Source organism: Sciurus carolinensis, chromosome 14 (genome assembly GCF_902686445.1).
Source record: "Sciurus carolinensis chromosome 14, mSciCar1.2, whole genome shotgun sequence".
Classification (NCBI taxonomy): domain Eukaryota; kingdom Metazoa; phylum Chordata; class Mammalia; order Rodentia; family Sciuridae; genus Sciurus; species Sciurus carolinensis.
In genome coordinates this window covers 3,889,858-4,108,531 of record NC_062226.1, presented here as the reverse complement: position 1 = coordinate 4,108,531, position 218,674 = coordinate 3,889,858, and the positions used below count along the sequence as shown (strand labels likewise).

Sequence of the window (218,674 nt, the reverse complement as noted above, 5' to 3'; positions counted from 1 at the left end):
CCATCTTGGTGGCCGCCAATAGTTTCAGGAAAGAAAAGGCCAAGCAGTACTCGAACGCTGTTGGCGTCCGGTCGCCAAGGAGACGGACTGTTCCATGCCTGCTCAGGGGGTGGCCTTGATCTCCTTTCCTGCTCGGACCCGCAGCACCGAGCCCCAGACACACTCCGAGGAACCAGCGGTGCTCACCTGCGCTCTCGAGGCTCCTTGCAGCGCGGGGACGCCGCGAGGTGCGCGCCGCCCGCTCCGGAGGTGGCCGGCATCCAGGGTCCACCCCAGGGCTTTGGTGGTGCGGCCCGAAGTTCGCGGGGGACCTCAGACGTGCGAACGAGGCGGGCATCCAGCCTTCGGGTCGACTCCGCGGCGACCCCCAGGATGCCTGAGGCCGGGGACTCCCGCCAGGACCTCGCGCGATGGAAGAAGAAGCAGCCGGTGCACCGCACGGTCAGCCAGATCTGCCCGCCCCCTCGGCGGCCCCTGACGGTGGCCGACATCCGCCCCGGCATGGAGAACGAGAGGCTGGGTGTCGTGCGGGACTCCATGTTTCAGAACCCGCTCATCGTCAAGGTGAGCGACCCAGACCCCCACCACCCTTTCCCGCTCGCCCACCACCCGGCACCCACAGTGCCGAGAATTTCCATCCGTCAAGCCCTGGTCTCCTGGTGCCGGGTTCGAGGGCAGCGTCGGGGACTCCGGCTCTGGTCCAGACAGACCTCCGTACGGTCAAAGGCAGGTCGCGTCGCCTCTCTGAGCCTCGGTTTCCTCATCCTCAAAGTGGGGTGATAATGACACACATGAACTGGAGTGACTGGGAAGATTGAATAGGGTGGTCCTGGCGCAGCGCAACGCTAGCGGCCGTGGTTTCCCCAGCAGCTGGCGGTGACCAGGCTCCCCTCTCCCCCAGTCTTTCATTACCACCGGCAGACCCCCACCCCCGGGTGAAGGCCGCCTTGCCTTCCTCCCTGAGCCTGGGCTGCTTCTGTGCAGCAGGTGCTGGGTGTCTCTCCTGGACGGAACACATCACTAGTTAATTTCCGCGCATTCTTACTCTTACTTACCCAATCACAACCTTAAAGAGAAAAAGCGCGTCTCTCTGACCTGAGAGGCCCCGCTGGCACTGGCAGGGCGTTGCGGTTTTAGTTAAGACACCTTGCCTTTTATTGTCCGCTCCTGCGCACGTTAGTCTCTTTTCCTGCCTGGTGGGAACCCGCGCGCGGTGGTGGCACAGCCACAAAAAAAGTCAAGGTGAAGTTTGGTGGTTGGGGTGCAAGCCATAGAGCAAATTTATTTTGTACCACTGGAGGGCAGTGTGCTTTTAAAAATGCGCTCAGTTTCCCAGGTGCGCGCCGGGGAGGGCGCAGCTGGGAACCAAGAGCTCAGCAACCGGGATTTAGACGCGCCCAGCGTTGGTGAGATCGCAGAGGTTTTTGTTGTTGGTGGTGGTTTTTGCTGTTTTGGTAAACGGAACACAGGCTTTCTTGACACTGCTAGAATTAGCAGAGTTCACTGGCTCCGGGGAAAACACGGATTCTCCTCCCGTCTTCCCTGAGATACGTTCCCGCAGAGGGTGGATACCGCAGAGGGAGGCCGTGGCTCAGGCAGTGCCTTTCCAACCAGTAGCCCCCCACCCGCAGTGGGACAAGTTCCTTGACTTACCTCTAGGTGAGAAGAGCCACTCTCCCCGGACAGACGGAACAGACAGCTTAGGTCCACCATTCTGGGATTGAGAAGAGAATCAAGCTCACCACCCAAACAGCTCCTAACGGTCATTGCTCTCATTCAAGTGTAACCAGTAGTCCAACTCCTTCCTGAATACACAATGAAGGGCACTATAGTCATCCACCCCAAGTGACTTGTATTTTTGTGTGTATTCATGCATAAACATATAGTGCACATATATATGTGTGTATATACACATGCACATAAATTTTACATGAATCGTACATACACGTGTCTATGTTAGTATAGTATGCATATGTATAATATGTATATAATATATACATGGTATAATGTAGCTTAATATATGCACATAGGCGTAAAACAACGTGTATCGATATGTATGTAGAAGCCCCCCTATGAAGTTCAATATTTGGTCTCTGGGTGGCACTAGCAGAACATCTTCCAGGAAGAATGGGATTCCCTGATTCCTGCACCGGGCTTAGGGCTGAAAATGTACAGGCTATGGCTGACCCTTGACTGCACCTCTGTCTTCGGGACTGGCAGGACTGTCCTGGCCTTTGGAGACTGTGCAGGAGCAGCAGTGGACCCCTGCCCATGCTTTGTGGTGACTGACCCTGGGATTCTCGTGCCAGGAACCTCCAGGCAGCAGCCTTCCCAGGGGCTATCCTTAGGTCCTTCCTGTAGTAGTCAGGTTGATATCCACATTTCATTACTCCCCACATCCTGCAAGATCTTCTAGCAAAAGCTGAACTAGTCAATGTCGGTCACCTGGATGTGACTATTCCTTCCAGACCTTCCTACAAAGCAGTGCCCTGTGGCCCCCTCTGCCTGACTTTGTGCTTTAGGTTCTGGCAGAGCCTGGGTGGGCAGCTACTTCCACTGTTCCCAGACCCAGCATTATTTTTACTGCTCAAAACAGTATTCTGTACATGAAAGAAAATTTGAATTATGAAACTTCGGGGGGTGGGCTTTTTTAACAAGGGGGGAAATTGAAAATGTTTAAGACTGTATAGTCTTCTTCTCATTATGATGATGATGATGATGATGTTACTGAAATTTCTGTTGAGCCAGCTTGGATTCCTTCACTGAGGCCCACCGGGCTCAGTGGCCCAGAGTTTCAGGTCCTGTGCTAGCTGTGCCTCCTCATGTGTGGCAGTGGTCGGGAGTGCCTTCTACCCTGGGTGTTTTAGAAGTTGACCAGAGCTGAGGCATGTTTTGCTTTTGTCTAGTCTAAGCCTGGAGCTGTGCATTTCCCTTGGAGGAAGATAGCACCTTAGAAACAGTAGTTTATTCCACCATTTTGGAGGCTGTCGCTTGAATTGTTTTCTGCAGTGGACGGAATCAGCATTGTTTCATTTAAAATGCAAAGACACTGACTGAACAAACCCAATACTGGTATTTCCCACCCAACAAATTTACCAGGACGAGTGCACATCAGTTATTCGAGAACACGTCTACAAGGTGCCACGGTAACCAGGTGAAAAGTGAGACTCTCAGACATCCAAGCAGGTATTTTACCTTACAAATGCTCAACAACTAGCTGCCTCATTTAAAACCAAGCCAACCCGTTATTCAATGGGATTTAATTGCACCAAACTGATGTTTTATGTGGTTGCAAAAAGATGTAAATAGTTTTCATTAGAAGGGGCCTCTCCTGCACTGTATAAAGCAATATGCAGGCAGAGTATTCCTTCCAATGTGACTCCCTGGAAGAATAAAATTAAATAAAGAACCAAGCTTCTCCTCGCTTGATTCTCATTTCCCCAGAATCTTGTGACTCAACATAGAATCTGGCAACACTAGCCTTCAAGGCTCCCTCACAAAACCTGTCAGGGGCGCACCCTTCCTGCCGTCGGGACTCCGCTGATATCCTGTCAATACAATTATGGGGAGAGACGGCGTGGTTTGCTCCACTGACAGCCTGGAATCTTCTGTCGCGCTGGAGAGGCAGGCTGCGCACAGGGGTGGAATTTATTGAATCGAGCGCCCTTGGAAAGTGCAAATGATCATGGCACCTGAGTTTTTCATAATTTATTACTGACTTTGTTTTTCTGTGGGGGTTTATGTCACAAATAAGAAGTGCATGCATTTGTGAAATAGAGTCATAGACTCACACAGCATTTGGGGCTAGAAGGAAGCTCACGCACAGCTAATCCAACTCTCTTTTTTTGGAGCATATTAAGGTGTGGTGAGGCGAAGAGACTTGCCAGAGGAGCTGTTCTGACCTGGTGGTAGAAATGACACGAGGCACAGGTCTCCTGGCTTCAGACCCCATGCTCTCTTGGCCTCAGCCCATGATTGGTCAATCAGTGAACACACAGGTTATATCCCGCATAGCAGACAGTCAGAAACCATCACAAATGAATCTGATTCCAATATCATTTTCACTCAACCTTCCTTCTCAATGAGCTCTACTGGTTTCATGGGACTTGTTGCTAGCAAGAGATATTTACTAAATGTTTACTAAGTGCCTAGTACATTCCTAAGCTCTTGGGAGCATAGAAACAAGTTTAGAACTCAGCCCTTGCCCACAAGGAATTAACCATTTAATATTTAGCTGGGGAAATGGGACACACACACCCAAGACAGGCAATGTCCTGATTTACCCGCTGTGAACAGCAATACCCAGAAGGGTTCAGATTTTGAATCCATGGGGAGGGAACCCTGGCAAGACTCAGGAAGGCTTTATGAAGGAGCAGACCTGGAACTGGACCTTAAAAACCGGGTTCATAACAGCATGAGAGGCTGGAAAAACAAAAAACAAAAAACCAGCCCTCTGGGGCCAACAGAGTCCAGCCTCTAGATCCTAAGCGTTAGTAGGCTTTGCCTTCGACTCAAGTCCAGTCTGTAAGACTTGGGCTGCTGGTGGGGTCGTTACCACTATTGTCACAACGAAGCATTTATTTAGAATGTTTGAACTGGACACTCTACAAAATTAGGCAACCACACCATGCCCACTAAGAGCTCAGCATCACTAAGAAATGTGGATGCCAGAGAAAGAGGTGCCTAGGCAGAGACAAGAGCAAAGGTGGCCGCAAACAGCGACACAGTGGTGCAGAAGTTCATGCTGGTACCCCAGCACAGGTTAGTGCTTGCGTTATGTCTGAGCACCATCTGAAAACGCTACGGTTTTCTCTGCTGAAGAGAATAGGCCTTCGATTGCTCCAGTCCCTTTGTAGTCAGTTACAATGTCACAGGAGAAAATAAATGTTAGGAAGGGCTTAGGAACATGCTGCCATCCTAATGGCCGGTCTTGGCTGCAGGGAGAAGGGTTCTTTTTTCTAGGGAGTACCAGGGTTTCTCCATCCTTGCAACTGTCTCTCCCCCAGTCCTTTTTCTTCTTTTTGATTCAAAGCTTTCCCCTTCCTGGCACCCAGACAGCCTTCAGTGGGTGGAGGCTGAAGCAGTGCATGCTCCCCTGCCCAGGACCAAGGCCACTCCAGGCAGCGGAACTGTCCCCTCTGCTGGCTTGGCACCAAGGCCCAGCGGCAGCTTCTGAAGAAGGGGTGCTTGGCTTTGAAGAATTGACGAGGACGAGACCTCAGAACTGGGGTTCCCTCCCACTGAATTAAGCCAACATCTGTTTCCGCGGCTCTCAGGACACTGCTGTGATGTGGTGGGAGGACCATTCCTGTAGAAAGAATTCTGAGGCCTGGTGAACCTTCCAGAGCATTCCAAGCTCAGGTGTTGTGCATCGTGAAGGTCAGGATGCTTCCTCATTATGTGTGTATTTTTAATTTTTGCGGTGCTGGGTTCTGAACCCAAGGCTCACACATGCTAGGTGAGCTCTCTACCAATGAGCTATACCTCCAGCCTCTTCCTTATTTGAAAGAAAGTTTTCTTGACCTGAAACAGTCCCTGCACAGGAAGCTTCAGACCCTGTTATCTATTGCATTGGGTTCAAGCTGTTGTGTGGTCTCCAGAAGCATCTTTTGTCTCTTAAGATGACTAATTTCAACCCCGTTTTAAGAAAATGCATCTTGGCTGGGGTGTGGATCTCTGGTAGAGCACTTATCCAGCGTGCTGTGGCCCTGGGTTTGATTCCCACAACTGCAAACAAAACGAAAAAACAAAGAAAGGAAATGCATGTGTATTTTAAAAAGTTTAATAAAATAAACAAACAGCATCACCTGTATCCTTCCTGACATGCTAACCACAGAACCCACCAACCTGTCAGCTGTGCTTTAAGCTCACTAGTTTTGAGGTGTCAGTTCTGTCTGTACTTGGGATGCTGGTACATGTGTCCCCTGCAACAAAGATCGTGACTCAGGACTTTGGGTGGGGGGCCAATGCACCCGTGCGGGACAGCATGTGCTTCTAGTCCCTGAGGACTGGCTCCGGCAAGCCTTGGAAGGCTGATGGGCTCTCCCTCCTGCCCAGGGGCCTCAGACTGGCTGGGTCGAACCAAGGGAGGTTCGGTGCTCACCATCTACTGTACCCTGGAGTGCTTTTCCTCTGACTTTTATACTTGAGAAAGAAAAAGAAGGAAAGGAAAAAAGAACAAGAAAAAAAAGTGTCTGTCATTGTTAACAATTCGACTTTCAATGAAATTGTCCCTGGATGCTTCTTTGGAGCTCCTGCAACAGTGCAAATGAGGAGTCTGTAGCTATTGTCTTCAGACAACCACAATAAACAGAAATCCGTTGCTTGGCTGCCCAGGCAGATGTCAAGCCGCAGCTACCTGGCAGGAGAGAAAGGCCTGCGTGGTGGCTTCGGGTGTCAGGCTTCAGAGCCAGCAGACAGAGTTCTGCCTGCCACCTCCCCCGCTCTGCCACCTGTGACGCTGAGAAATTGGGTCTCTGAGACCCAATTTCCTCAGTGTGAGCGGAGGTGATGGTACTTAGCACCTGGACACCAGGGAGTCCTGAGGGTTCCCTGAGTTGACCAGGCAGTGCCTGGCCAGGAGCAGTGAGCACTTTGCCTTTCCCATCATTCTGACTTCAGATCTTCAGGTTCCTCAAAGCCACCTCATTGTTCTCATCAGCCGAAAACCCTGAACATGGAGACAAACCCTCCTCCATGTGCTTACGTTCTCCCCTTTCCTGCTGTCCTTGAACGACACTGCCACTGGCCCCATCCCCCACACCCTGCCACCTTGTCCGGCTGGGCACGCTCTGGTTAAGTGCCAGAGCCTTCCGTTTCTGGAGCTGTGGTTTTGGGCAACTGTCTTGATTTCCCGAGCCACCGTTTTCTGTTTGAGGGGGTGGATGGCTGAGACCCACCTTGCCTCCTCAAGGCTGCGACGGAGGCTGATTTCAACGAGGCTACATTACGGGAAAGACGCTGACATTCTGGAAGCAGTCTGGAGGTCCTCACTTGACGGAGGGCGATTTTGCTTTCCTGGGAACTTTCGTTTTTGTCTGGAGACATTTTTGGTGAATGCAGCTGGTGGGGCCTGCTGGTGCCCGGCAGGGATGCTGCTCCACATCTTGGAACTGCAGAATGTGCCTCCCACCCTGCGATGAGGAATCACCCAGCCCACGTGTCAGCCCGCCGAGGCTGAGAAGCTCTGAACTGGAAGAGGCAGACGCGTGGGGGACTCATTATTCCTTTACCACAGCCTCTCGAAAACGTAAAACAAAAATTATAGAAACGAAGTGGTTTGGTTTTAATTGCTTCTCTACCCATTATCTGCTCCTGTTTCCCCTCCTCCCGCGCGTCCTGCGCTGTTTCCAATTCCCCCGTTCGAATGCCCTTATTGGTGTGGCTTACGTAAGTTGGCTAGCTCTTGTCTGTGGATTGCCCGTCTCTAGCCTCACCCCCGCGTTGTAGTTTAAAAACATAAAAAGCTTTTCCAGTGATCCCGACAGAGTGGCTCAATAATTCATTAGATCAACTAATTAACATAGAGGCTGGCTTGTTGTGATCACTGACCGGCCACGGCTCCAGCTTTGTTTCCCTGCCCCACCAACTTGCAAGGGTTTTGTATTCCTCAGCGTGAACCAACCTAGGATTTAAAACGCAACCGATTTGGTAAACCAGAAATTAAACTCATAGTGGGCCAGGGCCCCTACGCAGACCCTGCCCTCGTGTTCTGACACTAAATGCAGCATTTCAGGGAGGCAGAAACATGCGTTTCAGAAAGAAAACAGCTAATTTTACACCTAGTAGTTTAGAGGCACATCAGGGGTCGGTCAAGAGACAGACACGGGTCAGTGAGCAGAAAGGTCAGCAGGAGCAGCACACGGGAGGGAGAGTGGCCACCAAAGTGGACAATGAGCTGAAAAGAGGGTCTTCTGATCTTTTATAAGAACCAAACAATACATATTTGGGAGGCCAATGAACCCGGGAGCCTACAAGATAGAATTCTTTGTGTGGGTCAAAATCCTCTGGGTCGGTCCAAGAGAATGAGAGTGGATGGTCAGAAACTGTTTGATTTTGAGGGCATGGCCTTAGTGAAAGACCACACCACTGCCAGGTGGTGGCCATTTGGAACCAAAAACAGAGCATCCAAGCCATGTCCCTGCACCAGAGAGAAAGTCCCAGTTAGCCTGAGCTCAGATGCTGCAGGCTCCCACAAGGACAGCGCCCCACTCCCAAAGACACAGACACGGAGAGAGCTGACTTTTCAGCATGGTGTTTCTGTTGAGGGATTTAGGAAGTTTGCTGGCAGCTTTGTTGGTCCATTTTACTGGAAAATGTGTCCATGTCACCCTCACCACATTGAAAAGCCATTGTAAGATTCCCCATTTGTAGAATTTCATTCTCATTTCCCCTTGCCTCCCAGGAGATCTTTATGAAAAGAGTTGTATTTATTTCTTTTGTATGCATTCGAGACTACTAATGAACCCGTCAGTCAATCACCAAATGTTTATTGAACACCTGTATCGTGCAAGGTGTGGGTGGGAACACAGGTTTAAGGATTGTTTCCAGTGAGCGAGGGTCTGGTCAGGGACAACCAGTCTTTGCATGTGAAAAGCAACCACAGCGGTTACTAAAGAAGGAAGGAGAGGAGAGCAACCAGTGTCAGGTTTAGAAATTGAATTGGGAGGAGCAGGAGGAGCGTGGGAGCACCACCCAGCAGCTGAGCGGGCTCGCAGAGCTGGACTGGGGCTGTTGGACAGGTTGGATTCCAGGGGTGGACAGGAGAGGGAGGGTCCCCAGGAGAGGGGCTGGCCTCAGCGTCTGAACCGTGCAAGGTGTTTCATGGCGAGGATGAACGGGACCTCCACTCTGACTCTGAACACCATGAGGGAAGGTGGCAGGGGGCCTACTCTTCACTCACACTTTCCTGAACCCACTTTTCCAGCTCTTCCAGGGTACAGGTGTGGCCGGCACCAGAGATATAGGGTCAACGGGCCTGCCGTGGGCCTTGCCCTCCAGAGCTTACTATCTAGTGGGCAGAAACAGACAGAAGGATCAAGAGGCACAGATGTGGTGACAGCCATCTGAATGGAACCCAGGCCGGCTCTGAGGGCAGCTCTACCTGGATGCTGGGAGGCCAGGGAGGGTGTCACAGGCTGGATGGCTTCTGCTGTATCTTGACACGAAGATTAGGCAACACGCACAGGGGATGGAGAGTGGGGGCAGAGGTGGATTCTGAAGCTTATGCAATTTGGGGATCCTTCTTTAAGAAACAGTACAAAATTATTAGTTGTTTTAGAAATTACGTCCAAAGGCTTAGAAGGAGCCTGGGCTAGCGAGGGACCCCGAAGTCACAGCTTTATTAGTTTCTGGGTGAATCAACTGTTGATGGTAGAAGAAACTTCCAGGAGAAGGGAGGCGTCTTCGGTGGGTGGGGCTGGGGACATGCTGGCTTGCTGCCCTTGAGGGTCCTCGGTTCCTCTGAAGGATACTGTCACTCATTTATTCATTTATTCACTAAGCAGTGACCCTTCCCTGGACCAAGGACCACAGGGATGAGCTCAAGGTGACCACTGCACCTTCTTGTTGGTTCTGGCACCGCAGGGAAGCCCCTGGCCGTCCCTGAGCCTTGTTTCCTGTGCACTTGAATGACTCCTTATCCGAGAGCCAACCTGAGGTCCCCCTTCCTTTATGTAGTTCGCCATTTGCAAATGTCTTAATATTTTTTTTTAGTTGTAGATGAACACAATACCTTTGTTTTATTTACTTATTTATATGTGGTGCTGAGGATTGAACCCAGGGCCTCACACATGCCAGGCACGTGCTCTGCCTGAGCCAGGACCCCAGCCCTGCAAACGTCTTTTGAAAGGGGGCTGTCTCCTACCAGGCTGTTGCCAGACCTCGGGGTGCCTCAGGGACAAGACAGACTTCATCCCTACAGAAGGCAGCTCAAAAGGCCCTGGAGAGACAGACAGCAAGCCCATGCTCCTCGCTTAGGCATCGGCACTGTGAAGGAGTCAGGCTGCTGAGAGGCACATCCCAGGAGGCCGGGCAGCCTCACCCGCAGGACTTGGCACTTCAGCCCAGCCTTCCGCTGCTCCCAGAGGGAGCAGTTAGTCCGTTAAGAGGGCTGTTTGGGTGAGAGGAGGCTGTTTCAGGTAAAATGAGAGGCCCTGGAGCACTGGAGGAAAAGGGAAGCGCCCAGGTGAAGCTGTGCGGGAAGCTGGAGGGCCAGAGACCTGCAGGGTCAAAGCAAGAGGAAGGAAGGAGGCAGACACCAAAGACCTGAGCCTCATCCAGAAATCAACAATGGGTCTGTGATGACAGGTGACCGTGCCTCCTTCTGAGGCTGGCCGACCAGTGCCATACTCACCCACCCCCGCAGGGCACTGTGAGTTGCTGGAATATCAATTACATCCTGGTCCCCCCCCAGGCTGATGTTCCTGTGTGGCGGATGCGTGCTGCCACATGGTTTAGGCTTAGCAACTGCGATTTGTTTACTTTTTGCAAGTTAAACAAGCCCAAGTCTGAAGAGCTTGGTGCTGCCAGCGCATTGTTTGAGGAAGCCGGCAGGAGCGGTTCTGAAGGCTCCCTTTGGGCCGAGTGCTGGGCTTTGCAGCTGCTTCCAAAACTTTTATAAACTGTCACTGAAGAGTTTGCTCTCTCTGGAGGCAGAAATTTGGAGGTTTAAGCAAGTCTTTTAAAAACTCCCTTCGAAGAGGAAAGCGCCTGCTTGCATTTCTGTTTACCGGGCCGTCACTTGCTGCTCCTGGCTGCTGGAAGCGCCCAGGCTCACCAGGCAGGATGCTCATAGTCCTGCTCTCTGCAGAGGGACCTGAGTAGGTGGTGGAGCTGGGAGTCCAGGTTTCCAGGGAGCTGCTGACTGCAGACTCCTCCATGGAACACACCAACTGAGTGCCAGGCTTGGTGTGACCCTTCCGATACAGCAGGTCCCTTACATCTTTGCAGCGATCCTAAAAGATGGCATTACTGTTGTTCCCATTTTACAGTCAGGGAAGCTGAGGCATACAGAGATTATATAAGTTGCCCACAGTCGTTCAGTTAATGTGCAGAGAAGCCAGGCTTCAAGCCAGGTCTGTAACCCCAAAGTACAAGGTCTTTATCACTCTGTAAATCAAAAACCTCAGTGAGAGCATTCGCTGAATGCCTCCCAAGTGCCCAATCCCCATTCCCCTCTCTCCCTCATGGTACTGGGGATCTAACCCAGGCCCTGGAGCAGCTAGGCACATGCTGTACCACAGAGCTACACTCCCAGCACCCAAGTGCCAAATCTTTTCTATACATCATGTCAACTCTGTGAGGTCCACATTTTGTGCTCAGACTCAGTAACATTCCCAAGGTTGCACGGAAGACAAATGGTAGCGCTGGGGCTTGCATGGTGGCCTGTGTGATCCCGCAGCCTGTCAGCTCCTTCCATGATGTGCCACCCTGCCATTGCCCTCCCCTGTCCTGTGGGAGAGAGGAAGCCAGTCCCTGCATATCTGTGTCATCTGCATCTGTCTCCGTCTCAAGGGTCAGTTTCCTGTTCTCAAGGGAGTTAGGTCCACTTGGGCAGATAAGCTGCACCTGCGCACACCGGGCCCCAGGAGCTGCCCACGCCAGGCTGGAACCCACAGGGCGGAGGGTGTGACTGCCCAGACAGACAGGACTGCTGGGGTTAGGAGAGGAGAGGGCCCATGGCCTGGGTGGCCCTGAGAAGCCCAGTGGAATGGCCGAGGTCATTTTAGAAGTGTAGTGTGGCCAGCCAGGAAAGACCCCAGAGGTCATGAATTTGGTCCCACTTGGCCCGGAAGCATGATATAAAGAAGGCAGCAGTTGGGGGGGGTCACCTGGGAGAGAGACCTGGAATCAGGGTGGAACTCTTATAGAGTCCACACCTATACTTAAAAATATATATATGGCACAAAAGAAAAAGGAGCCTGGGTACTTGGCTTCCCATAGAGACTTGCGTTTGGGGTTTTTTGAATCATGTGCATCTGCTGGCCAGGGAGCTGGGTGTCTTGGGGGACCCCTTCATCCAGGCTGACCAGGATGGCCTCCCCCTTTCAAGAAGAAGGTGCCCCTCTCCTCGCACCCCTGTCCCTTCTTATCCCTCCCTAATCAGAGAGAGCAAATTGTTATCAGATTAGCGCCAGCGATGGAAAGCACAGAGGCTCCCCTTGCAGTTAGTTAGCATTTAGATAGACTGGGCTGGGGGCCCGCCCGACAGGCATCAAAGCCCGTCTCAGGGCGGCGGGAGGGATTAATTTCTTTAACCAACAGGCCTGATCTGGCCTCACTCATTACCCTGCCTTGTCAGAGTGGATGCTGATTCCATTGAAGATTAGACCATTTAGGCCTTTCCCTCATTTTCAGCCCAAACCGGGGCTATTGAATTGCACATTCTCCCGAAGCCCCGTCAATACTCAGAGGCCTGAGGTTCTAATTCTGCTTCATTTAAACTTCATCAACTTTTCCAATCAAGTGGAAGGATCCGAAATAGGCTCTGTGAGCAGAAAGGCCCGGTTCCCTTTGTCAGATAATTTATTCTGCTTTCTCTTCCCCCCCTTGCTCTTTCTCTCTCCAGCCTCGTGCCCCAGCCCCATCTCTCGCTGCTCCCCCCTCCCTTATCCCCGATGCTGAAAATGAGATTACAGTATTTAAATGACTATGGTAATCAATCTGGGGACCCTGAGCTGAGATTGAGGTTAATTTTTCTTAGCAGAACAAAGAAGCGTGATGCCTTTGGGATGTGAAGGTGCAGTCTGGGTTTCTTGCTCATGCTTTCTCCCCACCCTGAAATTGCAGTTTTAGGAGTCTTTTCTTGTTACTAACTAGGCTCCGAGTGTGATTTTTAAAGGCGGCAGCCCCTCAGAGAGCAGAAATGTAATTTTGAGCTGATAAACAGCTAACGACCTTCAATCAACAATTTTAATAGGAAAAAAAAAAGTCGCTTACATGGTATGAGTACAGATCTAATGAAAGGGTGATCATTTACCTTATTTATTTTTAAACACACACGGAATAATTTCCCACTGTGTTAGAACTAGTAATTACAGCCATACCGTGCACCCATAAACTTTTGAATGAAGAATCTTGTCACTGGGGTGGTCTTCTCCCTGGCAGCTTTTGCTGCTATAAAAGTTGAGATTTTGTCATGTTTTGGCTAATTGGAATTGGGGTCGTTATAACATTGAAAATCTACATGAAAGTGACTTGTTGGATTGCTACCTGAAGCAGTCTCCAGCTGAGCTGGCCAGTCATGCTGCGGGAACCCCCCCCCCCCAGCTTCTAAAACAGAATCAAAATATGTATATTTCTTTCTCTTCTTTCGCTGTCTTGTCAGAACTGTTTTACATGCTGCCACCTGATGTTATCTTTTATTTGTGTCAGGAGAAAGGATTTGACAAGTTCAGTATACAATGTTCATTTGGCAAGGCAAATTTTTCATACCAATTTTGAGTTAGGAAATGAAACTATCTTTCAACAGAATGAGCAACATCATTTTTGGACAGACTTATTATGAGAGAGAGGATTGCAGAACTTTATTTCCTTGCATGATCCTGAGAAGTCTCATACATTTTGTAAAAAGTAGGTTTCCATCTCCACATGGAAGTCTTCTTGGGAGAGATGAGACTCACCTTACCGCCTCCAAACAGGGATGCCTAGACAGTGTCCCCCTCCCGACTCCCCACTGGTTATTAAAAGGCTGGAATAGATTGTTGCTCTTCTGTATTATAATGACTTTGTTTCAGACCCTTTAAGCTGTGGGTGAATTTCTGACAGTCATCCACATTTGCAAAGCAAAATATTTAATAACTGTCATTGTCTGAAACAGCAGCAAAACCATCCACAACCCTGTTTGCGAAGAGTAGAAACCCCCCCCCCCATATCTGCTATCCATCACTGTTTGCCGAAAAAGGAAAACCATCTCGCCCTTTATGCTACCAAATTCATTTGGGGCAGTGGTTTATGGTGACATTTTTCTTTCTTAAAGCAAATATTGACTCACCATGGGGAAATTAAAACTCCATTAGGCATTGCTACATTGTACAGCAGGCCGCATTACAGCAGTCAAGCTACTATTAATTGGTTTCTTCCTCAGGAATAATTCAGGGAGGGCAGAGGGAAAGGGGAAAAAGAAGATGGATCGAACCCATAATTTCTTAAAATGACACCGTCTAAATCAGCAAAGGTGATCATTATGTGGTTATTAATCTAAATATAAAGAAGACGCTGCCTAATAATGGCATGAATTTATCAATATAAAAAGCCTACCGTTGAGTTATGTCCAGACTGGGGAGAGTGCATTTGAAAACACAGGTGGGCCAGCCTCACCCAGACATGGGCACCTCGGAACTGGCCTCTGCGGAGCACAAGAGGCCCGTTCTTTGGTTTGGTGCAAGAAGTGTTTCTTCTGTGCCCGAAGGTAGCAAGGCTCCCTTCCAGCCTACTCATCGCTTCCTTTTCAGCGTGAACACTTTGCTTCAGGGCCACTGCCTGCTCTGGCCATCCCCCATGCACCTCTTCCTGCCCTGCCCAGCCAGGCCTGCACCTGCCTGCTTTGTCCACATGCCCAGCATTCCCGCCTCTAGTGACTGCCCTCTGTGGCAGTCTCCAAACAGTCTCCTATTTGCTCTCACAAATTGCCACAGACCTAGTGGCTTAAGAACAGCTATTTATTGTCTCACAGTCCTGGAGGCCAGAGGTCTGGAATGGAGGTTCCTTCTGAGGCTGGAGGAGCTATCTGTCCCAGGTGTCTCTCCTTGGCCTGCAGAGGCATCCTTACAGGCATGTGACATTCTTACCTGGGTGTGTCTGAAGAGCTCCCTTGTTTATAAAGACACTAGACGTGTCTAGTGTCAAGTATGACCTCGTATTAACTAATTACCTTGGCATTGACCCATTTCCAAGTAAGGTCACATTCTAAGATAGTGGGAGTCAGGAGGTCAATACATGAATTGTGGAGGCGATTGGTTCCACCCTAACACTCTCCATTGACCTCCTGGCCCTCATTTGCAGAGCCTTCGACTCTGTAACTGTGAGGAAGAGACACATCCAGAGCACCCTGGCAATGAGGGTCCTGCCAAACACGGCTGGGGGGCCATTATCTTGTTGTGCCTAGTTCTGGGTCCTGCGGCTGGGGCACATGCAGTGCTGAGGCCTTCAGCAGGCAGGGCTTCAGGATCTCACTGCCTCTGCACATTGCATGTCCAGCTGAAGAGGCTGTGGTGGTGGAGGCTTGTCACTTTCTACCCTGGACCACATGTGCGCTCGCCCACACACATTGGCCAGTGTCGCAGCAGGCCACCTCTGCTCACTGTCTTCTTTCCATTTACATGTGGCTGCTTTGGGCTTGGGTTCTGGTCCTGGTCTGTGCGTTGGGTACAGAGAGCAGGGTAATCCCCAGAGCAGCATCCTTCATGTTGAACTCGAGGCCTGTGTATTAAGGAGGGCTGGGTATGGTGAGCGTTTAGAGCCCTGAGGTTCCCTTGCCAGTGGGGTGAGGACCACTCAGGGTAAACAATCCCATGTGCTCCTGTGCCATCCTTGGCACTCCACCTTGTCATAGATCTTTAACCTTTAGGCATAACTAACTTGGGTCACTAACCATCTGTATGACACTGCTTGGGAGCAGACTCTACAATACACTTCTTTTTTTTTCTCCCACAGAGCTATTCATTATCCATTCTTCATCCATCCACCCACCCATGCACCCACCCACCCATCCATCCACCCATGCACCCATCATCCATCCATCCATGCACCCACCCATCATCCATCCATCCATGCACCCACCCATCATCCATCCATCCATCCACCCATCATCCATGCAGTCATCTACCCATCCACCTACCCATCATCCTTCCATGTACCCACCCATCATCCATTCACCCATGTACCCACCCATCATCCATCCACCCATGTACCCACCCATCATCCATCCATCCATCCACCCATGCACCCACCCATAATCTATCCACCCATGCACCCACCCATCATCCATCCACCCATCCACCCATCATCTATCATCCATCATCCATCCATCCATCCATTGTTTTAGTCAACAGATTCTTTACAGAATATCCTGTATCCTGTATTCAGTGCATGCCAGGCACTGAATTAGGAATTAAGAAGACACCAGTGAGCAAAAATTAACATGGTCATTGCCCTGTGTAATCTTCCAGTCCAATTAGACAGGTGGACATCAATCAAAGAATCACAAATAAATGTTGAGATTGTAACTGTGATGCTTATCACAGTTAAGCATGAAAAAGGAGAAGTTCATGGTCATCTGATAGGGAAGACTTCTCCTGATTGGAAGGTGGGAGAAGACTTCTGGGAGGAAGTGACAGTTGAGCTGAGATTTGGAAGATTTGGGAAGAATGTGGGTGAGGGTTGGGGCAGATGGAGATGGAGGGAAGGAGGAGGAGGAACTTGGAAGAGCACATGCAAAGAGCCCATGGCAGGACAGAGGAGGAGTGTGAGGATTCTAAGGACTGGGAGAAGGCTGGTGCAACTGGAGTGGGTGGTAGCGAAGGGTGTAAGGCAGAGATCTGGGTCTCCCTGGATTGGATCATGCAGGGTTTTGTTGGAGGCCAGTAAAAGAGTTTGACCTCTAGCTCAAGAGCATTGGGAGCCTGTGAGGGCTTTTTAGGATGGGTGGGGACTAGCGGTAGAGGTCTGATTGGCATTGGATGACCCCTGGCCACAGGTGGAGAATGGGTTAGAGCTCCCCAGTGTGGTCATGGGCAGATGCACTGGGGGCTTATGCAGTAATGTGGGGGGAGAGGCAGTGCTTGATGGAGAGAGGATGAGGAGGTAGACAGAAGTGGGCGAATTGGAGGAATTTTAGGAGGTAGCTTGGCAGGACTTGTGCATGTGGGTTTGGGAGAGGGCTGGGAAGGGCTTGGGGAAGAGCTCATGGTTTGCTTTGTCTCTTTACATCTCCACCTGCAGTGAACATTGAGTGTCTCTAGAGCAAAGACTGTCTTTTCCACGTCTTCATTTCAAGTTCTTGGTCAGTGTCTGGCACACAGGGCACTCTATAATGTTTCTGGAGTGAAGGAATGAGTAGATATAGGAGGGAATGAATAAATTGGTGGTTTAAAGGTCTATTCAGTGATGGGTCGTGGTAGGTACTTAAGATTTCAAATTGTTTCTTTTTCCACAGTGTATTTTTTTAAATGTGCTATCTTTTTTTTTTTTGCATCATCATTAACAACTTTTTATTTAAACATCCCCAGGATTCCCAACTCATTTAAAATTAAAATACCCAACCCCATTTAGAAATAAAAACTGAATAAAAGCACGTAAAAGGTCCCATAATTAGTATCCCAGTTCACAACAGAGTGCTTACTCTGAAAAGCTAGTCACCTTTGTTACAAAGGCACAGCAGTCACCTGAGGTCCAGATACCAACCCCACCGCGCATCAGCGCCACACTGCTGAGGTGCACCTCGACATGCTAGGAGAGCTATGGAAGTTCCCAAGACTTCCTAAGGAGCTATAAATTCTTCCTATAAATAATTTAAGAGACTGGACCTTAAAACCAATATAGGCTTAACAAAAGGGACCAGAACATCCTGCAGGGGCAACTTTCTTGAGGAGGATGATTTTAAGGTGAAAGTCTGTTGCAGCGTCAGACAAGCCAGCCAACTATGAAGTGAGCAACTCCTAGGTGCTAAAAAGTGCTTTCTCACGAGCTCCGCACGGAAGCAGGACCAGTCCTCCAAGACAGCTCCATCAATCTTCCCATCAGTTTTCAGTTTTTAAAAATACATGCTTTACAGCTCAGAAGACATTCTGGACTTGGTTTGTCACCGAGGGCCAATGGAGACCAGGCCAGTGTGTGGAGAGTCCTTACCAGGGTGGATCGGGCGCTGTGGGGTTGCAGCCTGGGGTGGCATCCGGAAGGCCAGCTTCCTCTGCTCTCAGCTCCTTGCCCAGCCCGTCCTCTGGCAGCTCAGGGGTGGCTGTGCTGTCACTGGTGAGAGCAAGTCCCTCTTTCTTCTTTTCTCCAGACACCTTCAGCCCCCTCAGCCTGAGATAACAAAGCCGTTCATTCTTGGGCACGATATTTCAAATTGAGGCCATTCCCCGCCAGCCACACAGCACAACGGGTCACTACAGGGCATCCGGAGTCACAGAATCCGGCTCATACTTCGCATGACACTTCCTTTTGCCAGGTCCTTGGCTTGACTGTATGTCTCCTTGCTGAGTTTTCTATAAAAAGGATTTCCTGGGTCAACAATGTCTTCACATCTTCCATTGACATTGTAATAATTCTTGAATTAGTGAATGGATACAATGTATATTTTCCCTCCTATGCCAACTTGAAGGTACCAATTCTTCACCACTGTTAATTCAACATCAGACTTTTTTTTTTTTTTTTTTTTTTAATGGTGCTTGGGATTGAACCCAGGGCCTTGTGCTTGCAAAGCAAGCACTCTACCTACTGAGCTATATCCCCAGCCGTTGACACCAGACCTTTATCCCTGTGTCGATAACCTTTATCCTTTTGCTGCTGTTCAGCGGCACATTCCTCAGCTCCTTAGAAACTATGTAGATTTGCCTTTTCTTCCCTTCTGTAGTTCGAGTTAGCAAATTCATTCTTGGGAATGATGGATTCAAAGCATAAATTTTCTCAATAGGTGGAAATAATGAGTCATCTTCAGGAACTAACACAAAAGGGTCTTCTTTAAATCCAAATAACTTCATTCTCTTTGATGGAGGAGGATCACGCACGCCATCTTCCTTATTTTCATTATTCTCTAAGTTCTCAGGTGTTTGAGTTATTTCTGAGTCACCAGCTGCAGTGACCAGTTGACTTTCTGGCTCCGCGGTGTCCCCAGGTGCCCCTCTGCGCGAGTTGCGGCGCTCAGCTGTGTGGCTTCTCTGGTCTCTGCAGATTTACCCTGTACCTTTGGTTGACATTTATTCCATGGCATGGAAGATTTTTCACTGATACTGCCACAAAAAACCCTTCAGTATTTTGATGATGTGGTAGTATTCTCAGGCACTGCTCTAGGTGCATTGCCTGTAACTTTTCCGGGTCCTTTGGTGGGAACATGGTAGGTCGAATCTGGGTATGCCCACTATGGGGAACATGGGCCCAATCTGCAGACCATTGCCCATCCCTGGTCCTAACCTTCCACTGTGTGACTTCTGGCATCCACTTCAGTCCTGGCAATTCAGCAGATCCGTCAGCGCGCTCAAGGGCACCTTGACTTTTCTCCAGAAGAGATGCTGCGACTGCTTCATCCTCAGCGGGGTTCAGTGAGCTCATGGAGTTCACCACCCTTCCACCCTCTGCCAGCTGCTCAGCTCCTGCAGTGGCAACTGGTAACTGTAAGCCATGCAGCTGCAAGCTGTGTAAGGTGGTCCCCTTCTTCCAAACATCCATGTTTTTTCTCACAATGCCATCTCCGCTGCAAGGGACATCACACAGAACTTGGTCATAGAAGAGAAGCTCCTTCCTTCCATCCCCATCTATGGTGAGTCTGGGTATGCTGGATGCGTCGTGGTTGACCACCATGATACAGGGACTGCTCAACCTTTTGGCTTGATGAACAAGCGGATAGCAGCGCTTGTTGTCCACATCATTAGGATCACAAATCCCTCTGGAAAGGGAACGCTCATGTCAGCGTGCAGCATTTCAATTGTGCAGTCTTTGATCCAGGTGCTGTGCACATTCCCAAGATCTCATGATGTGGCTGAACATTAAGCAGCAGCGGTGGGATCCTGCTGACTGCTTCCTGTCAGCTGATGTTTCCAGAATCGGTTTCGCTAACCAGGAACTGATGAAACCTTTCCAACTGTGTAGACTTTCTCAAGATTTTCCAACTTAAATTTGTGTGCCAGGCAAGTTCTTCAGAATACCAACTTAGGGGCTGTGGAACTTCAACTTTCTGACCATCTACCTCCAGGTCTTCGATTCCTTGAAATACTTGTTCTTCAAGCAACGTAGTATCTCTTTTGCATGGTTCTTGTAGCCAGTAATTCTCAAGGTGGCTGGGAGGGGCTCCTGGGGTACGTCCATGAAAGGGTCCCACTCACCCTTGGGCACCATCTTGAGCTTCTGGTAGTAGTGCTCAAAGAGATTGTTCTCCTTGATGATCTCGGGGTACCCACCTTCCCAGCCCACCTCACGGAGTTTCCCTTGGGCTACTGCTGCTGCTCTAAATGTGCTATCTTTTGATACCTCTTGGAGAATGAATTATAAATTTTTAACAGTTCTCTTCTGTTTGCTTTATTAACTCTGTTTCCTCAGGTGTTAATTTCTCTTTGTTTTCCTCCATGATAATGATTTTTCTCAAAAGTTGGCTATTTTTGGTTATACTTTATATTTATATTTACAGCCCCCATTTTCTAAATACTTGTTAGTGGATGTTTTTCTCTTCACCGTGGTCTCCCATTAGTGATTGTGGGGCAGAGGTGGGACAGATTGGAAAGTGGGATGAACTAGTAGTTTATCTTCTGGGCAAAGGCATACTCCTGGGAATAAAGGGCACACAGGGGTGCTTTCTGTCTCTCTTTTCACGTTCTCTGCTTTCATCAGATGCACATGCTCTGTGTAGTGAAGTCTTGTAAGGGGTGAGGCTTGGCTAACCTGATTGCTCTGAAAAGTAGAACCCCTCCCCTTTCCAGGTGTCCATTGGACCTGGGAATCTCCCGAACACTCCGAACACTCCAGGCTCTGTGGCCTTCATCCCCTACACTTACTTCTGGTGGAGGTTTCCTCTGGGCTTTTCTTTCTGTTTGTCAAATTCTGTCTGGTTAGCTGTAATTCAGAATTTCTCCAAATTTTCTGGCCCACCAATGGATCTTTTTCTTGTTTTCTGACATTATTTTGGATTTTTTTTCCCTTTATAAAATACTTTCGTGCCCTATTTTGAAAGGGCAAAAGAGTAGGCATGTGTGCTCAGCCCCACAGTATAGAATCTCCATCTAGGATTCCTCCTTCCTAAGATCTTGCAAGCATGACATCTCATGATGAACAAGCAAGGAGCACTCTAAATCATAACCTGAAGATAGTTACGTTTATCTTTAAACAAAAAAAGTTATATAAACGACCTTAGCATTGACTCTTAAGTTAAATGCTGCAAAGAAAGCTTCTGCTGTTCCTGACGACCAGGGCTACCCCAAAGAACTAGAAAACCACTTCCTTGTGATCTGAAGGAGAGTCTTCTGTCCTAGTCCTTCCCACCAGACTGCCAAATCTCGACAGAATCCTTCTCTCAGAGACATCTGGGATCTCCATCTATATGTCAACAGGTAGCAAGCCTTTGACCCCCACCCTGCTGTGCTGGGGCTCGAACCCAGGACCTTGCTCATGCTTAGCATGCAGGCCACCACTGAGCCACATCCCAGCACTGCCATATTTACCTTGTAACAGAAAACGTGTTCCTGTTGTGGTCGTAGCTAAGTAAGCTCCTGCCAGAACCAACCCTCCCAGAGATGACATTTATGAACTCTGGTTAAAATATCTCTAAACACTGCTAGAAGGCAGACACAGCAGGCATGTGAGGCCAACATGTGGAAGAGGATAACAGCTAACAGTGGTTTTCCTGTTTAAGAATGACTTTTAGCCAAAGGTCAGGCTTACTGCCCGTGTTGCACTATGTGTCCAGAATTCATATGGAAATCTGTGATTCTATTAGACCTACCATTGAAGAACCAGGAGCAGAGTTTGGGGGCAACCACAGCCACTGGAAAGTGGGGAAAGAATGGGGAAAGGAGAGATTCAGAGAAGGGAAGTAAAAATTCAGCGAATAAACTCTGCCTACGTCTCTAGATGATCCTTGAACTACATGTAAGTGGGTGACTGTAAAGATCCCTACTAAGACTGAGAACAGAACCTAGATTTGGCTGCTGTTCATTGCAGAAAAGGCAAAGTTTGCAATTTGTGTTCAATCGAATTAAATTGTTATAAACAAAACAAAACCAAAAACTTTCAGGAGAAATAAACCAGAATTCAGGGTCCCTGCAATGCATCAGTCACAATGTCTAAGGTACACTTCAAAATTACTTGACACAGAAAGAATAGGAAAACATGAGTAATTCTCAAGTAAAAAGGCATTTAATTGAGACAAACGTCTTAGCTTATCTAGGTTTGGAATTTGCAATCAGGAATTTTAAGTGACTGTAATAACTATTCTCAATCTGTAAAGGACAATGTGTTCGTAATGAATGAAAAGATAGGGGAAAGAATCAACAAGAACCACAAATGGAAATTCCCCAAGTAAGAATGCAATATCTGAAGTAAAAAAATTTACTTCATCCACTCAAAAGCAGAATCTAGATAACAGAAGAGTCACTGAACTTGAAAATGAATAATTAGAAATTATCCAATCAAGGAACAGAGGATGAAGATTGGAAGAAAAGTGGGGACCCATGAGGAAATAGCAAAAGGTCTGATATGTTTAAATGAAAAAATAATAACCATGTTTCCCTAAGGTTATGTAGCCACACATTTCAGTGAATCCCAAGCAAGATACCTGGAAAAAAAAAAAAAAAAAAAAAAAAAAAAAGCAGAATCTCACCAATGCATACCATGGCTAAGAAGACAAAATAAGATTTTTTTTTTAATCAGAGAAAATTAATGCAGTGTACAAAGGGAACAGCAATTCAAATGGTCACTGACTTTTTAGAAGCAGGGAGCCTGGCAACAGAGACCCTGACCCGGTTTCATTTATTAGAATTTCTAGTCCTTTAAAAGAAGAGCAGGGAGCAGGGAGCAATGTGAGCACATCTGGATTTGGGGCAGGGGAGGCAGACAGGGTGATGTGGGCCAGGAAAGTGCTTCAGGTGGGCAGGACAAGCAGCAGCATATGGAGCTGGGAAGTGCTTCAGGTGGGCAGGACAAGCAGCAGCATATGGAGCTGGGGTGTCGGACTGAGGAGACGGGTGGCCAGGAGCCCACACTTGAGTCTTCTGCCTCGCAGTCCTGCTGGGCGTCAGGCCTACACGTGGCCTGGGGCACAGGCTTTGGATCTGCATCCAAACCCTCCTCTGCTGCTTGCAGTCGGCAGAGCCACAGACACTTTGCTTCACCCCTTCAGTCCCTGGGTCGCTGTCTATAACAGAGGCTGACCTAATGCTTCCCTGTGCGGTGGTTGCAAAGTTCGGAGGAGATACACGTAAGCCAAGAGCAAGCAGCAAAGCTCAGGAAACGCTGGGGGCCCACTAAGTGGCAGTTGCTGTGACCACTGTCAGAATAGCCCCTGGGTCTCCGTAGGGGATTGATTCCAGGACCCCCAGTGGTATCACGATGCAGGTGTGCCCAAGTCCCTTACAGAAGAGGGCGCATCGTTTGCTGTGACCCCCGCACAGCCTCCCATCTACTTTATTTTTTGGTACTGGGGATTGAACCCAGGGGTGCTCTACCACTGAGCCACCTCACGTTGCCTTTTTATTTTTTATTTTGAGACAGAGTCTTGCTAAGTTTCCCACATTGACTTTGAACTTGTGATCCTCCTGCCTCAGCCTCCTGAGTCGTTGGGGTTATAGGCGTGTGTCACTTTAAGCCATCTGTAGGTTAATTATAATACTTAATACAATGTAAATGCCATATAAATAATGGTGTTGCTTAGGGAATAATGACAAAAAACCAGCTGCCCATGTTCAGCACACACATGATTCTCTCTTTCCAAATAGTTTTGATTGTGAGCACAGAACCTGCTGGTTCCAAGGGTTGGCCATATTCTCTTTTGGCAGCGAAGAATCTGCAGGCACCCCAAGCCCTCAATGGAACTTCATTACCCAGCCCTTTGTGGTGTTTCCATGCCAAGTGGTACTTGACTCATCATCCGGGAAGATGGACACCCTGATGGCATGAGTCGGCCACCTGCCTGGTTCCACTTCTCTGCCCTCTACCACGTCCTTTTGGCCTCATGAGGGTCATTCCTTCTTCTTCTCCTTCTTCTCCTTCTCCTCTCCTCCTCCTCCTTCTTCTTCTTCTTCTTTTTTTTTTTTTCTCCAATTTTGAGATAGGCTCTCACTATGTTGCCCAAGCTGGCCATGAACTCCTGGACACTCAAGGGATCCTCCAGTCTCAGCCTCCTGAGTAGCTGGGACTACAGCACATGCCATCAGGCCTGCTCCATCCTCTTTTGAAACCCAACCCTGAGTCTTCTTCTTTGGACATCTTTCCTAACCCCATCTCTGCTGTGAGATGTTTTGTGTGCCCACCTTTGTCTCTGTGATGTCCTGGGTGTGTTTCTGCCATAGCTCATTAAAATGCCTGTCCTTGTGGGTTCCTTGTGGGCAGGAACTAGGTCTTCTTCATTGTTTTATCCCCAGCGCTGGTAGTGCTTGGCCTAAAGTAGGTGCTCAATAAATGTATGCCGAATGAACAAATAAACAGTTTAATGAGCACCTGGGAGACTGTTTCCTAGTAATAGTTACCTTGGCATCTCTCTGAATGTCTAATTTATTTCCAATTCAAACTTTCATCTTAAGATTCAGAGAAAGGCTTTTCTCCATGAACGAAGAAATAGCTTTGTGCCCAGGTGGGTGGAAGGTACGAATTTGCAATTTGGTCTCATCCAGAAGTAAAGTCTCTGCTGTGTACAACTGTAATGACATGATTCTTGTCCATGACACGTATGCTATCAAGTCCCCAGCTGCCTAAGAGCAGCAGAAACACATATAGGAGGCTGTAGGGGTTTGAGGGCTCATTTGTGGTCAGCCTTGTGGTTTGATCACTTGACAAGTGCCTCCAAACGGGGGCTTTGCAACTGTGACCCCATGGAGCGTGGCCATTCTGTCAGACGCATGCTCTGCCGGAGCAGCCTGGAGCACACAAGGTTTTCAAAAGAGGGAAGGCATGGTGGGTCCAGAGTAGAAGGGCTTTGTGGTGACAGGAAGGTGAGCTGTTTGATAAACCCAATACCATGCTTGAATTAGACCTGAATGCTTAGAGAAAGAACGTTGGTCAAAGACGCTGACCGAGGCTGGGCGGATCCCCTTTCCTCTGTCACCTCGGAGATGGCCTTGTGGGCAGTAATGATTTGTTGTGGTGCACATCCGCTGACGGGGTAATCCCAGGAGCATGGAAGGGAAGCCCGCCCCAGCAAGACTTCTCAGCCCTGCTAATTAAAACCATCCTTCCGCTCCTGATGAGGGCTAATGAGACAGAGTGGCTAATGGACGAGTCACCGTGAGATTACCCACTTGTTCTATTTATTCACTTAATGCCGAAGCTTCCACTTGGGCTTCTGAGAAGAAGAGAGGTTTTCAGAAATCTGCTAGAGCTCTCGTAGCATGAGTTATCACGAAGCATGTTGCCAGTGATCTGAAATTTTGTCTTCAGATGTCCATGACGAACAGTTCTAAGGACTCTAGGAAGAACCCGTGTTGGTTTTGAACCAAATAAAAGTGAAAGGAGTCTGCTTCCCTTTTCGGAGCATGCCCCCCCACCCCCCGCCAGAGGCCAGTCTGCTAGTGAAAGCCCCAGCCCCCGTGTGAGCGGCTGATCAACTTGAAGAGTCCCTGTGGACACCGAGAGGTTGTCTTGATGCCTACTTCACTGGCATTTGGGCCTGCCAGGGTGGCAAGAATTTAATTAGTGTGGTATTTAAGGGAGCCCAGTTCCATGAGGGCACCCAGGATCCTCTGCCTTCAACCTTAACCTTTCCTAAAATGTCTGGGACTTCAGCACTGGCTTGGTGGGCACCCACTGTACCCTCGAGAGGGAAGGGAACCGAGGGCTCCATGACATATGGATCCTGCTCAGTGGGATTTTTCTGCTGGTGTGTGAGCGTTTTGGTCACTGGAGGGCATTTGCATGACAGGTGCATTGGGGCCAGCAGCAGGGCTTCCTCTCCAGGAGAACCCAGCGGATGAAGAGAGGATGGCGGGCTGTGGAATTGTAGGTGCATCCGTTTCCTGTGCTGCCATGACGAACCTTCACAAGCCCAGCAGCTGGAAGCAATGGAAATGTGTTCCTTAGTAGTTTTAGAGGTTAGAAGTCTGGTACCAAGGTGTTGCAGGGGCCAGGTCCCCTTCAAGGTCTCCAGAGGAGGATCTGCCCACCTCACCCAGCTTCTGGGGGCTCCAGGTGTGCCTGGGCTGTGGCCACGTCACTCCATCTCTGCCTCTGTGGTCACATGTCCTCTCCTCTGTGTCTGCCTTCCCCTAGTCTCTCTTCCGAAGACACTTTTCATTGGCTTTAGGACCCACATGGATAATCCAGGGTGATCTCATCTCAAGATTCTTACCTTAAACATCTGCAAAGATCCTTTTGCCAAATAAGGTCTTAGTCACAGATGCTGGGACAGGTATCGGGGGACACTACTAAACCCATTTTTGCAGGAGTGTGCCAAATGAAGTTAAGTTGACCTTCATTCCAAGTAGATTGAATGAGCATTTCCCACCTTCCCTTCAAGAGAGAATCGCTCCCCTTTTTCCTGTGGCATGAAGATATATACAGAACACCCTGTAAAAAGAAAAAGAAAAAGAAAAAGCGTAGAAAAGCATAGGACTGTGAGGCTGTGGGGGAAGGCACACTCGTACACAGCTGGTGGGACTGCAGATTGGTGCAGCCACTCTGGAAAGCAGGATGGAGATTCCTCAGAAAACGTGGAATGGAACCACCATTTGACCATCTATACCACTCCTCGTTTTATACCCAAAGGACTTAAATCAGCATAACACGGTGACGCCACATCAATATTTATAGCAGCTCAATTCACAATAGCTAAACTATGGAACCAACCTAGATGCCCTTCAACAGATGAATAGATAAAGAAAATGTGGTACATATACACAGTGGAATATTATTCAGCCTTAAAGAAGAATGAAATTATGGCATTTACAGGTAAATGGATGGACCTGGAGACTATCATTCTACATGAAATAAGCCAATCCTCCGAAACCAAAGGCCGAATGTTTTCTCTGATAAATGGATACTGATCCATAGTGGGGGTTGGGTAGGGAAGAATGAAGGAACTTTGAATTATGCAGAGGGGAGAGATGGGAGGGGTAGGATGGTGGGGATGGGAAGAACAGCAGAATGGGAGACATTATTACCCTATATACATGTATGATTACACAACTGATGTGACTCAGCAACATGTACAGCCAGAGGAATGAGAAGTTATGCTCCATTTGTGTACAATGTGTTAAAACGCATTCTACTGTCACATATAACCAATTAGAACAAACAAACAAAAAAAGCATACACCTTTTTTTTTTTTTTTTTTTGGTACGGGGGATTGAACTCAGGGGCACTTAACCACTGAGCCACATCCTCAACCCTGTTTTGTATTTTATTTAAAGACAGGGCTCACTGAGGCTGGCCTTGAACTCACAATCCTCCTGCCTCAACCTTCGGAGATGCTGGGATGACAGGTGTGCGCCTTTGCACTCGGCAGAAAGCATACAACTTTTTAAAGATGTCACTTATAACCATCCCAACACTCAACATGCTACTGTATTTAAAGTGGTCACTATGGCTGGGCACAGTGGGCACACCTGTCATACAGCAGCTCGAGAGGCTGGGCAGCCCTGGGTTCCATCCCCAGTACTGCAAATAGAGGAAAAGTGATGTCCTGAGCATTTCAAGGGAGCACTCATGGTAGCTGCTGGCAGTGCAGGAAGCAGAATGCCAAAATATTCCTCCAGTGTGGCCACGGCATGCAAAGATCAGCCTCCTCCACGGGCAGAGCAGAAAATGGAAGGGGTATGGGTTCCATACGGGGCAGAGGCTGCTTCCCTCGGAAGCACAGGGAGAAGAGCCGTGTAATTCCTATTCCAAAGGGCACCTCTGTTGGGAGGAGGGGCTCCTGGCAGACAGGAGCGAGAAGGAGACTCACCCTTTACACCCCACACGTCGCCTGAGGCCTATAGCATGTGCATGTGATATCTGTTCTAAAAACCACAGGCATTAAAAGGCGAAAATCCCTGTTGCCACAAAGCCTTCCCCAGCTGCCTGTCCTCAGGAGCAGGGCCTGCGCCTGAAGACTCCTTTAGCTGTCCTTACCCTTGGGCTTGTCACGTTGCCCCTGACCATGCGTTTACCCCTGCCTCTTGAGCACAGGTGACAGCATGGGTGTGGCCTCGGAGAGGAAGGTGGCATGGTGTGGCCCAGATCTGCAGATGCAAACTCGCAGGAAGACAAGATGGGAGGAAGGAGCCCCGAGTCCAGGCAGGAGTTGGGACTTTGCTGAGGGCAGAGGGAAGCCCTCGTGTGTCACACGACCTGGTTTGCATTTTAGAAAGTTCACTCTGAGTGTGGAAAGTGGGTCTGGGGCATTCCCACCGGAGAGGCTGTGTGGATGTAAATGAGTCTTGAGTACAAGCCATAGTAAACTGTAGAGAAACGGGAGTGATGTGCGCTGAGTGTTTACTAACTTACACAAGCTTAAGTGATTTAATTTTCAATGATGTGTGTTCAAAGTTGACTTGCCAGCTCCTGAGTTCTTAACGACCCTGGTGAGCTGGTACAAACTGGCTTTGCACATCGCTGGCTTCCCTTACCTATGTTTTAGGAGAATGTAATCACTACAAAACATCACAATCTCAGGGATGGAGGAGCCCCCTTCCCCTTCCTGCTTGCTAGGCTGGCAGGGCCCCTGGTAGGGTGCAGGCCCACCTCCCTGCCCCCTCATGCTGCGGCCCAGACGGCTCCCCTCCAGGAAGCTCCAGGATCAAGCCAACTGAGCAGCAGAAGCACTTTCCTCCTTCCTCTCGTCTCTGAGCTCTGGGCAGAGGGATCCAGTTTTCTGTAACTCGACTCCGTCTCCCTGACTCAAATTGACATAAATCAGTTGTGTTATAGTTTCACTGTTACTCTGGGTATGAGGCTTCGATTGACTTGTCTGGAACCAGGATCTTCCCTATTGTTGGATCCGTCGGTGCTGTGACCTAGATCACCACTCAGGGAGGAACAGGGACTATCGCCATTGTCACCATCAGCATGGGCAATATCAATACCATGACAGCATCGTCATCTTCTTCAGCACCTCACCACTGTTGCCTTAGCGGCTCCGACCCACTGAGCCCTTTGTGTGGGCCAGGCACTGGTGTAGCTGCATTCTTGGGTCAAATCCTCCAGGGACCCCACAAGAGGAGGTACTATTGTTATTCCCATTAGACAGCCAAGAAAAGCAAGTCTCAGAGAAGCATAGACACTTGCTCGAGGTCACACTGCCAGTCAGTGGCCAAGCCAAGAGCCGAACCTCCGTTTTGGCCGACCCCAAAGGCCATCCACTCTTAGATAACTGCACGTGCCGTTGACTGTTTACTGAGGAGTGACAACTGACCCCTAGATCACATGTGAGGTCACAAGGCACCCTGCGTACAGCACTTCATTTGCCCATCATGTGAGAGTTGGGGAAGCAGAGACTCAGAGGTGACAGTACTTTAAATCCCACCAATGGGGCCAGAGAGGTGGTTCAGGGACAGAGCAGCAGAGCGCTTGCCTCGCATGCGTGAAGCCCTGGGTTCCATCCTAAAAAAGAAGAAGAGACGCGGGGGCCCTGAGCTGGCCTCGCCCCTGCCCCTGCGGGTGTGTGGGCTGCCCTTTTACATAAGGGGCTGTTCTTCAGCAGTAGTGTCCCATAGATGGCGCTTTCTGATGCGACCTGTGTGTGTCTCCAAAATAGTGGCTGAATGACCGTCCAGCCTCCCCGATTTGAAGCTTGCGAAGACCACCACGGTTTCCATCACCATCGGCCTTCCTTTCTGGCCCCCTCCCAAGCACACCACGCTGGGGTTGTTGGGGCAGCCTGCCTTTGTTTCCAGAGTGAGGCGTAGAGAAGCACACGGCACAAATCTGCCATTTGCATACCGTTTCTTTGGGAGTAGGGGGAAAAGGAGGCTGTGGGCCAGATATTTTCATGCAATTCTGCTCATTATTTACGCAGACAAGGAGATATTTCAGTAAAACTGCACTCAACTCTGAGTGACAAGGTATCTTTCTGCAGTGCAGGGTTCAGGGAAATTGTAGTGAAGTTGACAGCTTTTTAATGTACAGCTGCTATTCCACTGAAATACGGCGTGTTTTTATTTTGAAAGTACAAGATGACCTATTTATTATCTGTGATTCGAGCTGAGTTTACACGCTCAGAAACACAAAGGGAGAAGAACAGCATGTTTCTTTTGGGGGCCACAGATTCCCTCTCCCCCTCCTCCCACCACACATAAGAAAACATTGCAGGCTGTGTTCCGAATTGGAGTGGACGCATTTTCCTTGAAATGACAGCCTGCCTTGGAGTCGCAGGAGAGAGCTGCCAATTACCTTAATCATCCTCCTCCAGGTAACCAGGAGGTGCTTAGGTGCCTCCATGCGGGGAGTGAGCAGGCAGTTTTGGGGAGGCCGACAGCCCGAACTGGGTGGGCCAGAATTCTGGAAACCTACTCTCTCTCTCTCTCTCTCTCTCTCTCTCTCTCTCTCTCTCTCTCTCTCTCTCTTTTTAAAGCAGGGCTGGGGTCTGGCATGCCTGGCCTCTCGCTCCTCTAGGTGTGGCTGGTGGACATCCAGGTGCATCCAGGTGCTTTTGGAAATGCAGAATCTCAACCCCTGCCCCAGACCTATACATCAGTAGAATCTGTATTTCAACGAGGTCGCAGGTGACCTGTGGGCACATTGCAGGGTGAGAAGCATCGGGCTGGCCCAGAGGACCCTCTGCCTTTTGCCCAGCTTATGGGAAGCTCAGCTGCTGGTTGTCATTCACTTATTTGACATCTACTATGTGCCAAGAGTCAATCTAGGTACTAGGGATACAGGGAAAAGACCAATAAAGCCCCTGTAGCCGCTTAGGGAGCTTGCAGGCCAGTGGGGAGCTAGCCAGGAAGGAGGCATCCCGGGGAGACCCAGACCGAATGGCATTTGCAACTTGGTGGGATTGTAACTTATCCAATAAGAACACACACACAAACACACCTGGGTTATGGTTCACACTATCATTTCCAACAATCTCAGGATTTGCTCAGTTTTTAAAATCAAGGTGAGATTCGCATACTGTACAACCAGCCATTTCAAAGTGCAGGATTCAGTGGTGCTTAGTGTGTCCACAATGTAGCAGCCAGGACCTGTTAGGAGGCTGCTTCACTCCAGAAGAACCACCACATCCTGCAGATAATCGCCCTCGGATCCTCTCGCCTTTGGTCTCCGTGGATCTGCCTTCTCCGGACGTTTTGTGTAACAAGAGTCGTGTAACCCGCGCTCTAGCCTTGGGCTTCTTCGATGGTGTTTTTGAGGTTCGTCCACACAGCAGCATGTGCTGGCGCTTCATCCCTTTCAGTGGCTAAATTACATCCCAGTACATAGACATGACAGTTTATCCATTCACGTATCCATGGACACTCATGATCATTAAAAAAAGAACAAACCTCAATTTAAAATAGGCCTGTGTCTGTCTCATGGGAAACAGACTGCCCTGGTAGCCTGGCCTTTCATGAAGCAGCAGTGCTGTTTAGATCATTACACTGTCAACAAGTTGCTTGTTGTCATTTATAGGTACACACACAGCAGTGTTCCCATATGTTAACCCTAGACACAGCCAGCGTTCTTTCCAGAAGAACAGCGTGGTCTGTGAGGCTCGACTCAGGGTGTTACCCCGAAAACAGGCTTCCAGGTCACATGCTCCAAGCTTCCAGACACACTTGAATAGTGGATATTGGCCCTTGAAAATTACCTGTGTACCACGGTGTGAAATCCCAAAGGTTTTGGGCCATTTCCTCTGAGTTCAACATTTTGAGTGTCAGCTCTGAGCTGGGCCCCAGGTAGAAGACAGTGAGCTCCCAGTACCTCCAGATCAGGTTTGGACACTCCAGGGACGAGCTCTGAATGACCACAAGGCTGAAGGACTTCACCTGGCCCCTCACAGGCCTCTGGAAACGCCCCTCCCCCTTCCCCTTCCCCTTCCCGTTTCCGACAGAGAGAAGCCTGGACTTCTGAGGAAAACGGCTCGCGCACGGCAGCCCTGGGCATCAGCAGCTGCAGCGGAAGAAGGTATTTGTGAGGATGAGGCGCTCGGCGGATCTTTCCAGCCAAGCGAACCAGGACCCACCTGCAGCACTGCCAGGGGGGCAAATGCCACATCTGGAAAGAGCTGCATAATCCTCAGCTTGTCGTTCGGGCAGGAAGTATGCTCTCTCCTTTGAGAATCTGCCTGATTATGGGCTGGCTACATGCCAGGAAGGAGGAACGGGAGCTCCGTGAAGAAGCCGCACTCTCTCCATTATCCATGCCACCTGGTCCTCTGGGATTGGGCCTCTCCTCTTGGGAGGGGCCGAGGCCAGACTCCGGAGAGGCAGCTGTGGCAGGGCAGGAGGCTGAGCCTGGTCCCACCCGCCCGCTGACAGAACCTGGGCCATGGTCTCTGAAACGCTGCAGAGTTTGGGCTGCTGTGAAGAGTGTCGTGATAGTTTGTCACTGCTGGTGAAATACTGACATTTGCGGTTCTTGACCATTCCCTCTTCTTTCAAATTTTAAAAAAATTACAGCAAAATAGACGTAAAATTTGCCATTCGACCATTTTCTTTGTTGTTGTTTTGGTACCAGAGATTGAACCCAGGAGTGATTTACCACTGAGCCACATCCCCAGCCCTTTTTGGTATTTTATTTAGAGACAGGGTCTCACTGAGTCGTTTAGGGCCTTGCTTTTGCTGAGGCTGGCTTTGAACTTGCGATCCTCCTACCTCAGCCTTCGGAGCTGCTGGGATTACAGGCGTGCTCCACTGTGCCCGACCCTGCGACCATTTCTAAGTGTAAAGTGGCCTTGGGTACATTCACACTGCTGTGCGACCATGGCCACCTCGTCTCCAGATCTCTTGGTCTTGCCAGGTGACACTGCTCACGATGCTCCACTACCGTTCCTTCTCCCTCAGCCCTGGCGGCCTGCCTGTACTTGCCATCTCTGTGGAGTGGACGTGGTGGGTCCTGTGGTCTGTGTCTTCCCTGGGCCTCGCTTATCTCACTCAGCACATAGCTCGTCCTCACAGCTCGTCCAGGCCGTCGCCTGGGCCAGGAGAAGATCACCCTGGGTGGCTCTATTCCATGGACCTTGTCTGCTGATGGAACCCTCAGTCGCTTCCGCCTCAGTGACGCAGCTTCCTTGGGGCTTCCCGCTAGTCCTGTCCACCTGCCCTCATGCTTTCCAAAGTGCCGTCCTGGGGGGACTCCAGTGGGTAACGGTGGTGGGCACAGCCCCGTGCCTGTCTGAGCGTAGCTTCTGTGTGTCCCTTAGGCAGCTGTGCCCATTACGGACCTTGGACTCACTTAGTCGCCCTGTGCTTGCTGGTGGCGTGGACTTGCCTCAGCATGTGCTCTGCCCATGGGTACCATGCACACACGAGAGCTTGGCCCTTGGGACAGTCCACCATGGGCAAAAGGTCCTGAAAGCTTCCTTAGAATCTAGGGAGTTAAATGGTCAGTTTTGGTGGCCCCAGGGAGCAGGACCGGACTCTGGGCTTGGAACTGAAGGTTGCTGCCCTGGACCTGGGTCTGAGTCTACAGGGGCCCCTGGGGTACCCTGGTTCATTGTTGCCATAGAAACACAGGCTCCCACAAGCCCAGGACAGACACTTCCTACTGCGTCTCCCTCTTCCTTGATCACTAGGCAGTCTGTCAATCCCAGCTGGTCAGCTGCAGTCTGCAGAGTCTGACTCTGGCAGGCCCAGGAATCTGCATGTAGTCGACTCCTGATGATGCCCAGGAGGCACCTCTGGCCACAGTGGCAGGAGCCGATGTGGGCAGCTGTGTTGTTGTGTGGCCCCAAAGCTGGCACTCTTGCCAACCTTCTGCTGTTGTGGGGTGACTCATGCCAGGCAGTGGGTGAAGGCAAGTTGCATCATAGCAGACGATTCCTTACCAGGGAACAACATTGGAGCTGAGGAGAGTGCTGACCTTGATTTTGTAATTGTTTTTGGCATTATTGAGGTGTAATTGGTAAAGAAAAAAATTTGCAGCATGCTATTTTGATACATGTTGAAGTTACGAGGTGATGCCACTGTCCTATCCACTGTCCAATCCACTGTCCTAGCCACTATCCTATCCACTGTCCAATCCACTGTCCTATCCACTGTCCAATCCACTGTCCTATCCACTGTCCAATCCACTGTCCTAGCCACTGTCCAATCCACTGTCCTATCCACTGTTCTATCCACTGTCCTATCCACTGTCCAATCCACTGTCCAATCCACTGTCCTATCCACTGTCCTATCCACTGTCCAATCCACTGTCCTATCCACTGTCCTATCCACTGTCCAATCCACTGTCCTAGCCATTATCCTATCCACTGTCCTATCCACTGTCCTGTCCACTGTCCTACCCAATGTCCTATCAACTGTCCTATCAACAATCCTATCCGCTGCCCTATCCATTATCCAATTCACTGTCCTACACAATGTCCTATCAACTGTCCTACCCACTGTCCTATCCATGGTCCTATTCACTCTCCTATCCACAATCCTATCTACTCTCCTATCCATTATATTACCCACTATCCTATGTACTGTCCTATCCACTGTCCTATTTACTGTCCTAAGCACAATCCTATCCACTGTCCCATTTTGACTGTCCTATTCACAATCCTATCCACTGTCCTATCCACTATCCTATCCACAATCCTATCACTGTCTTATCCACTGTCCTATGCACTATCCGATCCACTGTCCTATCCTCTATCCTATCCACTCTCATATTCACTATCCTATCCACAATCCTATTCAATGTCTTATCCACTGTCCTGTCCACTGTCCTATCCACTGTCCTGTCCACTGTCCTACCCAATGTCCTATCCACTGTCCCGTCCACTGTCCTCTCTACTCTCCTATCCACTATTCTATCCACTGTCCTGTCTACTGTCCTATCCACTATCCTATCCACTATCCTATCCACTATCCTATCCACTGTCCTATCCACTGTTCTATACACTGTCCTATCCACAGTCCTATCCACAGTCCTATCCACTGCCCTGTCCACTGTCCTATCCACAATCCTATCCACTGTCCTATCCACTGTTCTATCCACTGTCCTATCCACAGTCCTATCCACAGTCCTATCCACTGTCCTGTCCTGTCCACTGTCCTGTCCACTGTCCTATCCTCTATCCTATCCACTCTCATATTCACTATCCTATCCACAATCCTATCCACTGTCCTATGCACTGTCCTATTGACTGTCCTATCCACTGTCCTACCCACTGTCCTGTCCACCGTCTTATCCGTTGCCATGCCTCGTGTTTTGCCGCTGCCACTCTTGTTTTGTGTGGGAGATATTTAATATCTACTCTCACCAGGTGCAGTGGGGCACACCTGTAATCCCAGAGGCTCAGGTGTCTAAGGCAGGAAGATTGTGAGTTCAAAGCCAGCCTCAGCAATTTAGCAAGGCCCAAAGCAACTTAGTGAGACCTCATCTAAAAATAAAGAATAAAGCATTTTGTGGATGTGGCTTAGTGGTTAAGGGGTCCCATCGTGGGGTACAGTTAAGCAGAGGCACCACCTTGTAAGTTAGTCTCCAGAATCTTTTATCCCCATAACTGAAACTCTGTAGCCTTTGACCAGCAGCTCTTCTGTCCTTCCGGCCCAGTCCCTGCCAACAGCCTTTCTGCTCTGTGATGGAGGAGAATGGCTTTTCTAGATTCCCCCTACCAGTGGAACCCTGTTTACCTCTCTGTATCTGGCTTATTTCACTTAGCACAATGTCCTCTGAGTTAATCCTCACTGTCATAAACGGAGGGATTTCCTTCCTTGTCAAAACTGAGTGATACCTCATCCTGTATCGCTACCACATTTTCTTCCTCCGTTCATCTGGTGATGGACACTTGGGTGGCTTCTGTATCCTGGCCATTGTGAATAAAGCTACTGTGAACTTGGGAGATGTCTCCTTGATTTCATCTCTGGCTATCCCCGGGGCAGTGGGATTGCTGGATCACATGGTCCTTCTATCTCTGACTTTTCTAGCAACTCCTCTGCTGTTTTCCAGGATGGCCATACCATGATTTCAGAATCAGTGAGCCTCTGACCCCCATCTGCTATTCGTGTCCTGAGCTGATTCCTTCCTACAGGACCAGGTGAGGTCAGAGCAACCCCGTGAGAGCCAGCCTCTAGTCATCCACACGGTTGGTGTTGACCTGCCTTGTGAACTTGCTCTGGGAATCTCCGTGGCTTTGCCGAGTGGGAGTCCAGTGTTACTGTGCATCCTTTTCCCACGGCATTACCCTGCAAAGGGAACACAGTGGTACCACGTTCATCTGCCAGTTAGCACCTGCCTCTTTTGGGGGGTACAGAGAATGAACTAGGTCAAATTAATTGATCAGTTTTTATTTTAGTGAGCCCCCGCCAAGGAAAAAAGCAGCCACCTTGTTCTAATTCTGGTCTCCTTTCAAGCTTGGAAAATAATTGAAAGCAGAACCCAGAGAAATGTAAAGCAGCCCACCCTGGCTCGGCTGCACGGGCGTTTCTCCACTTGCCAGCCTGTGCCAAGAGCTTGGGGCCTTTCCCTGGTCATCCGCATTCACAAAGCAGTGTGTGGACGTGGCCCCGGTCTGCACAGATCAGCGTGCAGGCTATACCTAGGGTGTCCTTGTGTGTTCTGGTCTAACACTCCTCTCAAGTAGACACGCAGCTGGGTGCAGCAGTGAATACAGGGACTTCAAACACTGAGCACAATGGATATGCTGGTTAGAATGTATTTCTAAAATGCTGAAAGTAGACCACACCAGAAAATTGGGCTGGTTAAAAAATCAACCTGCTATTTCCTCTCTGCACCTGGCCCTATAATATTTCTTAATAGAACCACCCAGCATCCAAAGGAGGAGCAACCCCTACAGGAGCGCAGGTCGCACGCTGTGGTTTGTCTTCCAGGGAGCCACAAGCCACCAGCCACGAGCCATGGTGTTCTGCAGGTGGGGCTGCCAGGGAGGGAGCCGTCGCCAATGTGCCGACACTGTTATGTGCTTTGTTTGGGAGCATGGCTTAATTAGATGACAACGTGGAGGCGCTAGCTGTTAGCAAGGCAATACTAGTCTCCTGGGCATTTAATTCAGAAGTGGGGGAGGGAAAACCTCCGATTGTGGTGGAATACAAACACGCACATTCCCCGCACACAGATACTATATGCACATCGCAAAACTTCAGTTGCGTCACCCTGGGAAGGACTGTGGCCTCAGAAGGAAGCCTGGCCCCATAGTCAGGTGGATTCAGTGACGCCTCCCTCCCTCTCCGGTACCTGGCACTGGGCAGTGTAGCCTCATGTTTAAGGCAGAGCTTTGGCACAGATGGACCTGGTTTTGAAAACACCAATTCTAGCTGTGGGACATTGAGCAGGCATTTGTTTAACCTCTCTGAGCCCCCAAAGCTGGGACAGTGACACCCACCCCCTGTGGTGGTGGCGGGCATCAGAGGAGGACAAATGGGGCAGTATGTGATCAGTCTGGGTGCTCCCTCAAGCTGCCTAAGCCAAGTCTTCTGGTACGACAAGGCAGAGGCACACGAAGGAGCCGAAGAGCTGCCGCTAGAGACCCCAGAGACGCTCACATGACCTAACCATGTGGTCAGAGGGCAGCCCAACCTTCGGGACAGATGGACAGGTTAGCCTGGGGTGGGAAGTCAGAGATGGAACCCCAGAGGGCCAGTCAGAGGGTTGGCTTTTAAAAAGCTTCTACCTTTATCACGTATGAATGTATTATTTTCATCCCATAAATTTCAGCCATGCTAAGCACACCGGTTGGTTAATCCTGGTCATTGTGTGCAGGAACCTCGCCATCAGAATACAGAGTGATTTCCTCGCCTTCGAAAGCTCCTTTGCACTTGATCTCTGGTTCCTGCCCGGCAACCTCGGCCCACTCCCGGCCACCCAGCTGCACCTCTCCAAGTCCTTGTATACTCGGGGCCGTGGAGAACAGTCTCCTGCTCTTCACTTTGCTCGTTAGCCTGGTGCTCTGGGCTCCCCGGGTGGCAGCGGGCATCGGCTCTCCTCTTCCTACTGCCATGCAGCTTTCTGGTACATGGATGCGCCTCCGTGGCTCATCCTCTTGTTCATGCGTGGATGCCTGGTTGCTGCCAGTTTGGTCAGTGGTGAATCATGGTATGAGGACTTTGCAAAAGGATGTCTTGTGGACGTGGACTTTGGTTGCTGTGGGTAAACATCCAGGAGAGGAATTGTTAGGTGACACAATAAATCTGTGCGTGACTCTAAGGTTCTGCCCTGCTGTTTTCCAAAGCGGCTGCTCCGTCTTGCGTTCCCACCAGCAAGAGCCGAGATCTCCAGGGGTTCCTATCCTCACCAGCGCTTGGATGCTGGAGGTTTGGAGAATGATTGGAAGTTTGGTAGGCAAATGAGGTGGGAAGGATATTCCAGGCAAAGGAAACAGAAACAAGAGGGATGGGGCCGGGGATGTAGCTCAGTCGGTAGAGCACTTGCCTCACAGGCACGAGGCCCTGGGTTCCATCTCCAGCACCAAAAAAAAAAAAAAAAAAAAAAAAAAAAAAAAGGTGCCACAGGTGAGAAAATACAGTTTGCAGGCATTCCCAAGACCAACAGGGCAAAGTCTGGGAGTGGAGAAGTTAGGATAGCAGGTGATGACTCAGGAGTGCACCAAGGCTGGACATGGACCTGGACTGTTAATAACCAAAGCAAGGACTGTAACCAGTATCCATTAAACCCTGCATATCAGGCACCAAGCTTCTAGGAGACAGGTCCTCCTGTTATCCCTTTTTACAGATGAGGAAACTGAGGCACAGTTCACTAACATGTCCACATATGTACTAGCAAGTCATCAGAGATGTGAACTCTGGTGGTCTGCTGAACAGACCATGGGCTTAACCAGGCTACCATGCTACCCACTGGGTCACCGCAGTGTGGTTTCTGCAGGCCATGGTTTCTAAAGGTTTTAAGCAGAGACGTGAAATGAGCGGTCCTGACTTTTCGAAAGACCACTTCTCTGCAGAGTGATAATGGAATAGGGGGGCAAAGCCTGGAGTGAGGAAGACCCAGGAGGAGGCCGCATGGCTAAGCGATGAGAGGTGGGTGTGGGTCAAGGGGCAGAGGGGTGGCTCGGATTGGCATTCAGAGGCAGCCTGACTGGGGAGGGTGGACAGGTTGAGGTGGGTATTGGGGTTTGACCTCGACAGAGGGTCTCACAAACAGCGCGCTTTGGGTGCTGCTGAGGAGCCCAGAGGCCTGCGACACTTGGTGATTCACAGCTTTGTGGAGATCTGGGTTCGAGTGCCCTGCACTTGAGTGTGTGTGTACAAACTGTCGAGATGGGTGAGTGTGCCCGTCAGCTCCCGGCCCCCGCACTGCCCCCAGGCTGCAGTCCTCCTGGCGGGAGCTTTGTGCCCTCTCCACACTGCCCCCTCCCCAAGTCCTGGCCGCTGTGGTCTGCTCCTGGGCTAGTTGCCGTCTCCCCACCTGCCCTGCCCCGCCCCGCCCCGCCCCTCTGTTCTGCTTCCTGCCTGGAATCAAGGGCTCTCTCAGAAACGCGAATCTGTCCCCATCACTCCTCGTGCCAATCCCACTAGGATGGGCGCGACCCGTGTCTCCTCTCACCGTTGGTCTGAGCTTGCAGGGAAAGGCGGTGGCAGGGCTCCCCCGCAGTTCTTCCTGGCCGGGCCCTGACATTGCCTCCTGGGAGCCTAAGGGAAGCCCAGCTGGTGCCTGAGGACAGGCCTGCGCCAGCCAGGTGGGACAAGTTTGGGCACGAACACTCGGAATAGGCAATACCCAGTGCACACGGCCCAGCTCTGTGAGGAGCAACCAGGTTCCATTCTGGACACCGGGGGTACCATGGGCCTGAAGTGAAGGGGGGCAGTTGAGCAACCCGGAAAACACAAGTGGACAGGTGAAGGAGAAGGAAAGGCCAGAGCAGAATCTGGCCGGGACGGCGGAGTCTTTGAAGAGCCTTTTAGAAAAGTCGTGCTCCCGAGAACTGTAAGCTGCCACCACCAGTCACCCCCACCAGGTGCTGGGCAGCTGAGACTCAGGACGAGGGCCCTGCAGGACGCCCTGGAGAGGTAGCGTCCACTGGGACATAAACACGAGATGTCCAGGAGTGTGACAAGGCCATGTGTGGGAAGGGCACCCCCCTCAGGGGCTGCTGTGCCCAGGGAGGGGGTGAGCCCAGCCTGGAGAGCTGGGGCTTCTCCAGAGCCATTCGCTGAGCTGGGGGGGAAGGTAGGTTCCATGCCTTCGGCAGACCCGCCATCTCCACGGCCCTCCCTCTCTGCCTCTCAGATTCTTGGACTCTAGAAGCATCTCCTCTTCCATTAAGGAAATGCTGCCGAGCACTCGGGGTGCGAGTGAGAGTCATGTGCGCTCAGTCAGCGGGAACCCCCTGGCTCCCCTCCTGGGCGGACCTTCCTTCACGCCCTCAGGGGGCTCCCTTTCACCTTCTCTAAGAGGAAGCAGGCAACTCAGTAGTTCCTGAAGCCCTTCCCAAATTTAGTACTCAGTGTTTAAAAAGCCGCCGTTATTCATATTTCCTGAAGGAGGAATTGTGTCTTGCATTGGCTGAAGTTGAAGGTGAAAGACTGATGGCTTGGAATGACACAGGAGTAAAGATCTTAGGGGGGCATGGGGCCCGGAGCACCAGGAGAGGGACCCTGGTCCTGGATCTTGCCGCTCCTTCTGAAGCAATTCCCCGCATCTGGGGTAAGATTCAGAAAACCTGGACCACACTGCACGCTTTCCTCCTTAATTATCTTTTGGTGTCTACTTCCAAGTGCCACCAAAAAAACCACCTGCTTTTCTAATTCACAGCACTTTCTTCTGGAACACTGTCCCTTACTGATTCAGGGAAAGGAGGACGTTTGTTTAATAGATTTGCATTTTATCAGCCTGCAGATTTGCACCAAAGCATCATAATAATAAATTACAGTCCTAATAAGTAGGCTGCCCAGGAGGATGGCGGTGGCACCCCAATAATTGATGTACGTTCTTTGGAATTTAGGGGTGTCATAATTTATCGGGGTTCATTTTTTCTATCCAATTTGAGGAAAGGCAGACGTGTTTTGTAAGCAATAAACACTGTCACTGTATTTCTTGGCTAAGCAGAGAAAAGCATTATTATTTTTTTGCCTATTTCTTGGTTATTACTGCAGAATCTAGTCATTTCTTTACGGGAAAGAGTTTATCAATATTTCAATTATAAACTCCGATTTTCAAGAGGTTTGTAATTCATCTTTTAAAAATCAGATCAGGCTGGAAACAGTGAGTAGCTCATCATCCCAGGAACCTGGACGCTTTCTAAAATATTAAACAAACAGGTGTAAGGCAGTTTGGTGTCTTTCAACTTTTAGGGTGAAACTTTGGCTTTTCTTCCCCACACAAATAAAGTGGAATCAAGCTTCTTTTTCTATCACAAGGCTTCCGATGTTACTGGGTTTCTGCTGCTGCTGAAGGGAATAGGCGCTGAGTCCGCGTCTCTGACTCTGTAGTGGCAGGTGCATTCCAGAGAAGCCACCCGCAAATCACCGGGTTTTTTTTTTTTTTTGGTTTGTTTTCTTTACCAACGGAGAGCTCCTTTGATATGACACCCTTTTGAGCAGAAGTACATGATGAACCCTTTCCTAGAAGTAGAGACTTCTTCAGGAAGGCAAATACACACCCCTAATTGTGCAAGCGGTGTGTCGACCTTTAAGGAAGAAACATGCCTGTAAGTGCGGCCAAGGGCCATGCTGTCCTGGCCATTGAGTGGACAGGGTCAGTCATCCAGTGACCCAGCCTTCAGGTGGTGGTGTGGGGACAACCTGTTGACAGCCATTAGTCCCAGTGCAGAGCCAGCCCCTGCCCCCAGGCACAGGCTCCTCTTTTAAAGACTCCTTGAGTCAAAATCAAGTGACTGCTCAGAGCATCCAGGGCCACCAAGAGTGGGGGCATCACAAGATGCCATGACTCCACATGCAAATTAGCCTCCAGTTACAGCCCAGGATAGATTTTGGTTTCTTGACATGGCCTTTAGAAAAGGTGACAGATTAGACAGTACAGGACACCAGCGTGAGGGCAGAGAGGCTCAGCCTTCCTGGCGGAGCAGGGATCTTTGTTCCACCTGCAGATTCACCTGTACCTGCCTTAGGCCTTGTCAGGGAGGGAATTTTGCTCTTGGTGGTGTTGCTCATCTTCACAGAAGAGCCCCTTAGTACTTTGCTATCTATGGGGTTCTCACTTAGAAAACAGTACTGAGACACCCACCCCAACAGGATGCAGTTGCCAAAGAAAGGCGTTAAGGCCTGACTTCAGGACTTGGGGGTCATGGAGTATAGGTGTCAAGGTCCACAGACCCAGGTTCTCATCCAGCCTCCACTACCCGAAGCACGTGGAACCCTGAGTCAGTCACTGACCACTCCTGTTTTCCCGTCTGTAAAATGGGACAATCACAGAGCTTGCTTGTGGCTGGGGATTCGATGGGAATGTGGGTGCACAGCGCCTGGTGGTCACTCGATCATTTACTTGCCGGGTTTTTATCAAGCACCTGCTGTGTGTCAGGAACCATCGAGGGTTCTGGGTAATGGGGCGAGAGAGATGAGGTCCCCTGCTTACGAGGTAGTGGGGAGAGGTGGCAATGAATAAGTGACCTCATTAGCATTTCTTGTAGCACTCAGGGTGGGGGGAGGCTGTCCCCAGCAGGTGACCAAGGAGGGAGTCCTTGGTTCTTGTGTGTCCTTTCTTCCAGGCTCACTTCAAAGGGGACCTCCCCCAGGAAGCCTGGCCTGACCCTATTTTGAGGTCTGCCTGCCCAGCTCCCAGCTGCCCTCCTGTCCCCATTGCTCAGCCAGCTCCTGTGCCTTAGGGCTGACTTGCCTGCCGGATGGTCTCTGGGGCACCCCTTGGTTCTCTTCTGGAGCATCCAGTCAGCTCCAGAAATGCATCCAACGGAGCCTTAAAAAGTGAGGTCGGGCAGTGTCCTATGCCCCGTGGGTGCAGAAGCCCTGGCTGTCTATACCCACGCATGTGGGTAGGTTTGAGTGCCGTCCACCCAGCACCGTCTCATTAAGATTTTCTGCAGCACAGCCTTCTTGGTGAGCTCACTCTGTCTTGAGTCTGTTTCTTTTTCCCCGGGTCTCAAACAACATCAGGTCAAAAAAACTGCTCAGTTTGAACAGCTACCAGCTGGGCAATAGAAGAGGCTGTGGATCCAGCTGTACATTTTAAAGAGCTCCCAGGCAGCTCTTTGAAAAGACCCCTGACTGGTCCCTCTGTGAAAGCAACAAGGACAATCCCTCTCATGCACTCAGGAGTCCCCGACATGGGCTGCCTCTTGTCCCTGAGGTGAAGATGAGGCTGGAGCTGGAGCATCCTCCCCGCAGCGGCCTGGGCCCCCGGTGGGGAGGAGGGACCTGGGCGGCCCATTCCCACGCATGCCCGGGAGACAAGCAGAGCCCTGGTAACTGACAGGAGGCGCGTCAGAGAAGAGGAGGAAAAAGGATTAAAATAGAGACTTTGCTATTATTTTTCTCTGATAGAAGTGCGGGGAGGAAGAGCCGGATCGTGTCACTGCCTGGTTTTTCATTTGTGTTTTTGTTTCATGCTTCAATATCTTCCTCCAGCTGCTCATGTCGCCTTTTCTTTTCTCCTCACTTTGATCTATTCGTTTTCCCCAGAAATGGGGTTGATAAATCATTGTAATGCAGCCTTGGGAAAGATGGTGCTTAGTGCAGGGAGAAATACATCGCCGCTAACAGCCCCGGCAGGGAGAAGAGCTCCCGCCTTGCGCCGGGTTCCGGCGACAGGTTACTGATGGTATTTGCTTTTTATGTCTGCGCGCGTGCCACCGGGGCAGGGCCGGAGGGAGCGCTGCGCGCCGCGCCTCCGTCATATTTCAAGTCTCCTCCGGCAGGAGGAAACAAACTGCTCCTGTCTGCTTCCCAAGGAGGCGGAGAGAAGGGAGGCGCGGGCAGGGTGGAAGCGCCGAGAGCGCGACCGCGCGGGTGTTTCTCCGGATGCACCTGAGCCGACGACGCCGGCCCCTGAAACGTCTCTCTCTCCCGGAACCGGGCTGCGCCTTCGGCTTGGACGTAATTAATCTGGCGTTCCGGGTCGGTCCAACTCTCCCAGGCACAGTTAAAAGTCTAACAGCGCCGTCGCTGCTTCCCGAAAGCCCCGTCCCTGCCCCCTTGTCATGTTTTATGGTACCATTTTCTCTGCAGCGCAGAGCAGCAGAGAAGCGTGGGGCTGGAGGTGTGGGTCTCCTCCTGACTCAGAGCAGCCTTCCCGGGTGTGTGAGATCCAGGGAGAGGCAATGAAAATCCTGCAGGCCCTAAATCAGAGCATAAAGACGGGCCCCATGATGCTGGAGCCAGGCCTGTTTGTACAGACCCCGGCCCCGGGCGGATCTGAGTCACCAGAACACCAGAAGCTGCTTCCAGCCACAACCACCGTGAGGAGACTTACACCCCACCCCCTCCACCCCTGTCTACCTTGCAGGGGGCATGGAAGGCTCTGCAGATCCCACCTCACCCTCTCCCCTGATCATCTCTCCCATGAAGGCAGGTGTTAATCTTAGCCATGGTCTCTGCTCAGTGGAGGCAAATGTCTGTTTCCTTTCAGAGGTCACCGCCCCCCCAAGACAGATGGAGGGGGAGACAATTAGTTGGGAGATTGGCACAGTATAGCTCAGCACTGCCCCATAGAACTTTCCGGGTAGAAGCACTTCATCTCTGCTCTGTCCAATAGGGATGCCACAATTCACACGGGGATACTGAGCACTTGAAATCTGGCTAGTGAGAATGGAGACCAATTTCCGGGTCCAATTTAATTTTAACTAATAGTCTAAATGGCACTGCGGCTAGTGGCTGTTGAATTTAGCAGCACAGAGGAAGCCAGCCACTCTGGAAAATCTGGAGGGAAAGCTTCTTTAGGTCACAACTTTATGTTACCTTGGCAGCTACTCTCTCAAGTAGACTTGCGCTGAAAAACGTGAGTGTGTACAGGAGATAAAAGTGGGAAAAACCATGAAACGATCGAGCCCCTTTGAAGTCTCCCTCCTTCTCCAAGTATAGCCAGGGTGAAGACAGGGGCAGATTTGATAACCAGGCCAGATCCTGGCAGAAGGCCTCCTGCGGCAAAATTAAAAGATAATCCCAATAAATTGTGACTTGCTTTCCTGGTAGCAGCTCGATTTACAATCCAGAAATTTTCTAATTTATCCCTATGTGTCTACTCCAGCTTAGATGGATTAGCCGGTATGTGTGAATGCATGTGTGTATGAGTGTATACACGTGTGTATGTGAGCATGTGGGGAGGGTGTATGCATGCACTTGTGGGCATGAGTGTGTATGTGTGTGCACGTGTGTGTGAGAGCATGAGTGTATGTGTGAGTGTGTATGTGTATGTGTGAGCATGAGTGTGTGTGTATGTGTGAGCATGAGTGTGCGTGTGTGTATGTGTGTGTCAGCGTGCACTTGTGGCAGACCTTTGAGAAGTGTCTCCCTTTCTTCCAGGTCCCCCAGGGTCCTCACCTGCAGGCACCATGGGGTTCACTGACCATCCCTGCAGGGGACAGGGAAGGACTTCTCTGGTGTGCCTGCTGGGGTAGCACAGGAAGGCCTTGCCTCTGCTTCCTGCCTTTACCCTGGCCCCAGCTCCCCTGGGCAACCCTGTGGTCAGACTGCTTGACCACACTCGCTCCCTCCATTGTACACACGCTGGGCCTGGGACAGTGACTTGACTTCCCACAACAAGGTGGAGTGTCTGCACCCACCCACCGGCAGATAAGCGGACACACAAACTGTGCTGGGTCACACGGTGCTGCGGAACTCGGCCATACCAGGCGTGAGAACTGGTCTAGGCTCTGACCCTGGTGAACCTGAAACTCGCTCAGTGGAGGAAGCCTCCAGAGATCGTGCGCAGGAAGCACCCAGAGCAGGTGAATCGAACAGAGATGCAGCAGAGGTTGCAGGAGTGGAGCAGGGACCCAGCAGGTGCCGCCTTCCTTGCGGGGCGATGAAGTTCCAGCACTAGAGAAAGCTAGCTGAGCAACATCATGCGTGTCCTGGATGTCCCTGAAACGTGCACCTTAAGATGGACGATTTTAGGTGATGTAATTTCCACCTAAATAAACAAATAAATAAATAAACAGTGCGCGAACGTTATTGACAGACCCTCCAACCAGCTCTGGCACGACACGCATGCTCCACGAAGGCTGGCTCACGTTTCCTCCGGAGGATTAGGCCACACACACTCGGGCACCGCCTGGAAAGACATCGTGAGCAAGGAGGACGCTTATGGACAGCGCCTAAGGACGGGGACAGGCAAAGGAACTGCTGTTTCCTGGTTAAACAAAACCACACTTTGGCCAAGGGGCGTGACGAGGGCAGGCTGGAGCAGGGTCGGCTTCCTCCTGCCTCCGCCGAGGCCTCGCGGCGCAGCCCGGGGCACCAGCTGCAATTCGGCCAGTGTACAAATTGCATTTGCTTCAGCAGGCTTCCCTCAGCTTGGGGACCACTATTTCCCTGCTGCCTGGTCCCCAGCAACCCCGGGGGGCGGGGCCCAGCACAGGAGCAGCTTGATTCCTCAAGCCCAAGGAGGCTATAAATCTCGAACTTTAATCATGTCTTCATGATCATTCAGCAAAGAGCAACGGAAGATTTATTCTACCGGGACGGCACCGGGAAGGCAGAGGGGCTTGTCGTGGGGAATATTGGTTTAGCAAAGGCAGAACTGCTCCCCGGGGCCCTTCCCGGACCGGCCGATGAACGATGACACCGATGGCCATAACAAGGCAATTACTGGTGTGTGTGGGCAGAGCTTTGTTAAAGACACAGGCTGCCCGGCTGGGCGGGCGCCGAGGCCTCGGTCACGCAGCTTCGCCTGCCTGGCGGAGCCCAGCCGCCTCTCCCCGCGGCTGCTCTGGCGCCCGCGTCCTTGAGAACGCAGTAAGCATTTTTTAAAAGCCCCAAGGGTCCTTTCCAGTTTTCTCTGCAAATGTTAAAGAGGAGGAGAAATCAAGGAAACCCAGAGAGGACTCTGTGGTCCCTTGCACTCGGCAGGTACCTGATATCTATTTATGGAACATCCCCGCTGCTTCATTTTATGGGAGAGAAGAAAGAGGCCCAGAGAGGTAGCGATTAGTAACTGTCACACAGCGGGTCTCCCAATTCCCAGTGTGAGCTGGCTGCTTCCGTGTCTGGCCTTGTTCACAGAGCTCAGTGTTGGAGCAGCAGGAAGGGAGCAGCCCCCTGGGACTGAGAGAAGAAACCTTGCCTTGTTTCCCGGGGGTGGTCTCTGGGGTGGGGTGTTGCTTGTGAGTTACTCCAGAAAAATTTTAAATATATGCAAGTGTTCCTGTCCTTCCTGTTTGTTTCCTTTTCCACATACAGGACCCTGCTCACCCGTCAGGCACGGCCTTCCCAGAGCAGGGGTGCCCCTCCCTCCTTGATAATGGCTGGGAATCGTCTCATTACTCTCTGTCCCAGAGAACACCATTCTGTCCCCCATGCCAGCCCTGGGGACATCAGTGGTCATGTGTGTCATCTCCGGTTTCTCAAGGTTATAAAAGACGTTGGCACATATGTGCACATCCCTCTGTGGCTTGTTCTTGGGGAGTTGTGGGCTGCAGGGTCCCCACGTTGTCAAGCATCACAGGTGCTGAGACCTGCCCCTCACAGGTGCCCACCTGCCTTCCATCCCCAGCCTTTTCCAGACACCTTTTCCGGGTGTGTCCTGCTTCTGTGCGTCCTTTTCGATTTCCTGCCTTGCGGCCCCTGGATTAGGTGGGCCTCGGGACAACAATGAACAGGTCTAGGAGTCCCGAGCGCCCACCTGTGGCAGGTGCTCTTCCTGCTGCTGGGGAGAAAGATGGGGCTGTCTTCTTGGAGCTTACTCTCCCGAGGACGCCGGAATGGATTGCTGGATAAGGTAGGGACCTCAGTGTCTCCCTAGCCACTGGCTGGACGCCTGGAGGAGGCAGCGTTTCCCCAGGTCACTCCCACTAGAGAGGCCAGCCTGACCCCAATGGAGCACCCCAGTGGCACAGGATAAAAGGGACACCAGCCTATTGACACAGCAACCAGCAGATGCAGTGGCGAAGTGTGCCCTGGCACACCCAGCTCAGGGCTTCTGGAAGCAGGTGTGGGAAGCATGAACTCAGTCCTAAGAGCAGACGCAGGGCCACTGCAGTCTCTGCCCTTGACCACTGGGGCAGCCAATGGGATGGGGCGCAGTCTCCCCAGCTTGGCCTGGAAGGGCCTGAACGCTGGCTGGGTGTCCTGAGCTAGGCATGGCCTGAGAGTCGAGCTCCTCCTTCCTGGCAGGACAGCAGGCAAAGGGGCTGAGCAGGAGATGGAGAAAGAGGGGGTTTGCCTGGTGCCTCCTCTCAGCCTGATTCTCTTACTGTGAGGCCTTCATGAGGAAGACCAGAGTCTTATTCCCCAACCAGAAGATATTCAGGTCTTCCAGGAAACGGTACCTCAGATGATCACAAGCATCTTACAACTTCCTGTTTGAAGGAAACGTGCTGATTTTTGCATCAATGCCTAGTGTATCCATAGCCTGGCATGAACCAGGTCAGTCATCAGACTCTGCATTGTGGATGTCCTCCTGGGGACTCTCCTGAGCCCCTCACTTCACAGAGGAGGAAACCCCGGCCGGAGGAGTTAAACGACCCACCTGGCTATAGAACTGTGCGAGGCAGAGCCGGAGGTCAGCCGCACCGTCTCCAAAGCCGTCCTGTTCCCAGCTGTGGGACCCGCAGCCCTGGTGCGGCTCCAGCCCGCAGGGCAGCAGCGTGTGCGGCCAGCGTGCTTTGGAGGGTTCTCGCAGCCACGGTGGAGGAGTAGGAAGGAAACCCGGAATTCACTTTAACCATGTTGTTCAACCTACTATATCCAAAATGGCATCGCTCAAACGTGTGACCAATATAACCATTTCCAACAAGCGACTTTCGTGCCTTTCTTTGGACCATGCTTTTGAAATCTGAAGTATTTAACACTCAAGCCTCTCGGTTTGGGCTGCCTCATCTCAGGGGCTTGAGGCCACGGGTGCCGCTGCAGTGTGACCTGTCCACCCCCACCCACCCTCCCCAGGGACACCTCCAGGACCACGCCAGAGCAGGTCACAGCCCTCACCAACCACCTGACAGCAGCCTGCACCATCTGACACCTGGGGCGGGGGATCAAATGCTTCATCCCCCGAATTCTCTTTGCGGTTGAAATGTGAGCCTCAGGTGACCAGGGACTTTGGTGTCTCTTTTGCTCGCTGCTCTGTCTCCAGTGCTTCCTCATAGTAGCTGTTCATTTAATGACTTTTGAAGGACTCGGTGGACAAATGCACACATGTCCTTGTGGAGATGCACCCGTGCATCCAGATCTAACTCTCAGCCTCTGTACGCAAACCAGGGCAGCCATATTCCAACAGGAAGAGTGAGAGTAACTCTAAAATGATCACATTTTAATCAAATTTTCTGGCTTCTCTCCCCGTCCCTGCAATAGGTATAAATGCCTCAGAAGTACCAATCTTTTTTTTTTTTTTTTGAGAAGAACTCAAAACTCCTCAAACTTCAGGCCTCAAGTGATTCTCCTGCCTCAGCTTCCCAAGTAGCTGTGTGTCACCGTGCCTGGTGACACCTTTTCACTGGAGTGGAGAAGCCAAGCTATGCTGGTGGGGAGTCCACCTGCTGGGACAGGCGTCTCCAGGAGAGGCTGAGTGCAGGGATGGGGGTCGCCTCGGGAGGAGGACCGGCTTGTGTGATCGCGGGGACATCCGCCCCCCAGTGCCTTACAAAAGAAGATGAAGGCAGATGAAGACCTCTTCCATCCCCCCTAATTTGTAGTTTTCTGGTGTTAGCAAGGCTTACAAGACACATGCTCCCAATTAGCTGCTCCTCTTAATTTAAATGCTTCATAAATTATCTCCTGCGCGTGTGGATTATCACTTCATAATGTGAGTTAGCATTTAAATAAATAGCTGTGGTGTAGGAAATTAGAGAGGTTTACTTCTGAGGCGCTGGCATAATGAAGGGAAATACCACGGCAGCTGAACAGGGGCAGGGGAGGCAGGAGGGGACCCCCAGGCTCATCCCTATTTCCAGAAAGCAGGAGTCATCTGCAAAGCCCTTCACTGGCCTCAGCATCCTCTTCTGTGAAGTGTATTTCATCTGCCCATCTAGTTTTAAAAAAGGAGTACAGAGAGGTCCCGAGCAGCCTCCCCTCAGCCTCCCCCAGTGTTACCCCTTAATAACTAATGAAATTGCAAAACCCAGAAACCTACATTGGTCTATTCACAGGCCTTATTCAGATTCCACCAGTGGCTCCATAGTTTTTTAAGTGGGTGTTTCAAAGACATCCCAGCATGCAGTAACTATAGTAATGACTACCATTTGGTGTAGGTTGAAGAAACCACCATTTAGTGGGCACTGGGGTGCGCTGATCAGGGGGCTCTGCTGAGCAGGGGGCTCCGCAGTGGCTATCTTACAGGGTCATCACACCCCAGGAGGGAAGTACTCTTAGATCCCCAGGGGCAGTCGAGCCTCTGCAAGCTCAGAGCTTCCCAAGCCAGCAAGTGGCGGCCAGAGAGCTGAGCCTCCAAAGGCTACAGGTGCAGAAGATTCAGAGAGGGCGGCGGCCAGCTGTCCTTGTGCCTCAAGGCTCTGCTGGACGGAGTGGTGCCTCCTGGGCAAGAGAGTCCTGTTCTCTTTGAGAAAGAAATCTGGCCTATTTCCCAAGCAAGTCAAGTGCCCAGTGTTGCCGTCATGGATGCATTGAAAGAAATTAAAATGGTAATGTATAAATGAAAGTGTATGTTTTTTCCTTCAGTCTGGAAAGGAAATCAAGACATTTTGCAGGCCCCAGAAGAGCACTAGGCCTGGCGCTTGTGCCTCCCGTGCGGGGGGCTGAGTCTGACGTGTAGGTGGGCGCACAGCACCAAGGACCCAGGCGGCCCTGAAGCAAGAGGGTCAGTCAGGAGAGCCACAGGCCTCGCAGGATGGGGCACCCCAGCAGGAAGTGATGCTGAGTGAGAGGCAGAGGTTGGGACATTCCCGCAGAATGACCTGGACGTGGGGACTACAAACCCACCCACCCACCCGCCTTCCATAGCAGGTTGCAGGTCTGGGAACAGGAGCCACAGGCAGCACCAGCCCGCTCGCTCCTTCCCGGTGTCCTACAGACCCACCCCACACCAAGCTGACGGCCACACTGCCGGCCCTGCACCAGTGCAAAGCCACTCCTGTGAGTTCTACTGAGAGATGCATCCCACTGGGCTGTGAACACGCCTGGTAGGTGATGGGGGCTGCCCAGCCCTGGTTACAGTCAACCAGTTAGTCTAGGCTGGTTTTTTGTTTTTCTTTTCTAGGAATCCTCTGTTTTAGGGGAGCATAATTTTTACCTGAAGGATGAGGGATCCTCAGTCACACGATAGGGTACCAGAGCTGCTGCACAATTCCAAATGACTTCTGATGAAGATGGAAACAGCCCTGGGCCCCCTCTGAGGACAGACTGGGATTTTCTTTGGGTTGTCTTTACCTAGAGAAAACGCAAGACATCCACGCAAGTTAAATTCGGACTTCACATAAGCAGCGAATAACAAGCATGTCCTGTGCAATAATAAATAATGCACATGTGATTCTGGGAAATGCTTATACTAAAAAGTTATTTGTTGCTCATCTGAATTCGAATCTCACTGAGCACCCTGGGATTTTATTTGGCAGTGGAGCCCAGTTCCCCAGCAGATGCCCCGCAGGCGGCTCCTATTTCCCTGTCCCCTGGTCACTGCTTCCTTCTCTCTCCCTCACAAGTTGGGGGGTCAGGAGCTATGCCCTTACCTCTCCATTCCCAGGACCGAGCCCGGCACCTGCACACACACGTCGCCGGACGGTCTGCCGTATGTCATGATGACACTGTGGCGGTGGTTCTGTGATGGCAGCCTGGCCCGTCAGGGAGACCTTCCCACAGCTCCTCCTGCAGGGCTGTGGTGTGGGCCCGGGGGCCTGGCTGTCATGCACGTAGACCGCACAGTGCAGGGTGCGCACAGCGCAGGAGGGACGTGGCGCACAGCTCAAATCCACCTGTGTCAGCTGGGAGCTCACCCACAGACCCGGGGCAGAGCCTTGGACTGAGCCGTCCGGAATCTCCAGTCTTCCCAGTCTGGACTCACTGAGCAGCAATGCCCAACATGGATTCTTGGCAGGCATTCTCTCGTCTGAGCCTCATGGAAACCCTCGGAGGCTGTCCGGGGCGTCCCTGTGTTATAGCTGGGGAGACGGAAGCAAAGAGGGGCGAGGGAAGGTAGGCGAGGTTGGGGACAGGTCAGGAACAGGAGCTTGGACTTCATCGCAGGCAGACGGCTCCAGAGCCTGGACACTGACCCCCGCCAATCACATGCACTTCAGATGCTCCAGTATCCAGAGAGGGATTCCAGGCCAAATCAGACAGGAGGCTGCTGAGGTTGCGCACTGGAGTTTTGCCGGCAGGGGCCGGGAGGCTCCAGGGTGTGGTGGGAGCATCGCCGCCCCTCCAGGGCTCCTTCCCATCCACACCACGGGTCCTCTCTTGACAGACCGACTCCTGCGGCCCTGGGGGTGGAGTTGCAGTGCCCTGCAGGTGTCACACTGTCCTATTGATGCTGGCTTGTGTCCTAGGAGTTTTGCATTTATACAAATCTTACCTGGTTGAGAACAAAGTTTGTGGTTCACGTAAGACCTGCCTCTGGTTTAGGCAGGGCATGCGTGTGGTCTGGTGGCCTGGAAGAGTGTGGTTTTCCCAGCCCCTGTTCGTTTGACTCCCCGTTGGGCAGGCGCATGCTCAGGAAGGCCGTGGGCAGTCACTCGCTCACTGGTTCATCTGCTCACCCAAATACAATTACCCAGCCGTGACTCTGGGTGTGCTCCTCCCAGGGAGGTGCTCATGTGCGGTGGGTGGTTCACTGCTACTCCATGTCACTCAAGCATGCAGGGGTCACAGGTCACCCTTGGGATGACCCAAGTACTCTGAAGCCAGCAGTAAAAGGGTCTCCAAGAGGGTTGGGCCCAGCGGATTGCTCACAGAGGTAACTCCGGGGGAGGGTGGTAAGGAAAGCCGAGCGCAGCGGCAGGTAGTAGATTCCTCTGCACAGAGATGAGCAGGGATTACCATTCAGTGAGGAGCGGGCACGTGGGGCTAAGGATTCAGAGGAAGCCTGACAAAATGGCCAAGTGACTTGGGGCAGATCTGCTGGGGGATCAGAAATGCACAGGGAAGTTTTCTCGGAACTAGACAAGATTGGAGGCGACGGATCCGCCCTTCCAGCTAACACACTAATCATATTCCTCCAACTTTTACATCCCTGACCCTTGTAAAAGGATCGCATTGAAGGCGCGTTTTAAGCTGCATTTTAATAAGTCAATAAGAAAGCTCAAAATTATTTAAAGCTTCTTAAAGAGGATTACATTTGATTTCTTGTGGGAATTCTGGGGTGTAGAATACTAAAGATGCCGAGTCCTGCTGAGGTCGTTTTCTATGAAGGAGACTTGCAGTTTCGGACAACCATTTTTGACTGTTTTGCTGTTTGACTGGAGAGGGTTCAGGACAAGAGGGCTCTGTCACCTGGTGGCAGCATCTGCCCGGCCCGGAGGTCTTCAAGTGCATTTTCTACCCTCCAGACAGTCCTTTGCAGCTTCCTCCCCAACCTTTCAAATCGAGCTTTCCTGACGGTCAGAGCCTGCAGACTGCTGGAGAAGCCCAGGTTAGCATCACACATCTCGAGGGAAAAGACACTTGGACCAGAGCAGAAGCCTGGTTCTTGTTCTGTGGCTGCGCTCACCATGGGCCCCAGTGCTAAGGTGGGTCTGCAGATGGGGACGTCATAGGACCCCAGCAGGTCCAGCCCCTGACTCTCTCGCGGCTGAGGGGATGTGCAGGCGGGAGGTAGCCTACTTTGAAGCTGAGCGGGTAACCCTCTCTGAACTGCCTTCAAGTTGGCCTGGTCTGAATGCCCCAGGAGAAAGGGCAAGCACCTTCTCTGCAGCAAATCACCTTCGGAGATGTTAGAAACAGAACTGGGAGGGATCTGGGAGTTGCCCAGATTCTTGTCACCTTGTCCCTGAGTGTAGAACCAGGCTCCTGGGCATCCCCCTCTCCTCGAGTCCCTCCTGTGCTGATTAACGGTCTGATTTTCCTAAACTGCAGTACTGGTCATATCAGGCCCACTGACCTGCCACTATCCATGGCTCCCATCACCTGTCAAAGATGGGAGCCTGGCAAGGTGTGGCCCCATGTCTCATTTTCGCCTTGGCCACCTGGACCGTGTGCTGTGGCTGTGTTTCCTGTTCCAGTTTTCCTGCAGAATTGGCACATACTGTGAAAGTGGCCACGGCTCCCTGCTCAGCATTTTGAGTTGGCCTCTTCGGGGAGGTTGGCCGGAGCCTGCCAGGCCCGCAAGCTTGCTCTCCCATAGGCTCCCTGCTGCCCATTACACTTCCCTTACCGCCCCCAGGCCACTCCCCTCTGTGCCAGGGTGGGCACCCCGCAGTTAGTCCCTAGGCTGGCTGCCTCCAAGATGCCCCTCAAGTTTGACCACTGGGAAACCCCACTCACCGCCCCTTGCCGCCTCACATACCATGCTCTCTGAGACCTTCCCCCCAGGACCCCAGCCACCTGGCAGTGTGAGGGAGCTGGGTGGGAGCTGCTTTCAGCCTCTGGGCCCCCAGAAATCTGTCTCTCTGTCTTCGGGCTCTGACTCACCCCTATGTGAGCGGTGGTCAGTGGTGGGCACAAGACGTCAGGCTGGGACACCTGGATAGAGCAGGTGGCACTGGCCCATGACTCACTGTTAATCAGCACGTGGACAGGAGCCCCTCTGCGCTTACCAGCATGGAAGACTGGAACAGGCTGCCTTGTCCTGTGGCCGGAGGGCATGGTAGGGCCAAGTTTTAACCCCAGTGCCCGTGAATGTGACCTCATTTGGAAATAGGGTCTTTGCAGATGTCATCAGGTGAGACAGGGTCCCGGGAACAGACCCGTGAAAGCAGGCTGAGATTCCAGTGCTGCAGCTGCAAGCCAGGCAGCGTGGGGGCAGGCAGCAGGGACCTTTGCCATGCAGCCCGAGGGACCAGCGCTGCCCTCTCTGCCATTCAGCCTCTGGCCTGGAATACCAGAGAGCACATTTAAACCTGTTCGAAACCACCACGTTTTGGCAATTTGTTGAGTCTCCACAGAAACCAGCACAGGGGCCAGAAGGCAGACACCCCGTGGAGGTCTTCCTAATCACGGGCAGTGAGGGGCACTCTCTAGGCCTCGGGCCAGCCAGAGCCACCACCGTCTCTTGTGTTTGCCCAGAAGTCTTGCACTGAGCTGGCTGTCTTGTCTGTGTGCCAGGGTGATGGAAGGCCAGTCTGGCCCGCCTGGTCTCTGGTGCTGCCTCTGGGGATCAGGGGGGTGACCTCTCTGAGCACTGACCTGGAGAGCTGGGACAAGGGTGGCCTTGCTTCTCAAGAGGAGGAGTTTCTCATTCGTTCATTGGAAGATGTATTGAGCACCTACTGAATGCCAAGAACTATTCCCAGCACTGGAGTCAGAACAGGGAACAAAAAACACAGCGCTGACATCGCAGGGAGGAGGTGAAGACTGTAAGCGAGGACCGTGAGCGAAGCCCACAAGTGGAATGTGCTGCTGGTGGCGGGGCCCGCGCGGGCAGGGCCTGTCCCAGGTGCAGTCAGCCCGGAAGGTGGAGACGTCAGCAGGTGACAGGTACCCGGGCACGCCACGGTGGCACAGCTCGCATTGCTGCGTCCTCCAGACCAGAAGCTGTCCCCACACTGGGCTCCCCTCCCTCCTCCAGCTCCCTGTCTCGGGCATTCTGCAGGCCAAGGCAGGCTTGTGGGGTGAGGGGAGGGCTCAGACCCAGATGGAAGGGTCGAACCGCTGGTCACAAAGGAAGGCTCGTGAGGTAGCCCAGCCGGGTTCGACCGGCCACAGCCACCTGCTCCCTCTCGCTCCACTCCTTCCAGTCTGGAAGATGAAAAGGCCCAGGTTTTGCTGAGGACAGACCTCACACATAGTCAGTGTGAGAGAGCTGCCCTCGTCCACCGGCCAGCCAGGTCTGAGGCTGGGCAGTCAGCAGCCGCCAACGTGCACTTGAGTGGGCCCTGCAGACCTGAGTGGGCCACACCCTGCATGTTCCAAAGAAGGGTTCTGCCCGGGGCCCAGCTCCTGGGAGGCAACCTGAGACCTTGGAGTGTCCTGCCTGATGGAAAAGTCTGGATTTACCTGGGGCCTCAGGCCATGCCAGTGAGTTCACTCTAACTACGTGACTCATGGTGGGAACGTTGGTCTGCACAATATCAGCTCGACCTTCAGAGGGCTGGAGCAAAAGCTCCCCAACAGTTCTGTGGGCTCCAGGTGTCCTGCGTGAGAAGACGTGGCAGGAAGGGACCAGGCAGGGCAGGCCTCTGAGGCAGGCGGGGCCTGAGGTGGGACGCAGGGCCAAGCTCTCCTCAGCCTGGCCCTTTAAAACCCAAACCGTGGGCTTCATTTGCATTTAGATCTCCTCGTTCCCCCTTTTCATCTAAAGACAAATCCTCACAAAAGGCTGCTTAATTAGACCAAATTAGATTTCCACTCAGCAGCTTGTCATTCATTACAAAACGCTGCTCTTTTCCTATTTGGTAATTACAGGCTGGTTCCCGCCCGGTGCTGAGCTCACTCCAGCTGTGGAGTATGACCAGCATTCCTGATTTTCTGCAGGGAAGAGCAAAATCATTCAGTTGCACCAAATCTGTCTCTTTCATGAGCTGGATCAAGGCCGTCGCTGGCGTCTTCCACCGTAACGGAACCCTGGCTCTTCGTCCTCTGATGATCAATCGTCAGAGCCACGCAGAGTTCGGGCATCTTCAAGGCTGAGAGCTGGGCACAAACCTCACGCACAGCAATCCTGCTGTGCTTTTCCCTGGGTCGCACAGCCCTGCGGCTCCTGAGGAGCTGCCCACAGTCACGCAGGACAGCCCACCCAGGGTGTGTGGCGCCCGGCCACCTGTTACCCTGGGCACGGTCAGGGAACTCGGGTCTTTCCTTGCACTGCTTGGCCCTCCTTTCTGACCACAGAGCCATGGCACTTCCAGCTGTCTTCTGTGGACACCTGCTGGCAGGTGGGTGCCTGGGGAGGCCACGGAGGGCCGGGCGGCTGGTCTCTCGTGGCATTCTTCCACACTTCCCAGGCCCTGCTGGTGAAGTCCAGCCTCCAGGGGGCTCCCACCAGTCCAGTAGTAGGGCTCCTCAAGTGGCCTGACCCACAGCCCCACAGAGGCCATCCCAGGGCCAGAGCACCACTCGGGGTGGCTTCTGATGGTACACGTGAGCTGTCCCGGGGCAGGGCTGCTGATGGCGGGGCAGAGCTTCACTTCTCTCCAGCAATTGCTGGCCTTGTTCCTACTGAAGATATTTGGCAAGTTCTACCCTGTGAGGGGCACTGAGGAGTCTCACCTGACCCCTAGGCCTAGGGACTGGGCTGAGGTCTTGTCCCAGGTCACAAGCAGGAGAGGTGACTCTGCCACCCAGATCCTATGGACTCCCAAGACCTCCCACTGTGCTGCTCTGACTTCCCAAAAGCAGGAAGCAGGTGACCTGAGTCTAGATGACGTGGATATAGCCATGTTCCAGAAAGGAACGGCAGAGCGGAAGGGCCCTAGATGAGAGGGCTCAGCGCCATTTGTACAAAGGGGAGCCCTGAGGCCAGAGGAGGGGAGAGGGGCCCCCCTGAGTTCTGCCATCCTGGGCGCCCGCCCCCTCCCTGGCTCCACCTGACCCCTCCCTGTCTGATGTGGCCACAAGGCTGGAAGCTGCCTGGTTGTGTTGCTCTCTCTGGGTACAGAAAGTCCACCCTCCTCAAGGCCCACAGCCGGGCAGGACAGGACTTTCCCGCCTTGGGCCCTCAGAGCTCAACTCCCTGCAAAGTTCAGGAACGAATTCCAGATCCTATTTCAGAAGACCTGCCCTAGGTGGCCCAGGCCTGGGAGAACTTGCAAGAGCTTCCAGAGCATCATCATCTGCCCCTACACTGGCACTCTGTCACGTCCACATTCCAAAAAGGCGGATTGAAGACCCACTGTGTGCCTGGCTCTCAGGACTCTGGAATGGGTGGGTTGGACCTGCTGCTGAGCCAGACGTGGCAGAACCCTCCACCCAGCCACCAGAGGACCACACTGTCGTAGGGCCAGGAGGGAAAACAGATGGTGGAGCTGGGTCTTCTGAGTGGGTGCCATACTGAAGCAAGGAGCTCAGGAGCCCCAGCAGTGGGTGAGGAGGGGCTGCAGTTCCAGCTGCTGGAAAGGCCTGTCTGCATCCTACGCCCCACAGAACTGCCCCAGTATCTGCCGGCCATGGAAAGATGGAGACTGTGACTAAGACCCAAGCTGCCACCACCTGAGACATCCTAGCCAGGCCCCCTGCCCGCAAGCCTCTGGGAACCCTCTCCTGCGCCCTGTCCAAGCACCGCCTGGCAAAGCTTGCTGCACGTTCCTACCCGCTTCCTTGATTAGCCCCCAGTCACTCCCTGCACCTCGCCCTCCCTGGCTTTACACATCTTCGTAGGCCACAAGGGACAAGGACTGGTGACTTGGTGACTTGGGCCCCATCAGTGGCCACCGCCTCTGCTGCTGCAGGAGGGACGAAGCTCTGTTCCTTCACACACCTGCCCAGAGCCAGTTGCCAATGGCCGCGGGCTGCCAAGAGGAGGGGCCCGTCCCGGCCTCCCGGTTTCATGCTGAAATCAGTAGCCGCCGGCCCCTGTCCCCAGGCGACCCCAGCCTCATTAACAGGCTTCCTCTTGGGACGCTGCTCTGCCTCCACTCCCCGCCATGCTATCAGGCCATCTTCTATTTTGTGTTAAACTCCTTCTCGTTTATTACAATACAGCTCTTTTCTTATTGACATGGAAATAAAACTTACAATCAATGAGATGTGCTGAAATATACATCAAAACAGGAGACACGGGCCAGCGTTTTCATCTGTTCTTGGGGAGGAACGAGGGTTTACGGGGGTGGGGGGACACTGAACGTTTTTCTTCCCTATTACATGATGCGATTTTCAATGAATCTATAAAGAAAATGAAAACACAAATAGAGTAACCAAACAGGATGATCCCTGCAGCTGTCAAAACTTAAAACAGTTCAGTTTTCCTTTGATTTCTGTTTTAAGTTTTGAAAAGTACATAGATCATCCTCGGCTTTTTCCATTCCTTTCTTTTCTTTTTTTTCTTTTCCTTTTCTTTTCACAGGGAGCCTCCTTCTTAAATCTGCTCACTCTGGGTTCACCAGTGTTGAACCTTAGCAGCCAAAGCCCAACTGACCAAATGACCAGATGGACGTGGCTCTTGTTTCTGGCGCCCTCCGCCGGAGGCAGGAGGGCCCTGGTTCTCTGTTGCTGACCTCTCAGCAGCCCGGCTATTCTTTTCCTCGCTGGATGCCACATCAAAGCAGGCTCAGAGGGGTTCCTTCCTCCTGTGAAACAGTGTTGCACTGGAGTCCAAGGGGACACGGGCTCCTCCGCCCCTGCACCCGCTGTGCGCCAGACACTCCGTGGCGCTTTCCCTCTGGTCTAAATCTTGTCATTACGCCAGGAGGCAGGGACAGTTGCTGCCCATCTCAGGAGCCCCCGAGAGGTCAAGGACTTACTCACAGGCTTGCCCTGAAGAGGGGCCACATCGGGTCCCAGTCCCTTCCGTCTGCGTCGGGTGGATGAAGGGGTCCACGTGGTGCCACCTCCATGATTTTTTTTCCTGGAAGGTCACAGAGTCACGCTTCGGAAGAAGTCTAATGTGACAACTCCTGTCCAGCTGGTCAGGAGAGGGGCTGCCTGCCCCCTGGCGTCCTCTGCTTGGTGTCCGCCTCAGGGTCCCCTGAGTTCCTCTCTGAGCTGAGAAACTGCAGTGTTCCCAGGCGAAGTCACTGGTTCCTCCCGGGTCCCTGAAGGACCAGGGGCTGCACCCACGTTCCTAGACTTGAGTCCAGGGCTCCTTCTCCCCTCCAAGGCAGCTGACCTTCCTACAGTGAGGCCACCCGGAGCAGAGGAGGGACACCTTTTGCAGCAGGGTCCACCCAGGTTGGCATGTCTTTGACTTGCCCTAGAACAGAAACTTCAAGCAGCTCCCAGAAGCCTCTAAGAGCCGTGCTGCCCCAGCTGCCACCGTCTGCACCATCAGAGCAAGGGGACCGTGGTGGCCCAGAGCCCTGCTCCCTGCATCCACGTCCACCCACAGTCCCCCTTCCTCCAGGTGAAGCCGGGTGTCCACGGTGCACCACCCCAGCGCAAGCCCACAGCCTCGCCCTGCGTCTCTTCTCGCTCCTGGATGGAGAGGGCTTCTAAGTGCCCAGGAGGGCAGCATGCCGTGTCCTCCCCGTGAAAGTGTGGCTTTCTTTCTTCCGAGGTGCACATCACATAAAGCTGGCCATTGACATATTTCAAGCATACAGCTGAGTGGCTTTGATGATGCTGTGCCACTGCCCCCTCTGCTTGTCTGAGATGCTTTCATTACCCCAGAGGAGTCCACGTACCATGAGCAGTCACCCCCACCATGGGCGGCCACCAATCTGCCTTCTGTCCCTGGGCTAGCCTGATCTGGACACTTCATCTTAATAGACAATATGTGGCCTTTTGTGTCCAGCTTCTTCCCTCAGCATACTGTTCTCAGGGCGCATCCTCACTGTGGCATCGATCAGTGCTCCATTCTTTTTCATGACTGAATAATAGTCCATGGTGTGGCTAGACCACATTTTGCTCATCTTTTCAACCATGGAGGGACTTTTGGATGGGTTCCCTTTTGGCCACTGTGAACAGTGCCGCTATGAACACCATGTGTGTGGATGAACTTGAACACATCTTTGGGTATAGTCTCAGGAGGGGAATTGCTCAGTCATATTCTAATTCTCTAACCCTGGAGGAGCCCTCAGGTGTCATTTCATGGTGAGCTCTCTCCTCATCCTGGGGGAGGTAGAGTAGCCAGGGATTCAAGCCCTTGAGCTGGCTGAGAAGGGCCAGCTCCAGGTGTGGCTACGTCTTGTCCAAAGCCTGCCACGCCCCGGGCTAAGAACTCAGCTGCACTGGAGCGTCCCCCGACCCTCTGAGCTGGGCGCCCTGGTCAGACCTGTTTTCCAGGGAAGGCAACCAAGACTTAGGGACTAGCAGCATGCTCAAGGTCATGCCCCGTCGAAGCCAGAATTCCAAGTCGGGACCTGTGGCCTCAGCTCACCTTTTGCATCACTGGACTTCGTATCCCGGGACCCTGCCAGCAATTCTGTTTGGACCCGGAGTGACAGGCAGGGGCTGGAGGGTGACAGGCAGGGGTTGGCAGCGCGGGATCTCTGGTCCTCTGCTATGAAGACGAAGCTTGCCTGCCGCGAGTGCCCGGCTGCCAGCAGCAGGCGCCAACCCGCAGGGGGCTGGAGTGCAGCCCCACAGGGCAGACCACCCACCAAGCAAATGTGTGCCCACCACCAGAAGTCCAGGCCTGTCACCCGGGACAGCTCCCACTGACCGTGCTCACTCTGTCCACCACGGTGCAGACCTAGGGGGTGCTGTGTCCCCACTCTACAGACAAGGGACCCAGCGTCCCCCTGACGAGTGTTCAGGTCACCACCACACGGCTGCAGCTGGCGGAGATTCGGTGGCCACGCAGTAAGCAGGGGGCACTGCCCACGCCTCCCTCCTTCAGGAAGGACTGATTCTGCCCAGAGGAGAAGTTTCTGGGCATCCATTCCCCAGGCTTCCTCCTAGGAGGGACTTGGGTCTCTTCACAATCTCAGATGACACCGAGCCAGTTTTTATTGCTTTGAAAATTTTTTCCCAAATCATGGTGTTAGTTCCTCCCAATCTCTCACGTTGGCCTTTTTTCAAATCTCCGAGCGTCTGCCCCCATCCACCCAAACCTGCTGCTGAGTTACGGGCCCCCGGAGGCCGCGGGCTCAGAGCGGACGCTCCGCGCCTTTGTGCTGCCGCCGCCTTCTCCGGGTGTAATCAAACATCAAGCTAAGTAGCAAATAAATCTCTCCATCTCATAAGCTGCACAGCGAGATCATGTAAATGCAAATGAAGGACCTGATTTCAAGCTGTCGAGGGGGAGGGGAGGGAACGCCAGGGCCCTGTCACTGCCACGGCCTCACTCAGCCAGGGCCATCCGTCAGCTCGAGAGAGCAGCCCGGGCAGGAGGGAGCCGCAGCCCAGGGAGCGGGGAGCACCGGCCGGCCGGCCGTGGGAACAGACAGGGCGGGCACCCTGGGGCCTGGAGTGGCCCAGCCACAGTGACTGGGAACCAGTGACAGCAGCCAGCGTGCGCCCAGCCGGCTCCTGGGTGCTCCGGGCACTGCGCCGCCCGGTGAGGTGGGCAAGCCGATTGACCTGCCCCGGGGCACGCGGGATCGGACTCAGTTCCGTGGTCACGACCCACGCTCCGGCTTCCTGTCTCTCCCACGTGGCCGCAGCTCCTCCCTCCAGCCTCCCTGAGCTGGCCGCAGCCACCTGAGCCCCGCACAAACTTGCTGCGGAGCTGTGAAGACTCCGAAGAGCCCCAGCCATGGCTGCTTCCCCACAGCGGACTGCAGAATGCGACTCAGCTCCTCCTCGGCTTTTCTAGTGACAAAAGTGAACTCTCGATACTCCCTCCTGGACCGTCCCGCCCTGGCTACACACCCTCACGCAGGGCGGGACCCTTGTTCTGCTTCCTTCCAGGGTTTTTCCAACGCATTTTAGAAACATGGTCGGAACCGTAGTATGTGTAACGTTGTGAATCCTGCTGTGTCTTTTTTTCACGTGACATTATTTTATGTGCCTTTGATCACATGTGGGTATGGCCTTCTCATGCATGGCTTTGTAGCATCATTATGCAATGTTCAACTGCCACTCAGACAGCACACAGGTTCAAAGAGCCCGGCTCTCAGACGACGCCTGGGTCCTTTGATGCCTAATGTGCCTACTTTACATGATTGTTTATCTGAGCCTCTCATTATGGAAATAAATAAATATCCTCTATGCTAATAATGATCACAATTTGCATTTATATTGTGCTTTTCATTCGCGGATCCTAAGTTGTTTTACAATAATGAACTACCCCTGCGTGAGCACGATGGCTTGTGTGTGCATCTGTATGCATGGATAGAGCTGTGTACAGATATTTATTTAATAACTACCCGGCAATAACTGTGGCTTCCACACAACTGCGCTTTAATAGGATGCAGGAAAGTGAGCGGAGGCTTTTCAACCGCCGGACAGACCTTCATTTAGTTGAGGCTCGGAGCTAGAGGGCTAATGAGTGACCCTACCTTGGTTGCCAGCCGGCAGGGATGAGCGGCTAGGGCGATGTAGACCCTGGGCCTCGAGCTCCCCCGCGAGAAGACCTGCAATGTGGGAACCAGCCCCGTCCCACTGGTCCCGAGAGAGCCACCCTGGGCCACCTGAGCAACGCACCCACCGACTTCACCCCTTCACTTGCTGGCCGGGAAGCGGCTAGCTGAGGTCCGGGAGAGGGAACTGGACAGAAGTGGTTCTGCCTGAGCTGCAAGTTTGGGTCACTTGGGTTGAGGCTTTGGCAAGGTTCCCGGGCAGGGGACCCTCATTCCTAGGTCCCATGAGTCCAGAGCAGAGCCTGCGGGAAATGCCCCCTGGACGTGCCCTCAGAGGGACCGGGTCCTCAAGCTGGCCACCTGCCCTCTAGGGGCTGCCTGCCCGCTGGGTTCCCAGTGCAATTTCCAGGCCTGTCCTTCAGGCAGGGATGGAGGGAGCTGCTGGAGGAGGAGCCCGGAGAATCCCAGGACCCAGGGGACAGGGACAGAGATGGCTTTAATTAGAGCTGAGAGAGGGGAGTGAGGCGGAGGGATGACATCTTAATCAGGCTTAATGAAGCTGTCTGCCGATGGGGACAGCTGTCACCCAGAGCTGCGTTCCAGCCAAGACACTTTGCGAAGAGGGAACTCAGGACAAGGCAGTTCGAAGGCGGCTGGGAGGGGAGGTCGGCGTCGGAGCTGGGGTCTTCCTCCCGCGTTTGCCTCTTGATTCTTGTACCTGGGGACCAGGGACTCCGGCTGGGAACCACTTATGTGCCTCCAACACTCCACAGTTCCCTGTTGTGCAAAACCAAGGCGTGCCTCTTAAATAGAGGATCCTGCACAAAATACCCTAAGAATTCAACCCTAAGAAATGGTCCGAGGGCCAGCCCCGTCCCCGTCTAAGCCTCGACTCGCCTTCTGTCCAGTGGGGTTACTGTAGCCTCCCTTGTAGGGTAACTGTGAGAGGCGCGACCTCGAGGGACGTGCTGTTTGCTGCCGGCTGGCTTTGGGCAAGTGGGAGCCTCCTCCCCTCTCACCGAGGCTCGGCAGAGCTCTGGGAGGAGACCAGGAAGCTCTTGGCACATGCTCAGCACACAGCAAGCACTTGATAAAGGGGCCGCTGAAGGCCATCCCTGGGCCACACACAGGCCTTGCATGTAGCATGTCCCCTCTGGATGCTTGTTCTCTTGTTTCCTTCTTCCCTTTCTGCAGCAAAGACAGCACCGTGGTTCTAAGGGATCCATGTGTGGGGGTGCCCTTGGATTCCACAGCCTGCCATCTGCCCCAGGACCTTTGCACTGCCAGCCTGAGAGCTGGCTGAAGGACCCCTTTTGTGTCTGCCAAGGGCCATTTCTCAGCCCATCCTGAGCAGGTGGGGTAGGCTGCTTGGGGACCCCTACAACTGATCAAAGCTGAGATCTGGGACTGGGTCCTTCAGTTCTGAGGATGTCCAAATGAGGTCGCCATGGAAAAGCCAGTGACCGGGAGGCCTCAGATTGCCTTGCTTTTCAGGGGCAGCTGATCTCAGACCGCGGTCACACACTGCTTGCCCTTGCCCGGAAGCTCAGGCTGGGAGCTGCTCTGAGCACCTGTTTGTCAGTTCAGCTGGCTTCGCACAGCCCCTGGGGGCACCGAGACCCTGGCCTCCTCTGTCACTAGGCCTTTTTCCCTGGGCGGGTTGGGGACCTCTGCTTCTCAGGAGCTCCACCGGACATGCTGGGCCCTCCTGTCCTCCTGGCTGCCCCCTGGATCTTCTTCAGGTCAGCTGTGCCCAAAATGCCAACCCAAGAGCTGTACAGGTTCTCAGCTACTTTCCCTGAGCACTGTCCCAGACCCGGCCACTCAGCCGTGTGGTCCAGGCAGCTTCGTGCCGGGATGTTCCGTGAACGGGCAGCTCTGCCCACACCTGGTCAAGCCATCAGAGCGGCTCCTCCTGGGGTTCTCCACGTGGCACCTGGTGGGTGCGGCCACAGGGCCAAGTCCCGAGACCCGGGTTCTGTGGCAGCAGAACCCCATGGCAGAGAGTGTGTCTGTGCACAGGAGACGGTGAGTCGCCCTGATCTGTGGACGCCAAACACTAAATTGCTGTGGGGCAGCAAGGAACAGTGGGGCGGGCCTGTGTGCGGATCCCGCCTCGGTCCAACAAGGCCCCACAGCTCCCGGGGCCTCCATTTCCTCACCCGGGAAATGGGGACAGCACGGACACCCCTTTGCGGGATCGTCGTGAGCATTGGCAGGAGTGGGTGGGCCTGGCCAGGGATGTCACTGTCACAGTGCCGTGGTCGGTGGCACTGAGGAGGAGGGAGGCCCGTGGGCTGTTTAGTTAGGCCACCCTGCTGGGCAGACGGGCGGGGTGGAGGGTCTGCGGCTCCTCTGGGGCTTTTGCCTGCGAACACCGCCCTCCCCCAAGGACTGAAGCTCCCAGTGGGACATCAAGTGTGGGCAGTTTGGGGACAGGTGGAAGAGAGAAGGTGACAGGAGCTCCCGAGGCCCGCCGGTGTCCTCGGCCTGCACCGGGGCGGGTCAGGCACCCCTGGGTTCTCCCCAGCTGGCACTTGGGTGCCACCTGCTGGAGGGGAGCAGGGGGTCACTGCAGGAGGCCGGGGACCCAAGGTGCCTTCGAGTGGCTCGTCGAGTGGCTCCTTTGCTTCTCCGGCGGGTTCTCGGGAAGTTCCCTGGGTCCCACAGGAGACCGTCTGAGGACTCGGGAAAGCCAGCTTGGCCTTCTCAGGGCTCCCAGGATGCCGCACTGGCCTCAGGTCCGGGTCCAGACTCTTGGCAAATGGAGGCTCGTGGCCATTCTGCTGCCTCTCCCCGGGGCTCCTGCAGCCTTGCATGAAGCCACGGCTCCCGTGTGGACCAGGAGCCTGCTGCTCTGGCCACGCGTCTGAGGGAAGGGCCACGTGGCGGGTCACGGATGGGTGGCCTGGGGACAGGGCTGCGGGTGGGACGGGCTGGGCTGATGGACACCAGGTAGAGGAACATCGTGACCCGTACTTCCCAGACTCCTGGCAGTTCCCTGTCTCTGTCCCTACCCAGGGGACCCCTGTGGACCCCAGAAGTCAGAGGCGGGTCCATGAGGAGCAGGGACGTGGCCCGGCTCCGTCCTCCCACGCTGCACGAGGTCCCCATGCAGGTGCCCCGGCGTTGCTTCCTTCCCAGGTTTCTGGCCTCAGCCAGCACCGCGGGCACCGGGGCCCCTCGCCGGCCTGTGGCGGGGCCACCTCGAGCACGGGGTGTCAAGGGCCTTTACCCCTAGGTAAAGGCAGCGCCCTCTCAAGTTGGGACGCCCAAAGTGTGCAGGGATGTCCAGGCCTCCTCTGGGACAAAGTCGGCCCTGGCAGAGGCCACCGGCACGTGACCGTCTGGGCTGAGCGCACCGGCGTGCTTTCCCCACCCTGAGGCCCTTTCCAGTTGTTTCTAGCGCTTGGCCGTCAGTCCAGCTGCTGTGATTATCGCGGACACATTTGTTGGCGGGCTTACACACGCCTTTCTGTCGGGCATCCAGGGGGGCACGGGGTTATGGGGCAGGCGTGTGTTTAGCTTCAGTGGATACTCCTGCCATTTTGCTCAGTGTTGTAACAGTTTACAGTCCCACCAAGATCGCAAGTGTTCCGATTGCTCCAAATCCTCACCAGCAGCACCTTTTATTTTGCATTTCCCAGAGGTTGGACACCTTGACATCTTGGCAACTTGCGCATCCTTTGAATGAAGTGTCTGTTCAAGTCTTGCTTGTTTTTTTTTTTTATTGTAGGAGTGTCCATCTTTTTCTTATTGATTGGTAGTTGCTCTTTATTTGTGACAGATACAAATCTTTTTTTGGGTACTTACATTGCAGATGTCTTCTCTCACTTTTTGTACTCTGAGATTTTAGAGTGGGGAGCACCCTGTGCTTTCCTCAATTACACCCACTGATGCACTTGGCTGTCATTACTTGTCCTTTTGCAAGACAGTGAATTTCATTAACAGCAGGGTCTATGCATCTGCTTTGTTCATCTTAGAACTCTCAGCACAGGGCTTGGTTCACAATAGGTACAAAATAAATATTTGTGGAATGATAGCAGGAGCAAACCTCCCGCTGGGATGGTTTCTCACAGCCTAAGCCTTTCACGGCAACCATGGTGAAGAGCACAGAGATTGAGGCGCCCGCCTGCTCCCCCACCCCCACCCGCTGGAGGGTGGCAGCCAGCTCCGGAGTCTGTCTGTCCCGTCCTCTGCCAGCTGGAAGTCTGCCCACCTGCACCTGCCCCAGGGAGGCGGGGCCTCTCCTGGAGAAGTCGCATTTTAATTAACTTCCCCAGCAGCCACTGGAGAGCTGGATCATTTTCGTAAACAAATGAGAGGCCAGAGCTTTGTTTGCGGCTGGAGGAGTGAGTCCAGTGGAAGGAATTCAAAACAAAGCCTCTACTCAGATGGAGGAAGGCCGGGTCTGGGATTGGAGGAGACGGCGAGGCTGTAGCCAGGGGCGAGGCTCCAGGTGGACCACCGAGGGCTGCGGGCGGCGTCTCCCAGAATTCACTGGTGGGAGCCCCAGCCCCCGGGGGAGGGGCGGGAGGGATCAGCTCAGGAACTGTGGAGAGGGACGGGTGTCCTCGCAGGAAGGGGACGAGCCTCCCCCCCTCGGCTCCAGGGGAAGACACAAGAAGGCGCCATCTGCTAACTGGGAAGCAGGCCTCCACCAGACGCCAGAGTGGCTGGTACCCAGACCTTGAACTTCCCAGCCTCAAGCCATCAGGAATAACGATCGCCACCTCGGCCGCGCAGCGTAGGCAGCTCTGCAGCCGCCTCGTCTACAGCGGGCATTTCACCCACCCAGGCGCTCCCGGCCACCCTCTGCGCATCTCCTCCTGCGGGGCCCTGGGTGAAACCTGGCTGGTGGAGTCTGAAATCTCTGTGTCCTTTGCTTCATCTTGGCCAGGGCCGGGGCTGGGGCTCCGTGGCGGAGCACTTGCCTAGCACGTGCGAGGCACTGAGTTCCATCCTCAGCACCACATAAAATAAAGAAATAAAATCAAGGTATCGTGTCCACCCACAATTAAGATATTATTAAAAATTTTGCTGTGAGCCTAAAGCTGCTCTACCATGTGAAATTTAAGAACATTGAAATGCACCTTAACAAATGAAGAGGCCGGATCCCTGCCCCGTGACGCGCAGTCTCCTTGAGGAAGGCAGACGGGAAGCTGACCTCCCAGCAGCAGCGGACTTGACCACAGGGCTTCGAGATTTCCAGAGCCCTGATCTGAGGTGTGACGCACATGCTGCTCGACTCACCCGTTTGCAGTGGACAGGTCAACGACTCGGCATATTCAGAGCTGGGCTGCCCTCGCCACAGCGTAAGAGCATTTTCGTCATCCCCACAGAAACGTCCTTTGGCCACCGCCACCCCGCACACCCCACCCCCAGCTCCCGCTGCGCTCCGGGCCACCACCACTGCCTTGCTCTGCCCGTGGGCCTGCCTTCAGGGCGCCCGGCATACGTGGAACCACAGGCTGGGCTCCCCCGTCTTGCCGGCCTCGTGCTGCCGGCGCGGCGGGCAGAGACACCCCCCGAGGGGACCGTCCCCGACTGACTTTTCCACCAGGCCCCCCAGAGGGACATGCTGTGCACCTGCTGCGTACCACCAGGAGAAGGCCGGCAACAGAGGCCGAGGCTCGGGCTGCACAGGAATCTAGGGGCCAGGTGGGGCGGCCTGCAGGTGCACTCGTGGGTGTGGACAAAGTCACCTTGTCTCAGGCCCAAGTGCTCAGAAGGGAATCGCTGCATTCGGCTGAGCTTGGGGCGGTGGGGCGCGCCTAGGCAGAGGCGGGGCCGGCAGCGCCAGGGCCTTCCATGAAGCCAGGGAAGGCAGCCACGGCGGGGGCGCAGGGACTTCAGATGATGGGGTGCGGGCTAGTCCTCCTGGATGGCAGGCTGCTTGTGGGGTCAAAGCCGCAGTCTGGACGGGCCGGGATGGCCAGCCCGAGGGAGGGGTTCTTTCCAAAGACAACCATAACCCTTGGCCATGGTCCCCAACCAGCTGTGCCCCTCTCTGCAGCCACCTGCACGGAGGAGGTGACGGCAGCATGAGGCTGAACCCGCCACCCCCTCTGGACCTGTAGGTGAGGCCAGAGCAGGGAGGTGCCAGGAGGCCTATCACCCCGGAGTCCTCGGCCTGTGGCCCCGGCCAGGGGGGTTGTGGCTGCCCCACCCTCGGCCCACAGGCTGACGGCACCAGGGAGCCACGTAAACCGGGGGCTCGGGTTCATGCAGCCTGTGGATCTGAGCTGAAGACAGCCGGGGTTCCAGTCCCAGCCCCACCACATGCCACTGCCTGGCCTGACTCGACCTTGGGGTCCCCGTCTCGCAGGTGGGGAGGAGCCGGGCGGCATCTGGGTGACCGAGAGGGCTCATTGAGAGAAGCCGTGGGAGGGACTGGAACAGAATCGGAGCTCGCAAGCGCTCGTGGCGAAGGAGGAACAAAGCTCAGGGCCTGGGCAGGTGGGGCTTGACCCCAGGGAGCCGCTGCCCTAAGGGAGGCATCCTGACATCCCACCCACCTGGGGGCCATGGGTAAAGGACCCCGGCTCTGGGGGTCTCGGTTTCCTTGTCTGTACAATGGGAAACTACCGTGGTTGATAGCAGGAGCAACTTCCCCCGTAGGAACCCCTTCTGGGGATCAAGGGGGCACTTTCCAGAGACCCGGAGGGTAGGAGGAGCTGCCCAGGTGCCAAGGGGTCACCGTGTCCCTAGCCTAAGATGGGGATTCAAGGGGACGCAATGATGGCTTGAGTCGCCCTGGCAGGAAGTGTTGGCCCTCCTGGCGGCCTCGGCCGGACCTCTTGACCCTGCCCTGGGTCTCCAGACAGCGGGGCAGGCCCAGGCGTCCCCCCTCCAGATAGCACCCCCTCCTCTGACCCCCAAGGTGCCCTGGGGCTGCACCTCTGCTGTCCTGCTCTCGGTGCCAGCGGGCCATCTGCGTCCCCAACGCCGGCTTGGCTCCTCTTGGGAGCCCCAGGGCCGAGCACAGGGCTGGGCACCTCCAGCCCTCACGCTGCTCTCCCTTCCCACAGGCTGAACTCGGCAAGCCCCGGGAGAGAAGCTGCAGCCTGCCCGGCCTCGATTTCAACTACGGACTCTACATCCGGGGGCTGGACGGAGGGGTCCCAGAAGGTGAGGCAGCGTGCACGCAGCACCAGGGGCTGGGTGTAGACGGAGCCTCACCCCTGCCTGACCTGGCTGCCTGGCAACTGGCCAGGAGAGGCCCTGGGGGACCCGGTCTGAAGGACAATTCTGGCAGAGACCAGGAGCCTGGGTAGACAAGTGGTAAATCCGGGGTGTGGCCGAGATGGGTGGACCCGGCAGGGTCAGATCCGAGTCAGGTCTGAGTCAGGGCAGGAGCAAGGGCCCCAGGAGGGGCTGACTGGCTCTGTGCTGCTGGAGGTGACCAAGGACCTGATGGTCTAGCAGAGGCCCAGGGGCAGGAGAGCCAGTTCCTCAGGAGGCCAGGCACCTCTGACGTCCCCGGAGCCCTGCTCCACTGGCTTGGGCGTCCTGCTTTCCAGGGCCAGGCTGTCCTCCAGCGGGCTCAGGGTAAAGGGAACCCTGCCTCCTCTCAGTCCTGGACCTGCGTGCTCTACCCCACCTGACCACTGCCCCGGGGTTCTGTCCCCTCAGCCATCGGGCACTGGAACGTGTTTAAGCAGCAGCCCACCTGCCCCCAAGAGCTGACCCGGAATTACATCGCCATGAACCGTGGGGCAGTGAAGGCCGGCCTAGTGACCGCCCGGGAGAACATCCTCTACCGTCAGCTCAACGACATCCGCATCAGCGACAAGGACGACCGGCGGCTGAAGAAGGAAGCGCCGTCCCTTCCCCCAGACATGACTTACGGGATCCAGGCACGGTAAGCTGGCCGGCCCCCTGGGCTCTGCCCAGTCATGGACAGGAGGGCCAGGAGGGGTACGGCTGAGGGGGGACCAACCTGCGGGTCGGGGAAGCGGAGCATCTTCTCAGGCTGCTCCTCTCTCCCAGCCCCGTCCCCTTGACGTCCGTGGCCAGGCGGGGATTCCTGTGGACCGGGGACCCACCCGTCCGGTTCTTGCACAGGCGCTGGTCAAACCTGCCTCTGCCCCAGGGGGTAATAACCAGGGGGAAGGAGGCAAGAGCCTGTGGGGGCCCTACAGCCTGGCACGACCCATGAGGCCACCAGACAGGCTCTGGAGCCTGGGCTCAAACCAGGAATCTGTCCGTGACTAGCCGTGGGAGCCAGGCTGGGTCCACCCTGTGGAGCGGGAGGCACGGTAGGCGCCTCCTAGTATTGCTAGGGGTTTTCCGTGACGTGAGCTCTCCGCCCTCACCTCACGCAGCTCTTGACTGACGTCAGTATTGTCCTGGTTAAAACGATGGCTGCAGACCCGGGAGTTAGGAGTTTTAGGACTTGACTGAAGTTGACCACACTTAGCGAGGCGCACAGATCACCCAGGGCCGGCTCAGTGAAGAGACTCTCCACACCTGCGGCTCAGATAGAGCGGAGAGCACACCTGGGGAAGCGCCGTCCCCAGGCCAGGTGTGTGTCCTTGTGTGCTCTGTTGTCCTCGCCAACACCGAGCTTGGAGCCTTGCAGCACAGACAGGACCAGCCTGAGCTGTAGGCTGGCAGCCCAATGCACAAGGACACAGGTCCACAGAGACAGGCAGGGAGGTGGGCGCCCACGGCAAGGACTTTGAGAGCCATGTGCCCCTCCCGTCGCGGCCACGCCTGCTCTCCCAGTTCCCAGAATGGCCCCTCTGCAGGCGCTGCGCACACTGCTCAGTCACCCCCAGAGCACAGGCTGAGCTGTGTTACGCCCCATGCAGACGGGGTGACAGCTCTGGGTTGGGACTGCACCCTGTTTGCTGTCTTGTCCTGCCCGCACCAGACCCCTCTGTCTGGACGTGGAACCGTCTCTGCATCTTCTCCCCCAGTGGCCCATGTCCATGGTGGGAACAGATGCCACCTTGACTTCAGGGAAGGGCATGTGACCAGGCCTGGCCAATCAGGACATCAGGCTCCCCTGACCCAAAGGTCAGTACGACCCGGGCCTGGCCAGTCCACGCACTTTTCAATCCCTAGTCACAGGGGTCACCTCACAGGCAGACCTGCCATCCACTTCCCATGACCCTCTATGGAAGCGGAACGTGGCTGTGTGTGATCAAAACTCAACTTGAACTGCCTTGACACTCCCGGGGGAATGTATCTGTTCACGAGATTGAAAGGCCCAGGGACAGAACTTCAGGCATAGCTGGATCCAGGCAGTCAGGTGACATCATCCACACGTGACCTGTCTCTCCTTGCGACGACTGTGCTTCCACCTCTGTGAATAATGCCGCCGTGAGCTTGGGTGTGCAGACAGGGCTTGGGGTTCTTCGAGTGGCATTGTTGGGACACTGCGACTCTGTGCCAGGTGCTCCGAACACACCTGCGGGTTCCAGGCAGGTGCCCGCACTCCGCCTTCCATCCGTCAGCCGGGTGGAGCCCTCTCATTCTGCAGGGTCAGTCCGGCTACCTGGCTTTGCCAGCTCTTCCACCTCCCATGGCCTCATGCACACGACTCGGCTCTTACCAGAAATGCAGCTCCATTCACCCACCTTAAAACTGGGATGGGACATTGAGGAGCTTGGGAAAGTCACTCATAGGCTGAACTGGCCAGTGTACATCGTCCTCCCACCATTGAGGTAATCCCCGTCGCCCCTCCAGGGCATGCCCGACTCATCCCGCTTAGATTCTTAAAATACTTAACACTGGAGCACGCAGACATTAGCGGTCACCGTCTGGAAGCCTTTATTTAAAACAGAGGAAGCAGAAAAGCTGAGAGAGGCCAGGAGAGCCTCCTGAGGCCACACAGCAGGTCGTCAGTCAGACCGTCAGGGGCCAGGCTGGCGGGCGCCCGTCCAGTGCGGGTTCCTCTCTGCCCTGCCTCTAGTTCATTCGAGGCTGGGGCTGAGGCCCAGCGCCTGGTCCCGGGACTTCAGTTGTGCATTGTTATTGCTTCAGTCAGCCGGGCTCGGAAAGGCCCCATTATCATTCAGCTTTCAATATAAAATCTTAAATTGCTATAAAGCCAAGTGGTCACAATTCCAGGGCCAGGACGTGATGAAGTGCCCGCTACATCTTCTGTGATGGTAAATGGGCTTTGCATATGCAAATTGAATGGATTTTAAAATGGTATTTAATGACAATTTTCGTAGCAGACATTAACATTAATTGCACAAAAATGAAAATGCTACATTAGGTTGCTGTTAGCAGCAAACATCGTGGCCATAAAGCTTTATCTTTATCAACAGCAGCCTTCTCCAATGTGACAGGGCAGCTCGGCAAATTGCAGGCACAAGGGCTTTTATGGAAGGGAAATATCCCCCCAAGCAGGCCCGAATCAGCATCAATTTTGCTTTATTTCTCCGTAAATGGAGGTTAAATGGCTGCTGGAGAAGCTTTCACTGAGATGCCGACCTGTCTGGCAGGCCCGTCCACTCCCCACTGAAAGGCGGGGAAGGGTCGCCCTCCCCTAACGGGGCTATTACTTTAACGTTAGGGCCAAGGACATTCTCTAACGACCCCTTCTACGAGGCTCGGTTGTATTTATTCCTTTACTTTAAAAGCATGTTAAAAACCAAATCCGATTACACTAGACTGCCGAGGAATTGCCGGGCGATTTGGTCCAATAAATAAATAAAGAAACAAACGAGCACCATTTACTCACAACTACGGGCACATTAAAAAGTGAAGTTCCGCCTCCGACGCCAGGCACAACACGCGCTCTGAGCTGGGGCGCTGAGCCGTGGAGGGCCAGGGCCAGGACCACCCTGCGCTGGGGTTGCTGGCCGAGAGGCCCCATCCCCGTCAGATCCTCCTGCTGTTGATGGCGAGATGGATGTCAGAGGGCGCCCCTCTTTACCCTCACCTGGTGCTCCCGCCCCGCCGCCTCTCCCTGCCTGACAGGACTCAAACCTGAACTTGGAATCGTCCGATTACTTCCTTCCCAGTTGGCCCCTGTGGTTCCCAGTCCACAGCGGGACTGCCTCTAAGTCGGAGAGGGATTTTCAATCCCTGGCCCTCTGGCTAAGAGGACGCAGAGACCTAAGCAATCATCTGGAAAACGGGGGCATGTGACCTGTGGTCAGGCTGGGGACGGTGCCTGTCAGCCGCCATGCTTATGTGGCCCGTGCAGTAACTCAAGAACATTTCTTCAGTTTGAACAAGGGTCCGGGGTGCAGTTGGGTGGTAGAGCACTTGCTTAGCAGGCAGGGGGTCCCGGGCTCCACCCCAGCACCACACACAAAAAAGTCTGAATGAGTTGGTAAATTTAAAACGTGGGGTCCTGTAAACCTCTGGTCTTCCTGCTCCTCTGGACAGGTCAGAGGCCTGGGCAGCTGGGGGGGGCTGCGTGCCTACCTGGCTCTTTGCACAGAATCACTGCTCTTTGGTGCATCCGAGTCCTCCAGCCTGACGCCCATCATTTGCATTACCTGCCTGGTCCAGGTAGACCCTGAGTTAGGTGTAGACCTGTGTGGACCTCTGGTCGTGGTCTCGGCTCCGGTACCGTTTTTGCCCTTGGAACACAGGAGGCAGCGACTCGCCGTGCAGCTGTGGACTTAGCTTAACTGTCGAGCGTTCTGCACACAGGGTTGCTGATCCCCCATCTTCCTGTGAGGCAGGGGTCATCTGCACACTCACAGGCCCGGAAAGGCAGGCGAGGGCCCTGCCCGTGGCCATGTGGCCACACCGCCTGCGTGTGCACAGGGTCTGGCTGGCCCCCGTGAAGTCCACGTCTCTGGGATCAAACAGTTGGAAAGAGTCCAGGCACTCTCTCCCAGATCCGCTCCGATCTCAGCATTCAAGTCAGGGAAGGATTTTAGAAATTCTTATTACTAGCGTGTAAGGCCATGACACAGATCTCAGAGCAGGCTGTGACCTGGGGCCCATAAACAGATATGTCTGGAGGCCAGATATGTAACTATGAAAGAGGTGCTTAATTATTGATGTGTCTTAATAAGTGTCGCTAATGTTCACATGCCCTTGGCACATCTTAATTGTTACTGCGCCTAATTGGTCCAGCATGGCCGATTATGATGAGTCAGGGATGGTGGGGAGCCGGGAGCAGCCAGGGCTGAGAGCAGCTGGCACTCCTGGTGGATTCCGGGCACCTCGGCTCTCCTGCCACCCTGCTGGGGAGCCTCATGCTGCACTCAAGGCAAGAATGCTAGCAGGAGGGCCCATCACTCAGTCAGTGAGCAAACAGCCCCCAAGCATCGTGTCTGACACGGGCCAGAGGAATTCATGATGCAGCCCTGTGCTATCGCTGCGGCTACACAGCAGATCGTGCGACCGAGCTCGGGTGCATCTGCATTAAGGAACTCAGAACAGCTCTGAGAGCACCGGTGTGGGACTCTTTCATCCCCATCCTATAGAAGAGGAGAGGGAAGGTCAGAGAGGTGACATCGCCTGTGGCTGCTCTGCAGTAGGGTGGTGATTAGTCTGGCCTGAATGCCTATGATGGTGACGGTGGCACTCATCTGTGTCCTTAACAAACACAAGGGTGGAGGCGACGTGGCTAGAGTGACACCCAAGTTTCTCCTGCACAGGGGGGAGGGCTGAGGCAGAATATAGCGTCTGGACTTTTTCTTAATCTTTAGTACTCAATTGGGACCCACTGAAAGAGCCCTCCGAGCCTCCCTTAGAACGTGTCACCTGCCTGTCGGCTTTCTGTTACTGTAACAAAACACCTGCTGTAAAGGACTGAAGAAGAGGAAGGTCCTGGCTCGTGGCTCCAGCCATCATGGGTTGGCCCTGTTCCTGTGGGTTGGTGGCAAGGCAGTGACCCGCCTCATGCTGGCTGGGACAGGAGGCGAGAGGGAGGTGGCCAGGGCCCTAGCGTCCTCCCTGGGCACACTCCCGTACGACTGGAAGACTCCCAACTAGGCCCCACCTCCGAAGGTCTCCACCACTTCCCAGGAGAGCTCTGGGCTGCAGCCAGGCTTTGAGCACAGGGTTTATCCAAACCATAGCCTGTGGCGTCCTTCACCTTCAGTGGCTCCCCGCTTCCCGGGAACCTTCAGCACACCAGGCGCTCCAGCCCACTCCTGCTAATCTGGGGGGCTGACCCCAGGACCTTTGCCGAAGAGGCCCTTGGTAGATGTTTGCTGACTGAATGCACGATGGCCGTCAAGCCGGCCACAGCACCTTCTGCAGAATCCTTGGTTCACCCATGGAGCCTGTCCGGACCCCAGCCTCCTGACGAAGACACGCAGGCCTGGAGAAAGAAGAGACCTAACAAGTGCAGAGACTGCGCCAACCTTCCGCTGGCGGCTCTGCTGGCCCTGCATCAGGTGCGTCATCGGCTGACGCTGACATGTCTGAAGGATGGGGGAAACTTTACAGGCTGTTAAAAATGTTTGCTGCCTGACAGACTTTTTGAATCTCTCTGCCAAGCTGATTTATTTTTCAAATCTACAGTGGGCCCATCAATCACTCTGGGTTATTTTGTCTCTCCCGGAGCCGGTGGCCAAAATCCACGCCACCCACCCAAACTCCTGTCAAATGATGACAAGCCCCTTCTCAGAGTTTCTCAAGACCAGCACCAGCCGACAGCCGCCGGGTAGAACCCGGTCTGGCCACAAGGGGGCGCCTGCAGCCCTCTCCTGCCGGAAGCCTGTGTCCTGCCAGGCAGAACCTCCGCTCCAGCCCCTCCCGCTGGCCTGATCCGCCACAGCGCTGGCTGCACTGCACGCAAAGATCTCTCTGCTGTTCGCCAGTTCTCTCCACTGGACACTAGAGTCCCACAGGCCGGGCACAATATCTCAGTTTCGTCTGCAGCTGAGTGGGCCCCAGAGTCTAGGCCTGGGGTGCAGCTCAGTGGTAGAGCACTTGCCCAGCATGTGTGAGGCACTGGGTTCCGTTCCCAGCACCTCAAAGAAAACACACACACGCACGCACAATATAAATACCTATATATAAATATATATCAACACTTGTATATTTACGTATATGTGTTTCAGGATCTAACAAGATGCCTGGCACATAATAAGCACTCAATAAAGATTTTGGGGGGAAGAAATATGGTCCAGAGCCCTTTCAGATTTCTGAAAGCAAAATAGGCAATCTATTTGAAAGTCAGAGAAGGGATGGGAAAGCTCGAGATTCCTGCGTCATTTAGTATCATTTAAAAGACTGTACTCTGTCTCTGCCCATCCCCAACCTGCCCCATCTCTGCTTATATTACAAATTCTTGCCTGTATTAAGAGAGGTAGCAAATCTAAAACAAGGGAGGTGACTTCCATGCTCCATTCTGCTGCTCAACTCATACTTTCGGCATGGAGTTAAAAAGTGCAGAGTGCTGTACCTGCAGGAGAAGGCCCACAGACAGGGGAGTCCACAGAGGGAAGCCGAGGGGTGGCGCCGGACAGGAAAGGGAGACCACTGAGTAGGGAGAACGTGGCAAGGAAGGAGGAGAGTGCAGAGGAGACCAGCAACGTGCTAACTCCGCGGCCCTCGCCACCAAGGGGCTGGGCTCTAGGGCTCTGAGAAGCAGGGAGGCCGCGTGTCGGGTGGCGCCAGGGCTGGCGGCCAACACCGGCACCGCCCTCACGCAGTCCCTGGGCGCCGCGGCTCCCGCCTGCCCCACAGGGACAAGACCCGCCCTGTGGGCGGGATGCTGGGGCTTGGAGAGCCACGTGCCCAAGGCCACAGGACAGTTGGTGGCGGTGCCAGGATTTGAGCCATGGCTCCTTCCAGAGCCCCTGTCCGTGTCCACGGGCTGCCCGCTTCCAGGGCAGAGCGAGGCCCAGGTGAGGAGGCTGTTTGTCACCCTGAGCCCCGTCCACCACCATGCGGGGCCTGGTGTGCAGGCCAGTGCTGGCGGTGGGCCCAGAGGCCAGACCCGGGCGCAGCAAGCGCTGCCAGCTCTCTGCTTCCTTCCTCCTCCCTCCTCCTCCTCCGTTTTTCTTGGCCCTGGGGATTGAACCCAGGTGCTCCATCACTGAGCCACGTTCCCAGCCCTTTTTATTTTTTTGAGACAAGGACTCACTGAGTTGCTGAGGCCCTTGCTTAGTGGCAGAGGCCGGCTTTGAACCTGCGATCCTCCTGCCTCAGCCTCCTGTGTTGCTGGGATCACAGGCTGTGCCACCTCGCCGGCTGAAAGCATTTCTGAGGAGCACCACGCAGGCCTGGCTGTCCCTGTACAGCACCATAGCCATGGCTGCAGACCTGTGTGATCCGCCACCCCTGCCCCCCGAGGGCCGAGGCATGGAGAAGTTCTGTCCCCAGCAGGCGGCCGCAGGCGACTGGCCAGGTGGGGCTCAGCGGGCAGCCAGAGTGCATGGGGGAGGGGCGGGGTGTTGGCCAGGACCCCAGGCCTCTCACTGCAGCCAGGACGCTGCTGCTGGCCCCCCGGGGGTCCTCCTCCTCGGGCCGTCCGCCTCCCCGAGCCTGGATCCCAAGGGCCCAGGCAGGGAGACCGAGGCAGGGAGGAGCGGCTGGAGCCCGTTCCCAGGCAGCCTGGTCGCCCAGCCCCCGGGCTCCCCGCTCGCCACGGCCCTGCCTCCAGAGCGGGGATGACACATCTTTCATGATTTCCCTCGTCCCCTTTGGCTCTCCAGTGGCCCAGACAGAGATTTATTCCCAGCCTGATGCTCGTGGCTTCCAGAGCCGGCAGGGCTGGGGAGGCGCTGACGGCCCGTAATGGATAAGGCCGCAGCTCCCCCAGGGCCTGTGCCTGGGCCCATCCATCAGGCGCTGCTGGGTGCCGAGGTCAGCGCTAACGAGGCCGCCGGCCGCTCCCCCGGGTCTCCACGGTGGCGCACACTCGAGCTCCACTTTTGATTTTCCGGAGCTGGGCTACGCCCGCCTCCAGGGGAGAGCGAGAGCCCACCCTGCACCTCTCCCCAGCTCCACCAGGGTGGGGGTTGCTGGGGCCGGGTCACTAGCTCCTCTGGTGACATAGTGGCCTCCTGTGACACAGGGCACAGCCGTACTGCCGTGAGCCGGCCGGCGCCCCTGGAGCCCCAGGAAGAGCCAGGCTTCAGCTCCAGTGTCTGCCCGCCACCTGCTGCGGGGCAGGCCCGGTGCGGGGGGCTGAGGGCCACTGGCTCAGCCAGGATCCTGCCCTGCGGAGGTCAGGAGGTGCTGTCCGTGCTGCCCCGGAGCCCTGCTGCGTGCTGACCCATGACCACACCAGCCCCCACTTCTCCAGCTGCAGGGGCTGGTGCCGGGCTGGGTGCCCCGTGCACCGCCTCACGGGACCCCAGGACTGCCGTGGGCACCGAGTCTCTTAGCTCCGTGTCACAGATGGCGACGGAGGCCGGGAGACACGAGCCCGCAGCCAGGCAGCCAGACAGTGCTTGTGTGGGGCGTTCATCCCAAAACCCACGGGTGCCTCTGCCCTGCGCCACCGACTGGCCTCACACAGGTGCTTGGGACACGGAGGAGGGTGAGACACAAAGCGGGCGTCCAGGGTAAGGGCCACGTGGGTGCCTCTGGGTGGCAGGGGAGGTCAGGGGCTCCACCCTATGCGAGGCCTCCCTTGGCCCCCTGAACCCCCAACATGGTCCTCCTGCCTCTGGCCTCACCCCGCTTTTCCCTCGGCTGGGGATGCAGTTCCCTGTCTGACCCTTGCCAGGCCCCCGTGGGTTCCCAGTGGATGCATGTGGCCAACTGCATGGGAAGGAGCAGCAGCTGTGTCCACCACCCCTGCCCGCAGAGCAGGCCAAGCCTGGGCCCAAGAGCACCCCGGCGGCCACCTCTCCGGGGGTCAGACTCTTGTTGGACTCAGTCACCGGGGCCTTTGATAATTGCTGTTTATTAGTTTCTGTGTTCTGGAACTAATTGCCTCAAACTCAGTGGCTTAAAACAGCAGGAGTTGCTTGACTCGGTGTGGAGTCCGCAAGCCGGAGATGGAGGGGCCGTGGGCACAGCACTCTGGAGGCCCTCGCCGGGAGCCTTTCCCCAACTCCCAGCTCCTGCTGGCTCCAGGTCCCCTCGGCTGTGCCACCTGGCCCCAGCCTCTGCCTCGGTTTCCACGTGGCCTCTCCTGTGTCCGTGTCTCCTGTGTGAGGATGCTTTTGCCACTTCGGGTCACTCAGACCCTCCAGGGCTGCCTCACCTCAGGAACCTTCACTACCTGGACAAGACTCGTTCCCGGATAAGGTCCCATTCCCCGATTCTGGGTCTGGAGTGGCCCTGTCTTTTGGGAGCTAACATCTGACCCACTGAGAGAACAGCAGTGCCTTGGCCTGAACCAATCAGACGCGCCGTCTGAGGAAGGGGCGGAGCCCGGGTCTCGCTGCCTCCTGCCCGGTGCTGCTGCAAGCAGTGTGAAGCAGTCTGTCGACAGGCAGGGGTTTTAACCAGCTAGAAGTGGCGGGCCCAACGCTGGAAGCCAGGTTTTACACCCCCTCTGTGTTGATGGGGAACTTTCCAGAAGTTGGTGACTAACTCCCATGGAGCCACCTCTCAGATCCCACAGCTGCGACCATCTGGTGGCATTTGCTTCCCGTCCTTTCTTTTGTTATTAAAGAAACAAAATCTAACAGATACAGAAAGAGCCCCTCTTCTCCGGGGCCGCCTGAGCTCGGGGTGCCTGTCTTTGCAGACACGTAGGCGGCCCTCTGTCACTGTGTCCGCAGCTCCGCCCCTCTGTCACGCTGCGCAGTGGCCCAGCCCGTCACCATGTCCCCTGATGCATCCACCTAGGCTGTCTCCCTCTCCCTCGGGCTGGACGTTCTGGACTCCTCCTTCCCCATGACGAGGCCCGGCAGGCACACCTGCTGGTGTGTGAGAGGTTCCTCGGCCCCACGTCGGCGGGGGAGCCGCCGGCTGAGCCGGGACCTGCTCAGCACAGAGCAGACGCCCGTGGTTCTCCCACGTGTCCACGCTGTCTGCGACCCATCTTCTCTACCTGCTGGCGTCAGCAGGTAACCGTGCGGAGATGCTCCCGTCTGTCCCTCTGGGCACCCTGGATAGCTGCCCTGGTCACCAGGGCACTCAGGACAGTCCCGGCTTGCCCACGCTGGGCCGCAGCCTGGCCTCCAAACTCCACATCCTCTGCTCTTTCCATTGCTGTCGTTGCTTCCCTGTGGAGATGCCCCTCTGGTGCCTGCCTGGCCCCGGGTGTCAGGAGCCCCTGACGGGCGGGTTTCCTGGTGGCCCAGAGTCTCGGTCACCTCCCTTTCGGCCCCACCCAGCAACCCCCTTCCTTGACCGCCCTGCCGCTGGCACCCGTGCAGGAACTGCTAATTGAATCTGCCCTTGTGAAAAATGTGAACAAATTGCAAATCGCCTCTTAGACAGATTCAGAAGTCAGGGCTGCTGCTGACAAGCCTCCCGCTCCGTCCTTAGCTTTTATGTTGGAGCCACAAACAGTTAAGAAGGAACCACAAGCCCAGAGGTCCTCTTGCCTAATTAGCTCTCGGGGCCCTGCCAGGGAGGGCAGCCGACCAGATACCACCCCACATCCCCTGCTCCATAAGGCCAGGGCCTTGGCAGAGGCAGGACAACTCAGAAAAGGTGGCCAGGGGACAAGGGTGGACAAGGGACTGTAGCAGCCCCCCAGGGTCGGTGCCAGCCAGTCCGTCCACCCCAGTGTCCTTCAGGGGGACAACATGCTGCTGGCCGCCAGGCTGGGTCCTCTGCAGGGGAAGTGCTCGGAGCTGCCAGTCTGCAAGGGTGCCAGGGGCCACCTGTGGCAGGACCGCAGGGTCGGCTGGCGGGGCTCCCTGGGTAGCACACACACTCCTCGTGGCACCCGAACCCGGCAGGTGGCAGTGGCTGGCACTGGGGCAAAGGCACCTCCGCTTTCCCTGACTCCCCGAGTGAGTCTTACTTTTGAGGCCGAGCACCACAGGTGGACAGTAAGAGGGGAGGGGAGGCAACCCAGGCCGAGGCTGGCCTCTTCCACCTCTGGGTCAGCCCCCGCCTGTAATGCCGGAGATTTGGGAGGCTGAGGCTGGAGGATCACAAGTTTGAGTCCAGCCTCAGCAACTTAGTGAGGCCCTGTCTCAAAATAAATTCTTAAAATAGGACTGAGTGGTAGAGCTTCACGGGGTTCAATCCCCAGCAGCAAAAAGAGACAGAAAAGAGACACAGAGCCCAGAGCCGGGGTTGCGAACCCCAGGCCGGTAGTGCCTAGGGAAGCCGATCCGCGTAGACAAGGAGGGGAGGGGGCCGGCCGTCAGCCTGTGCCTGGCCTTGAGGTTGGGGGGTCAGACTATTTTTGTTTTTTTCTTTAGTAAAAGTCAGGTCTGGTGCTCAGGCTGGCGGGCAGTCCGTCCTGCACCCCCACCTCCGGATGGGCTGGGCCCACAGGCTCGCGCCTCCCCACCCAGCCCAGCCCGCGGCCCACGTGGGGGTGGGAGCTGAAGTTGCCACATGAGCCACGCCTCATTGAGGAGAAAGTCAGACGTTTGGGTTTTTATGTGAAGTCTTCCAACTTTTTCACGTTGGTAATCTAAGGTTTCCCGAAATGCCACAGACAAGGCTAAGCACGCTGCCGCCCGACCAGGCCGAGGGTGTGCGAGGGTGTGGGCCGGCACAGTCGCCACGGGGAGCAGGCCGCTGTGACCAGGGCCAGCGCCAGCTTCTTTGCAGATGGGAGGGGGCGACCTCAGAGTTCCTCTCCAGCAGGTGTCCTGAAGGACGAAGCCACCTGGTCCCTGCGGTGAGCGTCCTGGCTGCGTCAGCCCGGGGACCCTGGGGTGGGCACGTGGGACTCTGTGTTATTTCCTACCACTGCAGGGAGCTGTTTTAGCAGTAGCTGTGGTACCTTGTAGGCAGCCTGGCCAGAACTGCTTGTTGGGAAACTGGTGGCCGACCCTGGGCAGGAGCCCAGGGCTCAACAAGTGGCCCTGTGGTCACTGGACAGTCAGACCCACACGCACATTCTGGAGCCTCTGGTTCTGAGCAAAAGGGAAGGTGCCCCAGGCCCGAGCTGGCTGTCCGGGCCGTCCAGGAACGTGAGGGCAGGCTGCAGGAGCCACCCACAGTGGGGACCGCCCGGGCGGACCAGGAGCCCCCAGGGGGCTGTGCATGGTGGGCTGGGTTTGGATTAGAACTGCTGGGAGGAGCCCAGCCCACCTGCCTTCTCCCTCCCCCAAAAGCAGAGGGTCCACGTCAAGGCCTGTTCTAAGCAGGTGGCCCGTCGCGGAGGCCACTGTCCACCTCTTTGTCCCCTCAAGCCTCTGTGGACGCCCACACCGGCAGCTGCAGACTGCTGGCATATTAGAGATGGATTTTAATCTTATTTTAACAAAACAGCCGTTTCCACTGGAAGATGCAATTGAGAGCCGAGGAAGGACCCGTCTTGAGCCGAGGCCCGTTCAGCAGACCTCTGCGCTGTCATTGATTTTCCACGAAGAAAAAAATCGCCTCTGGCTACTAAACCGAATTAGTAGTCACTGATGACCAATTATTTCAGCCCGCTGTGAACGGGGAGCCGCACTGAAATCCAGTTTGTCAGACCCGAGCCTCCCTCCTGGAACACCTTTCAACAAATGTGTACCTGCAGTCCCTCCACCTTCCGCGCTCCCGCCAAGTTCTCCAGCTCCACAAAGTTTAATGAGCACGGAAGATGAAGATGAGTTGCCATGAAAGGAAGCCCTCTAATCCACAGAGCGCTCGTGGCAGGAGCGCCGCAATCAGAGCTGTCAGCTGAGCCCCGCGCAAAGCGAGTGTCAGGCTAATGTTTGCAAATGGTAATTCCACTTCCCTCGCGCCGGCGCCCGGTGCCTTCGCTGGAGATCAACCCTGGTCTGGGGTATCAATCGCACAGTTGCGCGGACGGGGTGCACTAATCTGAAGTCCCTCCAAGGCCTGCCCCTGCGCAGTCGCTGATTGCATTTCATTTTAGTCTCCATTTTCCACTCTATTAGACTTAATTCTGACAGGGTTTTGTGGCGAGCAGCAGTGTTGGGTGATGAGGAACTTTTCTGAGGGGCTCCTTCCAGGTTATTAGCGAATGATTTGTTGGAGCTCTTAGCTGGGGGCCCGCGGTCCTGCTGAGCAGCGCTCAGAAGCCCCGGGCCAGCCCGCGGCCCACATTTACAGCAGGGGGAGCCCTGGCAGCCCGTGGGGCCTGACGCCCCCGGGGGACAGGACAGCGGACTCTTTCCCGCAGAGGAGAAGGCGGCAGGAGCCCAGGGAGCCGCTGTGGAGGAGTGCCCACATTAGCTCCTCTCTGACTCAGAGCAGGACTGGCCGAGAGGCCGCCCTGCCCCCAGCCAGACAGGGTGGGACAGACCAACTTTGCTGTCAGGAGCAAGCGCTGTAGGGTCCCAGGGGCCGGACTCGGCTCCCCGCTCTGCGGCCTGGCTGCTCTCCCCACGTGAGCAGACCGTGGGAAAGCTGCTGGAGTTCTGAGCCTCGGTTTCCCCGTCGGCAGGTGGGGGGTGGGCTGGCGTTCATCCCCACCGCCCCCGTCCGAGGAATTGGTGGCTGACTCCCGCACCTCCCCTCCTCTGTTTGGAGTTTCCTAATTCCACTTCCCGAGTGCCACCTTCTGCTGGCCCACCAAGTGCGTCCCCAGGGCTCAGCGGACAGGCCTTGTGAGACAGCCCTCCTGCCCCCTGAGCACCAAGCGCATGCACTGCCCCGCCCGGGCCTCACCCTGACTCTGCATGGCTAGGGCTGCAGCCTCCCACGAAGGGTCCCCACTCGCCAGCTGGGTGGTCCTGAGCAAGACGGTGAACGTCTCTGGGCCTCCGATTCCTATCTGTGGAAAGGGGATGTGGGCGACAGTCTCAAGTGGAGTGCAGAGGGCTGAGGAAGCAGGCGGGAGGCCTGAGCCGTCCCCTCGTCTCGCACAGAGCACGACCCGCACTGGGAGCCTGCTGAAGCTCCTGCGCGGGCAGGAGGGACACCCAAAGCAGTGTGCAAACGTGGCGTCGAGCTCTCACTCACCTTCTGTCTCTCTCCTGCCCGAGAGATCCTTGGACCCTGAATCCTGCCCCCTTCCTCCCGTCCACTCTGCCACCACATCAATGGTTCTAAGACCTGGCTGTCGTCACGCCCCTCCCCTCTCCCCCTCCTCAGAAACCATCTATAGCTCCCTAGTACTTTCAGGTAGACATTCCTGTCATGACTCCTGTCCCGCCATCCTGCTCAATCCGGTCGTTGTTGTTCTTTCAAAACCACCTTCCCGAGGTGTAGTTTAGACAATAAAATGCCCCGTACACACTGTGATGAGCTTTGGCAAAAGCGTGTGTCTTGCTCTCCAGTGCAGACTTAGCATATTTCCATCCCTAAAGTCCCCAGGGCAATCTGCCCCACCACACCCCCAGGGCCCTGGCGCGCCAAGCTGCCCCGCGGCTGAGGACCCAGCCCCATTCCTTCTGCCCCTTCCCTGATGCCTGTACAGGTCAACCCTCCTCTCCTGGGGCGCCAAGGGACCTGGAGGGTCTGGATGGCCACAGGCACACTCCAGTTGCTGGAGGACCTTAGCGCAGCCCTCAGCCCTCGGGCTTGGGCCCTTCCTATATCTCACGGAAGTTCCTCCACGAGCTGACCTACTTTACTGTGACCTTAAAGATAGAAGCCGGATGGGATTTCCCTGGCTCCTTGTCCCCTTCTTCCTTGGCTTCTGGGGTCCCCCTTGTTCATCCTCAGGAAAAGGTCAGCCACTTCCAAGGTGTCTCCTGCCCTGGCCAGGCCCTCTCTCCTGGGGTGGGGATGCCCCGTTTCCCCTTATCGAGGAGAACCAGGGTTCTGCCCTGCTCTGCTGACTTCATGGCTGAGCTTCCTCTTGCAGAGACAGGAAGGAACCGCACGCACCGTGCTTGCCCTGGAGCCTGGCCTGCGGGGGGACGTCGGGCCCCGTCCCATCGCCCGGTCCAGAGGACAGGCTCGTGTCTTCCCCAGGCCCAGCTGGTGTTGCGGTGGAGGAGGTCAGCTGTCCTCGGGACAAGCTCGGCGGCTTCCGGAGCCACTTTGCCCATCTACCCAGCGGGCACTGGGCTGGAGGGTGGCGGTGCAGGTTCAGGAAGGTCCTGCTCCCGGGCGCCCCGAGCCTGCAGGAAAGGTAGGCAGGAGCCAAGTGCTGTGGGCTTGCACAGAGCCCAGGGAGCCAGGGAGAGCCCTGCCCGGCCAGGGAGAGGGGCAGGCGGGGACCGGGGCCTGTGGGATGAGTGGCAGAGGGTTGTGCTCGGGTCGTGGGAAATAGTGCTCTGCAGCCCCAGGGCAGCAGGGAGCCACAGGTGGGCCTTGAGGGCCAAGGGACAGACGTGATGTTTTAGAAAGCCTCGGCTGCTGTGGGGGGCGCGGGGAGCGCGGGCAGGGCACGGTCCTGCTCCAGGGTCTAGCACCAGAGGATGGTGCCCAGAAAAGTCTGGGCTCCTCCATGAAAACTGCCGGGCCGGGCCTCCTCGCTCCGCGGCTGGCTTCCAGGTGGTCCTCAGCTTTAACCGCGGCCTTCACAGACATCGATGTGGATTCTCTGGGTGGGAGACCTCGAGCCGCAGGGCTGGTCCAGGCTTTGCTACAGGCGTGTGCTGTGTGACCCCGGGCACGTCATTTGACCTCTCTGGGCTTCAACTTCCTCACTCCCACCTTTCTTTCCATGCTCATTTAGTGAAGATAAATAATTAAGCTCCTGCGTGTGGCCCCTCAGCTGCTCCAGAGGAAGGCGTAGGAAGGATGTCTGTAATTGTTACCATGGGGGCTCTTGGCCCGTGGCAAAGTCATGCATTTGGAGGTGGAAAAAATGCCTTTCTGGACAACAAAGAACTATGTTTACTTTTCAAAAACCAACTGAACATGATGTGAGGTAGCAGCAAAAAATCACTGTGGGAAAAGCCCCAGGAAAACCGGCTTCTAAAACTGTCCCCTGGGGAGGTCAGGTGGGTGGGGAAGAGGGTGAAAATGCCCAGCAGTCCTGAGCAGGGGCTGAGCCGAGGACCCCCGCAGCTGGGGAGGGGGCTGCCCTCGGTTGCACCGGTGCCAAACCGCCTGCCCGGAGCTCAGATGGAAGGGCGGCGTGGGGCTGGGGTGGCAGGTGGGGTGGGCTCAGGTCCTGGCAGGGCACCTGGGGGCCGCGTCTGTGGCTCCCAGCACTGGCTGTGTGTCCCCTGAACCCCTTGGACTGAGAATTTCTCCTCTTTATTTATTGTGAACGCGTCAAATAGAGTGTCTAAGTGGAGAGGCCCTGCCGCGCTGCCCCAGGCTCACCGGGGACGCCTCCCGCCGGCAGGGCTTCCTGGAAGCCCTGGGCCCTGTGTCTCCTCCACTCCGACCCGTCTTCTCGCCCTTGCCCTGTGTCTTCTGCATCTTTCTGGATCTTCGTGAACACAGCTGCCTATTATTTCACCACAAAGACCCCGGCTTTCCACCCGCCACCTGTGCTGTGAGCAGATGGGAGCTCCCAGGGACCCAGGGTCCCCTGAGCCCCGCCCCCACGGCCTGTCCAAAGTTGCTCCCAGCGTGGACTTTCTGTGTCCCTTGTGTGAAATCTCAAGGGCTTCTCTGGTCACTTCTAGTTCGGGAAGATGGTCTCAGAGCGCTGGTAGAAAGGCCTAAGCCCCAGCTCCGTGGGCTGGCCGCTCAGAGGGAAGGGCAGGGTGAGGCTCCAGGCGCACCCAGGGCTGGATGCTGGGCTCCTGTGCTGCTGACCATGGCCCCTTTTGCGTTGGGGAGATTTTATTTCGCATTCCTTCATTCGTACTTTGAGAGAGAGACTGACCGAGAGCGTGTACTCCTTGTTTTGGTGTGTGATCCTAAAATGATCTGGGAAGCTGGTATTTGAGAAGTTCTAGGAAGTTCTGCATGGTTGGAGAAGGCGTGTGTGGACATCTATGCCTGGACCTGCTTCCCGTGGTGCTATTAGAGTTTCGTATATGTGCTTCTGTCAACTTGGACTGTTTATATTTTCTTAGACAAAAATTACTGATCTTGTCTTAGTTTTTACATTGGTGCAAAGGTGCATATAATTTTCTCTTCTAATTAAAAGACAATCTACCTGCATCAGGAACAGCTCCAGTTGTTACGGGTCTGGAGCTTATGCAAGTTTGAGAGTGGTTTTAAGAAAGAAAGAAAAAACTTCACAATCATAAATGAAAATTAAAGCCCCAAACTTGATACTTAATTATAATGGGAAAAGAAATTAGAAAGAATTATAAATTCAAACAAGCTGACAAATACCACAAAGCACAAACACCCAGGAGAATATATTCTTTTTTAGAATATTAGTTGCCTAATACATGTTTCGATTATTTCCCTTAGTTTTTTTGTTGTTGTTGTTCTGTCTCCATACTCTTTGACTACCTCTTTGTGTAATTGTAATTTTAAACATCTTTCTGTAGAGAAAGCTGTTTCAGTCTTTCCTCTAGCATGCTTTATTAAAAAATATTTTCTTGCATTTACATTACTTTAAAATAATTATAAATTCAGAAGCTGTACAAATAGCAGAGCTCATGGACCCTCCCTTCCAGTTCCCCTGATGACGGCTCCACTTACCCTTTAGTGCAAAATGAAAATGAAAATACTTGTGTGGGTGACCCTGGGACTCCAGCCTCACACTCTGTGCCATCCTATCACATGTACAGGTTCACATAACAATCAAAATACAACACCGTCCTGTCACTGAAAAGATCCCTTCCTTCTAACCCAGATGGACTTTGGGACTCTGCTTCCCACTATTTCCTGCTCCCAGGAAATTCCAAGAATGCTATATATGCAGAATCATACGGAAAGTCACTTTGAGACTACTAGCATTTTTCATTCAGCATAAGGCCTAGAGATGTGGCCAAGCCATTTTATGTGTCCATGGTTGGTTCCTTTTCATTGCTGACTACTACTCCGCAGCATGGATGTACCACAGTCTGTTTAACCATTCACTCGCTGAAAGACATTTTGGTTGTTTCAGTTTGTGCCCATTACAAATAAAGCTGCTATGACATGTGTGAATCTGTCTCTGTGTAGACCTAAGTTTGAATTTCTCTGGAATAAATGACCAGGAGGACAACTGTTGGGCTGTAGTTAGATTTTAAAGAAACGACTGAACTCCCAGTCAGAGCGGCCGTGCCGTTTGCACCCTCAGCAGTGATGTGTGAGAGGTTTTGTTCTCTGGGTCCTTGCCAGCAGCTGGTCATGTCACTGTTCAGTACTTTAGATGTACTAACAGGTGCATAGTGGCCTGTGATCATGGACTGGTTGGCATTTCTCTGGTGGCCTTGGTGCTTTTGTCGGGTCTTTGCCGCCAACACGGCCTCCCTGGGGGAATTCTCCTGACTTTACCCATTTTATAATTAGATTTGTTCCTGTTTTTGTCTTTTTCTGTTGGGTTTGGGGAGTCCCTTGCCAGGTTTGGGGTTGGCAAATGCTCTCTCCCGGTCTGCAGCTTGTCTTTCCACGTCTTTGTGGGGTTGCTCACAGACCGGAGGTTTTTCATTTTGAGGAATTTATCAGCCTTTTCTTTTATGGGTCATATTTTTAGCATCAAGTCTAAGAAAGTCTTCACCTCACTTTAATCCCAGAGAATTTATCCTGCATTATCTTGTAAATGTACAGTTTTACATTTTAGGGTTAAACCTGGGATCTATTTGAATTAATTCTCATATAAGGTGTGAGACTTCATGGACTTTGTTTTTTCTTTTGATTTTTTAATCTTCTAAGATTTTTTTAGATGTCGATAGACCTTTCTTTTATTCATTTCTTTATATGTGGTGCTGAGAATTGAACCCAATGCCTCACACATGCCAGTCAAGTGCTCTTCCACTGAGCCCCAGACTCAGCCCTTTTTTCTTGCTTTTCTAAAAAATCGTTTTACCTAAGATGCCCAGTGCTCCCGCCCGGTTGTTGAAAGGCCACCCTTCCTCGATTACTGTAAATTCCATCTGCTTCCTTTAGTTCACCGTACACACACGCAACTCCATTTTCCCTTTCCTCCTTCCCGTCCCCATCTCGCCCCCACCCACCTTTTTCAACACACGTGAATATGGAGCGGGGCTCGGTGAGTCCCCACCAGACATAAAGCTGCAGGCCTTCCACGGCCAAGACCAAGCGCTGCGTGGGAAGGTCGCCCCCAGGGGCACTTGGCAAGGGCACTTGTAGGATGTGCTGGGCAAGGGACGAGCCTCAGAGGAGCTGGCCCCTGAGGTCAGCTGAGACCTGAAGGCAAAGGGGAAGCCGAGCACCTGCCCAGCAGGAGGAAGAGGAGTCCAGGCCGAGGGTGGGGCTGGAGCCAGGCAGCCCTGGAGGGACGGGGTCAGGAGTGTGGCCGGGGTGCGTGTCTGGGTCTGGTCTGCGGAGTGGAGGCTGTGAGGGTGTTTGGATGCGACCTGCGTCTGGGTCTCCCACGTGGGGTCAGCCTCTGCACCGTTTATCCAAGCTAACGCTCCAAAGCAGAGACGGCCCGGCCGCGGCCACCGTGACTCACAGCATCGCCAGCTACTCCTGCGCCTCATTCACGGTCATAAGGGCCCCTGGCCGGAGAGGAGGCAGAGGGGGTCAGCGCGGCTGCAGGAGGGCCGCCGGGCAGGCTGGGTGACGGATGCAGCGGGGTTGCTGGGAAGACAGCTCTTCAGTCCTGAACGGCCTCTGGGGGGGGATATTTCGAGATCACGCACGTAGTGTCATTAGAAAGCAGGCTATAAATTAGGCCGCTCGGAAGCATGGGGTGTGTAATAATTAAGTAATAAAAGTCACCACAGGGGTAGAGCAGCCCGAAAACAAAGAGCCGCTGCTTGTAGCCGCGTGCAGGCTGCATCCGGAGGGGCCAGCCTTGCAAGGCGGCTGAACCTCGGCTCAGGGAGGCGCCCAGGCCCGCAGTGACCTGCGGAGACCCGCACGAAGGGGAGGCGTGCCAGGGCACAGCGGGTAAGCAAGCGGTGGGCGCCAGGGGTCCTGTCCAGCTCTGCATCTGTCCCTGGCGCCACAAACCCATGTGCGGCAAGGGCCTGGCCCTAGTGGGCAGGCCAGGCGGGGGCTCCTGTGTGCACCCTTGGGCTGGGGTCAGTTGTCCCATATAATATATCACAATAGTAAAAAATAATAAGAATAAAGCTGGTTGTCCTGCTCAGCTGCTGACCGGCCACTGTGAAGCTTCCATCGGTCTCCATCAGGCCATTTCACACCAACTGGGACATTAGCTAGACCCACTATTTCTTTTATTATTATTCTTTTAGAGTAACAAAATACTTGATTGCCAGTCTCTTCCAATCTTAGGATTACTAAGTATCTTTCTCAGTGTTTTGGCACTGGGTACTGAACCCAGGGGCACTTAGCCACTGAGCCACTTCCCCAGCCTTTTTAATGTTTTATCTAGAGACACTAAATTGCTCAGGGGCTGGCTGAGTAGCTGAGGCTGGCTTTGAACTTGCTTGTGATCCTCCTGCCTCAGCCTCCCAAGCCTTTGGGGTCATAGGCCTGCGCCACCACACCCGCTGCTAGATATCTTTTAGAATTTGTTTTTGACTGAGGCATGAAAATGTTAAGACTCATACCTACCACTGGACACCATGGCCTGTTCCCAAACGTGTATGTAGGTGCTGTTTAATCGGGTCGAAGTGTCCGTCTCCTCAAACTTTCATCATTTCTTTATGGCAAAACCTTCCAAGTCCTTCCGGCAGCTTTTTGAGGTGGATACGTCGTCATCGATAGTCACCCCAAGATGCTCGAGCGCCAGGGTCTGGTCCGGTCTCCCTGTAGCTGGGTTCCCACGGCAGCCTGTCCCCTCACTCCCTCACCATTTCACTAGGAGCAGCGAGGTGTGCTTCCCCAGCAGCGCTGCTGCTGCCGTGGGCATAGCCTGGTGCCACCGTGCAGACGCCCCTCCCTCCTCCTTGGTCACTGCAATGTGGTCTGCACAGGAAAGCGAGGGAGGAGCTTGCTCACTGTCCTCGACAAATGACTCCAGTACCTGTGCACATGCATGTGCACACATGTGCACACGTACCCACACGCGTCATCTCCAGAGGATAGCCATCCCTCTCCAGGCTCAGCCTGCCCCTCGGTGCCCATCCACTCGGCCCCTGAGATCTATTCCTCAGATGGCCTCCCGGGCCTCCTTGCCTCTGGCCCAGGGATCTCGCGGGCACTGGGGAGGGTGTTTCTCCCGCCGGCCCTGCTCCTTGGAGTGGAGAACAGCAGCGTGAGCAGGTCGGGCGCTGGGGTGCCCACCGCTGTGGGGTGGCGGCTTCTGGACCTCCCGTGCGCGGAGACGGGAAAGACGGCATTTTGCGAGACGAAAACTGATGAGGTTTTTTCCACTTCTCTGAGTTTATATTTGTGCTTCTTTTCTCTAATTCTGAAAATCTTGCTTCCCAAAGGCGTTTGTTCAATTGCTAATTCACTTTGTCCTTCAATGTAAATTTGACAGTTTCAAAATAATGGATATTGACATTATTTTTTAAAAATATTTTTTAGATGTTGATGGACGTTTATTTTATTCATTTATTTATATGCAGTGCTGAGAATCGAACCCAGTACCTCACACGTTAGGCAAGCGCTCCACCACTGAGCCCCAGCCCAGCCCATGAATATGGACATTACTACTAACAGCAAGAGCAGCTTGGGTCTTCCTGGGTGCTTCTTGTCCTCAGTACCATTCGAGACAGATCCTGCCCAAATCTCTTTTGAAATCACTTGAAATAATTTTGACAAACAGGTCCACTTGCTTCTTCCTGTTATTTACAGCAGGTGCTAATCTTTAATCTTTATTTGATTTTATTTTAACTATTTTCTTAAAAAGGCACTTTTTCCATGGTTCCCAAGTAAAAGCTATTTGCACAGTCCAGAGTTCGAGCTGTCATCTCCTTCACCCCATAAGTTCCTGTTGATAGTAAAATTTGGTTTCTTTTTTCCCTTTTGGAAATAAAAAACATATATGTATCAGGTACATGATATGCATCATACATATAATATGTATTTCATATATGATAAGCATTATAAGTCATACGTTATATTTAACATGCACAATACTATATATATGCTATATATGTCTATATGTAATGGCATCCCATGTCATTTATTAGGGGTACATACTTAGCTTTCCCTGACTGATCCTAAATTGAAAGTGGGGAACAAAAACCAGGGAAGCTGGCAGTAAAGTCCTGGCTTGTGGGGTGATCATTACGTGTTATTGTTAGCTTCCTGCATTGCTATGCCCACCAGCAACACAGGAAGCCACAGCACCACAGGCTGGTTAGGTAGGTGATGGGCTTGCTTCCTGGGCTGTCCACAGGGCTTGGTTTCCCAGGCAGGTTGCTTCAGAGTGAAGGTCGGAGTTCTACTGGTGGGTTCAGTCTCTCAATCTGCATAGAGATTGGCCTCACCTGGAGCAGTTAGTGCTCCCTATGAGGACGTGCAGCCTGTGGCCTCAAGCCTTGAAGCTCAGCAGGTGACTCCCAATGCTGCCCCCTCTGCTCTGGGACCTCACCCTCCCCTTTATCCCCAGGATGGGCACCACTGTGTTGTGGTGTTGTGAAGGGTCCCACAAAATGCTCAGCACAGGACCAGAGCTCTCTGGCCGGAAATCACTGTCAAAGAAAGTTAGAGCCAGACACCAGCTGAGAGTAGTGAAGGCAGATCTTACTCGGTCCTGCGCAAAAGGGGAGATCCCTGGGCAGAACTGAGCTCAATTCCAAACACAGGACAGGTGGTGGATTGCCAGTGAGCCGAGGGAGGGTCAGGGGATGGAAATGACGGAGAGGCTGCATCAAGGGTGGGGGGCCTTGCTAAACCAGCTTCACAGGGTCCCTGCTACAGGTAGGTCAAGGTCAGATATTGGGCGGGGTGAGGAACTTGATCAGTTTTCCAGGGAAATCAGATATTTAGGGCAGAGGGATCAGCTTAGCAGGGTTCTTGGCCAAGACTGGCCTGAGCAGGCCAAGGAGAGGGCGGAAGAGGCCTAGTGGACGAAGGCTCAAGGCCCCGTCTAAGGTTGGTCAAGGAGGGCCTTTGTCACATCTCAGACGCACACTGCCACACGCGCAGGCAGTCAACATTTGCTGACTCTTCTGCAAGGGCCTGCCTCTCAGGGATTTCGAGTGCACGCGAAGCTCTGTGCAGCCTGGAAGCCCTTCGCTCTGCAGCCTGGGACAGTGAGAGGGATGCCAGTGCTCTAGGGAAGGAGGGAGGGCCTGCAGCGGGAGAGGAACCAGGACTTCCTGGGCCTCAAGCCTGTCTGGCCTTCCCCAGGCCTTCCACGCCCTTGTTTGATCTGCTGCAGCACCGGTACCAGCAGCTGTGGGTGCAAGAGCAAAAGGCCACCCAGAAAGCCATTAAGCTGGAGAAAAAGCAAAAGGTAAGACAGCCCTCACTCCTGGGCGGATTGCTGGCGAGGGGAGAGAAGGGTCGGCTGTGGCGCCGACCTTGGAGCCTGGCCTGGTGTGTTTGTGGTGGAGGGTGGGTGGGCACAGGGAGTCAGGTGGTGTCTTGCTGCAGAGATTCAGATCTGGACCAGGTCTTGGTGATTGTCCAGTTCACCTTGCACGTCATCCCGGGAGGGTGAGACAGGCCAGGGTGCCAGTCACCTGGCCCTGTGCGCCTCTGAACTAGGATGCGACTCCAGGGTCCTGAGTCCCGTGTGAGGACCCTTTCCACCAAATTGCTGCACCACTTCACACCTCTGAAAAATCAGGCTTTAAAACAATCCAGCAGGCCTAGACAGAAGTGCGCCCTAGGCTACCCATAAAGACAGGCTGAGAAGAAAAAGTGAAAAAGAAACGCACTTCTGGAAGGGTGCTTTGAAGAACACAGTCGCTGCTGGGCACCGACCGTGGCACAACCCTGTAAGCCCAGCAGCTCGGGAGGCTGAGGCAGAAGGACGTGAGTTCAAAGCCAGACTCAGCAATTCAGCATGGTCCTCAGCAACTCAGCGAGACCCTGCTCCACATGAAAACTGGAAAGGCCTGGGGAGGTGGCTCAGTGGTTTGGCACCCAACAAAGAACACGGCTCTTCAACAGGAGGAAATTTGTTACAAATTAAGCAACAGGCCACTTGGGGGGCCCTGTGCCCAGCGCCTCACCTTTGCTCACCAGGAACCTGGAGGCTGTCCTTGTCCCATGTCCCAGGCCTGCAGGGGAAGTTGCAGCCCAGGTCCCCACATAAAAACTCTGTCACCTGCTACCATGGGAGTCATTAGCAACTGGCAGGAGGTCAGTTCAGTGAGATTTTTACTATGAAAAGCATCTTTAGCTGTTAATTTGTGTTGTTCCAAACATTTTAAAATGCTCAAACTGTACTTTATTCCTTGAAAATATCCCAAAAATTTGGGCTGGGCTGTAGCTCAGTGGTAGAGAACTTGCCTCGAATGTGTAAATATTTAAAACAACATACAAAAACCACAGCAGCTCAGGTGGTTACAACAATCAGAATCAATACCTGAAGGCCTACTTGCTTTGTGCTGAGGGACCCCAAGTCCCTGCACTTGGTTCTCCAAGAACCCCATCGGGGAGGTGTCTCATGATCTCAGGGGGATCTGAGGCTCAGAGAGAGGAAGTGACTCTCCAATCCCATCAGACCCAGGTGTGTCTGTCCCCAAGGTGCAGTTCTTGAAGGTGAGGTCCCTGCCTGCAGATTAGGGGATGCTCAGGGAACAGAGCCATTGCCTATGTTCTAGGGCCAATCTGAGGATCAGAAGGGTCTTCCCAGGGACCCTGTTACCTCTCCAGGCCCCTCTAGCTCTTCCCAAGCAGGCTGGCTCTTGTTAAAGAGCTCGGTGCCACTAACCGAGCTAACTATCGTGCTTTAAAAGCAACCCATGGCTAGTTTGTTGTTAGTGGCTGACAAAGTCACCTCGTGATGGTAGTGGCTGGTTTCAGAGGGAGCAGCACCATTACGTGCTGCTTTACAGCCCCTGTGATCCTGCGAGTTTTAATTAGCAGCTATTTCACTGCTGCTCAGAATGTGGACAAAGACACAGAAACTGGAGCCTCCGCAGGTCCAACACGTAGCCAGTGCCCCTCCTGCGAAACAGGGACCCTGAGGCAGCTAATGAGGGTGCTGCCACCACAGCTCTGGGCCTGCCACCTCGCGTGAACCACCACCTCTCTGGGGCCCGAGTTTCCACACTAGGCATGAGAAGGAGCCAGATTACCTGAGGGCCGCTGTGCTGAGCCTCCGTAGGGTCCTTCCAGCCATCCTGGGTTCAGGCTGAGGCTCACACTCAAGACAGTTTAGCAAGAGAAAGGCATCCAGACTGAGGTTGCACCTAAGGGCGGAGCCTCCACCAGGAAAAGAAGACGAGAAACCGCTCACCCGCGTTTCACACTGTGTTGGAGGAGGAGGTGGGCGGTTGTGCAGACAGGAGTGGACAGAGCAGGATGGATGGTAATCCACGCGGGCAGCCAGGCCTGTGAGCCCAGGCTCCTGAGGCAGGAGGAGACTCACATTCTCTGCCTCCCAGCTCCTCTGTGGTTGCTGGCTGTCTCACCTCGGCTTTGAGCCACCAGAACCGGAGGTTGCCGTGTGGGGTGGTTAACCCCGTACTGACCTTGAGACGGTCAGTTCACATGGCCTGGTCTCCCGCATCCCAGGGGAAGCCTGTGGTGGCCTGAAGTCTGCCAGCTGTGGAGGATGCGCTGGATTTTGAACAGCAATGAACCCAAATGAAGTCTGGTAACGACTGCCTTTTAGTGAGCAGTCATCTTGGGCCGGCCACCCTGTTTAAAAGCCAGCTCAGCAGATCCTACAGGGACCCTGTTGGCTGGGCATCTGTACCCCTTTTCAATGGGGAAAGCTCAGAAGCTTAGGCTGTGTGTCTGCATCCCTCCAACCCCAAAGCCCAGTTGGTCAACCCAGAGTAGATGGCCTCTGCTTTGGTTCAGCACTTTAAAACTGTTCTAGAAGGCAGAGGAATAACTGCCCTGAAGGGCTGGTAAATCACCCCACATACACTCAACAGAATTGGTCAGCAACATAAATCAATAAGTGAGGTGGCAACCTCAGTTAAATTTGGTTCCTTCTGGACGCCTTGGGCCACGGTGGGGTTGGAGACCCTGGAGGTCTGTCAGACTCTGCCCTCAGAAGATGGCTGGCTTTCAGGAGAGATGAAACAACCTGGCGACACCTGGCCACACCTGGCCACATCCCGGCCACTCCCGGTAGTGTGGGGCCTGCAACCTCCACGAGCGTGCAGCTGGTGCTTCTCTAAGTCTATAAAGCATAGGAGCATTATGGTCTTACAAGATCATAGACCCGGGAGTACCTGGGCAGGGGCCCCCAAAGCTCAAGCTGCACCAGCAACATGGAAAACCCGGCTCTGTGTGGAACCAGTGACAGCCAGCAAGGCCCAGTGTGCGTAGAAGCCAGTGCCGTGGACCTGGTTTTGGCCAAAAGATAAAGGCTCGTTGAGGCCGACCAGAGAGCAGGAGGAATGCTCAGATCGTCGCCACATCGGGCGGCAGCACGGGCCTTTCAGCAGCCCTGGGGAGGCAGAAACGGACTCCATCGGCACCAGGAGATCTTGGTAGCACGGTCCACACCCAGAACAAGTGGCCAGGTGGAATTCCTGGACAAATCTGGAACACATGGCAGCTGCTGGCCACCGGCTCACTCCTAAGGTCCTGGTTCTGCAGGTCCCGCTCACCGGACACTTTGGGTCCCACCAGGCTCTCAACATCATTTTAGGCTAGGTCCTTGGGTGTGGGCCTGCGCCCTGAAAAACCACCTGAACAGCTCTCAGAAGAGGGAAGCTGCTGTTCCGTGGCTCGGTTTCTGGAGCAGCAAACATCCCCAGACGCACTTACTGCAGGCGTCTATGCAGCTCGAGAAGGCTCAGCCGGGGGACCCCCAACGAAGGCCTGAGCCCCATCTTCCTCATCTTCAGCCGGGGGCAGTGAGCTGGGGCACACGGTGGCATGCACACCGGGGCTGGAGGGTCAGGGCTGAGGAAGCGCAGCGTCAGCTACCACTGTCGTGGACGCTGGGCCCCTCGGTGCAGTGCCACCCTGCTGCCCGGCTCAGCGGAGATGTCCTCAGGTCTGCCGTGCCTGCTGTCCATGATCTCGCCAGTTCTTGAGGTCTGTCCCAGACCACGCTTACTTGGGCTGCTCTTGGGCCTGTGGCTCTGGCTGAAGCGCCTCTGGGCCACCCGCCCTGCTGCGGACGGCTTCTCCCACGCCCGTCTCACGGTGGCACATCCAAAGACAACTCCAGATCCCCAGCTCAAGCCGCCACCCGCCCGCTCTCCTGCCTCACAAGGGGCAAGCCCGCTGTGCCCAGCTCTGAAGGCCAGAGTCACAGCGGCCTCTCCCTCTCGGGCCCACACCCAGCCCTCAGCAAGGCCAGCAGCGCCAGGACTTGGGTGCAGGGCTCACCCACTCCCACCCGAGCGCTGTAGTCGCTGCCCACCTGCTCGCCTAGCACCCGACCCTGGACACCCCAGGGCCTGTCCTCCACCAACTGCCCAGCAGCCTCTCAAGACCCGGTTGGCTCATGCCACTCCTCCACTGCCAGAGCTTCTGAGAGAGTCCAGAACAGAGCCCGGAGGCCCTGCTGTGCTGGACGAGACCTGCCCTCTCACTGCCCGTCCCAGCGACCACACTGTCCTGCTTGCTGCTGCTCCAACGCACCTTGCACACTGGGCCTGGGCTCATCTGAAACGGCCCAGGTGTCCCCTGCTTGTCGGGGGCCCTCCCTGCCCTCCTGTCACTCGCCCTCTGACCTCCTGCCCAGCTGCAGGCTTGCTTTGTTCTCATTTCGCAGCACTAAAGCCACAGACAGTTGAAATCACTTGTTTGTTTAGGTTCTCCTGCGGGATGCCAGCTCCCCCAGGGGTCTTTGGGTCCTCAGTGATGTCCCCAGTCAAGCAGGGACGAACGCTCCTCAGTATCTGTTGAAGGAATGAATCCAGGTGAGGTGCTCGGCCAAGCCGGAAGTGCCAACTCAGCACCGCCTACTGCCGAGCGGCCCCATGGGACTTGGAAGTCCACGGGGGTGACCATCTGCCCTGTCCTATGTCCCCTTTGCGCCCCGTTGCAGGGCACAGCCTGGCTGCCTGCACCCTCTCCCAAATCCCTGACCCCATCTGTTACGGGTGGTCCCGGCTCTGCGCAGGCTCTGGGAGTAAACGGGCTTCTTGAATTTTTGACAAGCATCACAGGAGGCTCCAGGGCCCTCAGCAGACTCTGAGGTCGGAGGCCTTGAACCTCACGTTGGTTCTAGGGACAAAACCACAGATGGCGGCTTAGACAACAGACATTTATTTTCTTATAGTTCTGGAGGCTGGAAGTCCATGATCAAGATGGGGCAGGGCTGGTTCCTCCCGAGGCCTGTCTCCTTGGCTGGTCACCTCCTCCCTGTGTCCCCATGTGGTGGAGCGAGTGCTCTGGACCCCCTCTTCAGTCAGACTAGGGCCCAGTCTATGATCTCATCCAACCTCAACCACCTTCCCTTGGACCTTATCTCCAGTACAGTCAGGTGGAGGGGTCAGTTCAGTTCTAGTAGACCCACGAGCTACAACACTCTGCGGGCATGCTGGCACCTGCCTGTGGGCACAGAGCTCGAAGTTCAGGGAGAGGGAGCTTCCTCTTGGCCTTTGCTGTCCACTCACGGAGACCCTCTGGGCTCTGGAGGGAGCCTCTGAATTCCTCTCCCCAAAGGATCCCACCTTTCTCCTCCCCGATGGGCCATGGTGGGGACCTGCTCCGAAGGGACAATAGCACTTGTCTTCTCTTGAACACCATGGAGGCCCTGTGGACGCTGGAACCACGTTAACCTTGGAAGGAAGTTTTGGGAGGACAGGACACCACTCCGCCCTCCCAGCAGCCTCACATCACAACCTCCAGTGCTGCAGGGCCAAAGCAGAACGACACGCCCGGGTGTCCCCATGTCCCTCCCGGGGCCCCTGAGCTGCAGCCAGGGGCAGGGCGACAGGGCAATGCTGTGACTAGCCCAGGAGAAGGGCCAGGGCCACGAGGAAGCAGTCCACAGGAGAATCCCGGGCTCTGCCCTGGTGTCCCTGCTGGCTGCACAGGCTTCTGGCCTCCACTCTTCCTCCGCAGGTGATCCTGGGAAAGCTGTATGAGACCCGGAGCAATCACCTGAGGAAATACAAGCCGCCAGTGAAGCTGGACGCCCTCTGGCACATGCCCCACTTCCGGAAGGTCAGTGTCCCCTCCATCGGCCGCTTCCTGCGCACAGGCTGGTTGCCAGCCACCTTCCCGTCTTTGTCTCTGCCTGTTGTCCAGGAGTTCTGCGGGCTTCTCACCGGTTGGCATAGCAATGGCAATAGCAAGGACTAACAGAGTTTGAGCACTGCCTGAGTGCCAGGCTCTGAGCTGCTCTTCGCTCAGATTCCTCATGGGCACCATCCAGGGAAGTTGCTGCCTCCCGACCTGCTCTGCAGACAGGAAACGGGGCGAATGCTAGGTGGCAGCCGGCCTTGGGCCGATCGCAGGCTTCTCAGAAAGAGCCAGGTATCTGTCTGTCCGCCCAGTGCAGATGCTGTCCAGGCCATGCCTCCAGTGATGGGATTACTGATGCACCACGTCTGGTGCCCAGGCCCAGACACTTGCCCTCCAGAGGGGAGCAAATGGCACAGGCAGCTGACTCAAGCATAGGACGGAGTCAGACCAACCCAGCCAAGGGTTCGGGGGTCGGCGAGCTCTGGCCTCAGAACTCAACCCGTGTTCATTCGACCATGTGGCCCTGTGGCTCCTCGACGGGGGTCCCCGTTCAGCAGGCTTCAGCAGGGGAAGGACAATGGGAGTGTCGGGAGCATCACAGACCAAGGGAAATGGGAGACGGGGAGGGGGCTGCGTGTGCTCAACTCGGGCAGAGGGAGGCTCTCTAGGAGGCCACCAGGGACTGGCCAGGCCCAGGAAGACAGCTGCGCGCGGCGGCGCTCCTGGCTGGCCCGCCCGGCTGCCGTGTTGCGTTAAGCTTCAGTTCAGACAATGAAGGGCGGCTGGCTTCCTGAGTCTAATGCACTCCAACAAGCTGCTGAGCTTTGCCGGGAAACCTGCTTTGTCCCCCTTGATGCGTCCTCTCATGTCCTGCCCAAGTGGCCTCCATCAGCATATGTCAGTGACCATGTGCCCCGCCGCCCGTCATCCAGGCTGCCGCCGCGCTCACAGCAAATGTCAAGGAAAGAACACGACCAGGCGCCATTCAGGGGTGGCAGGGGTCATGGCCGCGCTGCTCTCTACGGCACCTCCCGCCGTGGCCGTGCCGGTGCACGGGCCTCGTTCCTCTCTCTCCATGTCCCAGGTTTGAAACACACCCCTCCTCTCCGCTCCCAGCTTGGCAGCCCACAGCCCTGCCTGGCCCCTCCTTTACCTTTCCTCTCTGCTGCTCCCTGACGTCCATGGGGAGACAGATGCCCGGCGACATTGCCCCAGTGGGTCCACAGGCATGAAGTGCCCTCTCTGGGGCTCTGCTCTACAGCATGGACTCCTGCGCCCCTTCGTCTCTGATTTAGAGTCCGACACTGTGAACAGGGGAGGGTGCAGGTGGTCTCCACTCTCTTCCCCTGCAGAGCAGGGACAGGCCGGCCGTGCAGGGACCATGGAGGGCTCCATGCTGGGCGCACTGTCTCTAGTACCCAGGCCCTGCAGGGCCAGCCCAGGCAGGGCTCCATGTGCAAGAAGCAAATGCTTCTGTTTTCAAAAGAGGGAATTTGTCTCGGCAGAGCGTCTCTCCCGGGGGGTGGGCGGCTGCTCTAGCGCTGTTAGGAGCACCAGCGAGCCTGGAAGGATGACTTTTGCTCTGTGCCAGGCTTCGCATGAAGCCATTTTTGTGGATGACTTCATTTCCTCCTCAGAACAAGCATCCGGGCCCTGCAGGACGGTGCCCTCCTCACCCTGGAATCCAGGTCTTGTGACAGTGTGGCACGCGCACACTCCTATTGTGCCACAGAAACAACGGGACAGACAAAATGCAAGCCCTGGCTTTTGGGGTGTTTCTCCCCTCTTCTGAGGGTGTCCCTGGGACTCTGCAAGCGAATGCTGCAGTCACTCCACCCCTCGGTCCAGAGCCTGGAGTGAGTGGGGTGGTGCCAGGGGCCAGCCCAGCAGAGACCCTCGACCCCCAGGGTGCTGCTGTTACAGGCTGTATCACCTGCAGTCCTCTCCGGTGGGGTCATGACTCTACAAGAACGGTCACTGCGCCCTGACTCCGAGCTGAGTGCTGGGCGTGTTCATCCGCGGCCATCCTGTTCCCCACCCCACTGGTGTGGAAACGGGCTCACCTGTGTTGGGGTCCAGCCCAGGGCTGCCTAACACCCAGGCCTCTGAGGCGCCCCCTCAATGGCAGCCCCCTCCCGGCAGCCTCTCTCTTCACCTCTGGAGGGCGCCTTTCTTCCCCACGGTGGCGCTTAACAACTTGACCACTAATTAATTAACTGGGTCATGTTTTCATCTTCCCCAGCAAAACGTTACCCCGCGAGAACCATGGCTTTGGGTCTCCCATTGTGTCCCCAGAGCCCAACAGGATACCTGGCATAAATGATGTGATCTGTGGAATGAACAAATGAGTGGACAGATGAACGAAGAACTGAGGACATTAAGGCCTCCCCAGGGTCTGACAGACCCTCCCCAGGTGTCCACTGCCCTCCCACCACTGCCTTGTCTAGTCTGAAGGCCCGGCCAGCAGCCAGGTGGGGGCCACTGGCCTGTGTCGTGCACGGAGCCCTGGGGCCTTTGTCTGAGTCTCAGGGCTGCTGATCCGCTGCCCCCACCCGGGCCCATTGTGAAGGGAAACAGCGCTTCCAAAAAAGTTGAGCCTGTCACAGTGATGGATAACCTAAATGGACTCTCCCCACTCCCGAACAGATGTCGACGCTGAACTCTGTCAGAAATAATTAAACACCTTTCACATGGAAAAGCAGCAGGCAGGGCGGCGGCCGCCCAGGGGCCCGGTCACCGCATCGCAAGGGCTGCTCTCTGCTCCCTCAGCCGGCCACGAGGGCGGCTGCAAGAGGGGCCACCGGGACCCCCACCCTGCACTGCACAAGTCACTTAGGGCGTGAGGGGAGGACTGTGCGCTGCTCCTGTGGGCCCTGCCGTGTCCCAGGCAGGCAGGGCTGCCCGTTCTGGTCCCTGTAACCAGCAGCTGCTACAGAATGGCCGCACCCAGAGGGACAGTCGGTGGCAGCAGGTGGGCCTTCCAGCCAGGACATTCACACTGTGCGGAGAGGCCTGGATTGTGGAGCCCCAGTCTCCACACCTGAACCTGGGAGGGAGGAGAGGTCCTGGAAGGGCCCTTCCAAACCAAGACTCCAGGTTCCAGGCTCCTGGGCAAGGAGCAGACCCCAGGCCCAACTGCACCACCAGGGGAATTGCTCCCGCCCTTCCTCAGGTCCCCAGCTGGGGGACGGCTGTGAATTCATCTCCCACTACGAGGTGGAGGAGCCTCTGGGCCGGGGCTGACACCCTCTGCACCAGGTGGCAGGGGGCTCTGATGCCCTCGGCAGCGGGTGCTGTGGGCTACAGGGTAGGGTTGTGGCAGGGGCAGGCGGGGGAAGCAGGGGACCCTGCATGGAAGTGACCCTGCCACTCCTGGCCTGTCGGGTGGCTTTCACTAACTCACTTCCTCTTCCATGAAATGAGCTAACGATGCTCCCTGGCAGGACTGCTGGAGGAGCTGGTAAGCACACGTGTGTTCGGCGTTTAGCAGAGCCTGGCCCACGCGGAGCTGCCAATCAGGAGCAGCTGATTGGCAGTGAGGACAGTGGAGGAGATGGCGCGCTCCCTCCCCGCTCCCAGCGCTTCCTTGAGCGGCCTCGCACCTGCCTGCTCTCAGCACTGATGGCTCGGTCGCTGAGGAGCCAGACGAAGGCCATCACTGATGCAATGGGGTGCTGGCGTGGATGGACAGCAGCTGCACAGGTAGACGGATGGACAGGGAAGTCTGAAGCAGCCTGAAGTGTGGAGACACACCAACCTGGGCCGGCCGCCCCTGGTGTGCGTGCGGGTCAGCTCTCGCAATGATGACCCTGTCCCTGGGCGTGGCCGGCCCTCCCTGCCGTTCAGCAGCCCTCCTTCGGCCTGTTGAGTGGCGTGGTCACTGACAGGGTCCCTTTGCTCTTGGTTGTGACTGCTTCTGAACTGTGTGGTCTCCGGCCACCTAATTGTAAGCCATGAAAAGTAGCTGGTTTATCCTTCTACCCAAAGCCACCAGGGCGACTGCTCCTGAGGCTGGGTGGTGGCCATGAAGGACAGCTCAGGTCGCCTTGGGAGACTCAAACAGTGGAGCATGCAGACTGCGGAAATCCAGGCTCTCACCTGCAGTGAGTGACACCTGATTAAATATTCCCAAGGGAAGAACCTGGGTGTGCAGCCCCACCTGCACAGGACACCCTACGTCCCTGTGTCTGCACAGCACCACAGACGTCTGGAAGGAGGGTCCCCCACGTGGTAGGTGTGGTGATGGAGTGAGGCGGTTTCTTTCTCTGATGCTGTTTCCTGCATGCTCTGGATTTTTGAACCGAGTACATGTCACTCTGGTCAGGCTATTTTTTAAAAACTGTTTTTTGAGGATGGAGATTCCAACTTCTTCCCCAGGGGTTTTCCCATGGTCAGCTCTCCTTCGAACCCAGTTCTCTGTCGCGTCTCCAATGCTCTCATGCTGCCGGCCAAGGCCAGTCTCTTACATGCGCTTTCCATCAGACACAAAGGTCAGTGGCCAGCAGGTCCCTGGGCAGTGGAGACAGCTGGCTTCCCTGGGCCGGCTCTGCATGGCCAAGGCCGTGCTCTCACGGGAGACCCGGTTTCCCCTGGAAAGGCTTTGCCCACGCACCCGGCGCCTCTGCACGCAGCACTCCCCTCCTGCAGCTGCCTGGCCTCCGTAGCACGATCCCCACATTACATAGTCGTTCAGCCACCAAAGTATGAACAAATGGACGGCATTTTCATCTGGCTTTCAGTTTCAGCCCCACTGCTCTAGAATAATGGTCCACGCCATTAAGCTAACAGTTTGATTTACAGGCTCTTGTGCTCTGGACGCTGGGATCAGACTCTTCTCTTTGTGGAAGACTAACCCTGCCTTGGGTCTCCTGGGCCCCTGGCTCCCTAACAGGAGCCGGAGATGGAGGGAAAAAAAAATATCAGCAGTCAGCCAAGCGCCGACACCCAGAGACTCAGCTGATTAGTGAAAGCTGCTGAATCTAAGAGAAGGCTTTTCTCTGCCACCTTTAAGCTCTCTTACAAATCATGGCTGGCTAGAAAGTTAACTCTCTGGTAAACCTGGAGCGGCCTCCTGCCCTGTCCACCCACTGCCTCTGCCTCTCCAGAGGGCTTGCTCCCTGTAGGTAGGACGGGCTGTCCTCGCCAAGGTGTGCCCAACCCCAGTCACACTTATCAGACCCAGGAAGGGCAGATGCCACATCTGCTGCCCCTCCCCAGGTCCCACGCTAGTGGTGTATTTTAAGAATCCTGTCGCTCTCGCACACTGGAATACGAATCATCCAAGGTTGCCGTGCAGGGTGCTGAGCACAGGAGTGGGGCATGTCACACACAGAAACAGGGACAGGAAGAGTGACTCAGAGGCCCTGATGCAGTTGACATTCCTCCCTAAACACAGACACCCCTGTTATAAACCGACACCATGCAGAAGAGCTGACTCGCCCAGGGGACAGAGGAGGAGGCTTCGGTGGATCCACAAAACCCGGCACCTCTGAGGTGCCGAATCTTTAAGCTCCTGCTCAGGAGGTGACATTGCTGCTCAAATACTGGCAACTCACAATGACTGGAGCTGAAGGTCTAGGAGTGGGGGAAAGGGGGAAGAGGAAAGAAGGTGTGCAGGAGGGGCACTGGGTGACAGTGGCCAAGTTCCCTGAGCGGTAGAGAAGTCGTGGGGCACCGGGTGGGGCCTGAGGCTGGCACATGAGCAGGCCCTATCCTGCAGCCTGGGGCCCCCAGCCCTTAATCCTGCTGGTGCCCAAGGACTTTCAGCTCCACCCAGAAGGCTCTTCTCTCCCGCTGGGTGAGAAAATTCTACTTTTGTGTTGAAAGTCAACCAGAAAATAGGGCAGGGCAGCTTGCTTTAGAATCAGGTATACACCTCTAATCTCGAGAGAGTGAAAGTCTTGTGGGGACTTTTGGGAATAGAGGAGACTTTGGGGTCCCCAGCTTCTTCCAGCTTATCCCCAAGCAAATAAGCCCTTGATGAGCTACAGATTATCCCTCTGGCTCTTGGAGGAGCGTGGGCCTGTCCCCTCTGGAACAAGGTCCTCAACGTCTCCCTTGACTCCCTCTTGTTTCCAAGTCTCCCAGCTCATCAACCCGTCCCCTCATGCCAGCTAGGCTACCTAACACATGGCCAGCGGTAGGTCCTCCCAAATGAGCAGCACTTTGTGACTTGCTGGGATAACCCTGGGGTTCACGCAGGTCCAGGTTAAGTGAACGGAGTCGCCGTGAGAGCCAGGCTGCCTCTCTGAGCTCCCTGCAGGTGCACGCAGCCCTGTGCTGGAGAAAATCCACCGGGGGGAGGACGACATGGCAGAGACTCCTGGCCTCTTCCTTCCCTCTTCTCAAAGAAGTCCTGGGCAGTGATATCTCCAGTAGCACGAAGGGTGGGCAGTCTGACTGCAGCCCCGGGGCTGGGAGTGTGTCACTGTAAGGATGGAGGTCCCTGAGGGCCACAAGGACAGTGACCCCAATGCCTGCCCATCCCGAGTCCTCTGGCCTGGGTACTTTTGTGAACTGGAACCCTGTGTGGCAGGAATGAAGAGCCCTGTCTCAGAGACGAGGAAGCCCAGGCTCCCTGGCTTACAGCAGGAGCCAAGGTTAATGGCTAGCAAGGGGCCAAGGGGGACATGAACTCTGCCTGGCTGCTTCGGAACCCAGGCCCTGGAAGAGCCGATAAATGCTAAGAATGTCTAACTGAGGTCAGAGGCCAGTAGGGCTAACTGCAGGGCAGGGAAGGGAAGTGAGGGTGTCAGGAGAGGGGCGTTGATGGGTGTCCAGAGCATCGTGGCCAGCCAGGGTTGGCTGACTTAAGCACTTGCAATAAACCCCACACTTCCCACTGCCCTGGAAGCCATTAGACCTTGATGAAAACCCCAGCCCCTTTTAAATTGCAGTTTGGCTCCAAGGCTAGAAAGGAAAGCCATCAATCCCAGGTTCAGGCTCACTGTGTTGGAAGTGGAGGCAGACGGAGCGCAGTAGGGCATCTACAAAGTGGGCACCCTAACAGAGCAGCAAGTGCCGCTGTGCACACAGCGCTTGCCAGGCCGGGCCAGGCCGGAGGAGGGTGTTCGATGGCAGTCTGGCTGCATGAGACCCTGGCCTCTGCTCCCACAGCTGAGTTGTCCTCAAACTTGCGGATCCTGGGGGCCTCGAGGACAGTCTACAGTGCAGATTCCAGGACCCCTCGCACCTTTGGCAAGCAGCCCTGCAGTTGGCTGAGTCAAGGTCAGCTCCACGCTCACAGCTGCCTGAAGTACACACGGCGGGGGTGCTTTTGCATTGCTGTGCTGCCCCACGGGGCTCCAAGAGGAACCAGGCTGTGGAGCTGGCTCCTCTGCTACACAGCCCTAGCCTGTGTTCTTCTCTGTTCTTCTGTATTTGTCTGCTTGGGCGGCATGGCTGCAACACAGACTTTATCCTCTGGTTCAGGAGGACAGAAGTCCAAGGTCAAGGTGCCAGCATTGTTGGTTCTGATGAGGGCCCTGTTCCTGGCTTGCAGCTGGCTGCCCTCACTGTCCCCACGTGGGGGAGAGGGAGAGGAAGGGAGCCCTCTGGTGTCTCCTCTGATGAGGGCACGAAGCCCATCACGACCTCATCTGAACCTGACCGCCCTCCCAAGCCCCCACCCCAGGCCATCACTGTGGGGTTAGGGCTTTTCACATATGATTCTGGGGACACAACTCAGTGCACAGCAACTTCTGTCTCAAGTTCAGTCCAATCTGCCTCTTTCTACCTCGTACCTCCTGGTTGTGCTTTTGGCTTCTGGAATCCTGTAGAATCGCTGCCCTACAAATTCCCTGCTCCTGCACTGTGCAGGTTCTTGATCGAACCGCAGGGCAGAGTTCTATGTGTCAGAAGGTGGAGCGCAGCCTTGCTGTCAGAGCAGGAGGGCCCAACACCGTGACCCTGGCTAGTGCTGCACTCTCCACCTTTGTCTACAGGCATGAAGATCTGTCCCTTTGAAATCCTTGCATTTCTACGTATTTTTAAACAAAATGTTGAACACGTGCATGAAAGTCACCTGAATCATTTAATATAAGACTGGATGTGGAAATCCCCTGTGGGAGGGCAGCAAAGATGTAGTTGGATTCGATATCATGAACAGCAAACATGGTGGCAGCCGGCAGATCTTGAAAGCCGCCCTGGATGCCGGGCTTCGCACCAGGGACTTGGCAATGACCCTGGGGATAGGCAGATGACCCTCGCTTTGTAAGTGAGAAACTGAGGCTCCAGGCCACACACCTGGAAAATGATAGGGCCAAGATTGGAGCTCACATTTGTCTGACTCAAAAACCTGTGCTCCTAGCCATTGAGTACTACTGCCATCCCTCCTACTGTGGAAGGAGTAGTAGGTAGGTCGGCGTGATGGGATGTGCTCCTTTGTGCCCCATGTGGCAGAAAGTGAGCAACAGTCAGAAACTTAGGGATCTGAGGGTCTCTACGTTTGTTTCACATAATCTTCGACTTATGTAGCTATTGAATACCTTATTTCACATTATGTGCAATCCATTGTGCACCTTCAAATCGCCTGAATGGAGACAGGGCATAAATACTGAAGACAATAAAGCCACACCTCTTCCACTTAGAGCTTAAGCTGAGCAAAGCAGATCGAGAGGATCTTCCAGATGCTTGGGTCTCAGGTGCATTTTTTTTTTTTTTCTTTGCGGTGCTGGGGATCGAACCCAGGGCCTTGTGCTTGCAAGGCAAGCACTCTACCAACTGAGCCATCTCCCCAGCCCTCTCTGGGCTCTGTTGTTTCATCCCAAACTCCTAACCCATCTATCAATCCATCCTTCCATTTATCCATCCATCCATCCATCCATCCATCCATCGACCCATCCATCTTTTCAACTGCCTATCCCTCCATCCATCCTTTCATCTGCCATCCAAACATCTGTCCATCCCTCCATCCCTCCATCGATCCATCTGGCCTTCCATGCATCCAGTCTTCCATCTGTCTATCCATCCTTCCATCCTCCTTCCACCTGTTTATTCATCCATCCAACTGAACATCCACCCACCACCCATCTGTGTCTGCATCTGTCCAGCCATTTGTCTATCCATTCATCCCTCAAGACCCTTAGAGATCTCCCATCTGCTGAATTCTCCCCAGAGGTGTCCAGAAAACAGCACTGACATCCTTCTTTCCCTGAGGATATTTTGTTCTACTGTTCCTACTTGTAACTTGATGGGGTCAGCCACATCAACCACAGAACGGTTCTGTTCCCTCCTAAAAATACCAGAAAAATTCTTCCCGATCATTATTCCAGTAAGAGAAAGGGGAACAACGCCACCAAGCCCAGTGTGGTGCGTCCCACCCCAACGGGTGACCCCTGAGTGTGCCCCTGCCGCTTGGGCAGTGGCCTGGGACCTGCTCCACAGCCTGTATGAATAAGTGATGAGGCGGTGACGGGCACCATGTGAGGGGCACTGCAAAGGATGTCATTTGCAGTAGAGCGCAAAATCAGACTGTCCTGGAGGAACTGCGTGCCACCTGTGAAAGCAGTCAGGTAAATTCCCAGAGAGAGAAATCAAGGACTCCCCAATGTCTAAACTCAGCAGCGAAACTGGGCGCTCTGGAGTTAGAAGCTCACCAGGAGTCTGGTGTCCCCTCCAGTCCAGTGCTGCGTTGGAACAGGCGGAGGAGGTTCCAAAGGTTTGGCTGGTGCTCCTGGCTTCCCCCAGAGGCCCTCCCAACACGACGCAGGCTGTGTGAGCTGGGGGCAAGGTCAACGTACAAATACCTAGACCTCGCCCAGATCTGGCCAGCGCCAAGTAGTATTTATCAAGTGGCCACGGCATACAGCACATGAAGAACTGACGCGTGACGCCTACAGCCCCTGGCAGTGGGGGTCTGCTCCCTGACTTGCACAGAGTGTCGGCACAGAGATGCATGTGCTTGGAGGCACTGCCCGTCGGGAGGACCGCCCGGAGTGGAGGTTGGCATCTACCATCTATTCAGCTTCTCCTCCTGGGACACATAGGGCTCTTGACCACACACCACCAGCGCGGTGTCCTCCCCTGGGGGATGCTAGCCAGCCAACCCAGATGGCGGGGCCGTCGCCTTCACAGAGGCTCCTTGGAAGGGTCTCCATCAACATGTCCCCTTCACTGACTCCTTCTTAGCTCTCACTGGGGCTTAAAGGAAAAGAAAAGCCCTGCTCTCCACTGGAGAGCCCGTCCACCATGACCTCCCGCACCGTGTTGCCCCAAGTGGCTAGCAGGCGGCGCGGGATCTGGGGCACCCTGCTGGAGCACACCCCTCCAGCCGGACTCTCGGGCCCCTCCCGGAGGAACCGAGCCAGCAGACCCCATCATCAGGGCACCGAAACGCGCGGGAGCCCTTCCTGGCAGGTCAGCTGGCCACGTTTGCTGTGGACCCCCTTGAAAACAACCGCTGTGCTGCCAGGTGGCGCGGCCTCCCATCCACGCCTTCCTCAGACAGTTTTTGAAAGGCGAAAAGTCTGGAAAACACGCCGCCACCCCGGCCCATCACACAGAGGGAGAGGGGCAGAGCCGGGTGAGCGGGGCTGACGAGCCTCCTCACCTGGCCCCACGGTGCACCGCCTCCAATTAAATCAAAATGGTTTGTTTTTAATGGTCTTTTACACTGACAAGTGGGCGATCATTCTGGGCCCACTAGCTGTCAGGGAGCCGAGGCAAATCCTCCGCTGATAATGCCCAATGCTTCCAATTAGGAGCCGCGGCCGCTCCCGGCGCGCTAACGATTCCCCAGCCGCCCCCCAGGCCCCTTTGGCGCGGCTGTTTCTTCTGCCTCCTCCGCCGCAAATTACTGACACAAAACGGAAGGCCCCTCGTCTCCTCCGCCACGCCAGGCCCGGGCCCTGTTGGGTTTAATGAGCCGATGGAAGTTCCGTGGCTCCAGCACTAAGTTCTTTTCTTGTTTGACAGCTGCTCGGCTAAGGCGAGTGTTGACCTCATAAAAGATTTAGTGCTGCTCATTATTTTCTGTCAAGCTTCACAAGCGATGGCGGGGGCCGGTTCATTTGCATCCTGGGGTGCGCGCGAGACAGGGGCGCCGAGGTGGAGACGGAGAGGGGACAGGAAGGGGCCTTCCTCTCCTGGCAGGGCACTTGGGCCTCCGCACGCCAGCTTCCAGCGTCACATTCTTTCCGGGACGAGGGTTTCAAAGAGAAGCCGAGATGACGGTGGTGGAAAGGCTCCGAATGGAGAGAAAGCCCAGTGCACCCTGAATTGGGTCCCCTCCATAGCCCGACCAGGACAGGGGCTGGGCACGTGGAGCGAGCCAGCCAGACTGGAGGGAGGACAGCCCACGCTTTCCTCACAGGCCCCGGGGAAAGCTGCTGCCGGCAAGCTTCCCCCACACCGCTCTGCACCCAGAAGGAGGATGGAACGGATTAAAAAGCAGAACCATTTAAAGAAAAATAAATGGCACGCATTACTCTCCCCAAGATGACGACCGGAGCATTTGTTAGTGCTTATTCTGTTCCGGCACCCATGCCAAATTGGGGCCGCTCTCTCACTAACAAGGCTCCAGGGAGTCCCAGCTGGTGCCTTTGTCAGCCCCCGCTGGCCTCCCCATCTCTTTCCTTTAATCTCTCTGCTCTCCCTTGCCTGCCACCTACCCACTGGCCACACCAGGTGCAGGCGACCTGAGGCGGCCTGTAGAGAGAGGCAGGCTCTGTATTCATCATTGCTACCATGGGAGACTGTTTTCATCTCTTAAAGCAAAACCCTGGCACTCTCCCCACCTGTGCCCATGGCAGACCCTGTTAATCAATCACTGCATACTTTTTTCATGAGCCTAGACTTGGCCTTGGAATATTTTGTAACAGAACGTGGTCATTGAGCACAGCCAGACTGCAAGAGCTGAAGCATGACTTAAAATGGAAGCCACATGCCATCCCAGCCTCGTAAGGACCATTGCAATGAATTGTTAAGTATTTCTCAATTCTGCCTTTTATGTTGCATGAAGATGTTTACATAAAGGGAAATAAAACATGGCACACTAAAGTAAAACAGATAAATTGGACTTCACCATAGTTAAAAACTTCCATGCTTCAAATGACACCCTTAAGAAAGTGGCAAGAAGACATCAGAGCGGAAGAAAATACTTGCAAATCTGTCTGATGGAGAACCTGTACCCATGGACGTGTAAGTCATCTTACAACTCGGTAATAAAAATCTAAGTAGCCTAATTTCAAAATGGACGAATGATCTGAATAGACATTACTCCAAAGATGATAAACAAACTGCCAACATGAAAAGATGTTCAGCATTATCAGCCATCAGGGAACGCCCATCGAAAGCACAAGGAGCGAGCACTTTGCACCCAGTAGGACAGCTACGAGGAGGACAGTGGCATCCGGTGCTGGCAAGGACGCAGAAACAGGAGCCCTCCAGTGTGGCCGGTGGAATAAGAACCCGACAAGCACTCTGCAGCCACTCGGCAGCTGCCCAAGGCCGGGCAGAGCCCCACACGGCCCCGTGGTTGTATCCTAGGTAAACACCCAGGACGAGCGAGAGCACAGCAAAGCTCCTTGCGGCACAAAATGGAAATGACTCAAAGGACCATCTGCTGATAGAGGGATGAAGCAATGTGGTGCGTCGCACAATCAAATATCATTCGGCCATAGGAAGGAACGAGGTGCCAACCCCACCCCAGGCTGGAAGACCTTGGAAACATCACGCGGTGGGAGAAGCCCTTCGAGGCCCCCGCGATGTTGGCTCCGCGTATCTGAGCTGGGCAAAACGGCAAGCCACGGAAACTGGAAGTAGCCCGGTGGCTTCCGGGGCTGCGGGAGGGGAGGGCAGTGACCACGGATGGCAGGTTTCTTTGGGGGGTGATGCAAACATGCTGACTTAGGTTGTGGTTGCCAACCCGGGGGCATGTGGAGACCTCTGGTTTACCGTATATACACCATATCTCAACGGCGTTGTTAAAATCAGGTCACTTGACAAACACCAGAGCTCACTTGGAAGAGCCATGGTTACCCAGGCCTCATCTCTGGAGACTGCAACAGAGTCATGACTAACCACTGTGATGTGGCCACAGGTGATCGGAGGCTCTGGTGTGTCCTCAGCTCTCCATCACCCTTCTGCCTCTCGATTACCTGGGCCTAGCAAACGCAGAATCCAGAGCAGCAGCGGCAGGCGTGACCGGGTGTGTGGGCGTCCAGAGCCAGGCCTGCCCAATACTTACCCACCCACATGGAGCAAACGCTCACACAGAGCAATTGTGGTTCCCATTGCTGCTGACTGGCCCTGGGAATGATCGGAGAGCACGGGGACAACTTCCAACTCCAGTGGATTGAGTCCCATCTTCAAAAGCACCCGTGCCCGTGTTTTCTTCTGGCCCAGTTAAGTCAGCGGACACGTACCTGGCTCCTGTTCAGGGTTTGCTGCTTAGTAGCTGGGACTCCCTGGGCTGGTGTCTTGACCTTCCTGAGCTCTAGTCCCGTCCTGTGACATGAAGGTGGTCCCCCTTCAGCCCCAGCCCCAGAGGGTCATTGCTCCCCACTCGCCTGACACAGCTGTGCAAAGTGGGCACAGGTGTGGTTTCAGAGCCAGCCCTCAGTCTTGTGGGGAGACAGGAAGTTTGTTTTCACAGCCTGGGTTTGGATGTTCTTTGAAGTCACAGCATGTGTCAGCAGGGAGGGTCAGACTCTGTGTCCTTGCTCCATCTATTTTTGGACCACAGAGAAATTAGAGCCAGTAGCAGAATAACAATTTCGGGGACCAGATGTCTCAGGAGAGATTGTTACCCTCATTAATTACTTAAGCTACAACCTGCTACATCAGAGCTGGGGACCCAGTCTGCTCTCCAAAGAGGCCTTGCATGGATTTGTGTTCTGCTGGGGCCTCTGACCTCCAGCTGCCCCGAACTTGACAGAAATTACTGACCTGGGACTGATCCATAATTTCCAAGTGCCTCTCATTAGAAGAGACAGCCTCTCAATCTTTTGCAGCAAAATTTCTCTCCCAGTCACCTGAGCAGTTGTCACTTAAAAAAAACTAAACTAAATCTCATGGCTGTCATTTTTTTCCCTAAGCTCTTTGGCAGATTTATTTCTTACTTAAAAAAAAAAAAAAAAAAAAAATCTGGGTATTTTCCCTCCAAGCCTTTCTTTTGCCTTCTCGGTCCCCAGACCTGTCTCAGGAAGGCTTGGTGTTGGGGGACCATTGCGTGACTAATGAGAGGGGACCAAGAGTCAGCTGGCCCCGCAGCAGGATGGGGTCAGAGGCCTGGACTCTAACAGGCGCTGCAGAAGAGCCACTGCGCCTGTCAATCTGCACGTGGTGGGCGTGGGCCCTCCTGGCCATTGTGTGTGACCCCGCACCTCAGTCTCTGGCAGACACAAGGCCTGACCCCGTGAGCAGGCTCCAGGGCAAAGCCCCGTGCCCTCCTCTGGGAGTCCACAGGTGGGGCTGGAAGCCCCCACCTGTAGCAGAGGCCTCAAGCTTCAGGAAGAGAAGGCAAAATGCATCTCCCCGTCAGCAAGGTCAGAGCTGCCAACCTGGCAAAGCCCCTGCCTCAGGCCAGGGGAAGGTGGCCACAGCCGGCTTCCAGGGCGAGCTCTGGGTCTTGGGTGTTTTCCTGGGTGTTCCATGAATCTAAGCCTCATGGGTTTGCCTGCCAGGGAGGAGCCATCAGGGGAGTTAGCAAGGTCAGGGCCACAATCCACTGGCTGCTGGGCTTCGGCTGGCGGCAGAGCCCCGTCTTCAGGTGCAGTGGCCTGAGCCTCCAGCAGGTGAACCAGAGCACGGCCAGCGGGGTGGGCGGGGCGCTTCCTCCTGCTCCTTCCTCCACCTGCGTGCGCTGCCCGCCTGTTTTCCTGTCAGCAAGAGGGAAAGGCGTGGTCCTCGCTCGGCCCCGCCCTCCCAGGGGCCGGGCCGGGCCCAACTCCGTGCCTGCCTTTCTGCGAGACCCAGGCAGGTGCTGCCCACCTGGGAAGCACCCACATGGTACCCGAGGCCGCCTGCTTCTGGCCCATCGTGACGTCTGTAACTGTTTTCACACAAACTTGTGTTTCTGAGACTTGTAGTGTTTGTCCAGATAAGTCTGGAGCAGTGCCATTGGCCAGAACCCTGCCCACTGCAGCAGCCGGCCACGCAGGGTTCCCAGGCTCTTGCACCGTGGCCACTGCCACTGAGGAGTTGAAGCTTGCACTTCATACTCTGTCAGCTCATGAGACTTCAAAGACCACAGGTATCTGGGGCTTCCATGCTGGGTGGAGCCTCCCTAGGGTGTCCGTTTCAGCTGACCAGTGTCCCCTGCCGGAGCTCACTGCCGTCCGTCCCCACTGATGGACTGGCTCTTGTTTCCAGCGCTCTGTCAGGTTATGGCCAGGGTGCCTCATGTGCACTTCGTGGTGGATGCCTCTGCTCTTCCAGGCAGCTGTGAGCAGGGACCCTCTGGCTCCTGGGGGACACACATCTGCCTCACTAGCTAACGTCAGATGCCTCTCCAAGTGGTCACACCAATGACACCCTCACTAGTGGGGAACAACGGCTTCTGTGAAGTCAGAATGGTCCTATTATCACCAACCTGGGGCATGAATGGCGTCGCCCCCTTAGTGTGCTGTTCCTGGTTCCACACGCGCTTATCACCTTTCCCGCATTTGCTGGCCACTGAGATGCCTGCTCTACGAGGTGCCGACTCCCCTCTTCTACCCGCTTTTACAGTGCTATGGACCCCAGCACCCCTTCCCTGCCCGCCTCTGCCTTCTCTTTGAGTCTCTGCCTATGTGTTATTTCCTCAGAAGTCTTCTCTGGCCCCAAAGCATGTGTCAGAATCTGTATTATTACTAGTTTCTAGTCCCGTGACAGGGGAGGCTTTCTACAGTCTCACAGGTGTACCTAGGGTCCTGCATAGTGTCTGGTACATAGTAGGTGGTCAAATAAAAGAACAAATACAGAAATGAAACAGGAGACAGTCACTTGTCTCCTGAGCCAGCTCACAGGGCATCTTCTTTGTGATGGTCCCATCACCGAGCCTTTGCCAGCAAGCATACAAAGCAAAACCTCAAAGTATTTGGAAGCACAGACATTATGTGAGAAATTAGTAACAAATGTAGCCAGGTGCAGGGACGGGCCTGTGATCCCAGCTGCGCAGGAGGCTGAGGCAGGAGGATCACGAGTTTGAGACCAGGCTGGGCAACTCAGCAAGACCCTGTCTCAAAATAAAATAAAAAGAGCTGGGGATATAGCTCAGTGGTAGAGCACCCCTGGACTTAGTCCCCTGTACCCAAATAAAGAGATAGATAAACAAAGGAAGGAAGAACAAGAACTCAGTTACGAAAGCAACTGGTAAAATCCGTGGTGTGTACTTTCAAATAATGTGGGGATTGGAGAAGAAATCCAAACAGATATTAGATTAAAAGAGAACTGAACAAAAATAAATATGCTCAAAACTTGAGATGAGCTGAGAGAGAGTTTAGAGAGGAAATGTAACTGCTTACGCTGTCATAGAAATGCTAATATTAGAAAGAAAGAAAGATGAGGAGGTAATTGGCTCAGCAGATGACCCTAGATGAGGGAAAGGAACTTAACTCAAAGAAGGGGAGGAAAATAACGAAGCTCAGAACAAAACCAACAAAACATCGAAGGCGCATTTAGGGTGCCAACCCCGTGAACTGGGTCATCCAAGTGGGTCAGAAAAGTCCAGAGGCTTCTGAATGGGCAGGGAAGAGGAATCCAGGGCTCGAGCTGGGGGCGAGGAGGAGACCAGAGGTGGGCAGGATGTGGCGTTCTGGCTGCTGGCCTCGGCTCTGCCGGGCCTCAGGAGCCTGAGTGTTGCTTCCCACCTTTGGGCCTTGGTTTTCCTATCTGTAGCATGGGAGAGCTGGGCTCCGTGGTCCCCCTGCCCCGGCAGCTCAGACCTCTTACTCTAATCCGGCTGCAGAGGGGCAGAGGATGTCACCCCAGAGGGGTCCACGGAGTACAGCCCCTCCTAGGTCTGCAGGCGGCTCGCTCTCTGCCTCCCCTTGCTCCCCCGCCACACGGGCTTGCCTTCCTTTCCTTCAGTCTGTCCCCATAACTCCCGCTCAGGGCTTTGATTGGTCCATACTGACTGGAATGCCCCCAGCCCCATCCTTCACGCTAGAGGCCTTTCCTGCCCATAGACTTCCATTTCCCCCTCCAGAGTCTACAGAGTAGCTGTTGTGAAGCCATCTTTCAACAACTGGGCACCTGGGGACATCTCGTGTGACTTCTCTTCTCCTCGTCATGTGGACAAGGTCTGCCCATGATCTCCTGGTGTCTCTGGGGTACTGCACAGTGGAGGTTCTCCGCCCTTCCTTGTGCGGTGTCGTTTAGATCTGCATATTGCTCCCATTCAAATGGGACCAGTGCCTTCATGGGTCCTGGGAAGGCCACCCGGCCTGCAGGGCTCCCAGGGCTGCTGGCGGGCTGTGGCACTCACCTCTTATTTACCTGTGTTGGCCTTAGAGCGACTCAGCTCCACTCAGCAAAGCTGTCTCCTGCCAGAGCCATTACGATTTCCTAGCTCCGGGCGGAAACAGACCGCAGACGGCTTAATTTAGCAGCATCTCTAAAGGATTCCTTACTCCAGCTCTTCATCCTTGGACTCCAGGGGGCCGCAGGTCATGACCACGCAGGGGCTCGAGGCCTGACTTGTGCCGAGGCTCCTCACGTGGGGCTGAGTTGCTATTTTCGGAGGGGAAGTGTGTGTGGGATGGGGCCATGACCTTGCTGCCTTAAGGAGCACTTTCTAAGAAACGGACAAGTGTCGTGCCAAAGGCTCAGGGCCTGGAGTCCTGTCTGTGAACCCCAGGGCAAGTGATGGGGACTTCCGGGACCTGTTTTCCCATCTACAAATGGAGCCACTGGTGGTGCCGTCCTCATCAGGATGTGCCAAGGCTGGTGTGAAATAAACAGCCATAGCACCTGGTGGCCTGCACGTCTGTCCTGACCTGCGTCACTGTGGGCAAGGAGGAGCTGGAGGTGCTGTTCTGGGCCTCCAGGTGCAGACTGCTTTCTGAGGACTGGAAGGTCCCTCTCTGCAGATAACTGTGTTTTGACTTGGGATTTGGGGACTCCGTGGCTGCAGCCCAGGACCCACCCCTTTCTCCTTCCAACCTTTTGCTTGAACAGGCTTCCAGGAGAGCCCTCCGGCCTGGCTGCTAAGGGAGTGCTTCGGTTCTCTCCAGCAGACTCAGGGCCACCCCAAGCAGGGGGACACGAGGCCCCTCCCTCTTCTATTGACACTCCCTGCAGGACCTGTCAAGCCACCTTCCTCTTCCCCATCCTTCCAGGTGGCGTTCAAGTCCCACCTGGCCTTGGAAGCCGTCCCTGACCCCCCAGGGCCAGGTCAAGTCTCTCCATTTCATTCCTGTACTGGTTTGCTCACCCATCGGCCTTATGAAAGCACCTCTCTGATGCCAGGCCCTGAGCCAGGCTGGGGACCCCCCAGAGCAGCAGCAGACACTGCCTCACGAACTCCAGGGCTGCGTGTGCTCACTTGAGCCCCCGTCTCGGGTGAATCGGCTCCGCAGGATTCCGGTGGGAATGGGCTTCATCAGCCTCCTAGACCCCAGGTGGCAGGCTTTCGGCCTCCCCCCACCCAGTCAGCCCAGAGCTGCTGACAAAGTGAGCCCCGTGGCGCCTGTGCTAGTCACCGCGGGCAGCCTCCGTACCCCAACACCACTGGACTAGGGGCGAAGTCTTGCCCGACAGGTGTGAGGCCCTGGGCTCAGTCTCCAGCCTACACACAGGAAAAAGCCAGAACTCCCCTGTAGAAAACCCAGGGGGGAGAGCTTGGAATCCCCGCGGGCACATGGCAGGTGCTAATGCTAGGTCTCAGGTGGACGGATGGACGCTTCTGCTTCAGTGAGGTCGTTGAGTCAAGGAAATTACAAAAAATAAAGCTTCCGATTCAAGCCTCCTGCGCTGTGGTTAAGCTGAGCAGCCCTGAAGCCCCCGATCCTCCTGCCGCCTCCACGGGCAGCGAGAGCCCCCAGCGTCAGCACCCACCCCACCTACACTGCCCCACCGTCTCTGGTCATCTGGCACACCATGCTGGACTCTGCCCAGGGGTCAGCTGGGGGCTGCACTCTTTTCCAGAAGTTTCTAACACATTGTCATGAACTTGGTAGCTTAAAACAATAGAATTTACTCTCACGGTTTGAAGGACAGAAATTCAAAGGCAGGATGTGGGCAGGGCCATGCCCGCTCTGAAGTTTCCAGGGCTGCCTCCTTTAGCCTTTGGAGGCTCCTGGTGCTCCTGGGCTGAGGCTCTGCTCTCCAGCCTCTGCTCTACCTTCACCTGACCTCTCCTGTGTCTTCTGTCTCTTCAAAGACCCTTGTCACCTTAGTATTCCAGAGGGATCTCATCCTGAGATCCTTCACTTAATTACATCTGCAAAGAACTTTTTTTCCAAATCTGGTCACATTTGCCCATTCTAGGGATTAGATTGTGGAAATATCCTCTTAGAGGGCCTTGGGCAACCCAGCACAAAGGCCCAGGAGAGATGTGGGGATAGCAGAGACATGGATCATAAAGGTCAGAACTCATGGGAGCATAGAGAAGAAAGTGGTTGCCGGGGGCGCTTGTGGGGTGCTGCTCAATGGGTATAAAATTTCAGTCATGCAAAGTACATAAGTTCTGGAGATCTGTACAACATTGTGGGTATAATTGATAATAGTGTACATATTATATTGTGCATCTAAAATTTGCTAACAAGGTAAATTTCACATTAACTATTCTTACCAAAGAATAAGAACTTAAATAACTATTCTTATCCAAAACACAAAAAACAGTATAGTACAAGGAACTTTGAAAGCAATGAATACTTGCATTGCCCTGGCTGCAAGACGCGTGTCCACACTCAAGCTCCACACGGTGAACAGGCGCAGCTTTTGTATGTCAGATCGACCCCAATAAGACTATTACATTCTTAAAATTTTTTATATTTATTTATTTCTGATACCAGGGATTGAACCCAGGGATGCTTTACCACTGAGCTACATCCACAGCCCTTTTTTTTTTTTTTTAAATTTTGAGACAGGGTCTTGCTAAGTTGCTGAGGCTGGCCTAGAACTTGCCATCCTGAGTCACTGGGAGTACAGGTGTGTGCCACCATGCCCAGTTATTAAAAGCTTTTTAAAGAAAAAGTTATTATGACAGTGATACCTAGATGGGAAATCATCTTGACACGCTACGCGTTATGTAAAACTGTAAGTCATCGCCACCGTGACTGTTTGTTTTGCAGTACTGGGGCTGAAGTCACAGGTGCTCCACAGGGGCCGCCGGGGTCTGCGGAAGGGCCTGCTCTGGGGACTCTGCCCGAGACCAGGGCTGAGGCCAGAATGGCCCCAGGAAATGCTGCCATAGCCTGAGTCCATCCAGGGACTTGCAAAGGCCACGACCCTGAAACAGCCTGCACTTTTTGGACATAAGGACTGTGGGCACCTTTGTTTTTCCAGAAGAAGTGGGTCTGTGGCTTTCTACAGAGTGAAGAGCATGGTCAGTCGGGAATAGCCAAGTCCACTCTCACCATTTGACTCCGAGGGTTCCCGAAGAGCTGCCCTGCCCACCCCCCGTCTCCTTTTCTCTGGTGATCAAGGGACAGGGGGCACCCCAGACACAGCACCAGCAGTAGCTGCAGCAGAATGTTCTGCACAGAGCCCAAAACTCATCCAAGGAGAACCCAAAAGACTAGAGGAGGAGGGGAGGGCTAAGACAGAATTCTTCTACCCCTGATTTCCTGTGGGGTGACCTTGAACCAAACCCTGCTCTGAGCCTCGGTTTCTTGTCTGTAAACCACTGTACACAGAGACTTCCCTCTACAAGTTCCTTCGTCACCCTTCTCCCTTTTTAATATTTTATCCACTGTCAGTATTTCTTTCTCCCTTTGTCGCGTTAAGGCTGCTGGTGGCACTGTGGGTTGAGCTGGCCACCCCTGAGGGGGCCGAGGGCGCCCTGGATGTTTGACGAGAACCTGAGGCTGCTGGGGACATGGCTCCTGCTTTATCCTGAAGCCACTGCAGGGCTCTCAGCTGCCCTGCACACCCAGAGGGAACCACCCAGCTGGCCCTCCACCCAGCCACCATGTCCCCCCATGAACCCTTGGAAACTTGAGCTCCGCTGAGTCCAGGCCAGCATGGATACTTCCTCTTTGCCTGGGGAACCCTGTATCCCCCTGGAGCCCTGCCCATAAGCACATCTTCTCCAGGGACACCTCCCTGACTCCAAGGCCTGGGCTCAGGGTACACGCCCAGCTGGTCAGTCCTGCCACTGCTGTGGATGCCCTCTCTCCTGGCGCTGGACTCTGGGCTCCCGAGGGCAGGGCGGGGTTTTGCTGGCTTGCTGCCGGATCGCCCATGCCTGCATGGAGCTGAGCCGGACAGGCGGAAATGCATGAATGGGTGAGCCAGTGAACGAACGAGTGGGTGCCTCAGCGGACAAGCGAACCCACGCCCTGTCTCCCTCTGCCTCCTCTGGGTTATCCTAGGCAGGAATGCCCTGCCAGGGTGCTGTGCTCAGTTAGCGAGTGGATCTTCTACACTGGGAGGTGAGGCAGAGTGGACAACTGCAGGAGGGGCTCTCAGCCACCACCCAGTCCCCTCCTCCCTTCCCTCCAGTCTCCTTTTCAGAGTACGCGCCTCAGCCTCCAAGCAGTTGGGCTCACGGGGGTGCTCCATCTCGCCCAGCTGGCCGCCATTTCTTGAGAGGAGAGGGCAGGCCAAGGACTGTTTCTGACCGGTGCTGGGATGGAACCCAGGGCCCAATCATGCCAGGCAAGCACTCTACCACCGAGTCCCACCCAGCCCCTGCCACCCCCTGGATCTGTCTCCCTCGAGTGCTTCCTCCCAGAAGGACAAGGTGTTACTCTGGAACTCTGACCCCAATGCCCCGATGGCAGACCAGCAGGAGGCAGTGGGCTGCGTTCCTGGGAGGGAATGGCTTTTAATGAGAGAAAATCAGCAGCGGAGGACGACAGTGCTGCTAGGTCAAAGGTGACCTTGACTACGCAGGCCTTTCCCCAGCGAGAGCTGGGCCGAGGCACTGTGGCCCCCTCTCCCTGGGTCTCCTGCCCCTTGCTGCTCCCTGGGAGCCCTTCCTGGTGCCGTCCCCTTTGCAGCTGTTTTTATCATCACTGTGTGGCTGGAGCCGGGTGAACCAGGGGAGGAGGGGAGCAACCCCAGGGAGCCTCACCAACCTGCTCTTCCCTTCCATCTGCAGGTGGGACCCCATCTTGACACATTCCCCACGGAGGCTGATCGCCAGAGAGCATTCAAAGCCCACCGTGAAGAATATGCAGTGCGCCAGGGGACCCTGCGCATGGGCAACTACACCCACCCATAGGCCCTCGCCTACCAGGACAGGCCTGTTCCAGTGGGAGACGCCCTGGAGGCTCAGCTCTCTCACCAAGCCCAGCTCCACCCTCCACCACCTCCGCAGGCTCCGCTGTGCAAGCACCTCAGCCAGGTCTTAGCCTGGTTATTTTTGGTAAGGCCCTCCCGTTAGGTCAGCCAACGCCAGCCCTACCTTACCCCAGGAGCCCTCGACCCGGGGACTCCTCCCTAGGCTCACCCTGCTCTCTTCGCAAGCCCTCACCTGACCAGACGAACAACAATTACAAGGCAGTTTTTAAACATCCAGACTGAGGGTGGATTCTGCAGCTCTGCCCATCAGGCATTAGGAACAACCTGTGTTTCCTGCATAAAGCGTGACAGTGACGTGCTTTGAAAGCTCTCATTTCATATTCCAAACATGAGTTTTAATTGCTCTTTTTGGGATGCCTAGTGTCTCGCCACAGCAGAATAATCTCTCTGGGACCCCTGACAGCAGGCAGAGCTGATGGTTCATTACTCGGACAGCCCCCACCCCTCAGCTCAGGGCCCCGTCAATCAGGCAGGCCAGGCTGCACTTCCCACCAAGATCGCCTGGGATGTGGACCCCTCCCAAAGGAGAGAGGCTTCCAGGCCACGGGGACTTCCTGGGCAAACTTTTGAGTGCTTATTAATCCAATTTTCTGCAGGTTCTTTGGCTTCTTCTCACAAATTATATACTGGTCTGTTTTAAATTTAAAAGACAGTCTGTCCTCTCCCTCGAGTCCCTGTTTGTAAACCAATAAACCAATAAAAGTAGCGAGCCACCTAAACTGAGACTTGTCGGTGGTCCGCGTGGCCACCAAGACTCTCAAAGTCAACCTCCAAGGCACCACGGCACAGCTCCTGGGCAGGCAAGTTCTTGAGTTTTACACGCCATTGCTAGCCTGAAGGTTCCCCGATGCCGAGCTTCACCTGGACTTCACCCCAGAATCCTAGACTGTGCATCCAGCTGCCCACCTGTCATCTGCAGGTGGGCGCCTGTCATTCCTCTCTAACCAAGTCAGAAGACTCCATTTCCCACCAAACAGGCCTCCTCGTCAGTCTTTCCTGCGTCACAATTGAGACCCCATCCACCCAGCTGCTGGGGCCCAAACCTGCATCGCTCTGTTCCTTCCCTGACACCTGAGCCACCAGAAGACTGTCACCATCACCTGCCCAGCCCCAGCCTGGGCCAGCCACGACTCTCCCCCTCCACTGCCACCAGCCTTGTGCTCCCTGGAGGACCCAGGCCACCTCCCTGCCTCCTGGCCCACAGCACAGCCCCTTGCTCTCTCTCTCACTCGGCTTCCATCACCCCTGAGAGCCGCAGCCAGGCCCGCCCCTGGCCCCGCCTCCGCCTGCCGCTCAGCCTGCCCTGGGCTTGGGGCTTATTTTCTCTCTGCCTGCAACGCCTGGCCCCACGCTGTCACCTGCCTCCTGCTTGTCACTCAGAGCTCAGCTGCACCCCTCCTCAAAGGCCTTCCTGGGAACAGCCCCAGGTGAATTCCACAGCCTGTTTTGTTCTCTGCAGAGCAGTGGTCCGGCTGCCTTCGTCCTTCCAGGAGGGAAGTGACCACCCTCCACACACTGCGGACCCCCAGAAGCCAGGTTGCACAACGGCCCCTGACTCTGCAGGGCTTGATGGAGCCCAGCCACCCATGGGCCTGGCCCCGCTCCCCAGCACCAGGGAGACCACATTCTCACTCATTTTGCAGTCCTAGGGGCAGAATCCAGGGGCACACTACCCCAAGCTACACCCCAGGTCTTTTTTTATTTTGAGACAGAGTCTCACTAAGGTGTCCTGGCTGGCCTCAAACTCTCCATCCTCCTGCCTCAGCTTCCTGAGTTGCTGGGATTACAGGTTGCAACACCATGCCCAGCACAACCTCACTCATTTGGCTAAAGCCACCCTGACCCACTCTGAGCAACCCAGTCAGGCAGAGGAGAGCCCAGGGCCTGGCCACAGAACCAGGCAGCAGCAAGCAATACCACACCACCATCGTCAAGTGCAAGGGCTCGGCTCCCCAAGTACTTTCCGCAGGACCTTGAATGAGCGTCTTAACCTCTTTGTGCAGAATCTGTGAGCCAGTAGCCTGACACAAGACATTTCCTCAAACTAAATTAGATAATGACAGCCTTAAATAAAGTATATAATGTGATTAGCGCAGGGTGTGGCACTTTTAAGCTACAGGTAAGTACAGATTTTGATTTTCTTATTACCAAAGTGCACTGGGAAGGAGCAGGAACCAGAGCCGTGGGCGATGAGGAGCAAGGGCAGTGTGCTCAAAGGGACAGGTGCACCCAGCAGCTAGAGATTTTGAAGGGAGGCCAGCCACACTTTCGCTCTGAAATCCCCTGTGGCAGGTGCAGGGGCACATCAGCGGGCAGAAGTTTCCTAAAGGACCCAGAATTGAACTCTCTGCTCCAAAATGTGGGGCCAGCCCCTACATGGCAAGGAGAGATGACCACCTGCAAGTGGCCCTGTCAAGCCTGCTTTTCCAAGACCTGTCCCAGCAGAGGATGGGCTCGGCCCCAGCGCTCCAGGACTTCTGGTTGGTTTATCCCACCACTTGCCCCACACCCTGTGACTTGCTGGGGCTGTGACAGATGTCCTACACACACTCCTGGACGCTCTTTAGAGCCACCGCCCAGGTCCTCCCAGCCTGGCTACAGCACTCTCGCTGAGAGCCCCTCGGCTCCTTGTCCTACAGCGCCACCCGCTGGCGAATCTGAGTCAGCGACAGTGGAGTTTCCTAATCTTTTCCACCTGCGTCTTTCTCTCCCTGGACTTGGTTCTTCCCTCCTCCTTAATTTCTGAGACAACACAAAGCCCCAGGTCTGATCCTGGTCTGATTCACCCTCCTGGTTACCCCGTATCTTCAGCCGAGCCCCTGTCCTCCCTTGAACCAGGGGGAGGGAGGGAGTGCAACTAAACACCCTTCTGAACCAGGATAGAATCTGGAAGGTTCCAGCCTGGGAGGCCTTGGGGTTCATCCTGTTGCCCTCCCTCCACCATCACCACCTGTTTCACAGATGACAGACAGATGTCAAAAGAGACAGGCTACTCAAGGGAGGTCAACAAGTTGCCACAGGTCAGTGACACCCACTGTGTGTTCGAGTCTCTCCCCCGGCTCCCAGCCTCCATCCACTAAGGTGCATGAACATGGGGAGGGCTTGCCTTTGCAACCCAAGTCCTCTTCATCACTGCCAGCAAACGTCGTGAGGATGGTCCTCATAGGTACAGCCCTGGGCCCCTGTCTTGGTTAATTTCCCCACTGGTTGATATTTGGGAGCATTCAGCCTCTGGTTAGATTTCTTGGCAATGCACCATTAACCAGAGACTCATGTGTAATGTCTACAAAAGGCACAGGGAGGCAGCTGTCTGGACCCTTCCCTGGTCTGCTTGAAATTCTTTGAAGGCCCCTCTGAGGTGGGAGGGAGATGGTACCATGGTGACATGCACCTGGCAGGAGAGGGGAGCAGATGCAGGCTGGGATGCAAGACGTGGAGATGGAACCTTGGAAGAGAGGATTCACGAAGACAGAAGGACCCTACAGACCACCTAGACCCACCAAGGGAAGAGGGCTGTAGAGCTATCTAAGAGCAGGACCAGGGCCAGAACAGAGCTCCTCAGGGCTGACCACCACGGACCTAGTTTATAACCAGAAAATTCATAATTACAGGCTATCATGCCAGCTTTATATACTTGTTTTTAAAGCAAATCACTTCCTGAACTATCTTCCTGAATCCAGAAGAAAGGTGGGGATATGGGGCTTCTGGAGGCTGAGGTTGTGAAGGGTTCTCAGCAGGAGCAGGGGCTCCTGGGCCTGTCAGCTGCCTGCCAGGGACTCCTAGAAGCTGGAAGAGAAAGTACTTCATAGTCACAGATCCAGTTCCAGATCCCAGGAGGTCCCTGCATCCAGAGATAGTCTGCCTTTTGATTCACAATCCCAGCACCAAACCAGTGCTGGGCCGGAAACAGCAGATGGAGGAGTCCAGAGATGGCACCTCTTGGCAGCGGCAAGTTGATTCACGCTCAGGCACTGAGGTGGACCTGCACTGCAGCCAGACAGGTCTGTGCCTCCAGCCAAGAACTTTCATTTCCACTTATCCTTGGGGACCAAAACTTTTTTTCTGCCTTTCTTTTTCCTTGGGAAACCTTTGATGCTTGGAATCATCATTAAGGGGAGGAAAAAACTAGGCTGTCTTTCTATACAGGTTCCTGGAACTGAAAGCAGGTAAATTGTAAACTTGAATCTGCAAATGGAAAATTACCTAGAAACAAAGTTTGGGGGGGCGGGGAGCTGGGGTTCAAAACTGGAGCTTCAGGCATGCTAGGTGAGCACTGTACCGTGAGCCACACCCCCGGCACTATGAAGGATTCAGATTGATGGGCACCACTGCATTCTGTGAGCTCCAGGATGGTGGGCCTTCTCTGCCACCTGCTCCATAACTTGCGAGCATCTAGCAGGAAGCACAGGACAGTGTGTGGAGTAGGAAAGAAGAGAGGGAGGGAGCAGGGAGAGCTGGAGGAAAGAGGGCAAGAAGACAGGAAGCAATATGTCCTTTCCTGCTCTCAGGAGTGCCATGGGGTTTTGCCCTAAACAGACACAGATGGTTGCGAACAGCCTGGCCTTGAGGCCCACTATTTCTTCAGCTCCTGGCCCAACCAAAGGCTTGCAAAGCAGAGAGGGGTTGGCACCCAGGCCTGCTATCTCCTCCATCCTCTGCCCAGCTCCGCCCTAAAAACTGGTGGTGGTAGGAAGGCCCAGGGGCTGAGGACAGGGGCCTGGGGGTGCTGACTACTGAGGGAGAGTCTCCAGCTCTGATCAGTAGTAGCTGAAACGTGAATTGCATAACTGCCATTCCTCAGGACCTGTGCCAAGTGTGAAGAGTCACAGGGGCAACATCATCCTATCTTGCAGCTGGAAAAGATGGTTCCAAAAGTGATTTGCTTTAAAAACAAATACATAAATCTGGCATGGTGGCACACACCTGTAATTCCAGTCCCTAGGGTGGCTGAGGCAGGAGGATGGAAAGTTCAAGACCAGCTGGGGCAACCTAGTGAGACCCTGTCTCAAAATGAAAAATTAAATTAAAAGGGCTGGGTTTGTAGCTCAGTGGTAAAGCACCCTGAGTTCAACCCCCAAAACTGAAATTAGAAATAAATGTGACTTCAGCTGGGCATGGTGGCTCACACATGTAATTCCAGCAACTCAAGAGGCTGAGGCAGGAGGATTACAAGTTTGAGGCCAGCGAGACCCTCTGACATTAGAAAGGGGCGTAGCTCAGTGACAGCAGCCCTGGGTTCAGTCTCCTGTTCCACATATGCCAACGAACAAACAACAACAAACCTCAGGATCAAAGTTCGCCTAAGGTATAAAATTTAAGGGGTTTCCAGAAAACTCAGTAATTAATATTTCTGATAAAAATATTTTTAAATCAAAAATTTTAAACCCAGGAGAGACAAAATATAAAATAAAATTAAATTAAAAAAAAGATTTGCTGGACTTACGGAGCCCTGGATTCCAGAGCCAGGGTTCTCATTGATCAGCCCCACATGCTGCCCTAGACCCAGCTGCCCACGTGCCCCGTTCCCACATGAGCAGAGTCCTCAGGGTCACTCTCAAGAGCGCTGAGCATAGCTCTCCTGGAGGGTGGCTCTGTCTGCTGAGTCAGATGAACAAATGCAGCCAAAGCAACCCTTTCTCCTGCCCCAGGGTTGAGCAGGGCTGGGAGAAAGGAAGCTGGTGGGAGCCATGACCCAGCCGGAAGCCCAGGCTCTCCCAGGTCCACCCGACCCAAAGCCAAGTCCAAGCCAAGAGCCTGAGAAGGACTCCACAGCCGGCCGCTTCACAGACACCTCGGCTTCCCATGTTGATGCTTTTGTGTACCAAGGGGAGGCCCCCTGGGGTCTGGCAGGAGCAACCAGTTGCCCAGAGACTCCCAAGAGGGCTCGTCAGTGCACATGCCTGCCTCACCCCTGTCCCTCTGTGGCTCTGGGTCCAGGAGAGGCTGAATGTTTAAAAGAAAACAATCAAAGGACTGGGCAAGCAGGGACCGGAAGCTGAACAAGAGATTCCACGAGGAGGTGGGAAGCTGGCTGGAAAGGGTCTGGGGTCCTGAAAAGGATGCCCAGAACAGGGACCGTGGGTGCTGGACTGGCAGTTCTGGGGCTAGGTCAAGACTAAGGGGTCCTGGGAACCTGGCCCTAGATGTGCCCTGATCACACTCGCTTTTTCTTCCCTTGCCTTCTCCAAGCCCCTCCGACCGGCCCTTGGGGAGGGAACTGCTGAGGGCAATAGCTGGGGAGACAGCTCTGCCTCCTTGTGTACGTGGGAGCTCAGAGAAGTTACGCAACTTGCCAAGGTGCACACCCAGCTCCTCGTAGTCCCTTTTTTTTTTTTTTTTTTTTTACCACCTAGGCTTCTTTGCCCAAGGGTGGGATGGACCCAGGATCTTCTGGACACTTAGCAAAATGCCAGGTCCTGGGCTCCATCCCAAGGAAGCATGAGCCCAGGTGAGCACACAGACTTCTCAGGCTGCAGACAGGCTAAGACAGACCCACCAGATGATGGAGGAGGAGGAAGGCGGTACCTCAGCACAGCCGGAAATCTCAGAATAGGAATAAAACCATGCTAGTGTGAGGAAGCTAGATCCTAAATTCCAAATGAAATAAATTGCACAGCATGTTTTACATTATAATAGACAGTAATAATTCAATACTAATGATGGTATACTAATGGTTTGTTAAATATCCTTGAGCATTCAAAAAGCACAGAGAAGATGGCCAGGGCTGTAGGAAGCTGAGGTCACACAGTTCTTTTCCAGCCCCAGAGGTTTGGACAACCCCCCAGCCCGCAACCCCTGGTTCCCATTCAGTGGCAGCTGCTGCCCAGGTTTCACTTTGGCTGGGTCAGGATTCAAACCCCAGCCTAGGACGCAGAGGCCAGAGAAAGACCCAGCATTTCCAGTAGCACCTCCTTAGTGCTGGCTTGGGCAGGGGCTGCTAGGGACTGTGGCAGAGAGCAAAGACTTGTGGCATGGTGGCCTGGGATCCTGGGCCAGGGACTTCACCACCATTAGCAGTCCCTGAAGCTGTCTCATGACACAACTGGGGACCCCGGGTGCTCCAGGAGATGAGGTTTGTCTGGGCATGCAGACACAGGTTGGGAGAGCAGAGGAGGGTGGGCGAGGGGAGGGAAGTGCGTTCTTCACAAGGGCCCCAAGCAGAAGAGGTCCAAGTTGGGGGCTAGCAGGAAAGCGCCAGGGCGGGCCCCACCCACTGCCACCTCCTCTTGATTTATGGTCCCTTCCCCATTCACCAAACTAAAAGGAACCACGGGCCAGCAAGACCCCATGGCGGGAGGCGTCCAGGGCAGCCCCCGCCCTCCCGCCTCCCCAACAGCTTGCAGCCGAGCACAGCCCTCTGTCCCGAGGGATCCGCCGGTCCTCGTCCCCAGGACGGCCGGCGGCCAGTCCGCTTCCAATCTGCCGGCGGGCGCAGAGGGAGAGCGCTGCGAGTCGGGCGTGAGGCCACCGCCAACCTGGACCCAGGGAGGAGAAAGTTTGCTTTGCCTGACTTAGCGGAATGCTCAGACCAGGTCTCGGGTTTGAGGATGGATCGCCTAAAGATTCCGCTGCTGTCCTGGACGCGGAGCCCGGGGTTTTCTGGGGGCCCAGGGAGGGGAGCCGGAACGCACTGGCCGGGTGCAGAAGGCCTGCTTTCTAAGCGTGCGGCGGGTGAAAGGAGCTTGGGGCTAGTAGGACCCCGCTGCAAAGGCGTCGGAGCTCCGCTCCCACGCAGACCTGGGACTGTACAGAGAGGATCCAGGCCCGAGATGCGCTCCAGATCTGCCTGAGGTCCTGAGCCCTGGCGCGACCAGAGGCCCACCCCCAGAAAGGCGTGGAATTAAAGCCCGTGGCAAGGTCGAGAGGGCGCCGGGGTGGGGGCGTTATCCTTAAGGCAAAAGCCACGTTTCCAGTCCTGCCTTGAAAATTCATTCCGTGGTGAGCTCGGCTCCGCAGAAAAAGAAACGAATCGCGGACGTCTACACTCGCACTCTCGTGCTCAGAAGCTCTTGCGTGGTCCTGTTCAGAGGTAGAGAAACACCATGCCCCAGAACATGCGTCACAGGGGAGGCCACTGGTCAGGGAGTGGGGTGTGACTTCTTTGTCCTTTGTGGCCTCCCTGGGCCACAGGATTTCTACGCATTCCCCTAATGTTCCAGGCACAATGTTCCCACGGTCTCCATCCTCGCCAACAAAAGTCATCGCTAGGGTCACTTCCGGGGCCTCTCCACCCACCCGGGGACTTCAGGGTCCAAAGAGACCAGAAGAAGAGGCTTGCAAATTGTCCTACACGGGACACATCTAGAACTCAATAGAAACGCCCTGAAAACAAGAGAAATTAAAATGTCTTCCTCAAACTAGGAAAGGGGTTCTCTCTCTCCCTCTACACACACACACACACACACACACAAACTTCTTTTTTCCGCTGATTTAATACCTCTGTCCACTGGAAGAAGAAAAAGTGGGGACAAAAATGGTCTACTACAGAATCACGGACCAGTAACTTGAACAATCGTGGGAAAGGGTCGGGGAACGCTTTGAAAACAGCACATCCCAACCCAGCAGCAGCGCAGCGGGCTCGGTCCTCCTCCCGCCAGCCTGTACCCCCCTCGGCTAATCACCCTCATTAGGGGCTTCATCACCGGCCTAATGAAAGCAAACCGTGTGGAAATCGCCGGTAAACAGTTGGGTCTGTGCTGTAATTAATTCAGTGTCTCTTTTAATCAAACTGAAAAGGAATCGGGCAGCGGCTTGCGGAGCCGTGACATCACCCCCAAAATCGGCCAGAGCCAATCAGCGTCATCACTCCGGGGACACGTGGGCGAGTCCCGTTTAAAAAAAACACAACACAACGAAAAAAAAGAGAGAATCAACAACAACAAAAAAAACCCAGCCCCAAAGTAAAAGTGACACAAGTTCATTTTTTAAAGGAAGGGGGGGAGGCGAAGGCGCGCGCGGAGGACGGCGGAGAGCTGCAGTCTCGGAGCCGCGAGTCGCTGTCCACGGTGCTGACGGGCCCCTGGAGCGGCGGAGCGCGGAGAGAGGACCTCCCTGGCCAGGTGGAGCGTCATGAGCCGCGGGCCGCCGCCGCCGCTATCCGCGGTGCTGACGCCGCCAGGTGCGCTCGGTTCCGCAGGCTGGTAGCGCAGCCCAGGCCCGCTGCTATCCGCGGTGCTGACCCCGCTGCCCTCGGTCACCGCTTGCCTGGAGGACGCGTACGGTTTGGATTTTCAAAAAGCCGTTCTTTATTTAGATTCCAACATTCTCGCGTATCTTCTGTGCCAAAGGGGCCCTCAGGCCGTCCTTCTCCCCCTTTGCTCTCCCCAACTTGGCGCGCCCTCCTCCCCTTCCTCCCTGACACTCCCACCACCCCCCCTCGGCTCGGCGGCTCGGCGCGATGCTGCAGAAGAGGCGCTGAGCCCTTTTGGATCTAATGCGCATAGGAGGTTGGCCCCGAGCTCCAGAGCTCCCCCAAGGCTGAACTCTGTCCAAGGTGCCCACAGGCTCCCTGCCCGCCTTCCCCATGCCAGCCCGCAGCTAGGGGCAGGGGCAGCGGCGGCTGGGGTTGGGGGTGGGTGGGGAGCTTTGGGGGAGGACAGGTCGCAGCTTGGCTATGGAAGGCTCCAATGGCTTTGGGATCGACTCCATTCTCTCCCACCGCGCGGGCAGCCCCGCCCTTCCCAAGGGGGACCCCTTGCTCGGGGACTGCCGCTCACCCTTGGAGCTGAGTCCACGATCGGAGAGCAGCAGCGATTGCTCTTCACCAGCCTCGCCAGGAAGGGACTGTCTGGAGACGGGCACCCCGCGGCCTGGCGGGGCATCGGGCCCAGGTTTGGACTCCCACCTGCAGCCGGGGCAGCTCTCAGCCCCGGCCCAGTCTCGCACCGTCACCTCCTCCTTTCTGATCAGGGACATCCTTGCCGACTGCAAACCACTCGCGGCCTGTGCACCTTACTCTAGCAGCGGGCAGCCAGCAGCCCCTGAGCCTGGGAGTCGCCTTTCGGCCAAGGCTGGGGAGGACTTTAGAGACAAGCTGGACAAAAGTGGCAGCAACGCCTCGTCGGACTCTGAGTATAAAGGTAAGAAAACAGGAGGCAAAAACTTGGGGGATGGTGTCTTTCTGAAATCTGCCATTTAAAACTTGAGTGTACACATGCAGAGACATGCACGTTCTCAGCCCAGAGCTCCCCAGGGCCCAGAGCAGTTGGTTTTGTTTGAACCTTTCGACCAGGCCTTTGGGTGTATTCCTGAGCAACAAAGAGTCCAGGGGAAAGAGTGGGAGCTGGAGAGGGATATTGTGTGCCTGAGGAGAGAGCCCCCAAAATGCACAAAATAAACTTTGTAAACTTGGAGTGGGCCCAGCACCCTCCACCAGTGGTATAATGGACAGCAGCAGGTTCCTATCTGGCCAGTGGCTCTCTAAGAAGAGGCCCCGCGGCAATGGGAGGCCCAAAGGGTGCAGCTCTGTAGAAGCGGAAGCCTGGCAAGAAAATTTCGACTGGAGTCCTGGGTAGTCAGCATTTTCTGATCTTTAATTTGAATTTCCCGATGAGAATGGAAACTGGGCTTTCCCTCCCATTGGGCACAGTGCTATCCGGTCCCTGTGAACCATGCAGAAGAACAGGATCACTTCAAAGGAGAAATTGTGTTGAGGTGTCCAACGGTGGGTCTGGCGCGGGTTGGGAGGTCTGGTGCAGAGGGAAGGACACCACACTGCACAGTGTTGTTTGGATTTCAGTGCTCTGAGCAATCCAGGTTGTAGGCGTGAGCTGCTGCCCCTTCGCTGCCTTAGCACCCTGTGAATTTTCGTTGTCGTTGTTCCCTTTTTGTTCCCTCTTAAAGAGGGAGGTGAGATCAGGATTGAGGAGAAAGGAAGAGAGGAAGGAAAGAAGAAAGAAGGAAAGAGCGGAGGGAAGAAGAAGAGAATTTCTTAATTTTGTTTCTGCTCCTCGGCTGCTACCTCGACTTTAGCTGTCTGTGGGGGCTAGAGGCATAAAGTTATTTCTGGGAAGAAGTCAAGAGGCAGAGGTGAGGAGGAGAACCAGGGCTTCAGGGAGAGACCCCCATTTCCATCCTGCAGAAAACTAGGAGTTTGCATGGGCTGCTCAGCTCTTTCAGAATTCTGGAATTCTTTTCACAAGACAAAATTTCCCTATAAAGGCAACTCCTTTATTGTCTCAGGGGGCTGCATTTCTTAGCTCCTATTTTTACCAAGCCCTCATAAAAATTTAGGAAGTCTCATTTACACAGAATATTTAGAATTCATTTGGGGACAGACCCTGACTCCAAATTGAAAATCATCTAGGGTCTTATTCCACATCCTTCTTGTCTCCACGTCCCCATGTAAATGTATGAAAACTCCTTCAGCCAGGCTAGACTAGTCATTCCTAGAAAATGGGCAGGTTAAAATAGAGCACCCAGGAAGAGATCCAGAGGCATGCTGGACCTTGGACCACAGACCCTTGCTCCTCCCCCAGGGCCTGTTTAGAAAAGCAAAGAAAACTTGCCTTGGAGAAAGACGGGTGTGTGTGTGTTGGCAGGGTGTGTGTGTGTGTGTGTGTGTGTGTGTGAATATAATTTATAACATCATGTTTATTTACAATTTGCAACAATCTCCACTACCCCCACCCAGCTTTGTGGTTAGAGCAGGGGCAAGAACCTCCAGCTCACCGTGCAGTTACAGTTTGGTTTGTGCCTCCTTGCTTGTCTTTGCCCTAGTAGGAATTTTAGGAGAGGTTTAATTTAAGATAATTGGAATATCAGTTTTCTTCTCCTGTCCCTGATGATATCTGATCAGGGAGGTGACGAGGGCCGGCTGTCCACATATCACTTATATAGGTTTGGAGCAGCGGGGGTAGGTCTTCCCCACCCTTAGGTACTGCTGCCTTTGGAACTAAAAAGCCCTGAAGTGGAAAAGGGAGGAGGGACTTGAGTGGCAGAAGCTATGCCTGGAATGTTTCCCAAACGTGGAGGTGACTTTTTCGGGAGTTAGTAACTTTGGCTCAGACCGACACATGGAGCCAGCCAGGGAAGTCAGTCAGTGGGGCATTTAAGTGATCACCTCCCCAACCACTGTCCACGCTGAGTCATTTCCTCCAAGGAGGGCACGGGGCAGGGGGCGGGGAGGCCAGTCTCAACCTAAGTTTCTGGTACCAAAGGCTTCTCAAACACACATTAAACGAAGTCAAGGGGGAAGCCCATCTCCGAAGTCAGCTGTCCTTGTCAGTATGGATGGTAGTCAAGGTGCAGGAAAAAACAAACCAGACCTTTGCTCCAGACAGGGAGAGGTCACTGGCACATTGAGATGTAGCTTCCAGACCTAAGTCTGGGAAGGGGAGGCCCCGCTGGCTGAGTCTGCTCCCAGGCTGAGGCAGAGCAGCCAACAGTTTCCAGGCTTTGCGGGAGAGCTCTTGGAGTTTCTAAAAAAAAACCCAGTAGCTGACCTGCTCTTCCTGAGTGGGGGATTTTCATAAATAGCCCTGGTCAGTAGGTCAAAAAAGATTTCTGTAATACCGAGTTTGAGGTTTGGTTAATTCTTTCCCAAAACTTGCTTAAACTTTATCAGCATGCACGAACCCAACTCGTTTTCCCTCTCACCCTAACACAACCCCATCTTCGGCAGTGGCTGTGTCCTCAAGAAGGCCATCCTGCCGGCCAGGAACTGCCTGTGCCCACCTGAAGCAGCCGGCAGAAAGCCTCACCCTCTCCTGCCAGGCTCCAGCACCGGGTGGTGCTGCCTTTCCGGCTGAAAAGCTTCGCTCCCTAGTGGCTCAATTAACCGGATTATTGTTTCCTACAGAGAGAAGTCGACTCCCGCATTCAGCTGAACCCGGTCACTGCAAACGCCACACACAATGAAACTCGTCATAAAAGAAATTTTAAAAAAAGAAGGGTCGGGGAGCCCCAGCCCGTACCCTCAGTTTTGGAGAAGTGGCCTGTTTGGTTTTACGGTCTCTTTGCGGGGATAAGGAGGGAGAGCGTCAGGCTTGTTGGATTAAGTGTGCGCTTTCTGACAGTCACTCCTACCCCGAAACAAAGTAGGGGAAAAAGGAAAGCACCCGTGTCAGTTTCATCCTCGGAACTCAGAGCAGGGACCCCGGTGCTGTTCTGTCCGCACCGAGGGACTAACGAGGTCTCCGCGCCTGGGCGTAGTGGGAGCCACAGTGGGCACTGAAATGACAACGAAACCTAAGGCAGCGCAGACCTGGCTGTGCGCACACCGGGCGCAGACGCAGCTGTTTCCCCGGCAGACCCCGGCGCCGGCCTTCCGCCGCGCCCAAGTTCATAAGCGGCATTAGGGTGGGGAAAACGATTACCATAGATTCGTAGCCACACAGGGGCCACGTGTGGTGTTTGTACGATGATTTTATTCTTCAGGACAACGAACTGCTGCGGGTGAGCAGGCTCTCGTCCCTCCACGCGGGTTTTGTCCCGGGATCCCAGTTTTCAGCTCCTCCCTTCCCCTCACCGACCGGCCCGGCGAATGCGGCCCAGATGCGGCGGAGCCCACCCTCGGGAACCCGGGGTGCCCTCCCCGCAGGGTCGGTGCGGCTCCCTTCTGCGTCTCCGCTTCTCTGCGCAGTGAGCACCAGCGCAGCGCAGGGGCGCGGCGGAGAGAACGCGGCTTAGGGTTCCTTCTCTCCGGAGCTGCCAGAAAGTCTCGGCCTCCTGCGCTCCCGCCGGCGTCCCCTCAGTCAGGGCTCATGCCCTGTTTTGGGGGACTCGGAAGTCCCGGCTGCAAAGGCTGTGCCTTGGTCCCCACGCGCTTGGGTGCTGCGGGGCCACCGATGTCCCGGGTCGCGTTTGTACCACCAGCCGGCGGGCCGCGCTGACTCGCCACTGTCTCCGCAGTGAAGGAGGAGGGAGACCGCGAAATCTCCAGCTCTCGGGACAGTCCCCCAGTGCGCCTGAAGAAGCCACGCAAGGCGCGCACCGCCTTCACAGACCATCAGCTGGCGCAGCTGGAGCGCAGCTTCGAGCGGCAGAAGTACCTGAGCGTGCAGGACCGCATGGAGCTGGCCGCCTCGCTCAACCTCACCGACACGCAGGTCAAGACCTGGTACCAGAACCGCAGGTGAGGCTCCCTGCCGTGAGGGGCTGGGCGGGGCCTTCCCCCAGCAGCTCCTGAGGGGACCCGGAGTTCACTTTCTGGTCCTAAGGAAGGGCCCTGAGTCGCCTCATTCAGTAAAAGTGGGAAAATTGAGGGCCTGAGGGGAGAAAGCTTAGCCCCAAGTCCCACAGTGAAGGACAGAAAAGAGACTAGACTCACAATCCAAGACAGGTGGTCATGCACATGGCCATCTGAGGTCCAAGCCCTGCCCCCACCCCAGCCTGGGCCTCCCCCACCCCCACCAGAACCCCTGAGCTCTTCTGGTGGAAGCCCCAGGGCACGGGAGGGTGTTCACCTCACCCCACAAGAGTCCCGCAGGAGAGGACCAGCAGGCAGCAGAGTGCCAGTGTTGTAGTCCCGCCTGTCCAGGCAGCTGTGGCCCTGCAGCAGCTTTTGCTGGGCTCTTCCAGCCTCCCCAGTGTCTCCAGCCACAAAGGCATTCCCAGGGGTAAACTGGTTTTGCCCCAGCTCCTTGGGAAGAGTGACTGGGGAATTGGTGTTGGGGCACTGGTCTCGAACCAGTTTCCCAATCTTCCTCCCAAATACATTTGCAGGATTTACACACACACACACACACACACACACACACACACAATCCACAGTGACACACACCGATATACAACTCACAGTCCTGTATGCCCACAGTGGCTCACATACTTAGTGGAGGCAGGAATGGTGCTTTCTATAAACAAGCCTCAGAACACGTAGCTCCATTAATAATAAATATGATTACTGCTCCGGGCATCAATAATTAAGGCCCGTTGCAGTAATTACACAATTATGATGATGATGAATAATTCAGGGAGGGAGATGGGCTGGTGTGGCTGAGCCCACCTCAGTGGAACCCAGTGATCTGCCGTCTCACCTGCAGGTGAGCCCAGGTTGCAGGCCTGACTTCTCTAAACTCTCCAGGTTCATAGACTGCCTAGTGACCTTCCAGCTTCAGGCCTTACTGGATACAGGGGTGGCCCCCAGACTCAGACCTGGGTGTCCAGGGGCGGTATGTGTATGGAGGTGTGGCAACCTGGCAGAGCCCGGAAGGTGTGTGCTGGGCCTGCCACTTTGGAGCCACAGGTTACCTCATGGGGCTTGCTTCCAGTGGTGGCAGGACCCCGGCTATCTCTGATGCTGTCTCCTGGATGATCTGCCTTCATAAGGTTCCCAGGGACATTTAGGCTGGTGGCGGGGAGCCTCAGCACCCAGCTCCAAGGGCTGTGATGGCTTGGGCATAATGTGGCATGTGAGGATATAGCCCAGCTTTGGGTGGGAAAGCCTGACTTAGAACCTGGGCTTTGCTGCTTCCCAGACTATCACAAAAATGGATCTAAACCTCAGTTTTTTATTCTGCAAAATGGGGATAATAGCCATGGAAGACCAGTGAAAGATTAAACGAGACGTGCGTGTAATGCCTGTGTACAGTGTCGGCGCTTGTTTATTTATTAGCAAATGGAGCCTCTTGGCCTCCCTGCAGGCTCTCTGGGCCAAGCATTCGGGAGTGGCAGGAGTGGCCTCGCTCTGACCCCGCCGTACGCGTTTATTTCGGTCCCCAGGACTAAATGGAAGCGACAGACAGCCGTCGGGCTGGAGCTGCTGGCAGAGGCGGGCAATTACTCAGCGCTCCAGCGGATGTTCCCGTCGCCTTATTTCTACCCTCAGAGTCTGGTTTCCAACCTGGACCCGGGCGCCGCGCTCTACCTGTACCGCGGCCCCAGCGCGCCGCCGCCGGCCCTCCAGAGACCTCTGGTGCCCCGCATCCTCATCCACGGACTCCAGGGCGCCAGCGAGCCGCCCCCGCCGCTGCCCCCGCTGGCCGGCGTTCTCCCGCGCGCCGCGCAGCCTCGGTGAGGCGCCCGCCCGCCCCAGGCCGCGCTCCGGGGCCTCGGGCCGCGCTCGGCGCCCGCCCCTTTCGCCCGCCTCTCCGAGCGCGCGGGCTTCGACGCCCCGGGGCGCGGGCTGCCCGGCCCTCCGTGGCGCCCTACCCAGTGTCCCCCGAAGGGTCAAATGCCAAGTCCACCGAGGCCCCGACCGCAGACTGCGGCTCCCTACCCCTCGGCGTCCTCTCTCCGGCCGCTCCGGCAGGGGCCACTTCCACCCACCGAAGTACGTCCGCGTCTCCGCCCGCTTCCAGCCCTCCCGGCTCTGCCCGTTCCCCCAGGCGCCCCTTTCCCGCCGCCAGGAGCGGGCGGGGGTGACCCATGCTTCGTTCCCTCCCGCTGCCCTTCCCTGCTCGCCGGGGACACCATCTCCCCGCGCCCCTTCGGACTCGGCTGGGGAGCGGCGCGCGGAGCCCCCTCCAGCCCTGGCTGCCGGCGCCGAGGCCGCGGCTGAGCTGTACATACCGTGTGCAAAGTGTATATGAAGTTATTTATTCGTGACCCATGAGCCGTGACCGTGTCCGTGAACCAGTGAGTCTGTGGCCTGTGCCCTCCCTCTGGGTGGGGCAGGGAGGGCCGAGGGCTCGCCCGCCGCCCCGGCCCCGCCTCCACCTCCGCCCGGGTCCCCGGTCCCCGGGGCAGCCAGGCCTCTTGGGTTCTCTCTTTTTTAAATGTCGAAATAAACTTCTTACAAATGACCTGGCGCCTGTCCGCGCTCCCGTCCGTCGGTCCGCGCTCAGGCCCTCTCCCATCCCGTGGCAGGAACCTTTCGCTTCTGTTCCCTGCCATCTTCAGAAAGGAAACGTTTTCTCCCCTCCCATGGCGCTGTGGTCGTGTACAGGGGACCTGACTAGACTCGCAGGGTCTTGGGCAGGGGTCTCCCCCTCCGGACCTCAGTCTTCCCATCTCTACAATGAGGCGAGCTGGTTGCTCTCCGCCTCCCCCTTCCTCTCCATCTGGTTCCTCGTCCTTCCCAGCGGTCCTGGGGACCGGGAGGCGGGGGATCCGCGGCGGGGGTCAGCGCCCGGCCTCCCTCTCGGCTGCAGGCCGGGCTGCAGTGCCCTGGCTGAGCCGACTCATCTGGCCGAGGCGAGGGCGCCGGCAGCTGGTGACCGGCCTGCCGGGCGTGGGGCCGACAGATGGACTCCGAAGCTGCTACCTCATCACCCCACCCTCCTCCGCCCGGCGCCCCCCGGCTCAGACGCTTGCGGGCGCCAAGGCGGCTTCCTGGTCTCCTGTGCCCGGTAGGACCCACCGGGCGGTATCCACGGACCTTGACATCTCATGGGTAAACCCCTCTCGCATCCTCCACTGCCCCTTCGCCCAGGGAGTAAGTTGGAACGAGGCCCAGAGGGGAGTCAGATCCCAGTGTCTAACCCATGCCTGCGGCTTCCCACCACCGGCAGTGGTTCCAGGATCCCAGGGGAGGGATGGGGGTGAGTCCCCAGCCAGACTCCAGGCCTGCAGCTCACGTTCAAAGGGCCAAGGTCACCTCCTGAGCCCTTCCCATTCGCTCTAAGGTCAGGCACAGGTGCTCCCCTCCCTGAAGCAAATGCCCAAGGCTGGGAAGTTTGGGTGTCCGGGAGTCAAGCCCCCTGCCCCCAGCCCTTCCTGGCAAGAATGCTTGGGAGAGGGGAGAGACGGGGAGATGAGGGGCGTGTTCTATGACCCCACAAACCAGACTTGGGCCTGCTACAGTTTCCTCCCCGCCCAGCCCCCTCGAACCCTGGCCTTTCTTTCCTGGGATGGTGAGGGTATTATTCTAATTTTGCAAAATGCACAGCAGCTAATTAAGTCAAGGAGCCCCTCGGCTTTCAAGTTCTTTTGCATGTGAATGGGGGCTGGTAAATCCCCAGCTCTGGCTTTGGTGGGGGGCGAGGGGGGACTGTCCCCAACTCAGGGTTAATGAAGTGGGAAAGGAGTCTCTCATAGCCTCCTGCAAACAAAACCCCCCATGCAACAAACCCTGCCCAAATCCTACATGGATTGACTTAAACCCAGGGGATAAGTGCTTTAAATTAATCTCATTGAATAAGAATGAGACCAAACAAAACTCTTTAAAATCATATTAAAAATCTATCAAAGGACAACTTGCACCGGTGTGCTTTTCATTTTGTGGAGTGGAGGAGGTAGACTGGAGCAACCACCCTACATTTACACAGCCGCAGTGTAAATCACAGACACGTTCTCAACTATGTAATTGTCCTTGTACCTCAGAGGCGATTTCATATCTTACATTAATGAAGAACAAGGCTTCCCTACAAGTTTATAATTACAATATCTTAAATTGTCCTGCATATCCCATGTAATAATAACCTCACAACCTTAGCGGTGAGGTGGGCTTCTGCTTCCATCTATTTAGAAGGCCAAATTGGTTTCTGTTCCCAACCTTGCGGGTGGGTGAGCCTTCATTTAAAGGGGCGGGGGACGAGACCCCCAGCAGCGGGAATGACAGGCGGGTGTGAGAAGCTGCCTCCTCTGCCTTCCACAACCCTGGAGCAACAGGGTGGGGCAACCGCTGGAAGTTCAGACCCCCTCTCGCCCTCTTGCAGCTTTGGGAGTCGCCAGAGAATCTGAACCGGCTTTCCTAAGAAGGCCCACTGCCTACCCAGATGGGTCTTGCTCTGGCTTCCCAGTGGAGGAACAGGTAAGGTGAACGGTTACGGAGGCGACTGAGCAAGACCAGCCAAACAGTCGTCCTGAGCAAGGCAGTTTGTCCGTGGAAAGCGCTCTTATCAAGTGTGGGGCCACTGGCACTGTGCAGCGCACCTGCCTTGGGAGGCCCTGTTCATAACCCTTTCTCCCAGAATCTCCCCTCCTTTCCCCTGGAGGAGGGGCTGAAAAAATCAAAGGAGCCCTCTGGGTTTTGTCAAAACTGTCCTTAGCCGAGCATCCGTTAGCCTGCTTGCATTGCATCAGCAGGCTTAGTGGCTTGCCAAGGGCTCTTTGCCCTTCAGTGCGTGGGAATGGGGGCCTTCAGAAGACAGGCGGCGGCTAGCGCTGCAACATGGAGATGTTCTGGATTCCAAAAGAGCCTTCTGCCAGCCGGTAGGGGAAAGCTTTAAGGCCACGGCACCGCAGTAAATGTCCAAATTCTCTGTGACTTTAATATGGCAACCAGGCTTATGTCATAAATGGGTAAGTTTGGGAAATTAGGAAAAGAGGCATGATTAAAGATACACACATTAGAACTTGTACAGTGGAATCAGGCTGAAGCTTTGCCTAATTGATGCCTGAAATGTATAATCTGTCAGGAGCCATAATACGAGATTTATTTTAGAGTTATTTAAATTTAGATAATATTAACCCTAAATCTACGTTTCTTTATTAAGAGGGCAATATATTGACTTTACTTAGAAGCAGACCCCCACCTAATAGTTACCGATGGTGTGCTGGAATCAGAGTCAGTACACTTTGCAAAGTTCTAACACTGCTCCCCAAGGAGTGAAGGGCTCTGCCGGTGGCCTTCCACGGACGGTGTGCTGCGGGGTCCCACTGGTCATCCCAATAGTGTATCCTGTCCTCACAGTGGGGTGTCAGTCATGAAAGTCCCGTCCCTCCCTTCCTTGTCCAAACCACGTGAAATCCACCCATCTCCACCTATGGCTGTGACCAGCCAGGAGCACGCAGCCCTGACCCCTTGCCACCCTCGCCCGCCTGGTTCTTGCGGAGTTGCGGGGGCCACTGAAGTGCCGCCTCTGCTCTGTCCTGGGAAAGCCATGGGGGGCTGCGCCTGTAATTGCAGAGGAAGGAAAACAAGTGAAAGGAACAGGCGAGGCCCAGAGCGGGGCCTGGCTTTCAACCCTTTCTCTTGTGGCCCCTCTGTAATGTCCGAATCTTACATTTATTGGGAAAGCAATACGCTCCAGGGGTCCTCTTTCAAACCTCCCAGAAAACACAATAGCCGGGGAGGGGGGGACAGCTGGGGTCTGGGTCACAACACAAAGACCCCAGACCTTTCTTGAAGGCAAGATGGGATTTGATGGGAAGAAAAGCCCAGGCACCGGTGCCTTTTGACTTCAAAGGCGAGTAATAAAAAGGCAACAGAGTCAGCCAGCCCCGAGCGAGTTCACGAGGGGAAGTCTGCACACCAGGCGAGCCTGTGGTGACAGAGAAGCAGAGGGCCCCGCCACTGCAAGCACATTTGTATTTTGACCCAGACTTCTTTCAGTTCTTTGCAAAAAAGCATCTGTACTTTAAGAAAATAATTACTTGACGGATCCTTTTTTGTACAAATGCAAGTCGTTTTTAACATCCTGTTTCACGCCATTCATGCCAACACCCTGTGTGGGCAGGGCAGAGGTCGAGCTGTGGAGCTTCTCTGGAACAGGGCCGCGGGGCAGACGGATGAATGTGCAAGACCATCAAGTCCGAGGCAAGGTGGTGGGTGTCCGGCACTGAGGAGGCACACACGAGCCCTCGCCTCTGCAGTCACCTGGCTAGCTGGCACTGCTGGCTGCTCCCCCCCCCCCCCACTCATCCAGGGCTCCTCTACCCATGGGGGTCAGGGCTGGCTGTGGCGCCTGAGTCCTGGGGTCTGGGTATCCAGGAAAGAGGTGCAGCTGTTTTTCAGAAGCCTCCTCTGATGAGAACAGGCCTCTAGAGCCACTCGCAGGCCTAGTCCTATAGAGGGAGATTAAAAACAAAAAACTTTCCGGAAGCTCTGCTGACTCTCAATTGTCTTCTGGGGTTTTCTGGCTCAAAGGAGAGGTTCTCTTTTCCCTCTGGGGCTGGCCTCCTGTCCGCTTTGCCTTCCTGCCTCCTCCCGCAGCCTCCAGACCGCTTGCATATTCAGAGCGCAGGACCTGGGAGAGGTGGTGTGCGCTCTGGGTCTTCTTCCGAAGGTCGGGCCTGGAGGACAGAGACAGCAGAGGGAAAGAAACTTTAGCATGTTTTCCTCCTGTTGGAAAGAGGCTGGCGCAGCTGGCTCTGAGACTGGAAGCTGACATTTCTGTATTAATAGAAGCGCGATCCCTTCAATGGTGCTTGTTTTGATATTCTATGCACCAGAAGATTAGATACGGCGCTGACAGATTTTCATAATGGTGCAAAATATCATGGCATTTTTAAAAGTGAGGCTTTGTTCTGTGTTGTTTTCATGAGGAAAAAAAGATAAGAACTCTACATCCTCATACTCTGATGGCAAACGAGGTGTGTGATACAGCCGTTTGCCAAAGGATCGGAAAACCCACCCGAAAACTCAACAACATGAAACGACGAGACCTGTTGGCGTTCTAGTGACCCTGATGCAGTTCAAAGTGCGCAGCACCCTCCGGGCACCGGCAGGCCTCAGTATACAGCCCTCTAGGACAGGGACCCATCAGGACCACAAGCCCTGCTGGGTCCGACAGAAGATGGGTGTCAATCACAGATGTCCACTGCTGCCTGAAGGGATTCTTAAAAATGTTTCTAACCTTGCAAGGCCAGGCTCAGGATGGAGGCTGGCCAGCGCCTTCCCAGGGGTCTAGGTCCCTCCCATCCTAATCCATACCAACAGCTGAAAGCAATTTCAGATGCTGAATCACAGAAACTGCTCAAAAGACAGCCGCCTCACAGCTGATCAGAGCAGAGGAGGAGATCTGTGCACGTTCAACCACACACAGAAGAATCATGGAAACAGAGGAGCAAAGCGCTTCCAGCAGAACAGGAGAAACGGTGCCCTGTAAGCCTCCGCCGACTCCTGTGGCCAGACCACGCAGTGTCCCGGACAGCGTGCTTGAGCACGCACTGAGGGCAGCTGACACGTGCCACTGTCTTCTCTGTCGTAAAAATCAGAGGATGAACTGGACTGAAACTGTGGTCAAAATAAAACAGAATCGCCCTGAAGCCCAGGAATTTGAAACAAGACCAACACCACGCTGTTCGCCTGAGCAAGCGTGCGGCCCAGTGCCACGGGCTGCAGCGGTTCACGCCCGCTGATGGCCCCATCCTGTAGGCGCTCTCCCCACTGACACGCCGCTCGGGAGGCAGTGGCCAGCTCTGCTGGGAGAAGACCTGGGGCTGGGGTGGCCAGGGAGGGGGTTCAGGGCAAAGGCTAGAGACGGACAGCAAGTGTCCCCTTCACTGCATGTCGCCTCCCAGTCTTGCCCCCTGCAGGGACGACTGTCAACCTCACCTCTCAGGTGAGGGCAGGGAGCCTGGAGGAGGGAAAACTGGGAAGACCACCAGATGGCAGACCCAGAGGCCGATATGGACTCAGCCTACGTGGGCTCTTCTCACCCGGCTGGCCCAGGAGCAGAAATGACCACGCTCTGAGGTCTCCAGGGGCTCAGCAGGGCAGAGAGGGCCAGGAGCTGGTCACTGAGGACTGGAGCAGGACAGTGGCAAGCCGCAGGCGAGGAAGGGTAGGCAGCAGGCCTGGGTTCTGTGCCTCGGAACCCCTCGCCTTCTTGGAAGGGCAGGAGACGCAGAGGACGGGGCTCACCAGAGGCTCTGCGAGGCCAGCAAGCCAGCCCTGACCAACCAGGCAGACTGAGGAACTGAGGCTCCCCACCTCCCGCAGCTGCTGCACCTGCGCCCTCCGGTGAGGGCTGAGCGGCCAGCGTCCCGCGGAGGTCCGAGGTGGCGGCGTGGCGGGAGGGCAGACGGGCCCTGCGGCGGGGAGCCCTCGCCCCGCTCCAAGCGGAAGGCTGACACTTCTTGTGCTTCAGCATGTTTCAGTCAGGTTACATGACAGACAGTGAAGGCTCTGACAGGAGGAGCGCTGCTCCTTCCCCTCCTCTGAAGCCAGGTGCTCACAGTGTGTATGATTTTAAATGTAACCACTTGAGTCTCAAAATATGCAAAATCTCAGTCAGAATGTTCTCCCCAGCATGAGCTCCAGCACTTCAACGGCGGGTGCTGCCAGTGCTAAAGCAGTCACCAGGACCTCACCCGGTGACCGGTACACAAGGCCTGCAGCACGTGCGGCTGGGCGAGGCTCCTGGATGCGCAAGGCCCAGCCCAGGCTGGGGATGCAGCTGAGCGGCCGAGCAGGTGCCCAGCATGCACAGCCCCCGACCTCCTCCAGAAGGAAGGAGAGGAGAGAGCTACCTGGGAGGCTGGCAGGAGAATCGAAAGTTTGAGGCCTTAGGGACCTTGGTTGAGACCCTGTTTCAAAGTAAGGAATTTAAAACAGGGCTGGGGTGGGGCTCAGTGGCAGAGTGCCTGCATAGGGGTGCTGGGCCCCGGCAGCAGTCAACACAGGACGGAGGGGCAGCTGTGCGCGGGGCAGAGGAAGGCGAGCCAGGCACGAGGAGCCACTGAACAGGGACGTTTAGCAAGAAAGGTGCTGCATGGCAAGAGTGCCCCGAGAAGCGTGTGGCCAAGGCCAGGGTGGCTCGGGTGAACGGGGCACTGAGTGTACACAGGCCCTGGTTCCGACCCCCCCATTCCCCAGAAGGAAGTCTAGGAGCCAGTCTCGCTGACCTTTGCACATGACCATCACGTGTCCTTCTCTAATCAATGTCCTTTTGACTCGGGATGCAGCTCCTCAGTGGGAGAGCGTCAGGCCCACCTGGTCCTCTCTGTCCTAAGGTCCCGTGAAGAGCTGAAGCGGCTCAGAGCGAGCTCGAGGCGGGCGTGCACACCTTCTCCCGCCAAGCTGCGCTCCTCCAGGGACCTGCGCCCTCCTTGCCTCCAGATTCCCCACCCACAGGCTTCCCCGGCAGTGATCCAAGACTCGCTCACAGGGCAGGCCATAGACCTGCCCACCGCCCCGGCCCAGGCTGGATCACTCAGCAGGACAGGCTGGCGCCCACCTGCACTGCCAGGAAGGTGAAATCACAGTCTAATGGACAGCTACAGCCTGCCAGGTGGGCCACTGGAGGGACTGTGGGTCTTCTCTCCACGATGGGCACATTCACAGGCTCTTCCCAGGTCAAAGCCATCGCAGGGCAGGCTTCCCAGTGGCTGCTGCTGGGGACTGAACCCACGCCCCACACGTGCGAGGCAAGGGCTCTACCGCTGAGCTCCTTCCAGCCCAGCGATATTTAGTTTGAGGCAGATCTTGCTGAACTGCCCATGCAATCATCCTGCTCAGCCCCAGGTAGCTGACTCAGGTGTGCGCCACCATGCCTGGCTGGTAGTGGCACTTCTTCAATAGATTAGGATTATTTATTTTGGTACTGAGAACTGAACTCTACCACTAAGCCACATCCCCAGCCCTATTTACTTATTTTGAGCAGGGTCTCGATAAGTTTCCCATGCTGGCCTCAAACTTGGGATCCTCCTGCCTCAGCATCCTGAGTAGCAGGGATTTCCTTTTAAGTTTGTTTTATATATTTAAGTCTACCACCATTTTCTTTTATAGTTTATGGGTTTAGGGTCACATTTAGAAAAGTCTTTGTTCTAGGATTTGAGGAGTATTTAAGAAGATTTTCTTCTCGTTTGCTACTGCTTTAGTTCATCTAGATCTCACGCTGCTCTGAGGTGTGATGTAGAGAAGTGAATCATTTCTTCCCAGGAGCTATCCGCGACAGCCACCAACCCGTCAGCCTGGGCAGCTGTGAAACGCCCTTCAGGTCACTTCCTGCAGACTGAGCGCCTCTCCAGGCTACACATAAAAAGGGGCCGGTGACAAGGAGTGATGAAAGCAGTCTGCTGGGAGCACGTGTGGAAACACGCAGGCCAACGCCAGGCTGCGGTGAGGGCGACGTAACGCAGAGCAGGTTAAATCAGCACCGTGCCGACTGGCCAAGCAATGCTGGGGACCGTCGCTGTCCCTGGCAGGCACCACACGCGGGCACCAACAGGCATTTCACTACTTTACTTTTCCAAGAGCCCCGCGGTGAAGAAAGCGAGCAGAGAGCGTAGGCAGCAAGGCCAGGGCACCGCGGCAGCAGAGCTGAACCAGGAGGCGCGCCCGCGTCTGCACCTCACCACCACACCGTGGTCTCTACACAGAGCGAGATGCTTGCGTCAAGTATTTTTGACATAAAAACAATGTTTACATGACCTCAAACTTCAAAGACTGAAACCCCTGACAGCGTGCATCTTCAGAGTCACTGTGAACGATCTGAAGTGAGGAAAAATAAAAGGGTAATTTGTTCAATATAATTTTAGACAAATGATGACCTCATTATAGGAAAAAAATCCTATATGTCTAATAAATGCAGAGTGACTTTTAAGCTTTTATTTCCTGAATTTTATAATGAGCATGTATTACTTTTGTAACTTGAAAAAAGTTGTATATTTATTTTAAAGAGAAAAAAGTAAATAAATTTTGCCCTATGTCCAAATCCCAAAGTATTTTAATATCTACTTAACAAAACCTCTCTTTTGGCTTTCAGCTAGTTTGATTTTGCGAGGGCTTTTCCTCTTGTGCTATATTAGTTAAATCTCACTGACGAGGACACATTTTTCCAAGGTGAAGAACTCTGCTTATAAACAAATGATCCAGGGCCACAGCAAGGCCTGAAGGACCTGGCCCAGGAGGAGTGACCCTCTAACTAGAAGAAAGGCCTGAGTTCTGAGTGATTCTAGGTAGGAGACAATGGTGACCTTGGAAGGCTTCAGGTTGGTTACAGGTTTCTCTGATGGCCTGAGCCTCTCTGGAGCGAGGAGGAAGAGGCAGTGATGTCCACGGGTTTGGGTGGCTGTCAGAAGACAGTAACAGGCACCCCTGGAGAGAATGTGATAAGTAGCCTCACTCTCTCCCCCTGCAGAAGAGGACTTGGGTAAAGAGCCAGCGAGTGTGGAGTGACAGTCTCACCTACTGAGGAGCATGGGACCCTCCCTGGTCACCGGGAAGGGAAGCCTGCTGAGTCGCGGCCCCGCCTGGGCCGGCAGTGCACACCTGGGATTCCAGTGCTGCAGAGGCTAAGGCGGGTCTGAGGCCAGCATGGTCAATACAGCAAGACCCAGGCTCAAAACCAACAGGCCCTTCCCTTGAGGGCCTAAACCCTAAGGGGCAGAGCTGCACACGGGCTGGCCAAGGGTCTCAGGGTCTCAGAAGATACCCCACTGAGGTGCGCCCTGCGGCCACAGCAGACAACAGCACAGTCCTTGCGGACACCGGCAGAGACTAATAAAATGTGGACTCAGCCTCACACCAAAAACAAGACTAGTGAAGGACAGAAGAGGACCAGAGCTGGACCAGGGCAGGTGCGAGGCCCGGCAGCACAGCCTGCGGCCACAGCTCACACCACGGGCCTCACCGACCTGCTGCTGGAAGGGCAGGTGCCTCCAGGGAGAGCAAGCTTCAACCTGGAAGCAGAGGCTGAGTCTGAATCCCCGCTCCTCCCCAGGGATAGCAGTGCGGCCACGGCTGTTGCCCGTAGAACAGGGAGGACCGGTCACCAGTGCAGCCACGGTTCCTGCACCGACGCCAGGCCTGCGGCCTTCTGCTCAGAGTCTCTATCAAAGGACCTGGGCAGCTCCAAGCAGCGGATGGGCCAGGCCAGGCCACGGGGACGATGGGCAGCATCTGCGTGGGCCGTGCGGCCCTTGCCCGGGAGGATGCTGGGTGGCCCCCACACACTGGCAAGCTTACCAGGTCACTGACAAAGTGACGGAGAGTTGCCTAGTAACCTCAGCAACAGCATGAAGAGGAGAAAGGGCAGGGAAGGCGCCACTGCGGGACAGCCAGTGCACCACCCCGGGGACAGGGACTCCACACCGTCACCCGGGCATGCGACGTCTGCCCCTCAGAGACAAGAGTGGAAAATGCTCATTCTGAGGCACTCTAGCAGCGAGCAGGGCTACTACAGAACAGGATCCCTGGACTGGTAAGCCCTGGGACACGGACTCCAGGCCACAGGGAGTGACGAGGAATGACAAGGAACGACGGGACCAGAGCAACAGGGCTGGGCCAGGGTGGCGGATCCGGGCCAGACTCTACAGGTCCTCACTTCCTGCTAGGGACCAGAGAGGAAGTGGGCCAGCCTGGAGGACAGCGTCACGGACACCCGCTCCAAGCCTAGCCCTGCCCCACACCCTCCGTGACAGCCAACAGTCACCCTACTCTACAGGCAGGCTGCTCTGATGCTGGGGCTGGGGTCAAACGCAGGCACGTGCCCCTTCGAAGCCCAACTTCCTCCACGGCACCAGCTGCATCTGCACCCACAGGAAGCTGGGAGCACTGCAGCTGCCCTGCTCAGCCCCGGCCTTGAGCGTTGGGGGGTGCCAAGGCTGTGGACTCCGGGCTTCTCACCAGCCAGTGAGGATCCTGCCTTAGCCACGGGGGCCACACGTACACCCTAGAGAGGTCACTGCCAAAGACCCTAAAGCTTGCAGGCCAGCTTGCTTCCGCAGTACACACCCTGAAGTGTAGCAACAGGAAAGGATGGGCACTGCCCCTTGGGAGGGCAGCCTGAGTTCGTGCAGAGCTCCACCTTAAAATGACACTCACCCAGGGCCTGTGTCCCCTGGCACTGACATAGGACCAGAACAGAAATGGAAACTGAGAAAGATCACGACTGAGGGATGGCTAGGGCCTGGCCCAGAGGAGAGCAGGAAGGCTCCTGGGAGGGCCCTGACCGTCAGCACTGACCCTGTGGGACGCGAGGGCCAGGGACCTGTTGTCCCTTGCCTTCGTGAGGTGGACGAGGAGGAGGGGGTGCTCTGCAGCAGGTACCTGGGCTGGGTCCTGCGGGCCAGCTGCAAATCTGCTTCTAGGGCTGGGCTCCCCCGGCAGCGGGTCACTCTGCAGTATGCTCCTGGGGGAGGCTGGCGGGGCCCTGCTCTGTCACCTGCCCCGACTGCAGAACTGAGCGCACACCCCAGGGTTCCTGTGGCTTGCAGGTGACCCAGTGTGGAGGAAGCCAGGGTCACTGTGAACCCTCTCTAATTGCCTCGTTAGCCAGTGGGGAGGAGGCAGCAGCCGGTAAGTGCATGGTGTCGGATGGAACCAAAATAGTGGCAGGAGCAAAAGGCCAGGTAATCGTCTGCCTGTGCAGAGCTGTGATTAAGCCAGCACCCAGAGAGGCAGGGCACAGAGCGGGAGGGCCCTGACCAGCAGACGCCTGAGTGACTGAGTGGGCAGTGTCCCCCCCCAGGGCACAGAGACCACCTAACCAGATGTGTTCTTCTCTACCACGTGCAGCACACCCGGGCTCCGTGGAAAAGGCAAACCCTGCCTCATTGTGACGGTTTCAGCAGGGCTGGGGACTGATCCAGGGGCACTCCTAGTGGGCTGCACCCCCTGCCTCAGCCTGCACGCTGGGTTGCAGGTGTGAGCCTCACACTCTAAAAGGACAGTTACATTCAGCCAACACCAACATGGACACCCCATCACCTGCTCTGAGGACATACTCTTTCAAGTCCTGGGCCACCCTGGGTCAAGTTCATGATCACCTCCGTGTTCCTGATGTTGGACTCCACTGAACCACAGCCTCTGGGCTGGGCCTGGGCATCTGCATTTTATAGCAGTCCCGGCAGACTGTGCAGATCTGTCTCTGCATCCAGTCTCTCTGTCCTCACAGCTCTGGCAGTGGCCTTGACCAGTTCTCTTTGGTCTTAGCTGAGGTGAGTTCTGGCCTGTCTAGCTGGGGGGAGCCCCCCACAAAGGCCAGGTGACCATGGACTTCCCAGGGCCCACCTGAATGCTGAGGAGCCCTGGTCCCACACCTGCTCTCTAGGACAGACAGACTTGCTGCCAAATGGCACACTGGGCTTGGAAGGACAGCGTCCCTACAAGGCAGGGCCTGTCGTTCTCAGAGTTCACTAGACGATGAAGAGGAGTTTACCCTTCATGTCAGAACAACTCCTTTTCTCTTTCTTTCCCATTAAGGAAGCGTTCAGCTTCTACTCAGTCAGTTGAAAGCACGTTCTGAGCACCTACTGTGTGTGCCAGGTAGGTGCTGGGGCCACAGAGAGCAAAGGGCAGATGAGGTCCCAAGAGGGTCCCGAGAGGAGGGACACGTCTCACCACAGCCGCCCCAGGCGCCCATGGCAACAGGCTGGCAGGGCTGTGTGTCTTCAGGCTCAGGCAGGTCAGGGAGACCCGAGGACAGCGAGGGGCAGCAGGTCAGCTGAGGCCAGGCCGCGGGGGCCCTGCGAGGAAGGGGTAGCTGCAGTGTTTCCAGAGCAGGAGCAGCGGGAGCTCAGGTAGGGCCAGGGGTGCAGTGGTCTGGCTGCCTGTGGCGCAGCGACCAGTGAGACTGGCCAGAGCGTGGACGGCACCGAGGGGAGGGACAGGGTGGGAGTGGAGGTGCAGGGAGGTGGCCCAGCGAGAGCACGGGGCGCCTGGGTCTCCAGAGCCGCTGTCCAGTCTGTAGAATGAAACCGGCTCCGAGCCGTGGAGGAAGTCCCACCTCGGGCGGGGTTCCAAGCTTGCCCTCAGTGACCACGTGATATTCGGGAGGCCAGCTGCAGCCCCCGTGCCACTTCCAGGGACCCAGTTCTGTGCTCTCAAGGTGTTCCTGGAGAGACACTCAAGGGTGCCGGAGGTGGAACTGCCCTCCTGGGACGCTCAAGGTGCTGGAGGCAGGGGAGCAGCAACAGGCAGGGGGTTGGTGCCACAAGTGCCTCGTGCTGGACGCTGTGCAGATGCTTCATACTCAGTATCTGGTGCCACCGTAAAGTCCAAGTGCCCCTGTTTAAGAGGTAAACTAGCTAAGGCACAGAGAGGTCAAGTAACCTGCCCAAAGGTACACAGCACATAAGTGGTTCACACAGGATTCAATCTGGATGTCTGTGGGAACCAACTCAGACTTAATCACTGTGCTATGCCCTGTGAGTCTGATTTGAGAAGCAAGAGAGGGGTGAGGCAGAGAGCTAATGGGAACAGACTTCTCCAACCAGAGCAGTAAGCACTTAGTCGCTATTTACAGTGAGGGTGAAAACCAGAAAATGGCAGAGCAAAGGCCTTCAAAGACCGAAACGCCAAGTTCAAGTTCAGGGCTCCAAGAGCTCCAGGCTGAGCTTCAGTGAGGAGCACGTGTGATGCTTCAGGAGGGGGTCCCACTGTGTGCCCCACGTGGCGGGCAGGGTTCCGTAAGGATGTGTGCTCGCTCTAGGAAGTAAAGGGGCTTCGGCACCCTGGAGACGCAGGGTCGAGGAGATGCCCTGAAGCGTCGGGTATGGGTCCTGCGCCCTGCGCCAGGCCCGTGTGCAGGGACCAGGGCAGCACACCTAGGAAGCAGCCAGGGAGGCCCCTGATTCTGGATCTACCCTATTTGAAAAAACTGGGAACTATCAGGTGACACTGTGGTAGCATGGCTGGAGGAAATTTACGAAGTGAAATAAACATTTCCTTTAGGAACAGTTAACAACTGAGACTGCTGTCTTCCTACTCATTTTCAAAGACGGGAGTTGAGATGAAAACCGAGGGCTTCTGATAACGATGCTGTCACCAGAGCAGCATCAGGGAGGCAGAGCGGAAGCCCAGGGGGCACCCACCCTGGGTCGCTGCAAGCTCAAAGCCTATCCTGGGGTAGCGACCGCAGCCTGCAGAGGTGCCAGACCCTCAGGTGAGCTGGAACTTTCTGCAGAGGGACGGGGCTGAGCGCCAGGCCCCGCGGAGCACGCCTGCTCACTGAGCAGCGCTGGGCCGGCAGGCACAGCCACGTGGGGTGGGGGGTGGTCCTGACAGGCCTGTCTGTGTGGGAAGCGCCTCTGTGGCTACGACTGTATTCCTACATGCCAGGGGAGGACACTGCTCCCTCTCAGAACCGAGGCCTGGAGGGTGACAGAGATCTGGTTATTAAGACCTCACCTGGGGACGCTATCTATTTTCTTGTTCTAAAATGTGATGTAGTGAAGGGAAAAAGGCAACGCGGACTGTCCAAGTCCCTTTTATGTCACATGGAAATGCCTGATGGTCAACAATCCTCGGCCCTGCCCTCGATTCACACTTCAGCAGCTGAACTTCCTGCCTGGGGCAGTAGGGAGAGGCCTTGTGCTCAGCCCGTGGACCTGGCAGCAGGTAGCACACGTTTGCATGCGATGTGCGATTATTCTGGCAGCGAACGCCGTAGGCTGGAGAGTGGACAAGTGCAGACAACCTGGTACTACTACTTATCTCCCTCACAGAACACAAGGAACCGATTCTCCTCTCTGACAGATGGATGCAGAAGAGGCTCAGCATGGCAACTGTGGCCACGGCCCCACTCTTTGCACCTTCTGAGGTTTAAAGGACTTTCAGTCCAGTCCTTGAAAAGGAGAAACTGGCATTTGCTTGAGCTGACTGAGGTGTGGACAATCTGTCAGGTTTTCTCTGCTGCTCACACTGGCCACAATTATACGGTCCATGTGCAGATCAGCTGCAGACGTCCCTCCTCCAGGAGCCACGCGGCTGCCCGATACAAAAAGTACTCACTGTACCCCCGAGTGCCCGGCTGCCCTGGAAGGCGGGGGGCGTGCAGAGGGAAAGGCCTTACGAAGAGGGACACAGAAGAAGAGGTGGCGAGACGGTGGTGACATGGCAAGAACAGAGAGCGGCACTGTCCCGGCAGAGTAATCCTGTGACACACTGCTGTCACTCACCACCCGCTCCCTGCCGCGCCAGCCAGACATCAAAGGCTGCCCCACGCCATCGTACATGCTCTTTATCGGCTAATCAGCCCATTCTTCCCTGAATAAAGCCCTGTTAAATCCCCCGCTCACAGGGGTATCATGGTCTTGATGCCCATCTGCTAGCCAGGGTCAGCTGAGGCAGGAGGCGGCAGTTGCTCCCTCCCTAGTGGCTTCTCAAGGTAAGGACAATGCTTCCTCAATCCCCTGCCAACTGCTTTGCGTCCAGGGCTGGGCAGGACGGAGGCCTCTGGGCTGAGCAGCTACTCTCTGGGTTAACACTTGCTGAGGAAACTTCCACTCCTAAAAGTAGATCATCTGTGAACGACAAGGTGCGGGGACTACTGGTGTTCCCGAGAGAGGAACAGACCAGGTGCTGCTGCCTACAGGCCTCACCTGGCACCTTCGCACCCTCCTCCTCAAGGAGCCAGCATCAGAGATGTGGCAGGACGGGGTGCTCAGGCTGCCCGGTCGGGCTTGCAGTTAGGAGGCCGGTCGGCCGTGGACTGCAGAGCCTCATGGCTTCGCTGCACATTGAACAGTCCGTGCAGGTGCAATGACACCTAATCCAAGCGCAGGGACCCAATTCTGGGTTACCTGAGTCCTGGCCCAGCCATGAGGGCCTGGGGGGAGCGAGGAGGACGGTGGAGAGCTTGCCCTTGGCCCCTCACTGGGCACGACGGCACATAGCACGTGAGGACTCCAACACCTGCCTCGCAGCACGAGCAGGGCCTGGTCCTCCCGAGAGGTGCCACGTGAGTAAGAAGTCACAGGAGTGCCCTCACAGTCCTGGGCTGCATCACCCGGCAGCTGAGGCGGGCCGCCCTGCACCTGCTCTGCTTCCTAGCTCTCCGGCCGACGGCACCCTGGTTCCAAAGGCCCATCACGGGTGCCACTGGTTCTCAAAACCACCCCTGGAGGAACTCCCTTTTGTAGGCGATGCAACGGAGGCTCCCAGGCGCCAAGCAATGCACATCAGAGTGCGACTGAGGTCCACGTGCCCCCACCCGAGACCACACCCAGCACTGGGCAGCCTCCCTTCCTTTGCCTGTGACAGGCCTGGTGAAGGACTGGCACTCCCTGGTGGGTGAGCAGGCAGACGCTGCCTGGGGACCCATGGCCAAGCACAGGCTCACCTACGGTCTCAGAGTCAGGACAAAGCAGGAGGCACTGGAAACTAACGTGCAGGGGGAGGTGATGCAAAGGAACCACCCGAGTGTCCATTCCACGCTGGAACGTGGTGGCAGCAGGAGAGGCTCTATGCCCCCAGACCCCTTGCCCGTGTGCCCTCCAGCCGCAGGGCAGAGAGCAGTGTGCGGCCTACGCCCAGCTCCCTGCAGAGCCCTTGCAGGGTCTCCAGAGCTCCAGCTACAGCAAGGGGACGGGCCTGGTGCTCAGAGAACACCTCATCTTTGAGGAGAAGACAGCAACTTTTACTAAGGAAGTCTGCCGGGCAACCGTCCTGGCACCGTGTGCTGGACTCAGTGCGGGGCGGCCCAGCCTGGCCACGGGGCAGCAGCCCTTTGCGGCTCTCCTCTTTCCAGCTCTCGTCATTCTGGACACACTCTTCTGGGGGAGAGAGGATGCCGCAAGCCCTCCACACCGAGGCGTCTCAGGCCCATGGAGAGTGACGTGTGGGGCCCAGCCCAGCGGCAACCCCTGGGGCTAGCGAGCTGCGCCTGGGTGTCCTGGGCTCCTGGAGCCCGAGGCTTGGCACTCGCCCTTCCCACCTCGGGAGGACAGGGCTTGCTGCCAGGGCTGATCACGGAACACACCAGGAGTGCAGGGTGGAACGTCCCAGGCTCCCACCTGCAAGGCCCTGAGCCCTCCACCAGGACGTGAGGACAACCTAACAGGGCTCTGTGCTCCACAGTCCCACTACGAGCAGGCCTAATAGACACCACTGAACTTTGTAGGATCAGGAATTTTTCCTTTTGTTCCAGGAGCTCTTACACAGAGATAGGCAGATACTAGTGACAGTTTACCACAAAAAGCAAAGATGAAGACACACTGAGCCCACCGCACCAGCTCGCCACTACCTGAGACGGTCAGCCATCACACAGAACTCGGCTCGCTTACCTTTTCAGGTTTGCCTTCCTCCTCTTCACAGTGGCGACACTGAGATTCCTGGGCGCATCTCTGAGCCCAAAGCTCTTGGCCACATGCCCGAGGTGGAGGGATCGGACGTGGAAGATGTGCTTCAGCTCCCTGGGGTAGGCAGCGTAGGCGCGGATGAAGGACTGCAGGGCTGGGAGGGAGGGAGGGAGACTGTCAGGACGGGTCCTGAAGTCCCACAGCTGCCCCAGACTGCTGGGTACCCCAGGTCTTTATCCTGCCAGGCAACAGAACCCAACCAGGATGGTTACCAACCAGGATGGTTATAATATACTTAGCCGAAACCTGCACTTCCGGGGAATTTTAAAATTCCTAAACAAACAACTGGAGTCACAATTATTACCCGAATAAACCCAACACAATCTCTGATTTTACTGCAGAGTTTGTGTTAATCCTGTTCTTTTCTGGGTCGTGGTCTCAGGACCCAGCGCATACCTGGTGCACAGCAGGTATTGACAAATGCCATATAAATGAATGAAGTGAGAATGAGCGAAGAAACCAAGAACTGGTCAACAGGGACCTGTATGAGGGAATCATTCTCCTGATTGGATTTGCTGCATTAGTGAATGCATGTATGTCAAAGCTCAGGAAGCTGGAAAGGCTTTGCTGCGGCCACCACACGCTCACTGCGAACAGACATGGCTTCCCAGTGCCCTGTCCACACGTACCACCACCCAGCTCTCCACACGCCCACGGACCTCAGAACAAAGCTCACTCCAGAGGTGTCCAGGACTGACCAACACAGCATGTCTAACTCATTCAAAGAATGTATAAAAAAATGAAATAGAAATGAGAAAAGAATTTTTAAAAGAAAATGATTAAATATCTAAACCAGTTCAGGACACAGTCTGCCCTGATGGCAGTCATGAGGTAAGAGTCATCCAGCGTTGGATCAGGAGAGCCACAGTCCCACTTAAAGTGAGGAACGAATGGGGTGCTTTCTCTGGACCCTGGCTCCAGCCAGCCAAGAGCCAGACCCAGGTCCGGAGCACTAGCTGCACCTTAACTCTCCGCTGGGAAAGACTTTCCTGTGCAGCTCCCGGCCGTCTCCCAGTAACACTGGAGACCACTGCCTACCCGTGCTCATGCCAGCAGGGTGGAGGGGCATGTTCTGCAAAACACGTTCTGTGTCCTGCCACCACCTGCTGTCCTTCCAGACCCTCCTCCCCCAAGGCAAGCCAGAGCCCAGCCCTGCATGGATGAGGAGGCAGCACCTGCCAGCCCCCCTCACCTCGCTTGTTGAGCCACTGGACTGACAAGTTTGCCCACAGCTTAGATGCAATATCCCAGCAGCACCTGGAGATCGGCGTTTATGAACAGTAATAAAAAGTGTCATTTTAACAGATCAGCTCCTGGAAGGATCCTGGGAATCCATCAAAGCTCTATTTACTGAGCAAAGTGAACTCCTTTTCCCAATCGATAAGAAATAATAACCACGGCAACTCCTCTGCACCCCTCTTAAATCCATGCTCACTCCCTTTTTAATAACCAGGGACTAGCTTTTTCAAAGAGAATCTTTAACACTTCAAATGGACCGCACTGCCTGGAGGGTTCTGACACTGGGCTCCTAGCCACAGAGCCACACACTCCACGTCCTTGGGGAGGAAGCTCCCCACCCTGGCAACCGTGGAAATGGGGAGCCACTCCTTTCCCTTCCTCCAGCCCCAACCCTTGCTCTGGTCTACAAACTCCAGCGGAGACAGGCCAAGCGAGAGCCTGCGCTTTAAAAAACACCATCCCCAGTGCTGGCCCCAGGCCTCCTCACTTCCCATCACACCTCTGCACGGGTAGACGCGCCCCAGACCCCCACCCCACTCACCTGTTCCTCCTTATACCAACCCTAGAGCCCAGCACAGGATGTCTGTCCCAGGAGATGCAGGTGCCCAGCACACAGCTTCACAGGGATATGGGATCTGCCAAGCATGGGGCAAGTGCTTCCTCCCCAGACAGCATCTCTCACTAGGGTCCTCGTCCTCCAGGCTCTCATCCCACTGGGGACAGCAAGAGTGGGTGGTCCTGGCATGGACTCCTGCACCAGGAGCATTCAGAGAGGCAGGGGTTTCTGAAGCATCTGGGGCAGAAGCGGTTCATGCTGGCAGTGTCTAGAATGTGCAGAAGCAACAGGGCTGTGGAACCAACAGCAGGAAGTGGAGGAGGAGATGGGGATGCTTGTTTGGGGCGACAGAGCTCCAGGCAATCAGGGCTGAGTACCCGGTCACTGCGGATCCTGGCTTCCAGACACCATCCGAGGTGCACCACTTAGGGGGAATATACTTAACATGACCCACGTGGGCATTTGCCCCTTTCATTCCTGACACTGGATCAGGGATGGGGGTATCCCACAGTGACTCCTAGGATGAAGGTGGCAGGCAGGGAGGACACTGCAGCCAAAGGTCAACCCCGGCCCCCCAGGACACCCTTTGGTACAAGGCGGGTGGGGAGAGGCACTCACACAGTCCCACCTGATGTCAACAGCGACCATTACCAGAGGATACAGGAAGTAGGCAGGCTGCTGATCTCCTGAAGACACAGCATTTGGCAAAGGGCCCAGCTTGCCCCGTTCCCTGGGGACCTGCCATCCCGGGTATGGGTGTTCTGGGTCGAAAAGCGTACCTTCTAAGAACAGGCAGAAATGCCACCCAGGGAGTCCTGCTCCTCAGGGTCTGAGATGGAAAGGAGCAAACTGCAGGGGCAGTGGCCATGTGCCAGCAGCCTGCGACTCAGACTCACACCACCATTCCCTCTGCAACCTGAATCCCTAGCTGAGATCAAGAAACGAGAGGAAACACGGGGACCTGCTCCTGGAAGTTCCTAGACCTCCGGCCAGAAGCAGGCAGCAGTAAAAAGCTCCTCACTGCTGGGAGTGGTGGCCACACCTGTAACCCCAGCAACACGGGAGGCTGAGGCAGGAGGATCACCAAGCCCAAAGCCAGCCCAGCAACTTAGCAAAACCCTGTCTCAAAATGGAAAACAAAAACAGCTGGGGATGTGGCTCAGTGGTAAAGTGCCCCTGGGTTAAAGCCCCGGAACCCCCCACACCCCAAAAGGGCTGGTCACTAGCAGTGACTGGGCCAGAAAATGTAGGAGACAAGTGCACACGGGGCCCAGTTTCCAAGCACTGGTCATCACTCACGAGGCAGGTTCCAAAGGATTCCAAAGGAGCACAACAGAGAGGTGGGGCACCAGCTGCAGGCACAGCCCTCCTGCGCTGGGTGCTCAGCTCCTGTGAGGTGGCAGACAAGCACGCATCCCCAGCCTCCCCAGCCCAACTCAAAGTGACGGGGAAGGACAGTGAAGGGCCTGGGGCTGCAATGGGTGACAAGACCAACCTTCTCAAGGGTTGGCTATTCCCAAATGTTTCAATCTGGTGAGGAAGTCAATGATAAAATAAGCACAAGATGTCGGGGAGTGACCCTGCTCCAATATCTTGTAACAGGAGAAAAGTAACTCTGCTCATTTCTTTCTTTGTTTTTTTTTTTTTTTTTTTTTTGGTACTTGGGACTGAACCCAGTGTCACTAACCACTGAGTCACAACCCCAGACCTTTTTATTTTTTGTTTTTAGACAAGATCTCCCCAAGTTGCTGAGGTTGGCTTTGAATTTGTGATCCTCCTGCCTCAGCTTCCTGAGCTACTGGGGTCAGGTGTTGCCACAACACCCAGCTGCTTGTTTCTTGAATAAGGTCACAGCAATGAGAGAAAACACAAAACCAAGTTCTCCAGGGTTATGGACCATGACCTCTTGGGATGACCCAGATACCTCCATCAGCTGCAGACTCGCCAAAGTACCCAGAAAGTGCAACACCAAAATCAAAGATGATGGCGTGGGCCTCCTCTCCTCTGCACAACTTTGCCGTTGGCCCTGGACTCTGGTTGGCTGAGTCTGCCTGGTTCTGATTAGAGGTGGCAACTCTGTGAAGTCACACTGTGACATGTTTCATTCCTCTTGACATATTCCAGAACTAAGAGGTAGGTGATTATGAAAACCCTCAGGAACTGCTGAACTCACTTTTGGAGAGGCTAAGACAGGACAGTATTAGAGAAAAGACTAGAAGGATACATTCTACACATTAGTGGCAATTACTGGGATTCCACGTTCCACCCTGTGCAGTTGATTTGGGTTTTATGATAGCCAGATCTTGCTTTTGTAGCATGTGAATGGTAGGTAACAGGTACTTGAACTATCTGCTAGCTTGTTGGCCTTCTAGTCGGTGCTGGGGTGGAACCCAGGGCTTCAGGCATGTGAGGCACATGCTCTGCCTCTGGGCACTTATTTCATTCACCTGCTCCCTGATGACCACACCAGCTCCATGCCTAGGCTCCTTGTGGCTGTCCTTGGCCCCTAGGGCCTGTCTCCCCACAGGCCTGCTGTCTTCCAGAACCTGAGTCTGATCACACTTCACCTGCTCACAGCCGTCTGATGCATCCATTCCATCGAGGACAAAACCCTGGCCTCAAGGCCACCTCCATGCCCTCTGTGACTCACCCCCACCCTCCTCCCTTGCACTCTGCTGCCCAGGTGGTCCCACACCGGGAACACCCTTCCTTAAGATGTGGAGCTCAACCAACTTTGGGGTCTTGCTCTTGGGTCCCCTCCTGTTTGAAAGGCAGTCAGCTCTGAGGCCCCTCATCTCCCCAGGCTGCTGTTTCGCAGCCCTCCCCACCTTTCAGTGCGCTCACTGCATCTACCATGCTCGCCACTGCTCTTGTGCACGAACATTTTGGCCTCATGAGAGTGAGGATGTTTGTTCTGGTCTCATCTCCTGAAGCACCCAGAACAACGTCTGATTCAATAATTATTGTTTATTAAAAAAGATACTCCTATTTCTAAAACAAAAAAGAAAGGATGCCATAAGAGTCCTTACACTGGTCAGCCAGCCTAGCATTTTTCTCAAAGTCATAGGTAACTAACAGAAAGAGCTCTACTTCTTCCACTTGGAGGAAGGCTTGTCAGCACAGAGACAGCACCAGCCAGGACATCCCTCCACCGCTCTGCCCCAGCCCACCCCAACGCCGGCTACTGGGGGCCAATTGCTCCTACAAGGGTCTGAGGGCTCTAGCACGTCACCGTCACTGACTTCCTGGGAGTGGTCCGTGGTCCACGCCCCCACAGCACCGATCAACCCTTGGTGCATCTTTGAGCAGGAACGGCTTAGGTTTAACACTTCCAGTCCTGAACTTCACGTCTAATTTCCAGCTCGACAACTATTTCTACTGATGTGTCTTATCTCTTCCACCTGGTGTTCAAAGAGAGGAAAATGGATCCCCAAGTTCCAAGTTGTTGGGTCAAAGCTCTGGCCCTGATGTAAGCCAAGGTAAAGCCTCATTTGTGCACAGGATGGGGAGAATGAAATTAACATTTAATATCACTTTAAAGCCTCCCGTGCCTGCTTCCAAGCCCGGCAGAATTACAGAGATTGAAGGCTTTTGCTGGCGAGCAGCAGTGGCTGGCCGGCCCCTGCACCCGAGTGGGGTGAGAGTGAGGCTGGGTGGGCACCCTGCTGGGCTGGCCCCTCCCCAATCACCTGTGAAATCCACTGACCTTTCTTTGCCCAGGAGACTGTCCTCTGGCTGGAGTGCACGTAATCTTCAAACACTGTCTGCAGGACTGTGGCTCGTGCTCGGATTTCCTGGGGGCCGACAGCATGGGATTTCTGGGAGGGTGATGGAAGGATTAAAGGAGAGACAGAGTTGAAGTCAGGCATAATGAAGCAGTTTATAATAGATTTAATAACAGTAAAGTCACACAGTAACCACCTAGGGGCCACCGAGGGTAATCCTCTCAATATTACTAGGGAAAAAAGGGAGCTATAAAGATGTCGAAGTCAAGCAAGACGAGGATGGCTTTGCGAGGGGCAGACTGGGTCCGTGTGCTTATTTACTTACTTTTCTTCATGACCTCTTATCACTTATGTTCCAAATCAAAGACCATTGGAGACACTCTGGAATTTTCCAACTGAGCATTGAAAACATCCCTGAAAGCAAGCTCTTTTCAAATAAATTTCTCTTCTACAAATGTTCTCCCTTCCCTCCCACTCACCAGTGGAAAATGACAATTTCTCTTTAAGGGCATTCCAGCCACCTGCCTGAAATTCAGCCTTCACGTCCCCCTGTCCTGGGCTCGCGGAGCACACTCCCAGACTCCTCCAAGTCTCCCGTTTGTTCCTGGAGCCCAGTTCCCTGCAGCCCACCAAGGAGTTGGCTTTCACAACGAGCCTGGGCCCCTGTGGGACTGTTTCCACAACAGGCTCACAGACGGAGAAGGGTGAAATTACTTCCTTCTCATCTTTCATAATCCCAGAGAAAAGATTTACTTTTAAAACGTCTCCACTAAGAAGGGGTGAATTCTGTCTCCTCATCTGACACACGCACGATGCTTGCTACTGGACGTACTGGCTTGGGACCTAAGAGTACAGCTTCCCCAGGCCAGTGAGGGCCACAGGCAGATGCCACCAACCGCGGGAGTGGTGCCCCTGTGTGCAGCCCTACTTCCACCCCAGCCCACACAGGCTGCAGGGAAAAGCACAAGTGCCCTAGGCTGCCACCCTCGCCCCTGGAGCTCCGGGCGTGAGTGACTGTGTCTGACCCGACCTGGACACCCACGGCTCCCTTTCACTTTTTGGGAAGAAGCAGGAGGCTCACTCCCTGGCTCGACACTCTTCTCTGTATTAATAGAGACTTAACAACTGGAAATGTGTGCAGTGTAGTCAGATCGCCCCTGCTACCTGTTTGGCTGATGACAGTCTAGCTGATTTCGCAGTACGTGGTCCCCCTAAGGGTTCTATCTGCTAGCATGTCAAGAGAAGAGTCACTTAGGAGCTGTGTTACCAAAGTGGACATTTGCTATTGTCATTAACAAGTACCCCCCTTAACGGATGTGAAATGCAAACTCTTCCTGCTGCCCTCCTTTCGTTAAAGCCACCTCAGCAGTACCACTGTCACCTTGCCTGCGTCCTTTTTTTTTTTTTTAATATGAATGTGAAATTAGTGAGGATGCCCTTTCCCCTGGCGGACAGAATCCTCTGTTATTAAAAAGTAAAGCACTTTAATAATGAAAACTTTTTCCTCTTTTTCCTGTGTTTTAACTGTTTAAAATTAATGAGAAGGGCAGAGTGGTTGTCAAAGCGATATTGAAAGCCGGGCAGCCAGGACCGAATAAGCACAAGAATCCCTCTAGAGTGTTAAGTAAACAGACTGCAGCCGCTCCAATCCCTTCTGTTGGTTACTGTATACATTCTGTAACAGCTCTCAGAATAGATCTGAGAGCCAGGGAGGCAGGGAGGTTCAGAATTCCAATAAAGGCCTCAAATTAAAGACAGCCTGGTGCGAATTCCAGGAGAAAATTAAAGAGACCTCAAGCTTAAGTGACAGGTGACTTGCTTCTGTGTCACAACTGTCAGGGGATTTAGTGATAATATGGCAATATATTACAAAGGGCTTTTCTTATTCCCCCCTTTAGGTTTCAAAATGAGGCATCTTTTCTTCCCAACCCAAAAAAAAAAAAAAAAAAAACCCTCCACCATATATATATATATACACTCACATATAAATATATACACATACATATATACATATAATGTAAGTATATATACAACTGAAATATGTAGGGAAAAAAACAATCAAACTAGGTTCACATATTTGAAATGATGAGGTCAGTCTTAGTAAAATATAAGAAAAAGTTAATGACAGAAAACATAACGTACTTAGGAAAAGCACGTCTTCCTCTCCCCACCCCCACCTGCAGAAACACTTTAAGATCGCCCTCCTGAGAACCAATGAGTGCTTTTCAGCTGTCTTCCGGGGGGACAGCCTGCATGGAGATCAAAGGCGGGGCAGAGCTGCACAGCCCCTCCACCCCAGACGGGCAGGTGGCTGTGAGGAGAGGTGGTCGAAGCTGAGGGCACGTGGACGTCCTAGCACGCCCCTGGCCCGCACTCAGAGCTGGTTAACGAAGCCAACCTGCGGCCATCAGACCACGGGTAGTGTAGGAAAACACACTTCCAACTGTCCATCCACACTGTCTGCCTGTCTCTACACCCTGCTGATCTTGGAAAGAGCAGAGCAGCGGACAGGACGAGCGAGGGTTCAGATCCGACTTTAACACCTCACGTGCCAGCGACAGTTCTGTTGTCAGGGTAAGTCTGTAGGCATATCTCACAGGGCAAAAAACTTGTGAGAAAAACAGGCTGGGCGTGCACACTGGTGGTGCAAACTTCACACCCACCGAGAAGCAGCAGATGCCCGAGGTAACTGGGCTGGAGTTTTGGGTGCAGTTCAGAGGTGGCCGTGGTAGGAAGCCGAGTGTCGCGGCCCACGCCTCAACATCGCCCACTTCCAAGGTGTCTTTAACTAAACGGAACGGTTTTGTTTTAATCACTTGCCTGCCAAGCTGAGCTTTACCCCACGGTCCCCAGAACCTTCTGAGTGCCTCCCAGTCAGGTTGAAAGATCAAATTTATTCTCTTTGTAGGTGGGTGAACACTCACACACCAAGAGGAAGCTATGTATATTTCATTCACCTAAATATGAAATATACATTTTACAGATGCCTCACTCACTTGCTTTCTGTTCACAGAAGCCCAAAAACATGTGTGCCAAAGGGACATTCACCATGGACTCTAGTCAAGCTGGGTGCAGAGGAGGGTGCTGCGGCCGGGGCCTAGCTCTCTGCGGAGGGCCAGATTGCTGGCACACGCTGGGCACTTGGTGCCACAAGCAAAGCACCAGCAACGAGGGGTGTCTCAAGCAGAGCAGAATGAGTGGCCGTGTCCAGCTCTGCCTCACTGCCCACCACCAACACTGAGCGCCCACATGCAGCACTTTTCCAGGACTGGATCTGTGTAATTAGTAACTAAGTTAATTTTTCTTTTTTTAATTCAAGTTAAACGTGGTCCCATAATCCAGTTCTTCAGGGCATGACATCTGGACGTCAGTATGACTGATTTCATCTTCTACGTGCCAGTGAAAGTCCTACCCTGCTTAGTAGTTTTTCTTTTTAAAAACAAAGACCACATCTAAAGTGGGCATCTAAGCTCACTACCACCCCACGGCAGGACTTGGATGAGATGCTAAGGCAGGTCTGACCTTCAGATCGGGCCAGAACCCTGTGCACACTCTCCCCCTGGCTGCACGAGCCCTAGGCCCACTGCAGGGCTCTGTTCGAGCACTCCCTCTCCACAGTGCCCGGGCTGCAGAACCACCAGCTGAGAGGCAAGGGTTCACATGCAGGTCTGGCGACTCGGGACACTCTTCCCTGAGATTTACAACAGCTCCTTCAGGCTCAGGAGATCCTTGGGGCTGGCCCCTCGCCAGGGAAAAGGCTTAAAGAAGAATTGATGCTGCGAGGCCACAGAAGGGCAGATGTTTAAAAAAATGGCATGGCCTGTTGCTGAAAGGGCAGAGGGAACGCAGCTGCTGTGCTCCCTGCTTGGGGACGTGTCCTTCAGGAAGGGCTCTACGAATGGACACAATGCTCACCTCCCTGGGGACAGAGGTTTGTGTTCCCAGATAAAGACCGAAACCAAAGTCGGTCTGCAGCGGGAGGAGTATGATCAAGTGGGAGCCAACTTTTCCGCTCTCGTTTTGCAGTTTTCCTGCTGGCTCTTGTTTCTGGAGAGCAGGCAGATGCGAATGTTCCACTTATTAAGAAATGGCAAAAAATACAAAGGGCATTGGGACTCATGTCACTGGGCCTGGGCTTCACTCTATGCCTGCTACCTCCTCAGTGGCCTCAACATCAACAGCAGTGAGGGACAGCCCTTTTAGGGCTGTGCACTGTACCCACCCAACCCTCTGCATCCCTTGTGAAAAGGGCACTACTGTCTCCTGATGCCTCACAGCTTAGCAAGGCCCAGGACTTGCCAGAGCCTCACAGCTGGTGACAGAAGGGGAGTCTGACATGAGACCCTGCTCCAACCACTGTGCCGTGCTGGCTTGGCAGCACCCCATACTCCCTGTGGATCCCACAGAGCCAACTGCAGCCATGGTGAAGCATCGTGGGGACACTGAGGCCGACAAGAACCCTACGCGAGAACCTGCAGTAGCTGCAAGGAACAAAGTAAGTCAAGTTAGCGTCTATCTGGTGCCGGCCACACTCCAGGCAGTGAGCTGCTGACCTCGGCCTGGGGTCTAGCAGAGCTGGGATGTTTTACGAGAAAAATCGCTCACACAACTTGTGGATCAACTGCATCTTTAACAGTTCCTTTTGGTCACTGCAATCTTTGTTGTGGTACCAATTACTGACCAGATTTCACATCCACAGAAGTGGCTAAGATTGCCTCATCTAAAAGGCCATTTAGGGCTGGGGGTGGAGCTCAGAGGTACAGCCTTGGCTCGGCACACGTGCGGCTCCTGGTTTGATCCCCATACTCCAAAGCAAAGCAGAGCAATTGAGGTTGTCCTTCTGGTTCAGTGTGCCAGGCACGTGGCACAGTTATACACGCCAGCTGGGAAGCTTGACTGCCTGGTTTCAGGTCCCACAAGGACCAGTGAGCACTGTTCTGCCCTCGTGAAAGCTCCTTTCCTCTGATCAGATCAACTTAGAACTCAGGTCAGGGCCAGTCAGATCTAGTCCCCGTCTTAGGGAGAAGACTGATCCATGTAAAGACACACCAAAGATTCCGACTGTCCACTCTATCTTCAGGCATAAAAAACCAAATGTGAAAGAGTCAAGAAATTCACATTTGATAAACCTACACCCAGTGGCACTGTACCCAGGTGCACCGAATGAAGGGCTGGGGAGGACGAACACTGCAGGCAGCAGTGCAGGGTGCTCGGGGGCCCGGAACGACCCAGAGCCTCTACCCAGAACCGCAGGAAAGCGTGATCTGTGTGGCAGCACCACAAGTCGCAAGCAGAGGACCAATGTGTCTGAAGGCAGGCAGATGCCTTCCTCTTGCCACACTGTCCTGGACAGGCGTGTCTGTTAAATCACCCCCACAGATGACCTGGGAGAGGGACCCTTGGGGCGGAGCTGTGACGCTGTCCCTGACCGGTTCTGGGGACCTGCTGCCACCTGGCAGACTTCCAGAACAAACTGAAGCCCATTAACTGGATGAGAGCAGCACACGCATCCAGCTCAGAGGAGGAAGACAGCTGAGGTTTGGCCGCTTCTGATGGTCGTGGTCCTCGAGATGCGTGTTCTGCTTAAGAGAAGAAAGCTAGCACTCCACACAGCCTTCACCAACCCAGGTCAAGACGCAAGCCGCAGCTGTCAGCAGCAAGCACAGTAAACAAGACTCACCTGGTTTCTTCGTCTTCCTTTAAAACAATCGTCCCTTGTCAGAATGGACAAAATATCTTCCATCTTAACCTCAGAAATACTGTAAAAGGAAATGCATATCAAAATAAACATTCTACTCTTAAACAAAAAAACCAAGAGTGAGGTGCATAAAACTGGCCATTGTCACACCAATTAATGCACAAAGGGACCTCTATGACACTGCAGGGACAGCTACAGTGTCCAGCAACTGCCCTCCTATCTGAACGGAAGACAGCTCTCATTCAGAACTCCTTCAGAGGGACGGCGCCATCATTTCCTAATGAATCGTGAACAGCACACGAGGCGGCTTGCTTGCTGAAGTCCTACCGACTCGCAGCTGATGGAGTGCATATCCAGGGAAGTGTGGAGGAAGGAGAAGAAAGGCACGACCCGCACGCTGGGCGAACACTCATCGGTGGGTGACAGTGGCCCAGTCCCTGTGCTCAGCACCTCTGCTCTCTGCTCCTACCATGGAAAGTTGTCACTACTCTGTCTCTTAAAAGTTTAGGGTGAGGGCCAAAGACCTACACACAACTGCTAAAACCAGAACCAGGTTTCCCTTGTGAAGCAAAGTTGAGCAGTACCAGAGAGAAACTTGGAAAGCCCATGCTGCATCTGTGACTGCAGGCCACCACCCCAAGCAGGGAGCACACACAGACCCGCAGTCAGAGAGGGCCACATGAACTCTAAATGCTACTTCCCAGGAGAAAGGGATGGGAAGAAGCAGTTCTGGGGAGAAAACAGATAAAAACCAAATGATCTGTTGTACATTTTTTTTAACGTACCAGCAGACTTCAGCAGGAGGCAGCCTCTGCAACAGAAGACAGTCCTCTCCTTCCCAAAGGTCCTCCCATAAGGCCACAACAAAAATGCCACTGCCCCAGACTGCCACAGGCTCCCCAGCCCCCACTCCACAGAGGAGAGGTCGAGGCAGAGGGCCGAGGCGGGCACAGCAACCCGGGCTGCTCCCACTCCCTCTTGGGAGCCCCGAGGTGCCAGCAGCACCTCCTTTCTCGCTCTCAACCTCGCTCACTGTCCTTGCGTCCCCTCCTCACCGTCCTCTCTGGGGTGGGGAGGGATACAAATGGAAAAGAAACTCAACTTGGAGCAAAATCTTGAAACAGGAAGAAAGAAGGATGCCACCCAGAGCCAGGGATACGAGCAATGACAGCAGCCACACAGAAGCACTGCCATCCCAGCTGGGGCACGGCTCGCGCACCCACCTGGAGCCCCAAAGGCAGTGCCAGGCGGCTGCGTGCCCTAGGTGCAGAGGAACCGAGAAGGAAGCAGAGTGATTTAAGTTTCAAAGGGCTGCTTCCTATACTTCTAAGAAATCACTGCTTCTGAGGAACAAAGCAAATCTACGGTGATTATTTATGGTCCTATCAACAGACCTGAATCACCCACCTCGCCAGGGAAAGAGATGGAAAAATAAATAAATTCAGGGACTGTCTTATGCCTGATCTAAGATATACAGTTTGACAATGCATTTTCATTTTAATAAAGTGACAATGACTTTCATTATCAACACGTTTAAAGGAGAAGTAGGAAAAGTTAGGGAGCTGGCAAACAGGGAGAAGTCGAAAGGACGCCGAAGCAGTCCGGGGCATGCAGGTAGGGCGGCAGCGGCCCGGGGCACCTGTCTCTTGCTCGGTCTGTGAGCTCCACAGTGCCCCTCCATGAAGGCAGGCAGCAATCTGCTGAGCTGCCCTTGCTGCCGAGAGCCTCTGCTGCCTTCCTGAATCTTCCCTGCAATTCATCAGCCACCCAGCGTCCCGCCGCCTGGCTCCTGTGTGCTCAGGCACAAAGCATGCTTTCTCCTCCTCCACCTCCTTTTAACGCTTAGAGCGTGCCTTCTGGATTCCAGGAATGTTCCAGTCTGCACCTTCCCACTGCACTCTGCAACTAGTTCTCAGGAGGTTTTATTTTATCTTGTATCAAGTCAAAGAAACAGTTTACCCATACACACACAGTGTGTGGCCTTCCCTCAAGCAGGGGTCTGGCTGGCCAACCCAGCCTCCTTGCGAGATTCCAGGGCAGCCCTGGAAGCTTGGCCCTCCCTCTGGCAAGCCCAAGGCAGCCTTCCCAACGCCCTGCCCTGCTCAGTGAGCCCGGTGCAGAGTCCCACATCATGCTGGCACTCTGCTTTCCAGACAACACGCCACCAAGGGTACCTGTATCTGTCATGTCTTTGACTGTACCTGGTCCACGGTAGCTCCCGCCTGTGCTGAACACTACTCTCCTGCTCCAGTTTTACTCTATGTCTAAGCCCTTCAAGCAACTGAATTGAATGTGTTTATTTAAAAAAAAAAAAAATCAGGACCACAAAAGAGCCACGCTGCTCGCTTGGGCATTGGGCATCCCTGCGGTCTGCAACTTGGGCCCTGCTTCCCAAGGAGACTGAGTTGATGTGAATGGACACAGGGAACAAGCAGACCAGGCACCAAGGGGTACAGATAAAGGCAACCACAGGTCTAGACCGGAAGAAGAGAGTACCCTTCTCCATCAGTGGGTTTCCACCTCAACCCAGCCAGCAGTTCCTAAGCATCTCTGCCTGGGAGATGCCACCAACTGATTTACGTGTGATTTCTCTCATAAATAAGAAAAAATATGCACACCTTCCTAAAACACAAAACCACTCCTTCAATGACAGATCGTATCAAGATAATAACAAGTTAGGAAGAAGAAAATCCAAAGTCTACAATTATCCCCAGGATCAGGTTCCTGCCCAGCCCTGGTCACCAAAGGAGGCAGGTGGGTTTTAAGAACAAGCCTCAGTCCACACTAATGGCTTTGAAAGGGTTTGAAAGTCTCACGCGCCTGCGAGGGAGGGCTCTGCAGGCTGGCAGCAGGAGGGGACTGCTGGGGCAGATACCCAGCACTGGCGAGGGGGTGGCCTACAGTTGGTCCTGGTCCCCCATCTGCTTCAACACTTAGTTCCGACCTACATACCATTTTTCCAGCTCTGTACCTCAGGGGGAAAAAGTCGCACAGTGCTATTTGCTGTTTTACATAAAACCTCAGGCAGGGCACAGAAGAACAGGAAGCAGCCCTGGCAGCCAGCAGCAGGGAGACACGCGCCCGGAGCAGCCTTGCTCTCAGTGGAGCTCCGTGAGCCACGACTGCGTCTGGGGGTGGCCTGTGCCATGTCCTGCCACCTTGGGCAGACACATGGATCTTCCTGTGTTTCTGGAAATACCTTTATCCATCACGGCGCTGTGTTGGGGCTCATCTGTGTTGAAAATGGCACACCTTTAGGAGCCCGTCACTGGAACCTGCTGCTTCAGGTGCCGCAGGTGTCACAGAAGACTCGGCCAATCCACAGGCTTCCCTGCCATTCCCAGTCTGTGGCCCAGGGCTGGCCCCCTAGACCTGAGGTCTGCTGCCCCACTGTGCTGTACCATGGTGGTGGTTGGGAATCCCAGCTGCAGCCTGCAGTCAGGGCCCTTCAACTGCCTCCAGATTTCCCCCAGGGTTACTTTCCTGGGGGAAGGGAACTATCCATATGCAGATAAGAAGCATTACTGTTTTTAAAAGACAAATCAACTTCGAAGTTACAAACATTAACTACAAGAAGTGAAGACTGGGAACAGAAAGGGTCTGGAGAAGCTGGCTCGGAAGGCTGCGCACGCTCACTCGCTCACTCGGAGTCAGAGAAACCAACACGGGATGGTCTTCAGGAGAAGCCAAGTGCAACAGATCCTTGACTCCGCTGGCAACACAATGGAAACTGTCAGGTGCTGATGGCATTAAGGGCTTTAGTTTTTGCCACTGGCTATTCTGGGACTCATTTAGGGATCACAAGGGTTAATGGCTCTTCGGCAGCTTACAAGGCCCATGCACTGTAAAAGGCGACAGGAAGTTAATTAGGTGAGATCAGCCGAAACCCGCGCAGGCTTCTGACTCACTTGATTTTGTGAGCAGCCAACGAGTTGACATATTCTGCCTCCGAAGGAGCCAAGATGAGCAGGCTGCTCCCTCGGCAGCCAATCCGGGCGGTTCTTCCAATCCGGTGGATGTATTCTGCAGGTGAAGATGGAGCGCTGTACTGAACAGGGCAACAAAAACGAAGACGTTCACAGATCAAGGTGCTGCCATTAATTGGAAGTGCAATACCCCGCGCCTGTCTCCAGGTACCCCAAGAATCAGATCCTGGCACTATGGTCACCCTAACAACCACCAGGTGAAGTCACTCCACCCTGACACTCCTGGCCTCACTGAAGTAACAGGCTCCGACACGCCAAGTGAACGGTGGCCAAGTCCCAGACAAATGAGACGCCATCTCATCCCAGTATCTCCTTTTTAATTTTACTTCTCCACGGTCTCTTTGTTTTCCTGTGTGCACCTTTTCACGGAGGTGACTGTGCAAGGTGAGGGTGTAGGCAGGTGGGGCAGGCTTCTCCAGGATGGCCACATGACCTTGGCCTCCTTCCTCAGGAGACAGCAGCAGAGGACCCCGGGAGGCTTGGAGAGGAAGGGGCTGGCCGTGGTGCTGGCAGAGTCGCCCTCTGCTGCTGGCCCCAGTGAGCCCACCACCCTGCTGCAGTTCCATGGGCGGGGGGAGGGGCAACTGTGAGCTAGGCTGAGCCGGGCTAGCTCCTGCAGGCGGAGCCGGGCTCCTGCTCCTGGGAGAGTGTTCCTGACTCAGGAAAAAGGGTCACAGCATCTTTGTCACTGAGGGCAGTAACTGTCATCATTAAAGGTAAATGACCACAGATTCATTCTTCACTTTTTTCTCTGCTGCTACATGACCACAGATCAGAGGGCCAACGTGAGCATGCTCTACAGGAGACCAGGCACCTTAAACCAATCAATATCCACAATACAAGACCCTCCATGATCAATTTTGTGTCTGGCCTCCAGCACATTAAAATTATCCTCTCCTTCTCATCTTCCATTCACTCTGTGGCCAGCAGGAAAGAAGACACAATGCCTCTACTCCCAAGGTGATCATCTGTGACCAACAGATGAGATCCCCAGCCAGACACAGGCATGCAGCTCCACTAAGATGTGAGTAAGCCACAACTCACATGAACAGGCAGTGTCCTCTGGCCCCACACAGAAGGACTTGAAAACACCATTTTGCAGGCTAACAAAAGAAAAAGAGGAAGCAAACCCACCAGACTAGAGCTGACAACTGTACCCTCTGGCAGAGCGTCCATGGCTAGGGGTAAGATGCTACTGGGGACTTAACTGTTCCCTGCAGTCAATGCACACGGGAAGGGCTCTCAGGACAGCTAAGCCATCTCCCTCTGGACACAAGGAGACCTCCCAGGGGCACGGGTCACTCGGGTGATCTTCAGACTGTTGAAGCTTTGGTTTGTGACATGAATCAGTCTGGAAGCAGCAGAGCTGCCACCTCCCTCCTGGCTGCTCTGCAGCAGGGCGGATAAGGCTGGCTGCTGCCTGGTTACCAGGGCGACACCCAAGAGGGTGATGATAATTATCTACTTAAGGCAAATGCGTCTGCTCATGATCACACATTCCAGCCTCAAGTTCACACCTGAACAACTAAAAAATTACCTGAACAATCCACGTGACTTGTGGGAGATCTAAGCCACGAGCTGCGACATCCTTCAAGAGAAAAAAAAGCAAGATTTAGGAGGAGCCTCTTGACTTTCTGGGGGTCACGGATATATCCAATTCTCTCATACGACCCTATACACTCACTCACCCCACAACCTGCACACACACAACTCGACACACAGCTTTGAGTGGTCGGGGACCCACTCAAGTCTCTCTGTGGCTAAAAATTCTTTGTGGCAAATTTGACAGAATGCTTTAATAACTCAGGTTGCTGTAAGACTGTCCCTGCCAACTAGCCCAAGGATTGAGCCACAACTGTCAATGCATCACGTAGGGATGACCCCCAAACCAAGCTCACGTTCCATCTGAAGAGCCGCTGGGAAGCAGCGTCCATGGACTGCCACCCCGGCCTCCCTCCCAGCAACACTAGAGGTAAGGCTGCACGGCAAGCTTCTGGAACGCCCTCCTCAAGGGGCTTGCGGGGAGGGGCAAGCGCCAAGTGTCCCCAGGACTATGCGTCAGGCCCAAGGTGGAGCGCGCTGCTGACCCTTCTGAGCGCTAGGTCAGAAGGCAGACCACACCTGCTAGTCACTGCAGAGGCTGAACCAGACAGCCAAGACACCAAGAGCAACTGAGATTTTATTTTCTCTCTTCAACTGGTCACTGCCCAAAGAGCAAAAATTCTCTGTTCCCTAAAAGTCTCTTGCGGGCGAGGGCCTAGGAAATGGACCCTCCCAGTCTTTATCAATAATCTTCACTCAGCATCATCGTCAATCAAATAGGAATATTTTTATTCAACATTTACTGAGCACTTACTACACACCAGGCACTGGGTGAAGCACTTCACCTACATTATTTTGACGAACCCTCAAAACAGCTCTTTAAAACAACCCCATCCCCATTTAGCAGATGAGGAAACCAAAGTTGGAAAGGTGAAGTAACGTGTCCAGGCTAAGAAAGGGTGGTTTTGACTCTCTCAGGGCCACATTAGATCATTCCGCATTCCCATGTGGCCCTGGTGCAGACAGTGGGACGAAGCCCCATGGTGGGGAATCTGGTAATACCTAGCAAAATCACATGGACACCTGCTTACACTCTCCCTTCAATCCAGAACAATCTCAATTCTAAAAGGGTATAATGGCAAAAATACACAATGACACACACACGAGGCTCTTCCTGCAGCTGCGTGTGTGAGGACACAGGGTGAGTAAAAGACAGCCACACTCCGTGCAACAGACTGCCAGACAGCTAGAAAGACAGCAACTTTGGGCACTCCTGTGGACAATCTCGAGGACGTGTTCTGAGTGTGCGGAGTATGCTTCCATGTTAGAAACTGGGGGTACAAACCCACTGGCTTATATTTCAAAAAGAAATCGTGCAGGGAAAAACCCCAAGGCTTACAGAAATAGCCACAGGGAAGGAAAAGGACGGGGAGGTGGCAGCACGGGTGGAAGCCAAACTGGTTCCTCAGTGAACCTCAGACCTTGTAAATGTCTGACTTAATTAAGAAGCAAGAGGAGCGGAGCAGCTACGTGCAGCAGGAAATGTGTTGCCTGTATTGCTTTCTCTTCAAAAGAACCAACAGCAGAACTGGAACCCGAACCTCATAGAGGCAGGATCCAACTGCTTTCAGAACAGGGAGGAAAAGGAAGATGCTGAACCACCCCTGGGTGTGCACTTGGCCAAATCCAACTGCAGAGGACTCTAGGAACCAACCACCTGACGTCTTCAACCAGTATGGGTGGGTGGGGGGAGTAACAAAAACAAAACCACCAGAGAGACAGACAGACAGATGGCTTGAGTGGGCACGGGTGGGTGTGGTGGGCACAGCCACCAACTGTGGTCATCTCTGGACAGAAGGATCCAGGGTGACAAGGTGATTTTGCCTCTTTTGTGTTTCCCAGGTTGTTTCACTATCATTTCTCCCACAATTATGATTTAGAAAATTAGAGCCTACATGAACTGAAAGACTGGCCCAGTGAGAGTCAGAGGTGTGCCCGGAGCCATGAGCTGCTGGTAGCCACACCTCTTCCTCCCCACGCAGGCTTCCACCGCCTTTCAGTCCTGGAGACTTACTAAGCATCTGCTAAGTCAACTCCACGTAACCACTACATCATCACACTTAGGAAATGCAATACTGAAAAAATCACTTTCTCATGAACAGTCCATATTCAGATTTCTAACACTGTCTTTTCCAACCCAGGAGTGTATAATAACATCATGCAGCCAGGTGTGGCAGCACATTCCTGTAACCCAGCGACTGGGAAGGCTGAAGCAGGAGGATCGCAAGTTCAAGGTCAGCCTGGGCAACTTGGCGAGACCCTGTGTCAAAATACTAAGGGCTGGGGATGTGGCTCCGTGGTTAGTTGCCCCTAGTCCAATCCCCACACCTCAGACACCCATACAGCTCATTCACCTGCCACATGTCCCCCAGACTCCTCAACTGCAACAGCACCCCTGCCTTTCACTGACTCATTAAGACTTAATGGTTTCGCTTCTCAAGAGTGTGAGTATCTCGAGGAACACCCACATGCCACACTGAGGGGGTCAGGTTCCCTCTGCCAGGATACGACCTAGGATGGTGTGTGTGCAGGGCCCCTGGTGGGAGGGACCAGGGTGGCCTGGCCTGGGTGGGCAAGGACCTGCAGTGAGCAGTGCCCCAGCTCTGACACTGTAAGGGGACCTTTCCTCTCTGCAATGATTAGGTAACAGGAGGTGGAACATCGAGATGCGGGAACATGGCCTCCTAAGACACCTCGGCGCTTCCACTGACACGCCTCCTCTGCACCAATAGTTGCCTTGATGGCACAAAGGATGGTTTTCTATCATCCCTCCCCTCCACTGCACGGCTGGGAACTCTTCAGGAAGGAACAGGCTCCCCACCACTTTTAAGTGTCACCAGGATAGATATACATTGTTTTTTTGAATAATAACCCTATGCCAAGTTCCTGAGACCTTATGCCAGGTTGCTGCGTGCCCAGAGTGAAGGGGGACTGGATGAGGTGCTGTTCCAGCACCACTCACCCAGAGGGACCTCGGGGACTACCTGCTTCACTCACCTCACAGGCGTGCCAACCACCCACAGTGTCTTCAGACAGCGCCCAGGTGCTCAGAGTAGGTGTTCGGAGTGTCCCCTACCTGAAGGAGCAGGATCGGCCTTCCTACACCAGCAGTCAATGTCTTCAGGAAAGCTGATGGACTCTCACATCCAGCAAGCTTTTGTTAAGAAATGACTGATCTCTGATAGGATGAGTGATGGAGAACACTGCTCTGGACACTGGCTGACCCAATCTCCCTGGGTCCGGCTACTGGCAGCTGTGGCAAAGGCCCCTGGTCAACAGCACTACCCACTGCCTGCGCTCTCACCGAGCTCTGAGCCGACACTGCTGCAGGTGCTTCCTTCCATGCTCAGCCTAGCTGCCAGAGTGGGGAGGGAGGAGCCGAGAAGGAAGGCCGCTGGTCGGCAGCATCGAGTTGCCGCTGAGCCTCAGGGGTCAGCCACGCCAAGGCCACAGCACAGCCTCTCTGTCCGGGAGCTACTGTGGAGAGCAGGAGGCAGGGCATGCTCAAGAGTCCTCGGCCTGCGCACCTGTGTGACTCTGTGGGGAAGGAGGATGGGCAACCAGGTGGTGGGCAACACAAGCTGCTCTGCACTCTTCTCCCCACCACAACCCACGTGGCCCCCTGGGCAGGGGACCTCCTGGATGCTGCAGTCAGGTGCACCAGATCAACAGGAGCTGTGACCTGCGGAGACTCGCAAGGCTGCGGTTCAGAACTCCATCCATCCACAGCCCAGTTTCATCCCTCTAACCTAATTAGGGCAAAAGAATCGCTAAAGTCAGTTCTGAAAGACACTCACCGGCGAGGCCTTGAGGGCCCTGGGCTTGACAACTGGCTGCCTCCATGAGACCCAGGAGTACAGATGGAAGGCAGCCTGCTCAGGTGCCAGGCTGTCAGTTGGATTAAAATGACTCATTTATTTACCCAAGAACCTCGCAAAGCACTTTTACTAACAGGGAGAGGGGGCCTGCTGCCTCTCTGAGAAGGGACGCAGCAAACGCGCCTCTGACGCCTTCCCGGCCTGCCAAAAGTCATTACTGCCGTGTGTGGAAAGCCATCAGCAGGGTACAGGCCCCCGCTGTCCGGGTGACAGATTGGGCTGCGTAATCAGAGGAGGAAGGGGAGAGTACAGAAGCTGTCAGAGGCGAGAGAGCTTGGCTGGAGCCGCCAAAAAACTGGCAACATGAGTTAGTGTGACTGAGTAAACAGCGACCAATCTCCAGATGATCCTTCCATGAACACCAGCGAAACAGAATGCAAAGACCCACTGTACCCAAAGAGCACGCCCTGGGAAGAAGGAGAAGTCCAAGGTGGGAGGGACGCTGCACCGACACTCCCCGGAGGCCTCAGACGCAGCTCCTTTGTCTCCCGGATGCCTGGCATGGCGGAACTTCCCCAGGAGGAGAGGAAATTAGGAGCGGCACAGGCCTAAGTGTTCCAAGCAGAAAAATGCCAATGTGGCGGAGGGGCTGGAGCAAATCTGTGCAGGTGCCGGACAACCAAGAGCTGCCCACCTCCAGGGCTCTCCCTCCTAGGGAGGAGGTCACTGGGCTCCACTTCTCCAGGGGCAACCAAGGAAAGCCAAGGTGCCAAGAGAATGCCCGGTGTCAGTCAGACCCAGAGGGAACTCAGAAGTCAAGCCCCACTCTCTTGTACTCTTCCCTCTGCCAACCCCTCAGCATAACAGCCCTACAGACTGGGCTCCTTCCCTGGGCTTGGGCTGGGCACTTCCCTATACAGCAGGAAACCACTATTTTGCAGACAGTTCAATGTCTTACACCTGAGTTCTTCGCTCTCAGTTCCACTTGGGAAGCAGGCCTTGAACTTTCCAACGACTCCTTCCTACTCATCCTTAACTCTATTCTTAACCTTTTTTTTTTAGATCTAATTTCCAGGACACAAAATCACACCGCCTATGTGTGTCGGATTCTTCTCTTGGCAAAGTAAAGGGATCTCCTTCCCTGACCACCCTTCAGCACTGCCTGAGTTCCACCTCGCCACAGTTCAGCACATCCCACCGCCAGGCTACGAAGCCCAGGATGGTCCCAGGAGAGCTGCGTGGAGTTAGAGGCCCTTGCTTTAAGATGCTCCTCATTAACACCAACAACACACTGACCTTAACTGCTCCTGAAAGAGAGGAAAAGAGAACAAAGGAAGGCGCATTTGTGTGGTTCTCTCTCAACTTCCACATATGCAGACATTCTGTCTTCTCTGGCTTCATTAAAAGGGTTTTGGGATGATAAATTAAAATGGCCAAAGGTACAGTATGAAGGAGAGAAAATCCCGATGCAACAATTAACAACACGAGTCCCCTTTATCAGACAAAGCCAGTTCTCCATCTGCCTCGTCCTGACGCGGCCTCGTTCCTCATTAGCACCAAGGAGGTTCCTGGGGAGCCTTCAGATAGCCTGGCAAGCAACAGGCTGCTTAAAGGGATGCAGAGTGACAGTATCTCCCCCAGCCCAAGATGATCTACCACGGCATGTGTGTCTCACATATCCTGTGGCTCTCCGACACCAGAAGTGTCAAAGGAAAGCCGACAAATACAGCAGGAGTAGCAAGAACACAGAGTGAGCAAAGAGCACAGCACCACCAGAACCCGGGTTCGCCCAGCTTGGGAATGCACAAGGAGCCCCCCTCAGCACTCTCCAGTAACCTCTGCAGGGCCCGGGGCAGCGCAGGCTGTGGCGGAAGGTGTGTGCACCGGAAGTGACACAGACATCGGGGACCTCAACTGCAGGCTTTAGGAAATCAGGCTGTGGGCAGGGAGTCTGCTATGCACTCCTCACCAGGCCTGCAGGGGGTTGGGGCTTGTGCTCTGCCAAGACAAGGGCAGTCTTTGTCTGGCTGATATCGCTTGAGTGCAGATATCAGCCAGAAGAACAAGGAAAGTGATCATTTGACCTAGTGAGAAATTATATTTCGGAAAGATCTTCTCTTCCTCATAGAACTACTAAAAAAACAAAAAGCAAAAACAGCTTCAGGGCTGGGGCTACGGCTCAGTGGTAGACCACTTGCCTGGCATGTGTGAGGCGCTGTGTTTGATTCTCAGCACCACACATAAGTAAATTAATTAGATAAAGATCCAACAACTAAAAAAACAACAAAACAAAACAGCTTCGGATACCCAAGCTTCCCTTGAGAACTATGCTTGCCCGCATCTGTAAAGCAAGGCACTGTGCCTACTGGGAGTCACCAATTTCCCAGGGACAATTCAGGAACTTGATGGTCCAGGAGAAAACTGTTGGTGGCTCCACCCAAATTTCCACACCAAGGTTCCTATTGCTTTCTGTTCCAGAGAAACTATCTTAACAGTGAGCATGCTGTGGCCAAGCGTGCCTGCTTAGATGGCAGCAGGTGCTAGTGGTCCCTGACACCCGCTCCCGGCCCCACCTACCCACCCGGCCAACCACAGCATGTGTCTGCTCTGTGTGCGACTCCAGGATGGAATGAGGACGCACAGCACGTCTCCATGGAGCCCGTGACCTGGCAACACCTGGCCACATGTGCCAGACAAGTGCAGCCGATGTGGGAGGCCCTGGGGACAGCAGGGCACCCAGGACCCTCTTCCTGAGGAGGCGAAACAGGCTCAGTCCAGGTCAGGCTCAGTCTAAGAGCACCCAAGGCCTGAGGTACCTTCGGGGGACTTAAAGAGGTGGGGTGGAGTGCAAGGGGCGAGGGGATGAGGTAGCTGGGGGCCGGCCCTGGGACACCACCACTGCTGCATGACGTGGATGCTGACGGTGTCCTCAACAGATCATTGGTTCTGGACCTCTGACATTTCGGGAGGCCTGTTGGTTGTTTATTACGGTGCTAGGAAGGAACCTTGTACCACTGAGCCACACCCCAGCCTGATGCTGGCTTAGGAACAAATGCAGGTGTCTGCCTGGGGGGCTGGCTGAAGGAAGGGCCACTGGGGCAGTTCCAGCCGTCCTCCTAAGCATGTGTGAGGAGCTTCTCGGCTCTGAATGCGGCACACAGCAAGCCTCTGCCACGCACGTGAGAATAGCATGCACCAAGTCAGTTTCCAGGAAGGGCTCCTTCTAAACAGCAGAACAAATTCACACCTGAGGAAACAAAGCTGCACTCAACCCAGGCTTTAAAGAGAAAATGACCTCTACTACCTTTAAAACTGGACAAGCAGTAGGAGCTCCTAAAAAGAAGTACAGGAAGCAAGGGGACCAGCTCCGAGCCTGCTGCAAGCAGCACGTGCTCGCGGGCACACCACGCACCGCAGTCTCTCACCACACACTCAGGACTTCCCCACAGCCACATGGGGTCCAGTTATGTCATCCAGAGGCATGAGCAGAGAGGGTATCTCATCTTGGGGAGTGAGTCCCCACAGAGGGGGGATCATTCAAGGTGTGGTTCTCAATCTTGAGAGAGCACAAGTGATCAAAAAGGCCCATGCTATGCAGGGCCCACAGCACATGACTGAGGCCCAGTAAGCGGGTCCTACAGACCACGGGCGAACACCAGTTCTAGCCAACTGCCAATGAAAGCTGTCCCAGAGCATCTACTTCCTTTCAGAGGCGAGCAGAGGCAAGCACAGTCATTTTTGCTGTGGGCAGACTTTCTCAGCTCTAATGACTCCCGATAGCTGTAATTTACAAGTTTGTGGTGGAGAGAAATCACCACAATTCACACGTTCTCAGACTAACAGCTGCCACCATCACTGAGCAAGTCGCCAAGTCTCCTGCACGGCAGCAACCAGAGGTGTAGGAGATTAGCCACGCCGCAGCCCCAAGGAGCTGGCCACTATGCTGACTGTCATGAGGCTAAACACCACGGCCCCAGCACAGATACCCTCACACAAGCGCAGAGCGGCACGTACCGTGCAGAGGAGGATGCCCGTTCCGGAACGCGAGAATTCCTGGAACACTGCTGTTCTCTCCTGCAGAGACAAAGGGAGAAGGGCCTCGTCAACACCAAGGCATGTTCCACCAAGTAAGCTCAGACTTCTGTGAACTTCCCAACTTCCTACTGCTCTATTTTTAGGCGGAGAGTTCAGCAGGAGAAGCAGACAGCGAGCTGTACTCCAGGACCTGAGGCAGTGGCACCGGAGCGGGCTTTGGTGACAGCACACCTCAGGAAGCCCATGCCCGGGGCATATCCTTCAATGCTGACAACAACCCTGTGAAGTCCGAGCCTCACTCCATCTGCAGATGGACAAGTGAGGCAGGGGAAGTTGTGAAACCTGCCAGAGGGGGGGACAGGGGGGCCAAGTATGAACCAGAGGCTGTGAAGGAGGGCCGGTGCTTAGGTCTTCACAGGGACAGGCCACTGTCCACTTTACTGTGCTATGATTTCTATTAAAAAAATCTACATGATTTTTACCAGTTACATTGTAGAATCAAACTCAGCAATGTTCCTGAAAGCCAGAGAAACGTCTTAAAGACTGAACAGACTGGACAAATGTATGTAGGTCTGGGGAAGGGACAAAGTCACCAGGATGGTGTTGGTCACGCCACCGCGCAGCCTCTCCTTCCAACAGAAACCGCCTCTGGTGCTCACAGGCTTGTCTGGGACGTCAACCATCCAGGGAGGCTACTCAGGGGTCGTGGGTAGGGGCCAGAAAGATGGAACTGGGACCATTTCAGCTCAGTCTGGATCAAGACGTCAACCCTGATGCTTACAAAAAGAGAGGCAGGGTCACTACCTCCTGCCCTCTGCGTGGCTCACGGGAGGCTGTGAAGGCTAAATCCATAACAAAGCAACTTAAGTGAAACGTTAACAGTTACTAAGCTGCGTAAAAAGCTAAACTCCTCCTGAAAAAGAACAAGAGGATGGCCCTGGCCCTGCAAGGGCCTGTGTGCGCCAGCCGGCCATGCACCAGGCTGCCTCCGCCTCAGTGCTGCAGGGAGACAGTGAGCCAAGGTCCCACAGCCAGGAAATGAGGCAGGACCAGCACACAGCTGGTCCTCAGAGGGCACATGCCGCCTGTTACAGCGCAGGCCACGCAGTCTGCACCCAACCAGAGGCCTCCCGGCGCATCTGCAGCTCCTCATCAGCTCAGACCCGGCCTGCAGAACCTCTCTGTGAAAACAGACCTGAAGACTAATGAAACCAGCAATCTCCACACAGAGCGCGGAAGATAAAAATCAACAGTTTATAAAACTCACAAAGCCTGGAAATTCAAGGACCTGTATATAATCTGGTAGCAATAAGCTGGGCCCACAGGTGACCCTGAATAAGGCAACTGTTCTGAGCCTCCATTTCCTGAGCTATGAAAACAAAGAGGACAGCCTTGTTTAAGACCACGTCAGACTGTCTGCGTCTCCTACAGCGTGGAGAGCCGCTCTGGTTCAGTGGTGCTGGGGCGTCACCCAGGAGTGCTCCCCACTGGGCCGCCCCACCTGCAGGTCGTCCCCAGCACTCTGGTTCGGCTCGGGCTTCCCTCTGCCCTTTTGATTCCCGATGCTCCTGGCAAGCTTGCTCCCACCGAGGACAGGCCCGCCCCTGCTCCTTCCCCAGCTCCAGCCAGCACGCTCTCCCCTCCTCTGCCCTGACCCCGAGGTGGGCCAGGGAGGGCCAGAACCAGACGTGTAGGACTAAACATCTAAGACGAGGAAGATGGGGCACTCTTCTTCCCGAGCGTGAATCCTGCTTTCTGAGACTGGCCGGAGCCCTGTGGTGTGCTGGACCCTCCCAACCCGGCGTCCAGCGTGCGGCGCTGCGTCTTGTTGACAATGGCAGCAGCCGTGCTCAGCAGTGCCATATGGGATCCACAGTTTAGCTCCATTAATGCTCTTAATTTGAAGACATCAAGCCCTAATTACACACTGGGTACTAAAAAGGCAAAACCCTTCCCTGGTGCCAGCTACTTAGTGGCACTCTGTTGCCGTAACAGCTGGCTGAGGAAGACGTGGGCCAAGCTGGGCCGGGAGCTCTCTCAGGTGGAAGGACGGGCTCCGGGACCTTCGCCCATGCCCACCCTTCTGCTGTGGGCAGGGCACGCTTACCTCCTGCACCATGTCACCGTGCAGCCGCAGGAAGGCCAGCTGCGGGGAGGCGGAGGCCGACTGCCCGGAGGCCCAGGTCTGCAGGTGGTTCCGCAGGGTCTGCTGGAAGAGGTGGTAGTGAAACTCCACCAGCTCGCAGCTCGAGAAGAAGACGATCACCTTCTGGTCCTGCTCCAGCTGCACCAGCACGGGGGAGAAGCACAGGTTCAAGGCGTTCAGGGACAAGCACGCTCTAAAGCACACGCACACGCCGGCCGAGCGGGCGACACAGCTTTCAATCACTAGAGAGAGAACAGCCACTCCACTCTTCGAAGGGAATGGCACAGATTCACCTCGACCGGAAAAGAAGTGCACGCTGGGGGCACAGCCGGCCCTCAGCTCCGGTCTTCCATCTGGTGGGGGCTCGGGCCCTGCAACACGACCCGCCGCAGCCCTTTTGAAGTTTCCTCCTGAGTCCTGCCCAGGGAAGCCAGCACGTGAAGCTGGTGGTGAACAGCACCAGCACCTGAGGCCCAGGAGCAGCCCGTCTCTGAGGCCAGGGCACTCCTGCTGCCAGTCCCAGGAAGGGGCTCAGCAGACCTCAACCCGAACACAACTGTCCTACCTCGGGCTCTTCACCACGATCCTGGAACCTCTAGCTGAACGGAGATGTGTTAAGCCTGTGTTCCGTGTGTGCACGCACACGCACGCGTGTCCCAACTCGCCATCAATGCCTGACGCAAACCACACCAGTGCCCCTTCCCCACACGGGCGCTCCTTCCCCACAGGGCCAGGTCTGGCCAGGCCTACCTTGCCCTTCTGGAGGAGGAAGGCTGCGAGGCAGACGAGCCGTAGTTTGCTGGGAACCAGTACCACATGCTGGTCAAGACTCTCTGGTATTGCAAAGCTGCCCAGCTTGTCAGCAGCTTGTGGAGTGACTTCCTGGGCCACTTGGCCCCTTGGGTCAGACTGGTCATGGCTTTTGTCCAGAACAGAAATACTGACTGGACTGTGCAAACTGATATCAGCTAGCCGTGTTACACCTTGGACAAAAAGTGAAAAGGACAACGGAAACTGGTCACACATTCATACCCCAAAACATCCGCCGAATCCCAGCAACTCAGGAGGCTGCGGCAGGAGGATCACAAGTTCAAGACCAGCCTCAGCAACTCAGTGAGGCCCTAAGTAACTAACTGCAACCCTGTCTCAAAAATAAAAAATAAAAAGGGCTGGAGATAACTAATTAAAATAAAGTTAAAAAATAAAAAAGGGGGTTGGAGATGTGGCTCAGTGGGTTCAATCCCTAGAACCACAAGAAAAATAAATAGGTTGAAGTCCCAGCACTGCTCTGTCCTAATGCCATTGGTGGGGCAGTCCACAGCCCAACGACCATACCTGTCGATGTGTTCTTAACTCTCCCCAGCAGATCATCCAGAAGGTGTTGGCAGATGTCTGCATCCACCGCCACACCCACCCAAGGGTTCCCTGGACAAGTAAACTTTAAAAACCTTAGGTCCAAACAGCACCACGGGCTCCTCTGCGACAGGCCTTCTTAGGACTTGAGCGTGCTAATACCCTGAATCTCCTAGGAGGGAAGGCTGGCAGTCCTTTCCTAAGCTCACTGGACCACAGAATGCTTTTTTTGTGGACTGACATTCCTCGGAACACCCTGGGGGCAGTGCTGAGGCCTCACTACGTAGCCGAGTCTGCTAAGTGGTACCATGTTTCCAAGCCTTAGTTCTCCCATCTGTAGAAGAGCTAAGAGTTTCTGTCCCACGATGGTAGGAGAGAGAAAGGAATTAAGGAATATGCATTTTCAGCTTGGAGAAAGAAGTAGGATGATCACACTCAAAGCCACACCTGGAGGGCTGGGGCGCTGCTCAGGGGCAGAGAACCCATGTGGCATGTGTCAGCCTGGGTTCCAGCACCACAGAGAGAGAGGAGCACCATTTTTAGCGCAGGGGCCCCACCCCTCTGATAGCAACTTCAGTGAAACCCTAGGAGATCGCGGGCCAGCGGCAGGCAGCCTTCCTCCCCAACCTACGATGACCCTGGGCCTGGTGGTTCCCACCCTTGCTCCAGGCCGTGTACCTGAAGAACGGTCTGAAAAGTGGTCTTCCAGGACACTCCTCCCCCCTCTAGGCTGGGCATCAGTGCCAGCAGACAAGTCCTCCTGGCCTCCCCAGGTCCAGGCTCCTCTTCAACGCACCTTCTGAGAGCGTGGCGGACAGCAGGACATTCTGTCGCTTCTGGCACTGGGCATTCACAGCATTGAGTATCACTGTGACATCCTTTTCAAAACCCAAGTCCAGGATTCTGTGATCACAAGGGAGGAATCCAACCTACGTGAGGAGCACTGCGACACCAGGGCCAGAGGCTGCCACTAGGAAGCAGCAGCAGCTCCCACCTCCAGGCAGCCGATGAGACTCACCTATCTGCTTCATCCAGAATCAGCCACTGCATTCGTCTAAAATGAATGTTCTTTGTGGATTTTATGTGATCCACCAGACGCCCAGGGGTTGAGATAAGGATATTTATTCCTTTGCGGAGCCTGTTTAAAATTATATATCATAAAAGAAAATGAATCAAACAGGGCTGTAACAACAGAAAACACAGGAAAGACAAAGGAGGCAGACTGACTTCACGTACAGTACCGATGTGCCATAGCCTGAAGTCATGGCAAAACACAGTGACAAGCCGGTAGAGAGACAGAACATGCCTATGAAGATCTGAAATCATAGTCAAGTCACTAAAGCTTCACTTTGAAGAGTCGTTAACAACATGACGCGGTGCCTGGTATCTGGCTCGTGGATGCTTGCTAGCATATTCCGTGGGAGGCAGCCAAGTTGCTCTTGAAGGCGTCAGTGATAGGAGCCTCTTAGCTGGGAGAGCTGCCCTGCTCGTGCCAATGAGCATTAACTGCTAGAATGTTTTACCCTTGAGGTAATTTCCACTAAAAGGGCCAAAACTTCGTCCCATAGACTATGCAGAATAAATCTCATTTCTCACTCCCTAACAACCATTATCCCACTATTCCAAAGACGTAACACAATTTTTAGCTAAGTATATTTTTTAGCTTTCCTTTCAGTAAAGTATGATATTATGCCCATGTTCTAGCAATAGAATAAAAGGATAAAGAAAGTATGCAAGTCAAATAAGCACCTTTGGAGAGAAGAGTTATGATCTTTTGTTACTGATGACAAGGAACTAGATATAGTGGCTGGAGTTGCAGCAACTGTCCTAGACTAAGAGGTAACCTTGAAAATGAAAGCTTTCTACTGACATACAAAAAGATGGAAGGCGCCTGGGTTCTGATACTGGAGCACCATGCCAGCCCTGGCCTGGCTCCACTGGACTTGCTGAATGTGAAAGAGGAATAAAACTTCTACACGTTTATGCTACCACTATTTTTATTGTTAATTGTTTTCGACTGCATCTAATTCTAACCACTACTTCAGGTATTAAGTTTCATATTTACTCTTCAGTTACAGACTACCTGCAGAGTGGGTATAACTACTAAAAGTTTTAAAAAATACGGTGCAATTTGGGATTTGCCTGTTAACCATTTTCTATGGAAACCCACTACAAGTTCCCATACAGGATTAGGAATTGATGTGTGCAGGTGAAAAGCACGTTGTTGCTAAGCATTATGTGAGCTTATCATCTCAATTTTGTAAACCAAACAACAGAGCCCCACCCCATGGGCTCAGTCTGTCCCAGCACTGGACCAGGTGGCACAGTTGGAGGCCAGGCTCTCCTCAGGTTCAGAATGGCAGGTCTTGCTGAAGAGAGACAGGACACACAGATGAACAACAAGCAAGCCTCCCCTACCTGGCCTTTTCTGATTTTCTCTTCTCTCCGCCCATCAACACTCCAGGTACAATCCAGGTGAATGGCTACAGACAGGTAACAGAACAAGTCAAAGCCCCACTTCCTGAACACACAGAAACTAAGTTTGTAGTCCCTAGGTAAGTTGGGGATGGGGACACAGGCTCCTTGCTATGTGGGGCGTCACGTGTAGATAGTTTTGGGGATTATAGCTACATAACTGGTTCTTATAGTGGAGGAAAGAATACAAATTTGAATAAGTCAAATATTTTTGGTGGGGGTGGGGATGTTAAAATAAAACCCAAGCAATACACCCTTCCCTATTTCCCAGTCCTGATAAAGGATGGGTCAAACGAGGAAGGACTTTGGTGGGCTGCAGGCACTGCCTCTGAAACCACTTCTGCCTCCTTAAACAGAGCCCGCGGTAGCCTGGTACTGCTCTCCACTGGGTGGCCTGAGGGTTGCACCTAGGAGTCCCTGTACATGGCTTGTAGTGACTACGATGAACAGGCTGTGGAACTTTAAGTTCCAACAAACACTAGTAATTTAGCTAAGCTATAAATCAATAGTTACTAAGGTTTCAATCAGTAAAAACCTACAAACTATACCTGCAGAAAGCTGAGCTATCCAGGGAAGAAACAAGAATAATTCCTTACCTCTTTGAAAATAAAGACTGGGTTATCTTAATCTTTCCTCAAAATGTCAGAAAAGAAGACAAGGCTGAACTCAAGGTTTTTCTTACCTTAAGCAGCTTCTGGACAGTGTCAAAGCTCTGCAGGGCCAGCTGCAAAAATTAAACATCATACTTAATGAGCACCCCCCCCCCAAGTTTTTTTTTAAGATAATGTAAATTGAAGATCCACATGTGGACCTCAAATTAAGACTTAGGGGGAAAAAAGTCCTTTACAGACTCTACTCTGAAGACAGACCTTGTTCCCAGGCTGGCTTGGTGACCTGCTGTCTGGGGGTGAGATAAAGAGCACATGGACTTCCCGCCACAGGCAAACCTAGTTCTGTGCTCCCTCTGCTGGCCCAAGCTCCCAGAGCCACACGAGATGGAAGGAAAGTCAACCACGTCAACCTTGAATTTCGTCTCCTCAGAGAAAGGTGGTGTGTAGGAAGTGGTTGACCAGAATGTGGTGGTCACATCCCAAACCTAGGAACTTTACTTGAGGTGACTGCTGTGTCCTAGGACTGGGTTGGAAATCTGAAAACACAGGTGACCATCCCCAAGTTCGCAAAGAAAACCAAACCAGCAGGCCCAGTGGAACCAGAGACAGGAAGAAGGAGTATGTATCATGTCCACCAAGACGGGCTCTCCAGAATCCCACCATGCAAGGACACACACACACACACACACACACACACACACACACGCACACACACGCCTCCACGCTGAGTATTCGTGAAGCAGCCTAAGGAAGCAGCCAGTTGGCTGCTGTAAAATTTAAGTAGTCTCTGTGCTCCTTCCCCAGGCCAGGCTGGTGAGTGGAACAGGAGGCTGCAGCCGGGTGAAACTCCCATCTCCACCATCAGGTTTCTGCAGGAAGTGACTGTCTTTGACACAGGAAATGGAGGGCCTAATTTGAAACTGCCTCTGTAGGCAAATGCATACCCTATGTCAGATAGAAGATGGGCCCACCCAAACAAGACAACACTGCTGCCTGATGTCCAGTGAAATTCTAGGAGTGGTAGCTTCTTAAAAAAAGGTTCATTTTTCAGAGTTGTTTTTGTTTTTTAATTAGTTGCTTATAAATATGTGATTCTTTTAATTCCCTTTAAAAGGACAGAAATTTAATAGTGCCGTTACTTTTTAGACAACAGGGAAATGCTTTCCCATATTTAACTTCTGATTTTCTAAGAGTACTTGAATTTTTCTCCTTGATAGGAACCAGAAGGATGGTCCTTGCGCAGGGGAGTGAAGTGTGCAGTGGTCAGCATGGTAGAAGAAAATCATAAAACTACCCTTGTCAAGAGTCTATTACTAAACAAACATAGGAAACACTCACAAAATGACTAAGCCACTCACCTCTCTCGTTGGCACCAGAATCAGAGCATAGGGGCCGTCACTGCGCTGTAGACAGAGGAAAGAGACGCCATAAGTGGGACCAATGAAGGTCAGACTCCAGATGGCCTCCCGAAAGACACAAGAAGCACCCTCATGGGAGACAGGGATATGCGTGTCCCCCAACCCTGCTACCATAGGACACCATGCTAGCAGGCCATGGTCCTGGCCCATATACTCAGACTAGACAAAGGAACAGAGGTGAAGCATGGGAAGGCAGAGGCAAAATCACCTTTATTATATCTTTGGTCCACCACAGGACAGTTGGAATCTGGGGGGTCCCAGAAGGTCACAGGCCAAATCATTTTACAATGAATGTCAAGAGACCACACTAAGTGCTCCATAAAGTAGGCGAATTAAATTGGGGTTTGGAAACTTCCTATATACACTTCAGCCTTTAACAGAAGGCCCTGCTGGTGGTGGTGAATGACCTGTGAACACCAGGGGCCACCTCTAGGCCCCAGGTCTCCAGCCTCGCAGGCACGCTGGCTGAGAGAGACGTCACCCGTGCCTCCTGGGTAACACAGGATGACTTTGAGACACAGAGGGCTGGGCATGGAGTAGCAGCAGAGCGCATGCCCAGCATGCACAAGACTCTGGGTTCAATCCCCAGCACCCCCCCAAGTACACTTGGACCCAGGACTGGAGCAGAGCTGCCCACACCAACCACCTGATGCACACACACTCCACCTTATCCTGCCTCAGCTCCCAGTCTGAGGTGCGAGCTGGGAAAAACTGCGGCCTCATTCTCACTCCCGAGCCCTGACTTTCCAGCCCCATGTGAAGGGAAAACCCCCTGGCAGAACTTCTGCAGTTTGTGAGTGAACAGACTTCAGACAGGAGCGCCGCGATGCCCACTTCCACTCCTGAGTGTGCCAGGGAAACACCGGGCACGTGCAGGGATGCTCCTGCTGTGAAGCACTCCATGGACAAACTCAGCCTCCCAGAGGAGGAAGCTCCTTGCTCACCCGCCCCAGAGAGCCAGCTCAGCAGTCTGCAGTCCTTCCTGCTGGTTATGCAGAGATACACAGGTTGCCATTTATGAAACTTGAGTTTTCACAGACATGCTGCTTTGTAACCTGTGCTTCTTCATTACCCTGGCCAGATACGGCTCAATTCACAACAGCAACTTAAAAAACATCCCTTCCAGTGGCTACCCGGCATTCTATCTCCAGGAAGGACTGTGTGCAGTTCTGCTTTAATCCATTTTTACTTTTTTTTTAACCCACTCATTTTCAAACTTTCTAAAAAAAATTGTAAAAAGAGTATAAGAAATTCCCATATCCTCCCAGTTTCCCATTATCAAAACCCCAGTATAGTTATGAAAACCAGGAAGTTAACACTGATCCAGCGCTATCAATTACTCTACCGACCCTATTCAATTCCATCAACTGACCTTAAAAGTCCTTTTTCCAGCCTGGACTGCAGTCCAGGACCACAGGTTTTCTGTAGTCCCATCTCCTTCATCTTTCCACCTGGGACAGTTCTTTAATATTTGTTCTCATGACCTTAACCCTTCTGAAGATTATTGGTCAGTTATTTTATAGGATGTCCCTCAATATAGGTTTGTCTGGTGCTGCTTCCCTGTGATTGAATTCAGGCTATGCATTTTTGGCAAACCCAGAGAAGTGACCTGTCCTCAGGTGGCACTTGAGGACGACACTCCTGGTCGCCTGGGCTTCCTGCTGCAGTTACTGACTCCCCTTCACCAAGAGGCACCTCGTGGATACCCAAAGACTATGTGAAGTCCCACTTCTCACCACACACTACCCCTCATTTTAGCCTCCACGCAACTCACGCCTGAAACAGCCTTCTGTGGCATCTGCCAGATGGTGACTTTCTACTTCATCACACTGCATTTATCCACTGGAATTCTTCTGCAAGGAAAGGTTTTTCCTTTTCTCCCATTTATTTATTCACTCAATAATTTACTGGTCTCCAACTGGACACACAGATATTCATCTTAGCCCATGGAGTCCAGTGCAATACTATTATTATTACTGCTTCTCTTCTCTCTTGGAATCAGGAAGGCACAACGCATTTCTGATTCTGCATGTCCAAGCTGAGAGAAAGCCACTGCTTATTCTTTTCCATTCCTATTTCTGGTCTCACCACTTCCTGTAAAACGAGAGTGACTGGGGCTGCATCCGTGGTACCCTGGGCTGGGATCAGAGTTGAAGCCTATGCCCATGGATCAGAGCAGTGAACTGGGCTCCACGGGAACCCTCAGTGGCCCCCCTGGCCAAGCACTAAGAGTCTCACAACTAAAGAGGAATTCTAGGCAATGTTCACCGTGTGAGAGCCAGGTTGCACGCTGGCTGACTGGGTGCTTATGGTCACACCAGTGCCAACAAGCTGCCACTGTAAACATGATGCACAGCCTTTGGTCCAAAGTAACAAGGCCCCAGAACTTGGAATAGAGGCTGAAGCACAACTCTGCACAATTTACAACCCTCAAGATCAGAGCAGAGGCAGATAGCTGCAAATGAGTAAACATTCTGAGATGTTTACTGAGTGACGATCCTGCAGAAGGGTGAATGCTGGTACAGTGAAAGACACGGAAGAAGGTTCCAGCACTGAGCCTTCCCCAGGAAACCAGGGCATGGCACGCACTGAAGCCCTGGAGCCAAGAAGAAGTGACACAGAAGCAGGATCCCACCTCCCTTGCTGCACGGCCTTGGCTGTTCCTCCTCCCTCAGCGTCTGTCTGTGGCCTGGGCCAACAGTAATGCCAGCACAGGGTGGGCAGAGGGCAGCGAGAGCCTCGGAAGGTGAGGCGTGTGAGGCACACGCAGACGCCCCGGCACACAAGCCCCCTGTCATACTTACAAGGTAGACTCGGAAGGACACTGTTCCACTCCATGCTTGGCAGTCTTTAGACAGGACTTTGGTATAACAGAGGAGGTGAGGACACAGCGCTAGCTGAAAACAGACTCAATGTGACTCGTGCACAGGCACCGAGGACAAGAGCAGAGAAACACAATCACACTCACCTGTATTTTTGACTTCATTGCTTGAAGGGACTGGACCACAGGGATAAAATAGGCCAGAGTTTTACCTTTGAAAAGAGCACAAGAGCATTTAAAGGGGAGACAGGCTTTGCTGTCACTGGTAGCTGGGAGAAGGTCAACTGCGCGTCGTACAACTAAGAGCAGACAAGCAACTCACCTATCTGCCACGATTCCTGATTTTACTCTGCAAATTTAGTACTTCTAAAAAAGTCTGAAGCTTCATCTCCTTTATCTAGTCAGCAAGGGAGGTTAAGGATGTTTCCCAAGTTACCCAAACACTCGACCTGATGGTTGTCTGCAGAAGTTTGACATTTCTCCTCGGGAGTCCTCCTCAACTCTCTGATGAGCTTCAGAGGCCAGTAATAAGCACTCTGCAGCGCTGCTGTGATCAGTGTGAGCCCTGGAGAAAGCCGCAGGGCAGAAGCTCTGGGTCCCCCACCTCCACAGGGCTGCACAGGCAGGAGTGGAGAACAGCCACCTACGGCACTGAAGGACACCAGGGGCAGAGGGGCAGTGCAGACAGACATGGTTCTGCCCCCAGGATCACAACTGGCATGCAAGCAGTGTGTGCTCAGGCTGGAACTCTGTTTTATACCAGAGGGAGAGAGTTGCTCACCCCCCGCAACTAGGGAAGATGGGGGGCTCTGGTCTGATGGTGGAACTTGGCCTCAAGGACCTAACAGCAGAGCCAGTCACTTCCTCATCACTGCTGACCACAGCACCATCCACTGTCCCCTTCCTTCATTCTGTCAGCAAATGTGGGGCTCTAATCAAATGCAAGCACAACCTCCTTCCCCCAAACAAGGAGAAACAGCCACCACCCCACAGATGCCCTCTCACAGAGCCACCACATGACCACGGTCCTGGGTCCACGGGGAACGCAGTCAGACGGACTGACCTGAGCCCGTCTGGGAGCGCACCAGGGCATCTCTGCCTTCCAGCAACACAGGAATACTTCGCTTCTGCACACTGGTGTCACCCAAAAGAGAAGAAAAGCCACGTCTGTAACATACTGCTGTCAGGTGTGCAGCAAGGTGCAGGGCACAGCACAGGAATCGCTCATACCCTGAGCTGTCTATCCACTGTCCCCTGAGAAGTTACTTAACATGCAAGGGAAGGTGCTGAGAGGCTGCTGATTATCAGGATAAAACCCTAGTAAATTTGCTGGAATTCGGCAGATAATGGCAAAGCAAGTCAGAGACTGAACACTATAGGTTCTTAAAAAACTGGACGGCATGACAACAAATCAAAGTTACCACAAAACACGCCACATGCTCTCTCGCCGTGGGTAACACAGACCTCAGACAGGTCAAAGCACAGGAAGGGTTCCATGCTCAAGAGTGAAGGGAAGCCTGCGAGCCACCCAACCAGCCAGCAGTGCCGTCCATGCTCCAAGCATCTGCAGACACTGAAGGAAGTGTCTGCATGTGCGTTTAAACCAACAACAAAGGAGTGCGGTCACCGAAATGTGGCTGATAAAACAAACTAAAAGGCGCCGGGGATGTGGCTCAGTGGTAAAGCACTTGCTTAGCATGCGTGAGGCCCTGGACTCAATCCCCAGCACTGCAAAAAAAGAAAAGAAAATCTGGTACTGGGGGTCCTTATTCTTTGATATTATTCTTTTTACTTATAGCAATAAAAAGCGACCACTACCAAAATGTGCAGAAGTACACATGCTCAAAATGAGGCAGCTCACTTCCCCCATACCTAATTCTATTTTCCAGAACTCATCATTGTAACACAAAAATTTTTCAGTTCCACATGATATCTAACCAAATACTTCGTTTGACCCTAGTATTTCTATTAAAAAATGAGGTGACCAAATTCTGTATTCAGGTCAACTCATTCTCAGGAAAGAACTGGCAACAGAAGATCTTCCAAATCAGATTCTCTTGAGGTTTGGAGTGGAAAACTGGATGGAAACCAAGGCTCTTCATTTGCCACGTAGGAACCTGAACAGCTAAGTGTGACACTAAGCCTTTTAGGGCCCACAACATGGCTCTGCCCTCCAAAGATGATGGGTTTCATCTAGCTGTTCCCACGTAGGCCCTGAGAAAGTTAAGAGGAGCCTAAACTCTTACCTGGTCATAGTGGACATTTTTAAGACTGTATTTATTGTGGAAATCTAAAAAAGAAGAGGAAAAATAAATACTTTATCTTTTTTATTAATACAAACATATTTAATGGAAATGACACAAAAAAGGAGAAAAACACTAGAACGACAGACTGCCAGGATCAAGTTCGACCCACCCAGTGGTTCTCAACTGGGAGGCGAGTCTGTAGCCCCCACATGTGACGATGCCTGGAGACATTTCTGGTTGCTACAGCTGGAGGGGGCGCTGCCAGCACCAGGTAGAGGCCCAGCATGCTGTTAAACATCGACAACGTGCAGCACAGTCCCCACAACAAATCACCTAGACCAAAATGCCCACATTGGTGAGGGGCAGAGACCCTGGGCTACTCTGTGGGTGAGAAAATGAACCTCTGTAAGCCACCTGAAGAAGGGCCGGGGAGTTGGGCCCACACGGCACAGGAAACCAAGACACTCCTCCTTAGCTTATTCACAGTGAGCCTAGGAATCATGTTCACGGTACCAAAAAAGGAGGAAAGTGGTTACTGTTTGTTAAAGACACACTGAAAGTCGTCTCTTCTGCCTTCATCCTCTGAAGCTACACATTCACAACAGCAAGAATGCTCCTTCCCTCTCCTGGGGCCACTGTGACGTCTGCCACCACCAATGGTTTTACCACATCTCTGTAGTAATTTGGAAGCTATTTCAAGTTCAGTAAGCACAGGCCTGGCCTCAGATTGCATCAGGTGGGCAAAGTCTCCAGGACTTAAAACAAGGGGAAAAGAGGATGGGGAGTGCACACGGGGCCAGGAGAGGGAGGACAGCAACCTCAGGATACCGCAGCCGTCCCAAGAGGCCACTGGGCAGTCTGAGTTCATTCAGGCAAGCAGGAGCAGAAGCAGACACTGAAGGAACACACTCAGGGTCAAGACAGACGCACAGGCAGCAGAGTACTCACGAGATGTGGGTGCAGGCCCAGCTCCTGGAAGGTCTCTGGAGCAAATACTTGTTCTCGAACCTGCTGTACCACAGGTCTGCAGAGGACAGACAAAGCCCAGGATCAGGGCCCATGCCAGCCAAGGGAAAGGCAGAACACAGGCGATTTCCTCCCATGCCTGAGGTACAGCTGCACCTGAACATACCTGTGGAGTTCCGGGATGTCAGGGTTATTTTTAAACAATGACGAAGTCTTGATGCATGGCTTCTCTTGCTTTCCATCTCCTGTGTTAACCCAATTCTTCTTTGGAGAAAATGTGTTTTGTGCATTCCCTCTAAAAGCCCTCTGTGTTTTTTCGGCACTAGATTTCTTGGCTGGCAGAAAGGACGTCTCTTTCTTCCGTTTTGCTGGGGGAGCCTCACTGGGTGCTTGGTGCTTTCTCTTGGTAGCCTTTGCTTGCTGTGTTATTCCCAAAAGGAAAGATCAAGAGGTGCATTAGCCCATGAAGACAGACCGCAGAGTGAAGCCTGACTGCCCACGGAATCACACCTCTTTCTGCAGGGATCATTACACCCCATATGCCAAGCCACAGTTCAGGATTTGCAACTAGATTCTTTCACTGCTTTTTCCAAAATGGAAAAAAAGAAAAAAAGTCTCAGCTCACTCATCTGCAAGACCTCACTGTGCATCCTGACCCTTAAACCACCTGGAGGAGGGTGAGGATTAGGAAGGGAGACACGCCTCCTGAGCTGATGTTAGCCAGCTAAGTCTGTGTACAGGGAAGGGAGAACCGCATGGTGAAGTGTGCCTGCTAACTGCCCCCACCCTCAAGATCCACCTGGACTGCAGGAACAGAGGGGCCAGGAAATGAACCTCTCCTCCAAGAAAGCACCTCAAACCCAGATGGGGAGGAAGTGCAACGCCCAGCCCAGCTTGTGCCCAGGAAGCGGGAACCTTCACTACTACTCTGCCCCAGTGCTTGGCTCTGTCACCCTCTCCCCTCAGGCTGCTCCTCCAGATTCAGATGGTCTGGAGACAGCTCTACTTGCTGTTCCCATTCCAAATGAGAGGCTGCTCCATCCGTCACTTGGATCACAATCGTTTCCAACCCTCCCTGCCTACTGGCGAGCACAGGCTAGCCACGGCTAGGTGCTTCCTGCCTGTTGCTTATTTCCATAACACGAATGTGATTAAATGCAGGATATCTGAACTTCCCCTAGGACCCCATTCGATTCCTCTATTGTCTTTTGCCTTTTTTCCAATTTACACAGAATGTAAGAGCATCCCTCGAGTAGCCAGTGCTTGTTATTCTGGAGTTTTGGAAAAGGTTATTTTCCTCTTGCCTGAAATTATGGCTTATGTGTGCACACTGACTTGCATCAGCCTTGACTCTCAATTTCAGGCTAACTTACCGATACAAATTACAGTTCTTTTTTTTGGGCAACCATAGCATTTCTTTACTTAAGAAATTCAACAAATATAATTTCAAGTATGTAATACTAATAATGTATGTGCTGGATTGCTTTACTTTGTAAATTTATTTTTACAAAGCCTCAAGTGTATGAATTTTAGGATCAAAGAAAGAAATGAAGTCAAGTTTCAGGTCTGTTGAGTCACTTGCAAGGTACTATGAAATTTGCTGACTTCACCTGATTTACACTCTCTGGAGCATAAAAAGGCGTGAAGGCCACTCCTACTATGCCTGGGACTCCTATCACACCTTCCAGAGCAGAAAGCCTTGCAACCTACTCTGCTCCTGACCAACCCCAGGACTAGGAAGCTCTTGTGGCAATCAGGAGAGATCTGCCTACTTGAGCATCGGCCTGCTGAGGGTGCGCTCTACAGCCCCGCAGGGCTCGGGTGTGCTCCCTTCCTCAAGCAGAGTGACCCTCTGTGACATACAACTCCCTCCTCCCTCTGTGAACTAAGTACTCCAAGTAGTAAACAAGCTTTAGACACCTTATCATCATTCCTACATCAACACCTCTCTAAAAGCAAGCACAATAATAGGCTTTCCACTGTTCCTAGGCTAAAAGTAAAAATCTGCAGTAAGATCCATGAAGCCTCCAGAACGTGGTCTCAGCCCATCTCAGCAGCTTCAGTCTTACCCTCTGCCATTCTGGCCTTTCTGATTCCCAGGACATGCTGTGCTCCTTCCCTCCTCCAGGCTTCGGCACCTGCTATTCCCACCTGGGGGACTCCAACCTGCCTGCTGGCTGGCTACAGTGTTCACCTGCTCCATCCTGGGACACACCTTTCCTGTTGGCCCCTCTGTACCACAATGGGCCAAAGTTCCTTGGTCCTGGCTCTCCAGTACCCTGACTCTCCTTTGTGGCACTCTGTACAACAACAAGCAAAGCACCTTGTCTGGTGACAGACAGCCCACTAAGATGTAAACTTCCAAAGGAAAGGGCCTAGCCTGCCCTGCACTGCCAGCCATGCATGGCCCACGCCTGACACAAAGTTAGCATTCAACAACACCTGTGAGGCAAATAAGTGATTGACACCGGATGGAATGTGCCCTTCACACAACTGGACACTGCTGCCATTTGCTAGCTCTTCTCCCCAGGGACCATAACATACCCACTCATTAGTTGTCAATTATCTTGATTCTGAAGATATAAAGTTCCACGATTAGCCAAGACCTTAGGAAGTCACAGACCAGTTGAAGAGAAGTGTAAAACCATAAATCCAAACCCATGTTGATACAATAGAGGACACCAACATAGCCTAAGGCAAAGGAAGGGAGGCAAGACATCAGGGACTCCTTCTGAAGTTGTGTTTGAGCAGAGGGAGCAGGGGCCTATCTGAGCTACTAAAATTAGCTGTGCAACATGAAGCTACTTCCCTGAATCTGCTCATGCACCTGTGAAAGGAGGAGACTATGGCAGGTGATCTATAGGGCCTGCCTAGCCCTAGGAGTCTGAGGTGCCACGTCTTTGATATTAACACTCTCTATATATAATCACTATATGCTAGGCAGTACACTAAGCACTCACACGATATCTCATTTATTAATACAGGCAATAGTATCACCTTGTTTTAAGATAAGAACACTCAGAAAGTGAGGTACTTTGTCTCAGGATCACTGAGGGAACCAGGCTTTGTGCTGGAATTATGATTCTACATCCTGATGCAATGCTATAATGGGCCTTATTAAATGTATTCTGCTTGGCTATAAAACATGTAATTTCATTTCTAGAAGGATATACACCAAAATGTTAAAAGTTATCTCTCAGTATGGCAATTATGGATGGGGTTTTATCTTCATTTCCAATTTCCTCAAACGAGTTTGTATTAACTTAATAATCAGAAAGCACTTGGAAAGAAAACATCCCATGCAGTGTTAGGACTAGCAGCATAACTTAAGATCCTTGCAAATCCAATGTATTGGCTGCCCATCCTGAATCCTGGCGGATCTGGTCAGCACAGCCCCTTGGAGACACACGGAAATGCAGATGCAGACAAGTCCATTGCTGATACCTGTCCCTGGCTCTCAATTAGTTCTATTCTGAAACAGTGGTTAAACCAATCATAAAACTAGACACTTTATTTAATCAATTCACTCAAAGTTTCAGTAAGTGCTTTCTTTGTGTTAGTTACTAGGCTTATATGTCATACAAGTACTGACTTCCTTGTGCATCAATCTATTATCCAAAACGGTGCCAATGTCACTTTTTAACACTGGCACTAGGTAAGTGCTTCTATGGGTCAATATATAAAGTCTGCGTGTATGTTATCTAGTTGAATCCTTACAGAAATGGAATGTTCCCATTTATGGGTAGGAAAAATGGAGATCAGAGAGGCTGAGTTAACTTCCCTGAGGTCACACAGCTAGTTCCATGCGGTTGGCATGGACTCGGCTGCACCAGCGGCTAGCAGAAGACTCCTTTGCTCCCAATCATCTAAATCTTAAAGTTTATCACACACACACACACAAAAGGAAGAAGAAAATATCGCCAAATAGAATCTGGACGCTGGGTGTTGGCTGGTGTGAGTCTGTTTATATGCAGCAAGAACTTCGTCCTCGACACACTGGTTGGGCTGAACCCACCCCCGCAACTCACTTTCCAATGGAAGTCCCAGACCTTCCCCCGCGCCAGGCCGAGGAGTCCCCCCTGCCCTTCTGCCACTCAAGCCTCCACGAGCCTCTGCCCCGCGGTCCCCTTTTCTGGGAGTCACACCGACCCCGCAGCCCGCTTTCGGCTCCGGCCCGGCAGGTTTCAGGCGTCGGACGGCGAACCTGCCGCCTTGCCCTGGCTGCGCGGGCGACCGCCGCGGTCCCCGCCGGCACTCACCGTCCGCCCGCCGGCACTCACCATCCGCGCCCACCCGGCGGCCTCCATGGCGGGCGCGCGCGCGACACGTGGGCGCTGCGGCCGCCGCCGCCCCTTCCGGGTCCGGGCCCCGAGCACGCGGCCGCGCGGAGGCCGAGCGCGGCGGGGCAGCGGCGGGGCGCTCGCCGAGCCGCCGCGCTCCGTGCCCGCGTCCCCAGCGCAGCCGCGTGGCCCGCCCGCGGCGAGGTCCCCGAGGGCCCGGCCGGCCGCCGGCAGCGGGGAGCTCGAGGCGCCCGCACGCTCGCGCGGTTTTCAGACAGGCAGTGTCGTGGCCGCCCGGCAGGGCTGGTCGCCTGGCAACGCGGGGTCCTTCCTGGCTCGGCGGCGCTCGCGGCCTGAGCGGAGGAGGCCGTCGCGGAGGGCGCTGGGGGCGGCGGCCGCGCGGCGGGGGCGGCCGCGGGGCGGCGACGCGGGCTGCGCGCGCGCCGGGACCCGACGTCTGCGCGGAGGGGACATGAACGCGGCCGACAAGGCCCGGCTGGGGCCCGCGGCCGACGGGCCGGCGCCGCCCGAGGACGAGGAGGGCGAGGGGGGCGGGAAGGAGCCAGCGACGGACGCGGCCCCCGGGCCCAGCGCCGCGTTCCGCCTCATGGTGACTCGGCGGGAGCCGGCCGTGAAGCTGCAGTACGCGGTGAGCGGCCTGGAGCCGCTGGCCTGGTCGGAGGACCACCGCGTGTCGGTGTCCACGGCCCGCAGCATCGCCGTGCTGGAGCTCATCTGCGACGTGCACAACCCGGGCCAGGACCTGGTGATCCACCGCACCTCCGTGCCCGCCCCTCTCAACAGCTGCCTGCTCAAAGTAGGTGCGCCCGGCCCGGTCCCGTGCGCGCGGAAGGAGCCTCTCGCTAGGCGTTTGCAGGTTAAGGGGTGAGGGTCGCCGCAGCTGTGAGAAGCTCCAAGCCCGCGGCTGCGCCGTGCCAGGTTCACCCCCGCCAACGCGCATCCGCACCCCGGGCTTGGGCCGCGAGCTGGGTCCCGCCGCCCTAGCTTCGCCACTGCTTCTGGCGGGCAACTGGCGCAGATTGCCCTCCGCAGTGCTTCTGAGACTCCACCCCCTGTTGACCCAACCCCAGACCTGCCCCTAGCATTGCTCCTATTGTCTGGGCCCGACTCCCCGAGGCCCGGGGCTGGCTTTGTTTACTGTGTCGCGTCCTCCTCTCGCGCCTCTTCCTTTGCAGAAGAAAAACTGGTCCATTCCGTTGTTTCACATTCTCAGTGGTTTTATTGTGAATGATCCTTGTGTCTCACCTGGGACCGATAGGTAAACACTGGCTTATACTCTAGTTTTTCTTCACTAGCTAAAAAGCTTTGGGATGTGAAATGAAAAAGCTTTTGGAAACAGTTGCATGCTTAAACTTTCAAGTCTAAGGTCTCTGTATAAACTTGGTACTTTCGGCTTCTTATGACCTAAGTTCACCTCGACTTTAGTAGAGTTTCTAAAGTTTTACTGTTTTAATAGCATCATTTCAAATCAGCTTTTTAAAAGTAGTAAGGCATTTACTTCGTTTTACTTCGTTCATTTTAGTAGCTTAGAAATATGAAAAACTTTGCTTGTTCCTTTACAGATTTGTGTGCTCCTATACACAATAAACTGTCGGTGTATAGTTGTTCACGAGTGGTTGAGTAGGTGCCTGCCCTCATGGAGCTGAGGTTCTTTGGCCAGTTGTGAACAAATAATAATGCAGTAACAGTCAGTGATAAGCACAGTAGATTGTGGCCACAGACATAATTTGTTAATTGGCTTGCTCTGGACAGCCATTCTGAGTTTGAGTCATTCACTGTGGATAAAGTGGTGGTAGCCTTTGCTTTTTAGCAAACTTAATTCAAGTTTCAAACAACTTGAGTGTGAATGTGAAGATATCCTTAAATTCTGGGGATATTTTAAATTTGACTGGTCTTGCCATATTGGTTGTTTGCCATCACTGTTTAATAGTACCAGGAAATCTTTATTTAGCCTTCTGATAATTGATACAGAGCTTGCATGAAGAGGCCTTATGGGATAAAACTGGCGTAATGGTAAGGATGTAACAGAGTCCATCAGCACTTTGATGGCTCAACCCTTCGATGATCCCAGCAGAGTTAAATCTGCTCCCTGCTGTCTGACTTGCTTTTGTTCTGACCCAAATGACAGGCAGTCTGCAGCCTGGATAACAGTTACAGCATGTAACACTCCTGTGCTCAGATACATGCTGAGCCCTTCTGAGGCTTTTTGTTCTGATTCTGTTATTTAGATTATGAATTTCTTTTAGAAAAATCTGCAGTTATTTAATAGTTCAAACTTTATGACCAGCCTATTTCTAATTTATTATCTTGGGTGCTGATGTTTTAAGAAACTTTTTATTACAGTGGTCCAGGAGGCTGAGGCAGTAGGATCATCAGGTCAAAGTCAGCCTCTGCAATTTAGTGATGCCCTAAGCAACTTAGGGAGACCCTGTCTCAAAATAAAAAGGGCTGGGGGTGTGACTCAGTGGTTAAGCGCCCCTGGATTCAATCCCTGGTACAAAAAAATAAAAACTTATTATTTAGAGGACCTTCCAATGCTACCTATCAAATAATGGAGACTGAGTCACCAAAGGTTCCTGCGGATGTCCAGCCTGATGTCATCACCACATACCTTCCCATACTCACCTTTCACCAAATTTCCTCTAAAAGAAAAGCCAGGAACCCCAAAAACACATCTATCACTTCCAAGATGGCCTATGTTCTCCTGAATGTGTACTCCTTGCTTTCCTAAATAAATTTCTGTGCCTCCATGGACATGTGCTGAAATTCTTTTGTCACCTACATTAAGGACCCCACTTGTCCTGAGTTGAGGCCCTGATTCTCTAAAAACTCAGGGATCCTCTTCCAGTGACATCTCTTCCCCAGTGATAGTGCCCCTACAAAGTGGTACCTTGCATTTTACATACTTCTATTAGGTCTTATTAACAGTCGCTTCATCCTCAGAGAATACTAATAATAATCATCACAGACAACATTTATCAAACACTAATGTGTGTATTACATATTTTGATTTAACTTTCTTGACTGAGACATATATTGCTATTATTTTGTAAATGAGGAAGTTAAGACCAGGAGATAAAGCAATCTCACACAGTTGTGGAGCTAGTGTGTAATACAGTGAGCATTTGAATACGGAGTATGGTGTCATGGTTCAGATTTTCATTCTGATGCTGTGCTTTGTTATGTTGTGTCTTGGATTATATCTACCTATGTAGCATCCTGCAGCTCATTTCATTGGGATTTCCAGTCTGTATTTCTCCAGTGGGTCTATAGCCTATCCAAGAGATTGTCTCAAATGCCTAAAATTAAGATACGCTGCCTAAAACACCATTTCCATGGTGTTTTTTAGGATGACAACTCCCCCAAAAAGTCCTACTTTAAATTTTTATTTTAATTCAATTTTTTTAGGTAACTCTGGGTAAACAAGTGTGTACAGTGCTCCTGTGACTTTTGAAGGAAGAATGATATGTGATGTTTTGTGTTTCCAAAGCTATTTGGACTTAGAACTCTTTTTCAAGAAGCAATTTAGGAAAGTAGTGTTCTGTGAATCACTTTAGAAAAAGTTAGCCAACTGACTTTCATTAGGTGGGCAACTTTTATTTGGCAGTGTGAGCAGGAAAGAGAAAAAGGTTAGATTATCTCTTGCTAGTTTCTAGTGATTGCTGCTGCGCCGTACACTGTTCAGTTGGTAATACGCTGAGAAGTGTTATTCCTAATCAGGCTTACTAGCATGCCTGTGTTCACCATTCAGGGAATCTTAAACTACTTGTTGCACTCTGACTTTTATGTCTCCAGTTGTCTAAGCTTTATCCAGAATTTAGCTAGTGGTTCTTCATTAACGTTTTCCTAGTTCTCTTTGTGTCCCAGAGTGTAATTCTTCTGTGCTTGGGACCTTATTTCAAGTGGCTTATATATTCATATATGTCTGAGACTTGAACTCTTTTAATCATGTTTTGCCCTTTTAGTTTGAAGATCAGTCTCTATTTTAAAAAAGAGATTGACATTAAAAACAAATTGAAAGATGCTGCTTTATTTTTCTGTCCATTTGTCTAAAGACAGTGAATCAAGTCCATCATGCTTCCAACATAACAAACCATATTTTGGTTGACCTCTGCTCTTTGGATATTAACCTTGCTGGCTATTTTATGGCTTTGAATCACTTTTTTGTTTTTGCTTTGCCATTTATCTCTTCCTCCACCTTTAATGTCCTTTAAAGTCTTTTTAAAGAACTTGCCTTCTTATGTCTAGGCACTGTTGATGTGTTATGTATGGACCTGGAGAAGGGGAGGTGGATGATAGCTAGCAGGATCTCAGAGGCCTCATAGAATCAGGCCCGGTAAGATGGGTAGGATTTGGATAGGGGAAGGACTAGGCCAGGGGACAAAGAAAAGCAGAGGTGGGAATGAAATGTTAAGGAACTAGGGTAGAGTGGTCTGATTGGAGCCATCTTATTCTATAGCATAGAGAGCAGTTGGCGCTGACCTTCAGTATAATTTACAGATGAACAGCTAAAGTTTGTGTTGTAAAGGTGTTATAAAAAATCCTAGTATCTAATTGTATCAAAGATGGTTAGGGATACATATTTTCTAAGTTTTTAGCACCCGTATTGTTCTGTGACAAGCTCAGCTAAGTGCTCCATTCTCTCTCAGGAATCAACTGGTCTGGGGTTGTGGCTCAGTGGTGGAGCACTTGCCTAGATATGTGTGAGGCACTGGGTTTGATTGTCAGCACTACATATAAATAAATGAATGCAATAAAAGTCTATCAACATCTAAAAAAAATTTTAAAAAATAGAATCAACTACATTTTGTTGCTTTTGTCAAGAAGCATATGGGAACCAGTCTATGAATAACGACATTTATTCTGACCCTTAAAATAAAGAACAATTGTCATTTCCTTGTGTAAATGCTCATTCAGTCTTTAGATGTGATCTTTTAAACACTTAATGCCAAAACTAATGGACTTATAATATCAAATTATTATATATATTGTGAATACTCAGTGAATACAAGTGAACATTTATCTGATAGTTTCTATTCCTCTTGTTTTCAGGTTGGCTCAAAATCAGAAGTTGCCGAGTGCAAGGAGAAATTTGCCAACTCTAAAGACCCCACCATCAGCCAGACTTTCATGTTGGACAGGGTGTTCAACCCTGAGGGGAAGGCCTTGCCACCGATGCGAGGATTCAAATACACGAGCTGGTCTCCCATGGGTTGTGATGCAAATGGCAGGTGCCTCTTGGCAGCGCTGACCATGGACAATCGCCTCACTGTCCAGGTGAACCTCAATAGACTCCAGTGGGTCCAGCTGGTTGATCTGACTGAGATTTATGGAGAGCGCCTTTATGAGACCAGTTATAGGCTCTCTAAAAGCGAGGCTCCAGAGGGAAATCTCGGGGATTTTGCTGAATTTCAGAGGCGGCACAGCATGCAGACCCCAGTCAGAATGGAGTGGTCGGGCATCTGCACCACTCAGCAGGTCAAGCACAACAACGAGTGCCGGGACGTGGGCAGTGTGCTCCTGGCTGTCCTCTTTGAGAATGGTAACATCGCGGTGTGGCAGTTTCAGCTGCCCTTTGTAGGGAAGGAGTCCATCTCCTCGTGCAACACGATTGAGTCCGGGATCAGCTCCCCTAGTGTTTTGTTCTGGTGGGAATATGAGCACAATAATCGGAAAATGAGTGGCCTTATTGTGGGGAGTGCTTTTGGACCTGTAAAAATTCTCCCTGTCAATCTCAAAGCAGTCAAAGGCTATTTCACTTTGAGGCAGCCTGTTGTCTTGTGGAAAGAAATGGACCAGTTGCCTGTGCACAGCATCAAGTGCGTGCCACTTTATCACCCCTATCAGAAGTGTAGCTGTAGCCTGGTGGTGGCTGCAAGGGGCTCCTATGTGTTCTGGTGTCTTCTTCTAATCTCCAAAGCAGGTCTGAACGTTCACAACTCCCACGTCACGGGCCTTCACTCCCTGCCCATTGTCTCCATGACCGCAGACAAACAGAATGGAACCGTGTACACTTGTTCCAGTGATGGGAAGGTGAGGCAGTTGATTCCCATTTTCACAGATGTCGCATTAAAGTTCGAGCACCAGTTGATTAAACTTTCTGATGTTTTTGGCTCGGTGAGGACTCACGGGATAGCAGTGAGCCCCTGTGGTGCATATCTGGCCATCATCACGACTGAGGGTATGGTCAATGGCCTTCATCCTGTTAACAAAAACTACCAGGTCCAGTTCGTTACTCTCAAAACCTTTGAGGAGGCAGCTGCTCAGCTCCTGGAATCTTCAGTGCAGAACCTTTTCAAGCAGGTGGATTTAATAGACCTCGTACGCTGGAAGATTTTAAAAGATAAACATATCCCTCAGTTTTTACATGAAGCTTTGGAAAAAAAGATCGAAAGCAGTGGGGTCACCTATTTTTGGCGTTTTAAGCTTTTTCTTCTGAGGATTTTATATCAGTCAATGCAGAAAACCCCTTCAGAAGCCTTATGGAAACCTGCCCATGAGGACTCAAAAATCTTGATAGTTGACTCTCCTGGGATGGGCAATGTTGAGGATGAACAACAAGAAGAGGGCACCTCTACCAGGCAGGTGACTAAGCTAGGCCTGCAGGAGAGGAGCAGAGAGGGCGACGCAGAGGAGCCCACAGATGACTCACTGCCTCCGTCGGGAGATGGTGGAGGCCATGAGCCAGTGGAGGAGAAGCTTCTCGAGATCCAAGGGAAGATCGAGGCTGTGGAGATGCATCTGACCAGGGAGCACATGAAGCGAGTCCTGGGAGAAGTGTACTTGCACACCTGGATCACAGAAAACACCAGCATCCCCACCAGAGGACTCTGCAACTTTTTAATGTCTGATGAAGAGTACGACGACAGAACTGCTCGGGTAGGTGTTTCCCCAAACGGCTCAAACCGTCTTGTCTGCTTTCTTCCAGAGAGACAAATGACAAGTTGGATGGCTGAAGCTCAGCTTTCATGTTGACACTTTCTAGGTAGTTGATTGGCATGAGGTTGGGGGAACAAAGAGGAAATATGGGTTAATTGGGGACCCATTCTTAGTACACAAAGGATGTTGGGTTCTTCCTCACGGTGGCCTCGCTGAGGTGCAGGGCTTGCTGGAGGAGGTTCCAGTCTATGGGTGAGCTCAGGGAGGCTGCTCTGAGCAGAGCAGAGCAGAGCAGAGCAGAGCAGGTTCCATGCCTTGCTCCTTGCCCTTCCTGTCTCATACCTTCTAGGTGGGGCACCTTTTCAGTTAAAGGACTTGAGGCCTCTGGTTTTGCCAAAAAAGCACACAAAGGAAATATTTCTATTTCGTTTTTACAAATACTGAGTATTACCATTTTCTTAGCACTGGACCAGTCTTGCAGTGTTACATAAAACATGTTCCTTGGCATTGGGGTCCCTGAGAGAACTCCAGGACCCCAAGTTTGGGGATACTGCATACTCCCTGCTCCTCTTAAGGGCCCTTGTGTGGGTTGCCATTCTGAGGACTCTGAGAACTCCTACGGAAGAGAAATGTGCCTTTGTCACCCAGACTTCTCCACCAGGGAAGCATCCTAGCAGCTAACATCTGCTGAGGTACAAAGAACTCAGCTCCGAGGAACACACTGTGTGCACAGGTGTTCCGAACCACACTTTTTTTTTTTTTTTTTTTTTTTCTTTGAAGATTGGCACTCTTCTCACTGCCTAAAGTCTTGTTTAAAGTATTAATTGAAAACAATAAATTCAAATATCTTCATCCTTAATGTTAAGTCATTCAGAAATCACTTGTTGCATTTCCTTGGTGGCAGTAACACTTAGACACCCTGAAATGACTGCTGAGATGTCCTCAGTGACCCTCAGAGTAACCAAGATGCACTGGTCATGTAACTGACTTTTCTACTTTAAAAGTCAACTTTTGGGCTGGTGATATAGCTCAGCTGGTAGAGTGCTTGCCTTGCAAGCATAAGACCCTGGTTTTGGAAAATCCCCAGCACCGCAAAAAAAAAAAAAAAAAAAAAAGGTCAACTTTTAAGCATTGTTTCCTTATGTTTAAATTGTCTGGAAAAATATTCTGCTTGTCATTGTGTCATGGGACTATTTAGGATTATCATGTCAGTGAGATGCAAAAGCATTTTAGAGACTGAGTAATGAAGTTCGTTCTTATTTAGTTTATAATTCTGGTTCGGATGCTGCATGGGCTGGGGAAGCTATGTCTAGCTGGCTGGTTCCAGCAAAACCAGCTAAAAAACAGAAAGATTGTACCTACCCGGCTATCCCGACTGTGTTCTGACTGGAGACAGTGCATTCTGTGTCTTAAAATCTAACTGTGTACTTCAACTGAAGATCTTTCTAGTTGAAGATGTGGGCTGGGCTCTAGCTCAGTGCAAGTGTTTACACCGGGGGCCCGGATGGAAAATCTTCCACCCTGGGATGTTGCTCTACCAGTGATAATCACCCACCTCTGAGATTCCTGCCCAGCGGGCCAAGTGCGTGCTTCTCAACCTTTCCTTCATTATCACCTTCCCCTGGAGTGTTCTCCTGCTCCCCCATTGTCCCTGCCCATGAAATGTTTTTTTGCTGTTGTTGTTGTGTTTTTTAAAGTATTTTTTTAGTTGTAAATGGACACAATATCTTTATTTACTTATTTATTTTTACGTGGTGCTAAGGATTGAACCCAGAGCCTCCCACATGCAGGCAAATGCCCTACCCCTGAGCTACAATCCCAGCCCCCATGAAATGTTAATATGACAGATATATTGTGTTTGTTTATGTGCTATATGTATATCTGCACTTTAAGATTAAGCCTGGGCATGGTGGCACACATCTGTAATCACAGCAACTCAGGAGGATGAGGCAGGAGAATCATTGGTTCAAAGCCAGCTTCAGCAGTTTAGCTAGGCTATAAGCAACTTAGTAAGATCCCGTCTCAAAAATAAAAATATTTAAAGGGTTGGGACCACCCCTGGGTTCAATCCCTGGTATACACACACACACACACACACACACACACACACAACAAGGATTTTTTTTGTCCCCAAAGAACCAATATTTGTCTCCTATGAAGAACTGTCAGCCTCATTGAGAGTGAGTCAAATGAGACAGTTGGGTTTGGTGATAAAGGCCATTGAGAGCACCCAACAGCAGTCCTTAGGTACTTCTGCAGTGGAGGAATTCTGAGCTGACTTGCCATCGTGCCCTTGGGCTGTTTGGCATGTCCATGACTGGTCGTAAGTTAGATAGATCTTTTTTTTTGAGTAGTGCTGGGTACTGAACCCAGGAAGGACCTCTTATGTGCTATGCAAGCAGTTTACTAGTGAGCTACTTTGAAATTTAAGTGAACTAATGTTAGTGAATTAATCTAAAATCTTATAGATTCTTCACAAGAAGTATAAATGGATTCAAAACTTGGAAGAGCACTATGCTGGTTAGAGAAGGTGGTTCTTAAGGGTTGGTACATCCTGTGCTTCCCAATGAGATAATAGTGAGGTTTTCTTTCTTTTTTTACCCAAGAAAATAATAGCTGTGTCCAGTGGTGCACTCCTGTAATCCCAGCTAAGAGGCAGGAGGACTCCAAGTTCCAGACCAGCCTGAGCGACTTAGTGAGATCCCGTCTCAAAATAAAAAGAGCTGAGGATTATAGCTCAGTGGTGGAGTGTTTCCCTCACGTGTGCAAGGCCTGGTTTAACCCGCAGCACCCCCAAGAAAAGGAAGGAAAGATGAAAATAACAAAGTAGAGGAAAGCAGAGCTCAGGCAGGGGCAGGGCCTAGAGCTGTCTCCTGTCTTGTCGCCACACCCCTGCCCTCTTGGCACGCCTCTGCAGTGGGTGACTGGACCTCAGCTGCAGGCTGCCTGACTGGATCTGCTGGGGGTCTTGGGGCCACTGAAACAAAGGATTACTTTTTTATCCTGATTCTTGTACTTTGTAAGCCTTTCTTAAAGACTAGACGTTTGTAGAGTCCTATAAAGTTAGCAGTATCGCACAGTATTTTGCATGTGGAGATTAAAGTCAAAACATTATTAATAACAGCTAAATACTTGTTCCAGACAGAAGCAGCATAGTTCAGAAGCAGCTGAAGCAAGGCAGGTAGTGCCAGTTTGTCCTCGTCAGGTTTCCCTTAATGGTCCTGGTTCACCCTGTTGTCGCCAGGTGCCTGAGTCGAATGCGTGTGTGTGTTCAGCCAGTTGACGCGGCCCCGTCCGGCAGCGAGCCTGGCTGGTGTGCAGGTGCACGCGCTCGTCCTGCCTGCCCGTCTCCTGCTAGCAGTTTTTGCTGCAGGCGCCTGCACTGCTGCTGCGCTGACCGCTGTGTCTCGCTAGGTGCTGATTGGACACATCTCAAAGAAGATGAACAAGCAGACGTTCCCCGAGCACTGCAGCTTGTGTAAGGAGATCCTGCCGTTCACAGACCGCAAGCAGGCTGTCTGCTCCAACGGGCACATCTGGCTCCGGTAAGCCCTGCCTCACCCCGCTCCTGCTGTTACTCAGTGCTGTGTAGTGTGAGCCACTGTGACCTAGAGTAGGTGACCTCTGTACATGTCGCCCGCCACTGTGTTGCAGGAGAGCTGCAGTGTGAAGCCCGGTGTGGACTCTGCCTCAGTCTGACTGGAGCAGGACCTTGAAGGACAGACTTGCTGCCTGGTTTATAGGGTTTCCAGTTTGCTTTGCTTGTACTGCTTTCCTTTAAAGTAGCATGAAGTTCTTAAAGGTATTATTGTAAAATAATGTGTGTTGAGCGGATCAGTTCATGTGTGTGCCTGGACACATTTTTTTCTTTGTTAGATTTCATTATGGAAGGTAGAAGCTTTCCTCCTCCCATCCCCATAGTCTCATTGTGACAGGTGACCTTCGTGTGTCCTTATTTTATGGAGTAAGGTCATAAGCTTGCACCCACCAGTCTGTACCAACTGTGAGCCACATTTGACAGTCAGTTGCTTCCTTGCCCACCTCCAGGACATGCCCCTTGCGGGCTCTCCTGTGCTATTCCGTCTCCCCTCCTCCATGTGGCCTTAGGGCCTGAACTTCTGTCAGCGCTCTCTCTGGAGGGGCTTGTACTTTGGCCGGGACTGATGAGCCTGTGTCCCTGCCCCTCTGTCTAGATGCGTGCGCCTCACTGCCACTCAGCACCTCTGTGGGTGTTGACCAGGCGCTTCACGTGGGTCCAGCCTCTTCTCGTTGCTGCTGCCTCTGCCCTGGCCTCTCGCCCACGGTCCTAGCTGTCTTTCACCTGCTCTTGCTGCCTTCCTCCTTGCCCCGCCGGTCTTCTCCACCTAGTCATGATCATGATCCTGTCTGGATATGGCCAGCTGGTGCAGCCCTCTGCACAAAAGTAGCTGCCTGTTCTGATGTGCAAGGCTGATTCCCTTCGGTGACCCACAGTGCTCCGCACAGCCAGGGCTCTCCTCCCGCACCCTCACTTTGACCTCTTTGGTATTTCCCTGTTGCTCTCTGCATTCCAGGTGACCTAGTCTCTTTCCTTGGGTACATGAGGGACATCTGCTCTGGGACACTTGTGGGGCTGATCCCCCCACCTGCAGGCTCTTCCCGCAGACGCTATGTGCCTTCCTCAGATGTCCCTCTCACAGCATCCCTGTCGTGCCAGCTGAAGCTGTAGGCCTGCTGACCCCCTCCCTCCCGCGTTCTGCACCCTCTTCCTGCCTCGCTCCTCCTCCGTGGTCCCCGTTATGTAGCGTGTAAGCATTTGTCTGCTTTTCCTTGTTCTTCTCTGGACAAGGAAATTCCATGAGGACAGGGATGTTGGTGTTTCATTCACAGCTGCTTCTAAAACAGTGCCTGGGTCGTGGCAGGCGCTCGGTAAACACTCACATTTAGTTTTAGCCGAACAGGCTGTGCTGCCAGCCCCTCCTAGCGGCTGCCAGCTCGCCGTCAGGCTGTGGTGCCTGCGTCCTCGGCGTTGGTGCCGTGACCCCACTCGTGTCAGTGCTAGGGTTTTCCAGTGTGTGAATGCTCTGTAACTCATTCCTTTATTGGAAGGTGTTGGGTTTTTTTCCCCTGATTTTACTGTTCAGACTTTTTTTTTTACCTTTTCTTTTTTCATTTTTTTAAGGAGAATAGGAAATACACGTATGGTAGATTTCAGTGTTCTGGTAAAAAGAATGTTAGAGCACCGTCAGCCTGCCAGGCAGTCTTCAGCAGGGCTCACGCTTTAAATCTCTCCACCCTCCAGAACCATGCAGGAGACGCCACGGCCACTCACTCCTGTAGGCGGAACACTAGCACTGGAGAAGCGGACGTGTGTGTTTGCCCCCGTCACACCATGTTTTGTGGCAGAGCTCAGAGCCTGCCTAGAGTCCACGTGTAACCGCTCATATTAGTGCCTCCTAGATGCGTTCCTTCACAGAAGTTGCTTTCCATTTTGCTGATTAAAGTTAGTGCCAAAATACCTCAGCATGATCTCTCGGTGCGGACGCATGCTAGCTTCTCTCGGGTGGGCTCTTCCCTGTGGTATGCTCGTCTTCACTCAAGGTAAACCTGCTTGGAGCCCTTCTTCTACCCGCTTCCTCTTTATAGTCTCTGCTTCTTGGTTGCTCAGCTGAAAACTGCTGCCTTTGGGGAACCTCCTCCAGAGCTCACCTGTACCCTTTGCCAGCTCATGTACCCCACCTGCCCCAACAGCCTTGTCCTGGTAGATGCTCAGTGAAGATTTATTGGGTGGAAATGAACCATGGGCATTGGATGGTTTCCCTTCTTTTTTCATCCCATTAATTTCATCTTTGGTGCCCTTGCCCATGGTACTGTCAGGTTTTTAAAGATAGTGCTTCTACCTAATCATAGCAGTAACTAACAAGAATGACCTTCGGTGTAATAGTGTGATCAGTTTTTTTTTTAACCACAGTAAGAACTGAGAATAGTCGGGAATGGACAGTGCTGCAGTCACATAGCAGATGAGTGACTGGAAGCTGTGTCTCTGTGGTTTGTAACATGACATACCACTTCCCTTTTATAAGTGCGGATGGTGCAGGTTTGCCCCCAAGGAGGGCTAAGGCAGGACACGCTGCCGTACCTGTGCTAGAGCTGCCCTCAGCCCCTGCTACTTCCCGGTGTTGGTGGAACCCAGGCAAGCCCTCTGCCTTGACAGTACAATCCCTCTTCTCTCAGGTGCTTTTTAACCTACCAGTCCTGCCAGAGCTTGATATACAGACGGTGTTTGCTCCATGACAGCATCGCCCGGCACCCGGCTCCAGAAGGTGAGTGCTTTCCCATCCCTGGGGCAAGGAGGTGCAGGCAGGCAGTGTGCCAGCACCCCACATTGTGGCTGGGTGGACTCCACACTGCTCAGTTTCCATTGTTAAGGGGGAGCAGGCTCGGGCCCCTCTTCACAGTGTTGCCATGAAGCCAGAACTGAATGTAAAATGGTCACTGGAGTCTGTGGTGTTAGAGCGCACACTGCCTTCACTGGGAGTGAGGTGGATCTCTGCTGCCACTCTGTCACTGAGGACTGATCAGGGCTTTGTAGATTGTTAGAAACTGAAGCCCAAAGAGTGGGGTGCCTTGTCCAGGGACACATGGTCATTGTAGAGCTGGGGCCAGAACTTGATCTCAGTGCTGCTGCCCAGCACGCATCCTGTCTGGGCCTGATCCAGGCAGGTGCTTGACGCCTCTTGTCTTTCTTCTTCAGATCCTGACTGGATTAAGAGGTTGCTGCAGAGCCCCTGCCCTTTCTGTGATTCTCCTGTCTTCTGAATGCAGTGGTGGAGGGCGGAAGGGCGTGAACTCTGCTGTGGAGCCTTCCCAGAGTCTGGGAAGCAGGGCCCTGGAGGACGCTGGCGCTCCGTGGAGAGGCGCTCTTCCTGACCTTCATAGGGGCCTCTGGGAAGGCAGCGTGCACCATCTCTGGGACTAAAGGATATCTTTCAAGTGACTGAAGGCTTGGTGTCATTTTGAGATTGGACATTGTCCCTCAGCACCTTACCCAATGAGGAATGTTTACTTTTCAAGTGTCTTGATGGAAGCAGTTTGAACAAAAAATTGTCCTATGGTATCTAGGAACATTGCGATGTCTGCTAGAGAGTTGTATGAGGACCTTGCTGGGGCAAGTTAGGTTTATCCTTGCTTTAGTCTGAGGCTGCCTGGGTCTCTAGAGGGCTTGAGTTGCCTGGTAAGTGCATTCCACGCACCAACAGATATTAAAAGTATTGAAAACAATGTGTGGGCTGATGTTTTGCTCAGTAAGTAGCTACAGATCTGTATCCAGCTGACTCCTGTTTCTCATGTACATGGAAAACATTTTCCTTTAAAATTCTATATTTTTAAGAAGTTTAAGTTAAGACTAAAATCACTTTTAATGTATCAACGATCAGGTGACTGTTAGAAGCCAACAGTTGTGATGTGTTCTAATTCTCCCCTGTATCATCAGATTTGCCGACACAGCTCGTTGACACATGTGAAGATGTGAAGTGCTCCGTTTCACCGTTGGTCCTGCTTCCAGCCCACTGTGCAACCCAGACCAGATGCCGTGCAGAGGGAAAATGTTTTCTTTTGCGTTAATTGGAACTTAAGTATTTAATGTTGACATTTCTGGTTGGTCACTGAGTATCCAGGGGAGGAGTCTGTCCAGGGACTACTGGAGAGAGGGCAGTTTGGAGGTGGAGACCTTGATTTAGTGCTGTAGATGTGTGCGGCTGAGTTGAGCAGAGCAGAGCCTAGGACTCCTCCTCTGCAGAGCTCCTTGATGTTTGGAATATAGATATTTGTAGGCTCTAAAGAGGAGATGTCATGTGTCAATTTTGATTAATTGTGCTTCAAACCTAATTTAGACATTCTGGAATTACAGTATTCATGGATTTTTAGAATAAGTGTCCTAGGGATTGGTGCTAATGAACTGGACTAAACTTTGAAGTGGTGTGTAGCTCTGGAAGGTTGAATGGGAGCTCAAAATACAAACTCTTCACTCTTATTTTGTGCTTTTTTGCCTTTATTCTGACATAATCTTCTGCTTTTATTTCATATCCTCAGTGAAAGACATTTTGCCTCACTCACAAATAGTGTCTTGATGTTGGCTGCTGCAGAAGAGATGGGCACTGCCCATGCTGAGCTGGTCCCTGCTGTGTCTTGGAGTTGAGCCCACAGGCTCCTCAAGCACTGCCCCGGAGTGTCTCGTCTTGCCAGGTCGTTGCTTTGTCTCCTGGGCTTAATTTTGCATTTGCTGGAGTCTTCTTAGATTTCTCGTTTTGTGATGATTTTAAACATCATGTTCATCCAGACTTGAGGGACCAACTTGTTAAAGTGACATCCATGGCGGAGAACCTGGCAGCAGGGCGGGCATGTGTCACAGGTCAGAGTGCTGGCAGAAGCCGCTGGTGCCCGCAGTTGTCCAGCTCATGGCATGTGACATGTACGTGGCCAGCATGTGGGACAGCGGCAGCTCTGGTCATCAGGCATGCTGGGCTTCACCTGGTTCTTTGCTTCAGACTAGAGCCATAGGAATTCTTGGGTTTTTTTGTTTTTTGGGGGTACTGGGGATTGAACCCAGGGGCACTCAACCACTGAGCCACATTCTCAGCTCTTGTTTGTATTTTATTTAGAGACGGGGTCTCACTGAGTTGCTTAGGACCTTGCTAATTTGCTGAGTCTGGCTCTGAACTCACGCGGTCCTCCTGCCTCAGCCTCCCAAGCTGCTGGGATAACAGGCGTGCGCCACCTTGCGTAGCTCTAGGAATTCCTTCTTTATTGGGGAATTTTGTGCTGCTGCCATTAAAAACTTGTTAAGTTTTTATTGAAAGCAGTTGTGCATTTTTGAGATTTTAACTACTAGGATAACTAAGAAGAATCTCTGGAATTTAGTAAGTGTCTGTAAGAATAAATGTGGCGACTGACTTACTAGACCTGGTTCTCTTTGCAGGGACTTGACCCACTGGCATTCTTAGAGTTCAGGTCTGGGCCCTGCCTAGTGTCCACATGCCCAGTATGGAGGCCCTCTCACAGTCTCTCCCCTAGCCACAGTGCTGGGCAGACAAGAGGAGACTTGGGGTTAATGGTTTGAGTTTCTGGAAGGGTTGGCGTGCCGGCGACAGTGTGGTCCTCAGTGCGGCCTTGGAGAGAGGGAGCGGCGAGGGCTGTGGACTGCCCTTCCACTTCAGCTTAGCTGCGCCTCTGGGCCTTCCTAGAGTTGCCTGGGCTATTTTGGTGTCTTTCAAGTTGATTTTAGCTGCACCTGTGATAACCGTGTCAGGAATGGGTGGAAGACTAGCTGCCCTGCACTTAAGTGCAGGAGGCAGATGCTGTACAGTGTGACCTTCGAGGCCACAGCACTGCTGCGTTTCCCAGTCTGACACAAGTGTTGCATCAGTTTCTCTGCCCAGGGTTAATTCGTTCCTGTTATTCTAGATAAGAAAAGAAATTGATGGTTTGTTATGCTTGAAATTCCCACTGAGACCTGTGTCCACCACCCAGACTTGAGGCATTTCTACTACTATTAAATCTGTCAAAAGTCTAGTTATTTCTCAGTGTCAGGAGTCATTAGAACCCTGGGGAAGCTTGTGGCTGAGTGTCACCTTCTGCTTCTCCCTCTAGGAAGTTTTGAGCATATTGATGTTGAAGGGCATAGTTAGATCTGTTAGCAGGTTTAACAGGTTGATTAGGCTGAAAGAATGTTAAAGGTTAATAATTAAATATCGAAACATTGTTTTATTTACAGGAGTATCAGGGGGACGCTGGAAGGGAGGAGGGCAGCCCTGGTGGTGTGAGCGCTGCTTCCCTCCCGTGATCAAGGTGGCGGCGGCGAGGCGGGGGCGGGAGCCAGAGTCGGTGTCGTTGTCCCTCCAGCCCTTTCTGCTCCTGTCCTCTCTTGACTGCCATTCCTTTAGTTCCCCCAGCTGTAGGATATGTTCAGAGGTAACATTTCTGTTTTGAAAGAAGAATGAGTGAATGAAAAATTTTCTAACTGCTCAGCCATGGAGTGGGGCTCCCTTCCTGGAAGAAACTGCCGTGCTCCTTTCTGAAGGTAACAGTGTTAGAACTTACTAACAACATGGTGAGTCGTACCTGGTTTTCTTCAAGACTTAAAGTTTCCCGGTCAGAGTCCAGAGACTCGGGGGTGTAGGGCTGAGGAGTGCAGGATTCAGCTCCTCACCACCTCCAGACCCCCTGCCTCCAGCCAGTAGCTTGCTTCCCCAGCAGGAGCTCTGGTTGAGGCGCAGCTGAGTGGGTCCTGCTCAGCCAGGACCCCTGCAGCTGGCCAGGTGGGCAGCAGCGCTGCAGTCGGTGCACCCTGCGTGGCCTGGCGTGAGCAGGGCTCCCGCAGCTCCTGAGCGCAGCGCCGTGCACACCGCGCTGCAGTCTCCCAGCCTTCCCCTCCTGGCTCTCGGGCCGAAGGGCTCCCCAGAAGGGTGCAGCCGAAGCAGGTGGCTTTGGTTTTTAGTGAAAGCATCAGTGGCCCCTGAAACAGATTTTAGATCGTCACAAGGCTCTCATAGTTCCTGGACTTTCTGGAAGCTGAGAGTCTTGGCAGTGATGTCTGCTGCATGTGTGGTAACCACCACCGCTGCTCAGTCTAAACGCAGAGCACATGAAACTGTCCCTAGTTGCTTCCATGGGAGGCACTCCAACAGCCGGTGCTCAGCAGGGTTTTTCTAGGCTCCAGGACTTGAGGGCCGTTCCTCCGTGCAGATGGCAGTATCAGGACAAGCTGGCTGGGCTGCCTGGCGGGAGGGCGCAGCCTCACCTCTGCTTCTGTGGGCTGGTTAAATGGTGCAGTGGCAATGGGCCAGCTTAGCAGAGGAATGGGGTTTCTGTAGCGTCAGTTCCTCTGGTGTGGAGGTTCCGTCCTGGCCCCTCAGCTGCTTGCTGTCCCTCCTTCCTGACCTGCAGGTGGGGAGCTTGTCTGCTCCAGGGGAGAGGCCACCCAGGTCGGGGTCCTCGCTTACGCAGAGCCAGGGCCCTGGATCTCCAGCAGCCTCTGAGGGCTTGTTTGTTCTTTCTCAAGAAAGACTTCGGAAGGGGAAGGGTGTCCCTGTCCCGTGGAAGTCGTCACGGTGCGGCTGCCTGGTGCAGTTCTGTGCATGGGTTGGGAGATGAGCTCCAGGGTTCTAAGTGTCATCGTGAGACCCTGTGTCTCATGCAGAAAAGGTGCTGGAAGACCACCAGAGTGGCCGGTGTAAGGGGCAGTGTACTGCTGGGTCCTTTGCTCCTGGTCAGTTGATGTGTGGACAGGGCGAGCGCTCGGGTCTCTCTCTCTCTCTCTCTCTCTCTCTCTCTCTCTCTCTCTCTCTCTCTCTCTCTCTCTGTCTCTCTCTCTCTGTCTCTCTCTCTCTCTCTGTCTCTCTCTCTCTTTGGCACTAATGCAAAATTAAATGCAAAATGTCAATGAATTTGTCTTTTTCAAGGCTTTGACTCAGATTTGTACTTTGATATATGAAAGTGAGTATTAAACTTGTTTATATGGAAATAAGGCTATAGAAAAATAAGTGTGTGTTGTGTATAGTGATATATATTTTATGTTTACCCAACACCTGTGCTAAACTTTGTGCTTGGCTTTGAATTATATGTATGTTTACACCTGACTTTTTAAATAAAAAGGAAAACTTAAAGGTTATGGAAAGATTTTTTTTTTAATTGTTAGCATCTAGTCACTTGGTATGTCTTAGACCTTTAGTGTTTAAATAAAAACCTTTTGAGAATAATGGCACGTTATTTGGAATAACTCCAGATCCAGAGGACCCTGCTTTCTCCTCGCGTATCCGCAGCTGGTCCCACTTCAGCGGCAGGCTCCTGGGCGCTGGCAGCAATCGTCCTGCCTCCTCCTCAGCATGCCCAGCGCGCCCTGGGGGAGGAGGGCAGAGCCCTCCCGTCTCCCCTGGCTTTGCCCCAGGCGGAAGCAGACCCGGCCACAGCCTTCGTTTGCTCAGCCCTGTCTTCCTCCAGGTAATATGACCAGCCTGAGCTCTTATCTAGAATTAGGGTGAGGCTTCTGGGAGGTTTTGAAATGGGGACAATTATAGAGAAGATGGAAGGGAGATTTGGAGAGAATGTCAGCGCCCAGCCCTGTGGGGCAAGCTCATTTTCACTGTGACTGAAGGCAAGGGGAATGGATCCTCAGTTTCTCTACCAATTAGCAGGTTGGCCATTGACCCGCTTAGTGGAAGACCATTGAATGTCAGTCAGCTCTTTCTCATTTTGGATCCCCATCAATTGTTTGTATGATTTAGTACATGAAGTCCAATAAAGTCTCTGTGGATATGTAGTGTTGTACATAAAGGCAGTTTTGTAAATGTGAAATAACCTCAAATACGTTGTGTTTTATATGCATAGCCACTGGTGTTATTTTGGCCACTTTTTATTCAAAATAAATAACATATTTGTATATGTGTGTCTCTTTGATGGGGTTCCCAGGGTTTGTAATGAGCTAAGGCACCTCTTCAGGCCTGGTTGCCTGCAGCCAGGATACACCCAGGCAGGGGCAGAGGGGAAGAAGTGCTGGGGAGGTGTTAGGCACACCTCCAGCAAGGCCTCAGCACCAGTTTGATGTGTCTGTGGTTTTTATTTTAGAAAAAGTCTAGGGGCTGGGGAGAT

General features: G+C 53.8%; 4 protein-coding genes and 1 pseudogene across 7 annotated transcripts; 3 read left to right on the top strand and 2 right to left on the bottom strand.

The window, feature by feature from the left end:
* The first annotated feature begins 310 nt into the window (after positions 1-310).
* Cfap77 (cilia and flagella associated protein 77) lies at positions 311-123,931 on the top strand. Of its 2 annotated transcripts, XM_047524879.1 has the most exons (6): positions 311-564; positions 70,201-70,300; positions 70,805-71,033; positions 94,283-94,388; positions 100,091-100,192; positions 122,403-122,661. In XM_047524879.1, exons 1-6 carry the CDS (start codon positions 373-375, stop codon positions 122,523-122,525), a joined length of 852 nt encoding a protein of 283 aa, XP_047380835.1. In that variant the 5' UTR covers positions 311-372; the 3' UTR covers positions 122,526-122,661. The 2 variants fall into 2 exon arrangements, with proteins under 2 accessions (XP_047380835.1, XP_047380836.1); XM_047524880.1 differs by lacking the exons at positions 94,283-94,388; positions 100,091-100,192 and having other exon boundaries at positions 122,403-123,931.
* On the bottom strand, positions 17,844-65,988 carry LOC124964744 (RNA cytosine C(5)-methyltransferase NSUN2-like; annotated as a pseudogene).
* A 7,652-nt stretch (positions 123,932-131,583) lies between the features above and the next one.
* Barhl1 (BarH like homeobox 1) lies at positions 131,584-140,673 on the top strand. Its single transcript, XM_047524878.1, has 3 exons — positions 131,584-132,684; positions 136,457-136,679; positions 138,266-140,673. Exons 1-3 carry the CDS (start codon positions 132,219-132,221, stop codon positions 138,558-138,560), a joined length of 984 nt encoding a protein of 327 aa, XP_047380834.1. The 5' UTR covers positions 131,584-132,218; the 3' UTR covers positions 138,561-140,673.
* A 1,741-nt stretch (positions 140,674-142,414) lies between these two features.
* On the bottom strand, positions 142,415-200,121 carry Ddx31 (DEAD-box helicase 31). 3 transcript variants are annotated; one of them, XM_047524875.1, is made up of 21 exons: positions 199,130-200,121; positions 195,037-195,290; positions 194,853-194,928; positions 193,905-193,948; positions 192,722-192,792; positions 191,806-191,870; positions 191,642-191,734; positions 188,778-188,822; positions 187,491-187,532; positions 186,752-186,816; positions 185,352-185,471; positions 185,130-185,236; positions 183,731-183,963; positions 182,942-183,118; positions 180,814-180,873; positions 172,917-172,967; positions 171,302-171,441; positions 167,376-167,454; positions 161,677-161,788; positions 156,101-156,269; positions 142,415-143,440 (listed from the first exon to the last, which is right to left on the bottom strand). In XM_047524875.1, exons 1-21 carry the CDS (start codon positions 199,175-199,177, stop codon positions 143,263-143,265), a joined length of 2,229 nt encoding a protein of 742 aa, XP_047380831.1. In that variant the 5' UTR covers positions 199,178-200,121; the 3' UTR covers positions 142,415-143,262. The 3 variants fall into 3 exon arrangements, with proteins under 3 accessions (XP_047380831.1, XP_047380832.1, XP_047380833.1); XM_047524876.1 differs by having other exon boundaries at positions 199,151-200,120; XM_047524877.1 differs by lacking the exon at positions 191,642-191,734 and having other exon boundaries at positions 199,130-199,468.
* Gtf3c4 (general transcription factor IIIC subunit 4) lies at positions 199,495-218,459 on the top strand. The gene is made up of 5 exons (XM_047524874.1): positions 199,495-199,967; positions 204,224-206,050; positions 209,465-209,595; positions 212,264-212,352; positions 212,784-218,459. Exons 1-5 carry the CDS (start codon positions 199,623-199,625, stop codon positions 212,846-212,848), a joined length of 2,457 nt encoding a protein of 818 aa, XP_047380830.1. The 5' UTR covers positions 199,495-199,622; the 3' UTR covers positions 212,849-218,459.
* Positions 218,460-218,674: the final 215 nt, after the last annotated feature.

What these genes read in the sequence shown, in the direction of transcription:
- Cfap77 (XM_047524879.1), top strand. Translation starts at nt 373, where the DNA reads ATGCCTGAGGCCGGGGACTCCCGCCAGGACCTCGCGCGATGGAAGAAG. An exon ending in AGAACCCGCTCATCGTCAAG is followed by an intron (nt 565 to 70,200) that starts GTGAGCGACCCA and finishes CCCTTCCCACAG; the next exon opens with GCTGAACTCGGCAAGCCCCG. An exon ending in GGACGGAGGGGTCCCAGAAG is followed by an intron (nt 70,301 to 70,804) that starts GTGAGGCAGCGT and finishes CTGTCCCCTCAG; the next exon opens with CCATCGGGCACTGGAACGTG.
- Barhl1 (XM_047524878.1), top strand. Translation starts at nt 132,219, where the DNA reads ATGGAAGGCTCCAATGGCTTTGGGATCGACTCCATTCTCTCCCACCGC. An exon ending in GTCGGACTCTGAGTATAAAG is followed by an intron (nt 132,685 to 136,456) that starts GTAAGAAAACAG and finishes CTGTCTCCGCAG; the next exon opens with TGAAGGAGGAGGGAGACCGC. An exon ending in ACCTGGTACCAGAACCGCAG is followed by an intron (nt 136,680 to 138,265) that starts GTGAGGCTCCCT and finishes TTCGGTCCCCAG; the next exon opens with GACTAAATGGAAGCGACAGA.
- Ddx31 (XM_047524875.1), bottom strand. Translation starts at nt 199,177, where the DNA reads ATGGAGGCCGCCGGGTGGGCGCGGATGGTGAGTGCCGGCGGGCGGACG. An exon ending in GCGCTCCCAGACGGGCTCAG is followed by an intron (nt 191,871 to 192,721) that starts GTCAGTCCGTCT and finishes CTCTTTTCAAAG; the next exon opens with GTAAAACTCTGGCCTATTTT. An exon ending in AAGGAAGACGAAGAAACCAG is followed by an intron (nt 161,789 to 167,375) that starts GTGAGTCTTGTT and finishes TCACCCTCCCAG; the next exon opens with AAATCCCATGCTGTCGGCCC.
- Gtf3c4 (XM_047524874.1), top strand. Translation starts at nt 199,623, where the DNA reads ATGAACGCGGCCGACAAGGCCCGGCTGGGGCCCGCGGCCGACGGGCCG. An exon ending in ACGACGACAGAACTGCTCGG is followed by an intron (nt 206,051 to 209,464) that starts GTAGGTGTTTCC and finishes GTGTCTCGCTAG; the next exon opens with GTGCTGATTGGACACATCTC. An exon ending in CCGGCACCCGGCTCCAGAAG is followed by an intron (nt 212,353 to 212,783) that starts GTGAGTGCTTTC and finishes TTTCTTCTTCAG; the next exon opens with ATCCTGACTGGATTAAGAGG.